Consider the following 249,629-nt stretch of genomic DNA (forward strand, 5'->3'; position numbering starts at 1 on the left):
GGTATGGGCAGACGGGACAAGTAAACACCATTGTGTACCTTATTCTCTTAGCATGTTCTTAACTGTTAAGATAGAGATCTACTGCAGTCCCTTGGAGCTGGATGCACTTTGGCTCTGGCTCTGAGCTACCAACTTCCTCAACATGGACTCAATCTTCTGGACTCCTACCCTCCATATTTTTTAGAGTCTAGATGCATAAGTGACAGGATAGTGCATCTCTTTTTTTTATTTTTATTTTTTATTTTTAGGCAACTGGGGTTAAGTGACTTGCCCAGAGTCACACAGCTAGTAAGTGTCAAGTGTTTGGTCTGAGGCTAGATTTGAACTCGGGTCCTCCTGACTTCAGGCCATATTATATAGTACATAATACTATATATTATATAGTATATAATCGCAACATTAGAGTTACAAGCAGTAAACCAAATGCAGTACTCATGTAATATATAACACATAAAATCATGCATCAAGGTGGCACAGTATAACAGATACTGAGGTTGTATGCAGTATGACCTTGAACAAATCATTTAACCTCTCCAGACCTCAGATTTCTCATCTATAAAATGAAGAGGTTTGACTAAATGGCCTATAAGGTCCCTTATAGCACTAAATCTATGATCCTCCTATACAGAATTACATGTAAAATATAAGCAACATAAGGGAAGGAACCATTTTCACTTTTATCTTTGTATCTCTCTTGTGCCTACTATAGTGCCAGGCACATAGTGACAATTTTAAAAAATGCTTACTGAATCAAAGCTTAAATATATGTGCAAAGTACACATTACACGCATTAGGGAGCACCTTCTAGGCAAGATGCATGACTTCTCTTGTCACCTCTGGAGCCTCATATTTTTTCTTGGCCATGGGGTAACTTACTAAATCAGTGACACATATCAGTTCTAGCACTTTTCTGGTAACCCACTGTCTGGTAACCCACTTTTCTGGTAACTCTCAATAGACTCAGACAAACTGGCCTACAGTCTCAAACCTGAGCCCTTAAATCATTGAAGACCTCTACAAGTATAATATTAGGTGGGAGAGGGGCAGTCTCTGGATTCAATCCTCCTGCCATGTGAGGCAGAATTGTTCCTTGGACATACGAAATCTTGCTTAGCTTCCCTGTCCCTCAAAGTTATAGGAACAGATTTAACCTCTGAAAGCTCAGAATATATCACCCCAGGAAAAACCCTGGAACAGCTGAACCAGCAGAAAGATGGAGTGCAGCAGTCCACAGCCAAGGAAGCTTGAGGGATTAACAGGAAAAGCCCCTCTTGTCCTGGGGGAGGGGGAGCAGTACAGAACGGGAGGAGTCCCAGAAAGCTAGCTGAAAGCCCCACCTCAGCATACCAGGGAGAGACCCTGAACCTCAGGTGGTGGACCAGGCAAGTGCCAATACCAGGACCCCTGAGTGCCTCAGTACAGGCAGGGGAACCAGTGGAAACCTGGCTTAGAAAACCACCATGTGCCACAGTGTTCTCCTGTAGCCAAGTCTCCAGCGCCTCAGCAAAACTGGAAAGCACAGCTCCAAGGGGGAAAGCCCCATGTGGAGAAACATCCCACAACAGCAAAACATCTATCTGAAAGAAGCTGAAGAGAGCAAAAGGGAGGGCCTAAGTGAGCAAGCAACCTCCAGGGGCCAGACTACCCAATCCTACCCCTAGAGTTCCAGTGTTGCTCATTCCAGCCCAACACCAGGTAAGCTGCCAGAACCTTACAGTCTCCAACTGCCAGCTTCAGAGGCTCCAGCACACAAAGCCAGGGACTAGACCCCAGGCTCCCAACACAAGAAGCTTGGGTCAGTGCCCCCTGCTCCCCAGCAGGAGAGTTCAATCTTTTTAAAGGCCAAGAAATAAGCAAACACCGAAGGCCAAGAAATGAGCAAAAAGGCACATACTATGGATTCTTATTATGGATACAGTGAAGATCAAGGCAGAAATTCTGAAGAGGACAACATTGTCAACAAATCCACATCTGGAACCTCAAAAGGGAATATGAACTAGTCTGAAGCCCAAAAAGCCTTCTTGGTAGAGCTCAAGAAGGATTTTAAAAGTCAAATAAAAGAGGTAGAAGAAAAATTGGGAAAAGAAATGAGAGGTATGCAAGAGAGAGTCAATAGCTTAGAAAAGGAAGGACAAAAATTAACTGAAGAAAATAACTCCTTAAAAAGCAGAACTGGCCAAACAGAAAAGGAGACACAAAAGCTCACTGAGGAGAATTTCTTATGGGCCAAATAGAAAAGGAGATACAAAATTTAATAGAAGAAAACAACTCCTTAAAAATTAGAAGGGGGCAAGTGAAAGCTAATGATCTTATGAGAGAGCAAGAATTAGTCAAACAGAAACAAAAGAATAAAAAAATAGATGAAAATGTAAAATACCTCATTGGTAAAACAACTGACTCAGAAAATAGATCCAGGAGAGACAATTTAAAAATTAGTGGTCTACCTGAAAATCATGATGAAAAAAAGAGCCTGGACAGCATCTTTCAGGAAATCCAGGAAAACTGCCCTCAGGCTCTAGAATCAGGGGATAAAATAGCCACAGAAAGAATCCACCAATCACCTCCTGAAAGAAAGCCCAAATTGAAAACCCCAATGAATATAGTAGCCAAATTCCAAAATTACCAGGTCAAAGAGAAAATACTGCAAGCATCCAGAAAGAAACAACTTAAATATCATGGAACCACAGTCAGGAGTACGCAGGACTTTGCAGCTTTGACATTAAAAGATCACAGGGCATGGAATATGATATTGTATAAGGCAAAGGAGCTTGGATTACAACCAAGGATCAACTATCCAGTGAAAATGAGCACAATCTTTCAGGGGAGGAGATGGATATTCAATGTAACAGGGGACTTCCAAACCTTCCTGAAAAAAGACCAGAGCTCAACAGAAAATTTGATCTTCAAATACAAGACTCAAGAGAGACATAAAAAGGTAAATGAGATCAAAAAAACAACATATTATCAATAAGGGCAAATTGTTTACATCCCTACAAGGGCAGATAATGCTTGTAACTCTTGAGAACTGTATTGTTATTACACCATTTTAAAGGAGTATACTTAGAGGGTCTGGTTATAAGTTGACTTTGATGTAATGATAAAAAAAAATCTAATCAAGTATGTTAGATGGATCTAAGTGAGTGGATTAATTTGATCTAACTAAGGGAATGTACTGGGAGAAAAGGAAAGTAAAAGGCAGACAAGGGTAAATTATATTACAGGAAAAGGCACAAAAATCCTATTCCAGCAGAAGGAAAGAAGGGAAGGGAAATGAGCATTGTTTGAACCTTACTCTCATCAGATTTGGCTCAAGGAGAGAATAACATAATCAGTTAGATATAGAAATCTAACTTGCCCTTTAGGCAGTAGGAGGGGAAAAGGGAAAGAATAGGGAGGGGGGATAGAAGGGAGGGAAGAAATAGAAAGGGTAAAGGGGAAGAAAAGAGAGGGGGCTAATAGAAGGGAGGAGGGACTGAAGGAGGCAGTGGTCAAAAGCAAAACACTAGTGAGGAGGAAAAGGGAGAAAGGAGAAAGAAACCCCATAAACTGGAGGGAAATAGGATGGAGAGAAAGACACAGATAGCAATCATAACTGTGAATGTGAATGAGGTGAACTCTTCCGTAAAACAGAAGTGGATAACAGAATGGATTAAAAATCATAATCCTACAATATGTTGTTTACAGGAAACATATTTGAAATAGAGGGACACATACAGGGTAAAGGTAAAAGGCTGGAGTAGAATATAGTATGCTTCAGCTGAAGTAAAAAAAGCAGGAGTAGCAATCTGATCTTAGACAAAGCAAAAGCAAAAATAGATCTTATCAAAAGAGATAATAAGGAAGGAAACTACATCCTGCTAAAAGGCACCATAGACAACTAAGTAATATCATTACTAAACGTGTATGAACCAAATGGTATAGCATCCAAATTCTTTTTTTTTTTTAGGCAATTGGGATTAAGTGACTTGCCCAGGGTCACACAGCTAGTAAGTGTCAAGTGTTTAGTCTGAGGCTGGATTTGAACTCAGGTCCTCCTGACTTCAGGGCCGGTGCTCTATCCACTGTGCCGCCTAGCTGCCCCAGCATCCAAATTCTTAGAGGACAAGTTCAGGGACTTACAGGAAGAAATAGACAGCAAAACTATACTAGTGGGGGCCCTCAACCTCCCCCTCTCTGAACGAGATAAATCTACAAAATAAACAAGAAAGAAATTAAAGAGGTGAATAGAATATTAGAAAAGTTAGGTATGGTAGATCTCTGGGGAAAATTGAATGGGAATAGAAAGGAATATACTTTTTTCTCAGCAGTACATAGCACATACACAAAAATTGACCATGTACTAGGGCATGAAAACCTCACAATCCAATGCAGAAAGGCAGAAATATTAAATGCATCCTTTTCAGATCATGATGCAATAAAAATTATATGTAATAAAAGGCCATGGAAAGACTAAAAAATAATTGGAAACTAAATAACCTAATCCTAAAAAATGAATGCATCAAACAACAAATCACAGAAACAATCCATAACTTCATTCAAGAGAATGACAATAATGAGACAACATACCAAAACTTATGGGATGCAGTGAAAGCAGTTATTAGGGAAAGTTTTATATCTCTAAATGCTTATGTGAATAAAATAGAGAAAGAGGAGATCAATGAATTGGGCATGCAACTAAAAAAACTAGAAAATAACAAATTAAAAATCCTCAATTAAATACCAAATTAGAAATACTGAAAGCCAAAGAAGAGATTGATAAAATTGAAATTAAGAAAACTATTGAACTAATAAATAAAACTAAGAACTAGTTTTATGAAAAAAAAAAACAATAAAACAGATAATTCTTTGGTTAATTTAATTTAAAAAAGAAAGAAAAAAATAAGAAAGAACAAAGTGATAGGAACATTCAGTATTCTCTTCCTTTGAATCTTGATCTAAATTCTCTCCATATGAACCATAGTGTGGAGCCAACTGTCCATTGCAACTGGTAGTTAGTCTTCCTTGGAATCCCCAACCAACCATATCTTCTGTCATCCTAGAGAAGTAGCATGGTATAGTGGATAGGGGATTGGAGTTGAAGCCAGAAAGACTTGGTTTCAACTCATGCATCAGACATTTGCTAGCTGTGTGACCCTATCTAAGTCACTTAATCTCTCCAGAACTTGGTTTCTTCATCTGTAAAATAAAAGGCTTGTGCTCAGTGGTTTTTGTGAACTCATTCATTTCTAAAAATATGACACTAAGAATACAACTAACTCTTGATGGGAAGTTGTGAAGTGCAATGTATCATATTTTCAGAGTCTCAACTATTCTCAGGGCTACTTTGTGAACTAGCAGATTGCCAAGTCTTTCAGCCACTTGGTAGAGTTATTCTCCAATAATCTGCTATCTCCAGTTTTCCTTGGACACTATAATTGCATAGTAGACACTATCCCCTGGATGAAGCTCCAGATAGTAAACATAAGCATCATAACACAGTTTCCCACACTAAGATAAACTAGCAGACAACATAGGTGGTAGAATGCTATCTGCTCTCTCAACCGAAAGAAATGCTTGTGAATCTCCATATTTTTTCCATCCTCTGAGATTCCAAAACACAGATCAATAGACAAATGTGACTCTTACCTAAACTTCACAGGCAAGGGTCAAAAAGTTCATGATGTTATTCTTGGTGCTGAATTTACTGAGCCTTCAGCAGAAATATAATTAAACATTCTGCCTGTGTGAGTGCTTTTTAGGGATGGTGAGGTATATATAGTCCTAGGCACCTTGATTCCTTCCAAGGCCTAATAACTATCTAAAATCTTGACCTTGTTTACAATGAATTACAGGATCAATGATTTGGAAACAGAAATAGAAAGTATCTTGAATTCTTTATGTAGTGTACTGATCCACATTTATTATCTTTTTGAAAGTCCAATAGTTCATATGTATGCTGATTATTCCACTTCTATACCTGAATTATAGGTAAAGTATAGGAAATATAGAACTTCAGGATGATGCCATTGTTTCAAAGGGTTCCTAAGGTCCTCTATCTTGGTGGAATTTTCTGAGACCATACTCCATCCAGTAGGAATACACTAGTTCTCATACTGAGTTTCCTCCTTAGAAAAAAGTTTCATGCTCCAGTCACTATAGAGTTCCCAAAGCTGAATATATCTAGATTTTTCCTTGGACTGGAAGATTCAATTCTTCTTTGATGATGTCTTTTAACACTATTCTCTACTTTCCTGTAATCTCATGCATAGGAGCCATAATGATGGACCATTAGGGAGTTCAGATACTGAGCCCTACATCACTGTTTTCGGTACTATACTAGTACTCTGAACAGGATGGAGTTGGTCCTAATCAATATTGAAACTGCTGAAATGTTTTCTAGGTCTGAGTAAACCAGACCCATGGGGATCCATATTTTTGATATGCAATATGTACTGTCTCTGGCTCCTTGTGACATGTCAGCTTGAGCCTGTCTCACAAATGCAAAACATCCTAATGTATAAGTACTGTAGATAATACCTGAGTGCATGTTAATTTGTTATATGTGTATTACATGTTTGAGTTTGGGGACTGCCTCAGAAGAATTGAGAGGTGTCATTTTGTTGGGCTGTGGCTAGTCTTAATGACACTTTTGTTTCCTTGGCTATTTGATTATTCCTTACATTCCTGAGCCTCCCTGGTTAGGCTTACAATTACAAAATAATTATAAACATATAAATAAGTACCCTTCAGCCCCTTCTAAGTTATTAAAAATAATAACCTGGACTATTCCATGCATAGTGTGGCAAATAAAATAATTTCGAGAGACAAGTTTTTGGCTAATTATGGTCAATTTCATCAATCACAGCCAGCATATGATTGACCAAAAAAGGCTCCCTATCCTCTCATCCTTTTGAAGAGACAGCATAGCTACTTTTTTAAGTTTACACATCTTTGGACAAGAGGTATTCCATCAGACAGCAATCAACTCTAATTGGTTAACAGGTTAATGAGAGATGGACTTTACAAAGAGAAGTGAGCTTACTCCAATGGGAGACTGAAAGTGACATCATGTCACTCTTGGACCAAGAGATTATCCCTATATGCAGACCACTCCCAGCCTTGGGCAATCTAGAAAAAAGGATGTCTCCACCCAAGCTTGATTGAATGGAATTTACCTTAGAGTAGAAATTCCTTGTAAAGTTGGGTGGAGTTGGATAGAAAAGAAGGTTAACTCAAACTTCAGAAACTGAGGTATTGAAATGAAGATAGAAAAAAGGGGGAACTCTGAATCTCCCCAAATTACTAATTATTAATAATCACCTCTCAATAGCCTGCCCTCTGCCAACATTGGAGCTCACTTTGGGCATGAAGACATTCATCACAGGCTTGCAAGAAACATCCAAGACAGCATTCTTTCAACATCATAGAACCTAGCTGGTGGTATTATTTCCTTCAATAAAACACTCTGATACTTTGTGCATGGTCTGTCTTCCATATTTTTTACTGTGTCTCCTCATTTATGACAGAATTATGCATCTAGAAAATATTTGTTTCAATGGGAAAATGGACAGGGGAGCCTGATTATCTGTCTCTTACTTCCTTTAAAGAATCCTTTAAAACATAGTGCCCACTATTTCCCTAGGTAAACTCAAGCTTACTCTGATTATCCAAATATGAATAATATTTATTCAAAGTGTCTTGGCTCCTGCACCGCATGTAGAAGACTACACTGCATGTTTCTATTTCATTCATAAAATTACTACAAGATGATTTGTACCTGAATACCTGAGATGTTCAGGGATGACTAGCATCTCTAGTGTGAGGGCTTATCAAGCCCTTTTCAGGGCTCCTCACCCACCTTTGGTATCTACCTGTCACCCAACTCTCACCAGTGGCTCCAAAATGCTGTAGCATGTTCAGTGGCCACACCACTCAGTAAAATGTCCCAGTAGACAGGCTAAACCAGGTTGAGGGTAACCAACAAGCTTTAAACTCATTGGTGAGTTAGTGGAATGCCTACTCCAAGCATATGAAGACTTCTCCCGGTGGAATGGGGAGATGAGAACAATTCATTTCAATCTCCATGAAGGTGGCTGAAGCAAGTGCTGTGGAGCAGTTAGAGTTTGGTCAGGCATCAAAGACTGTTGTCTTTGGGAGCATCAAGTGCATCCCAGGCAGTCATTAGTCATCCTGACTTTGTCTTTCTACTAGACTTACATGACTCTGGATGAGAGTGAGGATGATAATTTGCTCAACTCCACCTTGCTTAAATCTAATTCATGTGTAAGTCAAGACATCAGTTACTTATGATCTCATTGATCTTCTTAAAAAAAAAGAATGAAAGGCCTCATTTTTAAAATATGTAGAGAACTGAGTCAAATTTATAAGAGTACAAGTCATTCATCAATTGACAAATGGTCAAAGGATATGAACAGGCACTTTTCAGATGAAGAAATTAAAGCCATTTATAGTCATATGAAAAAAATGCTCTAAATCATTATTGATTAGAGAAATGCAAATCAAACAACTCTGAGGTACCACATCACACCTATCAGATTGGCCAACATGACAAAACAGGAAAATGATAAATGTTGGAGAAGATGTGGGAAAATTGGAACACTAATGGACTGCTGATGGAGTTGTGAACTGATCCAACCATTCTGGAGAGCAATTTGGAACTATGCCCAAAGGGCTATAAAATAGTGCATGCCCTTTGACCCAGAAATATCATTTCTAGGTCTGTATCCCAAAGAGATCATAAAAATCATAAAGGACCTACATGTACAAAAATATTTATAGCAACTCTTTTTGTAGTGGCCAAGAACTGGAAATTGAGGAGATGCACATCAATTGGGGAATGGTTGAACAAGTTGTGGCATGTGAATATAATGGAATACTATTGTGCTATAAGAAATGATAAGCAGGTGGACTTCATAAAAACCTGGAAACACTTATATGAACTGATGCCGAGTGAAAGGAGCCAAAACACAGAAGGTCAGGGACGGAGCCAAGATGGCAGAGTAAAGCAGTAACTTGCTTGATCTCTCACCCAAACCCCTCCAAATACCTATAAAATATGGCTCCAAACAAATTCTAGAACAGCAGAACCCACAAAAAGGCAGAGTGAAACAATTTTTGAGCCCAAGACAGCCTGGATGGTTAATTAGAAAGGTCTATCATGCCAAGCTGGGAGAGAAACACAGTTCAGCATGGGCACTCAGGCAAAGACCAGGCCTCGGCAAACCTGAAGCAGGCCTTAGGGGACTGAATCATGGGCAGCTGTGGTGGTTTCCAGACTTCTCAACACACAAACACCAAAGACAACTTAGAAGGTCAGTAAGAAAAGTCTGTGACCACAGTGAGAGAGAAGCTTGGTCCCAGCACAGCTCTGGGGCAGCGGCTGCTTCCTGACTTTCCAGCCCACAGACTGAGTGGGAATCGGGTGGCTAATCAGAGGGGAATTGCAGGGATCTCCTTGCTGGTACTGAGGTAGGATTCTCTCGTTTTGCCTGTGCTTGGATCTGGGTCACAGTTCTATCATGGGGTGAGGAGGAGTGCTGGCATGGTGGAGCTTGTGGAAGTGGTTGAGAGGGAATCCTCTTCACAGTTCCAAGGCAGAAAAAAGTGCTTGTGGTCACCCATAGACCAGAGCACAGGCCAGGAAAGGAGTAAACACCTCACTCCTTATCATACCACCTTGGAAGAACTGAAAACTTACAGGTCCCTAGAAGTATCTCTGAAAATAGCTGCACAAAACCTTTGAAGCTTGGGACAGTACATTCTCCACACTGGAAGCATATCCCTACCTTAACAAAGAGTTTAAAACTGATGTCTTGACTTACACATGAATTAGATTTAAGCAAGGTGGAGTTGAGCAAATTATCATCCTCACTCTCGTCCAGAGTCATGTAAGTCTAGTAGAAAGACAAAGTCAGGATGACTAATGGCTGGAATCATGAGCAAACTGCACAAAAAAAAAAGTCAGACCATAGAATCTTTCTTTGGTGACAAAGAAGATCAAAACATACAACCAGAAGAAGACAACAAAGTCAAATCTCCTACATACAAAGCCTCCAAGAAACATATGAATCAGTCCCAGGCCATGGAAGAGCTCAAAAAGAATTGTGAGAAGCAAGTAATAGAAGTAGAGGAAAAACTGGGAAGAGAAATGAGAATGATGCAAGAAAATCATGAAAAACAAGTCAACAGCTTGCTAAAGGAGACCCCCAAAAATACTGAAGAAAATAACACCTTAAAAAATAGCCTAACCCAAATGGCAAAAGAGGTCCAAAAAGCCAATGAGGAGAAGAATGCCTTCAAAAGCAGAATTGGCCAATTGGAAAAGGAAGTCCAAAAGCTCACCAAAGAAAATACTTCTTTAAAAATTAGAATGGAGCAATTGGAAGCTACTACTTTATAAGAAATCAAGACATTATAAAACAAAACCAAAAGAATAAAAAAATAGAAGACAATGTGAAATATCTCACTGGAAAAAACAACTGACCTAGAAAACAGATCCATGAGAGATAATTTAAAAATTATTGGACTATCTAAAAGCCATGTTCAAAAAAAGAACTTAAATGGCATCTTTCAAGAAATTATCAAGGAGAAATGCCCTGATATTCTAGAACCAGAGGGTGAAATAGAAATGGAAAGAAATCACCAATCACCTCCTGAAAGAGATCCCCAAAGGAAAGCTCCTAGGAATATTGTAGCCAAATTCCACAGTTCCCAGGTCAAGGAGAAAATATTGCAAGCAGCCAGAAAGAAACAGTTCAAGTATTGTGGAATCAGGATAACACAGGATTTAGCATCTCCTACATTAAGGGACTGGAGGGCTTGGAATATCATATTCCAGAAGGCAAAGGATATAAGATTACAGCCAAGAATCACCTACCCAGCAAAACTGAGTATAATCCTTCAGGGGGGGAAATGGACATTCAGTGAAATAGAGACTTTCAAGCATTCCTGATGAAAAGACCAGAGCTGAATAGAAAATTTGACTTTCAGTGCAAGACTCAAGAGAAGCATGAAGAGGTAAACAGGAAAGAGAACTTATTAAGGTTGAACTGTTTACATTCCTGCATGGAAAGATGATATTTGTAACTCATGAGACCTTTGTCAGTATTAGGGTAGTTGGAGAGGGGAAAAAAATTATATGTATAGAAAGATTGATAGTTAGAGGGCACAGGGTGAGTTGAAGATGAATAGGTGATATCTGGAGAATAAAATTAAGGGGTGAGAGAGGATTATACTGGGAGAAGGAGAAAGGGAGAGAAAGAATGGAGTAAATTATCTCACATAAAACAGACAAAAAAAGGCTTTTACAATGGAGAGGAAGTGCAGGAAAGTGAGAGGAAATGAGTGAATCTTATTCTCATCAAATTTGGCTTAAGGAGGGAATAATATACACACTCAGTTGGGTATAGAAAACTATCTTACCCTACAGGAAAACAAGGGGGAAGGGGATAAGAGAGCAGGGGGATGATAGAGGGGAGGGTAGATTGGGGGAGGGGGTAATCAGAAGCAAACACTTCTGAGGAAGGACAGGGTCAAAAGAGAAAATAGAATAAATGTGGCGGGGCAGCATGACTACTATGGAAGTGTTTTGCATGACTACACAAGTATAACCTGTATTGAATTTCTTGCCTTCCCAATGAGAGTGAGCAAGGAGGGAGAAAGGTAGAAAATTTGGAACCCAAAGTTTTAAAAACAAATGTTAAAAAATTGTTTTCACATGCCACTGGGAAATAAGATATTCAGGCAATGGGGTATGGAAATCTATCCTGGCCTGCAGGAAAATAGAAGAGGAAGGGGATAAAAGAAGGTGGGGGAGATAGAAGGGAGGGCAGACTAGGGGAAAGGGTATTCAGAATGCACACTGTCTTGGGGTTGGGGGAGGGATGAGATGGGGAGAAAATTTGGAACTCAAAATCTTGTGGAAGTGAATGTTGAAAACTAAAAATAAATTAATGAATCTTTAAAAAAAATAAAGATAAAAAAATAAATTAAATGAGCAGAACATGTACAAAGTAATAGCCACATTGTGTGATTACTAACTTTCATAGCCTTGGCTCTTCTTAGAAATGCAAGGATTTAAGACAACTCCAAAAGACTCATGATGGAAAAGGCTGTGCACATCCAGAGAAAGAACTATGGAGTCTGAATGCAGATTAAAGCATACTATCTGCTCTCTTCTTTTTCTTTTGTTGTTTTGTTTTGTTTCTCCTTTCTCATGGTTCTTCCCATTGCTTCTAACTCTTCTTTACAACATGACCAATGTGAAAATATGTTTAATATCAATGCATATGTAGAGTCTATATAAGATTGCATGCTGTCTTGGGGAGAGGAGAGGGAAGGAGAGAAAATTGAAAACTCAAAATCTTATGGAAGTGAATGTTGAAAACTAAAAATAAGTAAATTAATTTAAAAAATAAAAACAAAGGATGAACAACAAGATAACTATCAGGTTGGACCTACTGTCCAGAAATCTTTACCATCAGTGATGCATCCATGTATCCATCAGTGGTTGCATGAATCCATGTGGAAAGGACCTAGGAAAAATTGTTGGGACTAAGGTTATGGTCTTGGAGCTCAAGGTGGTCCTCATCACTATCCTCAGTACAAGACTCTGGGCAAACCACTTGACTTCTCTCAGCCTCAGTTTCCTTAACTGAAAGATGAGGATAATAACAACACCTATCTCAGAGGGTTATTGCAAGGATCAATAAAATAATAATGTAAGGTCCTTTGCAAACCTTAAAGCACTATACAAATGTTAGCTATGGTGATGAAAATGATGAGTATAATGATGTCAGGCCAATGGAATTTGGCTTCTACAAACCTAATTCCTACCTAAGGCATTTGCCAGCTGTAACTTAATTGAACATAGCATCTCTCTAAGTAGATAGGTTGCAGTCTCTGTTAGTGAAAGGAGATACCACAGAGACAAAATCACAGATCCTTGATATATTTACTATTGCAAACATTTCAAGCAATATACTTTACTGCTACTGATATGATATATACATTTAGATATCAATATAGCTTATGTTTCCTCCTCTTCTCCCAAAAATCGATGGATCCCTGAGACATTAGAGCAGGTAGGCTTTGATTAATCTAGAAGTCTATAAATAATCTTAACTTATCCATAAACATCCCACGTAAGTCACCACAAAATGGTCCCCTAAAATTCCACTCAGAAATCTGAATTTGGAATTCCAAATTTGGAATTCCTTATTGCTTTTCTAAGATCCAGTGTGGGCTTAATCTTGGCCTGAGCCCCACTAAGGCAATACTTTCTATTTACAGGCCATACAAGCTCCACAAATCCACAAGAAAAATGCGTTTAAGATATAAAAGCAGTATAAACATCATATAATTAATAATCAAATAAAATTATCCTTGACCCCCATGTATACAAATGGTACAATCTCTCTGACTTTCAGTTGCGGAAAAGGAAAGAAATCTCTCTGAGAAAAATCTCTTGATGAGTAAGAAGCAAGGAAAGCTTCCAGATCACTCAAGACTGATACCTAGTTAAGAGATTTAATTAAGAAAATAGTGGGGGGGAAATGATTGACAAGGAGAGAAGTTGTAATAATAGGGATGGGGGAAAGAATATCCTTTAGCACATTCATCATATTGTGACTATAGCTTTTTAAAAAGTATATGACACTCTGAATTATGTGTAGCTTGACAGAGGCTAGACATGAGATATACCTCACAGATGTACATAAGATGTTTATTCAGGACATATTCCATGACATTGGCAGAGTACAAGTAAAAGGATGTCCTATCTATGGTGAGATCCTGTATTTGCAGATGACTTTCCATCAGTTTGCATTAAGGCTTGGGACACTGCAAATCCTCTTCAGGAAAACTCACAGCAATGGGAAAGTGATTGAAATCATCCACAAGTAAAAACAAAGCAGATGAAATATATGTTGTTCATACTATGGTGTATAGCTGTACAAGCAGTCCATTGAATTTGTACTTCAATGTGTATAAATGAACTCAATGGGCTGCTGTCTTTATATGTCAGAATCTGAATTTTATATATATACATATTCTCATAGTGATGAGAATGAGAGCAAGGGGGCTGGGGAGGGAAAGAGAGAGTAGGAGGAAGAGAGGAAGAGAGTTACTTATCAGGCACTTAGTATGTACCAAATGATGGGTATATATGCTGAGAATAAAAATATAAGCAAACTATGTAAATCCTACCAGCAAAGAGTTTGCATTCTACTGAAGGAAGAAACACATAAAGGAGAGCTTGGGCGAGGAGGTGGGGAGGTACCTGATTGAAAGGTGGGAAAGAAGTAAAGTCCTGAGTCAAGCCAGTTGGAAGCAAAATGGGTATGGCTAGGACTACTTAAGAATGGTGATTTGGGTTCTGGAGTCACCAGTCAGTAACAAGGGCCCAAAAAGGGAGGTTTCTCCAGGATAGGAAAGCAACTGGTAAGGAGGCAAGAAGTCCAAAGAGTGTGTTGAGCCGCAAGAGAAATGAGCACATATAGGGCCCCTCCAAAAATGTATGTATAAAGATAACTAGCTATATCATGGACAGGAAATGTGAAATGAATAAGCTGGGACCATAATTGCAGTTGTAGGAGAAAACTGGCTAGATTACAGTTTGGAAATTTCATCATGCTCTCAATAATCCCAAACTGCTTACAATAAGAGTACCTCTTCAATACAAATATTTTCCTAGGGATTCTCGTATGGTTATGAACCATGAAACACCATGATCACAGTATAATCAAAATTTTACATTAACCCAAAAAGCAAATAGAAAGACACATGATGGGTGTAAGTAAGATGTAGCATATTACCAACATTTAAAAGAGAGCATAAAAGATTTTACCACTAATTCTTAAATGCCATCCATCATTAAGGACATATTTAACTAGAAAAGAAGCTTGATGACTCATGTAGGGAGGAGAGACAATAGATGCATAGACTACTATACTTAGATCCTTGAGTTAGCACAAGAATCCAGGTTCACTGGGTGGGTGTTTTATAGAAGACTTATGGAAAGACACAAGCAAGATTCACATAGGACAAGAATATGTGGAGGGGTTCCAATCTGTGTTTGGAGAGGAAGGACTCAGTCCCAGCTAAAATCCCACCTTCTACAGGAAGTTTTGCCCAATCCCTCTTAATCCTAGTGCTGTCCTTCTGTCGATTTTCCTATTTAACCTGTATATAGCTTGCTTTTACATAGTTTTTTTGCATGTTGTCTTCCCCCACTAGATTGCAAGATCCTCAAAGGCAGGTTATGTGTTTTGCCTTTCTTCTTAGCCTAGTGTCTGGCATGTGCTAGCCACTTGATAAATGCTTATTGACTAACTAAAATCAAGAGCCCACCAGAGTCAAACTATCACTCATTGTTAACACAGTTAAACTATAATATCAAGCACATAACTTAATGAACATTTTGATACCTTTGTCAGTAATTCTTACAACTTGTCAATTGCAGCTTAATTTAACACTGTTGTGATTCCTTAACTTAAATAGAATATTCTTTTTCTAACTCACTCTGAAATCTTACTGGAGTCAAAAACATTTCCCTATGGTTTGTCCATGACCTTCAAGATTTTGCATCAAATATTTCCAGTCTGCTGTCATGAGCTGTTAATAGCTCTTTCCCTGCTTGGCCACAGCAGGGGTGGCATTCTACTTAGGTTGTTACATCTGAAAAAAGAGTTTTCAACTATTTTCCTACTACTTAGCACGTCTGCACCCTTCCCTCTGACTCCTCTGCATTCTTTTCCCTCAAGCAGTCAAATAAGAAAGAAACAATATCCAGAAACAGCAACCTGGCCTGTTCATGAATTCCTTTTTACAGCTCATTCATAACCTTAAAGATCACTCTTCTGAAACACAAATACTCCTACAGGTATCTACCTCAGGCCACTTAAAACACCAATCATTAGCTAAAACCTCAAGTGAGATTGATCAGCTGCCATCAAGCAGAGAGCAAGGATAAGACATCAGTTTTATATAGGGCAGGGGCAGGGAATTTACAGAGTAAAAGAAAAGGGGCTATCAGGGTAAAAAAGGGAAGCCATCAAAGACAAGCCATTCATTTTATAATTACCAACCAGGCTTTGGCCCTGAATGCCATTCAAAACCATACTGTGTGCTATGGTGGGCCTCCATCTCATAGGGTACTGATTCCTCTACTAGGTACTATGAAGGAAAGAAAAAACATACCAGTTGGCCTGAATAAAAGGTAGCTTTGACCATAAACAGACCTTACTGTTAAAAGAATAGGAATTTTTTCATTTGAAAATGTATTCTATTATATTAAACACCAAATATGGTTTTAATATCTTAAAACTGTACTAAGACTCTTGAAACACCCTACATAATTAATGTTGCTCCACTGGGAATAAAAGTAAACAAATCCAAATTGCTTAATTTACAAATCATAGTACCGAAAGGAGGGCACTTTGCTCCTATCGCCTGGGAAGTGACAGGAATAAAACGTCGCCCTGCCCCTTCACCTTTTTGCCTTGAAAATTGGAACTGGGTATTACTGATCATTTAAATGCAGTTGTATTCCTAAGAATTTCCTAGTTTTAATTGTCACAATTTGACTTTCATTACAGAACTCCTAAGAACTTGTCCTTTCAAAGGGAAAAGGACCTACATGTTCAAAAATATTTATAGCAGCTCTTTTTGTGGTGGCAAAGAATTGGAAATTGAGGGGATGTCCATCAACTGGGGAATGGCTGAACAAGTCATGGTATATGAATGTAATGGAATACTATTGTTCCATAAGAAATGATGAGTAGGCTGATTTCAGAAAAACTTGGAAAGACTTGCTTTAACTGATACTGAGTGAAACGAGCAGAACCAGGAGAACATTGTATACAGTAACAGTAACATCATGCAACGATCGACTTTGATAGACTTAGCTCTTCTCAGCAATGCCATGATCTAAGACAATTCCTAAAGACTCATGATGGAAAATGCTGTCCACATTCAGAGAAAGAACTATGGAGTCTGAATGAATATCAAAGCAAACTATTTTCTCTTTTGTTTTTTCTTTCTTGTGTTTTTTCCCTTTTGTTCTGATTATTCTTTCACAACATGACTAATGTGGAAATATGTTTAATATTATTATACATGTATGGTTTATATCAGATTGCATGCTGCCTTGGGGAGGGGGGAGGAGAGGAAGAGGGGGAAATTCTGCACTCAAAATCTTGTAAAAGTGAATGTTGAAAACTAAAAATAAATAAATAACTTTTTGAAAAAAGACTATAAATTATAAAAGAGTTGCCAAAGTGGTAAAGGTTCCCTACTATGATCCAAATCAAAGACTAGACAAAAAGATGTAATAAAACTCATAATCACAAAAAGAAAAAAAAACTTGTCCTCTCAAAAGGCCAGCATCCATGTTAGAACAAGGAATTTTAAAACCTGACAGGATTTTTAAACATATGATTTATAGTGATTTCAATATAAATATTCTTCTCTATGCTCCTCACTTACTCCCCAGACCTCAAGCATTGCATTTTCTCCATTTCTGTAGGCATCATTTGTAAGGCATCTTGCAATGGTATCTATCCGAATATCACAGCACGATAGGCTACCTCTCCCCATTAGCTCTCAGGCTTCTAGATAAAGTGAGATTATAGGATGGCCAACTACCTCAGCAACTAGGGAATCACTGATTGCCTGGGTTAGTTGGCCCAACTAAGTGAACACTCAGTTGCTTTACCTGCCCTGACAAAATGAATTTACAAGTAGAGTTTCTTTGCAGAGTCCACGCTCACCCAGACACAAAGACAGCTCTGGGCAGGGTACACAGACTGACAGGTAGGGATGGGGCAGGGTGGTGAATCATGCACTGTAAGCAAGGAAGTCACTTAGACACACAGGAAAAATGCAGCATGCAAGTCACTGCCAGAAAGTCAGTCCAAAGCTCAGTTTGACAGCTCTGAAAAATAACCCAAGGAGGGAGAGAGGGTGGATACAGATAACAAACTTGGAGATAACATCTGGCAGAGAAGAGAACTCCCTGCTGCCTATTTCCAATAGCTGAGAAGCCTTAGACTTTAGTCAGCATGTTCTAAATGGCTGTTCCATAAGCATTATAAATTTAACATGTCCAAAATCTGACTCATTGTCCTTCTCCCTAAACACTTCACCTATTTTTCTAATTTCCCTGTTTCTGTCAGGGGCAACTGGATGACAAAGTGATTAGAGTGCTGGGTCTGGAGTCAGGAAGATCTGGGTTCAAATACTGGCCTCAGACACTAACCTCTCTCAGCCTCAGTTTCCTCAACTGTAAAATGGGGATGACAGTAGTACCTACTTTCCAGGGTTATTGTGAGGATCAAATGAGGTAACATTTGTAAAGCACTTAGCACAGTATCTAGTGTATAGTACATATTTAATAAATGTTTCCTTCCTTCTTTCCTTCCTTCCTTCCAGTTAAGGGCACCACTCTCCTTCTAGTTGTTGAGATCCACAATCTTGGAGTCATGCTGGACTCTTCACTCTCTCCCATTTCTCACACACACAGACATATCCGATCAGTTGCCAAGTACTGTTCATACCCATCCCTGTCTCTCCACTCATATGGCTACCAGCCTAATCCAGGCTCTCATCATCTCTGAATCATACCTGAACCATTGAAATTGCCTTCTAGCTGGACTCCCTGCCTCAAGCCTCTTCCTTCTCCCTTCCACTCTCCATACAATTGCCATATTTATTTGGCATGGATCTGACCATTTCCATCCCCTGGCCAAGAAGGTCCAGGATAAAATGCACACCCTTCTGTTTGACATTTCAAGCTATTTGCAAATGGGCTCCAGACTACATTTCTAGGTTTATTATAGATTACTACACGCACTCTCTAGTTCAGCTGAACTGGCCTCACTGCTGTTTGTTACCCCAGTCCTCCATTCTCTGCACCTTTTCATAGACTGTTCCCAATTCCTTAGAATGTATTCCCTCCTCACTTCAGTCTCTTAGAATTCCTATCGTCCTTCTAGGCTTTGCTCAAGTATATACCTCCCCACCCAAGTTACTAGGGTTTCTTCCCACTCCATATTATTTTGCATTTCTTCTATATGTAGGGTATTCTAAAAATCTTAGCGCAATGTAAGCTTTAATAGCTTAATATTAATTAATATTAAGCTGGTAAAAAACTACATTAAGACTTTTGGAAAAACTTATATATTCTGTGTTCATGTTCAAAGGCTCATAGATTGAAAGCTGTATGAGATCTCAGAGGCCACCTAGTCTAATCTCCTTCTTTCATTTTGTGGAAGAATAAACTAAGGCTGAAGCAGGACTTGCCCAGCAGCACACAGGTGGGTGGCACAGTGGATAAAACACTGGGCCTGAAGTCAGAAAGACTCATCTTCCTGAGATCAAATCTGGTCTCTGGAACTTACTAGCCCTGTGACCTTGGACAAGTCACTTAAGCCTGTTTGCCTCAGCTTCCTAATCTGTAAAATGGGCTGGAGAAGGAAATGGCAAACCACTCCAGTATCTTTGCCAAGAAAACACCAAATGGAGTCATGAAGAGTCACACCTGATTGAACAACAACAAAGATCTAACTCCAAATTCAATATTCTGTATTTCATCTCAGCAGCACTTAAGTTCTCTGAGGGCAGAGTCTGTTTCTGGTTTCTGTTGTTATTGTTTTATCTCCAGTTCCTAGCACAGTGACTAGCACATGGCAAATACATAATACTTGTTGAATGAATTAAAAAATTGGCACAGGTGATCCTAATTTCCAAGGCCTGACCTAGAAAGCCCAGGCAAGCTCATTGGACAGTCTTCCTGCTATATCAGCATTTAAAAGAGTGTTGCATGTGCGGTTTGTCCTTTGTTCCCAAAGAAGACCATGAAATCAGAGAGATGATGATATGACTTGTAATTGACTTTGATTTGAGTGAGGGAGGGCTGTGTAAAGTCACTAGCCTCACTTTCTCCTCCAGAGCCATCTGGGTTCAATGGCCAGATCAATCAGGACTGGAGATGACCCAGAATGTAGTGGGAGACCTTGCCCTTTTAAGCTAAGCTCTTTTCAGGTTCTCACTTTGAATGAGGAAATGTCCATTCAGTGAATAGGCCTCTTTAAGAAGTGAGTCAAGGGATGCCTCCTTTAATCAAAAAAAAAAAAAATCAAACTAGGAGAGGAAAACTGTCAAGGTTGCTGGCCAAAAGAGAAATAACCATTAAGTGGTGCTTGGGCAAAGACTGGCAGTGTTTGAAGGAGACAAAGCAACCATCCAGGAAAAGTAATCATGCTTATCTGCCCATCTACACTATGGACACAGAGCATCCATGTTTCACTTCTACAAATATATACTAAGGTGTCTTTTTAAAAATCAATTTTACCTTGTCTTACATTGAAACCTAATAACTAATCTTATGTTCAGGTCAATTTAGCATAAAACATGCTCCCTCCCCTCAAAAGCATAAAATCTAAGAGGCTTCTTTTTCCTGTATTCTACTACTCCAATATTACAATTTAGAAGTTCTTAACCTTGGATCCATGAATTCATTTTTAATATTTTGATAATTGTATTTTAATGTAATTAGTTTCCTTTGTAATGTGATGCATTTATTTATTTACATTTATATATTTTTGTATATTTGTTTATATTTTATTTATTTTATGCATTTAAAAACATTTTTCTGAGATGGGATCCATAGACTTCTCCAGACTGCCAAAGGAATCCATGACATAGTTCTTTTCCCTTTTCATCTTTTTGTTGATTTTCTTCCCGTTTGATTTTTTCATTGTCCTTGGAATGACTTTGCCTAGGATTCTCACCAAGTTGTATTTACACTTCTTTTTTTCTCTCTGTCGCTCTTACCTGTTTTATGAGCAGAGTTCTTAAAACCTGATAAATTAATCTTCCTTTCCCTTTCCTTCCCTTTCCTTCCCTTCCTCTTCCTTTCCCTCTTCCCTTCCTTTTTTCCTTCTCCCTTCAATTCCTCCTTCTCTTCTACTTCCCTCACTTCCCTTTCTTTTCCCCTTCCCTCCATCTCCCTATCTCATCTGGCATGGAAGTACAGGGACTATTCATTCTGGTAGACCCATTGTCATTCTGAATGGTATAGCATTTTAACCTATTCAGTTTCACACTTGGGCCAATTCATCCTTCCTTAGTGCTCCTTCCCACACACCACTAGGGTCCTCACCATATTAAAGTCAACTGTAGTGTGGGCCCTTGGTTGGCTTAGTCTACAGCAGCTCAGAACTCTCTAGCTCCAGCCTCTACCAAAGTAAAATTATTTGTGTCATTCTTACAAATAATAAGATGTCACTATAACTAATTCGATTTGTTGTTGTTTTGTATATTCCAGAACACTGACATCATGTCATAAATATTGGTCGTTACTATTAACACTCATAAATAGGAATTTTCTTTGTTATAATTGCTCAGCAATCAATGGGCAAGCTGTAAATCAGAGACATCATACTGGAAATGCAGATCACTATGTTACTTATGAGAAAACATAGCCAAGGTTTACACTTAGTCATACCCTAACCAGGAGAAGCTACTTCATAACAAACATCATGACTTCTGCAGCACGTTGCGTTGGCAAATTTACATGCAAAAAACAAGTGATGCCATTTCCATAGACTTTCCTTCAGTTTCCAAATGCAGGATGAACAGGTTAAAAAAAAACAACAGGCACTTGTGTCAATGGATAAAAATTAAAATGATCAAGAAAAATTAATTGTTCAAGAGTGAGAAAGAAAGATAAGTTACAATGTTGGACTTATAAAGTAACTGAGCATTGGGAAAACTCCAAATACTACTGTCTTGACCACAGGCATAAACCACAGATTTTTCTTCCATAGATAAAATAGTCATTGTTTGTTACTTGCAGTGAGAAAAATCACAAATGTTCCTCCCATTTTCATTCAATAAGTCTACAAACATTTATTAAGCATCTACTATGTGAGGGACCGTTCTAGGGACAAAAAGACATAGTCCCTGTCTGCTAAGAGCTTAAAATCTAGTAGGAGATACGTTGGGTTTTTGTCCTTCATTTTCTAAAAGAACCAATGACATCACAGGGAGATGTCTCAACTCATGCATGAATTGGATTTAAGTGAAGCAGAGTTGCACAGATTCATCGGTCTCTCTCTTCCAGAGTCATCAAAGTCCAGTAGCAAGACAAAAGTTAGGATGACTGGTCATGGCCTGTGATGCAGTGGATGACCTTAACAACTTTGATACCTGACCAAGCTCTAAGCATTCCACAGTGCCTCTTTCAGCCACCTTCACAGCCATCGGAACAAATTGTTCTCATTTGCCCATTTCATTAGGGGAAATCTTCACCTGCTTTGGGTAGACATCCCCCTAATTCACCAATGGGTTTGTGGCCCATTGGTTGCTCTCAACCTGGTTTAACCTGTCTGCTGAGAAAGTTTACTAGGTGGTATGGTCACTATGCATGATATAGCTTCTTGGAGCTACAGGGAGAGTAGAGTACTAGGTGAACACCAAAGGTGAGTGACCAGCCCTGAAAAAGTCTTGGCAAGCCCTCACACCACAGGTGCTAGTCCTTCTTGAACACTCATACACCTCAGTAGGAGATATGACACATTAACAAATAACTGTATTATGAAATGAAATGTGCTATACACATGAGAGCTGTATAAAAAAAGATCAGAGTGTGTGTGTGTGTGTGTGTGTGTGTGTGTGTGTGTGTGTGTGTGTAGGGGCAATAGGAATAAGAGAAGATCAGAGAGCCTTTGGGTGAGGGTGGGGGAAGCAACACAAATCATAGAAGAAAAGAGGGCACAAATGGGTTTTGATATTTTGGTGGAAGGAGTATCAATGCTGTTGATATAGATCCTCTGAAATTACGAACCCTTCAAAGTATCTATCTTTTAGCCAATACCATACACTGAAGTACTACAGAATGCCCAAATCCATGTATTTCTGTTGTATTTTTATTAGCAGTAAGTCACAGAGTTTCTTTTTTTAATATAAATTTATCTATTTTTAGTTTTCAACATTCACTTCCACAAGTTTTTGAGTTCCAAATTTTTGCCCCATCTCACCCCTTCCCCCACCCCAAGATGGCATGCATTCTGAATACCCCTTCCCCCAGTCTGACTTCTCTTCTATCTCTCCCCCCCTTCTCTTATCCCCTTCCCCTTCTATTTTTCTGTAGAGCAGGATAGACTTAAATGGTGTCAAAACCATCACCTTTTTCTAGAAGATATGGAAGTGGGGGAGGAGCTAAAAATAGTTCTTAGGTAGGTTATGCTATTCTTAGATATACTATTTGCAAACTCCTGTCATTCTGACTTATTGTCCTCCTTATAAGCCATATACAAGACCATTTATTGGCTTTTCACTACTTTAGGGGGTTTTAGGGGAAATACCAATAACTAACTTTGCCACATCTTTAAAGAGGCTGGATGTCCAGGGAGAAAATCTTATAAATATTTATGAGTATTCATTCTATTTATTTAGCCTAATTTTTTCCCCCATACTCAGTGAAAGCAGGGTTGAGATTTTTAGGGACAACATGTGTTTGTGCAGGGAATAGGAAGAATAGCTCTATACAACATGTAAGAGAAAAGTGAGATAGTTTGACCCAGTTGGGAGAAAAGGAAATATTAGACAGAGATAGAAGTGACTGTTCTTTACAACCAAGATTGTCTTTTAGTTTCTTGGTGGGGTCCAGGGTGGGGAGTGGGGAATTGACTTGGAGGCTTTGAAATGTATGGAGGAAAGGGGACAGGTAAGGAGAGGAAGGTGAGGGAAGTAAGAAGATGCCAAATCAGATACTACTTTATATTGACTAAACATTTTATTTTTTATTGTACTTATATTAAACTTCAGTGATTAGCTAACCCCCTGAAACAAAATATAGTATATTGCTCACTTTAATTTGCCACAAAGTTAGAGACTAAAAAACAAGGTCAGTTGAAAAAAGAACAGCATCTTTTTCCATTTCTAAGTTGAACTCCAATAAAGAAGCACTTTCCGCCATTGTTACGTGCCTTCAAGAAGCTTTACCTTGATAACTAAATTTTTTAAATTCTTCTGTCAAAATTAGAAGTTAATACCACTACCTCACCTTCCTAAGCCATAGGTTTGATTTTTTTTCTGATGTGGTAATGGGCTGCACCAAGTGATTCATACTTATCTGGCATGAGTCTGGTCTCTCTCCCTGTTGACTAATGATACATGGCTTTTCAGAAAGCTTGCCCAGGATTAGGAGTACATTGCTATAGTGAACCCACACTCTTCACTCAGGCAGGAAATGGAGCCAATCCTAACAATTCTTCAATTGTTTAACTTCTTTGACATTTCAGATCAATTATTTCCCTCCTCTCATCTCTCCTTATGAACCTACCCTATTCTATCCTTCTAGGTCATGTTAACTTGAGAGCAGGAACTTGTATCTGGAAAAAGAAAGTTACTCCCCATTCTACATCTTCACAGATTGACAGGTTGACAAGAGCTCTGATATTTCAATTATAATGTTTTCCCATTTCCTTCTGTTTTCAATAGTTCCCTCCAATGAATCAGTACCCATCCTCCTAGCCCTCACCTACTTTATTGATTGGCTTTTGTAATTCATTCATTAAGAATAAATAATAACTCTTCCACAGAACACTTCACAAAAAATACTTTGGTTTCTAATACACAATTCCAGGGCCCTATCTTCCTTTTTATGTCAAACACATAGTAGGCATATTGAATAGACTGAAACTTGGACAATATCTATTTGTTGTTCCCCTAATGTATGCCAGGTGTTGAGTGGCAACTGAAGTGTTATTCTGTTACAATTTTGTTTAGAATATTGCAATTAATTTATTAAATACTCATTCAATCACTGAGTACCTATTCTGTATAAAGCACTGTTCTAGATATTGTCCTTGCCAACAAGGAATTTATTATCTAGGACTAGATGCCTCTAAATACAATACAAAGTTGAATGGGAAAAGGAGAAGGGTATAAAGACAAGGATTATTGCTTTGGGTTGGGCCTGACTCAGACCAGGGCCCTGGGAGTTCAGGTGCAATACAGGAACAAAATGACACAATAGTAGGCCATTCAATAGTTAAAAAGAGAAGGATTTTCAACAAAGATAGGCATTGAGGACACCTGGAGTTGATTCAGCTGAGGGAAGCTCCATTGGTTGAGTGGCCCATTGTGATTCATTAGCCAATCATCAGAGTCCCAGTCTGGAGATCCTAAAGGCTTTACTCAGGCAAAGAGGAAATTATATCAACAGCATAAGCCAATTAAAGAAAAACTATCCTAACTTATGTGGAAGAAAGGATGAGGATACTGCTCCTATTACATAAGAAATGTTCAAGGAAAGTGAAGGCAGGAGTCTTACCCATAAAGAGTTTACAATCTACTGGGGAAAAGAAATACATACATGAATAACTACATACAAGGCAATATATGTGATAAGGCTCATAAGTGTAAATGCCACTGGATTTGGATTCGGAGTACCTAGGTTTAAGTCCCAGATAGTAAACTTACTATCTGTATTATTTTAGGCAACATAGTACTATCAGAAGAGACCTAACTTGAGTCAGAAGACCTGGGTTCAAATCCTACCTTTTATTCTTAACACCCATGTAACCTTAGTCAAGTCACTTAATTTCCCTAATTTCCTCATCTGTAAAATGAGGGGATTGGATTAGATGGCTTTTGAGGTCCCCTTTAACTCTAACCTTAGATTCTATTATCCTATGATCTCTCTGAGCCTCAAATTGAAGTGGATAGAGTGTTGGGCCTGGAGTCAGAAAGACTCATCTTCCTGATTCAAATCTGGCCTCAGACACTTACTAGCTACTTGACTCTGAGCAAATCACTTAACTCTGTTTGCCTCACTTTCCTTATCTGTAAAATGAAAAGGAAATGAAAAACCACTCCAGTATCTTTGCCAAGAAATCCCTAAATGGGGTTACAAAGAGTCAGACATAACTAATCAACAAACAATAACAAAAACAAGGACATTGGATTAGATCATCTCTAAAGCCCCTTCCAGTTCTACATTCTATGATCTACAATCATACTTCAGGAATTCAGAACAGAGAGAAATCACTTAAAGAAGGGGGTGACAAGGGATTAAGAGATCAGGGAAAGAGAACACCTCTGAATCTCTTTTTTTTTTTTTTTACTAACCATTTATCATTCTTGGAGATACTGTCAAAAGACAAAGGTAAACATTTGGATGGCCAATATAAAACACAAAGAAATGATGGGAGAGAAATGGAGAGTTTTAGAAAAAGAGCAAATACTTAACCCAAAGGAATAAATCTCCAGTGGTGGAATTTCTCTGTAGTTTTATACCTGCAGAGAAATATATTTATGTGTATATATACATTCATACATACATACATATTAATACATATATAAATGTACATATATACATATACATATGTACATATACCATATTTTTGAACATAAATGATTTAGTAGTATTATTGTCTAGATTCCAAAAGAAAATCTCCATGATTTAATGGTACTGCAACCAGGTTTCCTAAAGACCTCTGCAATCTGCCCTTCACCTATCTTTCCAACTTTATTTTCTACTACTTCCCATTATGTATTTTCATTCCAAGTAGGCTATACTATTCACTGTCTTTAACCATTTCTCATTCATTCTAGTTCTTGTGCCTTTGCTTGAGCTGTACTCCCCTTCTGCAATGGCCTCCTTTCTTTCTTATTCCCTAATTTAGTCTTACCCATACTTCAAGACCCAACTCAGTTCTTACCTCTTCAGAGAAATCTTCCTTGACCACTACATACACAATGTTGTCTCCTTCCTCTGAATTCCTATGGCACCAATCAGTTGTGCAACTAATTTAATACACATTCATTACCTTGTATTGTTATTAGCTTTTCCTAAGGTTATGACTTGTCTCCTAAGACTATGCCCTTACTGTTGAGAAAAATGGCTGATAATTAATTATTGTTTGCTTATGATATTTTTCTATTGCAAATCTAAACTAGAGGAGGTTCTCACAAAAACACTCACCACTGAAGGGAGCACCTGAAAATGAGCCATGTACCTGAGAACATAGGGAATTGGTCAGGTCTAGCAGTTTGCTAAAGAGTATAAAAAATTCATTGATCATAGTGTGTTAGCCAATTTTTTGTTAATAAGTCCAGATTTAGAGGACTATGGGAAATAGTAAATTAACGGGAAATCTGATAGAGGTCAAAGCCTTTGGACAGGAAAAAAATGAGAAAATAACAGCATTAGAGAATCCCAGAATTGTAAGGAACCTCAGAAGCCATCTGGTGCAACCCATATGTGGAAGAGAAACTTCTACAACATACCCAACAGGTGCGAAGTTAGCCTCTGGTTGAAGATGTTCAATGAGAGAAAACTTTCTAACTCCCAAGGCACTCTCTCCTACTTTCCTACAGTTCTGTTTTTTGGAAAGTTTTCCCTTGTATCAAGCAAAAATTTACTTGTTTGAGCTTCTACCCATTACTCCTAGTTCTGCTCTGTGTGACTAAGTAGAACAATTCTATTCCTTCTTCCCAGTGATAGCCCTGCAAGTACTTGTAGGCAACTATCTTTTGAGAAAGGCAGACATCAAGGCAGCAGAGACCTCAAGGACCCAGGCCAGATAGCCTCCAAATGGAATAAAGTCCAGAAATACATCTAAAAAGCAACAGATGGAAATGGTCAACTGTAAGAATAGGGTGGTAAAACAAACAAGCCATCAGGATAGAAAATAGTGACTGGACATCCAGTTAGAGTGCCTGAGGTTGGATCAACAAGGAGGATGAATGTGCAGACAGGACTGGAGCCCATGAGAGGATAGCAAGAAAAGGTTTGTCTCATCCTGGGAGTGGGAGAAAAGGACAAAATAGCAAATAGACTCACAATCATTGAGATCAAGGGTAAAAGAAACAACTATAAGATCCTTGTAGGATAGCGAAACTCCAGGTGAGGAATTTTGGTGGGTTCAAAGAGGGAGGGGAGGACAGATTAGAAGATCTTCCTAAAGACAGCACTTAGCATAATCCCTGGCAAATTGACTAAAGACAGAATATCAGATACCTAGGTCTAGGACTAAGAAGATTCTGAAAGAGGCTAAGAATTCCCCTAGGTTATACAGTGGATAGAGCACCAGGTTGTTTGTCCTTCATTCTCTCTCTCTCTTTTTTTTTTCTTGGTTAGGCCAAGGGTCACACAGCTAGTAAGTATTATGTGTCTGAGGCTGGATTTGAACTCAGGTCCTCCTGACTCCAGGGCTGGGGCTCTATCCACTGTGCCACCTAGCTGCCCTGTCTCTCTCTCCCTTTTGTGTGTGTATGTTGTCCTTCATTCTCAAAGAGGACCATGACATCAGGAAGCTGATGCCATGACAAGTGAATTTGATTTAAATACGGGAAGGCTGTGCAAAGTCACCAGCCTCACTTTGTCCTTCAGAGCCATCTGGGTCCAGTGGCAAAATATAGATCAGGAAGACTGGAGATGGCTGCAGATACAGGGGGAGACCTTGGCCTTTTTAAGCTAAGGTCTTTCCAAATTCTCCCTTTGACTCCTTTGACTGATGTAACACTCATTCAGTGATTAAGACTAGAAAAGAGATTACTCAAGAATGGCCCCTTTTACCTAATCAAAAAACAAAAACAAAAAACAACCTGGGAGGGGACCACCCTCAAAGTTTCTGGCCAAAATGGAAACAACTACTATTTACAATCCCTCTGAGCCATCAGGGCCCATCACTAGGTAGGGCTTGGACTGAGACCTATCGTTGGCCAATCAGTGAGAACTACAGTGAACTGGGTTTAAGGTATGGTCTTTTAAAAAAAATTTAATTTTTAATTTTTAAATTTTTTTATTTAATTAATTTATTTTCAGTTTTCAGCATTCACTTTCTTGAGATTTTGAGTTTTAAATTTTCTCCCTCTCTCACTAATTTCTCCCCCCCATATAGATTCTACATATACATTATGTTAAGCGTATTTTCCCATTAGTCATGATGTAAAGAACAATTAGAATTAATGGAAGGAACCACGAAAATGCAGCAATAAAGCAAAACAACAAGGAAAACAAGAGCAAATAGGATGTTTCCATATGCATTTAGACTCCATATTTCTTTCCCTGGGTGTGAATGGCAATTTCCATCATGAATCTTTTGGAGTTGTCTTAGATTCTTGTGTTGCTATGAAGAGCCAAGGCTATCACAGTCAGTCATCCCATAATGTGACTGTTATTGTGTACAATGTTCTCCGGGTTCTGCTCATTTCATTCTGCATCAGTTCATGTAAGTCTTTCCCAGTTTTTTGAAGTCGTCCTGCTCAGCATTTCTTATAGCACAATAGTATTCCATTATATTCATATACCACAATTTGTTCAGCCATTCCCCAATTGATGGGCATCCTCTCAATTTCCAATTCTTTGGCACCACAAAAAAAGAGCTCTTATAAACATTTTTGTACATGTGTGTCCTTTTCCCATTTTTATGATCTCTTTGGGACACAGATCTAGAAGTGGTATTACTGGGTCAAAAGATATGCAGAGTTTTATAGCCCTTTGGACATAGTTCCAAATTGCTCTCCAGAATGGTTGGATCAATTCACAACTCCACTAACAATCCATTAGCGTTCCAATTTTCCCTCATCTTCTCCAACACTTACCATTGTTCTGTTTTGTCATGTTAGCCAATCTGATAGTTGTGATGTGGTACCTCAGAGTCATTTTGATTTGCATTTCTCTAATCAATAGTGATTTAGAACATTTTTTCATATGACTATGGATGGCTTTAATTTCTTCATCTGAAAAGTGCCTGTTCATATCCTTTCACCATTTATCAATTGGGGAATGACTCAATTCTCCATATATTTTAGAAATAAGGCCTTTATCAGAGACACTGGTTGTAAAAATTCTTTCCCAGTTTTCTGCTTCCCTCCTAATCTTGGATGCATTGGCTTTATTTGTGCAAAAGCTTTTCAATTTAATGTAATCAAAACTGTCCATCTTGCATTTCATAATGTTCTCTGGCTCTTGTTTGATTACAAATTCTTCCCTTCTCCATAGATCTGAAAAATAAACTATTCCTTTCTCTTCTAGTTTGCTTATAGTATTTGTTTTATAACTAAAGCATGTATCCATTTTGACATTATCTTGGTGTAGGGTGTAAGATGTTGGTTTATACCCAGTTTCTGCCATACGTTTTTCCAGTTTTCCTAGCAGTTTTTGCTAAATACTGATTTCTTATCCCAGAAGCTGGAGTCTTTGGATTTATCAAATAGTAGATTAGGATAGTCATTGACTGTTATGTTTTGCATACCTAAACTATTCCACTGATCCACCACTCTATTTCTTAGCTAGTACCAAGTAGTTTTGATGATTGCTGCTTTATAACACTATTAAAAATCAGATACAGTTAGGCTACCTTCACTTGCATTTTTTTCATTAGTTCCTTTGATATTCTGGATTTTTTGTTCTTCCAGATGAATTTTGTTATTGTTTTTTCTAACTCTATAAAATGATTTTTGGTAGTTTGATTGGTATGGCACTGAATAAGTAAATTAATTTAGGTAGAATTGTCATTTTTATTATATTAGCTCAGCCTACCCATGAGTAAATGATATTTTTCCAATTATTTAGATCTGACTTTATTTGTGTGAAAAGTGTTTTGTGATTGTGTTCAAATAGTTCCTGGTTTTGTTTTGGCATGTAGACTCCCAAATATTTTATAGTGGCTACAGTAATTTTAAATGGAATTTCTCTTTCTATCTCTTGCTGCTGGCTTTTGTTAGTAATATATAGAAATGTCTATGACTTGTATAGGTTTATTTCATATCCTGCAACTTTGCTAAGACTTTGTATTTTAAGTAATTTTTTTTACTTGATTCTCTAGGCTTCTCTAGATATACCATCATATCATTTGCAAAGAATGATAGCTTTGTTTCTTCTTCGCCTATTCAAATTCCTTCAATTTCTTTTTCTTCTCTAATTGCTATAGCTAACATTTTTAGCACAATGTTGAATAACAGTGGTGATAATGGACATCCTTGTTTCACCCCTAATCTTATTGGAAATGCTTCTACTTTATCCCCATTGCATATAATGCTTCCTGATGGTTTTTGATAGATGCTATCTATCATGTTAAGGAAGACCCCATTTATACTTATGCTCTCTAATGTTTTTAATAGGAATGGGTATTGTATTTTGTCAAATGCTTTTTTTACATCTATTGAGATAATCATATGATTTCTGTTAGTTTTGTTATTGATATGGTCAATTATGCTGATAGTTTTCCTAATATTGAACCAACCCTGCATTCCTGGTATAAATCCTACCTCATCATAGTGTATTATCCTCGAGATAAGTTGTAATCTCTTTGCTAATATTATATTTAAAATTTTTGCATCTACATTCATTAGAGAAATTGGTCTATAATTTTCTTTCTCTGTTTCAGTTCTTCCTGGTTTAGGTATCAGCACCATATTTGTATCATAAAAATAATTTGGTTGAACTCCTTCTTTATCCATTTTCCCAAATATTTTATATAGCATTGGAATTAGTTGTTCTTTAAAAGTTTAATAGAATTCACTTGTAAATGCATCTGGCTTTGGAGATTTTTTCTTAGGGAGTTTATTGATGGCTTGCTCAATTTCTTTTTCTGAAATGGAGTTATTTAAGTATTTTATTTCTCCTCTGTTAATCTGGGCAATTTATATTTTTGTAAATATGTATCCATTTCACTAAGATTGTCAAATTCATTGGCATACAGTTGGACAAAATAGCTCCTAATTATTGTTTCAATTTCCTCTTTATTGGTGGTGAATTTACCCTTTTCATTTTAGATGCTGATAATTTGGTTTTCTTCTTTCTTTTTTTAAACCAAATGAGTCAAAAGTTTGTCTATTTTTTTGTTTTTTTTTCCAGAAAACCAGCTCTTAGTTTTATTTATTAGTTGAATAGTTTTCTTAATTTCAATTTATTAATCTCTCCTTTGGTTTTCAGAATTTCTAATTTGGTATTTAATTGGAGATTTTCAATTTGTTCTTTTTCTAACTTTTTTAGTTGCATGCCCAATTCATTGATCTCTTCTTTCTCTATTTTATTCGTATAAGCATTTAGAGATATAAAATTTCCCCTTTTGCTGCATCCCATAAGTTTTGGTATGTTGTCTCATAATGTCATTCTCTTGGATGAAGTTATTGTTTCCATGATTTGTTGTTTCACGCACTCATTCTTTAGGATTAGATTATTTAGTTTTCAATTAATTTTTAGTCTATCTTTCCATGGCCTTTTATTACATGTAATTTTTATTGCATCATGATCTGAAAAGGATGCATTTAATATTTCTGCTTTTCTGCATTGGATTGTGGGGTGTTTATGCCCTAGTACATGGTCAATTTTTGTGTAGGTACCATGTACCACTGAGAAAAAAGTATATTCCTTTCTGCTCCCATTCAGTTTTCTCATATTTAATAGAATCTAAGATTCTATTGATCTCCTTAACCTCTTTCTTGTTTATTTTGTGGTTAGATTTATCTAGTTCAGACAGGGGGAGGTTGAGGTTCCCTACTAGTATAGTTTTGCTATCTGTTTCTTCCTGTATCTCCCTTCACCTTTAAGAATTTGGATGCTATACCACTTAGTGCATAGGTGTTTAGTAATAATATTACTTCATTATCTATAGTACACTGTAGCAGGATGCAGTTTCCTTCCTTATCTCCTTTAATTAGATCTATTTTTGCTTTTGCTTTGTCTGAGATCAAGATTGCTACCCCCGCTTTTTTTCTTCAGCTGAAGCATAATATATTCTGCTCCAGCCTTTTACTTTTACCTTGTGTGTGTCCCTCTGCATCAGATGTGTTTCCTGAAGACAACATATTGTAGGTTTATCATTCTTAATCCCCCTGCTATCCATTTGCATTTTATGGGAGAGTTCATCCCATTCACCTTCACAGTTATGTTTACTATCTGTGTCTTCCTCTCCATCCTATTCCCCTCCCCGCCATTGATGTTTTTTTTAACCTCATTTTTCCCTTTCCCTGCTCAGTAGTTTTATTTTCCACCACCCACCTCCCTTCTATTAGCTGCCTCCCTTTTCCCTTACCCTTTCTATTTGCTATAGGGTAAGTTAGATTTCTATACCTAACTGATTATGTTATTCCCTCTTTGACCCAAATCTGATGAGAGTAATGTTCAAACATCTCATCTCCCTCCCTTCTTTCCCTCTACTGTATTTGGTTTTTGTGCCTTTTGATGTGATGTATTTTACCCTTGTCTGCCTCCTCCTTTCTTCTTCTCCCAGGACAATCCCTTTCCACTACTTAATTAGATTTATTACTATCACATCACAGTCAACCTAAACCCACACCCTCTCTCTAAGTATACCCCCTTTTAAAAGCCATAATTACTTTACAATTCCTAAAAGTTACAAGTGCCATCTTCCCTTGTAGGGATGCAAACAATTTGTCCTTATTAATAACAATATGTTATTGTTGATGTTCCTTTCCTGTTTACCTTTTTATGCCTCTCTTGAGTCTTATATTTGAAGGCCAAATTTTCTGTTGAGCTCTAGTCTTTTCATCAGGAAGGCTTGGAAGTCCCCTATTTAGTTGAATGTCCATCTCCTCCCCAGAAAGATTATGCTCATTTTCAGTAGGTAATTGATCCTTGGTTGTAATCCATGCTCCTTTGCCTTATGGAATATTGTATTCCATGTCCTCCAGTCTTTTAATACAGAAGCTGCAAGGTCCTGCATAATCCTGATTGTGGTTCCATAATATTTAAATCGTTTCTTTCTGGCTGTGTGTAGTATTGTCTCTTTGATCTAGTAGTTTTTGAATTTAGCTACTATATTCCTTGGCTTTTTCAATTTGGGATCTCTTTCAGGAGGTGATCAGTGGATTCTTTCTATGGCTATTTTACCCTCTGGTTCTAGGACCATAGGGCTGTTTTCTTTGATGATTTTCTGAAGGATGATATCCAGACTCTTTTTTTCATCATGATTTTCAGGTAGACCAATAATTAAATTGTCTCTCCTGGATCTATTTCCCAAGTCAGTTGCTTTACCAGTGTTTTCTTGTATTTTTCATTCTTTTGTTTCTGTTTGACTTATTCTTGCTCACTCATAGTCATTAGCTTTCACTTGCCCCATTCTAATTTTTTTTATTATTATTTTTAGGCAATTGTGGTTAAGTGACTTGCCCAGGGTCACACGGCTAGCAAGTGTCAAGTGTTTGGTCTGAGGCTGGATTGGACTCAGGTCCTCCTGACTTCAGGGCCAGTGCTCTGTCCACTGTGTCACCTAGCTGCCCCACCGCATTCTAATTTTTAAGGATTGTTTTCTTCTATTAGATTTTGTATCTCCTTTTCTATTTGGCCCATTTTATTTTTTAAGGAATTCTCCTTAGTGAGCTTTTGTGTCTCCTTTTCTGTTTGGCCAATTCTACTTTTTATGGACTTGTTTTCTGCAGTTAATTTTTGTCCTTCCTTTTCCCAGCTATTGACTTTCTCTTGTATACCTCTTATTTCTTTTCCCAATTTTTCTTCTACCTCTCTTATTTGACTTTTAAAATCCTTCTTGAGCTCTTCCAAGAAGGCTTTTTGGGCTTGAGACCAGTTCATATTCCCTTTTCACGTTTCTTATGTGGTTATATTAACAATGTTGTCCTCTTCTGAATTTGTGCCTTTATCTTCCCTTTCCCCAAAATAAGAATCTATGGTTATTGTCCATTTCTGCTTTTTTGTTCATGGTGTTTGCCTGTCTTCTGACTTTAAAAAAAGTGTTGAGTTCTCCTGCTGGAGTGAAGGGGGCATTTACCTAAGCTTCTTTTCTTGCTCACCTGGGACTTGCACTTGAATGTTTGGCTCCTGGTCACCTGGGTCTTGCACAAGGATGTTTCAGTGCTGGTGGATTTCTATCAGCCTGGAGTTTTGCCTTCTGGAATTGTGCTTCCCAGAGTTGTGTTGAGGCACCAGGTGATTTCACTGCTGGGGAATACCATCACCCGTGGTTATTTTGCAAGGTGGTGTCTACCAGGTCCCTTTCCTGTGTTGAGGCTTTTGGGGTCCTGGTGTTGGCACTTGCCTACTCCACCAACCTGGGTCTCAGGATCTGCCCTTGGTATGCTGAGGTGGGGTTTGCTGCTGGCTTGCTGGGACATCTCCAATATTGTACTACTTCCCTTCTCCCAGAGTGAAAGGGGCCTTTCCCCTTAATACCCCAAGCTTCGTGGACTATAAGACTGCTGTGCCCTGTATTTTTGCTAGCTCAGGGTTTTTCTGGGTCGATATTTTCTGGGCTTTCAGAGGTCAATTAGGAAGGGTGAGAGGGCCTTACTTCTTACTTCATCATCTTGGCTTCTGGAATCGGATCTCTAAGGTATGGTCTTTAAGAAAGAAATCTAGCCCATAAACTCCAAGATATCTTGCTAGGTTTCAGCCATCAAAATTTACATTCCTTTGGGCAAAGCACCCATAGGGAAGGGAAGGGAAGGGATGGGAACAGAAGAGAATGGAAGGGAAGGGAAGGGGAGGAGAGAAGGGGAGGGGAAGGGGAGAGAAGGAAGGAAGGAAGGAAGGAAGGAAGGAAGGAAGGAAGGAAGGAAGGAAGGAAGGAAGGAAGGAAGGAAGGAAGGAAGGAAGGAAGGAAGGAAGGAAGGAAGTTGGGTTCCCAGTGGGGGAGCTCAAACTATTCACAGGTTATTGTTTGTCCTTCATTCTTGAAGAGGACCATGACATTAGGAAGGTGACATTATGACTTGCAAGTACATTGGATTTAAGTGAGGCAGAGCTGTGCAAAGTCACCAGCCTCATTTCTCCTCTGGAGCCATTTGGGTCCAATTGCAAGATATAGATCAGGTTGACTGGAGATGGCCCCCAAAGTACCAGGACTAGGGTCAGGAAAACCCAAGTTCAAATTTGACCTTAGATATGTACTTGGCTGTGTGACCCTGAATAAGTCACTTAAACTTGCTTTCCCTGAGTTTCCTCATCTATAAAACGAGGAGAATAATAGCACCTGCTATTACTGTAATATTGTAATGATCAAATGAGATAGTAATTTTAAAGTGCTTAGCACAATGCCTGGCACACCGTAAGTGCTATATAAATGTTAGTTATTATTATTATTATTTATTGTTATTATTACCTTACCTATAAAAATATAACATGTGATCCTGTATCTATTCCAAGTACACTGGGATGGCAGATCCATGGCCAAGACCTGGATGAAGGAGTTCAGTTAAGCAGGAAAGTAAAACTAAGAAAGATGTGTACACCATTGGTCTGGCTCTTTCCTGCAGTGTTCATATACGAATGCAAGGACTAAGTCCTTGATAGGGAGAGAGGCTTCACTCTCTATCTCCCCACTAAGTCCAAGAGTGTGGCCTTCCTGTTGTTTCTATGGCTGGTGTTTCTAGTCTTTCCTCTTTTAGGTGAAGGAGACTGAAGGTAGGTATGACCTTGTGAGCCTTGAAAGGCCAGAATGTGGTAAGTCAGGGAGCTGGAATTCATGCCAGAATTTGCCAGAAGTTAGATGGCAAGGAGCAAAGTCTGGAACAATTTCTTTGATTCCATCCAGCCCTCAGTGTCAGAGATGCAGACTTATGGGCTATGCCTCATTTGGACAGGAATTTGGCAGGGGGCAAATGCTGTGTACAAAGAGCATTAAGGGTGAGCTGTCTCCTCAGAGACCAAGGTAGCATAGGGGAGATTATTCCCTTTAGGTATTGAGGAAATGTATTTATACTTTTGTCCTAGCTATATCTTTGAAGTAAATATTCCCTTGCATTATTTTTTTAAGTAACAAATTATATGGAAGACCAGATGTTTGTGACTTTACAGCCTCTTCCTTAAGTTTCTATTAACCCCTGTATGATACCTTCCCAATGCTTGTTAGGTTGGGTTTTTTTTAATTCTTTTAAAGAATTAAAGAAGAGTTCTGTGATTCTAGAAAACCTTTTTTTTTCATCTGTCCACAGGAAAGTAGATGAGTAAAACTCAAGGGTGGTGAGAACATGAATGGAGAAGCCAAAAAACCGAGTTGCAGAAGTTCCAGTGGAAGAAAAGCAGATGCCAATAATTCCCCATAAAGATGATAAAATCCTGTAAGGCAGGGATTATGTCTTAAATTGCTGTGGTCCCACCTTCCAATGTCCAGAATAGGATGCAGAGGTGTTCAATAAACATTTACTTTATGGAGAAATGCATCACTTTTAATTCCTACCACTGAAGAGAAAGAATTAGGCAGGATCATTATCCACACATTCATGAATAGCATCCTCTGATATTCTTTGTTTTGTTAAAATTTGTTTTGCATTGAATAGGGTGCCATGACAATGGGATAATGACCCATGAGCTCCTGAATCAGAAGCAGTTGTTCTTGTAATATACAGAGGAACTGGAGTTTTTCCTCTGTGTCGACACCAGTTGTTTCATTTATTCATAATTGTCCAGAACAAGGAAATTCTTACTTGTTTACGAAAGCCCTCATGTCTACTCAGTCCATTCACTAAGCTTTGCCATTGGTTAAAGTTGATACCTTTAGACTTGTTAAACAAGTTATGTTTTAATTGACTAAGATTTCCTCCTTTATCCCCAGCCAGCACATAGATCACAATTAATACAAGAGATGACATTCGTTTGAAGAGAAATCTCAGAGCACTGGGTAGACTGAAGAAAGAATCTTCTTTTCATTCAGAAAAAAAGAATGTATAGGTAAGTTGAGTTCTACCTTCCAAACTTGGGGTGCTTTGCTTTCAAAAATACTGTGTACAAAATAGGAATATGCTTAAGAATTTTAGGCTTGTCTGCAAGATGCAAAAAATATATATAATTTTGTTAATTTTATGCACAAATCATCCACATTGGTTGTTTGATATTGTATAGACCTGGGTAACTGCATGAGGGTTTTCTTTTAAATTTTACCAACATTAAATGGATGAATCTGGCCACATATTTTGTCATTTTGGAGATAAAATTCTAAATAAAGAGGTGTTTTTCAAATGCCTGTTTCACACACATACCTATTTTCTCCAAAAATCCAAATTCTTGAGTATCCAAATCAATGAGTTTGGAAAAAAAATGTTGTGTGTTTAAAATGTCAGATTTGGATTTTAGCAGCTAGCATCCTACTATCATTAGATTTTTACAAAATAACATTGTTGAACTTTACTCGTGATATCTACACACAAAAAAAGCACTCCTCTTTAACTCAAAGCAGGGCATTTATAATGAAATCATTTCTCATATCATTAGAAAAATCCATGAAGAGATTAAAATATAGGTACTTCATTCTAAAGTCTATATCTAGCAATGTACAAATGTACACTATGTACAAATCCTTGTACACAGGAGATGCTTAATCATTTTTTGTTAAATTGAATTTAATTCATAAGGAAATATCCAAGTACATACAACATTTTTTGCTTTAAAAAAAACAGCTTGAATTCAGAATAAGAATTTGTCACTTTTTCATGAAACCTCCTCAAAATGCATAAAGAACTGTATGGAAAGTATTGGAAAATATAAAACATCAATTTGATATCATATAGGGAATGTTTGAGTATGTAAATCCAAGGGTACAAGCCATTATTTGTTTTTCTTTTGGATCAAGTCAATTGTCTAATAGGGATGTTATGTTTAGCAAATGCTCTGCTAGTACATTTGTAGGTACATTTAATCAGCTTCATTGCAAAAGAATCTTGCTGAGCAAAATCATTTTACATTGCTACTTTTATTTGGATTAACTCAGTGACTGAATGCTTCATTTGCAGCACATGAAAAAAATAGATACACATTTTGATTATATTTAGAGAAGAGGATAAGCCACTGACATTTCCCAAAAATGGTGCTTATCTTCCCATCTCAGATTAGACCTAAACATTTCCCCGTCCTTTCACCCTTTCTATTTCTTTCTGTAGGGTCCAAATGATTTAAGACATTCCAAAAGGCCCCAGTTACTACTATTTACACAATACCCAGGGACATCCATGGGCTCTGTACTCTTACTTGAGCAGCTTGAGTTAGGGAAAGGGAACAGGATATTCTCCTACTTGCTGTGGTTCAGAATCTAGTTTGAGGAAAGTTTCAAAGTAACTAAGCAAAAGCTATTTTATATGTCAGACATAGACAAGTCTTGACAAGGCTGAGCATAATATTGTTGTCTTTCCATGTTCCTCTTCTCTATATACATGCACAGTATTTATGAATAAAGTCAACTATGAACTCAAAACAATGAGACATCCTGCCATCCAATGTCACAAACAAGAGGAAACCAAAGTGTATAGGAGAGTAAAAATGAGTCATAACCTTAAAGAAAAATCCACTCTGAGTTTCTACTTACTCATTCAAAGCCTGAGTTTCTGAATTTTTCACTTTTAAAAGCTGTGCACTGAAACCCCAATCAACAAATAGGTGTTTCTTTTGCCCATAAAAAATAAGCAGATAGGAATCTTTGGATCGATACAAAAAATCTAGAACCATAAGATCTCATATACTAGTGGTGCACACTATAAAGCTTTGGGATTCACATTTCCACACAACCTTCTCTGTCCCTCCACCTCTTTTTTACTCTCCTCAATAAAAATACACCTCTACTCCTGTTGAGTTCCTTATAACTGGGGGTGAATTGGGAAGGGTTAGGCTACATTATTTGGAGGAGAAAGAGCAGCTGCCAAAAATAGTCAGGTGACAGCCTCATTAATCAAATGGTTCCCAACCTTTCTTAGGTAGGAGGACCACTACCACCACATGCTGGTACTTGTACTATGTAGGGGAGTAGGGCCTGTGTCTGGTATAAGAAATTACAGGACAAACATCTTCTATCTATATACATGGGCAATTCATCTGTAATTTATAGTTCCAGAAAGTTCTCTGGGATACTGAAAGGCTAAGTAACCTGTCCAAAGGGGTAAAGCCAACAGTCCTGGCAGATCTTTGCTGTGCCCAGCTGTCCTAAATACTTTAATTCTAGGTTTAATAGGTCCAGTCTTTTATCCCTGGGTATTTGTACTTGATTTGGTGTTCATATAAAGCCAGACTAATTCTCAGACACCCTATTACCTCCTCTCTCTGAAGCTCTTTCTTATAGCCAGCTGTTACTAATCACAGGATATTGATATATTAGCAAAAAAAAAAGACATTTAAGATACAAAAACAGAATGAATACTAGGAAAATTAAAATAAATCGGAAACATCATTACATTTTCCTCAAATGGCTCCTCCCAAGTTGCAGTTTCTTAACTCAATTCCTTTCCACTACTGTCTTATCTTTGCACAAGGGAAGAGAAACAGTTATTTTTTCAGGAAGATTTACTGTCTCCCAAGTAGTCCTTGTGCTTTCCAACAAAGTAGGAGAGCAAGACTGGATTGGAGGAATTACGAGACTAGCATGGGCTCTAGACAGTACTCACCTTTTCGTCTTTAGTGTAGGGGTTTCCAGCTACAATTTCACCTTCCACCAGAAGCCTTCCTCAATCTTCTTAATTCGAGTGCCTTTCCCTCTGTTAATTATTTCCTATTTATCCTGCATATTGCTTATTTGCATATATGTATTTGCTTGTTGTTTTCTCACATTAGATTGTGAGCTCTTTGAAGGCAGGAACGGTCTTTTGTCTCTTTTTGTTCCCCAGTGCTTAGGACAGTGCTTGGCCAACAATAAATGCTTATTGACTGACAGATTAACCTCCTCGGATTTATAGTTTGGGACATTCTCCAATAAACTGAAATCTCTGATCCCCAAATATTGGTGGGAATATAGTCTATACTGAAGAAAACATGGAGGTTTTCTGCCTAACCCAGGCAGAAGTTCCTTATATATAATTTAGGGTTAACTAGCTGCTTCACAAACTCCTATTCTGTAGCCTTACAGAGGAGATGATGGTTCTTGAAGGCCATGACAGAAGAGCCCAAGTTGTAGTAGATTCTACCATGCTAGGAAAGATCCAAGTACTGTCCTAAAAGCAAGCTATAATTGAAACATCAGAGGCAGAAACTGTGTCAACATAAAGAAAAAAAATTCTAACAATTAGAGCTAGCTATCCACAAGTGAGATTAGCTGTCTTAGGAGATAGTGAGTTCCTGATCACTGGAGACATGATGCTCAACTTTCAGGGATGTAGAACATAGGATCTATGCTCAAGGAAGATTAGACTAGCTGACCTCTAAGACTCTGTGATTGTATGAAATGAGAAAGCCAAGTTAAATTATTTCTCTAATTCCCTCTAACCCTAAAATGCATGGGAAGATGGTAAATCTTTTTTTCTCACATGAATACCAAAAACATACAGAGAAGGCTTAAATGCATGAGAAGCCCAAGCATCACAGCCTTGAGTACACTCACCAGAGCTGACTCTGTACCACCTCTCATGACCTTACTATGAGGGAGGATTCTTCAGGGAAGGACTGGCTTGAAATAGCCCTAGGACAAAATAGCAGCAACAAGCCAATGTATCCATCTCTGCAAGAGCACAATGGCACAACCTATCCATGTCAGGGTGGCGGGAGGGAGTAAGAGAGTGGAGATAGGCTGTCAGCTTTAAGCATTTGGAGACCTTTCACAGAGATAAGTGCTTAAACTTGTTTTGCTTAGCCCTAGAAAGTAGGAACACCAGAGTCACAGTAAAAAGGCAAATTTATGCTTGATGCAAGGAATGATTTGGTAACAAGCAATCCAAAAGTAGAATAGACGAGTCCAGGAGTTAGGGTGTTCCCTTTCACTCAAGGTCTCCAGGCAAAAGCTTGGGTGGCCATTTGGGTATGCTAAATGTAGGCTACGCTAGTTCATCCCTGTTGTCCCATCCAACATTATTCTATGATTATGTGATTCTGTGTGATCATGTGACAACTGATTCAAGGAGCCACACAGGCGGGTCCCAAAATGTCTTTCCATCAGATGACCCCTACACTATAACTAACTTGAAGCATTCCATGAACGTGCTTTGCCTTTTTTTTTTCTTTTGGCTTCTGAGCAGCCTCATTTTCGCTTATGTTGTTTCCTCCACCTGAAATGCCCATCCCCTCTGTCTAGCCATTCTCCAAGGTTTGTACAAATGCCATTTCCTCACTCATCCCAGCCAAAAAGCATCCTTCCTCATCTGAACTCGTACCTCATTGTGCTTGTTCTATATACACACCACTTAGTGCTTTCTTTGTGGATTTCCATACAGATCTCTTCTCTTCTGTTTTCTCCTTTAGGGCAGAGACTGTGGCATTATTTTTATATATTGCATAGAAAATAGTAAGGTGCCATGAAAAATAGAAAGTACTCAGTAAATATTGGTTGAATGAATGCAAACCTCCCTCCAAAAATGAGGTTAGTCTAGAATGCCTTTGACTCCAAAAGCATACCAATAAAAGAAAAACCACAGGGACAGTTAAACTTAATTAATTTAGGATTATTCAGGAGAAAGGTAGAAGAAATGACAATCTAACAGTTGAAAAATCTGAAGTATGGGAAATAGTTTAATAGTTTTGTTTCTTTCAAGACTAGTACGGAATATAATATTTTAAATGGGTACTAATAAGTAATATAAAATAAGTGAACATGAGGGGCAGGTAGGTGGTGCAGTGGATAGAGCACCGGCCCTGAAGTCAGGAGGACCTGCATTCAAATCTGGCCTCAGATCAAATACTTGACACTTACTAGCTGTGTGACCCTGGGCAAGTCACTTAACCCCAATTGCCTAAAAGCAAAAAAAAAAAAGTGAACATGAAATTATAAATCACAATCAATATAAAGTTAATAATACAGTACTGGAAACCTATAAGTCCTTAGCACAGCTGTTATTCTGAAAAAAAAAGGGAAGTTTTAAGTGGATTGAAAGCTCAAATTGGGTCACCAATGTCATGTAGAAACCAAAAAAGGACATGTGATCTTGGGCTGCACTAATGGAGGCATAGTTTCCATGAACATGAAAGTGAAGTTCTTCTTCACCCTACCCTGGCCAGAACATTCTTGGACTACAGCAAGCGGTTCTAGGCACCATAATTTAATAACATTAGTAATTTAGGGGTTATCTAGGATAGCGAAGGGCCTTGAATCTGTTGCACATGAGGATTGGTTGAAGAAACTGAGGCTCTTTAACCTGGAGGAAAGTAGCTTGAGGAGGGAGGATGAAGATAATAGTTGTCTTGGAGGACTATAGTGGGGATGAGGAATTAGACTTGTTTTGCCCCAATGGGCAGAATCAAGAGCAAAGAAACAAATTGCAAAGAGACATTTTGGACTGATGTTAGGAGAAAAGTGGTGTCCAATTCTTCATGACCCCATTTGGGGTTTTCTTTGCAAAGTTACTGGAATGGTTTGCCATTTCCTTCTCTAGCTCATTTTTCAAATGAGGAAACTGAGGCAAACAGAGTTAAGTGAGTTGCGCAGGGTCATACATTTGAACTCAGGTCTTCCTGACTCCAGGGTCAGTGCTCTATCCACTGTGTCACATAGTTGCCCTTCCTAACAATCAGAACCATCCAAACATGGAACGGGCTACCTTTGGAGCCTCACTGGAGATATCCAGGCAGTCTGAATATGGCCACTTGTCATATATGTTTTAGAGGAGATTCCTTTTGGGTATGGATTGGGAAAAATAAGAAATAAGACTAAATATATGACACTTTATACTCCCTTCAAATAATGTTTTAATACATTTTCAGTCAGACACAATCTGAAGACCTTTGCTTAGATCTCTGCTAACAAAGGCTGTTTGATGAAGCCTAAGGGAACAAAGTAATTTCCTAACCCAGGGAATGAAAGCTATCATTCTGAAATTGGATAGTAATTACTGGGGAGCATCTTGAAGCTTGAATATTAATGGACATGGAGAAAGAACTTCAATTGAGACCAGGCAATGCCAAAGAGAAAGCCTTCAAGGCTGGTCAGCACCAATGGGCCAAACATGTTTTTCATGTATCATAATAACAAATAATATGGATATGCTACTGGCCTGCCATCAGCATCAGCAGCATGACCTTAATCATCCACCTTTCTCTGGTACCTCAGTGTTTGCAAAGCACTTTCCTCCAAAACAATAACTGCAAGGTAAATGTATAAGTCTTCCTACTTCCTTGAGTACTTTGCCTCCATGGGTTCTTGCTGCCTTTTCCCCTCCTCAGGCTCAGACTGGTTAAGTCACTTATCTGTAGTCACAGGGCTAGTATCAGAATTGAGATTTTAGCCTATGTCTCCCTACTCCATTTCTAATGCACTCAACTGCCTCTCTAAATAGTACTGAGCTATTTGTCTCCTAGTGGTGATAGTCATACTAATTCATACTCTTTTGCCTGGTCTACCTCATGATGAATTGATATAACCCAAAGCTAATACAGGCCCCCGAACACAGGATGTAGAATTATTAATATAAACATATTTTTAAAGTATATCTTGGGTTTAAACATCACTTAATATCTTTCAAAGCCTTTTGTAGAGTCACATATATGTGTGGGCATATAGGATGTGAAAACAAAATTATGAAAGTAATTCCATGGCTTTTGAGGCATTCAGATAGTATAGTGAATAGGGGTCTGGGATTGGAATTAGGAAGATCTGAGTTCAAATCCTGCCTTAGGTAATGACTAGCTGTATGACCCTGGGCGAGTCATTTAAACTCTTTCAGCCTATATTTCTTTATCTATAAAATGAGGAGGATAGATTCAATGACTTCTAAGGTTTCTTCCACCTCTAAATCTATGATCATATGACCCATAAGCTTTTTAACACCTACAGCCTCATTAGATCATAATCATACTATACCTTGCATGTATGTATATATGGTTCCCATAAGGCCCATATAGGATATATGCATAATTGTCCAGGTATACGCAGATAAATATGCATGTATATACACTTATGTGTATATATGCATATGCATATCCATACATATCCATACATATACACAACCATCAAGTCAGAGATTTTCACAAAATATTAAGGGTAAGCATACACATTAAGGACTTAATCACTTCTCTGGCTTACCACCCCACCCAAACTACCCAGGAATTTCCTGTCTGACACTACCTAGTGTATTGTCACCAACTCCCTTTGCAAGATCCTGGCTTATAAGGCTCAACGTTTGAGCAGGTTTATTTCTGGATCCAAAAAAAAAAAAATCCAAACTAAAAATCCAAAACCAAAAAACACAAAACAAACCCAAAAAACCAGAGCTCGTAAAAGAGTTCTTGGAAAATAGTGATACCCCACCATCAACAACCCTCCCCTAAGGCCTATATGAACTTAGTAAATTATACTTGCAGACTAGGTAAAACTCTTGATGTATAGCCAATCTCTCTGCATTGTAGCTTTCCTTCCCAGTTCCTCTACCATTTTGCAGAGTATTGCTTTGCTCACAGTTTTCCAGTAGATGACATCAGCCCTTCAGTTTTTAGAAGGTAGTATCATCTGTCACTTCTTTTGTACTTCTGCCTAACTCCTAGAAGATGATACTTCTTCCTCCGCTTTCCAATAGGTTGTCTCAGAGTAGCAGGGATTATACCAATGTTCCCAATTCCCTTGTCTTGCTGCCCAGCCCCCACCCCTTGCTTCTCATTCTAATGTAATAACAAAGACTCCAGTATAAATTTACTTCTTGTTTTATATAGTTCTGATTCATGTCCAGCAATCAGGAACACCCTGCCTCTCTCATCTTCCAAGTGGATCTCAGCACCAGGTTAGGTTAATATGACTATCCCAGTGTAGTCTTTTCTTCCCCAGCATACAGTCAGTGTACCTCCTGTCCATGTGAGTCTGCCCCAGACATTGAAGATCCCCATATACCCCACTCCCAATTTCTTCCACAATTGTCACCTCCATTTAAGTTCCTTTCAGGTTGAATAAAGTTACTAGTATTTCCCTTCTCCTTCCCTCATCGTTCAGGGCAGACAGATTAGCTGGTGATGGAAGTAGAAGGAGAAGGTGAATCCTAAGTAAGCACTTCTTCAACACAAAACCAAAAAAAAATTCTTATTAGGCGAGCTACACAAAAATAAAATCAATACTATTTTATTCTGTACAAAGCACCAAAATAAGGATTATTTAATTTATGAATGCTGAATTTGTGTAAGGATATATTTTTTCATCCATGAAGTTTCCCCAATTGATAATGTGTGGTTCCAAGGGAGTCATTCTTCTAGAGGTATGGTACTTATTAAGTTAGAAAAAAAAATACTGAAAAAGTTTGAACGTATATCACATCTGTAAAAGAATGAAAGGGCTAAAGTGCAAGAGGGCTGGCAACTCATTTTGACTGACATAACTGGCTGCCTACAGTGCTGTAAAGATTAGGTATTTTCTTGAAAAGATCAAATTCATTCAACCAAATTTAAGAACTGATGGTCAGTTTGTAGGCATATTATCTCTTAATAGCTAACAGGTAAATACTGCATACCTTTCCATTTATTTTGTCTTGATTTATATTTTATCATCAACAGAGCTGGCAATTCATGTGTGAATTACATTGTTATCAAGAGAATACTAATGTTTTAGATCAGAGTCATACATGCTTGTGTAATTGTGAGATTAAGGTAATTTAGCTACCCTGCCCTCTGTTTACTGAGTCATAAGCTTCATGGAGCTTTGAGTTAAAAAGAAATTGGAAGCAAAGTTGTTTCTAAAGAAATTCTCATAGAGGATCATCCAAAGTACAAAATATGCTGACTCAAAAATTTTTTTAAGTCTCCAACTTAATCCAGTTTTCATTACTCTTAATCTTAACACTGAATGTCTTTACTTGTAACTGCTGAAGTATAGCTTTGAAACTGCAGTTCACTGCCAATTATTCAAAGGATGATTACCTACTTTGTATAGCATCTAGAGTTTTGGTCTACTGTAGAGCAAAGAGTCCTAGACTTAAAATCAGAACATATGGATTTGCATCCTAAGTTTTGCCTCTCGCACATACTAGCTTTGTGATCATGAGCAAATCACTTAACCCTAGGTAACTCTCAAAGGCTATAAATTGCAAGATAGTTGCTGATTTGCATTGGTGGAGAGTTTCTTTAGCAGGAGATCCCTCTGCCATGGAAATAACAGGTTTGAACAAAAAACCAAATCTTTCATTATCTATCTATTTGTAAATCCCTGAATAAATCTTAAAGAACCATTAAAATGTGTTCTTTTTAAAAATATTTTATTTTTTCCAATTACATGTAAAAACAATTTTTAACACTAATTTTTTTTTTACATTTTGAGTTCCAAATCCACTCCCTTACTTGGTCACTTTCTCCCTCATTGAGAGACCAAACAATTTTATATGGATCATACAAAACATATTTCCATATTAGTCATGTTGTAAAAGAAAACAGACCCCCCCAAAAAAAATACCCCAGAAAAATAAAGACAGTAAAAATAAAATTTGTTTTGATCTGCATTCAGATTCCATTAGTTCTTTCCCTGGAGGTGGATAGCATTTTTCTTCATAAATCCTTTGGCATTGCCTTGGATCATTGGATTGCTGAGAATAGCTAAATCATTCACAGCTGATCATCATATGATGTTGTTACTCCTCTTCTCCTATCTCTTCTCATTTCACTTTGCATCAATTCACATAAGTCTTCCCAGGTTTTGCTGAAACCACCCTGCTCAGCATTTCTTATAGCACAATAGTATTCCATTACATTCATATACCATAACTTGTTCAGCCATTCCCCAATTGATGGGCATCTCCTCAGTTTCCAATTCTTTGCCACCACAAAAAAGAGCTACTGTAATTTTTTTTACACATAAGTCCTTATCTTTTCTTTTCTTTTTTATCCCTTTTGGATACAGACCTAGTAGTGGTATTGCTGAGTCCAAGGGTATGAACAGTTTTATAGTCCTTTGGGCATAGTTCCAAATTACTCTCCAGAATGGCTGGACCAGGTCACAACTCCACTAACAGTGTATTAGTGCCCCAATTCTCCCACCTGCTTTCCAACATTTGTCATTTTCCTTTTCTGTCATGTTAGTCAATCTGTTAGCTGTGAGATGGCACTCAGAATTGTTTTAATTTGCATTTTTCTAATCAATAGTGATTTAGAGCATTTTTTCATATAACTTATTATTCTAGCCTCATTCAATCAACAAGCATTCATTAAGTGCATACTATGTGCTAAGCACTATGCTAGGGATACAAAGACAAAAATTAGAGTCCCTGCCCTTAAGGAATCTGTGTTCTATCAGAGAAAATATTATATATCAATATGCTTTTGTAAGTATATTAAAATATGTGACATAAATACAACATAAATAAAAGGTAATTAGGGAAATGTAACTCTCTAAGACTATAAAGTATACAACAAGTATTGATCTTCTTGGTGGAGGGCATTTACTCATTGGAATTTCACTATATTAATGAAATTATAAGCCCAGGAAAAAAAATTGGAGCAAATTTGTGGTATCAGGAAAATCAGAAAAATCAACAACTTGGGGAAGTTAGGAAAGATTTCACATAGGAGATAGTTTTTAAGCTGAGTTTTGAAGGAAACAAGGGCTTCTAAGAGGTGGAGATGAGGAGAGACCACATTTCACACATTAGGGACAGCCTATAAAAGACAAGAAGACTAGATATCATTTAAGAGAAACAGTAAGAAAACCAGTTTGGCCGCCAGACCAAAGATATATGGAGAAAATTAATGTATAATGTCTAGAAGTACCAAACAGAGAAGTTTACATTTGACCTTAGAGGTCACAGGAAATCACAAGTACTTATTGATCAGGAAAGCAACATGATCAGACCTGTGCTATAGAAAAATAACTTTAGCAGATGCATGGAAGATGCATGTGTGAAAGGAGAAACAGGAGAGAGACACCAAGTAGGAAGTTATTTTTATAGTTCAAGGGAGAAGTGATAAAGATTAAAACTTGCATGAGAGCTGTGTGAGTACAGTAAAGAAGGATGCAAGAGATTTTGTGTAAACAGAATCAGTAACATGTGCCATTGAGTTAGATGTAAAGAGTGAGGAAGGGTGAGTTTTTAGGATGATTTCAAGGTTGAGGTCCTTGGTGACTGAAGAGATGGTGATACTATCTAAAAAAAAAAAAAAGAAATTTTTAAGAGGGGTGGATTTGGGAGGAAAGTAATGAATCCACTTTTGGATAGGCTGGGGTCGAGATGCCTACAGGGCATCTGGTGGGAAATGTCCAATAGGCAGTTGTGGTATGATCCTGGAGGTCAGAAGACATAGCAGGGATTAATATATAGATCCTTGAGACTCAGCTACATAGAGACTGCTGCTTTGGACACTTCTATCAGAAAGTGAACAGATAATGAAGAGGAAACAAAATTTATACATGTGAATCTAGCTACTTTCAAACTCTGTTAAAAGGTTTGTAGATAAGGAAGTAGAAGCAAATGTTTTAAAAAATAGTTTTGCTACAGATTTTATTTACCTTTAATTTGTTAGCATAAACTTGGCTGCAACAAATTAAAATATCATTATTACAGATACCTCCTTCCTAGATAGGGAGAAAATGGGTCCTGTTTTTACAAATATTAGTCAGAAAAAATGAGATGTAAGGAAAATTAAATGAAAAAGCTCATAATCTCTAGAAATCTGAACCTTCCAAGCAAAATTGAAATTAACTAATACAGTAAAGGATAATTTACTTCATCCTAAAAACCAACTGCTATCTTCCTGATAGGAGAATTGGGTAACTTACAGCTGGCTGATTCATTTATAATCAGAATGATACTAGAGATGCAAAAGTTTTCACTAAAACTTATTCTGATTCTAACCCTTCAAAGACAGAAAAGATCCAAAGTGGAAAACAATACATATATGTTTGTACATTAAAAAAGTATATACTAAGCAAAATGACTAATATGGTACTAGGTGTAGCATCTTAGTCAATAAAATATCCATTCAATTTCATGATGGTTGAACACGTGAAAGGTGACACTGCCCAACCACAGCAGTCTATCCTGAAAAGTCCTAGATCCTATAAAAATGGATGGAGGATCAGAGAAGTGGGATTGCAGGAGATATATAGAGATCCAAAATAGGCAAATAGAATCAGGGTATACAGCTGTGGACAACATATATATTCTAGTGTAAGATGTCTTTGGTCTAAGAGAGATGGCCAAATGACCATCCTTTTATTAATAACCAGCTGGTATTATTAATAAAATGATTAAATTACCCAGAAACTATGTCTCTCAAATATTTTTAAATGTCACATGAGACAATGACTTGCTGAGGAGGTATCAATCTGCCTTGAGAGAGACTTTTTTCCTCACTGGGAATTCCCCAAACCTATTCTGTTAAAAAAAAAAAAAGTACTCTATTAAGAAAAAAACTTAGACCAAGGAGAAAGATATAATATTACAGTACTGGATCTATAGTGAAAAACTTATTCACAGACTAGACAAGAGCTAGTTGCTAGAAACAGTATAAGAACAGAGCAAGACTAACAGTAAATGTTACTGGATGCTGAGCCACTCACTACCCAAGGGTTCAGAATATCATTTCTGTCTAGAAACAAAGTTGATCTGAAAGACTGGGAATAGAGCTAAGTGGACAGGTGAAGGTGAAGTGAGTCCAGCTGGAAGATTATGGGTCAAGGAGCTTCAGCAGCTATTTCAAAATTCAAAGGAAATCCAAATATTCCCAATAATCTTCAAGCACTACTACCAAGAACAACTCCAGAACATAATTGATAAACCTCTCTTTTACCTTTCCAAGGCTCCCTTTCACTGTGCATACAAGCATATCTCCTGTAGTAGCAGTATTGGGGAGTGGACAGGATGGAGAATGACAATTCAAATTTGTGTACTAACCTTCCAATTTGATTAAAATTCAACAAACATTTATGAAGGACCTGCTATGTGAATGGCTCTGGGTTGGCACTGAAGATACCAAGGCTGGATAAATACCCAACAATTAGAGTTTTACAAAAGTGGAGTGGTCTGCTCTGGGAAATAATATATTCTTCCTCACTTGAGGTGTTCAAGTGAGTAAGGGATGATGATTTACTGGGAATGGTACAAAGATTTGTGCTTGGGTATGGGTTGGATTAGATGAATGAAGTGGGAAAAAAAGGCTTCTCTGTTCCCTTCTGAGATTCTGTGAAAGAATAATAATAGTGGCTCATTTCATCTCCTACAGGATCAAGTCATACAAACCAGAAAACTACTTTGTCAGGGGAAAAGGGTAGGAAGGTAGGTGGGCTGAAATGTCTGCTTTTTGGAGTAGTACAAGTAACCTCTTGTCTTTTTTCTAATTTAAGGCCAGGACGGGTGGCATCAGCCACCAGATCACTGAATCCACTTGTAGTTGGCATTTTTGTGGTGGCTGGAGTGGTGATCCTGGGAGTGACCATTGGTCTTCTTGTCCACTTTTTAGCATTTGGTGAGTACTAGACTAGCTGGTGTTGCTCCTTAGTCCAGAAAACAAAATCGCCCTTCAGATAAAAAAAAAATTAGCAATTTTCTAATAAGCCACATATGATGTAGTAAAATGTAAAGACAATTTTATTTCTAACATTTGCCCATATCTGCATTTCCCCGCTGATGCCATTTTTTCTCTCTCTCTTGCTTCTTGCAGATTTTGCAATGTACTAACCCTTATTATGGGTTTGCATTCCTCTACTGAAAGAAAGGAACTTTTTTATTATGCTGCTTTTCTAAGATTAAAATTTTCCCTCTTTCTTTTTACCTGAGTTCAGTGCTTTTAACTCCTGGTTTAACTGGTCCAAGGGTGAATTTCAGAGTGCCAGGAAAACATATATATATACACACATATATATATTAGCATTAGATTCTCAAATAGCCAACCTGGAGTTTGGATACTAATTCATTGGATATTAACTAATTAACTAGGGGAAAAAAAAAACCTCTTATTGGAGGAAACTGTACTCTGAGTACCGGGCTCTGAGAGTCCTTATATTATGATCCTATAGACCAAATTACTAATAATGTCTTTTCTGGCCCCAAAACCTATAAATCTAATCATGATCAATAATAACAGTAATAGCAGCTGGCATTTATAAAGCACTTTAAACTTTGAAAAGTTCTCTATGTATTTTATCTCATTTGATCCTCACAACAACCCTGTGAGGTAGGTGCTATAATCCCCACTTTACAAATTAGGAAACTGAGGCTGAGTGAAGTGAAATGACTTGCTTAGAGTCCTGTAACTTAGAAAGGATCTGAGACAGGATTCAAGCTCACGTCTTCCCAACTTCAAGTCCAACACTATCTCTAGCTACATAATGCTATTTACAACTATTTCAAATGCAACTAAGAGTATTTTCATCATTTGTTGATATTGGAAGTGGTACCTCCACTCAAGTCCTCCTCTGATGCCTCACCATTACAAAGGGATCTTGGCTTCTTCAGTGCAATACAGATAGTGCATAAGCTCTGGCTTTGGCAGGTTCTATCGAACTGGAAATAGGCCCAATAACATATTTAAGTCTGTCTACCCACCAAGAACACCAGTTTAGCTAAATTTGGAGAGGCTTATCACCAGGTTGGCCACAGGGTGATGAACTATTTAGCCAGAGTAATTCTTGAAGACTACCTACCAAACCATTGAGGAGTTGGGATTAGAGTCAGTGGAGGAACCATCCACACTCACAAGATGATGAAAGTATTTAAAGAAGACAGTCAACTTTTCTCACAAACCAGCTCAGTGAGTAGCACTTTTGGTCTCACAAAAATGCCTCCCCTATTTTTGCTGAGGCTCCACATGCCTTGTCCTTCAACAGACTTCTATGTGAGTCACTTAGAAGCATGGGTAAAAATGTATTGAGATAGAGGCACATCAGTGAATGGCAGTATTCTGGAGAATTTAATAAAAAACTAATTTGAATTCTCTCCGATAAGAGACCCAATAAGATATACAGATGAAGACAATGTTTCTAATGAACCTGGAAAGATAGCACTTTTAACCTCACATATGGGTGAATGGTGGTATGTGGGAAATAGCCTAGTAGAGAAAATGGTTCTCACTAAAGTATTTGAGTAAATAACCTTTCCAACTCTTAGATTCCACTATTCAGTATCAGAAGATTTGTGTTCCAGTTTGTTTAAAGTAATGACTGACTAAATGACATTGAGGGTCCATCTCTAAAACTGTATTTTCATTGGTTAGATGAATATAAAACCACATTGCTATCTTGCCTTTGGAATTAATAGGTAATATTTTCAGAGCACTTTGAATTTTCTTTACCTCAAGATACCTAAAAATATATTGAAGCCAGATATTTGCTAAACTTGCCAACTTAAAGACTTATAACGCATTTCAGTTTGTGTAAAAGACAGTGACAGAGCAGTGGATAGAGAGGTAGACCTGGAATCAGGGAGATCTGAGTTCAAATCCAGAATCAAAAATTTACTAGCTCTATGACTCTTGCCAAGTTACTTAATTCCTGTCTGCTTCAGTACCCTCACCTGGTATCATAGAAGCATCAACCTTCTAGGGCTGTTGTGAGGATCAAATGAGGTATCATTTATAAAGCTCTTAGCATAGTCCCTGGCACAGACTAGGCATTTAACACATTTATTTCCTTCCTTTTTTTAGATGAATTGGAGGAAAAGTAACTTTATCCAATTTTACATTAGTTTTTAAATTCTGTTTTGTTCAATATAGCCTTCTGATGCTCCCCTTTTGGGAACATGATTTCATGGGTCTAGGGAACTCACAGTGTAGAAGCTCTCTCAAATAATACAGATTAACTATGCATCTGTAAACTAAAGTGTTTGACTGTGGCAAAGAAACATAAAATCACTTGCCAGTATGTGTTAGAGGGGGGCCTTAAACACAGATTTTTCTGACTCCAAAGCAAGTCATCTATCTGTTATGCTATGCAGGAGTAACTGTTATTATAGTCATTATTAATATGTATTCCTAACCACTAATTAATGAACATGTTTCTTCTCTTTTCTCTTCTCTCTCTAGATCAGAAACCATACCTTTATCAAAGCGACCTTCAGATCACAAATGTAGAATACACAAATCAGCTAGATTCACCAACTTCACAAGAATACAGATCTTTAAGTAGAACTATTGAGAATTTGGTAAGTTTGTACTTATTTTTCCTCTATTCCCTTTCTTTTCTTGAAAATACTTTTAACAATTAACATAACTATCAGAAACAAAAGGAAAGACAAAAAAAACAAATTCCATTTAACATGCATAGTGAAGCAAATTAAATTCCCTCATTGGCTGTGTCCATAAAATACAGGTCTCGTTTCACAAAAGTATCTAAAGTAATGATAATTTTAGTTTTATGAATGATTAATTTGAATTAGTCATCTTTCATACTGTCTGAATACTCTCTCGTGGCCCTGAACAGGTCAAAGGCACATTTCTCTATGCCTTCATTTAATGCCCACTAGTACAGTGCTAACCATTCAAATTATTCTGAGAATTACAGTCCCATGCACAAAAGTGATAGAAAAATCATTTGATAGAATCACAGGATCTCAGAGGTGGAAGAGAACTCAGAGGCCTTCTAGTTCAACTTGTGATGGAACAAAAATCCTCTATACAACATGCCTGACAACTAGTCAGTCATCCATCCTTCATTTGAAGATCTCCCATGAGGAGGACTGTACTTCCTCCCAAGGCATCTCATTCTGCCACAAGAAAGCACCAATTTTTAGGACATTTTTCCTTACTTTAAGCCAAAATCTGCTTCATTTCAACTTCCATCCAGTGCTCTTAGTTCTGTTTTCTTGAGTCAAGTAGTACAAGTTTAATCTAAAAGGCAATAGGATACACTGGCTAGAGTATTGCATTTAGAGTCAGGAAGACCTCAGACATTTGTGGTCCTGAGCAAGCCACTTAACCTCTCTGGGCCTCAGTTTCCTCATTTGTAAAATTAGGGAATTGAACTCAATGATCTCTAAGATCCCATCAAGCACAAAATCAATGATTTTTGTTGTTGTTGTTCAGTCATTTCAGTCATGTCTGACTCTTTGTGACCCCATTTGGGGTTTTCTTGGCAAAGATAGTGGAGTGGTTTGCCATTTCCTTCTCCAGCTCTTTTTACAGATGAGGAAACTGAGACAAATAGGGTTAAGTGATTTGCCCAGGGTCACATGGCTGACAAGTGTCTGAAGACAAATTTCAACTCAGGTCTTCCTGACTCCAGGCCCTGTACTCTATCTACTGAGCCACCTGCTATAAAAAAAAGTCAATGATACTATGAAATCTATGTTCCCATAATAATCCCTTTTCCACATTAAGCTTCTTCAAATACTTTAAGATGTCCATCATTCTCACCCCCCTCTCCCATCTTCTCTTCTCTAGACTGAACCTCAATAGTTCCTTCAGTTGATCCTTATACAGTAAGGTCCGGAAGCCACTCACCAACTTGATTGTCTTCCTTGGGATACTCTCCAGCTTGTCTGTTCCCTTCCTAAAATGTGGTGCTGAGAACTATATGTACTCTGATGAATCAAGGTACAGCAATATTATTTCCTTCTTGGAAATAATTCTGGACATTATGTCTCTCTACATAGTGTAGGATGGTATTAGCTTTTTGGCTGGCACATCATGCTAACACATGTATGGACACATACTGAGTTGCAATTCAATAAAACCTGAAGAACTTTTTCAGATCAATTATCTGTCCTATCTCATACCTGTCAAGATGATTTTTTTTTAAATCCAAATGTAGGATTTTTAATTTATTGCTATTCAATTTCATCTTATTAGATGTGTCTCAGCATTCCAGCCTGTCAATATTTTTTTCAATCCTGATTGTCATACAATGTGTATCCATGCCAACTCTATGTGATCTACAAAAATGCCTTGAATGCCTTCATCCAAATCTATGATAAAATATTAAATAGGACAGGGCTAAGGACAGGTTCTTAGGATACGCTATTCTCCAGAGACCGACTAGTTGACAATAAGCCATTAACGAATACTTTTTAGGTGCACCTATTCAATCAGTTCTGAATACACTTGATTGTATTATTATACAGCTCCACACCTCTCTATCTCATCCACAAATACATCATGAGAGACTTTAAGGGTTTTATGTTAAATATGAATGCTTTTAAAAACTACCGTCATTTTCCAAAACTAATAGAACTCTTTATTGTATTATAGTACAAAAAGTATCATTGAACAAAACAAACCAACACGATAATGTCTCTCATTTTATACCTATAATTCACCACTTCTCGACCAAGGTGACAGACATCCATTTCTTCATTAATTCTCTGGAGCCAAAATTGATCTTGCAGTATGTGAATTTTGATGCATTGTAGAGGCATGTTCTTTTGTGTTATGGTGGTCATTGTGTACATTGTTCTCTTGGGTCTGCTTACTTTGCTCTTGATCAGTACAAATGAGTGAGTCATCAGTTTCCTCTGAATTTTTCTTTTAATGCTTTATTGATGGTATTTTATTTTTTATACAGCCTTTTCCAATGATGACTCTCCCACTCCCATAGAACTAACTTGTAACAGAATAAGTACAGCCAAGAAAGAAAAATGCCTTGTCTAAAAAAATAACTTAAAGAAAACTAGATAGTCAAAAAGCTGCTGGTGAGAAAGGCAGGCATTACAGCCATTGGGAAGAGTCAGTATAAAAGCAGGGAAAAGGAAGATGGAATGTCATGAAGGAGCAACAATAAGATGACCAGTTTGGTTGAATGGTAGTGAAAGGAAGTAGTGTACAACTAGATCAGAAGGGCAAGTTGGGGCCACGTTTTTAATTCCAAACAGAAGTTTACATTTGATGCTAAAGTTATTAGAAAGTCATTTGAATTTATTGAGTAAGGTAATAACATGGTCAGTCCTATACTTAAGGAAAATCATTTTGATAGCTGTGTGAAGGAGGCATTGGAAAGGGGAGAGACTGGAAACAATATGAGCAAATTGCAGTAGTTTGAGTGGAAGATGAGGTTCTGAACTAGGACTGTGGCAATGTAAGTGGAGAGAGGGGAAGTATATGAGAGATTTAGAAACAAAATATATAATACTTGGCAACTCTTTGAATATGATTATTCTTTGGTAGAGAAAACAAAAGTCAAATTAGATTTGAGTAGTTTTACCTTGTCTCTGACACCTATTATCTTTATGCTGCCCACTCCATAGCACTGCTTCTCTTGTATTTTTTTCCCACTTTTGCTTTAAAAAAAAACAACCTTTTTTTTTTGTTTGCCATAGCATTTATTACTACCTTCATCTCATTCCTATCTTCAAAGCTCCTCATGTTATTCTAACAGGACTATGCCTTGCTTTTGTATTGGTCTTACATTATGTCTTTGGTTTCCTTTTCTATGTATTTTTTTTTTAAATCTAAGTTGCATATGAGTTCTGTGTGAAACCATGTCAGGGTACTTAGCCTTCTAGAACTTTTCATCATTGAAATTATTACTGTATCTTCATTCTTGAAAATTTCCCATCTTTCCTGGGTTGACTTCCTTCGTAGAATTTTAGGCTATCTAAAGCTTCTCTGAATGCTTTGAAATTTGCTCTTCTGAAATAGGTTCATGTCAGACTGTGCTTGGTTTTCTTCTTGTCTATCACCTATTTAGAGGATGCATTTTCCTCTAAAGTTTTCATAATTTATGCTTCAAAAACCTAGGTCCTTCCAATTAGACAGAATCAAGTCCTCAACAGCAATTCTCTTCATCACTTCCAACAGCTTTTGAAAGATGAATGTATTCCAAAATGCTCATAGATCTGTAATCACATTAGTATAGACAGCAGCTCTAATGCTTTAGATCACAACTTACTACCCATCTTATGTGACTCTTCACCTTTCTTTTCATGGATTTGCTACTGGGGGTTTAACCAACATATGGGGACTTTCCTCTTGTTCTTTTGACATTGCATGGATACCAATGGAATACAAGATTGTAAACTGGCCAAAAATGACTCATCCATCTTTTTTCAGTTATACATGTCTCTGATAGCAACTTTTTCATAGTTTCTCCTGCATAATTCCCCATTTGTAATGCATTGAGGTTGTTAAGCCCATTATGCTCATAAATTTATTTATACCCAAAGATACTGAGTCAAGCAATAATTAAGTTAAACTTATTGTAACTCTTAAATTTCTCCCTTTTTTCTTTCCCTTTTTCACCCATACTCTTTATCTTATTGATTCCCTCCAACCACTTAATCTCTCTTCTTTTTTCATATGCACATTTAGTAACATGCATCTTCTACCCCATAAGTATATAGCAGAACTTAAGGATATACATGAAACCAGAAGAAGGTAGTAGAGGCTAAAAGGTATCTTTGCTAAGCCAATAAAGGATTAATTTGGAGAGTTCTGCAGTTGGGCGGAATGGTAAATAGTGGGTATCGAATAAATACTTTTGATTTATACTTACATTACTTTTGATTTATGTGAAAGACTAGTCCTATAAATAAATGAATCTGTGGTCCTATGTAGCAATATAATAGAGTGGTATAACCACAGTTGTGTCTGCCCTTCATTCTCAAAGAGGACCATGAGATCAGGAAGATGATGACATGACTTGCAATTGATTTTGATTTGAGTAAGGGAGGGCTGTGCAAGGTCACCAGTCTCACTTTCTCTTCCAAAGCCATCTGGGTCCAGTGGCCAGATATCAATTAGGATGACTGGAGATGGCTCAGAATTCAGCGGGAGTCCCTGGCCCTTTTAAGCTAAGGTCATTTCAGATTCTCACTTTGAGTGAGGCAATGCCCTTTCAGTGAATAGGCCTCTTTAAGAAGTGAGTCAATTAAATTAAATTTAAAATTAAAAAAAAAAATCAAACCAAGAGGGGAAGACCCTCAGGGTTGCTGGCCAAAAGAGAAACACTTACTATTTACATTCACTCTGATACACAAGGGCCCTAATATCTAGCCACTGGACCCAGATAGCTCTGGAGGAGAAAGTGAGGCTGGTGACCCTGAACAGCCATTCCTCACTCAAATCAAAGTCAATTGAAAGTCATGTCATCATCACCCTGATGCCATGGTCCTCTTCAAGAACAAAGGACAAACACAACCTGTGAATAGTCCAAGCTGCCTAAATGGGGACCAGCTGGCCAGTTCCAGTTGGGTAACTCAGCTCATCTTTCCTCTTCCTTTCCCTTGCCTTTTCCGTCTCCCTCTCCCTCATCATCTCCCTCAGTGTTCTATCCAAAGTAAGGTAAATTTTCACGTCCAAAACCTACCTAGTTAATTTGGGGTTTACTGACTGGATTTCTCTCTCGAAGACCATGCCTTAAACCCAATTCACTCTAGATCTCATTGATTAAACAATAGGTCCCTGCCCAAGCACCACTTAGTGATCATTTTTTGGGCCTTCCTGGATCAGAGTGAACTGTTTCTCTTTTGGCCAGCAACCCTGAGGGTCTTCTCCTCCCAGTAGGGGCCATCCCTTGACTCACTTCTTAAAGAAGCCTATTCACTGAATGGGCATTGCCTCACTCAAAGTGAAAACCTGAAATGACCTTAGCTTAAAAGGGCCAGGGTCTCCCAGTGCATCATGGGCCATTTCCAGTCATTCTAATGGATATCTGGCCACTGGAGGTGACTCTGGAGGAAAAAGTGAGGTTGGTAATCTTGCACAGCCCTCCCTCACTCAAATCAAAGTCAATTGCAAGTCATGTCATCATCTCCCTGATCTCATGGTCCTCTTCAAGAATAAAGGATAACCACAGTAGGAGAAACATAGAAGGGTGATCATAAGACTGAGAACTGGAAGAGAACTTAGAGATCATTTGCTCTATCCCCTCCAGACACACACACACACACACACACACACACAACATACACACACACGCATTATTTATGAGGAAAGAGTCTCTGAAAGATAACATAACTCATTCAAGGTCTCCCAGGTAATAAATAGCAAGGCCATGATTTTTACCCAGGTTCCCTGACTACCAGTCTAGTACTTTCTTCACTATGCTTTGTAGATATAATGACTAGGAGAGGGAGAGGGGAACACAGTACAGAGGTGCCAGACCTGGAGTGATCACTGCTCTCACTTTATTCAGCCATTCAATCAAGTGGAAATACCTTAAGTCACACCATTACTCTAGTACTTTTTTCCCCTCCGATAATGAACTCAGAAATTTCCCTGTCTTTCCATGCTATACTTCCTCTACTCTTACAAAATCCATTCATTGTCTTCATTGTGACCCATTTCTGTCTATCAAGACTGGCTCCCTGAGTTAACAATGTCAATGTTTTGCTTAACTTCTATAAAGAATGGATCTCCATTCTCTGCCTCCATTTCCTAACCTCTGTCACTGTTTTAGCCCCTGCCACACCACCCATTCTTGCCACTTGTCTCTTTTCTTTCTTCAGCGTCTGCAGTGACCACATAAAATGAGATATTTGTACAGCATTTTGCAAATCTTTCCATCCAACTTACAAATGTTAGCTATTATTCCAATCACTAGATAAAATTATCTTTCCTCATTTCCTGTGTTCTTTTACTCCTTCATGATATTTGAAAAATTACCTATTTCATCCATGTTTTCTCCTCCATGGCTCTCTTCTCAGGCTTCTTCTCTTTCTCTCCTCTACATTCTCCCTACGATTCAGCCAAATTGAGTTATTCATCATTCCCTGAACATACCGTATAGCTTACTGCCTAAACGCTTTCACTCACACCATTCCCTACATCTATAGTGCCTTTTTCACCCACTGTCTCCACCTATTGAAATCTTACCCACTTTTCAAGACCTAGGGAAAATGTCTCCTGCTCTACAATATTTGCCTTGGTTCTCTCAAATAGAAATTATCCTTCTCTCCTCGGAAATTTCATGGTACTTTGTTTACATGCCCAAATATATACATTTTCTTTTGTATTTTTTGCTATTTGTGCACATATGTAAGTAGATAGCTCCCAACCTGAAAGTATACTCCTTTACCAGAAAATCAGGGGGTGCCTATTCTGTGCTCAACTCCACCACTTTCCATCCAATTTTATCTTTAATAAGAGCAAGTTGTCTTCCCACATGACACAATCTCCACTCTGAACTTGCTTGAAGGGTAGAATTTTTTGTCCTTGTCTCCAGTTATTTGGTCTTCAAGTAACCAGCTATAGGAAGAGCTAGTTCTTGCTCTGATTTCATGAGATATTGCTGAATTTGAGTTATAATTCTTATCACAATCAATAGATGTCCCAAGGCTGGCCTTCCTGAAAGAGTTGGTGGTAATGTGTACTTAAAAGCGAATAATAATAGCAGCTAGCATTTAATTAACATGGGAAGATTTACAAAGCACTTAACGTACATTATCTTCTTTGATCTTTTCAACAAGTCTACAAGGACTTATTATGTGCCAGACATGGTTCCCTATGAAGTAGATGTGACTATTATACCCATTTACCAATGAGGAAATTTAGACTGGGAGAAGTTAAGTGACTTGCTTAGTGTCACGCGAGTAGTAAATATCTGAGAGAGGATTCATATTCAGGTCTTTCTCACTCCACGTTCAACACTCAAGCCATTGTATGACCTAGCTGCCTATGAATGTCAGTCTGAGGACAGAGTGATCCAGGTCCTGGGAAGCTCTTACATTCAACCAAACAAAGAAGTATTGTAAAGCTTAGGTGTTGCAATGGCTAAGTGGATATCCAGGTTACTGATAGAAGTCCTGTCAAAAGGGTGTGCACTGAAAAGGAGGCCCAGCTACATTATGAGGAGTCTGAATGTAGCTGTTTGTTATTACAACAAGATTCCAGAGATAGCCTCCATCCCAAAGAGGTAACTCAGTTCCTGTCAGAATGTACAATACATGGGCTAGTGAGTCATCTAACAAGCTCAGCCCTAAGGTACCAGATTACAAAATTTAAGTCTAAATCAGAAAGAGGGATGAAACAGAGAATAGCAAATAGCTCATAAACCAAAAGGACAACAAATACCTGTTGAAAAGAAATTTGGAAGAGCCAGCATTTGGAAGAGCCAGTCTCTTAGACACTATCACAAATTACAGGACAATATTTTATGTACTATGCTGAGCATTATTGAAACTGAACCATGCTTGTGGTTCATGTATGTCTAATGACATATATAAAATACTTTTTAAAATATAAAGGGTAGACTAGTGTAAAGTATTTCCCTCTTCCTCAACCAGTCAGACAATAAGTATTCATTGGGGCAGCTAGGTGGCACAGTGGATAGAGCTCCGCCCCTGGAGTCAGGAGGACCCAGGTTCAAATCTGACCTCAAGCACTTGATATTTAATAAGTGACTGGGCAAGTTACTTAACTCTAATTGCCTCATCAAAAAAAAAAAGTATTCATTAAATACCTACCGTGTGCCAGACACTGCCCTAAGTGCTAGGGATACAAAGCAAGATAAAACACAGTTCCTCTCATCAAGAAGCTCACAGTCTAATGGGGAAGACAACATACAAACGACTAAATGCAAACAAGACATATATATGTATGTGTGTATATGTATATATATGATAAATTGGGAGTAATCTCAGAGGAAAGGCACTAAGACTAAAGAGGACTGGAAAAGGCTTCTTGCTGAAGGTGAGACTCATCTATGGCTTTTCAGAAATAAATGGATAATTCTAGTATCCATGTTTCCAAGTAGCTATGTCAAACCATGAGTATATTCTGATGGACAAGTTCTTCCTAAGTAGAATGAGAAATATGGCAATATTCATTCCTTAACTTCATGATTTCCTCTATTCTAAATCTGCTGAATTTCAGTTCCAGGTAGCTACCACCATCTGATTCCTCTGCTCCATATCCAGGGTTACTGAGCCCTAGTAGAAAAAAATAATGAAATTAAATATTTATAACCCATAAAACTTATGTTGCATAAATAGGTCTATCTTTTTGCTTCACAATTCTTCTACTCTATACTTATTTGCAGCCCATATTATTCCAAACCATTTCCTCTCTTCTCAGAACCCCAGTCATATTCTCATACTCCTCCTCAAAACATACACCTTCACACAGTTGTGCCAATTACCTAGCTTTCTATTTCTTTGAGCTTACTCAGTGGAAATTACCATAACTCCCTTTCTCAGTCCTCAAAGCTTCTCTGCATTATTACCTATACCTCTTCTCTTTCTTGATCCCAAATCCTTGTTAAGGCTAATCCCTCTATTCTTATACTTGCTCTCATTCTTTCTCTTCCTCCTCTAACACTTTTTCTTATGCATCTTCAATCTTTCCCTTGTATTGGCTTATTCCAACGTCCCTAGAAGTATATACCTCAAAGCTCTAAAACAACACAACCTTTTTCAAGAAGCTACCTTAAATAAGGGAATAATGTACAATGAGACTAGGAATATGGTTTGGGGCCAGGTTATAGAGTGCTTTTAAAAGTTCAAAAAGAAGAGTTTATTCTAGAGGTAATGATTGAGCAGTGGAGTGACATGTTTAGAACTGCACCTAAGGAAAATCACTTTGACAGTAGTAGGAAGGATGTACTGAAGTGGAAAATGACTTGAGGCAAAGAGTTCAAATAGTCCCTAATGTTTCTCTTTTTTGTCCTTGTATCTCCAACACCTAGCATACTGCCTGACAACATACTAGGTGTTTAATAAATGTTTGTTGATGGATTGATTAAAAAAAGATCTAGCCCATATAGAGATACAAAATAGATCATTCTCTACATTTGCACCTCTTGCACCATTAGTGAGATAACTTATTAGATAGTCCAAACTGAATGTTCCAGAAACATCTGAAACTCAACTTGTCCAAGTCTATCTCACTTTCCAACAAACTGGAAATGGCTCATCTTGTAGGAATTAAAAAATAATCCTTGCCTTGCTCTTCAATTCATCATTTAATATTCATGGTATATCCCCAGCATATTGGGTATGCTAAAATAAAAAAATGCACAAAGATGCTTCATACCAAAAAAGGCCACTTACTACATATTGAATTAATGGGTTTGTTTTTCTGAACAAGATAAAACAATAAAACATAGTCCTTACCCTCAAAGACAGAAGACAGTCTAATAGAGGGGGTGATCAAAGGGATACAAAATAGCTATTATTATATAATACATATGATTCATATATAATATAAAATGAAACATAAATGTATAAGAAAAGTACTAATAAAATGGAATAAAAACTTATAGGAGGAAGAGATTACTTCTTATGAAAGGGATCAGGAAAACTTTTATAGGAAATAAGTTTTAGAGCTATTTCTTGAAGATTGAGTAGGACTTGAAGAACCTTCTAAATATAAAGAAAGATGTAAGAAATTTTCAGGGCATAGTGAGAAGTAAAGTTTGGCACATAATACATAGATGATAGTAGTGTGATGTCCATAAAGGCAAATTAGAGTTCGATTATAGAAGGGTTTGAATACCAGGCTAACCCTAACCCTCTGACTCTTTTGTTAGTAATGAAGAGGTTTAAAAAAATGAAGAGGTGAGTAATTAAACTTGCCCTTTTGAAAGTAAGGGTCTAGGGCAAATGATCAAATGAGTTAATATATGTAAAATACTTTGCAAACCTTAAATTGCTGTGCAAATGCTATCTAATATTGTTATTGAAGGTAAAGGTGAATTCGGTATAAAAGCTAGTGCAATGGTGTAATTTAATTTAATAAAACTGGAATTTTCTTTCTCACTTGTACAAATATCACTTAGGCAATTTCAATTAAGAACAAAAGCAATACTTTTGCCTCTTCTTTTATTAGAATTACTTGGCATTTATATGGCATTTTCACCTTACAATGTACCTTCAGTCATTTTAAAGAGATTTTTATTATATTTTCTTAGGTTTATGTCCAAGATTTATATATTTTCTTAGATTGTCTTAAATTTATGTATTCTACTTCTATGTTTGCAGACATCCTTTCATTTTCTATATTCCTAAGTTTAATTGTATTTTCCCTAGCTTTGGATTATTCATTTGATTGCACCAATGAATAGTGTGCAATTACAATACTTTTTTATTTAGGAATTTTAGGTAGAAAATAAATGCCTGGTAAAAAAAATCATGAAACACTAAACATAACAATGTAATACATAGTTTTGTCTAATTTCATAGCTGTTGTATCCACATACATTTATGGAATAGAGAAGCAAAAAAAAATGTTGCTAACTGTAATGCACATTAAAAATTGGGTTGTGTGTTTCAGCAAAATGGGACTATTTACCCTTCCCTTAACAAGCTATACTTTCCTATCCATATACCTTTACTCATTATTTCTTCCACCTGAAATGCCCTTCTTCATTCTCCAATTTTTTTGAAATCCTACACATTTTACAAGGTCCAGATCAAATATAACTTCCTCCATAAGGCCTTTTCTGATTTCCCCAAGCACCAAATGTGTCATCTCTCTTTATAATACTATGAATATATCATTTGTAGTACTTAGCACATTCTACTAATCCTCCATTTTTAAATGCCTGCTGGACATCTCCATAAGGATGTTACTGAAGTGGCTCAAATTTATTATGTCCTACCATCTTCCTATTGTCTTCTCCCTTCCTAACTTCTCTGTCTATTAGTGATGCCACTGTACTCCAAGTCACTTGTCCCTGAAATGTCAGAGTCATCTTTAATTCCTTCCTCTTCCATTCTACTGGGGTGATATAAGATACATGTGGAAAGGTACACACAAGTAATACAAAGTGTTCATATGTAGAAATTAAATATAAAGAAAATCGAAAGAGAATGCCCTAACAAGTAGCAGAGATCAAGAAAGGTGATAGCATAAGAGGTAACTTCCAAGCTAAGCCCTGAAAGGAGTCCAGAATTACAAAAACAAGAGAAGGAAGAACATTTCAATATGGAAGCATGGAAGTGGAAGATTCACTGTCACAAATGGGAACAGCAAGAAGGCTAGTTGGATGGAATAAAGAGTGCTTGAAGGGTAGGAATGTGAAATAAATATGAAAAGATCAAAGCTGGAGATGTCATGAAGGACTTTAAAGGGAATTGTGTTTTATTTCATAGACAATGATGAGAATCAAAGATTATTGAGCTTGTAGTGACATGGTCAAACCTGTGTTTTAGAATTATAAATTTAATAGCTGTGTAGACTATGGATTGAAATGAGAAGAGGATAGATGTAGAGAGACCAGTCAAATAGCAACTTTAGTAGTCCAAAAAAGCAATGATTAGGACCTTAACTAGGAAATGAACAAAAAGGGATAGAGGAGAGAGAGAGATTGTGAACATAGAATCAGCAAGACTTCCCAACTGATTGGCTACATGGGGGTAGGGAAGAGTGAAGAGGCAAGGATTATTCCAAAATTATGAACCTAAGTGACTGGAGAGGTACTAGTGGACTCCATAAAAAGAGAGAAGTTAGGAGGAAAGGTAGATTTAATGTGAAAAATAGAGTTCTGCTTTAGACATGTTAAGTTTGAGATGCATATCAGATATCCAGGCAGAGATGTCCAGATAACATTTAGTGAAATGGCACTAGAGATCAGGAAAGAGGTATGGTTAAATATGGTCAGCTACCCACAGTAGCTGATAAACTCAACAACAAAAAAGATATATAGGGAAGAAAAAAGAACAGGGCCAAGAACCTGAGCATAGAGAGCAAGACTCAAATGATGAGTCAACAAAAAAGCCTGAGAAGTAATCACAGCACATTATCGTGATGATCCAGGAAAGAGAAAGTATCTTAAATATGTAAGTGGTCACCAATGTCCAAAAAGCCAAAGAGGGATCAAGAAGAATGAGATCTCAGCAAAGTTTGTTGGATGTCGCAGTTAAGAGAGTATTGAGAACCCTGGAGAGAGTGGTTTCAGCAGACATGATTGTAGGTACGCAAAATATGTAAGCAATTTGCCCACAATATAATAACATGGTTCTATGGTGGTAACATAGGACCCCAGGTTCAAGAGGGTTCAGGAGTGAATATGAGTTGAGGAAGTGGAGGCATTGGGTATAGAATTTTTTTTCCTTATAAGTTTGGCTGTAAAAGGGAAGACAGAGAGAGAGAGAGAGAGAGAGAGAGAGAGGACAAATGAAAGGGATGGTAAGGTAAACAAATGAATAGATGGCACAGAGTACAGTAGTGTTTTGTACATATTATAAATTAACCCAAACCTAAAATAAAGTAAGCAAATACCCACCCTTTCAAGAATATGAAAATCAAGTCCATTAGTCTTAATCCTATTTTTAAAAGTCTGTCTTCACTGACTTCAAAATTGAAAATTACATTCACTTCCATCTAGAAAACATCAACCAGCCTGAAAATACCAGTTTAGGAATGATTTTCTGCCACGTGATGACAAGGTTAAAAACAATCATTTTTGCCATAACCTAAGAATTGCAGAGGCTTTATAAATTCTGCAGAATTCTAAAGAGATGCATGAGCAGAATCTATTCTCTATCTGAAATTTCATATTGCTATTGTTTATATAACATCTGACATCTGCTAATTTTTAAAAATTCACCTCCTTTAAATTTGCTAGTTTTTTGTCTTTGCTAACATAATTTCTTAACTTGATTGAGAAGATAGAGGCATAACAGAATTAATAGGATGACAAGACTGGGTTGATCTGACCTAGACTGTGTCAAAGTAGTGCCAAAATAATCTATTAAAAAGTCAAATAGTTCCGTCAATCAACCACTGTTTTGTCTACCTGACAAAAGCTGACAACTTTTTTTTTCTATTAAATTGGCAGAATATTGTAGCCTCCTGTAATTGGACATATACTGTGATCCTCTTGCTACTGGCTAAAATAAGGTGCCATGATCATTCTTTTGAGCATCCACATTCTATGACATGCCCTATGAAAAAAGTGAAAAACTAGTAATTGTCTCAGTTTCCTCTCTAGTTTTGGCAAAGTTTTCTCTGTCTGGGCCAATATAGAATTGCTGTTTTCATCAACCCAAATTAGGACTTCATATATATAATGAAACCACAGTGCATTTGACTTCTCACCTTTGACAGAACTGCTTAAACCACTATCCCTAAGATTCCAGGTAACTCATATTGTTGGAGCTAGGCAATGAATCAAAGAACACAATTCAATTCAACAAGTAGTTATTAAGAGCTTACCATATGCCAAGCACTGTGTTAGGCTCTGGGACACAAAAACAACAAAAGAAGTTCCTGCCCTCAAAAAGCTGACATTCCCTGAGAGAAAAGGCTGCTTTGGACCCCCAACTACTGCAAAAAAAATGCTTCAGATCTCATACAGAGAGCCCACAAATTTCTCTCCCCTAACTATCTCTCAGGATGAACTTCAATCTTCCCTCAATATTCATCTTAAGTTGAATTCACCTATGTAGAAGGGCAGCTAGGTGGCACAGCGGATAAAGTGGTGGGCCTGGACTCAAGAAGCAAATCACTTACTAGCTGTGTAACTGTGGGCAAGCCATTAACCCTGTTTGCGTCAGTTTCCTCATCTACAAAATGAACTGGAGAAAGAAATGCCAAACCACTCTAGTATCTTTGCCAAGAAAACTCCAAAGGGAGTCACGAAGAGTTGGACACAACTGAAATGACTAAACAACAACACATATAATGTGGGGTGAGGAGGAAAAAGTTTAAATAAATAGAATAATTTGCTATAGCACATATCCCAGTGAATGCCTCTGGGTCTTAGTTCTATCATGTATGAAATGAGGAGATTAGACTAGTATCTTGTTAATTATGATTTATAAAACATTATCATTTATACATCACAAATGAAGAAACAGATACTAAGAAGTTATAGGTCCTACCTAAAGTCATTTTTTGAGTTATACTAGTGGAGGACAACAGAAAACAAGGAAGAGGAAGAAACTGAGAAAAGAAAAGGCCCAGAGTCATCATAGGACATGTTTTCTTTCTATTGACAATTTTTTTTTTGTTCATCCAGATGAATGATACCTTCAAAGCATCAAATTTAGGAAGACAATTCATCAGAGCCTACGTTGTAAGAATTCGGTGAGTAGCATTGCTTTCGAGTAGAGAAGATACATTCAGTCAAAAATATTCATTATTATGGTGCCATTAGAATGCAAACTCTGGCAGATCCTACCAAGCTAGATGAGTCTTGATTAAGGTCCAACAAGGAGCCATGTGCCTATAAGCTGAGAACTAATGGAGCTAAATCTCTAGAGGTTTAAATCACCAGGTTAGCCAAAAGATGATGAATTTTTCTTTAGCCACCATAACTGTCCAAGCCATCTAGGAAAGTATGGGCTGCAATCTATGCTGCAAGAAAAATTAGCTTATATTTATGTAGCTCTTTAAGGATTAGATCTTGAATTTCATTTAATCTGACATAATAATATAATAGGGTGGACAGTTTAAAGTTTAATTATCTCTACTTCACAGATAAAGGAACTGAGAGGCTAGTATTATACATTTGTTAAGTGGCAAGTTGGGACTTTTTTAACACAGGTTCTCTGACTCTAAATCCTATGCTTTTTCCACTACATAAATATAAGAATCCAGTCTGTACAAATCATTGTCATAGTTAGTATTATATATCAGTAAAACAGGCAGTTACTCAGTCTATAAGAAACAATAAATTTGAAGAATTCAGAGAAGCATGAGCCTCTCTTCTTTCCTTACTGAGGCAGTGAACTATGAATGTTTTACATATACTGTCAGACTGTTGATATGTTGATTAGTTTTGTTAAATCTTTTTTTTTTCTTTTTTCTTCTTTGTTACAAGGTTTGGCTTAATGGGTGAGTTGGGGGAAGAAATGTATTAGGAAATGAAGCTGATGTAAAAACAAAAGCTATCAGTACAACTAAAAAAAAAAGAAATACTAAGTTACATGCCTATGAAGTGTGGTTTAAAGAGCACTAATAAAGGTCCCCCTCTTCCCTATATTTACCCTTTCCTTTCTCTTCCCCGTTGTTTCAGTCACTAGGCCTCAAAATACTCGCGCTTCTTTGTGCTAAAATACAAGCGTTTGAGGTATCACATTAAGTCAAGGGCTCTTAACCTAGGGTCCACAGATGTCCAAGGGGTCTGTAGATATGATTTCAAGAAGTCTGTGAACTTGCCTGGAGAAAAAATTACACATTTAATTTTTCTAATTGAAATTCAGCATTCCTTCAGTTATGAATGTTGGCAGCAAGCAATTATTCTGAGAATTATGGACCAGACTACCAAAGGAGTCCATGACTCAAAAAAAGTTAAGGATCTCTGAATTAGGTCATTGTTTACAATTATTAAAACAATTAGTTCTTCACATTAGCCATCCAATGGTAGATCCCTGAGGGAACTGGATTAGATACAGTTCAGCTGTGACTGGGTACAGAGAGATGGCATCACGAAAAGTCTAGACAGATTATGTATGCTAGCTAAAAGAGCAGGCCTGAGTAGTTAGGTAGCGACTAAAGAATACCAGATTTAGGAAGGAGCTGGAGGAGAAAGAAATACCCAAAGGAAAGAAACCTCTGCCTGGCTATGTATCACAAGCTTGCCTGGTGGACCTAAGTAGAAGGGAGTAGTATTATGGCAGGTCTGGAAAGAAAGAGGTGAGAATTATTATTATAACTTAGTTCGCTTTAGATTATTACAACCTTTAACAGTTAAATATTTATTTATGGTAAAGAATTTACATCATTTTATTTGAAAAGATGAATTGAGCTAAAACAGGATATTCCATTATAAATTGGGAGCCACAAAAAAAAAAAGGTAAGAAGGTATTCTGAGGAAAGCCCCTAGCACTTTGAGTGGGAAGACATGGACTTTGGTGGGAGGATATAGGCAAGTCACACAGCTATAGGAAGGGTAAACATGAATGTGTTCTTTTTTGTTTTGTTTTGTTTTCTGGCAGTTGGGGTTAAGTGACTTGCCCAGGGTCACACAGCTAGTGTCAAGTGTTTGGTCTGAAGCCGGATTTGAACTCAAGTCCTCCTGACTTCAGGGCCAGTGCTCTATCCTCTGCGCCACCTAGCTGCCCCATGAATGTGTTCTGATCTGCATGATTGAAGGGAAGAGCCACATTATGGAAATCATAGATCCACTACAGGACATCCACATTTGTACAGCACAGAGTTTTTAAAATATTTATTCCTATTCCACAATAGATTTTTTTTAAAATAAAATCTCAAGAATTTCCATTTGTAGCTAGATTTAACCATCAATCACCATAAAATACTTATTCAATGCCAGGCACTGTGTAAGGTGCTAGGCATACAAATCCAAAGCATGAAACAATCCTTGTTCTCAAAGAACATATATCCTAATGGAGGAGATAACAAGTAGCTATGGAAATATAGACATTATAGCTTAAGTATAAAGTAAATAAAGACAAATATACACAAAATAGTTAAAAAAAAAACAACACAAGGCAGTCTGGTAGTTAGGGCAACTAGCCTGATAGTACTTGAAATATGTCTTAAAACTACAGGCCTAGCTATCCAAGAGTGACTTGGGCTTTTGGGCAACCCAGATCGGAACTATAGCTTCATGAGCAGATTATTTTCAAAGATTTTCAAAGTATGCTGTTTGGTCACACAGCAAGTGATTAATTGTGATATTCTATTACCTGGTCAAACAATATTGCATGAATGTGAACTGAAAGGAAGCTCCTTAAGTGAATCTGTCCAATTTGTGTTTGGAGGCAATATGGAGTAACACAAACAATACTGGATAAGGAATCTTAAGCACCTGGGTTAGATCACAGCTTTATGACCTTGGGCAAATTACTTCAATTCTCAGTCAAACAATTTCTCCTTCTATAAAATGAGGAGGCTAGGTAGACAGGGCACCACGTTGGGAGTTCTGAAGACCTGAGTTCAAATCCAGCCACAGATACTTATTAGCTGTGTGGAGAAGTCACTCAACTTCAGTTTCCTCACTTCAGTTCCCTCATCTGTAAAACAGGAATAATAATAATAGCACCTACCTGTCAGGGCTATTGTGAGGATCAAATGATATGATAATTGTAAAGTGCTTAGCACAGAGCCTAGCATATAGATGTTAGCTGTTATTATGATATAAACTCTAAAGTTGCTTTCAACCCTACTTTGTTGTAAATGGATAAATGTATGATGATGGTGGTGGTGGTGGTGGTGGTGGTAGTGGTGATTATATCTAGCATTTACACTTTAAGGTTTGCAAAGCACTTTACAAATTTTATCTCCTCATATTTTCACAACTACCCTGGGAGGTTCTATTATTATTCCCATTTTGTAGATGAGGAAACAGAAGCAGACTGGCTAAAGAATTTGCCCAAGGTCATCTGTGCAGTTGGAGAGTGGATTTGGATTCAGATTTTTATGCTCTGTGATCTATGGTCCTGGTCTAGCGCTCTATGAAAATAAGAACCTGTAGAGAAACAACAGTCAGAAATGACAATAATGACTCATTTCCTGATCTACTTGCATGGTTTATAGGCAGGGTGATCAAGGTGTGATAGCAACTGTTCTCCTGAAGTTTCAGTTCCCACGTGGTACGAATGGGGCATCAATGAAGAATAGGATCGAGCAGATTTTAAATCAGTTGCAGAATAATGTTGGGACTATGACAATCAATATTTTGCCTGAACAAGTTCAATGTAAGTATCCTTTTACGTTCTATATTGTAAGTTTTTAATTACACAATATGTCTGTCTTTTGGATTCTAGTTGGTGAAACTGAGATCCCTAAAATGGATGTTTTATTTACTAATAAATGCTAAGTTGACTGACTTTCAATAAATGCTGATTAATTTTAAATAAATCCTATTAAATTTAGTGGTGAGAAGCAGATTTAGGGATTCAGGAAGCCTTGGGTTCAAGTTCAGCCTCTGATATACTGTCTCTCAGTGACCCAGCCAACTTGCAAAGATCTTAAGTTTCAAAACAATTATCTACTCTCAGTAGAAGTGTTTACATCACTTACATTTATAGCATTATAACTCCAAACCCAGTCCTCCAAAAAAAAAAATCATTGGTAAGATTTATGTTGCTGACTTAATAATCTGCTAACATAAATGTGATTCTGAAATACAGCATCACAAATAGCAAAATTTATTCAGAAAATATACTATAAAAGCAAGTTATACATAAATTTAATTATAATTTAATGGATGATTCTCACAGAAAATGGTACTTTTGTTTGTTTTTTTGAAGAGGAGCTTTGAAAAATAACTTCAAAAGGCTAAAGCAACATAAATGATAGTAATGGAATTAATATTAATCTGTTTGTGATATATTTCCTTCAATGCCAAAGAATTTAGATAAGAGTCTGCTGTTTATACAGATCATGCATCAAGGAACCAATAAACATTCCCAAATGATATCAATATTATTTCATTAATAACATTCTTTTAATTATTTTTGTCTAATGGACAAGACAATCGGTGCTTGAGTTCAAATCACAGAAAATATATACACAACAGACGCTTAGTTATAGAATGTAGCAAGATTTGTTGCAGGAATACAGACACAAAAAAATCCCAACTAGCATCTCCATCAGCAGTGAGCACTGTTCAGTGTAAACCCTGGACCAGGACCTCAACTAGCTATGTATTACCTTGGCCCCCAAATTCCTGATTCCTGGGGACATACAAAAAACATCTATAACAACTAGGAAAGCCCAGGCAGCAAGAGGAATAATAATACAGACCATAGCTTCCCCTCAGGGAAGAGTCTTTTTCCCCTCCCTCAGGGATTGGGTAGAAAAGTTTCGATAGATTTTTTCCCACTTCCCATGACAGTGCAACAATATCTTGGAATCCATGACTCTGAGTTGGAAATTCGTCATTATTTTAAGGGAAATTTTCCTAAGCCTTAATAGAGGAGAGTAGTGAGTTATTAGCCTATGAATTTACTCAGGCAGATCCAATCCTATACTGACTTTATTTACAGTCCCCTCTGTGGGATAGGCACATCCTGCAAGTCTTACGTTTTGTTTTTATGTTTAGCTTTATATTTTCCAGGAAATAGTCTTACGTACTTCCTACTCTATCCACTTCTGAGATAAGTGTATGAGAAACATTACTGTTTTACCCCAGCTCTGGGTTTCATCTGTTCCCTCATCTGTAAAAGGAAGAGGTGGGGCTAGATAGCTTTTGAGGTCCCTTCTAGCTCCCATGATCCATGGCCAACCCCTGTCTGGGACGAAGAATGGCATGATATACAATGCTTCTCTTTCTTAGGCAGAGCTTACATTCTGTTAATTCACAACAACACATTTTTTGGTTTATGCCCCAATCCAGCTGCCCAGTATGAATCAAGACAGCAGCCTAGTACAATTCGTCCTCCTAGGGATCATTGCACATGGTGGACATAGGCCTCATACTGAGTAAGCACAGGGACACTAAGCTCAGGATAGCGACTTCTCAGAGACTCACCAATCATTACTGCCACAAGTGATTGGAATTAACAGGTGCAACCTTGTGGGCACTTCTCGCCCTAGTAAACCTACTAGAGTGGCAAGTAACAAAGGAAAGCAGGTCAGGTTGACATCGGGCAGTGTCTTATGTGTGACTATGGACATCAGCGGATCTCTCAGCTTACCTCAGAGCTCAGAATGCTAAAGTTTATGCTGACTAAGCTGACGTGAGTTACCATTTCAGGGCTAGCGAGATTGGACTGTGGGGCTGATGAGTTACACCTGATCCTGCATATCTTTCAATAAACACCTCTAGACTTACAACTGTAAGCTTCTCTCATGTTACTTCCAGCTCCTCATAGCTCGTGTCCAACACTCATCATCTGGACCATCAGGCTTGTATGTTAAGCTTGCCTAAATGATATTCAAAAAAGGGGGAAGGCAAGAGTTGAAGGGAGAAAAGCCAATTCCTGGAAAACAGGAACTGAAGCAGAAAAGCAAAATATCGTAGAGCTTATGGTACTATTTTATAGGAAATTAAGGGAGTTATTGTAAGATTTGCACCCTTCAAAGTTGATTTACGGGCCAATAATATAATTACTGTCTATGACACCTATCCTTACCAGTCAGTGCCTTGTAAATAGAGAGAAAATCCTTAGACTTGTAAATACATTTCATTTTGGTGTGGAATTCTGCATATCCAAATCAGTTACTTTCCTCAGCTTCCCAAGGTAAGCCCAAGGGTATCATCTTTACTGAGATGAAGCTTTGGGTACTTCTAAATCATTTAGTCAGACAGGTAGCAGATATCTCACCAGGTGTCTCCAAGGGGCCCTGAACTGCCCAAAGAAATCTCTTTCTCCTAAGCCCCAAGCGAATCTAAAATTCAAAGGGAATTGAAAATCAACCTATCCATTAAGAAGCTAGATGTTATAGGAAGAAAAACACCTGCCAACTTGATTTATTTAATCAACTATGTTCTACACATTATTTCCAAACTTGTGAGTCAGTCTATTTGTTACACCCCAACGATAATCATTGGCATGACCCTGCAGAGTCTGTTTAAAAGAAAAAAAGTAAGCAGAACTCTGTGAAAGTGTCAAAGCCTTGTTTATTTGTTTAACTTCTTTTTTTCTTTTTATATCAGCTATTCCTGCCGAGACTGCACAAGATATTTTAATCAGAGGTAAGTCTAAAAAAAAGCTATTTGCTTGAAGAGATTTAACCAAATATAAAGAATGGAAGTTGTATAATTAACAATAGATAGAGAGATTTGTCCAATATACTTTGCAAAGGTCTTCCCACCTGCATTTTAATCTAACTCTATGACTCTCTATATGGGTGGGCCTAAATGATATTTTGATATTTACTGACACTTTTTCTATAGTTTCTCTTACTACCCAGAGTAGCTTTTTTTTTTTTGGTAGCTTGTAGCTAATCACAATATATATGATACTTCAATACTTTAATGTCCTGAGGCTTTATCACCATGGGTATACCCTCTCTCCATGTAGCTCCTAACCAATTTCCACATTTTAGTAATTAGTCTTCAGGGGATTCTATGGCCCCAAAATCATTATATGAAGACCAAACCTTTAGTGATAAGCCTACTTAGCTATGCTGGTACTCAGTCAACAGACAGAAAGGATGATGTCTTTCCAGCTTTAGGCTGGTAAAGCTAGACAGAAGATTACATTCTTCTGGCATAATCTTCAAGACCCCAGAGTCACTTTTACAACATAAATGGGGACTTTAATACATCGATATTTTGATACTTCAATAAAGATTATGGGGCAACTAGGTGGTGTAATAGATGGAGCATTGGACTTGAAGTCAGGAAGACTTGAGTTCAAATCCTGCCTAGAACATTTTGTAGCCCTGTGATCTGAGCAAGTAATTTAACCTCTGTCTGCTTCAATTTCCTCATCTATCAAATGAGAATAATAATAGCTCTTACTTTCCAGGATTGTTGAGGACAAAATGAAATGTTTATAAAGTGTTTTGTGAACCTTAAAGCTCTCCACAAATGCTAGTGATGAAATGATGATGATGATGATGATGATGCTCTTTATTATCTTAGTGTGGTCATTCCCTCTGATGATGCAGATTGCAACCAACTAATACCTTCTCATCCTATGAGATGTTTTTCTATGTCCTCCCCTAACACTTCTGTGGGTAGAGGACAACCAATGTGCTTGGGCCTCCCTCCAGATTTTTGATATTATGAGGGTACCAATGGAAAACATGAGCTATCTATAGATATCTATATATCTTTCACTGTATCTATAGATATCTATTATATCTTTCACTCCTGCCATAGGACTGGCCTACCTACAGAGAAAGCTAGGTGATGCAGTAAATAGGGCACTGGGCCTAGAATCAAGAAGACCTCGGTTCAAATCCAGGCTTAGACACTTATGCTGTTATTTCTAGTGCCTTAGTATGTGATCCTGGGCAAGTGATCTAATCTCTGTCTCCCTCAATTTCTTCAATTGTAAGATAAGGATAATAGCACCGATTTCCCACAGCTGTTGTAAGGATCAAATGAGATAACATCTGTACAGCACTTTATGTAGTGCCTGGCACATGGTCGGTACTTAATAATGCTTCCTTCCTTCTTTCCTCTCACTCATATATCTCTTTAAGGACATCTTCAACACTACTTTTATTACACAATTCTTTATTCATAATGGGCTCCAGGCTACTTATACCTGCCTTACATTTCTCCATTGTCTTATAGATGAACTCCAACTTTAAGCCTTTGGAGCCTGGAATTCCATGCTTTGCAACCATGCAGTATCACTAGAAGAACGGTACTGTTTTGTTTTGTTTTGCTTTGCTTTGCTTTTTTTTTTTCCAAATGAGCCTTCATTTCAGGGAGGAATCTGGGGCCAGTGAAAGCACCATGCAATTCCCCAAAAATAACAAAGCCTGCTCTCCTCTTTTTATATAATGCTGGTATGAGTTCACTCTCGTCAATAACGTATATACAGATGGCACAGCACAGCATTGTTTAGACAATAAGCATTCTTCACCCTGTTCAGTCGTTTCAGCCATGTCTGACTCCTCATGACCCCATCTGAGGTTTTCTTGAGAAAGAATTATGAATAAAGAATTGTGTAATAAAAGTAGTGTTGAAGATGTCCTTAAAGAGATATATGAGTGAGAGGAAAGAAGGAAGGAAGCATTATTAAGTACCGACCACGTGCCAGGCACTACATAAAGTGCTGTACAGATGTTATCTCATTTGATCCTTACAACAGCTGTGGGAAATAGGTTTGCCATTTTCTTCTCTAGCTCATTTTACAGATGAGAAACTTAGGCAAACAGGGTTAAGTGGCTTACCTAGGGGTCATACATCTATTAAGTGTCTGAAGCCAGATTTGAACTCAGGAAAATGAGTCTTCATGACCTCAGGCCTGGCCCTCTATCTCCTGCCCCACTCAGCTGTCCCACTGTGGATAGTTAGAATGAAATCTAAATTAAATTTATGTTAATTCCCAATCTTACTTACTGTCACCTATAATTCAGAGGTTCCCACTGGGAGACTAGGGTAACTACATGTTTTACAGGCTCTTAGATATTTCTTTACTTATGGAGTCACAAAGAGAAGGAACAGATAGAGAGATATAAAGTCCCATAAAGTATCTGTGAAACAGAAATGAATATTACTCTTCCCAGAACATTCCCTGAGGCTAATGACTCCTTTTCCTATCAGAATGTGGGTCCAGCCCTGAACTGATGACACTGGCCTTTGAAAGAATCATAGCAGGAACACAAGCCAAAGCGGGAGACTGGCCGTGGCAAGCAAGCCTTCGGCTCAACAGTGTTCACCACTGTGGAGCTACCCTAATTAGCAACACATGGCTTCTGACTGCTGCTCACTGCTTCAGAAGGTAAGTTGATAGCCAATAAGGTGGAAATAAGGCAGCAACGACAAGGAATATGTGATTTAGGGCCCCCTATCGGACGGAACATATAGGAACTCAAAAAACTGAATGAGAACAGCCTCTTGTTCCTCATGCTAGTTTTTCATAGGATTTGAAAACCAGGAATACCCTTGCTGCCAGAAGCTGCTGATCTCTGCCAACCTGATGATTGCCATTGTTTCTGGGAGATTCTAGACTGAGTTGGTTGAGGGCTGTTTCTTGTGGGAAATGAGTTGTGCTATCTCATGACTATGAATACAAGGAAGAGACTATGTTACTTACCACAAAAGTAAAGTTAACCTAACATACAGTTAAAGATAACAAAGCTCTCTTTCATTGCTATTTAATTCTAAGATTCACACATCCTAGACTTGGGTAACCTAGACCTAGCTACGTGACCTAAATTTTAAAGGGCAAGTTTTCCACAGAGATTACAATGAGAGAGAGGGATAAAGACAGACAGATTGAGAGAGACAGACAGATGGTGGTGGGACTAGGAATAGTATAAATTTTATGCAATTACAAAAATGTAGACAGATCTAAAGATATTCTAGATTCCACTATATGTCTATATCAGGCCTGCACAACCTGCAGCCCGCAGATCACTTGCAGCAGGCCAAAGGATTTTGGGTGGCCTGCAAAAAATGTAGAGGATGTTTTCCTTCACATTTTTTGTGGGCTGCCTAAAAACCTTGGATGGCCCGCCCGTAGGTTGTGTAGGTCTGGTCTAGATTATACTGTGCAACAGTGTTCCCAATTCATTTATTTGATATTGAATTAATACTAACCAGATATACCTAAAGGTATGCTTCTGATTTGTGTCAGTGCCCTCCAGTGTTAAGTCCAAAATATGAGGAATAAGTAGGCAAGACCCTGCCAAACCTAGTATTCCACTAGAAAGGAGCAAAAGCAGAAATTACTCCTGATAATTTCATTTATCCCTGTGAATCTAGAATTCAAAGCTGAAAATGCCCTACTAGTGCAGACTTTTAGCACTTTCACATTTTCCATCAATGGTAAAGGAACTTCAATTTAAGATGCTCCTATTTGATTAAGATGGCTGAGTTTAAAAATTGTAATCTCCATGGAAACAACCACATTAAACAAGCATGCTGTGTCACCAAGTACCAAATCACATAGGATTCTATTTTTGAAATTTTGGAATCTTCTCTGAATCCTGCCTTCTATTCACCTCCCCACCCCTGGAGCTAGTAGAACATCTCCTTAAAAACTTTGTTGTTGTTTAGCCATTCAGTCATGTCTGACTCTTCATGACCCCATGGACCATAACATACTAGGCCCTTCTATCCTCCGCTATCTCTCAAAGTCTGTCCAAATTCATGCTTGTTGTTTCTATGATGCTATCTATTCATCTCCTCCTCAGCCATTCTCCTTCCCTTTTGCCTTTAATTTTTCCAACATCAGGGTCTTTTCCAATGAGTCCCATCTCATTTTTTAAGCTTCAGCTTCAGAATCTGACCTTCTTGTGAATAGCTTGAACTAATTTCTTCAAGTGTTTACTGATTTGATCTCCTTGATGTCCAAAGGATTCTCAAAAGTCTTCTCCAGCACCACAATTTAAAAGCATCACTTCTTCAGTGCTCAGTTTTTCTTATAGTCCAACTCCCCAAACCATACATTGCTACTGGAAAAACCATAGCTTTGACTATGTGGATCTTCATTGGCAAAGAGATGTCTCTGCTTTTTAGTATGCTGCCCAGATTTGCCATAGCTTCCTTTCCAAGTAGCAAACATCTTTTAATTGCATGGCTACAGTCATCATCTGCAGTGATCTTACACTGATTGCACTTCGGCTCCCCCTGTTTGCCAGGAAGTGATGAGACCAGTTGCCAAGATCTTAGTTTTATTTTGTTTTGTTTTGTTTTATGTTAAGCTTGAAGCCGGCTTTTACACTCTCTTCTTTCACCCTCACTGAAAGGCTTCTTAATTCCTCTTCACTTTCTGCCATCAGAGTGGTATCATCTGCATATCTGAGATTATTGGTATTTCTCCTGGCAACCTTAATTCTGGCTTTTGATTCATCTAGCCTGGCATCTCAGAAGATGTACTCTGCATACAAGTTAAATAAATAAGGTGACAACACACAGCCTTGTTGTACTCCTTTTCCAAATTTAAACCAATCATTTGTTCCATGTTGCTTCTTGGCCTATACACAGGTTCCTCAGAAGACAAGCAAGATAATCTAGTACTCCCATCTCTTTAAGGACTTGCCATATTTTATTGTTATCCACACAGTGAAAAGCTTTAGTGCAGCCAATGAAACAGAAGTAGATTTTTTTTCTGGAATTCCCTTGCTTTCCCCATAATCCAGTGAATGTTGGCAATTTGGTGTCTGGTTCCTTTGCCTCTTTGAAAACCAGCTTGTTCTTCTGATAATTCTTGTTTCACATAATGCTGAAGCCTAGCTTGTAGAATTTTAACATAATCTTACTGGCATGTGACATGAGCACAATTGTTCAGTAATCTGAACATTCCTTGGTATTGCCCTTCTTTAGGATTGAGACATAAACTGATCTTTCCCAATCCAGTGGCCACTGTAGAGTTTTGCTGGCATACTGAGTGAAGCACTTTAATAGCATCATCTTTTAAGATTTCAAATAGTCCAGCTGGAAGGAATTCCATCATCTCCACTAGCCTTACTGTTAGCAACACTTCCTAAGGCCCCTTTGATATCTGGCTTTAGATCTGTAACCAGAGGATTGTGGTTTTTGGCAATGTTAAGATCTTTCTTGTATAGTTCTTTTGTGCATTCTTGCCTCCTCTTCTTAATCTCTTCTGCTTCTGTTAAGTCCCTACCATTTTTGTCTTTTATCATGCCCATTAGAAGGGGGAGTCTCTTCACCTGGGAGTTTCCTATACCAAGAAAAATCACAGATCCAGTTTCTATCCCTTACCAAACAATACTTAAGAGACAGCATGCCATAGTGCAAAGATTCTTTACCTGAGATCCATAGATATAGATAGATTTCAAAGTATATGTGAATTTGTGAAGGGGGAAAAGGCATCTTTATTTCAATGCAATTGATCTCTTTCATAATTCTACAGATTTTCATTTATGATTTAAAAAACATTATTTTGACAAGGGATCCATAGGCTTCACCCCCTTTTGAAATGTCCATGATGTAAAATTAACTCTTGGCTTAGAAGTCAGAACAATGGATTTGGAGTCAGGAAGACCTTAGACATGCCTTAACTCTGTGACCCTGGACAGGTCACAACCTCTCTAAGCCTAATTTTACTCATCAGTAAAGTAGGGATGATAATATCATCTACTTTAAAAGATTGTTGTGAAGATAAAATAAGATAACATATGTAAATCCATTTGCAAATCTTAAACTCATTATGTAAATGTGAGTTACTTGGCTACCTGTCATTGGAGTTCATTATGATTTTAGCCGGGAATTATAACATAGCACCAAAAACGCCCAGGATCATCAATAGCTCCAAATATTTCTTCTAAAGTCATTGACCTGAGCTTTCCTTGGTAAGCAATTCTCCTTAGGAAGGAATTCCTTATAACCTATCTAGTTCTACTAAATGATTGTGAAACATATAACATGCAGTCTAAAGGTATTGGTAAATAGTTTTTAGCTGCAAAGAAAAAAAAAAACACAAGCCCAGAAATCTGAAGCCCTCGTGAGAGACACACCTACAAACTCCATATTTTATGCTTTTGATCCAAGAATATTTTAACTGCATACATTTCCATCTTTTTTCTAGTGTCCGTGATCCACGCCAATGGACTGTTACCTTTGGATATCTCCTAAATTCTCCAGAAAAAAGAGCAAATGTGATGAGGATTATAATACATCCTAATTATATATCAGAAACTCATGAAAATGACATTGCACTTGTAGAGCTCACTAGTGGAGTCACCTTTAACAGAAACATCCATAGAATCTGTCTCCCACAGGCCAATCAGAACATCCCTGTAGGAGCCACTGTTTATGTGACAGGATGGGGATCACTTCAACCTGGTGGTGAGTGTCTCAGGAAAAACTTGCCTTAATTTCATTTAACATTTAAGGCCCATAGGGATATGGAAGCAGGTATTAAAGGAAGCAGTATGGCATGGCATATTGGAAAGAACACTGGATTTAGAGGGGGAAAAAATATATTTTTTTTTCAGATTCTAGCTTAGTTTGGGGCAAATCACTTCACCTCATTGGGCGTCCCTTTCCTCATATGTAAAAGGAGGGCTTTGGAGTAAGTGACCTCTAAGGTCCTTCCTATCCCCAAGTCCTCTGTCCCTATAATGATTTGAAGGCCAAATTCTCAAGCCCAGAATTCTCAGAAGCTTATGTCTGTAATAAATATGACAGTCTATAATAATAAATAAGACTCACATAGTCCCATCTCATTTGATCCTTACAACAACCATTTGAGGTAGGTACTAAAAGCATTAATAACCTCATTTCAATGAGGACTAGGAAACTATGGCTGTGAGGGGTTAAGTGACTTAGCCATAATCACACAGCCAATAAATTTTAGAGGTAGAATTCAAACTCGTGTCTCCTAACTCCAACTCCAACACTCATTCCATTATACTATGCAACCAGCCCTTGTTTCATTAGCCCTGCATTCTATTTGGAGGACAAAGTAATGGCCCTAGAAGTTATCAACAGTTCTGAGGCATAGGCAAAAGAGAAAGATTAAGGAAAAAAAAAAAGGAGGACAGGAGTGTAGGTTAAGATATCTCACAGGTTTGTAGATCTAAACCTTAGAGATCATCCAGTCCAACATCTTCATTTTATAGATAAAGAAACTGAGGCCCAGAGAGATTACATAATTAATTTAATATCATATAGGACTCTTTTCACCACATCAACCTCCTCATATTATGGCAGCTAGGAGGTACGGGAGCCCTGGGCCTAGCATCAAGAAGACCTGAGTTTAAATTCAGTCTCAGGTACTTCCTAGCCATGTGAGCTCCATTTGCCTCAGTTTCTTCATCTGTAAAACTGAGATAACAGCACCTACCTCGTAGGATTATTGTGAGGATCAAATGAGATAATAATTGTGAAGCAATTAGCACATTATTATTATTTTTAAATCCTCTACAGAATAATGTTACATATCAATTATTCTCTAAATGTTCCATATATGTACATTCTGCCTTAGAGGCAGAAAGCAACTCTTTTGCTTATTTTTGTGTTTCCTATAACTGGTTATAGAACTAAGCAAATAGCACCCCTAAAATGCCTATTGAATTAATTAATTAATTAATTAAGTGAGGCTAAGGCAAAAGAGAGAAAGCTAAAATAAAGGTAGATACTGGGAGTTAAGAATCACCTAGTTTAAACATAAATAGGAAACTTCCCTTGAAAATCTCCCATGTTGGGGAACTTACTACTTCTGGAGGCAATCTCTGATACCTGATACCTCAAAACAGCTGTAGTTGCTAGGAAATGTTTCACTACATGAGTGGAAATCTGCCCCACTGCCACATCCATTTTTCCAAGTTCTGCCCTCTGCACACACATGCACACATGTATGTATGTGTGCACATATGTATTATGCTGTATGTATGTTTATGTGCATTATGTAATACAGCATCCACCTAAGTAGACAGTGAGGGTCTATTTTAAAATAGCAAATTCACTGCCTTTTCCCAAAGACATTGGATTGTAAAGCTCCTGGCAAAACCACAAAATTCTTAATGAGGACAGAGTTCTTTTGTCTTTGTCTTTCTATCCTTATCACCTCGAACAGTGCCTTGAACATTTTAAGTGAGATAAATGTTTGTCAAAATGAATCAAATTGAATCTTTGTAAAGAGGTTGTTGTTGTTGTTTTTCAGTCTTTTAATCATGTCCGACTCTTTGTGACCCCATTTGGAGTTTTCTTGGCAAAGATACTGTCATGGTTTGCCATTCCCTTCTCTAGTTCATTTTACAGAGGAACTGAGGTAAACAGAGTTAAGTGACTTGCCCAGGGTCACACAGTTAATAAGTGTCTGAAGCTGGATTTGAACTCAGGAAGATGATTCTATCCACTGTGCCGTTTACCTGCAAAGTGGATACTACTATAAAATGTCTCAGAGAGTTCTTTGGGGGGAAAAAAAGCATCTTCAATCACACCCACATACATCCTCAGCCTTTTTAGAAGCATTAAAAGTCACTGTGTATGCATTCTGTATAAATGAATTGAATACAAGAATCTTGACACATATGAAATGTCCTCCCTAACAAACATTTAATAAATACTGCGTATGCATTATATGTGTTTTTAGAAATAATATCACATATAGGGGCAGCTACATGGTGCAGTGGATAGAGCATCAGCCCTGGATTCAGGAGGACTTGAGTTCAAATCTGACCTCAGACACATAACACTTACTAGCTGTGTGACCCTGGGCAAGTCTAATCAAAAAAAAAAAAGAAGAAGAAGAAGAAATAATATCACATATTCAAGTTCCACTGAATGGTTGTGGTGGTGGTGGTGGTGGTGGTAGTAGTAATAGTAGTAATAGTAGATCTCCTGAAATCAATACCTTCTATCCCATGCTATTGCTGTTGGGAGACTGTGGGAGCATCTCTTTCATATGAATGTTTTATCAATGCCTTCCCTGTGATACTATACAGAAGAGGATTTTCGATAGAGACTGGGAAAATTGCATTCATTATTCATTAAATCATATTTGTGATTGTAGAGAATCCAATTTGTAAATTCCAAATTCTCACTATTTTTGTCTTCCTCTCCATTGTAATCTATAGGTACAAGCGTAAATGTTCTTCGGCAAGGTATGGTCCAGATCATAAGCAATGATGACTGTAATGCGCCAGAGAGCTATAATGGACTTGTCACATCTGGCATGATATGTGCTGGAACACCTGGAGGTGGCACTGATGCTTGTCAGGTAGGTCCTGAGTAGCAAAATTGTGCATGTAGCTATATGTGGCATAGTACTAATGGTACAAATAAATTGCTCTGAAGTTATTCCTGCCCTCTCAGAATTTATGGGACAGAGAGACAGTGAGAAAGAGAGAGAGACAGAGAGAGAGAGAGAGAGAGACAGAGAGAGAGAGAGAGACAGAGAGAGAGAGCTATTTTTACCCAATAGGTCACAGAAAAAATAAGTTGAGATGGTATCAGAGTAATTGTGAAATAGGTAAGGATGGTATTAATTATCTTCTTCTTGATCTTTTAAAAATGGATGAATTTTAATTAATAATGGTTTAATTTAAAAATGGAAATATATCTTACTAAGTATAATTGTTTGAATGACATAGGCTTCCACAAAAGTCAGAGTGATAAGATATGCAAACTCCCTCCCAAACTCCAGATGTATGTGTCCAACTGTCTATTAGATATTTCAAACTAGACATCTGATACATAGGTATTTCAGATGCCACATGTCAGACTAACCTCCTTTCCTTTTCTGGCAGGGAAATTAGGCTGGGAGGTCAGAGGAACACTGTAGACATAATATACTTAGATTTCAGCGAAGCATTGAACAAAGTTTCTTAGGCTATGCTTTTGGATAAGAAAGAGATATGTACTGGTTAATAATAATTAGAATTAGAATTAGTGGAATGATCAAACCCAAATAGTTATTAGATCAAATAGACCAAATAGATCAAACCCAAGTAGTCATTACTGGATCGTGTCAATTTGTTCTGGGTTTTTTGGGGGGATTTTTTTGTTTTTTGGGGGGGGGAGCAGGTTAAGAGTGTAACCTGGTTTATTTCATGTCAAATGTAGTCTAAAAAATAGGACAAATACCTCTGTAGGAAACATACAGACACAGAATCAAGAAGGCCTGGGACAGGGACCACTATTTTAACTAGGTGCTATACAGGAATAGGGAAGGGCACAGCCCCTCCCCATCCCCACTCCCCTATAAGGAACTCCTATTCCTTCCTTCCTTATCAGCAGTCCTGGTCTCTGTGACTGAGCAGTGACCAAGTGAGCCTCCATCCTTTGGTACCAAAGAGCCCTAAAGCAGAGACAGATACTACCCTCAAGCCCCAGGACCAAATGAAAAACAATAAACCATTAAACATAAAACCACCACTGGCAAACATAGGGGACTGAAAGAAGGGTGTAAAGCAGTGGTAGGATTTTCCACTTCCTGTCTCCTTTAGGAGAGAAGAAATTATATAACAGCTAGAGGGTGGGGAAAGGAAGATCTGTCCCAACTACAACAAAGTTATATATATACAGGATCTGCGTCACATGTGCTTGATCTGGCTGTGTGTCTACAGGTCCATCTTTGTGTGTCTGCTCAGCACCAATAATCCATTGGGTCCTTCCCAGTAGGAGGGGAGGAGTAACAGAGATGGCCAGGCCATCTCTCTCCAGTTACAGTTTGAATCTGAGCTTGGTCAGGTGGGACAGGGGGATGACAGGGAAGAGATTAGATGGCTCTGGCTTCAGAAGCTTTTGTATATGGGGGACTATGTTCAGGGGTCTGTGTATAAATGTATTCTATCTGTCTAGGTGGGTGGGTGATGGGTGAGCTGGCATAGGGAGGGTTACCACCTGGTTAGAGCCAACTCTCCTCACAGTATATTGTAGAAGCATTTTAAGGATGTCCATGCAGATGAGACATTTGTATTGATGCCCATGGGACCAGCTGTAGCTCCACCTTGCATAGGGGGCTTTAGAGACTCAAATGTGGAATCTTTTGTGATCTTTTCAATGTTGCTACCCTAGCACATCTTCTGCACTGCCAGTGGCCCATATAGGAAGCCGGTGTTATCCAAATATTGTGTGTGTACCTCTATTCAGGATATGACCCCTCCACCCCAACTATTCCTTTCTTTGTCTTCTTATATGGGATATCTGCCTTTGGGTACTAGGGATTCCCATAGATAAGAATTGTAAGGCCCTTAAAGCTACATAAATGCTAGTTATTATTATTATCAGAGCAGGAGTTATTAACCTGAGATCCATGGACAGACTTCAAGGGATCTTTGAACTTAGATTGGCGGGACATATATATATATGTACATATACACATATATATACATATATATATATACTTTTTTTTATTTCTGTATAATGGATATTCTTCATAATCCTCCATTTTATTTTATGCATGTAAAAACATTTTTCTGAGAAGGGGTCCAGAGGCTTCACCAGACTACCAAGGGAGTATGTCCATGACAAGAAAGAAAGAAAGAAAGAAAGAAAGAAAGAAAGAAAGAAAGAAAGAAAGAAAGAAAGGAAGGAAGAAAGAAAGAAAAGAAGGAAGAAAGGAAGAAAAAACTTTTTAAATTATGATTAGGGAAAACTATTAATCAAGCAAGGAATAGAAGTGATGCAAGATAAAGCATAATTTATATCATATAAAATGAAAAGGCTATTATACAAACAAAATTAATGTATCCAGAGAAATTGCAAGTCATAATACTAAGTAACATAAAATACTTTAAAATTTGCAATGCATTTAATATACATTTTCTCTTTTGATAACATTATGTACTCTGTACTAAACCAACAACTCTGTATGTACCCTTGCCCCCATCCCCTTTTGTTTTTTTCCAGCTGATTGCCCTATCCCACCTGTCTACTCTAATCTTCTGTTTCTTCATATCTACCGGCTCCTTCTCTACTATCTATGAACAAGCCCAAGCATCCTTCATCCTAAGGGGGAAAAAAAGCCTCACTAGCTATTGCTTTAGTTAGTTACTGTTCTATATCTCTAACTCCTTGAAAAAGGCATTTATACTTGGTGCTACTACTTCTCTTCACTCTCTTTTAAATATTTTGCACCTGGTTTCCAATCTCATCATTCAGCTGAAACTATCACATAGCTAGAATTATATAAAAGAACTTCACCATACTTCATAAACCACAGGCAGCAAATTTGCATGTCACAAATACAAATATCAAAATATTCTTGAGAATTCAACAAACAAATTGTACTGCAACTGGCGCATCATTAAAGACTGAAGTGTTGCCCACAACTGCTTGGACACATTGAAAAAAATTTAAGAATATTTTTAATATATATTGCTATACCAACTACTCAGTCATCAAACTATTAAAAAAAAGCTTTTAAGATGGAGAGACTTAGCAAAAGGGATTATACCATGTTGGAACCAGTCTGGATGTGTGTCATCCCTGTTGTCCTGTCTGTTATAGTAAAGCTTTTAAAATAGAGAGACTTAGTAGAAGAATAGGTCAAGAGGTGTGTCATTCCTGTTGTCCTGTCTGCCATTGGAGTAGTCTCAAAGATGCTTTCTGTGAATCTACAGCTGATGGACTTAAATGCCAATACTCGTATTCAGTAACAAAAAGCTGACATGTATTCACCTACTCAATAGTCTTCACAATATTACATTAAAAGGATTGACAGAATAGTAATATCTTCATACTATTTTTCTCTCTGAATTCCATTTTTAAAAGATAGGAATAAGATTGATGATGATGATGATAATGATGATGACAATGATAATGAAGCAACAAGCATTTACTAAGTTACTTAGTATATGTGAGGTATTATGGTCAGAATTGGAGACACAAAGAGAAAGCAAAAACATTTCCTGATCTTGAACAGCTTAGATTCTAATGAAGGAAACATGAACCCAAAGAGGATTGACAGAAGGTACATATAGAATAAATATAATGTAACCTGGGTGGGATGGGGTGGGGTGGGGGGAGGTTACCACCAGGTAACCCCAGGCTTTTGGCAGAAGATAATGTTTGAGTTGGGTCTTGAAAGAAGCCAGTGATCCTATGATGATAAAAATAAATGAAATAATAAAATAAAATAAGAGAATTATATTAGATAACCTCTAAAGTCCTATCTAACTATGAGACTTGTAGTAGAGAAATCAACATTTCTAGACTCTTCATTACATGGTAAGTTTCAACAATGACAGCATAAGACTACCTAAATCATACTACAATATAAAATCCTATACCTGCTCTTTGATTCATTCTTCTAATGATAGTCCATCCTCTGCTAGTACTGAAACAAACAATATAAACACATGTAGAGTTCCTTGCAATTTAGGGTAAAATCATGATACTTAATCACAAATGTTGGTTTTCTTTCAGGGAGATTCTGGTGGACCATTATCGATGGCTGACTCAAGGCAGATCTGGTCGGTTTGGGGAATAGTGAGCTGGGGATATGAATGTGGCCTGCCAGACAAACCTGGAGTCTATACTTATGTGCCCTCCTATCGTGACTGGATAACTCAACAAACTGGAATCTAGTACAATAAGCTGGTCTCTACTGTAAATGTTGTATGCAGGGCGTGCCTGTCTGAAATGCCAAGCCTTTTTCCCATTCAGTTTCGGTCACTACCTTAAGATGGTGCTTTCATAAATTCCTCGACAGTTTTTACAAAATAGTTCTTCATTGAGATGCTCGTTATAATAATTCCTTTCTTTTTAGGGGACAGATTATTTTTAACCTAGAAGATCTTTCTAGTGCTGTTTTGCAGGACTTGAAATTCTTTTGCCTGCTTTTTAAGCTGAAGGGACTACATCGTCATTGAAGGCCCATTTTCCATTTTCCACTTAGCCAAAGAGATTTGGCAGTTCTTTCTTTATCTAAAGGATAAGCCCTGCAATGTTGTGAAAAGCATACTAGAGGACCTTGGTTTAAATCCAAACTCTGCCACCTGCTACCTGTGTGGCCTTGAGCAAGTCACTTAACCACTTGGAGCTTTGGCATTTGTAAAATGAGGAGATTGTACTAAAGTCCCTTTCAGTTCTAAATCTCAGGCTTTATAACTACAACTTTACAGATTTCCGTTCCTTAAATCTAAAGCCTTTCTTTATTCAATATTCATTATTCAAATGTCTGACCTTTACACCATTCCTTTCTTTCCTGCTGACAGAACAGTAATAGTAAATAGAAATTTGTTTCTGGAATTTACCAAATGGTACTTCAAAGTAGTAATCCAGGGATAATTGAATACACTTATTTTTACAATGTTTTATACTGTAACAACCAAAGCAAGGAAAGGAGTTTTAGTGACTAGAAAAGTAATTTGATGTCTGTGTTGGTACAGTCATGTCCTCTTCCCCTGCTATCATTGTATCTTTCATTTTTCCTGTCTGTCAAGTGTAAATAAAAAGTATGGGGCATTTATCTGCCTTACAGGATGAATGAAAGGTAGTAAAGCCCTGATTAATCCAAGTGCTGAAAAAATGGGTGCTCTGATTAATTGGTTTACTTTTCAGCCTTTGTGGGTACAACATGGTGAGCATTGTTTAAACTGTCTTTGGGGATTTGATAGTGCCTCTGAGGAATAATTAACACAATTATTGTCTTTGTATAGTTCTGTGGATATAAAATGGTTAAACTATGAATATTTGAGAGTACTAGTTAATCAAGGCTTCATTGTAAATATAATGTGCTTGGAATTCCTAAAATGAAATGTGCGTCTCTTTCTTCAGCTCCTGTCTGGACCACCTATTGGACGTTGTGAATTAAATGTTCACTAGGCATCTCAAACTCAGCTCATCCAAAACGGAAATCATTAGCTTTCCCCTCAAAATCCAACCTCTTCCAAATTCCCAGATTTCTGTAAAAGACACACGCAATCCTTCGCTTCATAACTGAAGTCATCCTCTACTCACTCTTACTGATTGTACACACCCAATCAGTTGTTCAAAGTTTTGTCAGTTTGATCTCCAATCTTTTTTCCATCCGTTTCGTTCTCTTCACTTACGTGGCCACCACCTGAGGTCCCGACTGTCTCTTGTTTGGACTGTTGCAATTCTCTCTTACTTGGTGTTCTTGTTTCAAATCTCTCCCCTCTCTAATCTGTCTTCCATGTATCTGCCAAGTGATATATCCCTTCAAGAACACATCTGGCTATGCCACTTCCCTACGCAACAAACAAAAACAGCTTCCTAAGGTCTCCAGGGATCAAATACAAACTACTCTGTCTGACTTGTAAAGCTCTTTTCAATCTGACTCCAACTTACTTTTTCAGCCCGATTACACATTCCTACCCTTCATTCACTCTGTAGTCTCACCAAACTGGACTTCTTGCTATTCTATCTCCCATATCATACATGACATTCCATCTCCAATATCCTTCTGCTTACGCGGGTTTTTCTTCAATCCTACAGTGGCCTCCTTTCTCATCTCCACAACCTGGAACTCCTTGCTTCCTTCAAATCTCAGTTCATATGCCACTCCCTGAATGAACCCTTTCCTGACCCCTCCCCATCCTCAGCTATTCGTGGCAATCTACCAATTTACATCATATTTATTTGGTATATACTTATATTAATCAATCAATACACATTTATTAAGTTCCTACTACATTGCAGGAACTGTTATAAGCACTGGGGATATACAAAGCGGCAAAAGACAGTCCTTGCCCTTAAGGAGTTGTTATGTCCCCTCAAAGAATATGAGTTCCTTGAAGGCAGGGCCAGTTTTATTTTTGTCTTTGTATTTCCAGAACCTAGCATAATGCCTGACATAGGAGCTTGAAAAATATCTGTTGATTGATTGAGCAAATCATTTTCCACCACTCTAGTACTATTCTAATAGTACAATTACATTTAGAATCACAGAATTTTATAGTAGATATTTAATAAATATTTATTGAATAAATGTTGAAATATAGGAATGCACTGAAGCACCAAAGTACAGGATGTACCAAGTCTTAAGCCAGTGTTAAGCTTTAATGTATTATGATCCAACATAAAACTATTCAATTCTGTTCAATACAACAACAAACGTTTAGTAAGTGCCTATGGTGCACAAAGGTACCATACTGGGCAATGGAGATTAAAAGACAAAAATGAAACTGTCCCTGACCTCAGAGTGCAGATGTTTTATTCTTATATAAGCCTTTATGGGAGTAAAGGATGACATTTTGGTTCAATTGTTATTAAGTGTCTACTCTGAGCAAGGTAGTATGGTAGACATAGGCTAGAATCTAGCCACTAGTTATAGGCTAGCTATGTCTTAATTCCTGCCTTCAAGGAGATTACAAGAAAAAGGGGGGGGGCGCCACATGCAGGTGCTCACCCACTTGCACATGGGAGAGGGGAGATAAAATAAGATATTTACATAACTGAGTCGTCAAGTTTCAGAACCAAAGTAGGTAACTTCTCAAGTGAGATCAGAAAGCATTGTTACTAGGCAAAACCACTGATTTTCATGACAATTTTCACTACTTTAAGAAGCTTTATTTTCTCATCTGTAAATCATCTTAGGTAATTTCTAAGGCTCCTTACTGCTCTAATATGCCATTTTCTCTGAGGATTTTAATATTTAGAATCATAGAACCTTGAGGTTGAAAAGAACCACAGAGGTCACCTAGTCTAACCCCCAGCTGTAGCCTGAATCCTCTCTACAATATTTCTGATGATCACCTCATCTGTCTTTGCAAATTATCAATGAAGGGGAACTCATTGTTTCCCATGACAACCAATTCCATGTTGGAACAACTATAATTACTGGGAAGTTATCTTGACATTGAGCTAAAATTTATCTTTCTAAAATTTAACCCCATTGGTCCCATATCTGCCTTCTGGATTCAAGTACAAGTCTAATCTCTCTTCCATATAAAACATTTTAATTCCTTCACAGAGAGGCTGTGTGAGCTATGGCTATAAAGCCTGCTCAGATATTTCAGAACTTTAATGGATTTCAGACTTACAATAAGAATCTATATGAGATATAATTTGAGGGGAAAAAACAAACCTCTTAGGAAGGAACTAATTAAGGGAACCCAATGAACCTCAGAGGCCAAAGTAGAAATATGAGAACTAGCAAAAAAGATAAGGTAGAGTGGAAATTAAAACCACTAAGATGGTTAAAGCTTAAACCAGTCAATAGCTATGTTAAATGCCAACTTTTCTATGATCATTTTGAGGGAAAAAAGCACTTTCCTTTCTTTCATATATTCTTTCTTCCCATCCCTGCCTGACCACTAGCATGGAATAGAGGACAGAAAGATGAACATGGGGTCAAAAAAACCTGGGTTCCACTCTGGCTTCTGATTTTATAAGTTTTGTGACTCTGAACAAGTAATTTAATCTCTATAATTATATGTGTTAGGATTTAACTTACTAAACCATAGACCATTTGGGATCTTCATTGGAGAAGGGAGTTCCCTGCACTCATGAAATCAAAGATCTTTTTGCAAGGGGTGTGTGTGTGTGTGTGTGTGTGTGTGATCCTTCCTTGTATCCTCAGCCCCTAGCACAGTACCTTGTCAAAAGTAGGCACTTAATTTCTGTTGAAGTGAAATATCACAGATATACACAGGCTATAAATTTAGTGAAGTCTATTAAAAGTTTACTTACATACTAGTTTAAACAATTTGTATCACAAACAAATTTACCACTCCGCTTTAGTGCCAGTCTAGACTGTGAAACTAGAATACATTGTAGAAGCATTGTAATAAACAGCACTTCTGCCCTGTTCAATCCTTAGACTGAAGAAGGGACCAAATTAGGGCCCTAGTTTTTTTAAAGATTTAGTTGTATTTTTATGGCAAATATTCACAGCAGACTCTTAATGAAACACATAAACACCAACTATCTATTTCCAGCTCTACTCTTTGGCAATGCATGTGACTTAAAATCAGTTTTTTAAAGAGTATTTGCCCTGCTTAATTATGTATGGAATTTAAGATTTCTGGAAGACAGTCCAAACCAACTTTTTTAATTGGTTCTCAAATTAAAGAAGTGTCATTTGACTCTGAGGACTCAACACATTCTGCAGTGTTGTAATCATCCCATTTCTATAACTGAGGCAGATTTCCAGCTTGGCACTCCCTGGTTATACACTTGTGAGGCCAACATTAAACTAGTAATTTAAAGTAAGCCACAGCATTCATGTGCGAGTGTGTGTGTGTGTATGTGTGTGTGTGTGTGTGTGTGTGTGTTGATTCCACATACAAATATAAACATTTGGTTACGCATTTACAACAGGAAATGGAAGTCTATCTTGGGCAGCAGTGTTAGCACTTAATTTACAAGCACCTTGCCCTTTGATAAGGGAAAACCAAATGGAAAACCAAAAGGATGATTGCATAAAAGATGCATCACTTTAGAAACTGAAGGAATACACTTAGTGGTACTATTGCTTAGGAAGGTGTATTAACCCTTTCCAGCCTCTAGGATGTCATCTGTGTTCATAGTTCTACACAGCAAGAATTCATATTCAGAATGATGGCTCTGCAAGATCTTAAAATATCAATGAAAAAATTATACTCTGCTTGCTACTTATTTCAATATTCAAAAAAACCATGACATCATCTAGAGTGTCAATGTAGATAATAACCCATCCACACCTTAGCAGGTGGCTTTATGGGCTGCTATTGCCAGTTTGGTGATACTGGTGGCTTCTTGGTGATGAACCGCCCCCCATGTAGATAGGCTAGTCTTTGTATGAAAGTCCCTAGGTCCTAATTAAAGCCTTTCTCATTTGATAGAACCTGCCAGAGATTGTGCTTTGTTGGCAAAGCCTTTGAAACCCTATGAACACTGCAATGGAAAATAAAGTACCAGAAAAGCATTTTAGTAGGGTATGCTTATTACTAAGGCAGAGGTATGGAATAATACAGCCCAGAAATAACTTTAAAGGGGCTGAAACTTAAAGATTTTTTTCCCCAAATAATCTTCAGTGGTTAAAAAATTCAGTTGAACAAAATATCCCATTCTTTAGTTGCAGTTAATCAAGGTTTTATTTATTAAGCAACTAATTCATATGATGCTGTCCCAGACACAGTAAAGAAGTAATCATGCAGAACTGATGCCTATCATCCAGGAATATAAAATCTAGGAAAGCAACAATGATACAATATATGTGTGTATATAACATAAAGACACTATGTTAACATTAGAATGCACAACAAAAGTGTTGTGTTATTGACAAGTCAAGGTAATAGGAAAGGCAGCATAATATATATTGTTCAAATGCCAAACACACATTTGTCTAAAAGACAATTTTGTAAAGAAATCATACAAGGCAAACACTCACATGGAGGTCAGAAGAAGCAATACAAGGACACTCTCAAGGTCTCTCTGAAGAACTTTGGTACTCATTATGAGACATGAGAAACCCCAGCAAAGGACCACACAGCATAGTGTGCCCACATCAAAGAAGGAACTATGCTCTATGAGCAAAGCAGAATTGCAGTAGCACAAAAGCAACATGAGATGCAAAAATTTAGGGCCATCTCCATCCCAAATGTTCATAGAAACCATTTGTGCCCAACTTATAGTAGATCCTTCTAAGCTTACATTGGTTTGATCAGCCACAGCCAGACACATTGTACATTGCCCCTGACATGGTGATATCATTTTTTTTTCCTCTTTGAGTACAAAAGACAACAACAACTATAGAGTACTATAGTCAGAAAGACATGGGTTCAAATCCTGCTTCAGATAATTACTAGCTATGTTAACCTGGACAAGATACAATCTCTTTGAACCTGAGTGTCCTCATGTATAAAATAGAGGAATTGAACTTGAATTGTACTTGAAGGTCCCTTCCAGATTTAAATATATGATCCTACAATCATATGTATATTCATAAAAGAAGGCAAGGGTAAATATATAATTGGGCTCAGTCAGTCAATAAAGTGTATACTATGTGCCAAGTGCTGTGTTAAGGGTAGAATAGCAGTGGAAGTTCCCTTTCTAAGCCAAAGCCAAAAGCAGTGAGCATTTCTCAGAAGAATATGGGAAATTTCATGGAAGAAAAAAAAATATGGAACATTTTTGAAGTGGCTGTCATCTTTGCACAAGGGACAGGCTGAATTTTTAAAATTATTTCAATCTCAGTATATGTACCACCAAAGCCTACCTGGAGGGATCAGTTTTGTGTTGCACTATTGCTCTTGGTTCAGTTTTCTCGGGGCCAGATTTTAACTTACCTACTTTAAAAATTTTTCCTAAACTTAAATGTCCAGGTATTCAAAAAGAGACAGACATTTGAGTTTCTCTTCCATAAGTAAAAGGGAATATTAGACATCTGCATTTACATAAAAATTGACAATATATTTGAAATATACCAGGAACACGTGAAGTATCCTCAGAAATCAGTCATCTTCAAATGTCATCCCTGGCTACTAGCCTCATTTCCACAATTAGTTCACTTATACTGTACCCCAATCACAGCAAGATCAAAAATGTATGCTCATTTTTATAGAGAATCTAAGATTTACAAAGTGTTTTCCTCACAGTAATTTTGTGAGACAGGTAATGCCAGTATTATGGTCCCCATTTTACAGAAGAGAATATGCAGGTCAGAGAAGTTAAATCAAGTGACTGGTTAAGTCTCAGAACCAGTTTTTAAATCGAGGTCTCCTGACCTCAAATCAAGTGCTCTTCTCCCTATATCACAATGCCATTTCTTTACCCTTTAAACTTACTATTATCTCAGAGGAAGTATTATATTAAGTGCAACTTCCCCAACATATTCCATTTTCCCAAGATAAAGTCTACATTTGTTTTCTTACTCTAATTCTAATGAATTGAAAGATTAAAGTTCCCTGCTAGGTATTTCATCATAAGATCTGGAGAAAAAAGCCAAAATCAAATAAATTAACACTTGTGAGTTTATGTTAATACAAACAATGAATGAATAGTAAAAGAAGCATTCATCAAGCACTCACAATGTGCCAAGCACTGTGATAAGTATCATGGATACAAATAGGAACAGCTAGACAGCTCTTGCTCTTAAAGCACTTGCAATGCCAACTTCCAAGAAAAAGTTTTTCAAAAACTCAATTCTCTGGATGGCTCCACAATTTGACATCGCAGAGACACAGTACCAGAATTCTGAACTGAAGCTGCAATTTATGTCTTGAGTGTTCAGAGCAATACACACATATCACCAAAAAAAGTGAGAAACAGTAAAGTTCAATTCCAGGAAAGTTCTACTAAGCACTTGATGGGAAATTAGAGGGCTCTGTCTGTTTCAATCAAAAGAAAGAGAGTTTACTCCTCCCAGAGCCTTAGTAAAAGTGTTCGAAGAGAATAAAGGTAGTTCAATCTACAGATTGAGACTGTAACTCTGCAAAAAAAAAACCACTGGTATCTGGTGTTTTCTATGGCATGGAATGTCAATTTCTTAACATGATAGAGAAAAAAAACCTAGATGTTATAAATCATTAGTATATATTGTTTTGAGAAAATAAAAACACATTTTATTTTAGTAGTATATTTAACTAACAGTAAACATTGAGTTTGATCTTGGTATTGGATTAGTATGAATGCAAGTATTCTTTTAATAATACAGGGCATCCCAAGCATCATCAAGCAATTTTACACCTTGGTAGTTAAAAACTGCACAAAGACTTTTGGGACACTCTATACCTTCCGTTCTGCCCCCTTGGATATATTACTTTGATTTTTCAAAGTTAGATTGTCTGAACTCAGCATTACAACAATTCTATGTTTGTAGGTTTGTTATCGTTATTCCCATTTTATAAAAGAGTAAACTGAAGATGATAGAGATGAAGTGACTGACCTTATAGCACAGAGCTAATTAGAGACACTCCTGCAACTGGTTATTGCTATTTTTTAGTTGTTTCAGTTATATCCAACTCTTCATAACCCCATTTGGAGTTTTCCTGGCAAAGATACTAGAGTGGTTTGCCATTTCCTTCTCCAGCTCATTTTACAGATGAGGAAACTGAGGCAAACAGGGGTAAGTGACTGGCCCAGGGACACTTAGCTAGTAAGTGTCTGAGGCAAAATTTTAACTCAGAAAGATGAGTCTTCCTGACTCCAGGCCTGGCACTCTATCCACTGAGCTACCTGCAACTGGAACTATGTCTAACATCTCATTGCTCTTCTCATTAGATCATTCTATGTAGCCTTTTAATGGGCCAATACGCATGGAAGAATTGCAAAAAGGCTCAGAAGAACAAATAACATAAAAAAATAAAAAACTAACAGGCCAATTTTCTTAAAATTGCAAATGGTAGGTTTTTGTTTTGATGTTCATAGACAATCAATCCCTTTCAAAAAAAACTGCCAGATATATCTAAGCCTAGGAACCCATAATAATATTTTTAATATTACTTAGGTTAAATAGAGACATAGAAAGTCAAGGCAGGTCATTATTTAAAAGTCTCTCATAAGAAAGAGTTTTCTTTTTAGTGAAAGCTGCAAGATCTATTCATGTTCATGGCTTAAATTCTATTCTATTGTGGTATAATATTTCAGCTCATTCATCCATGAAAGTCATTTTAAAAATTCATGTAAAAATCTTTAATGGCTTTTGAATGAACAGAATTTAGCTCTTTCTAGTGGTTTTTGCTAGGATTTTTATCAAGAATTTTTTTTTAATTAAGTTCATGGGTTTCAAATTTTACATGTCCCATTTGGCCAAAAAAACCCAACAACAACAACAACAAAAAATTACATCCATGTTACCATTAAATACAGCTAAAGAAAATCATACACTAATTTAAAACATATCTGCTGGTATTTATCTTTATTTATTTATTTATTTAATTATTTTGGCTCAGCAATGGGATTAAATGACTTGCCCAGGGTCACACAGCTAGTGAGTGTTATGTGTCTGAGGCCGGATTTGAATTCAGGTTCTCCTGAATCCAGGGCTGGTGCTCTATGCACTGAACCACCTAGCTGCCCCTGGTATTTATCTTTAAAATGTGGGGGAAATTATGTGTTCATGGTAATATTTGGAAGAGTTGTTCGTCAGGAAGACCATCGCTTAAAATATAATTAACTGTACATATATTAAATGACTCAATATAATGCTTTTATTCAAAAGAAAATAGTATTTCTCTGATGATAAACATCAATATGTTGGAAGTATGATAGGTTTCCCCTCTCCCCCAGACATTGTGAATCTCTGTTAAAGGTTATCAAAAACTCCCTCCATTCCATTTGTTATATCTTGTTCCAGGAAAAGACAGTTTTACAAGAATATCAATGTTTTTATTGGCAGAGAATTTGCTAAGATACTGTCATAGAAGTTAGCTTGCTAGGTTACTCCTATGTAATCTGCTTTTAGTCTGTTACCTTGGAAGATTTTGAAGCTGTGCTTGAGCTACTAAAAATTAATACTAGACAAATTTATTCATTCTCAATAACTGCTCTATTTCAAAGCAGGATATTTTTCAGAGATACAAAATCCAGCCAACACTTCTACAATATATTAAGGTTTACAAAGCACTTTGCAAATTATCTTATTTGGACCTCACAACAATCCAGTGAAGGGCATGATCATAGTAAATGACAGTAAATTGTGCTTTATGGTTTGCAAAGTACTTTGCATACATTACGTAGTAAAAGTCATAAGAGTAAAACACCCACAGTGCTGTAGGAGCGCACAAGGGGAAAAGGGTGCTTCCAGATGGGGCAATTATGCAAGGATTCATGAGAGGAATTGATATTTGAACAAGACTTTGAAGGGTAAATAAACTTTTGATAGTTGAAGATGGAGGGGAAGGGCATCATTCCTGGTGGAGGAAACAAGATGAGGAAAGGTGAGGAAATAAGAAAGCAAGGGGAGCAGAGAAGGCAATGCAGGTTAAGAGAATAACAGGAGAAGGAGAGGAGGAAGGAGGAGAAGTAATAAGCATTTATACAGCGGCTACTATGTACCAGGCACTGGCTAAGCACATTTTACAAATATTATTTGAACAACCCTAGAAGGTACTCAATGCCATTATAAACTCCATGTTACAACTGATGAAACTGGGGCAAACAGAGGTTAAGTGACTTGCTCAAGGTCACATGGCTAGTAAGCATTTGAGGGCAAATTGGAACACAGGTCTTCCTGGCTCTAAGCCCAACACTCTATCCACTCTACCACCAGACTGGCTATAGCATAGGTATGGTATAGTAGTGAGAAATAAAACTGCAAGGACATTTTTGGACCTGACTATGTATGGCCTTGGAAGGAGAGTCTAGGCTTAACTATCTGGTGGTATGTAAAGTAGGATTGCAAGAAGGGAGTCTGAAGACAGGGAGACCAGTTGGAAACTTGTTGTAATACCCAAGCAGGTGCAAACAGGGCATGGGGACCATTGGGTGTGGAAAGGAAAGATTTGATATAAGGGACATCAAAAATAAGAATCAACAAAAACATGATGATAGACTAAATTTGGGATCAAGGGAAAGAGAGGAATCAAAGATAATTGAAGTCTGCATCTGAGTGACTATGAGTATGGCTGCCATTAAGAGAAACACTGAAGTCAGGACAAGGAGTTTGTTTCATGATTTCTTGATTTCTCATAGAGTCATTAGCTTCCATTTGCTTCAACCTAATTTTTGAGGAATCATTTTCTTCAGTAAGCTTTTGGACCTCCTTTTCCATTTGGCCAATTCTGCTTTGGATCTCTTTTACCATTTGGCCCAGTCTGCTTTTTAAGATATTATTTTTTTCAGTATATTTTGAGTCTCCTTTACGAAGTTGTTGAGTCATTTTTCATGATTTTCTTGCATCACTCTTATTTCTCTTCCCAACTTTTCCTCTACTTTTCTTACTTGATTTTCAAAATCCTTTTTGAGCTCTTCCATGGCCTGAGACTAATTCATATTTTTCTTGGAGGCTTTGGATGTAAGGAGTTTGGCTTTGTTGTCTTCTTCTGAGTGCATTTTGATCTTCGTTGTCAACAAAAAGTTTCTACAGTCAGAGTTTTTTACATCGTCTGCTCATTTTCCCAGCCTATTACTTACTTTTTAACTTTTTGTTAAAGTAGAGCTCTGCTCCCAGTGTGGAGGGTGAACTGTCCCAAGCTTCAAGGGTTTTGCTAGGGACCTGTAAGTTTTCAGTTCTTCCAAGGTGGTAAGATCTAAAGAAAGGTATTTACTACTCTCCTGGCCTGTATTCTAGTCTGTGAGAGACCACAAGCATTTTTCTGCCCTGGAAGTGTGAGGAAAGGTGCCCCTTCACTGCTGCCACAAGTTCTGCTATGCTATTGCTCTTCCTCACCCTGAGATTGCCACCCAGGACTGTGACCCAGATTCAAGTATGGGTGAAGCAACAGAGTCCTGCCTTAGCAAAGAGACTTGTAATCTCCTTCTGACCAGTTGTTTGATGCCTTTACCATCTGTGGGCTGAGCGCTTCAGAAGCAGCTGCCACCACTGATTCAGTCACTCCCACGGCCTGATCCTGGTTTTCTGCGTCTGGATCTGTTCTGGCAAAGCCTGCACTGGACTGTGCTCCTCTCTCCCCTAGGTCTGGCAGACCTTTCCTGCTGACCTTCTAAGTTGTCTTTAGTGTCTGTGGGCTGACAAGTCTGGAAACCACCACTGCTGCCAGTGATTAAGCCACCCCAAGGCCTACTCCAGGTTTGCTGGGGTTCAGTCTGTGCTGGACTGTGTTACTCTCTCACCCTGGCACAATAGACCTTTCCTGTCAGCCTTCCAGATTGTCTTGGGCTGGAAATTTGTTTCACTCTGTCGCTCTGTGAGTTCTGCTACTCTAGAATTTGTTTAGAGTTGTTTTTAAAGGTATTTGGAGGCGTTTGGGGGAGAGTTCAGGTGAGTTCCTGCCTTTACTCCACCATCTTGGCTCCCCTTCTTTCAGGACAAGGAGCTTGGAGGAAGAAAATTGCACTCCCCTGCTCAATAAATTCAGTGGCCCACTGTTTCTTCTAAGATACAACATAAACAACAACAAAAAAGTTTTAAGCCTATTTCTGTGTCATTTCACATAATTACCTTTTAAGAATTCTATATTCTAGCCAAATTGAACTAGTTGCATCTCTCAAACTTAGTATGGCAGTTTCTGCCTCTATGTTTGCACTTTTTATGCCTGTCTTTCAGAATCCTTAACCTTCTTCAAGATTAAGCTCAGGTGTCACTTCCTCCTATTGCGTTCTCATCTTCCCTATGCTCAATCATCCTCCCTTCTCCAGATTCTTTTCTGCTTCAAATTTTTAGTGCATTTCACCTGGATCTCTACTTTTCTCCAGGCACTTTCTACCTAGGGTAAGGGTGGTGGTTGGGGTGGAGTCCATTGATTACCCCCAATTAAAAGTAATTACCCTCGTTAGGTGAGAAAATATCCTGATTGAATCCATCAATCAAGGTGTGAATGAGGCTTCAAAGGTGCTTTGAATCAATTAGGTGCAATAGGAGCTGTGCTCTAATTAGGTGGATGACTTGGTCCCACCCTGAGGACCCTATAAAAAAAGTTAAGAACTATGTGAAAATTTCAGAGAGATTTGAGAAATTTCAAGGACCTAGGAGTAGAAAGGAAGAAGAAGTGAAGACATCAAAAGCTGAGCCAAAAAGAATGAGCAGCTTGGGGGCAAATGGTGAAAGGAGGAAGAAAAAGTAAATTGAGCTGGCGTTGATAATGGAGAGATCAAAGACATCTGAGAACAGAAGATTTAGGCTAGTACCACCAGGAATGTCTACTTCCTCAAGGACTGAGTTGATTTCCAAGAAAAGACCCCAACTTCCCTTCATAATGCCTGTCATTTAATAGATACAATAACATACTCTGCTGCTTCCTTACCAAAAGATTTCCAGTAACCAGAATTTTACCTTAATCACAAAGAGGTCAGAGATTTGCTAGAATTAAATATAAATGTAAATTAGAGAATAAAACTTCTGCCTAAACGTTGGGAATTTTTTTAAGTGAGGGCTTTAACTAGTGATTATACTCCTAACTTTTTCATTACTGTAAATTCCCTAAAACAGAGGAGAAGGGAACAACGTGCCATTATGTTTCCCCTATGTTCAGAACAAGTTAATTATTATGACAAGGTGTTATGTTTATATTATATATTGTATACTTGCATACATATTATTATGCTTATATCACTTTGTGATGCATCACCTAACCCCTTAACTCTTTATGCCCCAAAGCACTGTATCATTAAAATATTTGTATCTTGACTTGCAATAGTATGTGCTTAAGAAATGTTTATTGAATTTATTTAATTGAGTTTGGCTTTAGATATGTTAAGTTTGTGGCACCTGCTTTAAGAAATTGATTGGAAATATCCAAATACTCAGTTGGAAATATAGGAGTAGAGATTCAGAACAAGAAATATAGGAGTAGAGATTCAGAACTAGAAATGCAGAGTTGGGAGTCATTCACATGGAGGTAATAGTTGATCTGTGGGAATGGATGAGATTTCTGAGGGACAAAGTATAGAAAGAGATGAAAATCTTAGTAGTCATGTCAGGTTGTTTAGGCAGACTTTAAATATAATTCAAATTTAAATTAAATTTAAATATAATTCAAATCCTTGAGTAGAGCCCTTGCAAAAAGATGGAAGAAACTTCTTGAGTAATTTCTCTTTATTATAGACTAAGGTGAATATTAAAATAGGCATGTGCAAATTGAAAAGCACAATTTTCAAAAAAGTACATGTTTCTTGGAATCATTTAGATAGCCATGAATTAATACACATAAGCATATTTACTCATATATGCTCTAAGAATTGATTTAAACACAACTGAAACACTCATCAACTTGGATGCTCTTTCCATTGGCATAGATTACAACTTATCTAAGCCATTAATGTGACTCTAGTCTATGTCTTACCATATATTTGCCAAAAGTGGGGGAGGTGTTAACCCAAAATGGTATAGACCTTCATTAACATTTATCTGTAATAAACTTCATCTTATTAGATTCAGTCCAATGTTCTTGTCTATCAACATCTTTGAATTTGTTTCTATCCCACCAAGGTTTTTCATCTGCAAATTTTAAAAATCTGCCATTTAAGTATTTACCCAAGTCATTAATAAAACTGTTAAACAGAACAGGGAAAATACGAATCATTGAGGGCACTCCACTGCAGATCTACTTCCAAAATGTATATCAAACCTTTAATAGCCTCTCTTTGGTTCCAGGCATTCATCCAGTTCCTAAATTTGCGAGTCATACTATCATGTAGTCCACATCTCTCCATCTTTTTCCATAAGAATGGCACAAGAGATTTTGTCAAATGCTTTGATAAAATCTACTTCACCTATTCTTGACAAAGACATACTGGCACTTGGTTATCAACATTTCTTTTTTTAGAAGAAAAGTAACGGATTAGAAAGAACACTAGAATAAAACTAATTTGCTTACCTATGCTTATTAGTTACAAGAGATTTTTAAAAATATTTTTTTCTAGTGGTAAGGAAATAAGAGGGGAAAAATAAATTGTTGCTAATTTTAAAAATAAAAGTTAATTTAGAAAAAAAATAGCATCAGATTTAGGTTAATAGGACCTAGGTATAAATCCTGGTTCTGCTACTTCCTACTGGTTGACCTTGGGAAGTCATATCATCTCTCTAGGCCTCAGTTTTCTCATCTATAAAATGAAAAAAATGGACTCAATGGTTTCCAAGGTCCCTTCCAGCTTTAAATCTGAAAAAAAAAAGTCCTTTGCTGGAGAAATGTAGCTATGGTGTTTAATGAGTTCTAGCAAATATATGAGTTCATGGACTTTCAGGAAAATTTCTAGCTCAGTATAAACATACAAATCTATGAAAAAGCACCTTCCATAAATCAAGAATACAGTTCTTAACAGTAGGCTTGAAGATATTAGGTACACTAGCATATATAGAAATAGGATGGAATTGGATTGCCTCACTTGGGCCCAGCTAGATTTACCATTACATGATGCATCACAAGCCACTCAGCTCCAAACTAAGTGGAATAACATTATGACAGAAGAGCCGTGTCAGGGTCATCTGCCTCCATCAGGGGTGCACTACTGCCAGCTATTGCTGTTCTACCCATCAGGAATGGGAGGAGTTGCCTTCCATGAAAGGCCTAAAGGAAGGAGGAGAGACCACTCAGAAGACCTGTGTGTTTTTAAGCCTTGCCCATTACTTCTAGGTGAGCTGGGTCATGCTATTTCCTCCTTTTTAAGGAGCCTATGATACTCTCTTCCAGACTCACTAAAGACTGGATGCAGTATCATAGCTTCTGCATTCCAAGCTAAGTGCTAGATCTGAGAGTCAGTAGAGGTGATTTCTTTTGAAGAGGAAGGTGGTTTTGAATCAAAACAGTCTCAGTTAACAATAGAAACTCCTCAATCCAGTCACATAACTCACTGGGAGCCACTTTCCTGACACCTATTCTTCTGGCTGAAGCTGAGTTAGGGAGGAGCATGTTATTATTCTCCTATTCCAAAAGAAGAAGATAATAAGGTGACAATTGATAATTACAATATTGCCAAGGGTGGCTAAGCAATCAGACTTCTGACAGAAACTAAAGGGCAGGGCCAGCAGCATATAAAACATGGCTATGAAAAACAGGTGTGCAACAAATTGAGGAAATTCTTTGCCAAGTCTGAACCTTTGTTGTCCACCCCTGCTGCCAGACCCTGGACTTTATTTCTCCCTAGCTCCTTCAGACATTGTTGATTCTAGATTTTGCCTTGATTCCAGTCCAGTTACCACTTAATGCTTATGACAACCACAGCCCCTCTATGCAGGAACTTTCTGGCCAACACAAGTTCTGGTTCTCTCAGACCGAGAAGTCTTCAACCACTGCCAAGGAGCTCACTCAACTACAACAAATGACAAATCCCAATTCTGTCTCCTGCTGGGGTAGGGGGGTGAGGGGTGGATGGGGGGCTAGGGAAAGAGTATGGCCAGTGGGAATGACCTTAAGCTAAGTTCTCATCTCTTATTGACTTTCAGGTTGTTCATGATCATAGAGTCATTGAAACTAGATTCTATGTCTGCCCAGAACATTATCCCACACTGAATCAGAATCCTAGGGTTGGAACTTGAGAGTTGTATGAGTCCAGAGATGTGGCCTATGTGGGAAGAGGCCTTCATGGCCCTCAGGTGACAGGTATAAAATATTCCTAGAAATATCAATGGCAATAGCAAAATCCTGGAAACAAATTAGGTATTCAACTATTGGAGAATCACTGAATGATTTAGGATACATGAATATAATGAAATATTATGGGACCAAAAGAAAAAATGTTTCTTAAAAAAAAATTTAAATATATATGGAAAGAGTTGTATGAAACGATACAGAGTAAAGAATGCTGAACCAAAAGAACAATCAAAGAAAACAATGTTCTGTGCATAGTTGTCTAGGGCACTCCCAATGTAGGAACTCTTTCTACCAACATATAGCAGATTACAACCCTTTTACAACTTGGTAGATAAACTCCAGAGAATTGTCTAAGGCACATAAATCTTAATCAATTTGCCCAAGATTGCACTCTAGTAGTGTTAGAGATGGGTTTTTGAACTCAGGTCTTCCTGACTGGAGAAAGAGAGAGATTGGGGGCGGGGAGGGGGGGAGCAAGAGAGCAACAGAGAGGGGAGAGAGAGAGAGAGAGAGAGAGATGTATACGTATGTGTATATAAGTGTGTGTGTGTGTGTGTGTGTGTGTGTGTGTGTGTATACATATATACACTACTCTGCTGCCTCCACAAAGACAAGAGTAATAGCAACAATGCCATGGTAAATGTACAGAAGACATGTTCAAAAGGGTTGCATAAACAAACAGGACAGTTTGGCCACTCGTGTTAAAGCCAGCTATGCATCTTTTATTCTAGTTTTAACAGTCAACAAGTAACAGAAGCTTGCATTTACAATCTTTGTCTTTGCATCATTTACAATCTTTGCCTCATTTTGTTCATTTTTCCTAATTCATTTTTAAATTCTTATTTATATCTATTAGAATATTTTTCCTTGTCAATGAAAATTAAAATACACTCTATCTAAAGAACAGATGGCAGGATGACGATGCACAACGTGTTCTGTTGCAAGAAAGGGCAATGGTTGGTGTATATCTTACAGTATGTGGCTCTTTTTCAAACATCAGCTTTCTCTGCACCAAGATCCTACCTTGGAATAGAGATGAAGTAGGCTTAGAATTCTCAGTTTCCTAGCTTTCTCAGCTTCCAGATAACCTTAATCAAAGAAGACATTTTGCTACAAAGAAATCTTGCCTATTATAAGAAGTTTCTTTATCTTCAGAGTTTTTTTTTCTTCTAGGAATATTATTTTGTTGTCAGCATTTAGTACAATGCTTGGCACATAGTAGGCATTTTAAAATGCTAGTTGACTGATTAAAGAACTGACTGACTCCCAGGGCATATGGAAGTTATTCCAGGAAAGCACTCAGCTCCAGAACCATGTTGACAATAAGTCAGAGAATGGATGGTGGCTTGTTGACAGGGTACCCTTGCAAGGAAAGATGTGTAAAAATAGGTTTCTGGATTTAAATGGCTACAAATATTATGGCAAATCAGAGTTTCAAAATAATTGGGGAATGATTGAACAAATTATGATACATGAATTTTATGGAATATCATTGTATCATCCAAAAAAAATAGCAGAGAGGAGAAAATCAGAGAAATATGGGAATAGTTGTATAAAGTGATATGGAGGAAAAAAGGCGGGGGGGGGGAACCTGAGCTACCATTCTCAAATGTATCAAGAAGGAAATGACAATTCCAGGTTAACAACTTCATCTGGGAGTCATGTTTCACCTAAGAGTTTTGTTCAGAATGATACGTCTTTTCTAAAGTTGGAAAAAACATACGGAATACATCTTGTATTTCACTGAGCATGATCAAAGCAAGCTTCAAAGGCATCCAGAGAACCAAGATTAGAGGCAAATATAACACATTTGTTTGTAGAATTCAGTGTCAATTTAAGAAGATGCTCTGAATGGGGGCTTGTGAAAATCACTCTAAGAATTTAAATTGTGTAGAATAAGGGAAAAAGCCAATTGTTTTTTTCTAAATGGCCAAGATGAATCTATTTGAATTCACACTGCATCTAGTTGAGGAGTGTCTGTGAATTATGGACAATAAGTTTTCAAAGTTTACTTTTTAAAATTATTTCAAAAATCTTATAGTCTTGTTGTTCATCTAGCCATATTTCTGAATGAAAAATTGTGCCCCTCTTCTTTTTTCTTTCTCTCTCTCTCTTCTTCTTTTTTTTTTTTTTTTAGTTTTCACCAACACAATGAGCTTTATTTCTTGAAAAACTCTCAAGGCTTTTTACAATTTGTTTCCTACAACTGTAATAAAGCTGCTGTCTATAAGACTTGTCAAACAAGTTTTAACTGAATAGCCCATAACTTTTTTTTAAGTCCAAATCCTGCTTAGAAAACATTGAGTATAATCTGAAATACCCTAGATGTAATGGTGAATCTTAAAACTACCATGTAGACTGAGAAGAAGATCTCTCTTGTTAGCCTCACTATCATTAGATACCCAGAGGGTAAGTTTTGACTTTTGGTACTTTGTAATTTGAATTAAGTTGTAAAAATATCCAGTACTGTGACCTGATTGTTGAATTCTTCTCATCAGTCAGTTTCCCAAATTTCATTAAGGACAATTCTCTAGAACTCTCATAGGAAAAAAAAAGTTTTTCATAAAAATAACTCCTAATTGGAATCTCTCTACTACAGAGTATTAGATTCAAAATTTGGCATCATAAAAAAAGTAAGCTTTATATAGTAGATATGGAGGCATAACAAATAACAGAATAATAAAGGAAGGAAGAAAACTAGAGAGCTCATATTTTGATATGACAAAGTAAACTCTGGGATTGGTATTATTGTAAACTATATAGAATTTCTGTTTACTCAAAGGAAATTAGTTGCTACATATTTTTAATTATGTACATGTTTGTGAATAAAAATGAAAGTGCCAGAACACTGTTATGTTTTAACATCATCATATTTCAGTTATTTTAATATTCCAGAGGACTGTATGTGGATGGGTTCTGAAAAAAACTAGATCCCCTGTGGAACTAAATAATACTGACTTCAGGGGTAACTAGGCCTAGGTAGCTAAGAGAAAGCATACTTTAAATAACATAGTCTTGTGACTCACTTTCAAAAGCCTGGTCAAAGCATCACTATGAAATGTACTTGCCCACATAAACTCCCAAAGTGTTTTCATAAAATTCCTGGCAATGTTTTTAACTGTTATATTATAATAACTTATGTTGTAGGTGTTAGGATATCTAATCTACAAGTGGCTTTTTAAAAAGGTAAGTTTTCTTTTTATAGCTCTACTTTCTCATTTACAGTGGCCATTTTTTGGTGGCAGAGACTAAAACAATAATGCATTGCGTAGAACCATTCACTGTGTCTGAAATTATAAGGCTGGCTTTTAAATACCATTGTTTGTTTCATACTAACAACCTAAATGATTAAAGTTGATATGTGCACAAGGTGTTAGGAAAATCCTATATATGATGATGTACATACACACACAAATATAATGCAGTTTCATGGAAGATGAAAGTGTCATCTTGAAATGATGTCAAATAACACCACTAATGTGAAAATATGTTTAATAGGATTGTAAATGTATAGCCTATATCAGATTGTGCGTTGTCTTGGGGAGGGTAGGGGAGAAAAATTTTAAACTCAAAAGCATATGGGAGTGATTGTTGATAAAAAATAAATTAATTTAGAAAAAAGAAATGATGTCAAGAAAGGGCAAATAGAATGAGTGTTTGTTTTAGATCAGTCAAATTAAGTTTATAAAATTTAGTAAGATAAAGTGTGAACCTTAATAGGATATTCCAACATTCATTTCTGAATATAAAACTCATGAGCACTATTGTTATGTAATGAAAAGTATACTAGACTTCAAATCTGAACGTCAGTTATACAGCTCTGCCACTTACTAGCCATAGAACTGTTAAGCAAATGAACCTCTCTGAGCCGGTTTCATATTTTTATGTAGTTTTTATTTCGTTTTACTTTTTTCAATTATTAAACTTTAGTTTTCTTACTCCCCTACCTCTTTCTCTCCCCTCACCTCCCTCACCCCGGCTGGGGAAAAAGAAAAAGAAAACCTTTCTAACAAATACATACAGTCAAGCAAAGCAAATTCTTACATTATCCATGTCCCAAAAATGCCTCAGTTTCCTAATGTGGAAAATAGAGAATATAGCATTTTTACTTCTTACTTCACATGATTATTGTAAAGAAAGCACTCTGTGACTTTATAGAGCTATATAAATGTGAACTATTATTATAATTCATCAATAAAAATAGGTACTGAATCTTTAATTACAACATTATTCTAAAACCTTCTACAACTTACTTCATATATATAATATGTAAATGAGAGCATACTGATGTTTCTACTAAATTATTCTCTTGCTAAATTAAAGAAATAAAGAAAGGAGACATTTTCTCATCCCCTTCCCACCAAGTATCTTTTACAGTCCTGTCTTGATTTTATTTCTTCCAGAATGCGCATTTCTTCTTAAAAATATATTTCCCATTTCAAATCACATAATAAAAAATATATACATATGGCTTTTGCTTATTTTAGGAGGATAATGCTCAGTAATCACATGGATCTGTGATTTCATCAATGTAGACATTCCTTCTAATGATGAGGATCACAATCCTGCTATTCCGTGTGGTATTTGTCTATGCCCAGTAATAAATTTGCCACAGTGGGTCCACCCAATGTACTTGGTGCCTTCCTTCCTTCTTCTTGACATTCTAAGTATAATAGAGGAGTATATGAGATCTTCTCTGGTTCATTCTATGCCTATCATTGCTCATTTTCCATGTCTGTCTTAGATATACAAATAATGAATGAGCTCTATAGGTTTCCATTTAACTTCATTTTATAGTTTAGATATTAGACATGCTTTATTCACTTTGTTTTTCTTGTGTGTTTGGTTAGCCCAAATTCTTTCAAGTGGTTATGGATTTTATCCAAAAGTCTATAATATTTTGAGGTTTGATGCAAAGAGCATAATATCATACAAACAGAAATTTCTAGAAAAATTTAATTCTTGAAAGACATCATGGTCCAGTGAAAAAACACTGGATTTGGAGCAAGAATGCTTGGGTTCAAATCCAGTCTCAGTCAATTACTAGTGATTTGACCTTGGGCAAATAACTTAACCTCTGCTCACCTGTTTTCTCATCTTTGAAATGAGGTTAGGCTAGATGGTCTATAATCTCTCTTTTAGCTATAAATCTGTAATCCTGTGATAGATAGGGAATCCTCCTTCAACATGTATGTAGGATCTCCTTTATACAAAAATAGGTTTGCTAAAAATGAATATTGACTGATTGGTTGATGTACTTCAACTCCTCCAAAAGTATTATCTGCTCATGAGTAACTAAAGATCCCACATTTAGAGCACCACCAGCTAAGTTAAAGTTTATAGAATAGGGCATTGAGAGACTAAACTGCTTGCTCAGAGTCACAAAGCCAGTATGTATCAGAAGTAGACTGGCTAACCCAGAAGTTCCCAAATGTATATGGCTTACCTCCCCCTTTTCAACCAAAAATTACTCACCATTGCCCTGGAAATCTTTAACCCTTTAACTTTTTTTTTTAATTTGCATCATTTCAAAAAATATATAAAATATGTTTTAGATGATGCATCTTAAATTTAATAATTTATGTAACTTTGTGGGGAGTTTTCCTGTATTGAAATTTTGATGAGGCAATATTGTATCATGTAACCATTTAGTATCATATTGTAAACAAGTCATTACATGCACCTATTCCTGCCAATGCATATTGGATTTCCTGACAATACACAACACACACACCTGCCACCACTTGCTTGTTAAGATCTGTTGGCAGACTTGACCACTAGTGGGTTATAACTTGGATTTTGTGTGTTTATTTGAAAATAATGTCATCACTGCAACTTTAACTCTATTACACAAGAAATGAAACATGTACAGTTTTTCAAAATTTTCTTCTCTTCTTTCCTTATGCTTCCACCACCCCCTTATTTTTATTGTCAACCTTCCACAGAGTTTGTTCCAAGAAAAACAAATGAAATAGGTTGTGTGTCCATGTTTTAATTTCTTTCAAGCTGGTGACGTGTGAGGGATGAGTGAAGTGTACTCAAGGGTTAAGGAATAGAGGGAACAAACGACTTGAAATTAACATGACAATCTGCTTTGTTGCACAAATGTTTGCCCCAGTAGCACCCCAGCACATCCTGTTACCTAAGTCGTAGACATCCTACTAAGTCATCTTCCTATCTAAGTCATAGAAATCTTGCTATCTAAGACATCCTGCTCTGCTTGACCTTTTTCCCCTTTCACACTCTGACTTTGTAAGTAGTTGTTAAAAGAATGTTGTAAAACTGTATCTGGACAAAGCAGGCAGAATTCTGTTATTCCTAGACAGAATCTTTAGAATAGATTGTGCACCCTACTTACTAACTAACCAGGAGTAGATAAGGGAAAGGGTGTGGGGTCTCAAAACTGTGTATCATCTTTGTTCTCTGTAACTTGCCCACACTCCTTCACTTGCTATTCTGGGTGTTGTGGAGGCTGCGCCCTTTTTCGTGAAAAAGCAAATAAGCTTTCTCTGCCTTTCTAAAACAGTCTCTGATCTCAACTACAGTGGTGTTGCACATACATGCATTGCATGGGAGTTACAGTCCAGAACTACCCCCCCCCAAGGGAGCCAGTTCCAAACTGGCTCAATTTGGGAGTTGGGGTGCCCAGCCTTTTATATATCTTTTCAACAGGGGCTGATATCACCCCACCTCCCAACAGAGGAAATACCTCTTCTATCAGATCACCCCCCCCAACAATACCAGACCACTCCCAACCATGAGCTTTCTAGGTAGAAGAATCTGTCTCCACCTTAGCCTGGGCAGCTTCCAATGGAATCTCATTATCAGTAATGTCCTTCTAAAGAACTTTGGAGAAGGGAGTTTGGGGGGCGGAGAGCTCTGAATCTCCAAGATAATTATTTTTTACATTGTTCAGTGCCCTCAATTGCACCTGAGGCTACTACTGCCCTCCCCCCATCATTCCAGCACCTCCCAGGGGGCAGTATCACCCACTTTGGGAACCTCTGTAATCTTACTAGTGTGATTTATTTACATTTTTAAACTGCTATTTCAAATAATTATATTTAGGATCATGTTATTTCTTCCACCTATATCCTCCTTTTTATTGTTATCACTAACTTGTTTAAATGGGTCATATTTGAGTTGTTTTAATGATACACAATATTTTTCATTTTTAAAAATTTTTCCTACCTTTCTCTTAATTTTTACCATTACTCCTACAAATAAGTGGTCTGACTATATGACAGATGTTTCAAGAGTGACTCACACATTAATTACAAGCTATTTCCTGTCTGTTAAAATATAGTTAATTCCTTTTTTTGTAATGTTATTTGGTGCTCATCATTTGTATTACCTTCTAATTATTTTCTCAAAGAAAGTATTCATTATATATAGATGTGAGGTTTCTGTGTAGTACACTCTTGAGAATGTACTTTATTCCTGATTCACATTTTCCAAAACTTTTTTTTGCCATCAATGCTTATTCCCACCTTTGAACTGATGTTACGAAGTATCAAAATAGACATTACCACATCCAGTCAATTTACAAATCTTTCCATTTCTACCTCCATATTTCTCATACCCTCCCCCTTTTTCTATACTCACAGCTACTCCCTTAGTTCAAGCTCTCATCACCTGTGGCCAAGATAATTGCATTTGGTCTCCCTGCCTCAGGTTTCTCTCTGCTTCAGCCCAACCTCCACAAAGCTGTCAACATCTTTCCTTAGGTTCAAGTCATTTTCCTGCTTAACTAATTCCAGTATACCAACTATTATCTCTAGAATCAAACCTAAATTCCTCTGTTTCCTTTTTAAAGCTTGTAACATGGTTGCCCCCAACCTACCTTTCCAGCTGTCTTATGTATTATTCCACCTCTTATGTCCAGACAAACTGGCCTTCTCTGTTCTTCACACATAACAGTAGGATCTCCTTTCACCATTTCTTTGCACTGGGTGTCCACCGAAGCCTTTCCTCACCACTGCCTCACAGAATCTCTCTTTTCTTTCAAGAAACACCAACATCTTTGTAAAGCCTTTCCTGATGTCCTGAACTGTTATTGTCCTCTCCCTCAAATTACCTTGGATTTTATTATTTCATATTTATTTTTATTTACTTTCTTTATATGTATTCTGTTATATTTATATATGTCCTTGTTATCACCCCCATGGAAGTATAAATTCCTTGGAAAAGAGATTATTTCATTCATGCTGTTTCTCCAGTGTCTTGCACAAAGCCTGACATTTAGCAGGTACTTAACAAATAGCTGATTGATTTACTTTGTAATGTCTAATGGGTTATTTGTAAAATTTCTCTACTTCTCCATCCTCTACAGGAAATGTCAAGGGAAAATTAATTTTATGGTGGTCTTTTGTTCTTTCCACTTCTTATTATAAGTACTTCAACACAAGTTCCATACAAATGTCTTATGAAATAATGTTTCTTGTTGACTTTGTATGAACAATATAGCCAAATTCATCAACACCTTTATTTGCCTCTCCAAGGAGAATCTGTGAACTATCCTTCCACTTGGCTACAAACTCCTAGAATTCATAGCAAGAACATCAAGACTGATACAACTTAGCTCCTCCAGTAAAATGGCCTTTCAGTGGTCACTGGACAAGCATCTCACATCTAGAGCTCTGACACCTAATTAAAGTTTATAGTCTAAAACCCAGGTGATCTTTAAGGTTCTCTGCTCCTTTTTCTACAACTTTCCCACATTCACTGGAGAAACAAGAAAAGGTCCATGTAGGATTAAGAATTATTTTGTCAGCTAGGTGGCAAAGGTTAGAGCACTGAACCTGGAGGCAGGAAGACCTAAGTTCAAATCTAGCTTCAGACACTTACCAGCAGTATGACCTTGAGTAAATCACATAACCTCTGTTTACCTCAGTTTCTTCATCTGTAAAATGGGGATAATAATAGTACCTGCTCTCATAGTTGTTGTGAGGATCAAATAAGATAATGTTTGTGAAGTGTTTAGTACAGTGCCTTGCACATAGTAAATGCTATATAAATGTTAGCTATTATTATCATAATTTTGCAATATTCTTGTTTCATTGGTTGCCATGGCCAAGGAATTCAACAGCTGACCAGACTCCTGTTGATGAGCCTCTTTGTACTTGTCTAGGCTTGTCCTCAAAAAGCAAGTTCAGTTCGCTTAGCAACTTAAAGATAGCCTCTTTAAAAGTTTCTCCAAAGAAAAAAACAGCATTGCTATATGGGAGTTGCCAAAAATTGTTTCTATCAGAAATCATGGACTTAACTCATTATCCCCTGAAACTCTCTTATCCTGATTACTGGTTACCTCAGGTAACTCGCCTACAGGCATACTTCACTTTCAATGGCCAGGAGGCCATCTTCTCTCTAGCCACCTTTCTAAAAGGTGTACTCTTATTACCATCTACTCCTAACCACCACCTCCACCACTTTCCAATTCTGGATCCATAATCAAATCAGATTCCGTGATCAAATCATACTCCTGAAAAGTGCATGCCAATCTACTCCCCTACAACTCCACTCATTGTCTCTGTAATTTCCAAAACAAAATAGCTCTCCCTGGCTGCCATTCTCCTCTATGTATTTTTCTCCTTCAGTGGTGTGTTAGAGCCAGCTCTAACCAGCCAACTGTTAAATTTTCAGAATGAGCATTTACACCTCAGAAATTAGCAAACGTGACAGACTAGGGCTTGATTTATTGTTCATTGATGGTCTAGACTTAAGAAAATCTTAGTAATGCAGATAAAACTTATAAGCGGATTATGAGTATGGGTTTTTTGAAGTCTGTTGTTAAAAACATTTACCAGCACATCACTGCCTCTTTTAGAATGTCATCTCCATGAGGTCAAGAAATTTGCCTTTGTATTTTTATTTCCATGGCTTACACATTGCTTGGCACATAATAAGTGCTTAATAAATTCAGTTTTATTCAGTCAAGGGAGTCTACTATGTTGTTGGATAGTTCAAACTGCTATAAAGTTATTTCTTATATTGAGCTAAAATCTGATTCCCCATAATTTCCCATCAAATCTTCCTAACTTTACTGGCTTTAATAATGTGAATAGTTGCTCCATCTCAGAGTGTGAATTTGGACTCAAAGACTCTGTTATTAAATCCTGGCCCTTATTATTTTACCTACTAGTTGTGTGCCTTTAGACACACAACTTCAAATGAGGTTCCTCATCTATAAAATGTAGGAGTTAAACTAGATGACCTCTATGGTTCTTTCTAGCTCCAAATCTATGACTGTAGAATCCTATGATACCTACCTTTTTTTCTTTCCAGTATGCTGTTAGCCATGATGAACTGAGACCCCATTCTTTTGCTTTTTCCCTATATTGTTTTCAGAATGCTCACTCCATCTTCATCTTGGCCATGTTTCTTCAGTCATACTCTATTTCATTACTATTCCTCTTCAAATGTAATGCTAAGAATTGAGCAGACTTTCAGAGGTTTCCTGACCATATGAGAATATAGTGGAACCACAAATTCCAGTGGTCTGGCCTTCTATGGCCTTCTATGCACTCAGTCAAATTTATGTCTGTCTTTTTAGTGTCCTTATTGTACTAATGGCTTATTTTAAAGTTATAGTCAACTAAAACCCCAAGATCTTTTTCACATGAACTTCCACTAAGCTCAGATCTCTTAACCAATAAGCCTTTTAGTCTGTACTATATTGCAACTGATTTTTAAAACCCATTTCAGATTTAGACCAGTATTTATTTATTAAATATTCTAGCCATGTACTTAAGTACTTGAGATACAAAGACAAAAGCACAATAGCACCTGCCTTCAAAGAGCTTAAATTCTACAGAGTGGGGGACGTACAGACCCGAATACATATATACACAGATGAGTAAATATATGGTAACTTTAGAAGAAAGGGAACATTAAAAAAGGGGAAATGAGGGAAGGGCATATGAAGGAGGCAGCACCAAAGTGAAGCCTTGAAAAAAGAGAAGGATTCAGAGAGGTGGAGATGAGAAATAAAGAACTTAAAATAAAATATTAATATGGAGGTGTAAGGAATTGCTTGTGAAGATACATGGAGATATGGGATGGGATAGCTGGAAGTTAGAGTATATAAAGGAGAACAATGTGAAATAAGGCTAGAAAGCCTTAAAAACCAGTCTGGGAAGCTTGTTAGTCTGACAATCAATAAATACTTATTAACCACTTACTATGTGCCAACACTGTGCAAAGCACTGAGGATACAAAAAAAAAGCAACAAAATTCTCCCTGATTTTTAGGACCTCACATTCTAATGGAGGAAACAACATGGAAACAGAGTCTCTCTTTATGCAGTTGTTGAGGAAGCTTGACACAGCCATATAATTAAGTCTAAGGCATTTGGTACCAGATTCCCTTTTGAAATTCTCTCCCTTGTATAGTCCATCCCTTTGTATGAAACAGTCAGAACGCAACAGAAATTATCTTTATCTGGAAACAAGACCTATCAGACAGCAAATAAACAACATTTTTTAAAAAAGGACACCCCAGAGGGCCACAAAGCTGATTGGCCAGGCAGTGATGGGGGAGGGGACAGAGAGGATGAGTTCACCCTGTCCTACAACATGGCAAGTAAGTACAGGCAGGCAAACAGCAAATTCTATGCAAGCAGATCACTCCTTAAGTGGTCACTTAAATAGACAAGGCTCCAAACACTCATGAGTATACTGAATTTGGGTAGTAGCACCATTTATTGTTATCAGCTTACATTGGTGACCATTTGTACCAAGCCCCACTATTTTATCAGACAGCAAAAGTTCTCTGGTTTCTGCCTCCTATTATCATTCAAGGTAGGAAAAACTGTACTTCCCACCAACTGCCTCACTGACAAGAGGTTACATAACTACAAGAAATGGTCTCTTACACTTACAAGATATATGCAAACTGCATGGAAGATAATTTCAGAGAGAAGGAACTGGTGAGAGGGGGAGGAGCACAAGAAAAGTCTCCTAGATAAGATTTCTGCTAAGTCCTAAAGGAAACCAGGAAAGCTAAGAGGCAGAGGAAAAGAGGGAAAACAAAGGGTTTTGCTAGTGTGCAGTGGAGTGTAACAAACTGCAAGTAAGCCAGAAAGGCAGGATCTACAGTCTAGGAGAAAAAAGAAAATATAAGAATTTGGGAAAAGTAGAAAGGAGTTGGGTTGTAAAAGGCTTTAAATGCCAAATAGGTATTTTTATATTTAGTCCTAAAGAGATGCTACTGGATTATATTGAGTGGGGCAGAGGGGTCAGGGGGATATACGATCAGATGTGCACTTAAGGAAAATCACTTTGGCAGCTGAGTTAAGGGTGGGTTGGGGTAGGGAGAGAGTTCAATCAGGGAGACCAGTTAGAAGGCTGTTTCAGTAACCTGGGTAAGAGGTGAAACGAGCCTGTACTACAATAGTAGTTGAGTAGAAAACAGGATGTATAGAAGAGATGTTGTAAAGGTAGAAATGACAAGATCTGACAACAGATAGCATGTACAAGTGAGAAGTTGAAGATAACACCTAGGCTGACTCTGTGTCACTAGGAAGATAGTGATACCCTCAACAGCAATAGAATGGTTTCAAAGAAGGGACAGTTTAGGTGGAGTTCTATTTTGGACCTGTTGAATTTGAGATGCCTACAGGTCATCAAGTTTGAGATGTTCAAAAGGCAGTTAGAGATTCAAGACTGGAGCTTAGGAAAGAAAATAGGGCTGAATGCAAAAAAACAATAAAGAATAACTGAAAACTGTTGAGTAGAGGAATGACATAGACCTGTGCCTTAGATTACTTTGTGAGCTATGTGGACATTGACATATATGATAGGTTCTCAATAAATGCTTGATAATTGACTAAAAATGGAATTTCTGGAACCTGGCAATTCAGACATTTTTGCTACTAAGCACAGCCAGTATTCATCCTAGAGCTACCAAAAAAACTAACTTGATCCCCCTCCAAGGGCTCATGAAGCTCAGAGTGTATGTACTGCATAATGGGATAAATGAGTTACAAAAACTGTAAGAAGAACAAGTGGGATTACTTCTGAGTTAAAGGGAAATGTCATAACTATAACAAGAATCAGTCTAAAGACAATTTGATTCTATGTGAATTTAGTTAGTGCCTGCTATATATGTGTACATTGGTGATATTTTCCATACCAAAAACTCCTTTCACCAATGAAATCACAAGTCTGCATACTGTTCTAGACACTGAGAAAGATAACAAAAGAAAAACAGTTCCTAGACCCTCTGGGAACTTACAATCAAAGATAAAAATCTATTCACACAAAGTGGTAAAAGTAATCAATAAATATTACAGGAATTCATAGAAACAGGAAATCAATGTGGACCTAGGGGTTGGGGAAAGTCTCATAAAGAGACAGCATTTGAAATGGTCCTTGAAGCATAGGTGGGTTTGAATAAATGGAAAGGAGTAAAAGTAAAGACTTGGAATCTAAAGGGAGCCTAGAAATATGATTTCAAGAGAAGATAATTTAATATGAATAAGGATTAACAGAGTCCTACATGGTTTTAAAAAAAGCTATAATTATTCTTTCCCTAATCTTAATATTTTTTTTTGATCTGGTTCCCTCCCCATCCACATTTGCATGGAAGAAGTATAAGTGGATTACTACTTCTATTAAACAAGCTAACAGAGCAGAGTCTCACCATTTAAAGCAATGTGTGGGTATTTCTCCCATTCCCAGAAAGTCCTTTCCTTAAAATGACCAACTAGATTCTTATTTAGCACCACCTTCTAGCTCCCAGTAAATTCTCCCAGCTCAAGGCTCCCAAGCACACATATATGTAATCCTATATTCATTCTCACCAAACTGGCTGCCAAGAACCAGGATGTTGAACAGAAGAAAACTACTGATAAACTAAAGATACTTTTTTTAAAATGCACAACTGAACTTCAGTGAATTAAAAAAAAATCTTTGTTAAACACTAGAATTAGGACAAAAGCAACATTTTAAAGAAGGCATGAAGAGTGACACATAAAGTAAAAGAGGACGGAGATTTGGGAAACACTCAAATTTTAACAGGAGGTCAAGGAATGGAAGAGATTAGCATTCTGAGGAATGGCAAAGAAGTGAATTAGAAAGGGTAAAAAAAGGAAACGTCAAAAAGAAAAACTAGCTCTTCAAATTCATCTAAATCTTAAAAGAAGCTTCACTCTTTTTGGAAACAGGGAGAGGTTGACTGCAGTTCCCAAAGCTGATAGTTCTGATTCATTCCACATAAAGACTCTGATTTTCAAATTTTGCCTCCAGTTTTTTTTTCACACAATCATTTATTATTTATGGAGTGACATAAATGCATTTGGTATTTTACTAACATAAAATTAATTAGTTAATGTTAGTAATGAACTTTGAAGATAAGTTATATAAATGCTAAGCAGCAGTATTATTATCATTACCATAAAACACATAAAAGACACAGAACCTTGCAAGCTAAATAGGACAAAGATGACAGTATTGTAAAGCATAGGAGAGGATGATGGCAAAGGGACAACTTCAGCAGCAAGATCAGCCATGGACCATTTTGCAAAACAGGTGGGTTATAATGAGAATTGCACAAGGAGGGCTAATGGAATTGATTTACTTTGCTTTTATAAACAGTGACAGTAGAAAAGGGAAATTTATGAAAAATCATAAATCTATAATTTGGAACATCTTAAAGGTTTTCTCTGCATTTTAGATTCCAGGCATTTTCTCTGACTGTCCCCATGCCTGGAATGTTTTCCCTCCTCTGCTCCCACCACTGATCACTTTGAATTCCTTTAAGTCCCAACTAAAATCTCATCTTCTACAGGAAGCCTTCCCTAATCCCTCTTAATTCCAGTGCCTTCCTTCTGTTAATTATTTATCATATATATATATATATATATATATATATATGTATATATATATATATATATATATGTATATAGCTTTCTTTGTATATATTTGGTTTCTTATTGTCTTTGCCATTAGACTGTGAGCTGCATGAGGGAGAGAGCTATTTTTGTCTCGAGTAGTAGGTGCTTAATGCACAAAAATATTTTTACCACTTTAGAATGATGGCTGAAATAGAAATCTGTATATGCATTTCAATTGAAACATTGTTACATAAGAATTCTGAAGATCTTCTTATGGAAGAGTATCGTATAAGTAGATATACAGGCAGAGAGACAAACAAATTCCTGGGTCCTATATGTGTGTTACTTAACTTACAAGAAAAATAAGATCTGAGATTGTCCATTAATTTTTTTATATTGATAAGAGGTTTACTTTGCATTGGAATTGAAAACAAAGGATATTCTTCCCTCCCACTGGAGTGCTATGTTGCTGAAATAGTATTTTTGTCTGAGAATCAAGGTGATAGGATAAGAGTTTCTATGGAAACACAGATAGATAAGATTATGACCTCTAAGCTAGTCAATTTTGCACTTAATGGAGAGAAAGAACATTTTATGTAACAAAGGACAGTGCTGGAAAGCTAGGTACCTGGCTTGTCAGAAGAAAAAACACAGAAGCTCTTTTTTTTTTTCTAGAAAACAAGTAGTTTAAGCTAGTTTTTTTCTGGTTTGATATCTTGTTTTAGAGAAGGTGGACAGTATGAAGTTAAGAAGAGAGCATCTTTTGAAGGGGAGCCTTAGGTTATCTTCTAGGGTCTTTTCAGGAGTTAAATAAGTTGGCTGAGTCCTTGCAAACAAATCAGGTTACTAGAACCACTTTCTAACTTAATAATTCCAGCTCTGATTAGAGTGGATTTTAAAGAGAAACTTTCAGTGTGCTTTATAAACTATAAAATTAAATATAAATTTAAGCTATTCTTTCAGTCACTTCTTCATACTCTAAACAGCTCATCAGAAAATAGGCATAGGCCAACATCAACTTCACTCCATAAAACTAACTTGGCTTTTAAATACAAGCTAATACTGAGATTTTGTTTCTCACCAACTTAAAAATAATTCTGTTATATTATCATAGCCTGCAAACTGCATCAATAGTAAATAATAAAGTAAATCAGGAAACAAAAATCAAATCATATTGTGACACCTCCCATTTTAAGACCTAAAGCTGGAAATGACCTCAGAGACCATCTATTCTAAACCTCTCATTTTATGAGAAAACTGAGGTCCCAGGAGAGAAAATGCTCAAGGCCATCAAGGTACTAATTATAATAGGTGATATATGAACTCAGAACTCCAGAATTAGTGTTCTTTTTCTACTAAAATACACTGCAAAATTAACAGTTTGAAACAGGTCATTTTGCTACTCATTTAAAATTTGCCTTGACCAGTGTTCTAAATATCATGGAATAAACTCTTCTGCCATTATACTGCCCCATACTTTAGAAATAGCAGACATGTTATCAACTATTTAGAGGATTCTTTAGTTGTTTTGTTTTTCCTTCTGGTTTTTAACAAGTTGACTTTTTTATTTTGAGCTAAGTAAGTAAATGTTTGTTTTCACTTTTAATAACTCTCCTTCCCACTTGCAATGAATGGATCTTTCTCAAGTAGAAAAGGCAATCATATCATTGGGTACATTTCTGTACTATGCTAAACACGAAGGGGATGACTTCATCTCCTTCAATATTATTAAGTCGGGGGTAGCTAGGTGGCACAGTAGATAAAGCACTGGCCCTGAAGTCAGGAGTACCTGAGTTCAAATCGGGCCTCAGACCAAACTCTTGACACTTACTAGCTGTGTGAACGCTGGGCAAGTCACTTAACCCCAACTGCCTTAAAAAAAACTGCCTGTTAAATATTATTAAGTGCCTACCATTTGCAAGGAGCCTTTCTAGGTGCTCTAATACAAAGATTTAAAAAGACAGTAGTTTTTTCTTGTTATTAGGGATGACTGGGGGAAGGAGGAATAAGGGGAAAATGTAAGTAATTTAGAATTATATCAATAAAATCTATCTCAGAAATATATATATATATATACACACTTCATGCCCTAAAAAGCTTCTAGGATAATAGAAAGCGTGGGATACTGAGGACATGTCATATATGTAAAGGAATAAATATTGTACAAGGAGGACATAAAGAGGTAAAAGAGATATCCAAACAAAATGATCCAGGAAAATTGGAAGAAAAAGAGAACATTCATGGGAAGCCTTAATCATCAAGAGTTTAAAGGAGTATTCTGGTCTCAAGGTCATCACTCATCATTTTGTAAATAAAGTTCTTTAGAGGAGGCATTGTTTGGTTTTGTTCTTATACCCCCAGCACCTAACATTATACCTGGGAGGCACTTAAATGTTTATGGAATTGAATTGACCATCACAATGTAACCAAGATAATGTCATGCTGAGAGTATTCTTGACTATGATGCTCTTTTTTTATATTTTTCTTATCAATGTTAACAGATTTTCTTGAAATTTCCCATTCAATAATGAATAATGATAACAAAATTTCTAAAACTACAAGCCTCCTATTGATATAGAAATCCCAACTTCTGGGGGTGGAGCCAATATGGCAGAGTAGAGAAAGCACTCAGCTGAGTTCTGCCAACATTCCCCTACAAACAACTATAAAATAATGCCTCAAATCAAATTCCAGAATGGCAAAGCCAACAAAAGGTCAGAATGAGACAGTATTCCAGCCCAAGGCAACTTAGGAAATCAGAAAGAAAGATCTGTGACATGAGGTTGTAGGATGGTCCGGAACCTATGTGAGTGAAAAACCAGTGGTAGGGCTAGGTGATGGTGACAGAAGCAGTAGCATCTTCAGGAGCTCACAAGTCAGAAATGGTAAGGGGACCGGGCAACTGTTCAGGAAGAAATTACTAGAGACCCCTATACTAACACTGGATGCAAAATCTGACACTGTTTGGCAAATCCATTGCCTAAATCCACTTATGGGGCACAGTTCAAGGGCAGACAGCAACACTTTCATTCAAGAGGGAAAGGGACCCTTGCGTGGCAGTTTTGTGGCATAAGAGATCAGGGACCTTAAGGAACAGTATTACTTCTGATCCTAAGAGATCGGGATCCCTTCCTGGGTAAGGACCAGAGTGCAGACCAAGAGAGCAATGGCCAAATGTCCCCCAGATCATACCACTTTGGAATCACCAAAAACTTCCCAAAAAAGCAAAAAAGCCTGAAGCTTGAAACAGAGCCCCTCTACCCCCACCCACCTGTTCTGGAAACAGAAACCAACATTAACATAAAGTTCAAAATCAAGAAATAGGATGGGAAAATGAGGAAACAACAAAAAAAGAACCTGACCATAAAAAAGTTACTACAGTGACAGAGAAGATCAAGACACAAACTCAGAAGAAGACAATGATGTCAAAACAACTACAAGCAAACCTCAAAGGAAAAACAAATGTGAAATGGATACAAGCCCAACAAAAATTCATGGAAGAGATAAAATGATTTTCAAAATCAAATAAGAGTGGTACAGGAAAAAATGAGTAAAGAAATGAGATGAAGGAAGAAAATTATGAAAAGATAATTAATAGTTTGGTAAAAAGAGGAACAAAATATACTGAAAAAAATAGCACCTTATAAAACAGAATTGGCAAAGTGGAAAAAGAGGTACAAAAATTGGCTGACAAAAGTAACTTCTTAAAAAGCATAATTGTTCAAATGGAAAAAGAGGCACAAAAACTCACTGAAGAAAATAATTCCTTAAAAATTAGAATTGGGCAAGTAGAAGCTAATGACTCAATAAAACATCAATAAAACATCAATTTTTTAAAAGTCAAAAAAATGAAAAAAATGGAAGAAAATATGAAATATCTTGTTGGAAAAAAAATAATAACTGACCTGGACAAAGCCTTTGACAAAATAAAATGCCCATTCCTACCAAAAACAATAGAAAGCATGGGAATAAATGGAAATTTCATCAAAATGTTAAGTTGTTGTTTTGTTGATTAGTTGTTTCTGACTTCATGATCCAATTTGGAGTTTTCTTGGTAAAAATTCCAGAGTGATTTGACATTTCCTTCTCCTGCTCATTTTACAGATGAGGAAACTGAGGCAAATAAGGTTAGCTGACTTGCTCAAGATCACACAGCTAGTATCTGAGGCCAGATTTAAATTCAGGTCCTCCTCATCACCACTGTACCACCTAGCTGCCCCCTAAAATGATAGGTAGTATCTATCTAAAAACATCAATAAGCATTATCTGCAATAGGGATAAGTCTTTCTAATAAGATTAGGAGTGGAGCAAGGATTAGTACCATTATTTAATATTGTACTAGAAATGCTAGCTATAGCAGTAAACAAGAAAAAGAAATTGAAGGAATAAAAATAGGCAATGAGGAAACAAAACTATCACTCTTTGCAAATAATATGATGGCATACTTAGAGAACTCTAGAGAATCAACTAAAAAATATTAGTTGAAACAGTTAACTTTAGCAAAGTTGTAGGATATCAAATAAACCCACATAAATCATAAGCATTTCTATATACTCCCAACAAAACCAAGCAGGAAGAGACATTCCATTTAAATTGTAGACAATATAAAATACTTGGTAGTCTCTCTGCCAAGACAAACCCAGGGGCTATATGAACACAATTACAAAACACTTTTCACACAAATAAAGACAGATCTAAATGATTGGAGAAATATTCATTGCTCATACATAGGCTAAGCCAATCTAATAAAAATGATTATTCTACCTAAGGTAATTTATTTATGCAGCACTGTAATAATCAAACCTTCAGTTCAGTCATTTTTTCAGTCATGTCCAACTCTTTGTGACCTCCTTTGGGGCTTTCTTGGCAAAGATACTGAAGTGGTTTGTCATTTCCTTCTCCAGTTTATTTTACAGATGAAGAAACTGAGGCAAAGTTAAGTGACTTACCCAGGGTTACACAGTTAGTAGGTGTCAAGGGTCAAATTTGAACTCAGGAAGATGAGTCTTCCCAACTCCAGGCCCAGCACTCTATCTACTGTGCAATCTAGTTGCTCTATCAACCAAACTACCAAAAAAAATTTTTATAGAGGCAGAAAAAATAATGATAATTCATCTTGAGGAACAAAAGGTCAAGAATATCAAGGGAATCAATGGAAAAAGAATGTGAAGGAAGGGTGGCCTCTCAGTTCCAGATTTCAAACTATATTACAAAGTGGTAATCATCAAAATAATCTAGTACTGGCTAAGAAATAGAGTGGTAGATAAGCAGAATAGATTAGGTACACAATAGACAGTAGTAAATGACCTTAGTAATCTAGCATGTGATAAACCCAAATGTCCAAGCTTTTGTAGTAAAAATTTAACATTTGACAAAATTTGCTAGGAAAACTGGAAAGCATTTTGGCAGAAACTAAGCACAAACCAACCTCTCATATACCAGGATAAGATCAAAATGAGTACAAGATTTAGACATAAAAGGGGATATCATAAGTAAATTAGGGGAGCATGGGAAAATGTACCTGTCATGTCTATGGATAAGGGGAAAGTTTATGACCAAACAAGAAATAGAGAGAATCATAGGAAGTAAGTGGATACTTTTGATCACATGAAATTAAAAAGTTTTTGCATGAACAAAACTAATGCAGCCAGAATTAGAAACAAAATAGGAAACTGGGTGGGGGGGATTTACATCATTTCTCTAATAAAGGTCTCATTTCTCAAATATATAAGAAACTGAATGACATTTATAAAAATAAGAGCCATTCCCAAGTGGATAAATGGTCAAAAGAAATGAATAGGTAATCAAACCATTCTGGCAAACAATTTGGAACTACAACTAAAGAGCTATAAAACTGCATACCTTTTGACCCAGCAATACTACTAGTAGTTCTGTATCCTAAAGAGATCAAAGAAAAGGGGAAAGTACTTATTTGTAGAAAAATATTTATAGCAGCTCTTTTTGTGGTGGCAAAGAATTGGAAATTGAGGAGATTTCCGTTAATTGGTGAATGGCTGAACAAATTGTAATATATGATTGTGATAGAATACTATTGTGCTATAGGAAATGATGAACAAGATAGTTTCAGAAAAACCTGGGAAGACATATAAACTGATGTAAAACGAAATTAGCAAAACTAGGAGAACATTGTACACAGTAATATCAATAATGTAAAGGTGATTGACTATGAAAGACTTAACTATTCTGATCAGTACAATGATCCAAGACAGTTCCAAAGGACCAATGATGAAAAATGCTGTCCACCTCTAGAGGACTGATGAACTCTGATTGAAGCATATTTTTTTAAACTTTTTTATGTTTCTTATTTTATTGTTTTAGTTAATGTTTTCTTTTGAAATATGGCTAATCTGGAAATATGTTTTGCATGACTTCACATGTATAATCAATATAAAATTGCTTGCCTTCTCAAGAAAGAGGAAAGGGGTAGGAGGGAGGAAGAAAATTCAGAACTCAAAGTCTTAAAAAAAGAATGTTAAAAAAATTTTGCATATAATTGGGAAATATTTAATGAAATCAATTAAAAACATATCAAAAAAAAAGAAAAAATCCCACTGGCTTAGAATTGGAAGGCCCTGAAGCTATTTATTTTGGTCCATACCTGAGGAGGAATCTGCTTTGCAGCTCCCCTGACAAGTAGTCAACCCCTTTTCCCTTAAAGACAGGGCCCATTCTATGATTGGCCAGCTCTAAATATTGGGAAGGTTTTCCTCTTAGGAAAGCAAAATCTTTCTAATTCTTCCCTATTCAAAATAAGCCTAATTTCTTTTCTGTTTGCCCTTCAGTTCCCAGTGGCAAGAGGAGGGTTCTCCTCTTTAGGCGAAATATTTTCAGTTCTTTCAACCAGTCCTCCCATTGTCTCATTTCTAGTATTTTCACTATCCTTAAAGAAATAATTTTAGAAACATAAGCATTATGTACAAGCGTACCTTGAACAACATACTTTTCAATGGTCAGAGAAGGTAAAACTAAAAGTTTAGAGTCTACTTTGGAGGCTATAACAATGGTCCAAGTGAGAAGCAATAAGAACCCAAAATAAAGTGATAGTTTCATGAATTCTTAGAAGGGAATGTATGTCAGAAGTGTGGAGAAAGAATTGAACTGGACTGGATTAGAACAGGGTATCAGTGTGTTATATTTTAATATCACAGTGGATCTGTCATTTCATCAATGTGGACACTCCCTCTGTCAGTGCATACCACAACCCATCTATAATATTCATATTGTGTAACTCTTGTCAAGGCCAAAACAAAAATAAAAATAACAGCAATGAAACCCTACATTCTAGAGGTCTTCCTTTGTATCTTTTAACATTATGGGTACCATTGCAATACTCAAGACTGCCTATCCACTATCTATAACTATAAATCTTATTCTTCTTCTTGGATTTATGTCCTCTGGTTTTCAATTATACTCATCCACTGACTACACAGCTAAAATTATATGTGAAAAAGAAAAGGCCTTTATTCCAAATGCCAAAGTCAGTATTTACCCATTGGAGATCCTTTGCTTATACTTGTATGTGTGTTTTTATTCCTTTACACAGGATAGAGTTGGACACAGACATGAAACTCACAAGATCTGGGAAAATAGCTCTGATTATCCTGGTGGTCATAATTGTGGCAGCAGCCATTGGAGTCATTGTTTACTTTGTGGTCTATGGTGAGTGTCCATTGTATCAGGCCTCCGATTCTCAGATTTGGAGAGATATTACTTTAAGAATATCTCTCTATCTTTGAAATTTTTAAGCTTTTATCACAGGCCCTTGAAGAAGCTAAGAGCTTTGGAAAAATGTGGGAGAGAAAGGTAGTTGACAAGATCAATTTGAGCAGAGCTTAAGCTACCAGTTTTGTCCTCCAGAAGTCCTCCATTAATCTAACATATATTTAACAATTTAATCCATTCAAGACACTGTGCTACGCACTGGGGAGATAAAAAAAAATTATCACCTACACTTATGGAATGTACATTCTAATAGAGAAGAGAACATGTGTACAAAAATAACTATAATGAGAGGAAGAATGTGAAATACAATTAGAAGGCATATAAAATTCAGTAGGAATTCAAAGGTGAACAAGATTACTTCTAGCCTTCTGGAGAAGGCTTCATTGAGAATCACAAAATCACAGAATTTGAGTTGGAAGAAACCTCAGTGGCTATTTAATCCAAGAGGTTAAATCATTGCTGAATGAACTCAACTTGGAGTAAACACATTAGATTAAACAATAAGCATTTCCCATACAAAGAAAAAGCAAAATAGTCCCGGTCCTCAAAGAACTTACATTTTAATGAAGACAACGTGTGTGTGTGTGTGTGTGTGTGTGTGTGTGTGTGTGTGTGTGTGTGTTTGAAATGGTACATAGTATAAAGAAAGAAAGTAGTGGGAGACAAATATGGAAAGGTAGATCAAAGATAAAGGGTCTTAAATGACAAAGTCTCGATTTTTTTTTCTCTCAGAAGCAAACCTCAAGGATTTACTCCTTTTTTTCCTTGTTCTGATAGAATTTTTTAATAAATATGTCCCATTGCTTCTTTAAGAGCTTTGCAAAGGCTCCTCTAGAGACAAGCAGAAACTGGGATAGAAAAAAATCCCTTGGGATAGAAAAATAGTTATTTAATATTCTGTTTTATAGATCTTCCCAAATTGAGGAAAGATGGGGTATTATAACTAGAGAAGGGACAAGTATGGAAGTTGGCTTTTTAGTTAAAACAACATATCTAAGAAGGACTTCAAAGACAGATCTTTCCAGTCTCCATGTCCTGAGTTCATTCTATTATATCACGCTTCTTCTCATTTTTTTAAGTGTATAGATTTTAGTGTAGTGCAAAATATACTGAATTGGAATCAGAAGAGATATATGAGTCCCAGATTTTCTACCTATCCATATGACAAAAAGTAAATCATTTATTTTTTTGACCCTGAGTTTTCTCATCCAGAAAACAGAAATAATAACAATCATCTCACAGGGTTATTGTTGTAAGGATCAAATGAGATGTCATATGTAAAATGTTTTATAAAACCTCTCATTATTAGTTTTCCTTCAACCTTCCCTAACTAGATTGTACTTAACATCCTTGCTTTTATGTTGTATTCAGTATATATGGGGAGGCTAGGTGGCCAAGTGAAGAGAGTTCAAATCTGGCCTCAGACTTCCTTGCTGTGTGACCCTGGGCAAGTCACTTAACCTTGTTTACCTTAATTTTTTTCATCTGTAAAATAAGCCGGAGAAGGAAAATGGTGAACCACTCTATTATCTTTGCCAAGAAAACCCCAAATGGGATCACAGACTCAGGCACAACTGAACATATATATTATTATATAGTTTTCCCCACATCCCAAAGAAAGGAAGGGAATGCACATTTATATAGCACCTGCAATGTTCCAGGCATTGTGCTAAGTGCTTTCTACACTTATTGTCTCATTTGATCCTCACAACAATCCTGTGAGGTAGGTCCTGTTTTTATCCCCATTTTACAGATAAGAAAACTGAGGCAAATAACAACTAAATGAGTTGCCCAAGGTCACACAGCTAGTAAGGATCTGAAGACAGGAGTTGGACTCAAAGTCTCCTGACTCCAGGTCCAGTGTTCTTCCCACTATTACACTAGCTCCCATAGAATATAAAGTCCTTAACATAGGGATTGTTTCCATTTTTTGTCTTTGTATCTCCAAGTGCTTAGCATAGCACCTGTCATAGTAGGTGTTACTCATTAATTGATTGAAACCAGAATAGTATTTTAATCAAACTGAGAAATGAACCAATGTTGCTAAAAATTTGTTTCTTTAAAAATGAAATTCATATATTATTTCAAAGTGTCATCATCAGTCAATTATTAAATACAGCTAATAGGCCAACCCCTTCTTACACACACTTTACAGGCTAGCTCTCAGGAAAATAAAACTTTCCACACATATATGACTTTCCTTCTACCAGAGTTCATTTCAGTCAAATAGGCAATAATATTTGTTAAGCACCAACCCTGTGCATAACAAGGAATATTTGGTTTTTGGAGGTGGGCAGAGCAAATCACACCATGTACTTTGCTTTCCACCTCCACATCTTATACAAGTGAAATCAAGTTACAGTGAACATCAAGGTTATTTTTGAGGGAGAAAATAAATGGAACAGGACAAGGTCAGTCCCACCCACTTTGTCTTGGATGGGAGTGCAGGAAGTTACTGAATGTATATATGCATATAAGTGTATGTATTATGCATGTGTATATATACATACATGCATTATAAATTATGTCTTAGGTACTTTTTGATACCAACTAGGCAAGGTCACTGCCTTCTCCATACCTCCCAAAGTTGCTAAAACAGCATAATCCCTCAAAGCACTGATTAAGGACAATCATTCTGATTTGTCGTACAAAACAAAACAGAAGAAATACTAAAAGAGATTGGAGAGGGGAAGAGGGAGTGAAAAGAACACTAGACTAGGAATTGAAAGGCCTATATTTTATTCCTAGACCTCCCACTAACTGCATGACCTTGTCTGAATTATTTAACCTCTTGAAGATTGTTCCCTCATTCATAAAATGGAAAAGTTAGGCCAGATGATTTCTGGTGGTGTCTCTTCCAGTTCTGTCTTTTCTGTCTTTCTGGGATTCTATAACAAGATAAAGAATATGACTCCAAGCATCTTATAGTCTAAGGTAGTAGAAAGAATAAAGATACATTAAAAAGATATAGAGATACTATATTTAGTTTACTCTATAGCAATGTTTTATGTGCAAATTTATGTTAAAGGTCACAATAGAAATTTCTTTGGTGAAAGAAACTGTATTAACAAAATCTAACCTATGGATTAGATAATTTATGGACTCAGTAATACCTTATTATAGAAAATGTTTAACTTTAGAGATTAAGCTACTTGTAAATCTTATCTTAAGAAAAAAGAACACTCCTGATTTTAACTACACCATTAGGATATCTGTATAATTCTTTAAATAAAATAAAATTAAGATTTCCTTAAATCACCACAGACTTGCAGTGCACCACAGTGCAGCCTAAAACTATTAACTGAGGAGTTGCTTCCTAATTCCTAGCTTTCTAACTCAGCTTTTAAAAAGTGGCTGGAGACTCCTAATGTGAATTCATTCTGAGGCCATCTACGCAAAGCCAAAACATCTGGGCAAACAGTGAAAATGTCGAAGCAATCATCTAAAATCTTCACACATTTGAATATTTGGCATTGGGTAAACAAAATGTCTATATGATTAACTGAATTTTATACTTTCCATCAAGATGTTTTGACATCATAGAAAGGCATTCTTAGTTGGACACTCCTCTTTTGGATGACACAAACTCAGCACCATTATTTGGGGTTTTATAACCTTTAAAAAAAAACAGGGTTTTCTGGTTCTCCATTCCCAACTATAATCTTAGAATTAGAAATCTGTATGATATTTATATAAGTACCTGTTGTTACCCATGATAGAATGTAAATTTCTCAAGAGCAGATATTATTTTTTTTAAATACAATCTGGCTGTTGACATCATTATTCAAGTGAAATTGCTCTAAGATTACCAATGGCCTCGTAATTGATAAATCTGATGGTCTTTTGTCAGTCCTCATCTTTCTTGACATATCTGCTGCATTTGTTGCTGTCAACCACTTTCTCTTTGTATATACTCTCTCCTCTCCGGTTATTCAAGACACTACTGTCTCCTTTTTCTCCTCTACCTAATACCTCCTTCTCAGTGTCCTTTGCTGGTTCATCATTCAGTTCATCCTCCTCCTAGTTGTGAATGTTCTCCAAAGTTCTGCCCTAGGCCCTCTGCTCTTCTCTCCCTATACTCTCTGGTGTGAGGGGTTGCTGAGCCCTTTTCAGGGCTGCTCATCCACCTTTGGTATTCATCTGATTCACTCAACTCTCTCACCTGTGGCTCCAAGAAGCTGTAGCACATGCAGTGGCCACACCATGGTAAACCATGTGGGCAGATTAACCTGGTTGAGGGTAACTGACAGGTCTCAAACCTATTGGTGAGTTGGGGGAATGTCTACCCCAAGCATGTGAAGACTTTCCTGGGTAGAATGGGTGGATGAGAACAATTTGTTCCAATGGCCATGAAGGCAACTGAAGCAGGCACTGTGAAGTGCTTAGACCTTGGTCAGACATCAAAGATGCAAAGGTCATCCATTGCATCCCAGGCCATTGCCAGTCATCTTGACTTGTCCTATCACTGTACTTCAATGACTCAGGAAGAGAGAATGAGACTGATAACTTTGTGCAACTCTGCCTCACTTAAATCCAATTCATGTGCAAATCAAGATATTACCCATGATGTCATTGGTCCTCTTCAAAAACTAAGAACAATACTTTTCTATTGGTGACCACAGCAGCTCCCATGAGATTAATCAACATCTCTGTATAAATGATTTCCAGACCTCTATATCTTGCCCCAGTCTCTCCCCTAAGCTTTATTCTTCCCATCACCAATTACCTATTAGACATTTCAATCTGGGTGTCCAGAAACATCTAAAATTTAATATGTCTAAAATAGAACTGATTATCTTTCCACCCAAATCCAGCCATCTTCTAAACTTTTTATTTTTATCAAAGGAATTCTTCCAGTCTCCCAGGTTTGTAACACTGGTATTTTCTCCAACCCCTCACTCTTCCTTGTGCCACATAGCTAATCAATTGCCAAATCTTGCCATTTCTACTCCTACAATGATAATTAATGATAACAATACCTAACATTTATGTAGTATTTTAAAGTTTGCAATATGCCTTACAAATATTATTTTATCCTCACAACAACCCTAGGAGGTTGATTATTATTATCTCCATTTTTACAAATGAGGAAACTGAGACAGACAGCATATGAGTGACTTGCCCAGGATCACACAGCTAGTAAATACTCCACAATATCTTTCATACCCTACCAGTTATCTCTATTCACACAGCCACCACCTCATCACCTCTGACATAGATTCTTTTAATGGCTTCCTGATTGATTTCCTTGCCGCTAGTCTATCCTCACTGCCAAAATGATTTTCCTTAAACAAAGATGTGACTATTTCACTCACCCACTCAATCAACTCCAGTAGTCAGTCAGTAAGTCAATAAGCATTTAAGTGGCGACTATGTGCCAGGCACTATGCTAAGCACTGAGGATACAAAGTCAGTCTAAGCTCTCAAAGAGCCTACAGTCTAATGGGATCCCTAGTGACCCTAGGATCAGAGATAAATCCTCTGCTGAGCTCTTAAAGCCCTTCACAAACTTACTCCAATCCTATCTTTATCACCTCATTGTGTATTACTTTCCCCTATATTCTGCAATATTCTGCATATTACTGTTGTGTCTTCTTTACATATCACATTTCTTTATATGCCTTGTTTTTATATAGTTGTTTGCATATTGTTTCTCCCATCAGACAAAAGATTTTTGCCTTTCTTTCTATCCCCAGTGCTTAGTACAATACCTAGTAGGCACTTAATAAATGATTGTTGACTGACTGACTGTTCCTCACACTCAACACTCCATTTTCTGTCTCTGTGGGCCTTTTCACTGGCTGTCATCCAAGCCTGGAATGTCTCCCTTACTCATTTCTATCTCCCAGAATCTCTCCCTTCCTTGAAGATACAGCTCAAGTCTTTCTACATGAAGCGTTCCCTGATTTCAACAGCTAAAGTCCTCCTCTCAAGCTAACTTCTATATAACAACTTTCTATTTATTTGTATTTGTTCTCTTTATATTTATTCTATATGTACATATCTCTGTCTTTGTTGTCTCTTTTGTTATAATATAAACTCCTTGCAAATAGGCATTGTTTCATTCTTTTTCTTTGCATCCCTAGCACCTAGTAGAGTGCCTGGCATAGAGAAGGTGGTTAATAAATGCTTGCTTGATTATTATAGAAATATAGTTAATGTGGTGTTGCATTCTAATGTGACAAACTTGAATACTGACATATTTAATTTTTAAATTTTTTCATTTTTAAAAATATCCTGAACACATTATTAAATAGATTACAATTTTTTGAGAGAAACCACTTCTCTGCCAAAGCTATATCAACATTTTCTGGGCACTCAACTTCTATTTCACATGCTGTTTCTTCAATGGGAATAGTAAATAGATGCAAAAAGAGCAATATAAATACTAATGTTTCCCTCTCTACTTCACAGGTAAAACACCTTTCTATTACCACATCAGCTTTAAACTTGCTAATGTTGAATATGACAGCGAGTTTAGCAAGCCATATTCTCAAGAATACATAGATCTAAATGAAAGGATAGTGTCTTTGGTAAGTTGGGTTTTCTTTTGCCTTTTTTCCTTTCCATACAATGCTTTTAAAGTGGTAGAAGTAAATTCTACAAATAATAACAACATATTAATATATCACTTTTAGTCTTACAAAGTGCTTTCCTTATGACAACCTTGGAAGGTAGATAATACAAGTATCCCCATTTCCCAGATACTTAAACTAAAATTCAAATAAGTTAACCAATGTGTCCATGATCACATAGCTAGTAATTGCTAATGCCAGATTTTGAGCCGACATCTTGTGAACTTTCCATTACATCATGTTGCTTCTCTATGTAAAAAATCCAATTTAGCACCCTCTATCTCTCTCTTTTTATACTTCCAGTTGAATTTGACGTGGGAGAGATTTGTAATTCTAAATCGTTGAGACACTTTAAAAATCATTATCTTATATAAATATAATACCTTGGAAGTTTTAATTCTTAAACACATTGAAGGATTTTTTTATTTCAGAAATGTTTATTCTTTCCAACAGTACAACTTTCTGACCTATCTATTTCTTCTCCTCTTGTGTTACTCGTGCCATACATCCTCCACAGACAGTCTACTCTAAGTGCAAGGACTCTTCCTCTGGATGGAGACCACTGTCCATTGGTTGCTCTTCTCTCTTCCTTTCCAGTCATTCTTTAATGTTTTAATGCTACTCATCTTTTCTGTGTAATTCTTCACTGATAAGATGATGCAGCTTCCTTGTATTCACTCTGCACCTCTTCATTGCCCATTGGGTGCCACAGAATTTCAAGTATTTGGAGATTTTAGCATTCCTTGACTTGTAGCCTTATCATATCACTGGAAAATTATTCATGTTTTTTAAAAATGAGTCTTTGTTGCTGGGAAAAGTTTGGGGTTATTAAAAGCATTGCAAAATGTCCCCCAAAACAATCTAGCCTAGCTTCTTCCTCCTATTCAATGGGCCTAGTTCAATGTCTATCCACAATATCTAGCCAAGACATTGATGGGCCAATTCAATCAGTTATCTACCCTTTTGCACACTATAGTATGCTTGTTTGGGTTTTTTGTTTGATTGTTTTTGCTTTTTAGTGAGGCAATCCAGGTTAAATGATTTACCCAGAGTCACACAGTAAGTGTTATGTCTCTGAGGCCACATTTGAACTCAGGTCCTCCTTACTTCAAGGCCAGAGCTCTATGCCACCTAGCTGCCCCCACATAGAGAGGGTCCATGGAAGTGGGATTTCCCTTTTTCTTTTTTGGGTTTTTTGTTTTTGTTTTTGTTTTTGGCAAGGCAATTGGGGTTAAGTGACTTGCCCAGGGTCACAGAGCTAGTGAATATCATCTGAGGTCACATTTCAACTCAGGTCCTCTTGACCCCACCACCTAGCTGCCCCTGCACACTATAGTATGGACAATGTTGTTGTTGTTCAGTTGTTTCAGTCATGTCTGACTTATTGTGACCCCATTTGGGTTGTTTTTGGTAAAGATACTCAAGTGGCTTGCCATTTCCTTTTCCAGTTTATTTTACAGATGAGGAAACTGAGGTGGACAGAATCAAGTGACTTGCCCAGATCTCACAGCTAGTAAGTGTCTGATGCCAGATATGAACTCAGGTTTTCCTGACTGTAGGCCTACTGCCAGCTAGCTGCCCTCGAACATCAGTTTGTTGTTCATAAAATCATAGGTTTTGTTCTAGAAGGTACTCTAAGGATCATCCAATATAAGTCCCTCATTTTACAGATAAAGAGAGTGGGATTAAGTGTCTTGCCCAAAGTGGCAGTGGTATTAATTGTCAAAACCATGATTCAATCCCAGGTCCTCTGACTTTAAATCCAACCCTTTCCATTGTACCATTCAGTCTCCCTTTTTCCTGAATGGATAATTAGGCCAAACTCTTTTAAGGTGATTATAGATCTAATCCATGAGGTTCTATGCAATGGTTTGGGGCTTAATGAAATCACTGCAATGCCACCTACAGACAAGAGCATCTGGAAAACCTTGTCATCCACAGGACATCTGCCTTTCATTTGAACTCTTGACTGGACCTCCTCCATGACAGTGGCAAACACTCTGAGAAAGAATCTTTGCAAATTAAAGATGTCACACACAGTTACCTCAATTGTTACATATTTCAAGGTATCTTATATGATTTTAACTTGAGGATTGCCACACTTGTTGGAGAAAAGCCTGCAAGCATTATTTTAATCTACCGAATCAAATTCATTTTCTAGAGTCAAGAAATAATCAGCATGGTGGCATCTCATTATCTCAATATTTTCCAGTGTATTGTCTGACTATAAAATTTTTATACCTTCTAGAAAATCATCTGTGAAAGACTGCCTACTCTCTTCTTGTACCATTTTAGGGCCTACTCAAAGCCTAGATTTTCCACCTGTAGGACACATGTCAAGGTGAAGGTAGGAAGCCCCCAGGCTTATTTTTGAGACTTTTTCTACTTCCATTCATTTGCATAAGAGATCAAATGGATTTGAGGGCTCTTAAAAGGTGTATTTGGCAAACCCACACAGTTTGGTGAGGATTCTATAATAGATCCATGTTAAAATGAGTCTGAAAGAAGAGAATCCCTATGAAGAAATTAATCAGGGAGCTAAAAAGATTTTCTGATCCTAAATCAGGTTGAGAGACTCCTGATAGTGAATCTGCCCTCAGGTGAATGGGAAATAGGAAGATTAATAATAATAAAAATAATAATAATAATAGACAAATCTGAAGGCACAAATTAACTGAGAAGAATGGCTCTGTTTTCCAAAAAGGTTGGTGCCTGGGCAGGGAACCCCCTTCTGAAGAGGAAACATCCAATTCTACTCGGAAACAGAAACAACATTGCCTCCATACCCATAGTAAAAAAAAGCTGATTAAGTCTTCCTCCCTAGTCTGATGACTGAGTGTGCTTGGCTTTTACTTTCCTGAAAAAGCCATATCATGAAGCCTCTAGGCTTTGAACAAAAGAGAGAGGACAGAAAGCCGACCACCTCTCCCAGGGAAAAACAGCTTAGCTGAGGACACCAGCTGAAGTTCAAATCTGGAAGCAGAAACTCCAAAGCCTTGTGCCAACTAGTGCCCTACATGGCAATAACCACAAGGCCAGTAGAGCATCAGTAATCAGAAACTACATGACACCAATAGGAAGTAAGGCATTCACGTACTACAGAGACCACATACTTAGAAGAGACTCTACCCCTGGCAGAGACTAGATACCACCTAGAACCACTGGTGAGCAGACCCAATACGAAAAGCACAATAATATCACCAGAATTCATCAGCAGCCATGAATGTACGAGTTTTCCCTCCACATATGAGTTCTTGTCCTACTTCACTATGTACTCTAGCCACATGTGATCCCTGTGTGTAGACTATTACAGGATCAGTGACTTGCCTATGACCTGAGTTTAGATCCTGCCTTGGATACTTACTAGTTAGGCAGGATCTAAACTCAGGTCATCCTAATGCCAAGTCTAATCTATTCACTACATCAAATCTTCCCATCTTTTCTATATCCTTCATAGTGATTTCTTAAAGCATAATAATACTCCAATACATCCATTTGCCATAGCTTTCTTAAGCTACTACTGAATCTATAGGTAACTACTTTGCTTCCAGTTCATTGCTATTGGAATGGTTGCTACAAACACTTTTACATTCAAATGGATCTGTAATTTCCTCAATTCAGGAGTTACTTCTCAACTCCTTCAGGTCCTGCCCATCCTGGATTGTACTTGTCCATGAAAGAAGAAGGAAAAGAGGAGAGAGTGGGGAGGGAAGTCTACCTAAGAGGCCACAGGTCTTCCTTACTTTTTCCCAATATCTTACCAGTACCAGTGTAACACTCTGGTCATCCACCTGCTATCCTTCACTTTTATCACCTGACCAGCCCATCTTCTCTTCTTCCTAAACAATTCCTTGATGACATCCTCTACTCTTATTCTTTGGAGTTCTTCATTGGTTGTATGTTATACACTGTTCTTATCCAACATGAGCCTTTCCATTGCCCTTTGTATTATGGCCATTTTTAGTTCTGAAGCTGTGGTGTTTCATTCAGCAGCACCAGTCAAATGTTTGCAATGAAAAGATGCGTCTTTGTTGGTTATGGGAAGCTTGAGGTTGGTATAAGTGTTTTGCAGTTTTCCAAAGCAATACAGCCTGCTCTTCTCTTGTTGAAATTTAGGCCCAGATGATTTTCCACCTGTATTGTCTTCCAATATTGATTTCTTCATCCATTAGACTTTGCTTTGTGGATGGATTAGACAGACTTCTTTGAGTGAATACAGATCTGTTCCAGAAAACTCTGTGATGTCTTGGCGCTTGCTGCAAACAATATGTCATATGCAAATAGGAGTATCTGGAGGACTTCACCATCTATGGGGAATCCCTCCTCAATCCAGTCTGCACTGAATCTATCTATCACAGGGCCAGATGCATTCAGTGAACACACGATCACCCTGTTTTATGCCTTGCTTGATGTTCATCATCAGAGGATAATACAAGGGTATTTCTGCTGTTACATCTTCTAGGAATCTTGATATATGGATGGCAGACACCTTGTTGTAAAAGATCCTGCAAAGTGCCACTTGTGTAGAGTCAGACACTTTTTTCCCACAATCAACACATAATAATCCCAGTGGAATTTTATATTTCTCTACATTTTTCAGTCTAGTCCATTTTTCAATATCACTTAGGAAAACCTGCTTGTTTCCCATTAATACCCTCATTAAAAATGCCCTCAATTTAGGTAAAATTGACCCTCATAAAGATTTTGAATAGACAGGAGAGTAGAGGTATAGGCTAGTAATAACTGACTTTTTATTTTGGATGTTAACAAGGTCTGATTTTTTCAATACCTTTGGTATCTTTGTTTCTTTCAAATACATTGTATATCTGCCCCTCCATGCCTTCACAACTGTATCACCTTTGTGATGATATACTTGTTTCAATCTGGCTGCCTTATCCATCTTTGTTCTTTTTAGTACCATTTCTACATCCTCTCTAAGCACCTCAGGCACTGTGATGCTAGGGTCCAACTGTAGCAGTTCCACTATCCTTGATTTTTTGAAAGTTTGTCAAAATGATTTCCACAAATATTTTTTTGATAAAAATTTATCATCTGCTTGTATTTCTCTTTCCATTTTCATCTTTGAATGTCCTTGAGATAACTTTACTTAGATTTCTTGCCAAGCTTCCTTTAAACTGGTTTTATCTTCCATTGCTTCTTTATAAAATGATACTGCTCATAATTGTCCATCATGCTGCTGCTTAAGATTTTACAAAGCAGTTACTTTTGTAACTTGATGTTGCCTTGGGTAACTATCTGTCTCTAATTTGTAGGTAAGTCAAATGTTTATTAATTAAAGCATTTCCTGGACTATTTTGGTCTCTGTGTTTTAGAAGTTAATTTATATTGGTTTAACTTCTGTATAAAATTATTATAATAGGTGTTGATGTTATTTCTGTAGTCCATTTCCCATGTTTTTATTTTCAATAGTTTGTTCAAATAATTCCAAGTGAAATCTTAATTGTACTTCATATCTCTTTCTCATTGCTATTCTTTCTTCCTCTTTATTATAAGTTATGATTGTATCTTGTACAAGCTGATATTTTGCCAGTGCACAGACAGCCAATTCAAGGATAACTACAGTATCAGTAATGAGCCATCAGTTTTATTCTTTGTGATTTTGGGGGTCACCATGTCTGGCATCTACGAATTCTTTTTTTAAGTAGTCATGATATAGAGGTATGAGTTTTCTATGTAATTTACAAATCTTTGGCTTTTCTAATTTCTTTCTTCTGAACCATACTTTCCAATATATTTTTCTTCATCCTCATTTTTCCTATCTTTGCATTGAAGGTGCTGTAAATATTTTGGTGTATATAGGACCTTCCTATTTTTGTCCTCCTTGGGGTATGTGCTCATAATACTTGCTCTATCTAATAACCTTAAAGATATGAGAATGAAGGGATAAAATGTATGTACATATATTTTAATTCAATGTAATATATATTTCTTAATTATGTATAGAGCACTGCACTAGGCCCTGGGAGAAATACAAGGTTTAGTGAAGACATGGTTTCTGCCCTGACAGAGCTTATAAGCTAGGATATAACACATATTGATCCAGCACAGTGGCCTAGCTAGGCCCTACTCAACTGAGAGTATTAGTGCTGGCAATGTGCACCTCCATTCACCTTTTCTTGCATCTGTGATTTGAAGAATGTTAAGTTCTAATTAAAGCCTTAGTTCTCAACAGGAGAACTGGAGTCCCAGTTCACACATGCATTGACTTCTCACAGCCACCTCAGCTTTCCAAAGAATGTTACTAATTACAATAATTAGTATAGTATAGTATAGTATAGTATAGTATAGTATAGTATAGTATAGTATAGTGTAGTATAGTATAGTATAGTATAGTATAGAAACTCTAGTGTAGAGTTTCCCCAAAGAAGAACTTAAAAGTAAAAATAAAAGGTACCCAATGTACAAACACAAATCACATAAGGAATAGTGGATTTATTCCACATAGAAAAGGGGATACTAAGCAAATAAAGAATCATAGACTGATTGGAACAGAATTTAGTAACTCATCACTACTAGTACAATTAGTTGGAAGCCAAATATTTAAGGCTTTTGAGGTAGAGGGGATATAAACAGTTTTTGCAAAGCTGCTAATTAGCCACTAAGCACAATTTGGTCAAGCAACAAATGGCATCATCTTCACAGCACCTTCTCTTTCTCCCCCTTTCCTTACTGCAAGTCTGCTCCCACTACTGCTACAAAAACAACCACTCTGATTGCCATTGCCCTTGGCATCAGCCTTCTCTTTCCACCACTGACAGTGCTGACCTATTAAGGAAAAAAAAACATAAAGAAGGAGAGAAAAAAGGTCAGAGGCCCCAGCACAGGTTCCCTTAGTTAAGCCCCCCAGTCTTAGACAACACATGAGTAAGATCTGTGGGATAGAGAAGACCCTAGGACTTGAGCCTCTAAATTCACCACAACAGCAGTCCTACAATTACTTGCACTGACTGTCTTCAATCCAGCTACCTCAAAGAGAGCATTGACAGCAGCCACAACTCTCCATGAGGTTGGAGTAGGACAAAGTGTTTTGTCCATATCCTAACAATCTATAGAGAAGATTCTAATAGAACTCATTTGGGGTCAACCCTGGCTTATCATTAACATTTGCAGCTTTAAAAACTTATCTCTGCTAAGTGATTTAGGGTTCACCCTTAAAGCCTGTAGCTATCTTATGATAGAGTGGTTTTGATGCCCCCTTTAATTCAGGAGTCCTGAATTTGAATGTTGGGTATGCCATTTTCTAGCTGTATGCAGTCCATCAAGCTCTCTAAGCCTCAGTTTCCATACATGTAAAAAAAGAGAACTAGACTATTTGACCTCTAATGTCCCTTCCAGCTCTAAAATTCTCTAAACAGATATGGTTTTACTTTTAGCTAAATTATTAAAGTGCATAAAACTGGAGAGTTCTGATTAGAAGGTGAAGCTCAGAGTTACAAAGTCAAGAATATTAAGGGAGAGGGATTGAAATAAGCAAAACAAGAAAACAACTCTTGGTAAAGGAAGAGAAAGTGAGTAAATACAACCTCTGTATTTCAAGGGTGCTTGATTTCCATTGTGTGGAAATCTTCCTTTCTAATGATTCAGATTATAGCTTCTTTATGAGTGATTAGATAATCTTTGAGAGTTGCTATAACACAAAAATTCATAACCCTGTGGCCAGCCTAGTGATGAACTTCTCTGAACTTAGCTAGCATGGTCTTTAGGAGACAGATGAACAGCTCATTACTGTGCCTGTGCTTGAAGTCTTTCTGAGTTACTAGGATCTGCCAGAGCTTATAATCCACTAGCACAGCCTGCAAGAACTTGGGGTCTCATCTACACCAAGACAAGGCATCAGGGGAATACTTTAGTGAAGAAGTGTACACAAAGGCTTTAAAAAAAAAAAGAACCAAGTGGGTGGTAGATTCACTGATGATGGCTCTGTGTCATATTGTCTTGACAATTCAATGAGCACAGTAGGAGCCATCCAAGAGTGTAATGGGTAAGAGGAAGGGGGGTGGCAATTCCTTTAGGATCATTTAAAATGATGGGTTTTCTTGAGTTTTATTGAGACTTAAAATTAAGTTGATGATTAAAAGTTAACACAAATCAATTGAAGCTAATTTTTTTATGATAGAAGAGAGCTTCATCTTACTAAGTAGGAATGTCATCTGTTCCCTTGATCATGAGATTTATAGCTGGAAATGACCTTTACAGATAAGGAAACTGAAACCCTGAGAAATAAAATGACTTGCCCAAGTCACAGAATTAAAAGGCAGGGCTAAGATTAAAACCTACATCTCAGGGGCATCTAGGTGGCACAGTAGATAGAGCTCTGGCCTTAGAGTCAGGAGGACCTGGGTTCAAATCTAGCCTCAGACACATGGCACTTACTAGCCATGTGACCTTGGGCAAGTCACTTAACCCCAACTGCCTCACAAAAAACAAAACAAAAACAAAAAACCCTATATCTCCTTCTGGGACACTTTCTACTGCGCTATACTTCTGTAAACTACAGAATATAACATGATAACAAGATGACAGAATATTGTTTAAAAGTAATTCCATTCTATGCATATAGACGAACATCTTCCTATGCTAAATTTGGACCAATTCATTCAAAAGAATTAACAGCCTTCTAAAACATTAATTTGATCTAGAGCTTCATAAATATATTCAAATGATCCTGGTATTCTACTCTAGGAGCTTTCTCATTCCAGTTCAGAACTCAATCCCAGCAAAAGGGAGTTGCCAGATACTGCTCATATTCATCCTCAGGTCACTTTTACATTTGTCTGAGTAACTGACCTTACACGCCTTTCTTTCCATTTTCATTAAGCACAATGATGCTCCATATATTATAGTTATTACAAAGTATACTCCATTCCTAAGTAACACTAGTGAAACATAATAACATATACAAAGTGGAGGTGTATATCATTAGCAATAAATTGTGCCAGATAAATGTACCAAACAGTCATAATGTAGAAAGATTAGGGATTGGACCTGTGATTTCATTGGTATAGGGAATTCCTGAGTAAAGAAACTCCCTCTGCCATGCAAGTTGCTGCCACCTTCTTTGCAACTTACAATGTTAAAAAGCTGTCTAGAGCATTGACAAGTGAGAAGACTTGTGTAAAGTCACATAGCCAGTAGCCAGGAGCCTGGATTTTCAGGACTCACAAATCACCACTGCTTCTTCAACAATTACTGGACAAATATGTATTAGTTACCACACAGGCTACTGGTCAAATATTAGATTGTTCACTGAACTTGCTTTAAGGTCGATTTTTAGAAAATAACCAGGGGCAGCTAGGTGGCATAGTGGATAGAGCACCAGCCTTGAAGTTAGGAGGACCTGGGCTCAAATCCAGCCTCAGACCAAACACTTGACACTTACTAGCTGTGTGACCCTGGGCAAGTCACTTAACCCCAATTGCCCTTGAAGAAAGAAAGAAAGAAAGAAAGAAAGAAAGAAAGAAAGAGAAAGAAAGAAAGAAAGAAAGAAAGAAAGAAAGAAAGAAAGAAAGAAAGAAAGAAGAAGGAAAGAAGGAAGGAAGGAAGGAAGGAAGAAGGAAGGAAGGAAGAAAGAAAGAAAGAAAGAAAGAAAGAAAGAAAGAAAGAAAGAAAGAAAGAAAGAAAGAAGAAAGAAAGAAGAAAGAAAGAAAGAAAATAACCTCAGGTACCACCCCTGTATCTAAGCTAATTATTGAGTCAGACAAGAGGCCAGATGACTCACTTGGGGAGTATAGTTTAGTATTTGAAGAAAAACAACTTTTCTTCTCAGCTAGGAAAGACACAGAATCTATCATGGTTTGGACTGGACCAGATCAGATTATGCTGATCTGGAAAGCTGGAATGAGTAATAATGACAGGAATGAAGAGGAGAATTGATCATAGCAGCAAAGCAGTTGGAATTTTTTGAATTTTGAAGGGAACTAAAATAAGCATTCAGCTTTTAGTTTTCACTGGCAGGTCCATTTATTTAATAAAAATCCTGCTGAGGTGGTTGAGAGTGTTCATCAGGGAGCTGATGAATAATCACCTGTTCCTCTCCTCTCCCTTTTCCATCTAAAAGGGTGAAATTTTAGAACCTAAGTCTTTATTTCTTTTTGGCTAAATTATTTCTTATTCACTTATTAAGACTTCAGATATAATTTTTTAGGCAAAATTATTCTGATTTAGCTTTTGTTGTTGTTTTATGTTCAAAAAGAGTATAAATCAAGGGAATGGCACTCATTTTAACAGAAAAAAATTTTACAGGTCAGGAATTCTCATCTCTGACTTAACAGCTAGAGGTAACTTTAGTCTCAATATTCTAAGGTTTTATCAGTACTTTGTTAATAACCAGCATTAATAAGCTCTGGGGTAAGGGTCACAGATAAGGAGACACAAACTTGCCCAAGATTAAAATTGTGACTTTATCTTTTCACTTCTAGTTTGCTGGAACAATGGCAGCTTAAGTGATTTCCATGCCCCATACCCCAGTTTCTAGAGAGAGAAAAGATGGAGGGGAAAGGGTATGACCAGTGGGAAAACACTCAAAGAGAAGGCCCATGGATAAAGACAGACTTATCCTTCTCTGCTGGGAAAGGGAAAATCCTCCTCAGTCAAACTATGCCCTCCATAGCAAAATCTACTATATATACAAATGTATGTATGTATGTATATATATATATATATATGTATATATATATATACATATATATATATACATATATATATACATATAATCACTAAAATTAGAGGTAACCAAGAAAAATGGGGAATGTGCAGCTATATGAGAATCTCTCTTTTAGTTTAGTTTGATTATCTAGTAATTAAATTGGAGAAAAGAGTTGTCATTAAAACATGTCAGCTGTTGTAGATTGCATAAATACAAGGATTTATATTTGAGGTTACTTTTGCATAACTTGTAACATGCAGCTGATGCTCAGTGATTAACAGGTTGACTTGGCAACCCATTGAATATGGAATAATAGTTCTGGAATATTGTATTGAATACCCATTTCCCTTGGGCATTAAAGCCACAATTTCAATATTCTAGAACTATCATTCCATATTCAATGGACTGGCAAGTCAACCTATTAATCTGTGAGCAGCATATTTCTAGAGTACAGAGAATCTAAGCAGAAATAAGGATCAATTGTCATAGGGTCCTTGTATTCCAAGGTGACAAGCATATCTAAGAGTTACGTAGAGGAAGATCATTCCTAAAATCACCATATGTGAGAACATTGGACAGGAAATATAACTGAAGCAATAAGTAGAACCTCACATCTCCCTGACATGTCTTTGTTACTTAACAGACAAAAGTTAGATTTCTGAGTCTGATAGGTTATTTCCTTATCTCTCATAAAGCCTCCTCATGACCTTCTAATACCAGAATATTGTGCCTATACTATGACAAAACTGTTTCCTATTCAACTTTTCAGTCCTAGATAATTTAGGATCAAATTACCATAGTGTTTTGAACATTACTGCTAACACTGCTTAGATTCAAACTTAGTGAACAACACATCAGACTTTGTTTTCTTTTCCTAGAAATTGATTCTATTTTCTGGAGTTCTTTGCTCTGCTTGGTATGATCTAGTTCTACTTTGTTAGATTTTCTGGTCTGCCATTCCTGAATGTTAATGGAATCTCTCTCCCCTTTGGTCCATTTGCCTAGTAAAGTCAACAATTGTTCTTGGTCAGCTTGTTCTGACTTCATGCTTCAGACATGCAGGAGTGCCTTGGCACTGCTACACATTCTGAAACAGATAAGCCGCAACATGCTCAACCAACCAAGCCAGCCAAATATTTGCCAACCCCAGAGAGAAAGGAATTTCAATGTTTAAATTGATGACCATATTTTTTGATCACTGATATCAAGCTTTTTCCTACTACATGTGATCCTGAACCTTCCTCCAAACCACTTCTATAGTTGGTAGCCACAGTTAAGTGTGGTGATGCGCATAGCATTATTTGATCCAGAGCTCCTCTTTCTCTAAGGAAGATCTACTTGCATTATGTTATGTATACATACATACATACATACATACAAATATATACACATCCATGTACATAGATATATACATGCATAGTGTTCAAATATGTATATATAGGCATATATGTACTATGTGTATAAACATGTACATACCTATGAAGGTACATGTCTCCCCTACCATAATGTAAGAATCTTGAAATCAGGGACAGTTTTACTTCTGTCCTTGAATCCCTGGTACTTAGCATAGCCAAGGTACACAGTAAGTGCTTTATAAAAGGCTTCTTGATTAATTGATAGATAGTAGTCCCAGTGTATATGTATGCATGTAAGTGTATAGTGGGAAAGAATAAAGAAAGCCTGAAGTGGGTGAGTCCCCTGCTCTGACAGAGGCAATAAGAGCTAAAATTTTAATATATGCTTCTATTATCCTTTTGGTGAATTTTAAATCTTTATAAATTTTCGTAGGACTGAGAGCTGGTAGAAACTTGGGTCCAGAGTGACTAAATGCCTTTTCTAAGGACACACATGTATTAAGCAACAAAGCCAAGATTTAAACCAGGTCCTCTGATTCTAGTATTGCAAAAAGATTTTGTCTTGATACAAGGAACAACTTACTAACAGAGCTATTCAAACGAGGAAAAGCTGCTCAGGAGGTAGTTGTCAGATGTATTAAAGGTAAGGTCATCCAATCCTTTGTTGAGGATATTGTAGAGGCAATTCCTGTTCAGGTATAGGTTGGACCAGATAACCTCTCAACACCTTTGTTCAGCTGAGAGTCTACAATCTCTTTCCACTATAATACACTGACTCTGTTGTTCTTTTTTTGGGAAAGGAACTAAAGACCTATCTCAAAACTCCAACTCAAGGACAGGTCTCTACAGAATCCTCAGGATTTGACATTTGGCTCCAACCAAATACTTAACCACCCTTTCCTCCATGGTCTGCCAAATGACTGAGCTTTTAAAAATAATGATTTTATGATCGCTACTGGAAATATTCCCATAACCCACCTGTGTGTCTTGAAATAAACTTAAAGCTGCTATTCACTAGAAGGACCACAGGCATTGGTGATATTTAAAGTATATGTTGTCATCTTGTACAGTTGTGGAAGGTGAAGAATATCTGTGAGTGACTGAGTGAATAAAGGATTTAATACACAAGAATAAAATTTCACTTGGACAGATCTTTGGAAAGTAGAACAACCAATTAGGAACAATTAAGGAGTCAACTAGGTTTTTTGCTTTGAAGACTGTCCTTTACTTACATAGCAGAGGTGGTCAGAGAAATCCATGATTGATTTGATGAGTCCAGTTAATTAAATTATAGGGCATGGAGCTTTGTTAAACTAGAGCATGTTTCATACAGTTGTGTGTGGTCACTTGGACCTTTGCTGAAGGATAGACATATTCCTCAAAGGTCACAGCAAATTCCCCTGAATTATCCCTAGTAACTAGACTAGAGCTGTGTCCTAATGACTAACTAACAAGCCCAGGAGAATAGACTTTCAGAACTTTCTCCTCTGAGGACTATAAGAGATCCAAGGACAGCTGGCTCCATCAGTCTTTCAGATGCTTCTCAAACATGTTTTCTCCTTTGTACTCTCAGATGGAATGCAACAATAGAGGAAGATAGTATTTCTTCTCTCTCTTTCCCCCCATCCCCTGAAGAAAAAGGCACCATCAGTTGGGAAATCTAGAACTTCCAGTCTCAAACTATGTCCAAGCACATCTCCCATATCCAAGTGTTTTTCTGCTGTAAATTGCCATTCTCCACTCTTGATGATAGTAGAGAATAAACCTCCTCACCCCACTTGACACACATTGACTGGTACAAGAGAGAGAAAGTGTTTGAGAAACATCCAAAAGAGAATGATGGCGCCAATTCTCTTTGGGTCACTTAGAAGCTCAAGAGTGGAAGGCTCCTCTGATCTCAACAGGTAGGGAGCCCAGAGACACAGAAAGAACAGTCAGTTGACAAGTATTTATTGAACACTTTCTAAGAGCCAGGCAGGCAGCTAGGTGGCACAGTGGATAGAGTACCAAGCAGGGAGTTAAGAAGACTCATCTGCCTAAATTCCAATCCAGCCTGACACTTACTAGCTGTATGACCTTGGCAAGTCACTTAACCCTGTTTGTCTCAGTTCCTTCTTTGTAAAATGAGCAGGAGAAGGAAATGGCAAACTACTCTGGTATCTTTGCCAAGAAACCCCCAAATGGGGTCATAAAAGGTCATACATGACTGGAAAATGACTGCATATATAGATTATATATATATATATATATAAATAATTCTGAATATTTACCTGCATCTATGTCTCTCTCTATATATAGATATAGATATAGATAGATATAGATATAGATATAGATATAGATATAGATATAGATATAGATATAGATATAGATATAGATATAGATATAGATATTGATATAGATATAGATATAGATATAGATAGATAGATAGATATCTAGAGAGAGAGAGAGAGAGAGAGAGAGAGAGAGAGAGAGAGAGAGAGATATCCAGCATTTAGCATATAACAAGCACTTAATAAATGTTTCTCCATTCCATTCAATTCTAAGAATCTATCCCTGGGCTATATAGTCAATCATTAGGGAATTGCTGGAGACCATTCAAAGGAACTCATTGTGTTCTTCTAGCAAAGTTCATATCTATCAGGATATGTAGCTTTCCTGCTACATATTAAATATTTTAATAAGCATTAGTGCCATTTTAGTGTCCCACTCATAAAAAAGCATAATTTTTTACCCTAAATACGGTCCCATTTCTGACTTTCCAATCTTAGCCAATGTGAGTTATTCAAGCTTATCACCTTAGCATCTTCTTTGACTCTTCCCTCTCTCATAACCCCATATCCAAACAGTTACCAACTCTTGTTGATTATGGCTGTCTTTCATATTGTCCCTTCTTTCTGTTACTATTGTCACCTCTCTAGCCCATAATATTTCATGCCTGCCTTATTGTCATAACTACCTAACTGGTCACCTTACAGTCCCCTGTCTTTTCCCCTCTAATCCATCATATCCACTACTGCCATTGCTTTAACAGATAACTTCCCTGCCCCAAACCCTTTAGTGTCTCTGTTGCCTACAGAATAAACCCTAAGCTTCTCAGTCTGTCATTCAAAGTATTCCATTATTTTCACTCTTATTTCTCATCTGTTTCCAAATGCTTATGATTTAGTCCCAAATATGACACATTTCTTCCTGCCCATGCCTTTTGCTTCATCTTGTAGCACCTACTTATAATGCTTCTTTCCCTTCTCACGTCTTAATCAATCTTCAAGGCTGATGCTCTGCTAGGAGTGTTGTAGTGGAAAGAGCACAACTAAGAATCCACAGCCCTGAATTCTCTTTCTGTCTCAGTCTCTAGCTAGCTCTGGCACCACGAGCAAGTCATTTTTCTCTATTTCCTCTCCTCTGTTCAGTGCATATTATATGTATTTAGTAGATATTTGTTGAATGGAGATAAATTTATCACCTGAAGCAGTATGGTGAGGATTGCTTACATCTAGGAAACTTGGGTTTGAGTATGGCTTCTGATATGCATTGGCTGTGTGACCCTGGACAAATCACTCAGTGCTCAAGGTATCCCTCAGAGACTGTAAGCTGCAGAGAAGGTGCCTACCTGAATTGGTAGAGGATGTTTGCTCACTTGAAATCAGAGGTCCAGACCTTAGCCCTAATAAATGGAAAAAATTAAGCTAGATAATATCTTGGGTCTCCTCCAGATCTATGTTTTTATGATACTTTCCCTAATCTCTTCACCCCACATCACTCTCTCCCTCATCAAAACACCAATAACTTTTACTTCCAGTTGTATATATTTAGGCTTTGATTATATATAGTCTGATATTGTTATTTAACTGTTTCCCGTGTGTATACCCTGTTTCTCCAACAGGATTACAAGGTCCCAGAAGGCAAAGGCTAACCCCAAGCCCTACTATAATATCTTGCATATATAATATTAATTTAACTAACTTACTTTAATAAAGTAATTTAAATAATATTAATAAATATAATATAGCACTAGAATGATATTAAAGTAAATTAATGAAATTAATAGTATCACTAATATTTATTATTGTTATATATTGTATATGTTATTTATTGTTGAATAATTATTAAATATTATATAATATATAATATTGCTATAGTAGTTTCCTCCTGACTAAAGACATAACACTTTCAGTAATTCTGGACAGATAAGAATATGATAGATGCTGAAGAGCTTACAGGAGGACAAATTGAGTAACATTTTAAATTTATATTGCTCTTCTGGGAATCCACTGCATATTTTAATATCTTTGGTATCTTCAAATAGCTTTGGCTAGCACTTTGAAGCAATCATAAACATGCACACACAAAGTACTGTATAACTAAAGAGGCATTTGGCAGAATACTATTTTACTCTATTACAATTCTTAAAATAGAGACATTTTGGATAGTCTTGCCTACTCTGAAGGGAAAGACAGCCAGTGGAAGCTGATCCCTAAGATTTTACGATAGATGAAGAAATATAACTAATGTCTAAAATTATCATGGCCTATCCAGCAAAGAAGGATTTGAGGAAAGGACTCTTCCAACTTTTCTAGCAGCCACTTAGTTGGTGATATGGGTGGAAGAAAGTGTCAATAGGCAGTTCTCTAGCTATATTTCTTCTAGAGGTTTCTTTCATCTCCCAGGTTGACACTGTTGGTAATATGTAATGGAGAGAATCATTCTGAATATATTCAGAGCTACAAGGGACTTCAGAGTCCATATAGCCCAACGCCCTTATTTTACTGTGCCATAGAGAGATTAAGTACCTTTTTCAAGGTCATACAAAGAAAACGATGCTTTGTAATCCATAAATGAAAAGTGCTACAAAATATGAAACATGCTATCATTTTCTTCATCTGGGAAACTTCTGTCCTCTCCTCTGACACTAGTGTCAAGTCAACAACCATTTACTAAGACATGGGAGACAATGGCACAGGACCAGCCAACATGGTGTGCCTGTATCAAAGCACTGTGCTCAGTGAACAAAACAGAATTGCAGTAGCTCAAAAGGAAACATAGGATGTACAATTAGAGACATCTCTACTCCAAATGTTCACATGGACTACTTGTGCCAGACTTGTGGTAGAGCCTTCTGGGTTCATACTGTTCTGATTAGTCACAGTTGGACATACTGTACCTTGACCCCAACATGGTGATGTCATTTTGGTCCTCTTCAAGAATGAAGGACAGATAGGTGGGGCAGTGGATAGAGCACCAGCCCTGACGTCAGGAGGACCTGAGTTTAAATCCGGCCTCAGACCAAACACTTGACATTTACTAGCTGTGTGACCCTGGGCAAGTCACTTAACCCCAATTTCTAAAAAAAAAAAAAAAAAAAAAAAAGAATGAAGGACAACAACTAACCAATATATCAGTCCCTGTGCTAAGTGCTGGGGATATAAAGAAAGGTGAAAACAATCCTTGCCCTCAAGGAGCACACAATCTAATAGGAGAGATGGCACGCTAACACCTATGTATAAACAAGTTATATATAAGATAAATTGTAGATAATCTCAGAGGGAAATCACTAGCATTAAGGGGGACTGGGAAAGACATTGCAGTAAGAGGGCATTTAGCTGAGATTTGAAGAAAGCCTGGGAATTCGGGGGTAGATATAAAGCGGAAGAGAATTCCTGGCATGGGGGACACCTAGTGAAAAGGCATAGAGTTCGAGTTGGAGTGTCTTTTACAAGGAAGAGCAAGGAGATCAGGGTCACTGAATAGTAGAATACATGAAGAAAAGAGAGTGTGAAAAGATTGGAAAGGTAAGAAAGTGCCAGGTTACAAAGGGCTTTTGTCCAAGAAGTGATAGAGGGCCACTGGAGTTTGTTGAATGGGGGAGAAAAGAGAAGAAATCTTCCTAAAGTGCAGATCTGGCCGTGTCTCTTCAATGGGGGAGAGGAGAGAAGAGGCATGGCCAGATCTATACTTTAGGAACATGGCTTTGATAGCTGAGGGGGGAATAGGACTGAAGAGGGAACAGATTTGAGGCAGGGAGGCCAAACCAGGCTATTTCAATAGTATCTATAGAAAAGCTGAAGGTGGGCAATATAGATTGATGTTTATCAGCATGAATGTTAACTCTTGCCATATTACTCTTAGGAAAGAGATCCTTTTTTTTTTCTTCTCCAACATATCAGTATGCACTTTTATTAAGCACATTTAACAATGGATTGAAGAGTCAAGGCTAGTGTTTCTAGGTATTTTAAGCATCTAACATTTAACACACATTGCATTATTTAGTATGATACTAGTCATTTTGTTTTCTTTCAATAGATGAATAAAACATTTCAAGCATCGAAACTGAGAAGGCAGTATGTCATATCCCACGTTGCCAAAGTCAGGTACGTATGTAACATAGACAAAATCAAAAGTATCCATATACTAGTGTCATCTACAAATAGGCAAGGAATTGAATCTTCTTTCTTCCCTCTTTCCCAGTGTTTTTTTTTCTAATGTGATTGACATAGTGTTGTTAAAGAATTCAAACAAATCTAAAATGTGGGTCTTAATCCTTCACTACTTCAATTGTGCAAGAGGAAACTCAATCAGTTCTATGAGGCTTGAAATTAACCCAAATGAGGCAATTAGACTGAAGGCATCACCCAGAATAATTTTACAAAAGTTTGCACCACATTTCCTGGGAAGCACCTGTGATAAAGGACAGAACTAGCAGGCCCATTGATTTTTCCTCTTTCTGGGATGACTTTGGTTATCCTTGCATCAAACAAAAGGCTGCAAATTTTAGAGTAAAAGAAATATCCAAGATCCCTGTTCACTTAGCCTCAAACTATAGAGCTTCAGAGGTGGCTAGGTGAGATGGTAAATAGAGCATTAGACTTAAGAGTCGGAAAGACCTGAGTTCAAATCCTGCCCCTTTCGCAATCTGGTGAAGGCTTTGGGCAACTTCCCACAATGATTTTTTTAAATGCATAAAATAAAATACACAGAATTAAAAAAGAAAACAAATTACACTAAAATACAGTTATTAAACTGTTTTTTAAAAAGTTCACAGTCCCAAATCAAGAATTCTTGAATAATCTAAAAAGATTATAAGACTCAAAGAAGGTAGATGATTGTCAAAAGTCTACAAAGAAGGCAACCATCAGACAGTTAACAGTAGAAGTTTAGTCTAGCCATTGGGGTACGAAGATCAGAGCAGAGCAGACTTTGGGATTAATTTAGTAATGAACTGGTGAAACACACAGACACACACACCCTGCCTTGGGTGAGGAATGGTCCCACAGTTTAGTGCTGGGTTGAGCCTATAAAGAGAGATTAAATAGGTTAAGTAAATTCACCTTCCAGTTGGCAGATTGTAAGGGTGGGGATGAGTGGATCATAGATCTAGAATTGAAAAGGATTTTACAATTCATCTAGTTTAACCCCTTCATTTTATAGATGAAGAATCTGAGATACAGAGAGATTAAACAAATATGTAAGGTCTTTGACAAACATTAAATTATTATATAAATGCTAGCTATTATTGTACAAGGTCCTGCAGATAATACCCAAGTCAGAATTCAAGCTCAGGTCCCATGACTCCAAATTCAGTCCTCTTTCCACTGAGTCATGTTGACTCCAGAATCACACCAGCCATTATAAATGCCTACCTTGTGCATCAGACTTTTTCTACTGGCCTCCTATTCCACTTTTACAGAATGGAATCCAGTTCTCTAAATGGGTGCATCCCTGCTTATACACATTTATTTTACCATTGCAATTGGTCATCAGCATCACTCTCCATAAAAATTTATTGAACCCGGTGCTCTACTAGGTGCCAAACAGCAAATATTTCTGGATACATAACAGTTGAACTTGGTACCTGGTGACACCACATGGTACCTGGTGACACCACACCCCATGGTAAGTTTGGTGCAAGGATATTAAGGTAAATGTGTTACAGGTGACTTCACTATGCTCTCTACACCAATGAGTTCCACAAATAGAAAGAAATAGAAAGTTTATTTCCCTGAGAATGAAAGATGAGATTTGAGCTTGTTGAACTGACCACTGCTGCCACTGCTAAGTAAGAAGGGAATTCAAGGAAATTCATTTTGGAAATGCAACAAGTCCAGGACTTTGTAGAGAATGAAAGGAAATTTTTATAGTTTCTTTTTATCATTTATTTTTAAGCATTTAAAAATATTCTGACTTCCAAATTCTCTTTCTCCTACCCCTCCCCCACTCACTGGAAAGACAGTATGTTATGAATTATGCACGTGAAATAACGCAAAACAGTTCCATAATAGCCATATCACCAAGAAAAATAAAGTTTTAAAAAATTACACTTTGATTTGTATTCGGAGTTCATCAGTTCTTTTTCTGGAGATGGGTAGCATTTTTCATCATGAGTCTTTTGGAATTGTCTTGGATCATTGTGTTGGTCAGAGGACCTAAGTCTTTCATAGCTGATCATCATTATGATATTGCTGCTATGTGTACAGTGATCTCCTAGTTCTGCTCACTACACTTTGCATCGGTTTGTAAAGGTCTTCACATGTTGTTTTGAAACAATCACCTTTGTCATTTCTTAACAGCACAATAGTACAATAATAACAATCATACGCCACAACTAGTTCAGCCATTCCCTAACTAATGTGCATCTCCTACATTTCCAATTCTTTGCCACTAGAAAAGAGTTGATGTATTTTTGCACACATAGGTCCTTTTCTTTTTTCTTTCATCTGTTTGGGGTACAGACCTAATAGTGCTATTGCTGGATCAAAGGGTATGCACATTTTTATAGCCCTTTGGACATAGTTCCAAATTGTTCTCCAGAATGCTTGGACAAGTTCACATCTCCACCAACAGTTCAACAGTGTACCTATTTTCCCTCATCTCTTCCAGCATTTGTTATTTCTGATAGGTATGAGTGGGTACCTCAGAGTTGCTTTATTTGCATTTCTCTAATCAATAATGATTTAGAGTATTTTTCTTATGATTATAAACAGCTTTGACTTCTTCTGAAAACTGCCTGTTTATATCTTTCAACAACTTATCAGTTGGAGAATGGCTCTTAGTTTTATTTGACTCATTTCCCTACATATTTGAGAAAAGAGACCTTTATCAAAGAAACTTGCTGTAAATTTTTTATATTATTTCATTGTCTACTGTGCCTTTTAGCAAAATGTAGTTTCGCAGATTATGCGCTTTAATTAGGTCTGTTTTTGTTTTTGCTTTGTCTGAGATCATGATCGCTACCCCTGCCTTTTTTATTTCAGCTGAAGGACAATAGGTTCTGCTCCATCTCCTTATTTTAAACCTGTATGTGTGTCTTGTGCTCCAAGTGTGCCTCTTGTAAACAACATATTCAAGTTTCAGGATTCAGGTTTCTGACCCATTCTGCTATCTACTTCAATTTTGTGGGTGAGCTCATCCCATTCACATTCACAGTTATAATTACTGTGTATTTCTCTCCAACCCATTTTTTCCTGTTTAGCCTCTCTCTCTCTCTTTATATCCTATCAATCACTCCTCAAAAGTCTGTTTTGCTTCTGACCACTACCTCCCTTAATCTGCTCTCTCTTTTATCATTTCCTCTCTTTCACTTATTCCCTTCCCTTCCTATTTCAGTGTTGGGCAAGATAGATTTCTATACCTAACTAAGTAATCTATGTGTGTGTGTATTGTCTTCCCTCTTTCAATAAACTCTGATGAAAATGAAGTTCAGGCATTGCTGGTCTTATTTTCCCCTCCAATGCAAAAGCTCTCCCTTATGTGCCTCTTTTATATGAGATTATGTTCCCCATTTCTACTTTTCCTGTCCCCTTTTCTCAGGACATCCCTTTCTCACACCTTCATTTTTTTTTAGTTCATCCCAACATAATCAACTCATGCCTATACCCTCTGTCCATATAGACTCCTTCTAACTGCCCTAATAATGATAAAGATCTTAGGAATTACATGTATCAACTTCTCATATGGGAACATAAACAGTTTTACTTTGTGTCTTATGATTTCTCTTTCGTGTTTACCTTTCTATGATTCTCTTGAGTCTTGTGTTTGAATGTCAGATTTTCTATTCAGCTCTATTCTTTTCATCAGGAATGCTTGAAAGTCTTCCATTTCATTAAATATCCATTTTTTCCCCTGGAGTATACTCAGTTTTGCTGGGTAGGTTATTCTTGGTTGTAATCCTAGCTCCTTTGCCTTCCAGAATATTATATCCCAAGCCCTCTGCTCCTCTAATGTGGAAGATGCTAAATCTTGTGTGATCCTGATTGTGACTCCACAATATTTGAAATATTTCTTTGTTTCTTCAAAGCTGCTTGAAGTATTTTCTCTATGACCTGGGAGCTCTGAAATTTGTATATAATATTCCTGAGAGTTTTCATTTTGGGATCTCTTTCGAGAGGTTATCAGTGGATTCTTTCAATTTCTGTTAAATCCTATAGATCTGAGATATCAGGGCAGTTTCCTTGAAATAATTTCTTGAAATATGATGTCTAGGCTCTTTTTTGGTAGTGACTTTTATGTAGTCGAATAATTCTTAAATTACCTATCCTTGGTCTATTTTCAAGGTCAATTGTTTTTTCTAGTGAGATATTTCACATTTTCATTTTTTCATTCTTTTGATTTTGTTTTGTTCTTTCTTCTTGTTTGTTTGGTTTTTAGTTTTTTGGTGTTTTTTTGTTTTTGATGCCTCGTGGAATTATTGGTTTCCAGTTGACCAACTCTAATTTTAAGAAATTGTTTTCTTCCATGAGCTTTGTATTTCTTTTTCCATTTAGGCATTGTGCTTTTTAAGGAGTTCTTTTCTTCAGTGAATTTTTTATACTTCTTATTTTATTTGGCCTATTATGCTTTATAAGGACCTATTTTCTTCAGTGAATTTTTGTGCCTCTTTTACCATTAGGGCAATTCTATTTTTAAGGCATTATTTTCTTCATTATTTTTTGTGCCTCTTTTATCAATCTCTTAATTATTTTCATAATTTTCTTGCATCACTCTCATTTTTTTTCTCAATTTTTCTTTTACCAGGTTTCTCTCTTCCTTTAATTCCTCCAGCAATTCTTGTTGGGCTCATATACAACAAGAATCTTTTTGAGGCTTTTGTTGTAGGCATTGTCACATTATTGTCTTCTTCTGAATTTATGTCTTGGTTTACCCTGCCACCATAGTAGCCTTTTCATGCTGCTGTTTTCAAAACTAGTTCTAGGACTCTGCTAGTTTATGTTGCTTCCAAGGCAGTGTGATCCAGGAAGAGCTGTGGTCAGTGCTTTCATGGTTTGTACTCTAGTGTTTACCCAGGAAGAACCACTGATCCTCTGTAATCACAAGTTCTAGGGCCCCTCTCTGCCCTTGAAATATGACTAGGAATTTCTGTGAGCTGAGAGTTCCTGAAGATGCTGAAGACACCTCCAAGGCCCACCACTGGTGCTTCCAATGCATGCAATCTTACCCAGCCCCAACATGGGTGTCAGACCTCTCCTGACAATCTCCTAAGTTTCCTTGGGCTGGAAATATTTCTAACCCTGATTTGTTGGCTCTGCCTCTCCAAAATTCCATTTGAGGCATTATTTTAAAGTTATTTGGAGAGTAATGTCGGGAGAGTTTGTCTGGGTTGCTGCCTCTAATTCATCATCTTAGCTCCACATAAAGAGAAATTCTGAGTATCTTGACCATTTCACTGGACTACCTCTGAAAAGAAAATTCTCTGCATAATAAAACATTTGTAGGATCTTTGTAAAATGATATAAAATGACACAAATCTAAACTATTATACTTCTTCATATCCTAAAGCAGGAATTGGAAAACCTAGGACATGTAGGACAAGTTCAAATTTTATTACTACCTGTAATAAGAGCTAGCATTTATGGAGTGTTTTAAAATTTATAACTTGCCTTACATACATTGTCTTACTTGATCCTTACAACAACCCTTTGAAGCCGGTGCTATTTTCCAATTTTATAGATGAGGAAAATGAAGTTGACTGAAAATAAGTTGTTTGCCCAGGGTTACACAGCTAATAAGTATCTGGCATAGAATTTGAACTCCAGTCTTCCTTACTCCAAGTCCCAATACACTATCCACTGCACAATAGTGCAGCTACTATAGTGAAAATAATTCAAAACCTACTCCAAATTGGGGATATGTTCAATATTTGAATCAGATATTGGAATGACAGGAAGAAACAAATTTTTGGTGTCTGTTGTTCTAATAAAGGAAGAAAATAGATTAAACTATAAAGTTAGACAGCAAAGGGTGGGGCACTCTTGAAGTTTAGTATTCCATGATCCAATAAGGCATAGAACTAAAAACAATTAAAAGTTCATTAGTTCCAAATTGCTCTCCAGAATAGTTGGATTTGTTCACAACTCCACCAACAGTGCATTAGTGTCCCAATTTTTCCACATTCCCACCAATATTTATCATTTTCTTTTTCTGTCATATTAAACAATCTGACAGGTATGAGGTAGTATCTCAAAGTTGTTTTAATTTGCCTCTCTCTGACCAACAGTGATTTAGAGCTTTTTTCACCTGATTATAGACAGTTTTGATTTCTTCTTCTGAAAACTGCCTGTTCTTATCCTTTCACCATATATCAATTGGAGGATGAATCACATTCTTCTAAATTTGACTCAGTTCCCTATATATTTGAGAAAGGAGGCCTTTATCAGAGAAACTTGCTGTAATTTTTTCCCCCAGTTTCCTGATTTCCTTCTAAAATTGACTGCATTATGTTTTTGCAAATATATATATATATATACACATATATATATACATAATACAATCTCAAAATTATCCATTTTAATTCCTATAATCCTTACTACTTCTCATTTGGTTGTAACTTCTTCCTTAATTCATAGATCTGAAGGTAAAATTTTCCATGCCCCCCTAATTTGCTTATGCTATTATCCTTTATGTCTAAATCATGTACCTATTTAAATGTTATCTTGGTAAACAGTGTGATATGTTGGTCTATACCTAGTTTCTGCCAAACTGCTTTCCAGTTTTCCCAGGAATTTTTGTCAAATACTGAGTTCTTGTCCCCAAAACTTAGATCTTTGGGTCTATCCAACAATAGATTACTATGGTCATTTACTACTGTGTATTATGTACTTAATCTCCAATCTGTTTCTTAGCCAATATCAGATTGTTTTGATGACTGCTACTTTGTAATACAGTTTGAGATCTGGTTCTGCTAGGCCACTTTTCTTCACATTTGTTTTTCATTGATTCCCTTGATATTCTTGACCTTTAGTTCTTCCAGATGAATTTTGTTATTATTTTTTCCTAGCTCTATAAAATAATTTTTGGGTAGTTTATTGGTATGGCACTAAATGAGTAAATTAATTTAGGTAGAATTGTCGTTTTTATTATATTGACTCAACCCACCCATGAGCAATTAATATTTCTCTAAGTTTTTAGATCTATCTTTATTTGCACGAAAAGTATTTTTTAATTATGTTCATATAGTTCCTGGGTTTGTCTTGGCACATAGACTCCCAAGTACTTTAGATTGTCTGTTGTTATTTTATATGACATTCTCTATTTCTTCCTACTGCACTTGGTTGGTAACATATAGAAATGCTGATGATTTATGTGTGTTCATTTTATATTGTTCAACTTTACTAAAGTTGTTAATTATTTCAATTAGTTTTCAGTTGATTCTCTTGGATTCTCTAAACATGTCATCATCATATTGTTTGCAAAAAGTGATGGTTTTGTTTCCTCAACACCTATTCTAATTTCTTTTTTTTTTTGTATTATTGATGCTAAGTGGTACCGTGGATAGAGCACCAGGTCTGGAGTCAGGAAAATTCATCTTCCTGAATTCAAATATGGCCTCAGACACCTACTAGCTATGTGACCCTAGGCAAGTCACTTAACCCTGTTTGCCTCAGTTTCCTCGTCTGTAAAATGAACCATAGGAAATGGAAAACCACTCCAGTACCTTTGCCAAGAAAACCCCAAATAGGGTCACAAAGAGTCAGACATGACTAAAATCACTGAACAACAACAGCATTTTCAGTACAATAATGAATAACAATGGTGACAATGGGCATTCTTGCTTCACACCAGATCTTATTGGAAAGTCTTCTAGCTTATCCCCATTATAAATAATGCTTGCTGATAGTTTTAGATAGATAGTAATTATCATTTTAAGGAAAACTGCATTTATTTTTATACTTAATAATTTTTAATAGGAATAAATGTTGTATTTTGTCAAAAGCTTTTTCTGTATCTATTGAGATAATCACGATTTTTTTTTATATTGATATGGTCAATCATGCTGATAGTTTTCCTAATATTGAACCAGTCTTGCATTCCTGGTATAAATCTCACTTGTTCATAGTGTATGATCCTTGTGATATATTGCTGTTATCCCCTTGCTAGGATTTTATTTAAAATTTTTGCATCAATATTTATTAGAGAAATTGGTCTATAGTTCTCTTTCTCAGTTTTCACTCTTCCCGGTTTGGGTATTAGTGCCATATTTGTGTCATAAAAGGAATTTGGTATGGCTCTTTCTTTGCCTATTTTTTGAAATGGTTTATAGAGTATTGGAATTAATTGTTCTTTAAATGTTTGGTAGAACTCACCTATGAATCCATCTGGTCTTGGGGATTTTCTCTTAGGGAGCTCATTTATGGCTTGTTCAATTTCTTTTTCTAAGATAGGGTTATTTAAATATTTCATTTCCTCCTGTTGTGAAGCATAACCTTCTAAGAAGGTCTCATTTCAAAGGCTGCTCTGAAGTAGACTTTGAAAAGAAGTATTATTTACATAATCCTGGATCACAACTTCAACTTTTCTTTCTCTGTTTCCTTCTTCTTTCTTTCCTTCCTTTCTTCCTTCCTTCCTTTCTTCCTTCCTTCCTTTCTTCCTTTCATCTTCTTTTTTTAATCATTTATGCAAAAGTACTCCCATGCTTGATAATTCATTATCTGACTTCATAGATAATCATGACTAAAGCATTATGTTGATATTGTAAAAAGCCAAACAGTGAAAATCAATTGCAAATTTTGCAGCTTTTACTTGCCAAGCAATGTGAGCCAGTAATGCCCTTCACTTCCTTTTGCATCAGTTAGTTTCCCTATAGCTTTTATTACCTTTCATCAAACAAGCAAACTAAGTGATCAATGCTAGGGAATAGTGAAAAATGAAGTACTAGGGATAGGAATCATAGAAGTTAACTACAAGGGGCAGTAATCTATCCAGAAAAGGGATCAGTAATGGAGATGATGGGAGAGTTTTTAATGAGCTATGTCTAGAGAATAGGAAGTGTCAGAGAGGGGTAAAGATTGTATCAAAAAATAAATCCATTAAACCCTAAATTTTAACCCTTTGCCATCCAAACATGGTAAAGGAGTAGGGGGAGGAAAAAGGGGAGATGAGAATTATTAGTAATTAAAATTCCCTTTAGGTCAAGGGCTCTTAACCTGGGATCCATGTATTATTTTTAAATATATTTTATAATTATATTTCAATATAATTGGTTTCCTTTATAATCCTCTGTATTTTGTTTTATGCATTTAAAACATTATTCCAAGAAGGGGTCCACAGGCTTTAACAGACTACTAGGTTAAGAACCTCTTATCTTTCATATCTTTGAGGAAGTGAGAAGGCATTTTATAGTTTAATATTACAGATCCATTAGAGTTTAATATTAAAGATGTGTATCTAAAGTATGTGATCTAGGAGAAAAAGTCAGAGCAACACACCTCTGGTCTGACAAAATCCCTAAAGTGACTAGAGTAACATGATGACTGTTTGGCAGAAATACTCCATAAAGTACATAGGATTTGACCATTCAGATCTGAAAGGATGGAGCTATTGCATCAGAAGTAACAACATGGGAACCAAAAGACAGAAGAGGAGAAAGAATCCCTAAATTAAATGCAATTACCAGTGGTCTAACTCTGTATCAAGGAAAGAAATATAATGTTTATACTCCTGAGAGGAAAACAATCTGATAAAGTGTGACTTGAAAAACCAAATACCATAATGACCACATGGAAATTACTTTGTCCATTATTTTGATTCCCAAAGTGATATGTCAGTTATTCAGTCAGTCAATAAGCATTAATTAACATTCTACTATGTGCCAGGCATTGTGCTAAACTCTGGGATACAAAGAAAGGCGAAAGACAGTCCCTGATATCAAGGTGCTCACAGTCTAATGGGGGAGACAACATGCAAAAATCTACATGCAAACAAGTTATATACAGGGTCAGTTGGAGATAATCAATGGAAAGAAGGCACTAGATTTAAGGGGAACAGCAAAAGTTTCTTGCAGAAGGTGAGATTTTAGTTGGGACTTTAAGAAAACCATGGAAACCAGGAGACAGAGGTAAGGGGGGAGAATTCCAGGCATGGGGAACAGCCAGTAGAAAAGGCCCAATGTTGGCAGATGGAATGTCTTGTGTAAGGAACAGCAAGGTGGCCAGTGTTACCAAATCACAGAGTATGTGGGGACGAGTGAGATGTAAGAAAAGATAGGAGGAAGCCACCAAGTTATAAAGGGCTTTGAACACCAAACAGGACTTTATATTTGATCCTAGACATGATGGGGAACCATTGGAGTTTATTTAATGGGAGTAAGGGGTTACATGATCAGCCCTGTGCGTTAGGAAGGTCAGTTTGACAGCTGAGTGGATAATGGACTATAGGAACTTGAGTCAGGAGACCAACTAGCAGGCTATTGCTATATTCCAGGCATGAGGTGATAAGGGCCCACAATAGAGTGGTGGCAGTGTCAGAAGATAGAAGAGGGAGTATTCAAGAGATGTTAACAAAAGTAAAAATTAGAAAGATGGCAACAGACTGGAAATGGTGGGGGGAAAGGAGAATGAGAAGTTGGTGATGACACCTACATTGTGCCTGGGTGGATAGTGGTATCTTCAATAGTAAGAGAAAAGTTTGGAGGACAAGCAGGTTTTGCAAGGAAAATAACCAATGAAAAATGTGGCAAGATTAAGTTAAATGTTCTGCTTTACTGATCAATAAAATAAAATGGATCTGAGAGATATGAAGGTTTCAAGATCATTGTCCAGAAATTCAAAACTCCAAGGAAAGCATAGATGCCTAAGAGAGGCTGGGAGAAGGGTAAGGTCATAGAAAAGATGACTACAGAGAGTTCTGCAGCTGGGATAGCAGTATCAACTCAGGTTTTCTGTCCTATTTGTATACCTGTATCCTTCATGGCAGAAAAGGGGGCAGGGGTTGCTAAGAATTACATAGCTTTTGGATTACTGAAAAACTTTAAATTAACTCTGTGTACCCTAAATGTGAATGCTTGTTCAATGGCCAACAAGTAACATACTACTAATGGCTGAAATCTACCTATCTCGCTTCTTATAATAATTGAAACCACAATAAAGAGTTATAGTTAAACAGAAGAATGAGCCATAGACTCTTCTTAAAAAGGTAAAAGAATGAACTGACAGAGTTAGTTTTTATCATACATCCAAAGGAAAGAAGAAACATTATTTCATGGAATATTTGGTCATCTCATATTGAATACATATAAATATTTCCAAAAAGACCACTTTGAAAGTAATTGCACAGTGGATAGAGCTCCAACCCTGGAGTCAGGTGAAATACTATCTCAGACATTTACTAATTGTGTGACCCCAAGCAAATCACTTAACTCTCATTACCTCCAAAAAAAAATTGCAGCTTATGTACCAACACTGGTCACTGAGGATCAAGAAGTAGAGTACTTTGAAAATTTTGATAAATGTCTATATTAAATCAATATACACTATGATATTTGGTGAATCCAATGAAAAGGTAGGAGAAAGGTGAGAAGTATATAGGAAAGCATGATTCAGGGAAAAAGGAATGAGAGAGGCCAACAAAACCTCATGCCTTTATATCACACACTTGCTTTGAGAAGAGAATTGTTAGGTCCTAGGTACAGCAAGTACCAAATAATATGACCCAAAAAAATGAAATAGATTATATCTTAACAAATTGGAAAGGACTTGCTACTGATGTGAGAGTTAACTAAATAAATTCTTTATGTACAATCAGACCACTGACTTGTCAGGACTAATATCAAAATTAGCAAAAATCAAGTAGGAAGAATGATAATTAGAACAAAATGTCTGGTATGGCGATATACCCCTATAACCCTTGCTATCAGGAAAACTGAGGCTGGTGGATCACTTGAGTTTGAGAATTCTGAGTTGCAATGAGCTAAGCTTCTCAAGTGTCCATGCTAAGTCTGGCACCAACATGGCAAGCCCTCAGGAGCCAGAGGACTATTAGGTTGCCTAAGAAGGGGCAAATCTGATCAGGTCAGCAACTGGGCAAGTCAAAGTTTCAATGTGGATTAATGATGGAATCAATTGTGACCTCACAGCCAGCATAGGTAAGAAAGGGAGACCTAATCTCAAGGGGGAAAAGGACCCTGTTTAACTGAAGCAACTTAATCCTGGACTGTTTAAACAAGTAATTTTCAGTAGCAATGAAAAATGGGAAACACATGGCAGAAATATAGTGATACCAATTATAATAATTCTGTAGACTTTTAAACACTGTAACTCTATTACCATGACAAGAATATCAAAAGATACCAGAAAAATCAGCAAATATTTATTATTTTTGCCAAGTGGAGAGATATAGAGGCAAAAAGGAATAGCAGTTTAGAATAAAAACTTGTTTTGTAAAACATTATGAAGAATTATAGAAGATTGTGAGCAGTATCATCTCTTAAGTCAGATAGAAGAAGTGGAGGACAAAACCAGTTTAAAGAAGTCTTGGCAAGAGATCTAACTAAGTGAAATCATCTCACAGACATAAGGGCACAAAAAATGGAAGGAAATCGACAAAATAATAAAAATGGAAAAGATCTGTAAAGTTGTAATAACTACTTTCACCATCCATGGGACTGCGGGACTACCATATTTAAAACCTAATATCACAGTACCAGAATTGTTTGTAGAGGAAGTAGAAACGGAAGAGAGAAAAGATGGGAAATGCACACAATTTGGACCATCGAGGAGGTATATATAGAAGAGGTCCATGCTGGAGGATACACAATGGTAAGGGGACTGAAGGAGCCAAGGGATGGAAAAAACCTCAGATCTTGTTAAAATTCCTCCCCAACCCTAAAAGGTTATTGAGAAAGCATCAACAACTATACAGTAATATGTCTACTCTCCTACATATACAAAATCTTGTTTTGAATCATCTCTACTTGGATGCAGGTCATCTACCAAAAGGTTGTTAGCAGAGAATGAATGGATTTTCACAAGTAACATCAATCAGTGGACCACATCTTTACCATTTCATAATTAGCTAAAGATATAACAAATATAGAATCCTATTGTGCCTATGGTTTATTGATTTTTGCAAAAGCATTTGATTCAGTAGTAGAAAACTCCACCTTACAGTTCTTCATCAATAGGTTTTCCCCCATCCATATATCAAAATCATTCAAGATTCCTTATAATATATAACAACATAAATAATCTTGAAAACTGCACACTTGCTAAAGATATTCACCACCATCATGGAAGAGATACAGTATAATGTCTAAGCTGAAGAAGCTTTCTCTGTGGAAGATGAGGTCCTCCATAGGCTCCTGTTTTTAAATGACATTGTGCCTGTTGCCTCAAGCACTGTAACACTGTGGAAACTCCTGGAAAATATCTGCAACCTCTCAAAAGCATTAAGCCTGATTATCCACATAGGCATAGCCAAACAGATGAAGAATATCTATTACCCAGATTGTGACATGAATTTGAATGGACAACCTTCAGAGCTCATATATCATAATGTATCTCTGGACAAGTTAGCCTGGAACTGAACAGAGCAAAGAGAATATCTTCAGGAAATTGCAAAGATCATCTAATGATTCCAAGTTTTCCATGGAAATAAAGGCCCATCTTTTTAATACAACATTTTTAATAATGCTGCTGTATGGCAGTAAGGCATTGAATACAACAGTCTCTGAAGATTTAAAAACAAGTATCACACTGAGGGTAGTATTGAGGCATTGGAGGGTGGGTGTGATAATATGCTAAGATAAGCTCCAGATGGAAAAATGACCTAGATCTGAAAGGTCATGTTATAAACAAATTAGACGAGCAAGAAAGAAATTACCTTTCATATCTATAGATAGAAGAAGAGTTCATTATTAAACAAGTGGTAGAGAGGATCTCACAAGATCAAATGGATAGTTTTGATGAAATAAAATTTAAAAGTGTCTGTGTGAACAAATCTAACATAATTAAAAGATAAAGGGAAACAAATAACTCAGAAAAAAATCTTTGCCACAAGTTTCTCTGATAAAGATCTCATATCTGAGATACATAAGAAACATTCATATTTATAAAACTAAGAGTCATTTCCCCAATAGACAGATTGTCAAAGGATATCAACAGGCAACTAGTTTTCAAAGAAATCTAAACTATCAATAATCATGGGGAAATGCCCTAAATCACTAATAATTAGTGAACAAAGAATTGGACACAACTGAAAAGACTGAACAACAAAAGATTCCATCTCACACACATCAAGTTTGACAAAGATGACAAAGAGAAAACAAATGCTAGAAGGGCTGGAGGAAAACAGGTATTCTAGTACACAGCTGGTGGAACTATGAATTGGTCCAACCATTCTGGAAAGCAATTTTTAACTATGCCCCAAAAGACTGTAATTACTGAAATTGTAAATAGACCTTTGACCCAGCTATTCTAGGTCTATACCCCAAAAGATTGAATAAGGAAGAAAAGGACCTATATGATGAAAAGGAATTATATTTATATTATTGTATTTATAGGTATTCCTTTTGTAGTGGCCAAAAATTAGAAAGGGGGTGAGAGAGGTATCTTCCCATTTGGAAATGGCTAAACAAATTGTGGTATATCAGTATAATAGAATATTATTGTGCTGAAGTGTATAGGGTATTCAGGGAAGACTAGCATCTCTGGTGTGAGGGCTTGCCAAGCCTTTTTCAAGGCTGCTCATCCACTTTTGGTGTCCACCTTCACCCAACTCTCATCTATGGCTCCAAGAAACCGTAGCATGCACAGAGGTCATATCCTAGTAAAATCATCTCAGAAAAGGAACTGAATCAGGTTGAGGGTAACTGACAGGCCTCAAACCTGTCAGTGAGTTAGGGAGACATCTACCTAAGGTATATGAAGATTTTCCTTGGTGGAATGGATGATGAGAACTATTTGTTCCAACAGCTATGAAGGCAGCTAACACAGGTGCTGTGGAGCACTTAGAGCTTGGTCAGACATTGAAGACAGCAAAGTCTTCTACTTCATTCCAGGCCATTGTCATCCATCTTTTTTTTTTTTAAATTTTAGACTCAAACACCAGAACTCAAATACAGAATAGAAAAAAAAAAAAGAAAAACATATACTTAAATATTGAAACAAATACAAAGTAAGAAAAGGGGGGGAAGCATGTCATGTGCACAGCAGAACATGAGAAGATTCAAAATATATAGCAATAAATTTTCATTTCAAGAAAGCCAGTATGATAAACACTACACAATGTGTTGAGAGCTGTCCATTTTTTCTTTGCTTTCTTGTAAGTTTTCTTTTGCTCTAGTCATCTTGACTTTTGTTCTGCCACTGAACTTAGATAACACAGGAAGAAAGAAGTTGACAACTGTGCAACTCTGCCTCACTTAAATCTAATTCATATGCAAGTCATCACCTGTGATGGCACTGGTTCTCTTCAAAAATGAAAGACAAACCACAATTATGGTGCCACATGAAATAACAAAACAGACATTTTCAGAGGAAACTGGAAAAACCTCTATGCATGGATACAGAGTGAAGTGAGCAGAACAAAGAGAACAACATTATAAGGGGTGGGTATGAGCAGGCTGTAACATATAAACATTGAGAAATTTAGAACAGGGGTAAAAGGTGTCTTCAAGGAAATTTATGGCAGGAAGAAATAATGAGACAGACAAATGGAAAGGGTTGTAGATGACAGGTAAACAGTCATTGGACCCTTGTTTTATCAGTACAAATTGAGGAAGTCCCCTAGCATTTTGGGTGACCTTCTGTGATGAACCTGTAAGAGAATACGGACAAATCATACAAGATGGGCAGGCATAGATGGGTTTAAATCAGCATTGTTTGAATGAACTTCCAAACTGATTAGTACACAGAATCCATTTCATATTTGAGAATGCTTTGCAACTAAATTATCTCTAAGCACAAGTACAGATTATAAAATATTCTAAATATTAGAGAGAACCATTTTTTTTTGTTCCTTTAACCACAGTAAGTGGGATATGAAGGGCAACCTCTAATATATTAGAGGAAATACTTCCTCTGCCATGACTTATGTGTGTTCCCTCCACCTAGGTATGATTGTAACTCTTTAAAAGCTGCCATGGCTCAAAAATATTGTCATCTGGTGGCCAACTTTCTGCTACTGAGTCTCTCCATACTCAGTGAGGTTGAGACTTGTACAACAAACACCACTGAACTCATATTCATAGAACTGTAAATCATACATAGATCCAGAGTTGGAAGGGACCTCAGAGGCCATCAAGTTTAAATCCATGATGAAACTAGAGCCCAGAGAAGTTAAATGACTTGCCTCATATCACACAGGTAGTATGTCAGGGGTAGGATTTGAACTTTGCTCTTCTGATTCCATATCCAGTGTTATTTTGTCACTGTAAAAATGTATCTCAGGATGGAGCTTTAATTCCTTCAGTGAGGTCTCCAATAATCCAGAGTTACATCTATATCATGTTGAGGGATTTAGGACATTAGTGGAGGAAATTATACATCAACTAATAGAAAAAATCAAAATGGTGCTCTTTCATCAGCCTTTGCTGAGACTCCATGGAGAATTAGTAACAGGGAGCAAGAAGATATTCTTGAGAGCAAAAACTGTTTCTTTCTTTTTTCTTTTCTTTTTTTTTTTGTCTATCTCTAGTGCCTGGCAAAATGTATGATAGCTGGTAGGTCTTTAATAAATGTTTATGAATTGATTAGCTTCCTTGTATTAATTCTTCCTTCAGTCAAGTAAGCAACGAATGGCAGGGCTGTTGCATGGCAAGGCGGAATGGGGGAAGAACTCTGATGACAATGGTAAGACCACATCAATACTATGATTCACTTTTCTATTTAATTCCTACAGACAATCCAATGGTAAAGCAATAGCGGAGGTGGTGCTGAAGTTTAAGTCCTGCTACAACAATAATGCAGCGATATTTAAAGACAGGGCAAGAACTATTTTACTTCAGAAGCTGACAGGTGACACTGGATCATTATGCATAGATTCCTCCTCATTTAAACTTTCAGGTAAGCCTTTTAAAGTTCTATCATTTAGTTTGTTTGGGGTTTTTTTGTTTGTTTTTTTGTTTTGTTTTGTTTTTTAGGCAATTGGGGTTAAGTGACTTGCCCAGGGTCACACAGCTAGTAAGTGCCAAGTGTTTGGTCTGAGGCCAGATTTGAACTCAGGTCTTACTGACTTCAGGGCCAGTGCTCTATCCACTGTGCCACAACACGTAGCTGCCCCAAGTTCTATCATTTAGTTAGAATGTATTTGGCTTTGCTTTGTAAGTGGGAGCGGAAAATTTCTCATTATGTATACTGGCTTATTTAATGTGTATCATCTTCAGCCCAGAGGAAACTTGGCATATATAGAAAAATGGCACTAGGGCCAGTAAGGCCTGGATTCAAGTCTTGCCTCTGGTGCAGAGGTTGAGATTCATTGGCTATTTGACCATGGGCAAGGTTTTAACCTCTAGGTAACTCTATAATTATAGAAATTGCAGAGATTCTGACCTACATTGATAGAAGGAGTTTTCTCACTGAGAGTTCCCAATGCCATTGAAATCACATGTCCAGTTTCCGTCCCTATCCAACCACTGTTGAAATGCTGTATATTCCCCTAAAAAAAAAATACCACCAACAAAAATGGAGCTACTATAAATTCACATTATTTCTAAATAAATATGCATGTCAATGTTCCCAATCACAGCACTCAGAACCCTCCTAAATTCCTTTATAGTGTTGAAATTTCTTGCTATCATTTCTACTTCTCAATTGAGAGTCCTTGACTACATATTAACAAAAGAACTAGTCTTAAACACTGATGCATGAATCAAATTCTCAGCTCCCTAGCTCCAACAAATTTGTCCAAGGAGACAGAATATTTTCCCTTCTTTAACAGGAGGACAAAATTGGCCCAAGTGTTCACCAAAAATCCACCTCAAGGGTTTATTCACATGATACACCAAAAGAAACAGTGAGGGAGAAATGTGCTGCCTCTTCCAGACATAATCCCCTTGTGTTATTGAAACATGACTCTCAAACCAAGTCCCTGGAAATTCTTCCCATTCAAACCACTACTTCTAGAGGTTGTGATTTTCTGAAAATTTCTATTTTTAGAAATATTGGCCATGAATTTGCCCTTTGGAAGCTCCAAGGCTACCATAGTACAGAAATGAGGAAAGTAAAGAAAGTCAGCAACAAGTTTCAGCTATTAAACTAAAGTCTCATGAATCACATGTAAAACAAATAGTTTCTAGAGATGACGATTATATCAATCTTCTTACCTTCTGGTAGAATTAACCTCTGAATATGATGGAAATACAATTTACAAATGTGCTTGTTGTTGGTTCTTTGAAGAAGATGGAATTTATTTCTTACACTATGCCTTTTGTGCCTCCAAAATATCCATCCCTCCTTTACCTCCCCTTTCAAAGATTTGAAGTCTCCTGAAATTGACTGCCTTCATAGACATAATAGAATCCAAAATATGGCCTAAATGGCTATAGCATTTTTTTTAAATTATCAAAGCATTTGTGCACACCCCACTTCATTTATTCCTCACAACAGCTAAGTATGTGCCAGATGGGTCTTATTATTCAAGTATTTCAGATGAGGAGATTGAGGCTCAGAAAAGGTAAGTGCCTGACCTAATGCCAAAGCCAGTCAGAGCATACTGAGTTCTCCCAGCTGTGGGCCCAATCTTCTTTCTGTTCTATCATGTTGCCTCTCAGTTTGGTAGACAACATCAAACTCAGCCATTGGCTAAATCAGTTCTCCCAACACCTTAACTAAATATAAATTGAAACACTACTTATTTAATACAACTTGGTCTCATTGAGAAGGAAAGGTGGGAATGGAAGGGGAAGGGAATAAGTATTATACAGTGCCTGCTATGGGCCAGGCACTGTGCTAAGAGCTTTTCCACAAATCTAATTTGATTCTCACAACAGTTCTATGAGATAGGTATCCCCATTTTAAAGTTGAGGCAACTGAGGCAAACAGAGCCTAAGTGATTTACCCAGGGTCACACAGCTAGGAAGTGTCTCAGGCCAGATTTTCATCTCCTATCTTCCTGACTCCAGGCCCAGTGCTCTATTCATTGAACCACTAGTTGCCTCAAAAGTGATTCTCATCAAGAAAAGTGATTCTTATCAGTCTCCAAGCAAGTTATTCTCTATCTTAGATGTTAGATGAGTTTAACTAGTCAAGGTTAGTATAACAGCAGCTCATTGGCTGCCTTTAACTACATTTTGTTATCTGACCTAGTATCCAGTTAGATGTCCCCCAAGCATTTCAAACTCAAGAAGACACTTAGTGTTTGTGTGACCTTAGACAAGAGATTTAACCTCTTTATGCCTCACTTTCCTTATCTATAAAATGAGGATAATAATAGAATCTACCTTACAATGTCATTGTGAGGATCAGATGAGATAATATATGTAAAATACTTTGTAAATTTGACAATGCTACATAAATGCTAGATATTATTATGTCCAGTATAGAACTCATTGTCTTCCCTCTAAATTCACCTCTCCTCCAAATTTCCATATTTCTGTTGAAGTTTCTACCATCTTTACAATTACCCAGGTTCACAACCTAAGAGTTACTCTTGACCCTTGCCTCTCCTTCACTATCTTATATGCAATGGGCTACCAAGTCTTATTAATTTTCCCTCCACAACACATCTCCCATCTCTTCACTCATATGACCACCAGCTTAGGTCAGGCCTTCATGACCACCCTCCTGGCCAATTTCCACACCTTCTTTGTTAGACTCTTCCATTTCCAATCTGTCCTCCACATCCTTACCAAAACAATCATCCTAAAGCACCTCTCACCTACTCAAATAACTTTCAAAGCCATTCTTATCGCCTGTAGGATAAATTATGAAGTCCTCAACTTAGCATTTAATGCACTTCACAAGCTGACTCCAGACAATATTTCCAGGTTGATTGAACATTATTCCTCTTCACATACTCTATGCTTCAACCAAACTAGCCGCCTGGCTGTTCTTCAAACTCAGCACTCCATTTCAAGTCTCATGCCCTTGAAGCTCCTCCTCTCAGAATTAGCTTCCTCCAGAATTTAGCTCATATGCCAGCACTGATATGAATTCTAGTTGCTAGTACTTTCTCTCTCCTCAAAATACCACATCCGTATTTATCTGTTTATGTGTTATATCTTCCCCATTAGAATGTAAGCTCTTTGAGGGCAAGACTGTTTATATATCCCCAGCACCTAGCCCAGTACTGTGTCTGTAGTAGTATTTAAAAAATGCTTTTTAGATTAGATTAGATAGGATTAGTTCCTGGTGCTCCATAAGATAAGGTGGTAGATTTGATTCTTTTATAGGCTGTTTGAGATAATGTCACTAGCTATAACAAGTTTGTGGACCATAGAACAAGAAAGTGTGAACTTTCCACTACTATTAGAAGAAGAAAAAAAAAACTCAAAATGCATTACCTACGGATGATTAATGATATCATCACATACAAACAAAAGGATATTATTATTACTGCTGTTTTCATTGTGACTTTTGGAGATATCATAAAAGATAGAAGAGAGAGAATGAATTATTTATATAGCAAAAAGTATAAAATGGTTTCATATTAGAATCAACCCTTGCTTATGGAATGCACTAAAATGGATAGAAAGCCTGCTCTAAAGTTAGGAGGGGCCCATGTTTCTTTAACCATAGACTTGCAGTATGATTTATATTTTGCTTATACCAATATTAGTTTTGAGGGTAGAGTCATTCTCAGAGTCAAAACAACCAAGGATCAAGTCTTGCCTCTGAACTATATTGGCTGTGGGACCTTGAGCAAATCATTTAACATCTTGGTGTCCCAGGCAAAATAACTACAGAAGAGTTGCATGTCTGCATTAGTAAAGGGAATTTTCTCACCAGGAAAATCACAAGTCCAGACCCCCCAATAAAATTGAAATAGAGAGAGAGAGAGAGAGAGAGAGAGAGAGAGAGAGAGAGAGAGAGAGGGAGAGAGAGAGAGAGATGTATATATGTATATGTGTATATATATATATGTATGTATATATATATATGTATGTATATATATATATATTAGTTTATTTCTCTGAGAACATAGAAATCAATAACTGGGACAGGTATCAGCAAAGGGGACTAGTTAACTAAAGATGAATAAATTTTCAAAAATAATCCACAAAGTTGATAATTTACACAGTAAAAATCAAAAGTTTCCATTATTAGATCAAATACAAATTCCTCAGCTTATGAGTTAAAGCCCTGCAAAATCTGGCTCCAAACTATCTATCTTTCCAGTCAAGCTGCACGTTGTTCCCTGGCTCCCCCAAAGATTCAAATCCACCTCCTTGAAAAGCCCCTTATTGGGGTAGCTAGGTGGGGCAGTGCATAGAGCACTGGCTCTGGAGTCAAGAGGACCTGAGTTCAAAATCCTACCTCAGACACATAATGCTCACCAGACCTATGATTTCATCACTGTAGGAAATTCCTTTTTTACCAATACAGACTGGCTGCTAACATGAAAATTATAGGGCATTGGGAGGGTAAGAGACTTGCCCAAGGTCACACAGCCAGGATATGTCAGAGACCAGACCTGAGCCCAGGTCTTCCTGGCTCTAAGACCAGCTCTCTATGTGCTATCCACTATATCATAGTACCTCTCAAATTCTCCTTGCTAAATTCAACCTATAAGAGGGATAGAAATTGTACCTGTGATTTCATTGATAAAGGGAGCTTACAAATGAGGAAATTATCTCTATCAATGCAGATTGGCACCTTTCCTGCAACTTAGAATCTATTGAAAGTTGTCTAGAGCACAGAGAGATAAATGATTTGGCCAGAGTCAGATCTTCCTGGCTCTAAGGCCATCTCTCTATTCATTCTGCTATGCCTCCTTTTCCTTTGAACAAAACAGAAAAAAATCAAAGAATAAGTAAACATACAACTGCTGTATATACCTACTCTACACCTACTGTACCTCTTGCTGCCTCGTAGGAAAGAACTCCATGAAGGAATCAAATAGGCTTTCCTATGTAGGCTTATAAACCTGATACTCATTCCAAATTAAATTTAATAAACATTCATTAAGAGCCTACTATATGTAAAGCATTGTGCATATATGAAGACACAAATTAAAAACAGTTCCTGCCTTTAAGAAACTTCCTATACAGAGATATAACATGTAAAGAGGCAGCTAGATGGCACGGTGGATAGCTTTGGAATCAGGAGGACCTGAGTTCAAATCTGGCCTTAAACACTTGACACTTACTAGCTGTGTGGCCCCCGGCAAGTCACTTAACCCCAAATGCCTCACAAAAAAAACAATGCAAAACAGAAAACTCTCTATTAGTCTCTGCCCTGCTTCATTTGGGAGCAGCTAGTGGCACAGTGGATAGAGCACCTGCCCTGGAGTCAAGAGGACCTGAGTTCAAATAAATAAAGTCAGGAGAAAGCTAGGTAGAATGGTGGATAGTGTTGGGTCAGAAAGTCTCATCTTCCTGAGTTCAAATTTGGCTCAGACACTTATTAGCTATGTGATCCTGGGCAGGTCACTTAACCCTATTTGCCTCAGACATTTGACACTTACTAACTGTTGTGACCCTGGGCTAGTCACTTAACCCCATTGCCTAGCAAAAAAAAGGCGGGGGAAAGGAATGGGGACAATCTATGCAAAGACCCGAGCTCCAGAAACAGAATTCTGAGTTCACAGATAGGCAATAAGCCAATTTGGTTAGAATGTAGAGTAGAGTACACTAAAAGAAGTGATGAGAAATGAGCCAAAAAACATGGGCTGATGCCAGATTGTGAAGAACGAGTTGAAGAGTTTGAATTCTATCCTAGAGGTAAAATGGGGAGCAAATGAAGATTTTTGAGCAAAGGATTAACATGATCAGGCCTGTGCTCTGGAAACTACAAGCAGATAGAAACTTGTTTTAAAAAATACTAATGAGGTAAAGTAACAGCAAAAATTTTTCCTACTGCCAATGATCAAATCTGGAATGTTAAATAAAGCATGCTCAGTGTAGGTCCATTTTTACTATATGGAAGTCAATGGAAGAAGTGACTAAAGATTAAATGAAAATTTTACTAATTAATATTAGTAGCATCAGTAGTCATAGAATAATAACTGTTTTTATTGCCTTCAATTTTACTCAAACTAAAGTTTCTATAATAACCAGTAAGAAGCCTAATTTTGTTTAGAATATATTAAGAGCTTAGTGTATAGAATATTTTTTTCTGGTGATACTTTTAGAATATAGAGACAACTGATAACCAGTAGCAGATTATGTGGAAGGGAATATGTGACTTTTTCTTTTCAATTTCTAATGGGAGAGTGGTGGTTAGATTTTTTGTTTGGTGAGAGAGAGAGAGAGAGAGAGAGAGAGAGAGAGAGAGAGAGAGAGAGAGAGAGAGAGAGAGAGTGTTAACTTTAGGTTATTGGGTTTAACTATTTTCATAGAAATCAAAAACTCTCCTATCTGCTGAAAAATTCATCTATAATGCAGAGTGCAAACATTCTGCTAAAAAATTGACTTCTGGCAATTAGCAAAATGATGGATATATAGACAGACAGACACATCAATCGATTGATTCCTGGTGTGTATTTTTTGTTTGATTCTATAAGGTTACTTCCCTTTTAAGGTTAGGAAATGCAGCAAATTTTCAATCTAAGAGTAATTTATCATTTTAATTGTCCATGTTTACCTGACCAAACTGGAAGACACAATACTTCATACCTCTCACAAGCTTTCCCTCCAAAAGATTTTAAAAGTTCTTAGGGTTCTTTTTGTCCTGATGTCCCATGAGAAATCATACTATCTTCCAAGGTGGTAAAGCACTAGGATTTAGTTGAAGAGTCAACTTGTATTTAGCTTAAGTGTCAACTCATTCTGAAGTATCAACTCATGTTTCCCACAAGATTTGGAACCAAAATAGAAAGACAGTTTCTCAAATCTTATATTGATATAGTTCAGAGAGGCTGGATTTCAAATCCCCCTTATAATACTTATAGCCAAGTCATTAAAACACTATGAGATATTTCATCATCTATTAAACTTAGATGATAATATCTGTAACACTTCTGCATCTCACAAAACTGTTCCAAAGATGAAGATGCCAACCTTAAATTGCTATGAAAGTATCAGGGATGATAATTATAAGATGTATGCCATATCATCCGAAAAACTGCCAATAGTATATAAAGTCATTACTCTAAGGATCACTTTTCACATAGAAAACATATATTGAGGACTTGAAAGTACGTAGAAAACAATTTGAATAATATGTAACTTAGAAAGGTTACCTTAACCTAACTCCCTCTGAGTTAAGATAAATGTTCAAATTACAAAGGAGGTGTTATATTAATGCTATCCTTCAAATATAAAGATGATATATCTTATATATCCAAAACAAGGCTTATTATTTCTCAAAAAAAACTTAGATACAAAATCCTGTTAGACCTTCCAACTTCCTAATTTCTTCCAATGTTCAAGCTCTTTATATTATATTTGTCTCTTCCCTCTCTAGGGAATGAATTTCAGATATGAAGGGACAGTCATTGAAAAGGTATAAGGAGCTTCTGGTGGAAAAACTCCCTTTACTAATGCAGACCTGCCCCAATCCTGACTTAAAGAATTACCTGAGGACCAATTAAAAAAAAGTAAATTGTCCAGGATCAAACAGCCAGCATGTGATGAGGGCAGGCTTTGAACCTAGGTCTTCCTGAGTCAGATGCTGGCTACTTCAGGCTGCCTCTCAAGCACATTTTATCAGAGCAGAAACAGACATAATTCACTAGCAATGCCCTGAAAGGTGTTTAGGTTAGCGAACATTTTAGGTGCAATGTTCCAATCCTACATTTGGTACTTTTTTATTGGTAGAAGCTTAAGGAATATGCCCATGGACAGAAGGAATGATATCTAGAGCCATAAAAACCCATTAGCCATTAAATGCATTAACGAGGAAAAAAATCTGGAACAGATGATGGTAGTGAAACTCAAGTCATTTAATTTCCCTTCAGTTTCCTCAGCTGTAAAATGGGGATACTAATACTTGCATTAACTATCTTACAAAATCATTGTGGAAAAAGGACTTACAAAACTGTATAATGCACTATTGTGATCATTAAAAACCTTGATCTGAAGCATTTCTAAAGGAGAAATGGGGTTTTGTTTCTGTTAACTTAATGATGACTAATTAAGATTTAAGTGAGGGTAAACAATAGATTTGATGATTAGTCTTGACAGTGGGACTTCTAAGTATTGCCATTAAAAATTTTGTCAAGATGAGAATATATATTAAGGGATAGGTTAATATGTTTGTTTGTTTTTTTAGAGAGGTTGCATATTTCTGAAAACTTGGGAAGGGCAACTGCAAAAGATGTTATGTATATGGGAGGTTTGGATTTTACTGTATACAATCTAGAGCAGCTAGGCGGAAAAGTGGATAGAGCTCCATATCTGGAGTCAGGAATATTCATCTTCCTGAATTCAAATCCAGCCCCAGATACTTACTAGTTGTGTGACACTTGGCAAATCACTTAAACCAGTTTGTCTTAGTTTCCTCATCTATAAAATGAGCTGGAGAAGGAAATGGCAAATCATTCCAGTATTTTTGCCAAGAAAATCCCAAATGGAGTCATGAAGAGTTAGATATAACTGAAACAACAAAGCAACAAAAGTATCCCATCTATTCCAAGTCAAGGAATCAAATGATTCATTCATAGTATCACAGACTTAGAACTAGAAGGCATTTTAATGGTAATCTCCTACTTAACAGGATTTTATTTTTTCCAATTACATGTAATGATAGTTTTCAACATTCATTTTTATAAGATTTTGAGCTCCAAATTTTTCTCCCTCCCCCCCAACCAAGACAGCAAGCAATCTGATATAGGCTATACATGTACAATCATGTTAAACATATTTCCACATTAGTTGTGTGAGAAAAGAGAAAGAAAAAAAAACATGAGAAAGAAAAAATAAAAAAGAAATGAAAATAGTACACTTCGATTTGCATTCGGATTTCATAGTTCTTTTTCTGGATGTGGATAGCATTTTCCATCACGAGTCTTTTGGAATTGTCTTGAATCATTATAATAGCTGAGAAGAGCTAAGTCTAACATAGTTGATCATCACACAATGTTGCTCTTACTGTGTAGAGGTAATCTCTTACCTCCTCATTTTTTATATAAGAAAACTGAAGCCCAGAGAGGTTATCCCTTACCCATAGTCACACAGCTATTGAATGGCAGACCCAGGATTTGAACTTTTGCCAGATGGAATAGTTTTGCTTGCTCATTCAAAAAATTCTTAAACACCCCCCCCCAACTCTTTAATAACTATGGAACTATTTTTGAGAGCAAAGTTACATTTGGGTGGACCAGGACTGTGGTTGAGTTATTCCTGTATCCTTTAGTCATTGTGGTCCCTGATTAATCACTTGATTATGTTAAACCTCAATAAAAGCTCTTGCCTATATTATTAATTAGGATTATAATAATTGCTGTGGTTAAGCATTTCATCTCATTTATCTACCAATAATTTCTTTTTGAAATCATAAATTTTTTCAGTACAAAATGACAAAAAACAAAAAGATTTCAAAAAGAAATAATTAGTAGATACACTCACACACATACATACATATACACACATTCCCTGGATATTCCATGGAATGAACTTTCTCCCTCTCTCCTTCCTCCCCCTTTCTCTTCATATATACAAATATATAGATATCAATAGCATATACATAATATCTTATTGTGTATAATAATTATATGTATATAATATACATTCATGTGTAATATACATATATGTAAATCATATACATTTATCCATAAAATGTTATTTCAGTACAAAATAACAAATAAGGTACAGGATGTCCCAAAACTCTTAGTGCAGTTTACAGCTTTAATAGCTTTAAATCTGCATCTTGTTTATGCATAGTTGCTTTCATGTTGTCTTCTCCATTAGAATTCGAGGTACTTGAGAACAGGGATTTGTTTTGTTTTGTTTTGTTGGGGGTTTTTTTGTTTTCTTTTGTTTTATTTTTGGGTGGTTTTTTTTGTTTTATTTATATCCAGGGCACTTAGCACAGTGCCTGGTATGTAGTATGTGCTTAATAAATGCTTGTGGACTCTATGATTAATAAATTAATAGGTTTGACCGAACAACAAAAATAAAAAATGTACTTGGTCAGTAAAAAAAGAGGGAAAGGATCACAATTGTTTTTCGTCCCTTGTCCTTTGATATAATCTCTTTGGAAGCAAGGGGAATGTGCCTAGGTGATGGGGAGAGAAAGCTAAACTTGAAGTCAAGAAGACCTGAATTTGAATCCCATCTCAATCGCTTACTAGCTTTGTTACCCTGGGCAAGTCACTTAACCTCTCTCAGACTCAATTTCCTCATCTGTAAGAGGGGAATAATAATAGCACCTACCTCACAGGGTTATTATGAGAATCAAATGTGTAAAGGAGTTTGCAGTCTTTAAAATATAGTATAAATGCTACTTCCTTTTAACTTTCTATATAGAGGGTTCTATACACAGAGAGTGCTCAGTAAAATACTGTTGGCTAACCAATTTGGAGGGAAACTCATAATGGCCCAAGCCTTTGCATCTGAGTCTGGATTATAAGTCAGAGAAATACTATTGAGGCAAGACAAACAGTAATATTGAAACCCTTACTCCATTCTTTTTCTTCTTTTACTTGTCTTCAGCATTACCATAAGTAGAGGCTGTCCTACAAAGCCTTGAGTCAAGCAGAAATAGTATAAAGCCAACTTTAATGGTAAAATAAAAACATTTTTTTCTCATGACCTTACTATATACCACAAGGAACCTCAAGTAGCAGGGGAAAATTAGATTGGTGGGGGGATATTTCTAAAGGTGTGGTACTTGGGGCGGAGCATTAACTTTTTGCCAATACACATTAGAAAGATCAATTGTTCAACCATCATCTTAAAATAATTTAGTACACATCTCCCAACATGCTGATTCCAAAACAAAATACCACATGCCATGTCTAACAAAAAATAGTTTCAGAAGGCATCCATGAAGGATCAGACATGGAAATAAAACAGCTTGCTGTTTTTAAGTATCTATGAGTCATGTCAACTCAGCAGCCTGAACTGCTTTTGCCTCTCTGTTCAGACAGGTTGCCTTTTTTGGTGGAGAGTTCTTTTGTCTTCTTGGTTAGTTTTGCAACCTAATGTAAGAGTGTGTAATTGATTTAAGTCTTTATACTGTAATTGGCATGTAGAACTGGTTACTCCCTCCAAGATTCATTTCATCTGATTTTATTATGCCAAGGATAACAATTAAAAAATGAACCCATATTGACTTTTACAGTGTTTAATTTACAGGGCAACTTATGATTTTTTTGTTGTAGGACATCTATTAAGTGCAAATGCTATTAGATTTATGGATTTCCAAATCCCAGATATAGAGAATAACGATGACTCATTTGTTCAGCTGCTCACACTCTTTCCACTTGTATAGAACAACAGTAAGACGATCTCCCCACAGCAAAGTAATCTATAATAATTATAATTTCACTTGGTGATATTCCCTGGAATGACTTCTCTATCTAGGAATGTCTAGATACCATCAGATCAGACACTGTATATAAAATATTTTGCAAACCTTTAAGCGATTGTGTAAGTGTATGCTATTATTATTATTGTTGTTGTTGTTACTAAACTCACATTCTTTAATGGTAGTTCTAGTAGTAGTAACAGTAACAGCAATAATTTACATACTTTTATGGCTACAAAGCATTGAAAATACATTATCTCATTTGATACACTAGCCCTCTCAATCCGATGGGATGGGCATTGTTAGCCAATTCTGTAGATGAGGAAACTAAAAATCATAGATGACACGTAACTTGCTCCTGGTAGAGATCAATATGTGCAGCAGAGCCAAGTCTTGAACCCAGGTCTTCTGACTATATCACTGTCTTAATAAATTTCCATTAATCTTGAATGCTTTGAGAATGGAATTCTCTAGTGAGTATCTGTAGAATGCCAGTTCCTTGAAAACATGGGTTGTCTTATTTTTGTTTCGGTATCCTTGGCACTTTGCGCAGCTCCTTTCATGTATCAGCTATTTTTAATAAGTGCTGGTCCAGTTCATTGAAAATTCTGATTAACTGAAGGTTACTATACACATTTTACCAGTTTTCATAGAATTACAACATATACCTTAGAGATCATGTAGTACATCTCCCTCATTTTAAAGATGAGGAAATTGTTCACGCCTAATTTACTTTAAAAACTTATCTCAGAGATAGGTAACATAAGGACCACTACAAAGACTTTAATAAAAGAATCAGAAAAGGCAAATGTTCTTAAAATGCTAAAGCTAATATTTTATATTTTTAATTATTATGAAATCTATCATCCTCCTGTCATACTGAAAAATTCAAGTTATTTGAATTTTCTCATGTTTGGATTTTAGACCAATTAAATATTGGCTTTATTATATGTGTATATGTATATATAAACTACATAATGTTTAGAACTTTCTAGAATAAAGCTTAATATATACAATGCTCTTCAAAGCCCACCATCACATGCTTGGGATTTTATTAGAATTGGAAGGACGAATGAATGGATTTATGATCTCATTAACAGGGATTGATACTTCCTCCACCAATGCACATCACAAACCATTCAATCTCTTTCATAACATGTGATACTTTCCCACATATTTCTTTAAATCCTATATAGAGAACATATCTAATGGGCTGGCCTTTCTGAAAGGTATTGTAATATTTCATGGATACTGATGCAATATATAGATTGCTAATCTAGCATTTCTCTCTCCCAGCATTTCCATTTAAATATGATCGATGGTGCCTTTTTTGTATGATTTTTTGTTTGTTTGTTTTGGGGGGGTTTTTTAGGCCATTGGGGTTAAGTGACTTGCCCAGGGTCACACAGGTAGTAAGTGTTAAGTGTTTGGTCTGAGGCCTGATTTGAACTCAGGTCCTCCTGATTTCAGGGCCGGTGCTCTATCTACTGCGCCACCTAGCTGCCCTTTTGTACGATTTTAAAGGTACATCACTAATAATAAACTACAGCCTACTACAACTATCACGGAGCTGTCTGGTGCACTTTTTATTTTAACTCTGAAAAGACTGGTATTCTATAGTTTGCTGCCATACAGGATCACTGGGAGGATATTAATATTGAAGAGATGTGCTTCTGCATAAGCAGGGGAGATTGGGATTATAAAAAGCACCATGTAACTTCCCAAATGTGATGCTGTTATCTCTCTTTCTATTCAGTTTTGGAATCTATTTTTTGTTCATCTGCCATAACTTTCCCAACTACATATACTAACAGAGTAGCTTAATGGGCTGCCCAACCAACTTATTGTCATAATCTGGAAAAGATGATTTTTTTAAACGCTGGGTCTCCCTATTTCATTCAGACTATATTTCTGACCTGGACAAGTTACCTCCTTTCTTAGGAACTTGGTAGTCCTTCAATCCCATGGGGCTTAACATATTAATGCAATTTAGTGCAGACACCCAGTTGCCATAGCCTTCTATAGCTCAGAACTTCCAAACTCAAAACATTCCCCTGCCTTAGCCACCCTAGTACCTAGGATTACAGGCATGTGCAATGACGTCCAGACCAAGATGATTTCTAATCTCTTGGTTTTCTTGTGTGCGTTGCTAGCTCCATCACTTTTAAGTGGTTCTTTATTTCATTGAGGAGGTCTTATATGTCTTAAAACTTGGTGCAATCAGCACAATATCTCTATAAACAAAAGCATCTAAAGAACTTAAATATTTTTAGGGAAATCCACACACAATCTGCCACAACAGTGGCAAATACCTTAAGCAAAGATAGATGTCAATTTTTAGATATACATACATATAAACATGTGTATATATACACACATATATGTCATGTATCTGGAGATATTAAAAAATCAGTTGAAGGAAGTTATCTCTGCAGTTCTATCTATAAAGGATTCCTATTTGATTTTGACTGATGCATGGGACATCTTTTTTGCGGGAAGCCTTTTTCATATTCAACAAAGAATAAACACACCAGAATTTTGTATTCACGGCAGTCTACAGTAGAAAATTATCTGCAAAGCCTGCCTGCTATTCCCTGCCTTGAAGATGGTATCAGTGTGTGCCTAGACCATTCTAATATTTTATAGAACTCAGAGGATAAATAATGATGGCTTCTTGACCACCATTTATTATAATTATGTTTATGATGTTTTTCATTCTTTGAAATTTTTGTTTCTTTGAGATAGCTTGAAAATTAATTCCAGTATGCTTTTAGAATTGTATCTCATTAAGAATAGATTTCTTCTCTAGGTTTGGCCAGATCCAATCTTCTTCCCAACTTTCTGTTCTTCAGTGCTATTTCCACTTTCTCACAAAATATATCAGAGATTGAGGTAATAAAGTTATAATACACAGGATAATAGAATTCTAGATTTAGAAATGGAAGAGACCTTGGAAGTTATTGGTTTAGCCCCTCATTTTTTTCAGATGAGGAAACTGAGGCACAAAGAAGTTAAGTGACATGCCCAAGGTCACATAGGCAGTAGGCATCTGAGGTGATATATGAAACCAGGTCTTCCTTACTCCCAAGTTCTGTGCCCTTTGATAGTTCCACTATCATTCATAATGAAAATAAAGTACATAAAGAAATGTTGGCTAATATGCTCCATTTCACATCCATTTCTTGCCCTTCCAGTTTAATACATAAAGATGATTTAGTTGAGAATTACATTAAGCTTTCTATAGGTATAAATTCCCATCTACTGATTTTTGCTGCTTTCCTCTTTATAATCATTTTCAAATGAACTTGCACTTTAAATAGGCATTACCATTAGTTATCATTTTTGTTGTTGTTTAGTCATTCAGTCATGTCTGACTCTTCATGAACCCATGAACCACAGTATGCCAAACCCACCCTCCATGGGGTTTTCTTAGCAAAGATACTGGAGTAGTTTGCCATCTCCTTCTCCAGTGGATCGCCTCTTTTTTGTCAGAGATCTCCATTATGACCTGTCCATCTTGGTAACCCTGCATGGCATAGTTCATAGTTTCACTGAGCTATGCAAGCTCCCCTGGCATAATCCACACAGTGATCCAGAAGGCATCTGCTAACAGGATCAAGTGTTGACTGAGGCAATTTATGCGATCTTTTCAACTTCGTGGCAACTGCTTTGCAATCATTAAACTTCTCAAAAACGCTAATATTAAAAGGTGGTAAGAGGCAATATCTTTATTTTTATACATCATCCATTTTTCAGAGTCAACAGCTTGTTTGAGTAGGTTAGATTGGAGCTCATAATTGGTAATTGTATACAGTACTGCTATCTTTATCCTCTCTTTAATTAGACATTAGTTTTGAACTTCGCTTTAACCTGTTTGTGGTGTGAAGATGGCTGATTATTAAATTTTTCCATGCTGGTAATAAGTAATTTCTTATCTTTTAAGGTTTGGTCAGTTTCATTTGTTGTTGCTTGAAGTACACCAAGTCTAGTTTCTCTGGATTCCTTGAAGAAAGTATTCATTATATATAGACATAAGGCTTTGAAGTAATCAATACTTCTTTTATTTTCAGTCAATCAATAAGTATTTATAAGTGCCAGTTATGTGCCAGGAACTGTGCTAAGTGTGGGGGAAAAAAAGAAAGGCAAAAGATAGTCCCTGTTCTCAAGGAGCTCACAGTCTAATAGGGGAGCAAACCTAAAAATAGTTATGGACAAACAACGTATTTATAAGTTACATGGGAGATAAGGTTTCTTCATTTTTTAACAATGAATTTCATATTTTTCTTTTTTTGCTGACCCCAACATCACATTGTCACTAAGTATCAATGAGTATATGTTGACTTGGTTTAAAAAGCTTTGTCGAGTTCTTCATAGAACTTCTCCACTTCTTCATTATCTGCAACCAATACTGGTATAAAATAAGCTATAATAATTTCACTACAACTTGAGATAAACAAGTTTTCTATGAGATGATATTTCTTGTTAAGTTCCACCAACTCTTTTAACTACCTCTTAGAAGAGAATCTATGAACTATTCTGTCATTTAGTTATAACATCTTTATCTGGTTTTATAATGTCTTTATCTAGGTAAAGAAGTCATTCTCTGCCTCATTTCTTACCTGGCCTTAATTACTGAATGGGCATTGCCTCAAACTGAGACCTGGGAAAGACCTTAGCTTAAAAAAGGCCAAGGTCTCTCACTGCATCCAGGGCCATCTCCAGTTGTCCTGATCTATATCTTGCTGCTCATGCCAGATGGCTCTGGAGGAGAAAGTGAGGCTGGTGATTTTGCACAGCCTTCCCTCATTTAAATCCAATTCACCTCCCTGATGTCATGGTCCTCTTTAAGAAGGAAGGACAAACAAAAACAATATTATGTACCTACTATTGACCATGAAATATTCTAGGCACTAGAGAAAAGACAAAAACTAGTCTCTATCCTTTGATAAGCATACATTCTATTGTGGGAAAACAATAGGTACACCTATAAGTAAATACAAAATATATACAAAATAAAATCATAGCAATAAAATAAAAAGAAATTTAGGGGGAGGATAGTAGCCACACATAGGAAGTGGTGCTAAGTCTGGGAGAGACTAAAGGGATAGCTTATTTTTAAAATGGTACAAAGACATGAGAATAAATGTCCTGTATAAGGAATAATAAGCAGGTTGCTCTGCCTGGAAGTGAAATAAAGAATACATGAAGGAAAGTAATATGTAATAAAGCCTGGAAAGGAAGGCAGGAGTAAGTATGTGAAGCACTAGATTCCAGATGAGTAACATCTCTTTAGTTGCTGGGCTAGGAGCTTACATTTATAGAAAAAAAAAATTAATGTTTGTAAATGACCTGAAAACTTTTAGGTGATGATTTTAGCATCCTTTTTATCTATCACAGTTACCAGTACTGAGCAGACAGGGGCTGGAATGGACCAAATTAGATCATACTGCAATAGTAGTAGTAGCCAGCAGGAGTAACCATCCCAACCATCAACACAAGAATGCCTTGGGATTGCAGCCTCTTCAAAGACAAAAGAAGAAATTCAGGAATCTGAGGAGATGTATGCCTCCACACATTCTCCTAACTTCCCCATTGTTTCACTGCTCTCCCTCCCTCAGTTTCCCTCCCTCTCTCCCATCTTTCCTCCCTCAATCTTCTAGGAATGGAGGAAGGACATTAAGAGGACTTAATATATTAACTTTTAATCTCTTTTAATAAAAATATGAATACAGGAGATGGATATAGAAAAATCATTTCTCTTCATAGAATTCAATCATTGGAGACTGGATATGATAATGAATGTTTCAACCTATTATGTCCTATAAAGGAGAGAAACCCCATGCAACTAACATATAATGGAATTTTGTTGTACTATACTTATGTTTTCTTTCTTCTTATCTTTTTGTAGATATTGATACAGATACAGCAGAAAATCTTCTCAATATTTGTAAGTTTGATAATAAATGTATATTTTAACATAAAACCTAATTTCTTGGAGACTCAAAGGAGACTCTCAAAGTCTGAGAGTCAAGTGTCATGTCATGTAGGTGTTGTCTTGATAGACTTGTTTTTAAGTCAGTACAAGAAGTTGACTATTATCCTATCTTTAGTGTAGAACTATCTAAAAGCAGAGCATTTTTGCATTTGGACAATTTTAGGCTGAGAAATCCTACACACAGATGGCATTTGAGAATGGAAAACTAGGTGGAGTGGTTTTGGGAGATGAGATGGTAATAAGGTATCAACACATCATTCTTAGCTTCTCCTAAATGTTTAGAGTGCTTTGAGAAGCAAGAAAGTAAGCGCACACACGCAGATATCTAGCTAAGTGCCAAAATAACATCCTTGCTCTTTCCCCAGCTGTCTACTCCAGGGAAATCTTTTTCACAGGGCTCCCACCTCTGGAGGAGTAGGCTACCACAAGTCCAAGAGTCCTTAGTCCTTAGAAGATTGACTAGACAATGCTGTTAGATAAATGTAGTCAACCTTCAAAGTCAGGGGACACAGACCCACCAGCTCAATCTGCCCTTCAGTAACCATTAAAGCATCCTCCAATCCAGGAGCCAGAGAGGATGCTTCTTTAGGCACTGGAAGAACTGGGGCGCAGCAAGGGTTGCTGAGCCCTGTCAGGTATATCTGAAGATTGTGGACAAAGGCAGAGGTATTCCAAGAATAGAGAAAGGAAGGTGGGAAACCTGATTTGTTAAAAAAAAAAAAAAAAGGAAGAAAATAGACTCTTTCAACTGTAGATTGATGAGCTTGGCTTCAATGCCTACAAAGATTCTAGGACATTAAAAAGATAATTAACAAACTTCTAGAAAAGGAAGCAGGGATTTGAGTGAGCATGGCTTTCACAAGTACATGTCATGACAGAATAAACTTATTTCTATTTTTTGATAGGATTACTAATTTGGAAGATCAGGGGAATGCTATAATTTATAGGTTACCTAGATCTTAGCATTTCATGAGGTATCTCAAAATATTCTTGTGCAAAAGATAAAAGGATATGGACTAGAAAGTAATAGAAATAGATGGATTTGGAACTGGTTTGATGATTAAACTTACAGAGTAGTTATTAATAGTTGAATGCCAACTTTGTAACAGGTCTCCAATGGAGTATCCTAGGAATCTACACTTGGTCCTGGACTTTTAATATTTTTTATCAGTAATTTGGACAATGGCATAAATGGTATGCTCATCAAATTTGCAGATGGCACAAAGCTGAGATGGGTAGCTAACACACTGGATAACATAGTCAGGGTCCAAAAAGATCTTGACAAGCCAGAGAGCAGAGCTTAATGTAATCAATTAAATTCTATGGGATTTAATGTAAACCTTTATACCTGGGTCAAAAAAAAAACTTCACAAATATAAGCTGAGAAAAACATGATTAAATAGGGTTTTTGCTTTTCTGAAAAAAAAAAAAAAGACTTGGGAGTTTTAGGAGCCTACACATTCAATATGAGTCAGAAGTGTTATGTAGCAGCCAAAAAGAGTAAGTCTGAGCTTAGGTGGTATTAAGAGAGATATTGTATTCTAGCCTGGTCAGATAATATCTAGAGAACTGTGCTCAGTTCTGGGCCTCACAGTTTAGGAAGGACAATGATATCTATAAGCTGGAGAGATTCCAAATGAGGGCAATAATAGTGAAGGGCCTTAAGTTCATGTCATAAGTGAATCAGCAGAAAGAACTGGGGATATTTAACTTATAGAATTGCAAAGTAATGTCAGTAGGAGAATCAGAACACAGTACTTGGGTTCAAGGATTCGAAGAGCTATCTGGAGAAAAGATCAGTCTTGTTCTGTTTGATTCACAAGAACAAGACCAGGAGTAATGTGTAGAAATTGCAAAGAGGAAAATTTAGGTATGATAGGAAAAACTTCAGAGAATCATAGATTCTTGGTTAGAACAAACCTTAATGATCATTAAGTTGACATCCCTCATTTTATAGATGAAGAAACTAAGCACAGAGAGGTTAAATGGTTTGCCCAAAGCAATAGGTGTCTATTGCCAGATTTGGCATAGGTCTTCCTGTGGCTGCATTTGCAGATCTCGATCAAGTATACTATGATGCCTTTAGTTTTCTAATAAAGCTATCTGAAGGTAGAATAAGAATAGGATATAAGGCTGTGAATGAATCAGAAAGTAAAAATAAAAGGCTAAATGGGAAAAGGAAAATATATGTATTTCTATTTCTATATCTCTACAGAGAAAGAGGGAGAGAGAGAGAGAGAGAGAGAGAGAGACAGAGAAAGAGAGACAGAGAGAGAGAGAGAGAGAGAGAGAGAGAGAGAGAGAGAGAGAGCAACTCAGAACTTCCATAGAAACACACTTTCCACTCACCTTCATAGTATGCCAAGGCTTCATCATATATGTGTGCATATATGTATGTATGTATACACACACATACATATATATATGTATCTTTTTTTTTAATTTGTAGTACCTGTGATTTTTATTATCCTTGTAAAAATATAAATGATAAGTGTACTTAGGGCTTATTTCAACTCCTGAATTATATCTTCAAGTATTTTTTAATTTATTATTATATTTTAACATTCTTTTTAAATTTTGAATTTCAAATTCTCTCCCTCCCTCCCACATCCTCCTCCACCCAATGAGAAGGCAATTATACATGTGAAATCATGCAAAACACATTTCCATATTAGCCAGATTTTTTAAAAAGCATGAAAAATTAAAAAGTGAGAAAATCATGCTTCAATTTATACTTCGAGTTTATCGATTCTCTTTCTCTGGAGGTATATAGTATAGCATTTTTACATCATGAGTCCTTTGGAATTGTCTTGGGTCATTGTATTGATCAGAGTAGCCAAGTCTTTCACTGTTGATTATCATTACAACATTATTGCTACTGTGTATAATGATACCCCAATTCTTCTCACTTCACTTTGCTGAATCAGCTCACACAGGCCTTACCATATTTTTCTGAAACCACCAGCCTTGTTATTTCTCACATCACAATAGTATTCCATCACAATTATATACTACATCTTGTTCAGCCACTCCCCAATTGATGGACATCCCCTCAGTTTCCAATTCTTTGCCACCACAAAAAGAGCTACTATAAATATTTTTGTACATATAGATCCTTTTTTCTCTTTGATCTCTTTGGGATCCAGATCTAGCAGTGGTATCACTGGGTCAAAGGGTATGCACAGTTTTCTAGCCTTTTAGGCCTACTTCCAAATCGTTCTCCACAATGGTTGGACCAGTTCACTATTTCATCACCAGTTCATTAGTGTACCTATTTTTCCCTCATGCCCTCCAACATTTGTTGCTTCTGATAAGTATGAGGTGATACCTCAGAGTTATTTTAATTAGCTTTTCTCTAATAAATAATTATTTAGAGTACTTTTTCATATGATTATAGATGGGTTTGCTTTCTTCTTCTGAAAATTGTCTGTTTATGTCTTTGACCATTTATGAATTGACAAATGGCTCTTATTTTTATAAATTAGACTCAGTTTTATACTTAGTATATATTTGAGAAATAAGACCTTTATCAGAGAATCTTGCAGCAAAAAAATTTTGCTATTACTTCATTGTCTATGGTACCTTTTAGCAAAATGTAGTTTCCCTGCTTATCTCTTTCAATTAAGTCTATTTTCACTTTTGCTTTGTCTAAGATCATGATTGCTACCCCTGGCTCTTTTTTTTTTTAGTTCAGCTGAAGCATATTAGATTCTGCTCAAGCCTTTTATTTTAACTCTGTGTGTATGTCTTTCTCTTCCAAGTCTGTCTCTTATAAACAACATATTGTTGGATTCTGGCTTCTAATCCATTCTTCTGTCTGCTTGTTTTATAGATGAGCTCATCCCATTCACATTCACAGTTATGATTACTGTTTATTTCCCTCCATCCTGTTTTCTTCTGTTTGTCCTTCTCTCTCTTTTTATCCTGTCCCTCCTCAGAAGTCTATTTTGCTTCTAATTACTGCCTTCTTTAGTCTATCCTCCCTTTTATTATCCCCTCTCTTTCTCTTATCCCCTTCCCCTCCCTGGATAAGTTACATTTCTATAAACAACTGAGTGTGTATACATAGTCTTCCTTCTTTGAACCAATTCAGATGAGAGGAATTCCCCTCCACCCCCTCCATTGTCCTCTCCACTATAGAAACTATTCCTTGCATGCCTTTTTTTATAAGAAAAAATTTTCTCCAACCTACATCTCCCTTCCCCCTTCTCCCAGTCAATCATCCTTTCTCACTACTTCATTTTTCTTTCTTGGGGGGGAGAGGGAGGAGATCATTTTAACATAATCAACTCACATCCAGGCCCTCTCTATATATAAACTCCCTTAACTGACCTAATAATGTTCTTGGGAGCTACATGTATCATTTTCCCATAATGGAATATAAATATAAATAATTTTAACTTCATTGAGATCCTTATGATTACCCTTTCATGTTCATCTTTTTATTCTTCTCTTGGGTCTGCTGTTTGAATGTCAAATTTTCTGTTTAGCTCTGATCTTTTCATCAAGAATGCTTGAAAGTCCTCTATTTCATTAAATATCCATTTTCCCTTCAAAGGGTTATATTCAGTTTTGCTGTACAGGTTTTTCTTGATTGTTATTGTAGCTCTTTTGCCTTCTGGAATATCATATGCCAAGTCCTTCACTTCTTTAACATGGAAGACACTAAATCTTGTATGATCCTGATTGTGGCTCCACAATAGTTTAATTGCTTCTTTAAGACTGTTTGAAGTATTTTCTCTTTGACCTGGGAGCTCTGAAGTTTGGCTATAACATTCTTGGGAGTTTTAATTTTGGGATCTCTTTCAAGAAATGAATGGGGGATTGTTTTTTTCCTCTGGATTTAAGATATTGGGGTAGTTTTCCTTCATTATTTCTTCAGATATGATGCCTAGGCTCTTTCTTTGATCATGGCTGTCATGTAGTCCAATAATTCTTAAACAATCTATACTTTATCTGTTTTCCAAGTCAATTGTTTTTCTGGTGAGATATTTTACATTCACTTCTATTTTTCATTTTTTTAACTTTTTTATTGTTTCTTGGTGTCTCATGAAGTCATTAGCTTCCAACTTGTCCACTTCTAGTTTTTTAAGGAATTCTTTTCTTCGGTAAGCTTTTGTACCTCTTTTTCCATTTGGCCAATTCTGTTTTTTAAGGAGTTCTTTTCTTCAGTTAATTTTTGTGCTTCTTTTACCATTAGGCCAATTCTGTTTTTTAAGGTGTTATTTTATTCAGTATTTTTGTGCCTCTTTTATCAAGCTGTTAATTCTCTTTTCATAATTTTCCTGCATCACTCTCATTTCTTTTCCCAATTTTTCTTCTGCCACACATATCTTTCTTTAATTCTTCCAAGAATTCTTGTTGGGCTTGTGTCCAATTAAAATTTTTCTTTGAGGCTTTGCTTGCAGCTGTTTTCACATAGTTGCCTTCTGTGTTCATGTCTTGATCTTCTCTGCCATTGTAGTAGCTTTTTTGGGTCAAATTCTTTTTTGTTGTTGGTTGCTTATTTTCCCAGCCTATGTTTTGATTTTGAACTTTATGTTAAATTTGGGCTCTGCTCACCTCAAATTTCAGGCTTTTTCATGCTGCTGTTTTCAAAGCTAGTTCTGAGGATCTGCAAGTTTATGGTGCTTCCAAGGTGTTGTGATCCTGGCAGAGGTATAGTTACTGCTCTCCTGATCTGTACATTGGTCTTTAACCAGGAAAGCCACAAGCACTAGCACTCTCTTTGCCTTAGAACTGTGACCAGGAAAAAAAAATTTTTAATTATTTGGGGCAGCTACATGGCACAGTGGATAGAGCACTGGCCCTGAAGTCAGGAGGACCTGAGTTCAAATCTGGCCTCAGACCAAACACTTGACACTTACTAGCTGTGTGACCCTGGGCAAGTCATTTAACCCCAATTGCCTAAAAATTAAAAAAAAAAATAAAAAAAAACTGTGACCAGGGCCCCTGCTCCCTTGTGACTGGTCCCTAGCATTCCTCTCACCCAGAAACTATGACCCAGAACTGTGTATGGGCAATGGAATTGACAATAAGTGCCAACAAAAAGTCCCCTATAATCTCTTTTTGACTAGTTGTCTGACCCCCTGTCTGTCTCTGGGCTGAGAATTTCCAAAGCTGATTGCTGCTGTTGCTTCTGCTATTTCTGCCTCCATGTGTGGGGTCACAGGCTTCCACCTGGGTGTCTCCAACTTCTGCCAACCTCCCAGGTTTCCTTAGGCCAGAAAAATGACTCACTGTGACTTTTTGTTGGCTCTGCCACTCTAAACTTTTATTTGAGGCATTATTTTAAAATTGCTTGAAGGAGAGTTAAAGAGAATTAAATTCAGTTGCCTGTAATACACAGTCTTAGTTCCACTTCCTTACATATGTCCTTTCAAAGGATGATGTTGTGACAAGTAAACATGCCTCTGAAGCATTTAAAGCAAAGGAGACTTAGAAAATATGCTAAGGCCATTTGCAAGAATTCATCTCTACTCAGTTACTGATAGCAATCCACTTCAAGAAATAAACGTGATAAAGGAAGGTTCAGGATAGATGCATTGACAGTGACAGTGAGATTAATAGACTGAACAGAGATGAGTAAAAGAAGAATGCTGTTCAAGGCTGAGGCATAGAAATTAATCAGCTCAGAGCTCTTGAGCAAGGCTAGAAACCAGGAAGTGGAGTTGCCTGAGGATGTTCCTTCTAACAGAGAGCCACCTTTGTTTTTGTACTCCCTCTACAAAAAGTTGAGCAAAAGCCAACTTCCTTTAGGGGCTGTCCAAACAAAGAAGGGAGGAGATAGGGAGGAACCATCATTAAAGCTCTGCATTTGGTATTAGTTTTTGTAAGCATCAATGATAAAGGAGTGGAAGTGGGGAGAAAGGCATTCTAGTCATTGAGTCAAAGGAAAGAACCTTATCCCTCACAAATAGCAACTAACACTAGGCTTCAGTTATAGAACTGCAACATACAAGACATCTTCCCTACCTCAGACGTGAGTTACACTATAATTTAATCAAAAGTAATCAAAAGGGGCACGATAGAAATCTAACTACAGTGTAGTAGAACAAGAGGGCTGGATAAAAATCTTGAAGAAATATGTTATATTCTCTAGCCTATTACTCTTGCCTAGCCCAACCTAAAGAAACATGCCCATGGATGCATTAGAAGAGTATTCAGTTATACATGGTTAAAATATTGCTCCACAAAACAAGCCATCATCTAAGTTTACCTCAAGAGTTTCGTTCCTTAAGGTTAGCCCAAAACCACATCCCTAGAAAGTGACACAAATGCCATTTTCTAAGCTTTGATTTTAGATCTGATTTATATCCCTTATTTACATTTAAAACTGGTAGTCCCTGATTCTATTATCTGGAGACAGCTCATACATTGTACTATAAATACAATTACTATTGATAATAGCTGGTATTGATAGAGTGTATTAAATAATCTCCTTTGATCCTCATGATAACCCTCTGAGGATGGTTCTCTCATTATCCCCATTTTACAGATAAAGAAACTGAGGCTGAAGGAAGATAAGTAACTTGCCCACAGTCACACAGATAATAATTATCTGATTCAGAATTCAAACTAGGTTTTCTTGTATCCAAATCTAGCACTCTATCTTCTATACCACCTAGTTACCTGATGGCTACCTGGCTTTCTCATGCTACTGTAAAACCCCAAGCCCCAATTTGAAACAGAGTCTGCTCTAAGAAAGAGACAAATGAAATTGGGGTACACATGTCCATGGTTTAATTTCTCAAGGTGGCTAGACATACATTGTATGAGAGTTTAAGTCCAAAACTGGGACCCCCTAAGGAAGCCAGTTCAGAACTGGTTCAGTTTGGGATTTTGGGGTACTACTTTATATGCCCTTCAAAGAGGTGTTCCCAAGGGGTGCCAATCAATCATGATTGGTAGACATACTAAGAGGTAGGTGGGTTCTTTGGATCACTCAGTCCACAGGGCCAATATCACCTGCCATCAAAGGAAATATCACCCCTAGTCTTGAAAGTCTATCTCCACCCAAACCTGAGTAGAATAAAACCAATTCAGGCCTGGGTTGGAGTTTGACCAAGATAAAAAGATTCGATGCAGTCTCATTATCAGAGATGTCCTTCTGAACAACTTTGGACAGAAGGCTGGCAGGGTAGAGCTCTGAATCTCCAAGACACAGATTACCAAGAGAAATCATTTTTAACACTACTGATGACCATCACCAATGACAGCTGATTAACAGTAGTATCCACAGGTAAGATGAAGTCATATGTAGAGATAATAAAGTAGATTAAAAGAAAAAGTGAGCTATATTAAGTCTTTCCCATTACTATAGAGGGGGCTTAATGCTGCCAAACTTGAAATCAATGGCTCTTGGGACCTAAATAGGCCAACCAAGCCCTGATGCAAATATAAATTCAATTTTGAAAATGGGGGTTTTTTTAAAGCATTTTCATAGTTATATCTTTTACAGTTGATACAATTTTTCCTCGTTCTATACCATAATATGAGTATCTAGGCACCTTGATGCATTCTTAATCATTTTTCTTATGGCTCATATAAGCAAAGAGAATCCATAGAAGTCAAATTTCATTTATGTGAAATTATTTCTGATTATGTCTCCATTTCTTATCCACCCCTTAAGCTGGCTTATTGTGAAGCTATATTACAAAGACTAAATAAAAACAAATATTGTTCTTTTTTTTAAATTAATGGATTTCAGTTATTGGAAAATCTCAAGACTGAAATAAGCATAGCCTAACCTCTGCAAGACTGATGTTTCATCAGCTAAGGGACAGATTTCATTACAAATGGTTTAGTATAACACCAGCAAATGTCAATAAATTTTATCTACTGGGAGAAATATGCTTCTGTCTTCAAACGTAAACAAGCTTATTAACCTCATTTTAACAGGTTGTGGAAGACGAACAAAAACGTCCCCTGGCAACAAAATAGCTGGAGGCATGAATAGTGTGGAAGGGGAATGGCCCTGGCAAGCCAGCCTGCAACAGAATAATATTCACAGATGCGGGGCCACTCTAATTAGTAACAACTGGCTTCTCACTGCTGCACACTGCTTTGTAAAGTAAGTATGAGCTGCTCTAAAACCATTCAAGGCACACAAGCCATGGTACATAAGTTCTAGTACACTATTACACTACAAATAGGTCTAGTTTTCATATGTCTATTCATTCATTATATAAGTATTCACTAAGCAACTTCTAAGTACCTTGAGCATGATTTCCAGAAGAGAGGACACTAGCTCCTGGAGGTAGGGAGGGGATCAGAATAGGTTTCATGTTGGAAGTAGCACTTAAGCTTAACTTAAAAGGAAGCTAGGGATTCTATAGGGCAGACACGAAGAGGAAGTCCTTTCCAGGCATGGAGAACAGCCTGTATTCAAAGATAGAGAGACAGGAAATGGAATATCAAGTATGGAAAATAACAACTAGATCAATTTGGTTGAAATGTGGATTCACTAAAGAAGAAGAATGTGTAGTAAGCCGTGAAAGGTGGATTAGAGCCAAACTGCCAAACAGAGGAGTTTGTATTTTATTTTAGTTATAGTAGAGAGGTATTGGTGCTTGTTGTTCAGGGGACTGGCATGATAAGATGTGCTTTAGGAATGTCAACTTGATCTCTGTATGGAGGATCACTTGGAGGAGGGGGGAAGCTCAAGGCTGGGTGACCTATTACTGTAACAATTCAGGAAAGGGGTAATAAGGTCCTGACCTAAGGTAGCAGCTATGAGTAGAGAAAAAGAAATAGATTCAAAAAGATACTGAGGAGGTAGAATTAAGAAGATCTGGCAACTGATTAGACAGATGCAAGTGAGGGAAAGGGAAGAATCAAAGATGAATCCAAGATAATGAGCCTGGGAGACCAGAAGGATGGTAGTGCCCTCAACAGAAAAAAAGGAAAATTGGGAAAAGGGAGTGATTTGGGGAGAATGTTAATGTTCTCTCCTGGATGTTAAGTGTGAGATGCCTGTAAGACATCTAACTAGTCATACAATAGGCAACTGGTGATGCCTAACAGCTGAAGCAGGTCTTGCAACTTACCTAAAGTAGCATCAGAAGATCAACATGTAATTACTTCTGAAAGAAAATGGGGAAAGGTCTGGTTCACTTTTGAAGGAGATGTGAAAAAGACCAAACTGAACTGTATTATATATACCTTCAGTTTCTTTTGTGGTTTATAGGTTATTTGGTTTTATAGAAAGAATTTAAAAGTGGAAGAGAACTCAAAAGTCATCTACCCCAGCCCCCTCATTTTACAGTTGAGTAAACTAGGGCTCAGAGAGGTAGTAATTTAACTAAAATCACACAGTTAGTAAGTGGCCAAACCTGGATTCAAACCCAGCTCTCTAGACTCCAACTACAGGACTACACTACCCTGACTGCAACTTGAAATTCAGTATCTCTTTCCACAATTCCACACTGAATTTGCATACATATAGCTTATTTGCTCAAGAGTTGAGTAATTATATTTACAAAATAGGGTAAGAAGGTGTGCTGTAGTTTCACTTTTTAAACTTTTAAAAGAATTTATTTTTTCCTATTCTGTTAAGAATATGTTTGTATTTAGTGGTTCTATGATGCTTTTTTTGATAGCTTTGAGATTTTAATAATAAGTTAAATGAAAAGTCTTCTTAGAAATTAGAATTATAGAATGGTAGAGCTAAAACAGACCCTACAACATCCTTTAATCCAACCATGTCATTTTTATATGAGGAATCCAAGAGAATAAGTGACTTGCCCAAGATCACTGGGCTACTAAGTAAGAGAACTAGGACTTGAGATCAAGTCCAGTATTCTCTCAAGTACATTGTACAGTCATTCTCTTTCTTACTATATTCTATGCAAAATTGTTTATTTCGCACCACCTATAATCATTAGAGGAATTTAAGAGTTTTAACTGTCAAGATAGCTTATTTTTAAGGCAAATTATAAATTTATCTTTTTTCAGTTAATAATCTATTTTATCTCCCTCATGCCTCACTCTCCCTACTGAAAAATAATATAAATAAAAACAAAAACCTTGTAACAAATACACATAGTCAAGCAAAACAAATTTCAATATTGACCATGTCCAAAAATATATACTATAAATCTTCAACTTAAGTCCTTCACCTCACTGTCAGGAGGTGAGCAGCATGGTACATCATTGATTCTCTGGAATCATGGCTGGTTATTTTGTTGAAGAGAGTTTTTAAGTCTTTCAAAAGTTTTTGTCTTGATAATGCTTTTATAAATTGTTATCCTAGTTTTGCTCACTTCACTCTAAATTAGTCTATATAAGAATTCTCAGGTTTCTCTGAAACCCTTCTTTTTATCATTTTTATAGCATAATATTATTCTATTTAGTCATATAATATGTCATTCTCCAATTGATGAGTATCCCCTTTACTTTCCAGTTCTTTACCAATGCAAAAGAGTTGCTTTTCTTCTCTCTTTAATCTCTTTGGCGTATAGACCCAATAGTGACATCACTGAGTCAAAGAGTCAAGTCAATAAGCATATATTAAATGCTTACTTTATGCCAGACATCATGCTAATTCTGGAGATACAAATAAAAATGAAAAGAAAGACAGTTATATCCCTCAAGGAACTTATATCCTAATGAGGGAAGAAAACACATAAAAGTGAGCTAAAAGCAGGAAAGGAAAATATGCCCTCATGGCAGTATGATGGCAAAGTATCGAGAATGAAACATGGCTGGCCTGGGCCCTTCCTTTAAAGGGAAAGTCCAGGAAGAATTCACCAATGGGAAAAGGGGCCACAGAGGCAGAGAGAGAAGGCAGCATAGCTGTAAAATCTAGAGACTGAAACATGGCTGGGCTGGCCCTTTCTCTGGGCATAGTCTCAAACTGCTTTCCAGAATTACTGAACCAATTCACCAATCCACCAACCAAGTGCATTAATATGCCTATTTTCCCATAGCCCTTCCAACATTTGTCATTTTCTTTTTTTATTTACTTCGCCAATCTGATGAGCATGAGGTGGAACCTCAGAATTTATTTAATTTGTATTTTTCTAATTATTTGTGATTGGTGGCATTTATTGTAGTTATTGATAGTTTAGATTATTTCTTTAGAAAACTGCCTCTTCATATCCTTTGACCATTTATCAGTTTGGGGGATGATTCTTACTCATAAATTTGAATCAAAGACCCTGATGAGAGAAATTCAGTATTTGTTTCCCTTCTAATTTTAGCCATATTGGTTTTATTTATATAAAACAAAGTTTTGTTGTTGTTCTTGTTATTTGGTCATTTCAACTGTGTCCAACTCTCCATGGTCCCATTTGGGATTTTCAGGGCACTGGAGTGGCTTGCCCTTTCCTTCTCCAGCTCATTTTAAGGAACTGAGGTAAACAGGGTTAAGTAACTTGCCCAAGACACACAGCTAGTAAATATCTGAGGCCAGATTTAAACTCAGGAAGATGAGTCTTCCTGACTCCAGGGTTGGCATTCTATTCACTGCGCCACCCAGTAAGTTCTTACCACAGTAACTAGGGTCTTTGAATTTATCTAAAACTAGAAACTATTCAATATAGTTTATAAGAAAAGCTCCTTATACTTCTGGGTTTTTAACTTTTTTAAATAGTCCATCTTTTTGGTATTTTTTATTGTTCTTTTAGTGCCAAAGACCCTCAAGAATGGAGTGTGACCTTTGGACTCCTTTTAAGTGGTTCAGAAATGAGGCGAAGAGTGAAAAACATTATTGTTCATGAAAAGTATCGATATCCAGCTCATAACCATGACATTGCTGTTGTAAATTTGTCTAAACCAGTACTATATACAAGCAATATTCGAAAGGTTTGTCTTCCAGAAGCGAATTATAACTTCCCTCCAGATTCTGATGTGGTAGTCACAGGATGGGGATCAAGAAAAACTGATGGTAAGTTCTTTAGTGTTCTTTCTATTTCATAGTAGCTATGAACAAGATTTTTAGATGATGTTTACAAGTGATACCACCTTACACATTTATTGAACAGATTTCATTGGTTTTGATAGATGTGATTCCATCAACATGGGTGTTCCCTGAACTGAAGGTGATTGCAACACTTCCACATTTCATACCCTCTATAAATCTTGTCCATGCCTTAGACAGAGCCAAAAAAAACTGTTTTTATGTGCTGCCAGGTGTTTGCCAAGGTCTGTTTGAACCTCTGAGACTTTCCCTGCACTTTACCCAGTTAGCTTACCCTTTTCTCTTTATACTTTGCCTCCATCTCTAGGCTTCTATACACTTAAAAAAAAATGCATCCAACTGTCCATTACGAGTCCATTAATTCAAATCTTAACAGATTTTAAAGACAACTAGGTTGACTTTACAAAATTTTAACTAGGTCTCTATGACAAATAAATTGTTTTTGTAGGCCCTGAGGAAAAGGCTTTGAAATAAGAAAGTTAGTGTTTAGTAAACTGCCCTCTTCCTGTATCTTTTTCTTATTTTCATAGACCCCAAGGGCCAAGTTTCCTTATGCTGCCCTATAACTGTCCATAGGCCTCCACTGTTTCAACTTATCTACAGCAACTACTATCCAAACTATGGCTCCTCTCCCCATCAAAATAAACCCCTGGTTGTTTTGTGGCTAATATTTAGTCAACTGCTTCCTGATAAAATAGTAGTGTCTTTTACAATATTACCCCTCCCTGGAATCACATGTAGAAAGAAGACTCCTGATAATGCCTCACCTAAAAGAATGAGTCAAAGGGTAGGCAGCATGCCCAGCAGGAAAGCTATTTTTCAGGAAGGTTCCCTTTGGACAGTATCTCTCAAATTATAGGATACTTGGATTACCACATAATGCATACATGTGAAGCTAGCCTTTAAATGTTCTATCCTTACTCAAAAGCTCTAATACAAGGAACTAACAGAAAAAGGACTCCTGGCATAGTAGAAAGAGCACTGGGTGGGGAGCAAGAGGCCTAGAATACTAGACAAACAGTAGTGTCATTGACAGAAATATTGCTGGAGTCAGGCCTAGATTCCAGGCCTCTTGGCTCTCATTCTCCCTTACTCTTCATATCAGATCAGTTACCAAGTCCTACTGATTATACCTCTGGAAAATTTCTGGTATCTATCCTCTTTTCTCTCCTCTTAGCACCAGCACCCTAGTATAGATCCTTATTACTTGGCACCTGAATTATTGTCAGATTCTTAGCAAGTCTTTCCACATTCTTGCCCTTCTAATCCATCCATCATATTACTGTCATAATCAACTTCCTTACACATAAATCTTCTCTACAAAATTTCTACTCCAGTGAATCACGGAGTGTGTATGAATGACAACAGATTCTCAAAGGCTATGCCAATAGAGCATAAACTCTGACAGGGTTATGTGTACTGCTAAGCTAGAAAGTCTTTGAGTGTGGTGCTAGTGACTAGTTTGAGATATAAAGGCAAGACTAGCAAAGCTAAATACAGAGAGACTCATAACCAGAAGGCCAGCTAAAGGGGACCAAATTTGGGAATCATGAAACAACCCAAAAAGCAATAAGCAAAAATAATTTCTTGGATATTTACTCATATTCCAAACAGAACACATGAAGATAGTTAAAGCATATGTCCCCAAATATGTTATAGAAAATGAAATAGAGAAAGTCCATGAAGACAAGACTTTCTCTTGTCAAAGCAAGACTTGAGAAAACCCTCTAAATCAAACGAACATATATACTGAAACTTTATCACTTCAATGTGAAAGAAGGCAAAGAATAGTCTCTCAAAAAATATGTTGGAAAATATGATTTAGGATTAAGAAATGAAAAAAAGCCGAAGATTTGTAGATTGTTTAGAAAACTAACACCTATATTTTATGAAGACTTTCTTCAAAAAGATAGTTGGGATATGTTGGACATGAGGAACATTAAACATCACACGTGTGTGTGTGTGCACGTGTGCTCACATGTGTACACATACACACACACACACACACATAAAACTGACTGTTTAATTCAATTATTTGGAGGTCAGGATGACCTTTATCCTCAGGCAAGTCACTTGGTGGCCTAGGACTCTCTTTAAGATTTATACATTGGACTTGGAGTCAGGAAAACCAAGGTTCAAATCTTGCCTTCGACATTTACCAGCTATGCGATTCTAGGCAGTCACTTAACTGCTCTGTGCCCTAGGCAACTTTCTAAGATTAAGGCACTGGGACTTAGAGTCAGGAAGACCTGAGTTCAAATCTTGCCTCATGCACTTACTGACTGTTTGATTCTAGACAAGCCACTTAACTGATCTGTACTTCAGTTTCCTTATCTGTAAAATGAGAAGCTTGAAATTTTTAGCCTCTAAAGTTTCTTCCAGCTCTAAATCTAGGCTATAAAGGGGTTGTTGACCTGCATCAATAGAAGAAACTGCCACCCTAGGAATTCTCCCACACTGATCATATCAGAAATCAAGACCTCTCCCCCAATGTTTTTAACTCAACAAAAATTATCAAAATACTATCCACATGCAAGGCACTTTGTTAGTCACTGGTGATACAAAGATGGAAAAAAATGGCACAGTTCCTGCCCTCAAGAAGTTTACAATACACTACAGAATAGGAGAGGAGTATATGGTTTATGCAAAAATAAGTATAGTATAAGTAGAGTGAGATTGGGGGGGGAGAAGAACCCCAAAAATGTTCTAGAAAAAATGGGGAGGCAAAGAAAACTTTCTGCTGCAGGGATCAGAGAAGATTTCATAGAAAAATTCTGCTCTTGGAATCCCTGCCTCCTGCAAGGCTCAGCTTAAGTGCCACCTCTTCCTTCTGGAGACTTGCCCTGAAGACCCCATGGCTAGTGCCTCCTCCAGTAAAATCCCTTTGTATTTCCTGTATATGTATATGTTAGAGTCACTTACAAGTGTGTGTACATTTCTCCAGATAAAATACAAGCTCCTTAAGGAAAGACTGTTTGGTTTTTGTCCTTGGGTCTACAGTAACTAGTTTGGTACCTAGCATATAGTTGATGCTTAAAAACATTTTGTTGGATGAATAAATGTTGAACGAGCAAGCATTTAGTATGTGTCCAGTTCTACAGTAGGTACTAGGAGTACAAAAAACAAAATTAAAACACTATCTGACCTCACAGAGCCTATATTCTATTGAGTAAAAAAAAAAGGACACAGATAATTAAAAATAAAACACAGAATTAATGCAGTGTAGTTTACATGGGTAGAGTACTAACAAATGGGAAATTGGCATAGTTCCAGTATAAAAGGTGGCAGCAACCTGAATTTTGAAGGAAGCTAATTCTTCTATAAGGCAAACATGCAGAGTGAGTGCATTCCAGGCATAAGGGACAGCCTTTGCAAAGTCACGGTGAAAGGAGATGAAACATCCTGTGCAGGGAACAAGTAAGCCAGTTAACTGGAAACAGAACACATGAAAGTAATGTGCAATAATTATGGAAAGGTAGGATGGAGCCCGATGGTAAAGAGTTTTGAAAGTAAAATAGAGAAGTTTGTCTTTTATCTTCAATGTCATAGGGAGCTTCTTGAATAAGGAAATGACATGGTCAAATTAGTGCTTCAGGAATATCAATTTGGTAGCACTGTGAAGAATGGATTGAAGAGAGGAAAAAAAAACTGAAGGCAGGGAGATCAATTAGGTGGCTATTGGAATAGCTGAGATGACAAAGGTTTGAAGTAAGATGAGTGACTGTGAGTGAAAAAGGATTTCGACAGGCAGAGATGTGGCCCTCCAGGCATGGGTAATGTACATGACCTATACAAGTGACTGGAATGAGAATGCTATGGCAGATTATTGCATACATGTTCAGATATCAATACTATATTGCCTGCTTTTGTTTGCTTGTTTTTCTTTCACCAAAAGGAAGGGCCAATGCTGGGGGAAGAGAACCTTTTTGCTGGCCTATTTATACAGAAATCACTAATATCAAAACAAAAGGCATCAGTAAAACATCTTGTTTTGTTTTATGATCTAATGTATGTAGATAGGAGATAGCAAGTGAAGATCAGAGAACAATCAGTAATTTGGCTTAGCTGGAACATAAAAGCATGAAAAAGAGCAAATTGAAATACTGCTGGAAAGGAAGGTTGGATCCCCAGTGTGAAGAGAGTTAAGTGTCAGATTAGGTAGTTTGGGTTTTATACTTTGGGCAACTGAGAACCACTAAATATAAACAATTTTGTGCCTTAGGAAAGGCAGCTATATGAAGGATAGACTAGGGAATGGAGAAGCCTAAAGCAGGAAGTCCATTTGGAAGGTTATTACAATAGTCCAAGCCAGAGGAAATTATCTAGCTTTGTGGCAGTGGGAATGAAAAGAAGGGAACAGATGTGAAAGATATAGAGGTAGAATCAACATGGCTTGACGATTGAATGGGGGCATAAAAAGAGAGAAGGGTCAAAGCTGACTATAAGGTTTCAGGCCTTGGAGATTTTGAAGGTAATGGCAACATCAACAGAAACAAGGAGTTTGGGAAGTAGGGCAGGTTTTATGGCAGAAGATGTTGACTTTGGCTTTTGGACAGGTTGAATTTGGCATTCTAGTAGGACATCAATGTCGAGACATCCAGCAAGCTAAGAGAAAATGGAAAAAGAGAAACAGACAGACAGAGAAAGAGAGAGATAGAGAGAATAAGAGACCTGAGTTCAAATCCAGCCTCAAACACTTGTGACCTTAGGCAAATCACTTAACCTCTGTCTGACTCGGTTTCCTCAACTACAAAATGGAGCTAATAATATCTCCTGCTCCTGTGATTGTTGTGAGGATAAACATAATTAGATAATATTTGTAAAGTACTTTGAAAGCAAAGTGCAACATAAATGGTAATCATTAGTATTATTAGGTAAAAGATAGATAAAAAGAACATATCAAAGATGTCAATTAAACCTTTGAAATCACATGAAATACCAAAGGAAAAAATATAGAGAGAAGGCCAAGGATAGAGCCTTGGAGGTCACTGTATGTGGGGGATGGAAAGACAATGATGAACCATTGAAAGTGACCAAGAAACAGCAGTAAGTATTAGAGAACTAGGAGATAGCTGTATCACAGAAGCTAAAAAAAAAGATGGTAATACAAGAAGAGAAGGTGGTCCGAAGTAGTAAATGCTAGACAGGTCAAGGAAAAAAAGGGATGAGAAAAGTCACCAAACTTAAGAATTCAGAGTTCATTGGTCTTTGTCACAAGAAATGTCTGAGTGTGTAGGGCAGTAGAATGGGTATATTGAGAAAAGATGATATAAAAACAAAAGGTATCGATAAAAAGATTTTTTAAACTAATAAATAGGTAAATATTTTAAGAGCAATTATTAGTGAACTTTGAAGGAAAAGTTAGTTGATTATAAGTCCTTTGGGGGCAGATATTGTTTTTATCCCTATCTTTGTATTCTCAGCAATTAGCACAATGTGTTAGCCATAGTATGTGCTTTAAAACATTTATCGAACTATTGAATTGAAAGCCAGATATGTCCATTTTTCATCTCTATAAAATCTTTGAGAAACTGGTATATGTATATAATTTTCTATAGTGGATTACATTTTCATTGTTGCACAATTGAGAGCTGCAAAAGATACCAAATCTTGCCATGTTAATTAGCCCAAAGAATTTGCCCCAACAGAACAAACATATTCTTAAAAACTCTCCACCATCAAGACTATTCTTATACATTAAGAATAATATAAGGTGACTTGATAGACACAAACAGAAATAACATTGTTCAGTATTCCTCTGAGTATCAGTAAGTACCAAGTAAAAGGAGAGAGACAGGCATTTACCATTGTAATAAAAGGATGACTGTGAAAAGTCCCAAATAAAAAAGGTATTGCCCACAGATGGCAAAGTCAACCAGATATTTGTTTATAGATAACATTGTGCTGATTGAACACTCCAGAGCCTTCTCAGTGAAATCCAGGCATTCAAAAGAGATCAGTCTAAAAATCCAGACAGAAATTAAACAATCATCAAACATTCATTAAAATGCCTACTATAGGGTCAGCTAGGTGACGCAGTGGATAGAGAACCGGCCCTGGATTCAGGAGGACCTAAGTTCAAATCTGGTGTCAGACACATAACACTTACTACCTATGTGACCCTGGACAAGTCACTTAACCCCATTGCCTAGCCAAAAAAAAAAGGGGGGGGGGAATTAAAATGCCTATTATGTGCCAGAAACTGTCTTAAGTCCTGGGAACACAAATGTGAAACAATCAAGAAGCTTGCATTCCTTGAAACCAAGGATAAGGACCAGGCCTGTGATTTCATTGGTTTATGGAAAACTTGGGTGAGGAAATTCCCTCTACCAATGTGAGTCAGCACCTTCTCTGCACCTTATAATCTTAGAGGGTTGCCTTGAGCACTGAGCAGTAAAGTGGCTTGCCCAAGATCAAACAGCCAGTGTATGTCAGAGGAAGGACTCGAAGCGGCATCTTCCTGACTTCAAGGATAATTCTTCATTTACTAAAACACACTGCCTCTTACTTGAAATCAAATGGATGAAAAATATCTATGACTCAGATTATGGCTACACTTAAATAGAAAGCTTACTGAGATGGTCCATCCATGCATCCTGAACAGATGCTATAAGTGGACAATAGCTGGGTCCAAAATTTAATAGGAGGAAGAGAGTGCACTGAATCACATTTATAAAATGAGTCAGTGCTTTCAATGATCCCAATCTATTCCCTGCTGCAAAAGTCCACCTTTTAAAGACCAATGTTCTCCCAATGATGCCATATTCCTGAAATTCATAAAACATCATGGTCTTAGAAGGTTCAAAATTTCAAATGGCCCAAAAGGCAAGAGAAAGACTACAATGAGCACAAATGGGCTAGAACCCACGGTTAACCTTGTGTGCCAAAGCTATAGAAGATAGTATCAAGGACATGCTGCTAAAAGGAACTAGGCTGATCGCAGAGTGAAGTGAGTAAGAAAACGCACACTACAGCTACAACCTATTTTTCCATGCTGATCTTGCGTCACTATCCCCTCACAGAGTCACATGTTCTTAAGTTTCAGCCATATCGGCTATTACCTATACACGGTATTTCACCTCTCACCTCTGCATTTTTACATAAACTGTCAGCTATTCCTGGAATTCATTCTCTTCTCAACATACTTTATAATCCCTAGTTTCCTCAAATGCACTACTCAGACGCCACTCCTTACAAGAAGCCTTCCCCGATTTCCCCAATCCAGAAGGTTACCCACTCCTCAAATTACTTCACGTTTATTTCACACGCCTTGCGTATCCTTATCAGCGCTCTTGATGCTCCTCTCCCATTCCAGTAGAACATAAAGTTCCTGAGGTAAGGGCATGTTTCACTTTTCCCTTTTTGTATCCAGTACCTAGCACAGAGCCTGACACATGGGAAGCTCTCAGAAAGTGCTTATTCCATTGAATTGAGCTAGGCAGCTCTACTGGTTCCCATGAAAAAGAATCAGAAGACATTCTCTGTGGAGAATTTATGAAAAGGCACAGACAAAAACGAAACAAGATGAGAAGCCATGGATGGGTTTCCATTTTAGAAGGAAAATCAGATCCAGCCAAGTGTTCAAGAATGCAGAGCTCTGGTCATGTCACTTCTCCCCACCAAAATCCTCACACCACATATTTTCTCCTGAGTAAAGTTTAAGCCACTTTCCCTGGCTGGCATTAAGGCTCCCACAATCTGGAACCACCCTAATTTTTCAGCCTTATCTCATATTACTTCCTTCCAAGTATCCTACTCCTTAGCCAAACTAAATTTTTTTCCCTTAACCCTGTACTCCACTTTTATGCCTTTTGCTCACATAGCTGTGTGTGCCTCAAATGTTCTCCCTACTCCTCTTCCTTTGATCAATTTTTAACTCTCCTTCATAATCCATCTCCTTCAAGAAATTATCCTGAATCCTCCAATAAGTCACTATCTTCCCCTCTATTCCTATTTAACCCTTGGTTATCCACCGCTCGCTGCTCATGTATTTGTTTTCTACCTAATAAAATACCATTATATGTTATACCCATCTTTGTATGCATCTTATCTCCATTTATGAGTACAGGTATTGGGACTTAGCTAAACCTTTAAATCTCTCCTTAACACTCAGGGCAGTGTGAGTATGTATTGAAGGTTGAATTTAACTGAATTGGTTTGAAATTAAAATCTACTACATTACAACACATCAACACAAATAGAGCACTGCCCTGCCCCCTTTATCAAAGTAACATTCTAGTTATATAGCAAACAATCTAAGGTAAATTATCACCTTTAATTCCTTATAGAGATGTATTCTTTATGCAGAGAGGTAATTGCCCACAATTTGTAAATGCACCCCAGTCCTCTGATTACTTTGAAGATTAAAATAGCTGTTTTCATGAATTCTTCATTGTAGAAAGGAAGAATAAACCTATAATCAATGTCAGGACACAGAATTACATTCACAACATTGCATTCACATTATCAGACACGTCAAAATTCAGTCATTAAACATATTTTGGAGACCTTGGATTTTATTTTATGAATGTATCTGTATTTTTAAGGCCCTCCAGAAAAGACCAATTTCTATACCTCATTGTGAGATGGAGTTAACTCTGGGTTCTCAAAGGCTATGCCAGTGGAACATAAGTTCTGATATGTACTACCAACCAATGAATAGACCAACAAGTATTGATTAAGTACCTACTATATGACACCAATTTGGAAAAGTTTTGAATGCAGACCAAGTGATGGACTGCATGTCTGTTATGTAAGGAACTGCACATCTAACTTCAAAGTGGCTCATCACCCTGTCCTGACTGGATGAATTGTTCAGCTATGGTAACTTTTAAATACCATTTACAAAGTAAAAGAATGATTGCTATCTGTGTCACTGGAGGGAGTACTCACATTGATGAAATCACAGATGGTTAATACATTGGAGAAGTATTAATGAGACATAAAAATACAATAAGTAAATAAAATATAAGCAAAGTACCAAAACTTTAAGAAATAAAAACAGCATAACATTTTAGACATTGCTTGTTTCTCATCATTGCCTCAATTTATTCATAAGCAAGACTTTCTTCATCACTAAAAAGTAAAACAAAAAAAGTATTAAAATATGTAAGAGTCTATAGAATGTAAATATGTCCATAAGTATATTGAAGTGAACAAGCACCATGATCGTATCACAAGAGGTTGGAATTTACTTGAACAAAACATATGTCATTTTTTCCCTTTAGGAACAAGTCCTGATGTTCTCCAAAAAGGAATAATGAAAATTATAGATAATGTTACGTGCAATAAAAAAGAGGTATATGATGGTGCCGTAACAAATGGAATGCTGTGTGCTGGGTTCTTGAAAGGAAAAATAGATGCATGCCAGGTAGGTAAATGTACCAGTAAAATTGGGTGGTAGGAATATTAATATTTTGCTTATGGTAAAATACTACTTCATGAAAACCCTACTTGTATTATCATATTTATAGTTTTTCCATGTCAAATTAAACTGTCTAGCTATTTTAAAAATTTGAAAAATTTAAGCAATATTTAACATTGAACTAATCAAACCACAATCAACATTAACCATAATAATTATTGTTATATTGATATCAATACCAGTTATGTTCAGCTACACCACCACCCCCAAGACAAATTGGGGTCCATAATAGCATTGGCCAGGATGAAACTCAATACACATTATATTTTGAGGGTTCATGCAAGATGCTTGATTTTATTTTTAATCTAGGCTATCTGTACTAGCAGTGCAAAAGTTAAGCTAGGTATGCAAAAATTGATTTTTGTTGGCAGAAAACCTATACTCAAAGTCTTTCAAAATTTGTCCTTGGCTGGAGAAATCTTTAGAATTTGGGGTCACCTTCCCAACAAAATGAGAGAGGGCTTTTAGTCAAGGGTTTGAGGCCTTAATGAAGTTTTATGGCAAGCTAACTTTATGAGATTCAGAAGCAGAAAGACAACTTTTAAGTGAAAGGAAATTGAAACAAAGGCCCTGAAAAAGAGTGTACAAGGTATGCTGCAGCCATCAATTAATCAATAGGCATTCATACCAAGCACCTTCTATGTGCACAGAACTGAAAGATAGTGAAATACAAAAACAAAAGTAAAATAATCCCTTGAATAATCTTGGGAGACAACATATATATATATATATATATATATATATATATATATATATGTATGTATGTATATGTGTGTATACATACAAAATAAATACAAAGTTAATTCTGAGAAAAAGACATCATACAGAGAAGGTAGTGTATATGTATGTATGTATGTATGTATATGTGTGTGTACACACAAAATAAATACAAAGTTAATTCTGAGAAAAAGATATCATACAGAGAAGGTAGTGCTTGAACTAAATCTTTAAATAAACTAGGGATTCTAAGAGGCAGGGGTAAGGAATGAGTGCATTTCAGGAATGGAGAGAGGGGGGAGGACAACTGATGAAAAGTCATAGAGTTGGGCAATGAAGCATCCTGTTTGAAAAATAGTAAGAAGACTAGATTTAAGTTGATTGTAAAATGTGTGAAAGGGAGTAATGTGTAATAAGACTGGAAAAGTAAATTAGGGCCATGTTGTGAAGGGCTATAAAAGTCAAAGAGAAGGAAGGAAGGAAGGAAGGAAGGAAGGAAGGAAGGAAGGAAGGAAGGAAGGAAGGAAGGAAGGAAGGAAGGAAGGAAGGAAGGAAGGAAGGAAGGAAGGAAGGAAGAAAAAGTAGTTGATTCAGATAAGAAACAAAAAATAAAAAGGATGTAAAGAGGTAGACAAAAAAGTAGAGGGAAATCCTACCATGTTTTCTAGACAATAAGAGAAGACAACAAAAAGAAAGGAGAGAAAAAGGAACATTAAACATGTCAAGTTATGCATTAAGAATAACACTCTTGTCATTTTTAGGGGCTTTGGAAAGAGTTTGCTAATATTAGAAGGCAGAGCTGGGCCACTCCTTGCCTCCCCAGCACTCCCAACAGCCAGGAGAAAATAAATTCTTGTGGTCCAAGAAGTGATTATGAGAATATAGATACCATCAGGAGAGAAGTCATCCAGGAATGATTAAAAAAAAAAAAGAAAAGAAAGACTAATAGTGAAGGTTAACGACTCCCTGCTGAGAGGTATAGGGCTATCTATGTATCTATCAGCTGGAGCAAGCACGTCTATAACATGACAGAGCCATCCAAAGCTTGTCAAAACTGAAAAATACTTCCCTTGTCTTGGTGATTGACATAGGGACAAATGGTACCAACATAAGGAACTCAGAATACAATGCTAAGGATTATAAAGTGTTGAGTGAGGAATTGAAGATTTTAGAAAAGTGGGTAATATTTTCTTCATTGTTGCTCATGGAAGGTAGGAGTTTCAGAATAGAAATTATAGACCTTTCAGTGTTAAGAAGGACCACAAAGATCAAACAATCCAACCCATATTTGCACAAGAATATCTTCTACCACATACTGGACAAGTAGTCAATCTATCTTTTGCATGGAGATTCCCAAGTGAAGAGGGACTCATTACTTTCCAAGGTAGCCTATTCCACTTTTAAATAATTCTAGTTGTTAAAGTTTTTTTTTTCCCTTACATCAAGTCTACTTTTACGTTTATGCTATTTTCACCAATTACTCTTGGCTCTTCCATATGACAGTGATTCAAAAACCTGGAGATGATTTTCAAGTGTCTCCCTCCCCTCAAGTATTCTCTTCTCCAGACTAAACATACATAGTTCTTTCAACTGATCTTCCAATGACATGAACTCAAGACTCATCACCATTCTAGTCATCATCCTCTCAATAGCCCCCAATTTATCAATGTCCTTCCTAAAATGTGGATGTCGACTGACCAGGACAGAACACAGAAGGAAATAAACTCCTTAGTTCTGGACACTATTCTTTTCAATACAACATAAGAGTACAGTAGGTTTTTAATGGCACATATCATACTTCTGACTCACATTGAGCTTGCAGTCCACTAAAATCTACACATCTTTTTTCAGACATGGTATTATCCCACCATGCCAGCTACCCAAGAAGTTGGGTTTTTTACTCCAAATATAAGACATTACATATGTTCCTATTAAATTTTATCTTACTTGATTAAGCTTTATGTTCTAGCCTGTCAAGACCTATTTTGAACACCTACCCTCTCATCCAGTGTGTTAACTACCCCTCTAAGCTTTGTGTTACCTGCTAAACAAGACACTGATAAAATGTTAAACAGCACAGAGTCAAGCACAGATGTCCAGAACACTCCACTAGAGACCTCCTTCCAAGTTTACATCTAGCTGATAATGAATGACTGCATCTCTTCGTCTTGTTCACAAAAAAATCATCTGAGACTTGGTCAAACATCTTGCTAAATTCTAGGTAAACTGGTTATAGCACTCTCCTGATCTGCCAGTATAATTAGCCCATCAGAAAAGTAAATGAGGTTGGTGTGACATGACCTGTTAAGTCACATAGGTAGTAAACATTAGAGACAAGATTTGAAGTGAGTCCTCTGACTGCCCAGTGGTCTTTCCACTGAACTGAGAAATCACCTAAACAAGTAAAGGATAAAGCACACATAACAAAAGAAAAAGTTCATGTAAAAAAAAAAAAATCTGGGGTTCTTGAACATTTCAGGAAAAAAGCTAAATTGATAAGTAGGATACTTTAAGAAAAGTAAAGTGTCTAGAAAGGGAAGGGAGGATCCTGTTATACTCTGCTGCTCTGGTCAGATATCATGCTTTGTTCTAACATATATATTTTAGAAACAACAATGACGAGCTGGCACTCACCCAAAGGAAGATAACCAAGTTGATGAAGGGACTGAAGACCATGTCATACAACAACAGAATAAAAGAACTAGGGATGTTTAGCCTAGAGAAAAGAATACTTAGGAGGGACCTGATAGCTCAAGTCAGTCAGTCAATAAATATTTATTAAGCACCTACTATGTACCAGGCACTGTGTTCTAAGTTCTGGCAATACAAAAAGAGGCAAAAGATGGTCCATGCCTTCAAGTAGCTCACTAATGAATGAGACAACAAGCAAATAAAGGTGTACAAATAAATATATGCAGTATAAATAGGGAGCAAATAAGAAAAGGAAGGCACTAAAATTAAGAGAGGTTAAGAAATGTTTCTGTAGAAATTGAGATTTTAGTTGAGACTTAAAGGAAGCCAGGGAATCCAGTAGATGGGTATGAGAAGGGAGAACATTTCAGACATGTATCATTCTAGACATGTAACATTCCCGACCAGTACCACTGGATTAAAGGGGTCATAGTAAGGAGTAAGGTGTAAGAAGGTTCAGGAAGTAGAAGGGGGTTAGGTTATGAAGGGCTTTGAATGCCAAATAGGAAATTTTTTTATTAAATCCTGGAGGGAATTGAGAGTCACTGGAATTGATTGGGGGGTGGGAGTTGACATGGCCAAAATGACATGGTTGAAATGGCTTTAGGAAAATCACTTTGGTGGCTGAATGGAGGATGCATTGGACCAGGGAGGGAGACCTGAGACTTGAGACAGGCAAACCCTTCAGTAGGCTATTGCAATAGTCCAGGTGTGAGGAGATGAGGGCCTTCACCAGGGTGGTGGCACTATCAGAGGAAAGAAGGGAATGTATTCAAGAGATGTTGCAAAAGTGAAATCAACAGGCCTTGGCAACAGATTGGATATGGGGGGATGAGAAATAGTGAGGAGATGAGGATGACAGCTAGATTGCCCACCTGAGGATCTGGGAAGATGGTGTTGCCCTCCATAATAATAGGAAAGGTAGGATGGGGGAATTTTAGGGGGAAAGATAAATTCTGTTTTGGACATGTTCAGCTTAAGATGTCCATTGGACATCATATTTTAGGTGTCTGAAAGACAGTTGGAGATGCAAGATCAGAGGTCAGCAGAAAGCTAGAGCAAAATAGGTAGATTTGAGAATCGTCAGCATAGAGGCTGTAATTAAATTCTTGGGAGCTGATGAGATCCCCAAGTGAGTGAGTAGAGAGAGAGTAGAGAGCCCATCTTGAGACCCACCTATGGTTAAACAGCATGATCTGTGTGAGGATCCAGGAAAGAAGAGTGAGAAGGAGCAGACAGGTAGGAGAAGGGTCAGAAAAGAGTGGCATCCTGAAAAGCTAGAGAGAAGAGAGTATTACGGAAAAGAGAGTGAACAACAGTGTCAAAGGCTGCAGAAAGGTCTAGACTCTAGAGAATGAGAATTGAGAAAAAGCTCAAGTATTTAAAAAGACATCATACAAAAAAAAAAAAGATCAGTTTTATTCAGCTTACCCCTGAATGCAGAATAGTAGGGTAAAAACAGCAATTAGGGGATGAAAGTTGCAGAGATTTAGGCTGGATGTAAGAAAAAAAGCTTTAGAGCTATCCAAAAAAATGGAATTGTCTACTCTCAAGAAGAGCCTGCAAAGTGTGGCCATTTGAGAAGAATTATGTAGAAGAGATTCCCATTCAGGTATATCTGGCACTAGATGACCTTTGAGTTCCTTTCCAAATCTGATGTTCTGTAGGCTTTTTTGACTCTTCAGAATTTATGGGGACCAAACTTTAGCCATAATAAGATTCCTTGCCACTTTTGCTTCATCAAAAAAGGAAATTGCAAGATTACTGAAACCGTACATTCAACTAACACCATCCATCATTGTTTAGAGATTTTAATTTTTAAAATGCAACCAATAGTTTGATAAAAGCACTACAGTTATCCCTTCTACATCATGGGATTTAGGGGCACAGAACTCCCACAATCTGGAAAATCCACGTAAAATTTTTTGGTCCTCCCTTTGTACCAGTGAAAAAGTCTGTATTTTTTCTTTTTCTTCTATGGGTTGTCTACAGTACCCTATTGTAAAATTTGGGTTGATATACCATACTATACATATATTTCATGCATTTCTGAATTTCTAAACTTTTTCTGTATCATCTGTTGGCCTCTGTGTGTCATCTGCACCTTCTGCAAAACTCCCAAAATATCCTCACTTACTTTCTTGTGCTAACCCAGGATATATCAAAACGATGATGAGGAAAGTCACAATGTGGAAGGAATAACTGTACTTTTTGTTGGAAAGCTGCACTACAATTAGTCTTCAGCACTAAAGTTTAGGATGTTTCATGGATGATATGTTGTAGAGTTTCTTGGAAGTTCCAAATGTAACCTCTGCAGTGACCCTCCTTAATTGAACCAATTTTAAACCACGGACATTATATATATATATATACCATGCTATTCTAACAGTAGGACTGCCCAAGGCAATGATTCCTAATGATGTGAACCAGTCCTTTCAAAAGACTTTTATGCCACCCTTCCCTTTGAGATGAGGAGTAGAAATTTTTAAATAAATAAAATTCTAACTAGGAACATTAGAAAGTGACAGAAATTATCAATATCTGAGATACTATTATAAGCAGAAATAGCTCTAGATGGCAAACAGAATACCACAATTCAGTTATATTGATTAAATATGATAACTACTACTTAGTAAGTAACTGTCCTACAAGTAAAAATTTGAAGGTTTCCTCACTGTTAGTTATTGTGCCTGAAGTGTCTGACTACTGCCTTGCTGGGTTCTTCCAGTAATTACGCACTGAATCTACAGACTCTTTGTCAAAGTAGTGCCCTGTGAATTTATACATCTCTGGGCATCTTCCTTGTAGGTGTCAGATGTCCATTTGCATCTCCCTGATATATGAGTTCATGTCCTTCAAACAAGGTATAGGGCTCCCCCCTGGCTTTTCAACAGTTCTGCCTTATCTGTGTCCTTAGGGAAACCTCATATTGTTGATCTGACTCACTGGGGATTCTGAAAGATACTATTTGTCTGTCTGTGCTGTCAAGGCTAAGAAGACAACCACTTTATTAGTCTCATAAGGACCAACTAGCAGTGGATGTGCTGCCTTTTTTATAGCTTACTGGGACTCAAGCCACGTTACATGTTAGTGAGGCAAGTGTCTGGGATAACAGAAAGAGTACTGGCTTTGGAGTAAGAGGGCATGGGTTCAAATCCCAGGGCTGCTGCTTACTACTTGTTACCTTGTAAAATGAAGATAATTGCACTAGATGATATCTATCATTCCTTCCAGCTCTAAATTTGTATGATTTGGAGAGGTAGAGAATGAATAGGTGCTTCTGAAAAAAACAGTAACTGGTAATATAAATGATGTCCATAACACAGAGACTGAGAAAACTCTTGCCAATGGGGTCAGTGAAACAAAGAAGATACACATTTTAAAATCCACATATGAGACATATCAACTCCCACTCAGGCTATAGAGAGTTACACTGTGGTTCTACTTACATTGAAGGCGAGGAAGTTCATATTCTGAAAGAAGGGCCACATGGGAAGAGTATATTATTCAAAAATCCATCTAAAAAATTTCTATTCAATTCATCAAATATTTATTAAATAAATAATAAGGCAAGGAACTGTACACATAACAGACCCAGTACATACCACTTGGTTAACATCCCAAGAAAGTCTTTGAGTTCAATCATATTGAGAGATTCTTCAGATATGTACATGCTTAAGACAATAGTCATACATGTTATGTCAAAAATGATAGGGAGGGGCAGCGAGGTGGCACAGTGGATAGAGCACCAGCCCTGAAGTCAGGAGGACCTCAGTTCAAATCCAGCCTCAGACCAAACACTTGACACTTACTAGCTGTGTGACCCTGGGCAAGTCACTTAACCCCAAATGCCTAAAAATAAATAAACAAATAAATGGACAGATAAATAAATAAATGGAGTGAAATGAAACAAATAAATAAAACTGATGGGGAAACAAGAGCTGGAACTTGACTTCATTCATATAGAAAACTCCCAAGTAATAAAACTCCCTTAATAATGCAGGAAAGCAACGTCTCTGCAGCTTAGAATCTTAGAGAGTTGCATTGAGCCCTGAGAGTTTAAGGAGCTTGCCCAAAGTCACTGAGCCATTATGTGCCAGGGGCAAGACTTGAACCTAGGCCTCCCTGGTTTGGGGGTCAACTTTCTATCCACCATGCCACATTGGATTAACAATGATATCTGTCACATATAATATTTTAGGGTTTGCAAAGTGCTTTATACATGCTCACAGGGACACAGCTTATAACCACCAGAGGCAGCATACATACCAAGCTTTCTGTTGAGTCCATGTCTAAAGGTCTTCCCAGTCAGTGAAATCAATTCCCATTGTAGTATGAGTAAAGCAACCTAGCCTAATATTTTCTCACAGGAGTAATTGCCAAAGTTGTTGAAGTCACTATTCTTTCTTCAATATTACAGTGATGTCCTTTTCAACATTGCTGACTACAACTCATAGAAAAATTTCTACTCCTCATCTCAAAGGGAAGGGTAGTATAAAAGTCTTTTGAAAGGACTGATTCACATCACTAGGGATCATTGCCTTGGGCAGTCCTACTGTTAGAATAGCATGACAACCAAAAATTTACTGTGGTGTTCTCTGAGGACAATAAATTTACTAGAAAAACAGAATCATAGATTTAGAGTTGGAAGGGACCTTAGAGGTCATTTTACAGATGAGAAAACTGAAGTCTAGAAAGACTAAATGACTTTGCCCTGGGTCACCCAGCTAGTAAGTGTTTGAGGCAGGATGTGAATCCCTGTCTTCCTGACTCAGCATCCTAAACAATATCCATTATAGGAGACTGACTGCCTCTCCTACTAGGGTGTTCTCTGATTAAAATTAACTTAAAATGAGAAATGAAAGTCATTTTCTCTTGACCTTACCTGTGCACCAATTCAACTGAAAGCTAGAAACATTCCTTATGCTCTAACAGAAAAAATAAAAATCTTAGACTACACCAATTATGCTGGCACTAAAGCTTTAACGGCACCCATGCCAAGGGCTGCAATCAACTCAATATTCTTGCTGAAGGGAAGGTTTTAGCAAGGTTCCATGTGACCCCAATATACCAACAGTTGATTAATAGAGCCACTGCCCATATCGTCAAGGGTCACTCCTTTCAGCTCAGAGTTTCTGGTGCTCCTAGAATTTTCCAATATTTCATAAAGATTGTTTTTTCTAGGATCCATAGAATCATAGAATTTTAGCATTAGAAAGACCCTTACAGATCCTCTCATCCAACCTCATTTTATAGATGATAAAACACGTTTTCCAAGTTTTAGTTTGCTTAAACTAGGTTAATCTTGGGTATTAGTACATGAGGATAATAGAATCACAGATTTATATCTGGAAAACAGGTACCATAAAGGTCAAGTAGTTCAACTTCCATATTTCAAAGGAGGAAACTAAGGTCTACCTATCTTCAAAGTCTTCCTCTATTTATGCCACACTGTCCCTACTTGCCTTAATATACTCCAATAATTCAGTGGATCCTTGATCTCATTGACAAAAATAACAGTGAAGACCATAACCCAGGCAAGTTTACACATCCAATGTAATTTTTGTCCATCTTATCCAAAAAGTTCTGCTTAGAGGACCAATTACCTTGTAAAAGGTCTTCCTCTAGGTTATTTAGTTTTACATGGTTACACTCAGGCTATCCATTGCTTGCCTTGCATTGAATGCTGTAATTTAATGGAATGCCAGGACATTAAGAAGCTAAAAGGTCTCTTTTAGCTTCTCAAATGGTGGAAAGGCATCATGTATTATGGGGAAAGTGCTGGATTTGGAATCTGGAAAGGAGCTAGGTTCAAATATTGACTGTACTATTTATTACCTAAGTTACCTTAGGTAAATCACTTAACTTCTCTAGACTTCTGTTTCTCATCAGTTGGTGAGGAATTGATCATAGACATTAAGTAGCCCTATAAAGTAGAAAGAAGGCAGATACACAAGTTTTAACAGAGACAGAGACTAGTTATTATTTGTGTGGGGGGTTTTTTGGTGGGAGGGCTAGGCAGTGGGGTTAAGTGACTTGCCCAAGGTCACACAGCTAGTAAGCATCAAATGTCTGAGGCCAGATTTAAACTCAGGTCCTCCTGACTCTAAGGCCAGTGCTCTGTCTACTGCGCCACTAGCTGCCCCAGATTAGTTATTTTTTAATAGTGAGAAAGGTTGATATAAAGAGAATAACATGGCAATAGAAAGGTGAAGCAGCAAGAAAGTTGTGGTCAATAAGTAATGTTTGTTGGGGGAAGGACTGGTGGACTCTGGGAGGCACGTGACTATAGTGACAGGAGCACAATAGCGGTTTTGGAGGCAATTTTCATTCCCCTGTCACTATGGTATGTAGGAGGTGCTCATGAGTGCCTTTGTCTGTCTAAGTTTGTGGCTGTGGGTTGACTGCTGCAGTGCTCCCACATATTAAGATGGGGAAATAAGTGATGATAAAGCTGTGTCAAGCTAAATCAAGCCAATAAGCATTTATTAAGTGCCTACTATGTGCAAGGCATTGTGCTAAGTGCTGCAGATACAAAAAAAAGCCAAAAACCATCCCTGCTCTGAAGGATCTCACATTCTAATGAAAAAGGCAACTTGCAAAAAATTATGTACAAACAAGATAAATACAGGATAATAATCAACAGGGGAAAGGCACCAGCTCTAAGAGTAATCAGAAAAGGCTTGTTGCAGAAGCTAAGACTTGAAGAAAGCCAGGGAAGCAAGGAAGCAGAGATGAGAAGAGAAAGAATCCCAAGCCAGGGGGGATGGGGACAATCATTTCCCAGAGTCAGGCGATATAGTGTCTTAGTCAGATCTAGTTTAACATTGTTTTATTTGAATGGTGTCTGCTGAGACTACTTCCTGTTTCCCATCCCTAGAAGCAGGTGGATAACGGACAGAAGAAAAATAGAAAGCAATGCAAACAAATAGAATATAATTAACAGGCTACCTAGTTGTGTGAAAAAGATAGTCTTCAACTTAACTAAGAGGGTCCCATCAACTTGGGAACGGCTGAATAAATTATGCTATATTCATTTAATAGAATACTATCCTGCTGTAACAAATGAAGAAAGAGATGACTTGTCTGAATTGATGTGAAGCGAGCTGAACCAGGATTAGATAATAACAACATCATTCAAGGACAATTCTGAAAGCCATTATTTCTTGCAAAAAACTGACAATTCAGCATATTTTACAATACACTAAGAGCTCAATTTCATCCTGACTTGACTGGTTTTGTAAACTTACTAGAACATAGACTGAAGCTTCCTATTAAGTATTCTGTAGGGGGGAAATGCAAAAAAAAAAAAATTAATAATATGAACAAAAAGACAAAGAGAAATATTTATTCTACTTAACAAATATTTTAAAATACCTTAGATATTCCATGAATAGCAAAACAATCAATATGCATTATTATCTATCGATTAAAGCATTAATGAGCCCTAGTGAGCAATCAATAAACATTAACTAAGCCCCTATCATGCACCAGGCACTGGGCTAAGTTTTAAGGACGTAAATAAAGGCAAAAGATAGTTCCTGCTGTTACAGAACTTACAGTATAATGGGGAAGACAACATACAAACCATATACAATATAAATTGGACGTAATGAGCAGAGGGAACTAAAGGGGATCAGGAAAGACTTCCTGTTGGAGGTAAGATTTTAGCTGAGACTTGAAGGAAGCCAAGGAAGAACAGCAGGAAGAAATGAAGAGAGAGAGATTTCCAAGCATAAAGGACTGCCAAAGAAAATTCACAGAATCAAGAGACAGAGTTTCTTTTGTAAGGAACAGCAAGGACGTTGGTATCAGTAGATCACAGAGTACCTGGGGGTGGAGGAGTGTAAGGTGTAAGAAGACTAGAAAGGTAACAGGGGAGGCCAGGTCATGAAGAGCTTTGAACACCAAAAAGGATTTTATATTTGATCCTAGAAGTGATAGGGGGCCACTAGAGTTTATTGAGTTGGGGGTGGAGCAAGTATTACATGATCATAGCTGAGTGGAGGATAGACTAGAGTGGAGAGGGACTTGTGGCAAGGAGACCAACCAATAGCCTATGGCAATAGTTCAGGCATGAGGGATGAGGGCCTACACCAGTATGGTGGTAGTGTCAGATGTATGAGATTTTAACAAAGGTAAAATTGACAGGTCTTAGCAACAGATTGATTGCAATTATTGCAGTATTTTTTGCAACATTGCAATAGCAGTTAAACTAATCTATATGGCTTAAAAATGAGATCTCAATAGTCAATGTAGGAAGGGCTGTGACTGTGATACAAATTAGACAAACCATTCTGGAAAACAATTTGGAAAAATTCACACAGACATAAAAAGAGATGATTATACCCTTGATCTTGTCATCACCCACAAGTTTTCCATTTCCATGTTCACGAACTCTGAAATTCCTTTATCTCATCATAATCTCTTATTGTTCCATCTTTCCCTTTGCCTCACAGCTCAACCCAATTCTTCACTCTCAGACCCCCAATCCCTCCCACCTCCCAGTACTTTCTAAACCATCACTCCTACTCTAGATACACATTCTTCCCTTTTCCATCTTGACCCCTTGGTGAACAAGTTCAACTCTATACTATCCTCTACTACCTAGTCCCTTGCCCCTTAATCTTATTACCAATCTTTTCCTACCACGTCCTAGCTTTAGACTGTTCCTACCCTACCCTACCTTAGCCATTATTCACATGCTACTGAACAACGCTGGAGAAAATCATAAACCATGCTATCTGGGTCTACTACAAATTTATGTTATACAATTTCAATTGAGCCCTTCCTGAATCAAGATTTTTTTGTGCCTCCCTGATTCACTATGCCACTCAGCATAGCAACTATTCTATGCCTTTTCATCCCTCCTCAAACCTTCCATAATTCCCCCTCCCTCTACCCTTTCAGCTGAGAATCTTGCTTCATATTTCACTGAATAAAAATAATTGAATTGAATTAGTAATTCACCAAGAGCTCCCTCTTTTCTTTATCTCCTCATTTCATATCACTCAGATGCCTTCTGCCACTATCTCCTCCATCACCTATCTCACATGAAGAACTGGCCCTCCTCTTTGCCAAGGCAACTCCCTCTATATGCATAAGGGATTCCGTTCTATCCTGTCTCTTCCAGCAGACTGTAGCCTCTATCATCCCTAGTCTACTTCTAATCTTCAATCCCTCACTGTCTTCCTGGCAGCTTCATGGCTGTCTAAAAACATTCCCATGTCTCTCCCATCCTTAAGGATCCTCACTTGATCTGTTCATGCCTACTATCTATCATATTATAGCACTTCTCCCTTTCATGGCTAAATTCTCTGTGAAAAACATCTATAAACAATGCCTCCACTTCATTTCCTCTCGCTCTCTTCTTAATTCTCTGAAACCTGGCTTTCTAAAGTCATCATTCAACTGAAAATTGATCTCTCCAAAGTTGCCAGTGTCTCTTATTTGATTTGGATCTAGCGGTCTTTTTTCAATTCTCATCCCATCCTTCTTGACCTTTCTGCAGACTTTAACACCGTTGATCACCCTCTTCCCTTTGATGCTCTCTTCTCTCTAGGTTTTCATGACACTGCTCTCTCCTGCTTCACCTCCTACCTGTCTAGCCACTTTCCTCTTCCAAACTTCCCTATTACTTTGTAGGGCATCAGTATCCTCCCCAGCCACCCAGGCTCAAAACCTAGGTGTCATACTTGACTCCATACTCTCTCTTCCACCAAATCCTGTTGATTCTACCTTGGTAATATCTTTCATAAGTGCCCTCTTCTCTTCTCTGACATTGCCACCACCCCTGGTTCAAGCCCTCATCCCCTCATGCCTAGACTATTGCACTAGCCTTTTGATTGGTCTCCCTGCTTCAAGTCTCTCCCCACTATACACTACCCCACACCTAACTGTCAAATTGATCTTCCTAAGATGCAGGTCTGACCATGTCATATACACACACACACACACACACACACACACACACACACACACACACATACACACACACACAACCCCTCCTCCCAGCAAATTCCAGTGGTTCCTAATAACCTCCAGGATCAAATATAAAATGCTCTGTTTGGCTTTGAAAACCCTTTATAACCTGGCCCCTTCCTACTTCTCCAGTCTTCTCACACTTTTCTCCTCTTTACAAACCATATGATCCAGTGATATAAGCCTCTCTTTGCTTTTCCTCACACAAAACACTCCACCTCCCAGCTCTGTGCATTGTCTATGGCTGGCCCACATGCCTGGAAGTCTCTCCTTTCTGATCTCTGCTTCCTAGCTTCTCTCTCTTCCTTCGACTCTCAGTTAAAATGCCACCATCTGGAAGAAGCCTTTCCTGATCCCCATTAATGCTAGTGCCTTTCTTCCGAGATTACCTCCAAGTTACTATTTATGTATACATACGTACACACCTTGTTTGTACATAGATGTTTACATGTTGCCTCCTACAATAGAAGAACAGAGACCATTTTTGCCTGTCTTTGTATTTCCAATACCTGAGCATAGTGCCTGACACATAGTATGGCCTTAATAAATGTTGTTGAACTACTCACTAACTATTTGAGTCACGGAAACACAACTTCAAGGAAAGGTATTGCCCTTCAACCTCTGTCTACACAGCTCATAAATCCCAGGAGCTGATTCAACTTCAAATCTGCTAGGCATTATTTTCCCATTGTTTCAACTTCATCATCATTCACTTTCCTGGACACAGAGTGTGTGTATATGTGTGTGTGTGTGTGTGTGTGTGTGTGTATGCATATGTAGGTGTGTGTGTGTATATACACATATATGTAGATACACATATATATATATATATATATATATATATATATATACATACACACACATATCATTTTGACACTTTATAGAATAATCACCTTGATATAGTACCATCTATGGACAAAAAATTTTGCCACTAAAACTCCCTGGGCACTATTAAAATCAATCTTCAGGCAGAAACATAGGATACCTATATACACAGGCCTAGTTGTTCATTCTTCAATTAGACATGATGCCTAAACCCAATGTAAGGCCAATCTTAAAGGTTTTCTGCCCTTCTGCTTATATTTAGGTGAAACTCAACGATCCATGGTATATTTCTTTTACAATAACCCAGGGGCAGGCCTTAGAAAACTATTCAACGTAATGCACAAAGTTGCCCATAACTTCTGGTGAGCATAATATGCTTCCAAGGAATGAAAATGTTTTAGGCCAAAACCCACTGGGGGTATTCAGAATGCCTGCTGGCTGTCATCCATCAGTGGGTAGCAATAATAGCAGCTTTCATCATTTACTTAGCCCCCTTTTAAGGGATGTGATACCATCTTGGTAGTAGATATCCTCACTGAGTTACCTAACTTTCTCTCCCATGTTGGATCCCCCACAACAGCCAACACAACCCACCTATTTCTGAAGAAAATTTTGCAGCTCTCCAGCCTACCCTCTAATATCATCTATAACCAAGGGACCCAATTTTTCTCACACTTCTGGCCTACAACATTCATGCCCTTTGTGTAAGGATTCACCTTCTATAGCATATTACACTCAGTCAGACAGACAGAAAGCACAAACTTAATTAACTCTGCTATAGTATCACCAATATACATCAAACTATTCAGGATAACTAGGAAGAATTTTGTTAAAATAAGCCACTCCAATCATCTAGCCAGAATATACCCTTCTATATAAACTTACCATTCATGTTTTTCCCCCAGTACTCATATAGCAGGGTTGATGACCATCTGAGAAAGTTAAATGATAAATAGCCCACTCAATATGTATCCAAAGTGACAAAAATAGGTCATTGAACATCATATTGCCAGGAAGCATTTGAATATAGTAGTTCAAGTATGGCACTCTTGTCCTGACATCCACATCAATAGATATTCCCTAAAATTGGTCAAGATGTCCTATCCCCATTACACAGGTATTCAGTCCTGTAGCCTACCAGCTAGAACGACCCTTGTCACTACATATCTTCCCTATGTCCCACAATTTTTTGGTACATTCAACCCCAACCTATAGTCAATCAGTCAATAAACATTGATTAGGCAACTTCTACATGCCAAGAATTGTGCTAAGCACTGCAGATACAAAGAAGGGCAAAAAGCTCCCTTAAGGAGCTCACAATGTAATGGAGGAAACAATATGTAAAAGACTGTGCAAACAAGCTATATACAAGATAAAATGAAAACAATCAACAGAAGAAAGGCTCTAAAAATAAGAGGGATTAAGAAAGGCTTCCTGCAGAAGTTGAGATTTTAACTGAGACTTGAAGGAAACCAGGAGCCAGAGATGTGAAAGGAGATCATTCCATTCATTAAGCATGGCCAGTGAAAATGGCTGGATTAGGGAGATTGAGTCTTTTTGTAGGAATAGCAAGCAAACTATACAATCAGAGTCTTCAACCACCTCTAATTCTGGATGGACAGGGGAGAAAACACATTGTCTAAGATATCTCTGACTCAAGGAGGCAAAAGAGGCACCTCTAATATTTGCTGGACCTATAAGGGTATGTGCCCAAGAAAAGAACACGGGATCCAGCACACACAGTATGTGCTAGAATTAGTAGAGGCATTTTCCTGATATCATCCCATTTGCCATACCTTTGAGGCCCAGAAGGCATTCTGGGATAGTAAAAATGTGTAAGTCCATGGCCTGATGAGTACAGCTAAGTCAGGAAAGATCATAGTAGGGCCCACCCACAACCATGTTGGCATTTTAGCACAGGGTAAGAGCAGGAAACACATTCCATAGCATTGAATTCATCAGCATGAGGATGCTTTGCACAATGTCAAGCAGTTAGTGACTTCTGAGTTTGGGTTAATACATTTCAATGATTGTAAGCTACCAATTAACATAAATTACCTTATGGTTTTAGAGCTATGCTTAATCACATAAATAACAGATGGCACTGAGGCACCAAGTGCTTACTAGTTATTAAGAATGTCATCAACAGAAAAGAACTTTGCACACTTTGACAAAGAAACGTTTTCTGTGACAGGAGTCAAGAAGTCCATTTCCACCATCATGCTTTTATCTTTTATCTTAATCTTTTTAAAGCACTCATTTTTCAGAATAAGGATATCGCAAATACTGCAGTACATCAAAAGATGAAGTCTTTTGTACTCTATTCATGACATACAGACAACATGTCTTTGTCTATAAGCTTAGAAGAGTGTGAAAGGTATTGCACTGAACCAACTCTTCCTACAGATACCCATTTGTCAACTCTACTAGAAGTATTAGTGATAAAGGACCTCCCTCACAACTACACCCTTTCTAGGGTATGAGGGATCCTGTTTAGCCTGTGTTTTGAAATGACTATGGGAAGCAGTGTGGTATAGTGGAAAGAATTTGAATCTGGAAGCAAAAAACCTGGGTTAAAATCCAGACTCTGCCACTTACTTGTGTGACCTTATAAAGACATTTAACTTCCTTGAGCCTCAGTTTCTTTATCTATAAAATGAAAGAGTTAGACTAGATGATCTATGAAGTCTTTTCCCTCTAATGGACACTAATGGAGGGCCATGAGGAATGCAATCTGTTCACAAGTTTTAATTCATTCTTTGCAGTTCTGCCAAATTTATCTTCCTCCAAGTGAAGGGACTGCTTATCCAGCTCAAGTACTATTTTACTTTTATCACTATATCCTCAGTGTTTAGCATATATTAGGCACTTTATAAATGCCTGTTGATTTATTAACAAGTCTTCAACATGAATTACCACACATATAAACTATGCACTCTATGGGAAAATCGCTTGTTATTTCAGGACGTAGTCATTATGTTATCCTAGCCACACCATATTAGGCACATACAGAATTGCTGATATTAAAACACTAGTTAAAATGTTTATCTGCAGCCTGAAATTACTCATAAAGTATTTTTAATTATATAAAAACATAACACTTTCCAAGCTACTTGGTATAAGATGCCAGTTACTAAATTTTGGATGATTATTTACTAGGCCTTGGTCAAGGTTCAAAATTGATTTTATGGGTTCAATCCAGGGAATAACATCTTGAGTGTGACAGATTCTATCCCAAAATGACTCAAAATTCTTGTCATCTCAAATCTCTGCTACAGCAATCACAGTTCAGTGCCAGTTATTTACAAAACATTGATTGCTAGACACTATCACTTCAGATAGCTGACTGCACTTTTTCCTCAGTTGAGTTCAGCCAATTTGTGGATGGAACATAATCTGAATTGACATTATTGCAAAAATAAAAACAAATGTTATCTTCCAAAGAATTACTAAAGGGACATCTCAACACTTATATTAACTATCTCCATCAACACTTAGATGAAAGCGTATAAGACTAATAACACTTTAATCTGGATGCTGATCTTTGCTTATTTTTAATTTCATGAATAGGAAATAGAAAGGAAAGCAAATGGAAGAAAGGGAAAAAGGAAAGAGGAAAAGAGGAGAAGAAGAAAAGGAAGGGGAAATAGAAGAAGAAAGGGAAGGCAAGGTAGTGAAAGAAAAAAAAAGTATTTGCTAAGAACCAAAGGGGCAAATGAAGGTAGGTTCCTATAGTATGACTGAAGTAATAGGATCAATTTCAGATAAGGTCTTAAGTACATATGGATAGATATCTGGCACATCTATTAATGATGCATATTCTCTGAGGAACGTGCATGGGTATTTGGCAGTAAAAGTAACAATGTGAACATAGCAAAAATACACACATAAATAGGAGATAAAGTGGAAAGAGCTAGTAATCCCACTAGGATGGTGAAAGGATATACAGGCATGAGATATGATAAGGGTAAAAGAAATAAATACATACCTGTTATCAACTGTTGCTTACAGAGAGGCAATAAGCCTCTCTGTAAATAACATAGTAAATGGAATCAGAAAGACTAGAGTTCCAATCCTTCCTCAACCACTTACAAGCTGTATGACCATGACCAAGTAACAACTTTTCTGAGCCACCATTTCCTCTTCTATAAAAAGAGGATGATAATACCTATAATATCTACCTTACAGGGTTTTTGCAAAGTTCAAGTGAAATTATATACATTAAGCACTCTGCAAACTTTAAAGTTATGATGTATGTCAATTATTATTATTGTTGCCTACCTTTATAAAGTCTATAAAAACCAGTGTGGGCAGTACCTCACAGTGATAAGCAAGTCTGGCCACTCATCCCTGCTTCAGCAGAACAAGTAAGTCAAGGACTCCGTGTGGTTTGCCACAGATAGAATACCAATGTCTTAAGCATAAACCTGGTTCCTTTGGAATCTGTTCCTTCAAGTCCACATCACAAGAATCATGCTTTGTAAATTGCTGGGAGAATAGAGATCCCTTTGAAGAGGGTGAGATGGAACTCTTGGCCTGTTTCACCCTGGTATACTCAGATGGGTGACTGGTGTAATCACACCAGGTGTGACTCAGGTCAGGATAAAAGGAGACTTTGCCACTGAATAAACATGGCTTCAAACTAGGGCAAGGCCATTCCTCTCCTAAAGAACGGTTCCAATGCACTTCAATCTCCATTTATTAGATACCTTACCTAATTAAAAGTTTTGTGGTCTCAATTAATTGCAAAGTGATCCTCCTAGAGCTAAGGTTCTTAACCTGGGGTCCACAAACTCAGAAAAATATTTGCCAGCTATATTTCAAAAGAATTGGTTTTCTCTGTAATCTTATATATTAATTTTATGCACTTAAAAATTCTTCTGAGAAAGGTCCATAGGCTTTATCACACTGCCAAAGGAGTCCAGAACATATTCCCCTCAAAAGGTTAAGAATGCCTGTCTTACAGTTACTCAGGAAGAAGAGAATTATTAAAAGCCTATCCAATGAAGCAATAATGGAATTGTTTTTTCAGGTACATGTCATGAAGACTCAAAAGAGCCACAGGGAAAAGGAAATCAGTAATTTTTCTCTTGCCATGTCAGAAGCTTCATAAGCCTCTATTGTTTAAAAGATTATGTTAGCTTGAGATATTACAAGTTTTTGTTAATGGCTTGTGCCTTTTGAGATCTAATAATCATATGTAGAAATCAGCAGATTTCTACACTGTAATTTTCCCAAAATGGTTTTTGGTATAATGGAATGCTAGCCGATTGAAATCCTGCACATTCCTTGCTGGTTTCGTGGACACCCACACAACAGATTATCATTACTGGATGTTATAGTGGGGGTTGCTTTTGTGTGTAAGTTGGACTAGATGGCAGCTAAGTTCCTTTCAAATTTTAACTTCTTTGATTCTGTTATTTTATTTTAAGACATATCTTGGAACCACTAAATTTGAAGAAGTTGTTTTGAAAAATTCTACAGAGATACAGAAAAATAAATAAATTAGGAATTCATTATGACATTGAGATAGCTTGTTCTCTCCTTACTCTTATTCCTCCATTTCATATCGTCTTAGTAAAAGGAATAGAACATATAATGAACTATAATACTTGTGTTACTTTTCTTTCTAGGGTGACTCAGGTGGACCACTGGTTAGTTCAGATTATAGAGGTATCTGGTTCCTTGCTGGAGTCGTGAGCTGGGGAGATGAATGTGCTCTTCCAAATAAGCCTGGAGTCTATACTCGAGTCACTTACTACAGAAACTGGATTACGTCAAAAACTGGGCTCTAGGTCAACAATTCCTTATAGATTAAAGCACACACATCATATAAAGTCTTTTAACTGCTAAACCACAGTTGACTAAAGATAAAATTCCTTATGCATGGTAAGAACACAAATTTAAGCAGATACAATTCAAGGCTTGAATTTGTTCACCCATACCAACAATATGTCTTTGGGTATATTAAGGGACAAAAATGCCATTTTAAAATATAATCTTTTACATAAACTACACATGTGAATAAGTTTACTTAATGAGCTTCATGAGTTTTTAAATGTTAAAATTTTATTTTAAATATTACGCTTTTTCAATTTCTACTTATTTGCTTCTTTGGCTAGCAAGGGTAAGCAAATTAAAATTTCCAATATACAATCTATTAATAGACTACTTCAAGGTGTGACAACAGATATCATCAAATAACCTATAGATGCACAACCATAGAGCTAATAGCAATACCATATTACTATATGTTTATAAAATCTTATAGCCAAATAATATTATTCACAAAAAATTCAAAATGTCCATGTTACAATACATGGAAATAAGCAGCATGTGTTAGCTATCTAAAATACTTTGGGGACACATTTCTGACATTCTTAATATGTTACATTAACATGTCCCTCTCTCTGTATATTGATTTTCTCATCTATTAAATGAATAGGCTACTCTTGCTGCATATGAAAATACTAAATCTAAAAATAATTTTAAAAATAATTTTGAAACTTACAGGACTTAGAACTGGAAGGGAATTTAGGGGTGCTTTAGTGCCAATTGTCCCTCATTTTTACAGAGAAGTAAACTAAAACCTAGAAAGGTATAGTGATTTGCCAACTTCACACAAGTAGTAAGCAGCAAATTTGAGTTTCAAATCTGAGTCTTTCGGCTACAAATTTTTGTGCTCTTTTTCTTATACTATATTGCTTCTGACTATTTGCTAAACTCTTGAGTAGCCCACTTGGGATATATTCCACACCCTGATAAATGATTTAAATAGATAACCCTGTATGATAACTTGCAAAATTGGATTCATTTTGTGAAATAAAGCAGTTGTCCTTTCTTATAAAGTCAGTTTAACTTCATTTGAAACAATGTAATCATAAACTAGTATGTTTTGGATTTTATGCATCCAGGAAAAAAAAAAAGCTATTGGATAGCTTGGCAGAACATATATAAAAATCATAGTTGTAATGGTTATTTTAGATTTTTAAAAAATGAACTACATATACTATATCTCTATAATAATGCAGGCAAAATGCCATTAAGATGAATGCAGTTATAGCAAAAACTTAATTAACTGGAAAACCTCAAAAATGAACAGTTCTGGTTTTAATTGAATTTTCTGTTTAGCTTACAGCTTTTTGAATTCCTTGTTGAAAATCTTTTAAAACGGTCAACTTTCCTACTTTATTAAGTACAACATAGTGAATGTAACTCATTATTTCTTTGATGACTCAGAATCCTTTGCAGTGCCTGAACATGAAATTTCATTGTGCATTCCTGTAATAAAGGCGTAAAAAATGTAAGAGTTTAGGTTGAATCTTTACTGGACCCAGAATAATTCTGAACAAAATCATATGAATTTTACTAAACCCTTACTATCACCTTGCTTTCTTATCATTTGTCATTTTCTACTAAAAGTCAATACAAAAAAAAAGTCTACTTGAAGATTCTGGTTAGTTGGGTACCACCAAATTAATTTTTTATTTGAAAAAGAGACTGCCTAAAATCACAATTATTTGGTAATGTGGTAAGAATAAATCCTACAGGACAAATAATATTGTAGATTTTTTCTGATTCTTTTCCCTATAAAAGTTACTCTCTTATAACAAAGGATGTGATAACTCTTCAAATTATAGTCTAGGTGAGAACTGACCTATAGGTGATGTGTTTATTCTTCACATCCCAATAAAACACCCATTCCTTCCCAGACAAAATCCACCTAAATTCTCAAACCACCTACCAACACAAAGAACAGAAGTAGAAAAAGGAGAGTAGGCAGAGAGAAGGGGAAGGAATGACTGCCCTGTCTTCCCCTTCCTCTATGAAGTTCAAAGCATTTGCAGACTATCAGCTTTGTTTCATCTCTGGATCCTGGAGATCACAAATGTGATTTTAACAGTACATAACCTTTAAACGAGTTATGCTACAACAAATAAATTTAGATGTCTTTGGGGTTTATTACTAAAGGGATTTTTGCCTATAATGCACTATGGTTACTAGTAATATGATGAAGTTTTGGGGGTTTTTTTCCCCCAATATGGCTTTCTTTAAAGAAAACCAGCTTGGTGAGTTCATTTATTCTCATTTTCATTTATTTCAGTTTCGTATACTCAAAAACAACCAAGTAATCATTTTCTTCACATTCAGCACCTAGCTCAGTATCTCGGAAAAAAAACCCAACAACTTTAATATGCACTTGTGGAATTATTCATTTAAAAGAATTACTGAATTAGGCTAGAGTACCAAGAAAGAAGTAACAAAAATGAAATGGGAATATAACACACAAGAATTGCTAAAAATGAGGTTAGTACTAGAGGCAGTTAGATGCTATTGTTACGTAAAATTAAACCACTCAGATGTACTGACAATCTACTTGATATAAATCGGTGAGGCCAATATATACATATTTTTTGAATTGTATTTTTAAAGTAAGGACTGATGTTATGTAATGCCGGCATCCTCATACAACTCTATAATTAATACAAGTATGGGGAGGCTACCCTTCTATAACATTTAATCTAAATAAACTTTGCCAAAAGCAAGACATCTCACCATAAATCTAATGTATTTGGAAACAATAAAGTATAATGGATTTTTGTTAGATTTCTTGAGTTACTTCAAAATAATTCCTGTATATTTTATATTCCTTATGACTGTAAGGTAGTGACTAATTTTAATTTTAATTAAAATAGTTTAAAGTCTTCTTTTCCTTTGTCATATATGTGATTATATATGACTTTGATTAATAATAAATAATCATCTGTCTATGCTATTTCATTGGTTTTGTGATATTGTACATTATTTTTCCATCTATTAGGCTAAAATATGGACCTTTTCATTTATAACTTCCTGTTACTTTACTTTTTACTGTCCTGACTCTTTACAACTCAATTCTAGAAAAAGAATTTTCATAAAGCCTCAGAGTAGGTTTCCCAAATAATACAGAGCACTCTGAAAAAAAAAAAGCATATGAATTTAGTGTTTTTATTCCCACCATAGTAAGGTTTATAAGCATTATGTGGCTTTGATAATTTTGCTTTCTGAACTAGTTTTTAAAAATTGCTATATATCTCTGGGGAGGCAGGATAGTGCAATTGAAAAGCATTCAATTTACATTTAAAGGACCTGAGTTCATATCCCACGTCTGTCACTTACTATCTGTGTGTCATTGGACAAATCACTTGATCTCTTTAAGCCTCAGTTTCTTCATCTCTGATCAATGCTATGACCAACATCAACTCCACAACACCAACGACAAAGCATGTTTCCCACCTCTAGGTGTAGATGAGACATTCTATAAGTGCAGAGTGAGAAATACATTTACAGACAGTACTGCTGCAATAAAAACTGGGTTTGCTCAACACATTTTTGTTAAAAAGAAAAGGTTTTTTTTATTTTGGGGGAGAGGCAGAGTTGGGGACAAGGATGCGGAATTAATGATAGTGATACAAAAAATGGGGAATAAAGGAAATAAAAAGAATGACAATGAAACATTTTTCAACATAGCAGAGACAGGGTGGGGGGTGGGGAGGAGAGTTCAAAGGGCAATACAGACAAGCAAGACAATACTGTTACCACTACATTAAATTTAACATACAGCGACAAATTCCAGCTTTATGACCCTGGACAAATCACACAACTTCTCAACGTCCTGGCCAACTAAAACTATTAATTCCAGAAAAGGGGCCAGCCTACATTGTAGAGGAAATTTCCTTTTTAGGGATTTCCCATACTGATGAAATCACAAGTCAATCTCTATCTCATATTAAAAGTAGATTCATGATTTCATATACCACTCCTATTTTTTAGTTTTCTTTGTATATGTACTTTGTATACATGTTTGTTGATAATTTTCTAGTTTAAAAAATAATTTTTAAAGGGGGAACTGGATTACCAGAGGTTGGCAGACTACATCTTGAGAGCTAAAGCCAGCCAATTTGTTTTTGTATAGCTCTCAAAAAAAATGGCTCTTAGATTTTAAAATATGATATAATTTTATTATAAAATGTAAAAACCAAGGGCAGAGCCAAGATAGCAGAGCCAGGCAATCCAGCTGAATTTTCCCAACATTCTCCTCTAAACAATGTTCAAATATGCCTCAAATAGAATTCTGGAGCAGCAGAGTGAAAAAAAGTCAAGCTGAGACATTTTTCCAGCCTAAGACAACTTAAGAGGTAAGCAGGAGAGGCCTATGACACCAGGGTGGGGACCAGCCTGCAGTATAAGTAGCAGCAACAACAGCAGTGGGCAGAGATTACAGGGTACCCTTTGTTGGCACTGGGTACAGGATCTGGCACTGTTCAGCAACTGTATTGCCCATACCCAGTTCTGGGTCACAGTTCCAGGTGAAGAGAATTGCTTGTGATTGGTTACAAGGAAGCAGGGGCACTGTCACAGTTCCAGGGACAAGAGGAGTACTAACACTCACAGCTGCAGGGGAACAGGAGACCTTCTTGGGTAAAGACCATTGCCCAGATTAGAAGAGTAGTGACCACACCTCTGCTTGGATCACATGACCTTGGAAGCACAGAAAACTTACAGACCTCTAGAACGAGTTCTGAACACAGCAGCACAAAAAAGCCAGAAGCTTGGGACAGTGGGACATCCTCAGGTCAGCAGAACCCAACTTTAACAGAAAACTCAAAGTCATGAAATAGGCTAGGAAAATGAGCAAACAGGAAAAAAAAACTTGACTATAAGAAGCTACTACAGGGGCAGCTAGGTGCAGTGGATAGAGCACTGACCCTGACATCAGGAGGACCTGAGTTCAAATCTGGTCTCAGACATAACACTTACTAGCTGTGTGACCATGGGCAAGTTACTTAACCCCAATTGCCATGCCAAAAAAAAAAAAAAAGCTAACATAGTGGCAAGGAAGACCAAGAGACAAACTCAAAAGAATAACTGGACACAAGCCTAGCAAGAATTCCTGGAACAGTTAAAGAAAAAGATATGACTGGTAGAGGGAAATTGAAAAAAGAAGTGAGAGTAATGCCAGAAAATTATGAGTAGAGAATTATCAGCTTGGTAAAAGAAGCATAAAAAAATACCGAAGAAAATAATACCTTACGAAAAACAGAATTGGTCAAGTGGTAAGAAGAGGTACAAAAATTCAGTGAAGAAAAGAACTCCTTAAAAAGCAAAATTGGCCAAATGGAAAAAGAGGCACGAAAGCTTACTGAAAAAAACAATTCCTTAAAAATTAGAATTGTACAAGTGGAAGCTAATGACCGCATGAAACAACAAGAAACAATCAAAGTCAAAAGAATGTAAAGTAGAAGAAAATGTGACATATCTCACCAGAAAAATAGATGGAGGAAAATAGATTAAGCAGAGATAATATAAAAATTTTTGGACTGCTAGAAAGCCATGATCAAAGTAAGAGCCTAGACATCATATTTCAAGAAATTATCAAGTGAGAGGTAGAATGGATAAAATTATCTCACATAAAAAGGTGCACAAGGAAGAGCTTTTACCACAGAGAGGAAAATGGGGGTGAGGCAAACAATGCTTGAGCCTCATCAGATTTGGTTCAAAAAGGGAAAAATATATAGCTATAGATACACAGATATAGATTCTTTGTATGCATGTAAATGTATGTGTAGGGATAAAGGGTGTTCAGGGAAGACTAGTACCTCTGGTGTAAGTCCTTTTCAGGGCTGCTTTCCACCTCTAGTATCTACCTGATTCACCCAACTCTTATCCATAACTCCAAGAAGCTGCAGCATGCACAGTGGCCACACCATGGTAAACCCTTTCAAGAGACAGGCTAAACCAGGTTAAGGATAATTAATGGGTCTCAAACCTAGTGGTGAGTTAGGGAGGTATCTACCCCAAGAATGTGAAGATTTGCTGTTGGTAGAATGGGCAGATAAGGACAATTTGTTCCAACATCGACAAAGATGAAGCAGTCACTGTGGAGTGCTCAGAATTTAGTTAGATATTGAAGAGACACCATCACCAGTCATCTTGATTATTGTCTTGCCACTGGACTTTGATGACTCTAGAAGATAGAGCGAGGCCAACAACTTTGTGCAATTCTGCCTCCCTGAAATACAATTTATGTGTGAGTCAAAAGATATCATCCATACCATTTTATCATTTAACCTACCTCAAAGTTCTGTGGCAACAGGCAAGTAATGAAGCAGGTGCAGATACACTGGGAGCTGTAGATACAACCTGCACACAGGCAGCCCAGGCCATAGCATCATCTTCTCACCAGACTGAAGCAGCAGTGTGATTCAGTAGCCTTTTTTAAGGACCCCATTACTCATTTCCTAGAGTGAGGAAAAGCTAGACAAGGTACCCCAAAAATTGCTTCACACAACCCTGGCCTATTACTATGGCAGGTAAGGATCTCACCTTGCAATAGAAACACAAAAAAATGTACAAAAACTTTTGAGAAGATGATCTCATTCACCATCAGTACATGGGATGTGTGCATGCTTATGGACAGCAAGAAATCTAGTAGATCTGAAAGAAGAGCAGCTCTTGTTATGCGAGAACTCAGAAGGTATCACATCCAAATAGCAGCCCTGAGCGAAACAAGGCAGGCAAATGCAGGCCCAATTACCAAAGCTGGAGCTGGATACATGTTTTTCTGAAGTGGCCTCAGTGATGGGGAGCACTAGAAAGCTGGTGTAGGTTTGTTGACTAATTTAGTCAACAAGCTCGTATGCCTTCCAAAAGGAGGAAATAACAGACGCATGACAATGTGATTGCCACTTACAAGATAAAGCCATGCCACCGTCATTGGTGCCTGTGCTCCCACCATGATGAACCCTGATGAAGTCAAAGAAAAATATTACGAAGACCTGGAGGCTTTCATTACCAATGTGCCTAAAGGGGAAAAGCTTATAATCCTAGGTGACTTTAATGCCTGCATAGACACAGACTATCAGAAATGGCAGGGAATCTTTGGGAGGAATGGAGTCAGAAGCAGCACCAGCAACACTCACTTAATACTGAACATTTATGCATCTCATGACCTTCTCATCACCAACTGTCTTCTGTTTACCTAATGCAATAAAATTTCACTGGATGCACCTTCAAAGCAAACATTGACATTTAATAGACTTATTGTAAGGAAAAGAGAGAGACAGGATGTGAGTGATGAAGGCAATCTGTGGCAGAGTACTGGACTTGATCATAGACTTCTTCCCTAAGCTAAACATTTGCATTCAACAAAAGAGGTGGCCCCAAAGCAAGACAACAACCAAAAGTCTTAATGTCAACAGATTAGAGTGCTTCTGCAAGTGTGAACAGTTTCTTGTTAACTTGGAGGGAAAGCTGATCCAACACACTGTTGGCAACAGTGGAGCAGAAAAGGAGTGGGCAGCTTTCAGAGACTTGGTGTACAGAATCATATTTACTCATCTGGGCCAGAACACTCACAAACATCAAGATTAATTTGACAAAAATTATGGGGAAATTCAGAAGCTGCTAAACAAAAAAAAAAAGGAGTTCACAAGGTTTATCAGCAGGATAGTTCATCCATTTCTAAGAAGGTGATGTTTAATTCCATCAAAAGTAAAATGCAGAAAGTTCCAGGAACCAAGCTAGCAGAGTAAGCCATAAATCACTGTAGTTCTCCCACACTCACCTCCAAACAGCCAAGCAACCATAAAGTAGTGCCCCAGAACAAATCCTGGAGCAGCAGAGTAGGCAGAAAGATGGGGTGGAGTGATGTTTTAGCCCAGGAGACTTAAAGGATCAGCAAACGTCTGTATCACTCAGGTAAAAGGGGAGTGCATTGCAAGACAGAAAGCAGCCCAGCAAGCCAGCAGCAAGACTCACCTCAACAAAACAGTAGGAGATCCTGAGCCCCAGTGTGGTGAAGCAGGCATACACCAACACCAGGACCCCACCATGAACTTTAGCATAGCCAGGGCAACCTGCAGACTCCAGCTCTGAGAATTATCACATGCTTCAGTGCAGCATCCTGTAGGCAGGTGTCCTGAGGTGGCTGGACCTTCTTCAAGGCTCTGGGAAGGCAGGCATCCTCTAGGGACCAGACTTCCAGGTGCTTCCATATCACCCCAGGGAAATGCAGAAAAACCCTCCTGTGCCTTGGCACACTCCAGATACCACCACTAGGACACCAACTTAGTACTAGGTAAGCTGCAAGGCCTATGGCCTCCAGCAGCACCAGCCAACCTCCATCCCATACTCACAGAGTAGCACCAGACATGAGGAAACCCCGGGGGCCTCAGGACAACATGAGTATAGCATCAGGTAAATAACCAGGGCCTTCAGCCACTAGCGCAAAAAGCCAAAGACACAGCTCCTGTGAGCAGAGCTCAAATTTAAAACAAAGTAAAAGGCCAAAAAGAGGTATGGGGGAATTAGAAGAAAACAACAAAAAAAGAATCTGACCATAAAAAGTTATTATGGTGACAGGGAAGACCAAGACACAAACTCAGAAGAGAACAACAATGTCAAAACACCTATGGCCAAAACCCCAAAGAAAAACAGGAAGTCTCAAGCCCAGAAAAAACTCATGGAAGAGCTAAAAAAGGAGCTTAAAAATCATATAAGAGAGGTAGAGGAGAGATGGGGAAGAGAAATGAAAGTAATGCAAGATAACTGTGAAAAAAGACCCAACAGCTTAGAAAACTGCTTAAAAAGTAGAACTGGCCAAATGGGAAAGGAGATACAAAAATCCACTGCCAAAAACTCCTTAAAAGATTACAATTAGCCAAATGGAAAAGAAAATACCAAAGCTAATTAAGGAAAACAACACCTTGGAAGTTAGAATTGGGCAAGTAGAAGCTAATGACTCTTTGATACCTCATGAATCAAACAATTTCAAAATTTGAAAAGCATGAAGAAAATGTAAAATACCTCATGGGGAAAACAGCTGGCCTGAAAAATAGATCCAGGAGAGACAATATCAGAACCATTGAACTACCCGAAAGCCATAATCAAAAGGAATATCTGGACAGCATCTTTCAAAAAATTATCAAGGAAAATTGTCTTGCTGTCCTGGAACCAGAGGGCAAAATAGGCACTGAAAAAGTCCACTGATCACCTCAGGAAAGAGATCCCAAAACAAAAACCCCGAGGAATATTATAACCAAATTTCAAAACTATCAGGTCAAGGAAAAAATATTGTATGTGGCCAGAAAGAAACAATTCAAATATCAGGGAATCACAATCAGGATCACACAGGACTTGAGAGCAGCAACTTAAAGGATCAGAGGCCATGGAACAGGATATTCCAGAGGGCAAAGGAGCTAAGACTATAACCAAGAATCACTTACCTGGCAAAATTAAGTATAATACATCAAGGGGAAAAATGGTTATTCAACAAAATAGAAGGATTTCAAGGCTTCTTAAGGAGAAGACCAGAACTAAACCAAAAATTTTACTTCCAGTATCAAGACCAAATCAAAGCACAAAAGGGGAAAGAAAACAGAAAAGATTCAATAGAGCTAAACTGTTTACATCCCTACACAGGAAGATAACATTTGTAACTCTTAAAAATTGTATCACTGACAGTATAGCTAGAAGGAATAAACATAGACAAAGGGTATAAGTTAAGGTGTATTTGAGGGAATGACATAAAGATATATAAGGGATTAGAAAGAAGAGTAAAATGGATACAGAAAGAAAAGAGAGGTAGAATAGGGTAAATTATCTCACGTGAAGAGGTAAGAAAAATGGATGGGAAGATGGGAAAGGGGCAATGGGCATTGCTTGAATCTTACTCTTATCAGTTATTGGCTCAAAGAGGGAATAATATACACAATCAGATGAATATGGAAATCTATCTTACCTGACAGGAAAATAGGAGGGGAGAAGATTAAATAAAGGAAGGGTGCTCACAGAAGGGAGGGAAGATCAGGGAAGCAGTAGACAGAAGCAAAACACGGGTGATGTGGGAAAGGGTGAAAGGAGAGAGAGGACAAACAAGAAAAAGAATAGGAAGGAGGGAAATACACAGGTAATAATCATAATGGTGAATGGCATGAACTCTCCCATAACATAGAGGTGGATAGCAGGGTAGATCAAAAACCAGGATCCTATAATATGTTGCTTACAAGAAATACACTTGAAGCAGAGAAACACACAGAGTAGAGGAAAACCTAGAAAGACTTGTAGAAACTCATGCAAAGTAAAATGAGTAGAACCAGGAAAACATTTTACACAGTATCAGCAACATCATGGGATGATCAACTATGAATGACTCAGCTTTTCTCAGTAATACAATGATCCAAGTGCAAAGGACTCACAAAGGAAAATACTATCCATATCCAGATAAAAAAAAATTGATGGACTTTAATGCAGATTAAAGCACTTTTTTCACTTACTTTATTCTTTCTTGTATTTTTTTTTCACTTTTGATCTGCTTCTTCTTCCACAAGCATGATGAATATGGAAATGTTTTATATGATAACATATGTATAAACTATATCAAACTTTCTACCTGAGTCATCTACCTAAGAGCCAGTGTGGCTTTAGGAAGGGTGGAAGAAAGGTTGATAGTTTGCTGCCTAACAATTCCAGGAGAAATGCCAGGAGGTTAGTACATAATGTTTGTCAATCTGACCAAGGCCTTGGATATTGTCAGTTATGAGGGATTATGGACAATTATGGCAAAATTTGGTTGCCCACAGAAGTTCATCAGTATTGTACATCAGTTTATGACAGCATGCTTGCACAGGTTCTGGATAATAGACAAGGCCCTTGTGCTTTTTCAGTCAGCAATGGAGTGAAGCAGGGCTGTGTGCTTGCTCCATGCTTTTTTAGCATGATGTTTTCAGCAATGTTGTTGGACGCTTTCAGCAAGGATGAAAATAGCGTCAAGGTCAGCTACCATGCTGACAGTGAATTATTTAGCCAAGACTAAAGTGCAGGGAGAGTTGGTGCATGACTTTTTGTTCACAGATGATTGTGAACTCAATGCAGCCTGTGAGGCTGAAATGGAACAAAGTACGGATCAATTCTCTGCTGCTTGTGCTAATTTTAGCCTAACAATTAACACCAAGAAAACAGAGGTTCTCCACCAGCTATCACCATACCATCCATCCATGGAATCACTGGTTACAGCAAATGAAGAAATTTTGAATGCTGTGGATAAGTTCACTTACCTCGGAAGTATACTTTCTAGGGATGTCCACATAGATGATGAGGTTGATGCATGAAGTGCCAGAGCTAGCTCAGTATTTGGAAGGCTCCAAAGGAAAGTGTGGAAAAGAAGAGGTATTAGGCTGCCTACCAAACTGAAGGTCTACAGAGTTGTTGTGTTGACCTTATTGATGTATGCCTGTGAAACTTGGACAGTATACCAGTGCCATGCCAGAAAAATGAATCAGTTTCATTTGAATTGTCTTAAGATTCTGAAGATCACCTGGCAAGATATAGTACCAAACACTGAGGCCTTTTCTCAAGCTGAATTGCAAAACCTTCAAACTCTACTGCAGAGACTGCAACTCCAATGGGCTGGCCACATTGTTTGAATGCCAAAAGCATGTTTGCCTAAAAGACTATTTTACAGAGAACTCACACAAGGCAAGCACTCACATGGAGGTCAGAAGAAGTAATACAAGGACACTTTCAAGGTCTGTCTGAAGAACTTTGGTATTGATCATGTGACATCAGAGATACTGGGACAGAACTGCCCACAATGGCACGTCCACATCAAACAAGGCGCTGTATTCTATGAGCAAAGCAGAATTGCTATAGCTCAAAAAGTAATGTGAGATGTGCATATTTAGAGACATCTCCACTCCAAATGTTCATGTGAACTATTTGTGCTCAACTTGTGGTAGAACCTCCCAAGCTCATGCTGGTCAGATCAGCCACAGTACCTTTACCCCAACATAGTGATGTCATTTTGGTCCTCTTCAATCATGAAGCATAACAACCAACCATATATATGTATGTATGTGTATATATGTACTATACTCAACTGTGGATATGTGTTTACATACATACACATTTAGTTGTGTATAGAAACCTATCTTACCCAACAGGGAAGTAGAAGAGGAGAGGATTGAGATATATAGGGTGGGGGGATATAAGAGAGGGCAGATTAAGGGAAGCAAAACAGACTTTTGAGGAGGGACAGGATGAAAAGAGAGAGAAGGATAAACAAGAAACCAAGATGGAGGGAAATTTACAGTTAAGTAATCATAACTGTGTATGTGAATGGGATGAGCTCACCCATAAAATGGAAGAAGATAGCAAAGTGGATTAGAAACCAGAATCAACAATATGTTATTTACAACAGACAAACTTGAAACAGAAAAACATACACAGAGAGCTAAAATAAGGGGCTAGAACAGAATTTATTATGCTTTGGCAGAAGTAAAAAAGGCAGGAGAAGCCATCAAGATCTCAGAAAGTGCAAAAGCAAAAACAGACCTAGTTAAAAGAGATAAGCAAGGAAACTACATTTTGATAAAAAGGTACTGTACACAGTAAAATAATATCAAAAAAAACTACAGCAAGTTTCTCTGATAAAGGCCTCATCAAATATATAGGGAATGCAATCAAATTAATAAAAATAATAACCATTCCCCACTTGATAAATGGTCAAAGGATATGACCAAGCAGTTTTCAGAAGATGAAATCAAAGCTATCTATAATCATATGAAAAAATACACTAAATCACTATTGATCATAGAAATGCAAATTAAAACAATTCTGAGGTACCACCTCATATCTATCAGAAATGACAAATACTAGAGGGAATGTAGGAAAATAGGTACACTAATGAACTGTTGGTGGAGTTGTAAGGTGTTCCAACCATTCTAGAGAACAGTTGGAAATTATGACCAAAGAACCATAAAACTGTGTATACTCTTTGACCCAACAGTACCACAACTAGGTCTGTACCCCGAAAAGGTCAAAGGAAAAGGACCTATATGTACCAAAATATTTATAGCAGCTCTTTTTGTGGTGGCAAAAATTGGAAATTGAGGGGATACCATTGAGGAATGGTTTAACATGTTGTGGTGTACTATTGTGATGGAATACTATTGCAATATAAATAATGATGAGGGGGATAGTTTCAGAAAAACATGTGAAAATCTATATAAACTGAGCAAAAGTGAAGTAAGCAGAACCAGGAGATCATTGTACACAATAATAGCAATATTGTAATAATGATTTAACTGTGAAAGACTTAACTATCAATACAATTAACTATCAATCTATACCCTTTGACCCAGCAATAGCACTTCTAGGGCTATATTCCAAAGAGATCATAAAAATGGTAAAAGGACCCACATATACAAAAATATTTATAGCAGCTCTTTTTGTGGTAGCAAAAAATTGGAAATTGGAAATTGAGAAAATGCCCATCAATTGGAGAATGACTGAATACATTGTGGTATATGAATGTAATGGAATACTACTGTGCTATAATAAATGATGAGACCCAAAGACCCCAGCTTCTGGGATAAGAACCCACTCTTTGAAAAAAACTGCTGGGAAAACTGGAAAAGAGTATGGCAGAAAGTAGGCATTGATCAAAATCTCGTATCATATACCAAAATAAAGTCAAAATGGGTTCATGATTTAGAAATAAAGGCTGACACTATAAGTAAACTGGGAGAGCAAGGAATAGTTTACCTATCAGATTTATGGAGAACAGAAGAATTCATGACCAAACAGGAGATAGAGAACACTACAAAAAGCAAAAGGGATAACTTTGAGTACATTAAGTTGAAAAGTTTTTGCACAAACAAAGCCAGTGCAACTAAGATTAGAAGGAAGGTAGAAAATTGGGAAAGAATTTTTACAACCAGTCTCTCTGATAAGGGCCTCATTTCTAAAATATATAGAGAATTAAGTCAGATTTATAAGAATACAAGTCATTCCCCAATTGATAAATAGTCAAAGGACATGAACAGGCAGTTCTCAGATGAAGAAATTAAAGCCACTTATAGTCATATGAAAAAATGTTCTAAATCACTATTGATTAGAGAAATGAAAATCAAAACAACTCTGAGGTACCACATCATACCTATCAGATTGGCCAACATGACAAAACAGGAAAATAATAAATGTTGGAGAACATGTGGGAAAATTGGAACACTAATGCATTGTTGGTGAAGTTGTGAAATGATCCAACCATTTTGGAGAGCAATTTGGAACTGTGCCCAAAGGGCTATCAAAATGTGCATACCCTTTGACCCAGAAAATAGCACTTCTAGGGCTATATCCCAAAGAGATCATACAAATGGGGAAAGGACCCATGTGAACAAAACTATTTATAGCAGCTCTTTTTGTGGTGGCAAAGAATTGGAAATTGAGAGGATGCCCAACAATTGGGAATGGCTGAACAAGTTATGGTATATGAATGTAATGGAATACTATTGTGCTATAAGAAATGATGAACAGGCTGATTTCAGAAAAACCTGGAAAGACTTGTATGGTCTGATGCTGAGTGAAGTGAGCAGAACCAAGAGAATGTTATCACAATAACAGCCATGTTGTGTGATGACTAATATTGATAAACTTAACCCTTCCCAGCAATACAAGGCTCTAAGACATCTCCAAAGGCCTCATGATGGAAAATGCTATCCACATCCAAAGAAAGAACTACGGAATTTGATTTTTTTTTAGGCAATTGGGGTTAAGTGACTTGCCCAGGGTCACACAGCTAGTAAATGTCAAGTGTTTGGTCTGAGGCCAGATTTGAACTGAGGTGTCCCGACTTCAAGGCCATTGCTCTATCCTCTGAGTCACCTAGCTGCCCCAGAACTATGGAATTTGAATGCAGATTGAAGCATATTACTTACTATTTTTTTCCTCTTATGTTGAGTTTTGTTTCCTCTTTCTGGTGGTTCCTCCTATTGGTTCTAATTCTTATTTACAATATCACTAATGTGAAAATATGTTTAATAGGAATGTATATGTATAGCCTATATCAGACTGTGTGCCATCTTGGGGAGGGCGGTGGGGAGGAAGGGGGAGAAAAATTTGAAACTCAAAAGCATATGGAAGCGATGGTTGATAAATCAAAATAAATTAATAAAAAAAAAATTAAAAACAAGAAATGATGAGCAGGCACTCTTCAGAAAAACCTGGAAAGACTTGCTTTAACTGATGCTGAGTGAAATGAGTAGAACCAGGAGAACATTGTACACAGTAACAATAACATTGTGCAATGATTGATTGATAGACTTAGCTATTCTCAGCAAAGCAAGGATCTAAGAAATCTCCAAAGGTCTCATGATAGAAAATGCTATCCATATTCAAAGAAAGAATTGTGGAGTTTGAACGCAGATAGTATTTGCTATTTTTTTCCTTCTGTTTTATTTTGTTTCATCTTTCTTTTGGTTCCTCCTATTGGTTCTAATTCTTCCTTACAACATCACTAATGTGAAAAAATGTTTAATAGGAATGTATATGTATAGCCTATATCAGATTGCATGCCGTTTTGGGGAGGAAGGTAGAAAGGGAAGGGGAGAAAAATTTAAAACTCAAAAGCTTGTGGAATTGATTATTGATAAATCAAAATAAATTAATAAAAATGTTTTTTTAAAGTGGGGTTGAGGAGGAGGAGGGCAACAGGTAGAGGGAATATGAATTTAAAAAAAATACAATAATATAAGCAATTCTGAAGAACTCAGGATGAAAAATGCTATCCACCTCCAAAGAGAGAACTAATGAGCTCTAACCAGAAATTGAAGTATAATTTTCTCACTTTATTTGTCTTGCTTTTTGGTGTCATAACTAATATGGAAATGTATTTTGCATGATTTCACATGGATAATTGACATCATGATCCTTGCCTTCTCAGTGGGATGTGGGAGGTTCTGGAGGGCAGAGGAGAATTTGGGACTCAATTTTTTTTAAATGTTATAAATAAGTAATTGTTTTAAATGTAAAAATCATTCTTAGTCAAAAGCCATACAAAAGTAGGAGAACTTGGCCCTCAGGCTGCAGGATCCCTGGATTAGATCATTTGTAAGGTCCCTTTACGATCTAAATTTCTGATCCTTTTACCATTTTGATTTTGTAAACTCTTCATTGCATTCAATCTCAGGATCCTACATCAAAATTCTTTGAATTTAACATAAAGGAAAACTGTTCTTTTTTTCTACCATAGTTGTCACAGAATATCATTCTTGAGAGGATAAAATAAGATGGCACCTGTAATAGCACTAAATGGCAATCACATTGTATTCAGAAAGAAATCTATACTCCCACTCTTCTCTATCTAGTACTTCTCTATCTAGTACTTCTTCTTCCTCCACAGTCAAAACTAGGCTTTCTTCAAAGTGCAGCATTTTTCTCCCAAAGCCTATACAATCCCAGAAGCCCACTCCTATGGCCACTAATCCTACTCCTCTGTATATTCAAAGGTACAGAAGGAAGATTTAGTCTACTTGCAAACCAATTCCTAGACCATGTTCATTTAACATTCTTTCCTCTAAAGTACATCTCTCTTGCCTATAATCACCCTCTCACCCAAACTCCACAAAGAATTACACCTTCCTTGATGATTGAATACTTGGATCACAATTTTACTCTCCACCCTTTCCCCCTGTCATGATGATTTCAACATCCACACTAATGACCAACATAACACCTTGGCCCCAAATTCCTCAATTTCCTGAATTCTGATTAATTTCATCTCTATCCCACTTTGATTTTCTGCCCACACAGCCATGCCTTGAATTTTACGGTCACTTGGAACTGCTCCAAATATAAGATCTCAAATTTGAAGCTCTCCATCTTTAAAAGCAACTTTCTTACCATTCAAGTCTCTCACTCCTCATTACTTACTATACGAGCTCTTCACCTTCATCATGACCTCTGACTTCTTGACTAACTACGAGTCACCCTCATTGTCCACTGTTTTCATTCTAGTTTCTAGGTTGCCCATTACAGCTGGTGAGTCAAGAAAGAATGCTAAGTTGGTCCATGACAAATTCATGTTATTAAAAAAATCATCAGTAGGAAATATATCCCATCCAAACCTTGTAATGCCATCATAGCTAGCAGAATATAAAATATCTCATGTCAATTCAGTACTTTCTGGTATCAGTTACAGAAGTTGCTGAGAAAGGAGAAATGGCTGTATATTCAAGCATTTGAACATGTCCAAGTAGCTTACCTCATTGGTAAATTCAGGGTTATAGCACTGCATTAGATAATTCCTTTAACAGAGGAGAATTTTCCATTAACACACACACACATACATACACACACACTTGCGCGTGCACACACACACACACACACACACACACATATACACACACTCCAATAGAGCAAAAATTTTTTTAAGGGAAGAAATTGGGGTTTTTTTTTTCCTTTGCATGCCCAGCACTTGGTGCAAGACCTAGTACACAGCAGGCATTTAATAAATGCTTGCTAAATGAAAGAGGAAATTATTCTTTTCTTTTAACGAGGCAATGGGTAAGAAGTGTCAAGTGTCTGAGGTTAGATTTGAACTCAGGTCCCCCAGACTCCAGGTCCAGTGCTTTCTCCACTTCACCACCTGGCTGCCCTGGAAGAGGAAATTATTGAGGAAAAATGTCAAAATAATTTCTTCCTTGGTGGGTTTTCTGGGTTTAGAGGAGTAGAGGAAATTTGTTCTTAAATTAATTGCTTTGGGAGCAGCTAGGTGGTACAGTGGATAAAGCACCAGCCTTAGAGTCAGAAGGACCTAAGTTCAAATCCAGCTGCAGATGCTTGCTATCTGTGTAACCCTGGGCAAGTCGCTTAATCACTATTGTCTCCAAAAAAAAAATTATTTGCTCTTTTTAAGCCAATAGTTCAAAAAAATTTTAAGTTTTTTTCAATTTACTTTGAACTTTAGGGTTGAATAGAACTTATTATATGTTATAAGATTCTTAAATTTCTAACACATTTTATGTCATAAGACCTATTATGAAATGTATTTCTTTTATCTCATTTTATTTATCAATACACAAATTTTATATGTTTATATCACATTATGCTTGAATATAATAAACTTTATTTCTTTAAAAATATTCTAAAATTCAGACTGTTAATTAATTCAGATTGGGCTTTACACCACAGCTGCCCCTGACCACTGCCCTTCTCCTTTTCATATTATCTAAGTCTTAAATCAATTAGATTTCATCACAAAATAAGTTAAACAAAGTAGGTACCACAACAAAATTATTTCCCACTGGCTAAGAATCAAAGAAATATAGAAGTTTTGAGTTGGACAGAACTTTGAACATCATGTAGTCCAACTGTCTACCCCACGCAGGAATTCACTCTACTACGTCCCTGGTAGTGAGCCAGAGAGGCTTTATTTGAGCACTTCTAGAAATGGAGAGCTCACTCTGTCACAAGACAACCTAATCCATTTTGGATTTTTAGAATTTTTAGAAAGTTCTCCCCTATGCTAAGTTTTCCCCATATAATTTCCAATTATTAATCTTAATTCTACCCTCTTCCCCCACAGAGATAAATCCAATTCCTTTTCCACATGACAGCCTTTAAAATAGCCAAAAGCAGATATCGTTTCCTCTATCTGTCTTCTCTTCTCTAGGCTAAACAAATCCAACAACTTCCTTCTATTGTTCTTTGAATGATATGGTTTCCACACTCTTCACCACTCTGGTAACACCCCTTTGATAAACAGTAGTTTGTCAATATCTCTTAAAACGAAGCATACAAGGGGCAGCTAGGTGGCACAGTGGATAGAACACTGACTCTGGAGTCAGGAGGACCTGAGTTCAAATCCAGACTCAGACACATAGCACTTACTATTTGTGTGACCCTGGGCAAATCACTTAAACCCACTGCCTAGCCAAAAAAGAAAAAAAAATGCGGCACACAGAATGAAGATATGGTCCAACTATTGAACATCTTTATATTTTCACTTTGCTCGTTCTTGATGCTATACTTCTATTAAGGCAACATAAGACTACATTCACCTTTTGGTTTTTTGTAGCCACATCATATCATTAGTCTGTGTTGTTGTTTGTCCTTTGTTTTCAAAGAAGACCAATGACATTACAGGTGATGTCTTGATTTGTGAGTGATTTGGATTAAAGTGAGACAAAGTTGCACAAAGTCATCAGTCTCACTCTCTCTTCCTGAGTCATCAAAGTCCAGTGGCACAACAAAAGTCAGGATGACTGGCGATGGCCCAGGATGTAGTAGATGACCTTATTGTCTTTGATGCCTGACCAAGCTCTAAGCCACTTTCGTGGCTGTTGGAACAAATTGTTCTCATCTGTACATTTGGCCAGGAAAAGTCTTCACATACTTGGTATAGACATTCCCTTAATTCACCAACAGGTTTGAGGCCTATCAGTTACCCTCAACCTGGTTTTGCCCATCTGCTGAGAAGGTTTACCAGATGCAGCCACTGCACATGCTACAGCTTCTTGGAGATATGGCAAGGGTTGGATAAATCAGGTGAACGTTAAAGGTGGATAAGCAATCTTGAAAAGGGCTCAGCAAGCCCTCACACCTGAGGTGTTAGTCCTCCTGAATACCTCATATACTCCATTACATTCATTAGC

The 249,629-nt window shown here is 37.1% G+C and overlaps 2 protein-coding genes across 2 annotated transcripts; both read left to right on the forward strand.

Annotated features, from left to right (window-relative positions):
* The first annotated feature begins 36,967 nt into the window (after window positions 1–36,967).
* Window positions 36,968–90,274, forward strand: TMPRSS11D (transmembrane serine protease 11D). The gene is made up of 10 exons (XM_078148857.1): window positions 36,968–37,053; window positions 51,141–51,262; window positions 53,816–53,934; window positions 68,625–68,692; window positions 72,110–72,270; window positions 75,177–75,215; window positions 77,748–77,925; window positions 81,700–81,959; window positions 84,695–84,837; window positions 88,989–90,274. The coding sequence occupies exons 1-10, from the start codon at window positions 36,968–36,970 to the stop codon at window positions 89,148–89,150; spliced, it is 1,338 nt and encodes a 445-aa protein (XP_078004983.1). The 3' UTR covers window positions 89,151–90,274.
* Window positions 90,275–120,127: 29,853 nt separating this feature from the next.
* Window positions 120,128–229,952, forward strand: LOC110217399 (transmembrane protease serine 11C-like). The gene is made up of 10 exons (XM_020999792.2): window positions 120,128–120,186; window positions 128,056–128,171; window positions 134,649–134,767; window positions 153,131–153,198; window positions 169,934–170,097; window positions 187,511–187,549; window positions 196,499–196,670; window positions 200,227–200,486; window positions 209,747–209,889; window positions 229,791–229,952. The coding sequence occupies exons 1-10, from the start codon at window positions 120,128–120,130 to the stop codon at window positions 229,950–229,952; spliced, it is 1,302 nt and encodes a 433-aa protein (XP_020855451.2).
* Window positions 229,953–249,629: the final 19,677 nt, after the last annotated feature.

This window comes from Phascolarctos cinereus, unplaced genomic scaffold (genome assembly GCF_003287225.1).
Source record: "Phascolarctos cinereus isolate Bilbo 61053 unplaced genomic scaffold, phaCin_HiC Scaffold_9;HRSCAF=440, whole genome shotgun sequence".
NCBI classification, from domain to species: domain Eukaryota; kingdom Metazoa; phylum Chordata; class Mammalia; order Diprotodontia; family Phascolarctidae; genus Phascolarctos; species Phascolarctos cinereus.

Bases quoted from the DNA above. Each gene is read 5' to 3' on its own strand.
- TMPRSS11D (XM_078148857.1), top strand. From the start codon at position 36,968: ATGGAGAAGCCAAAAAACCGAGTTGCAGAAGTTCCAGTGGAAGAAAAG. The intron at 53,935-68,624 runs GTAAGTTTGTAC...TTGTTCATCCAG, and splicing joins GTAGAACTATTGAGAATTTG to ATGAATGATACCTTCAAAGC. The intron at 81,960-84,694 runs GTGAGTGTCTCA...TGTAATCTATAG, and splicing joins GGGATCACTTCAACCTGGTG to GTACAAGCGTAAATGTTCTT.
- LOC110217399 (XM_020999792.2), top strand. From the start codon at position 120,128: ATGATGGCAAAGGGACAACTTCAGCAGCAAGATCAGCCATGGACCATT. The intron at 196,671-200,226 runs GTAAGTATGAGC...TTGTTCTTTTAG, and splicing joins GCTGCACACTGCTTTGTAAA to TGCCAAAGACCCTCAAGAAT. The intron at 209,890-229,790 runs GTAGGTAAATGT...TTTTCTTTCTAG, and splicing joins GAAAAATAGATGCATGCCAG to GGTGACTCAGGTGGACCACT.